We start from the raw sequence: 262,963 nt of genomic DNA, 5'->3' as shown, positions 1-262,963 counted from the left end.
TATTATAAATATATAAGTCCTAAGTGCTATCAATGTGTAGTATATTTTCTTTCATAGAGAATGCTGCACATATAAAGAAATATATTCTGTTTGCTCACTTAATGTAAATGCTCTAGACCTATGTTGGTATATACAACTTCTTTAGCAAGGGAGAACTACAATATTTAGTGGTTTGTTTTGTTTTCCCAAATATACTGGAAGAGAACAGAAAGAAAAATCGCAAGTATTCTTCTTTAAGGATTTTGTGCTAGCATGCTGTTAACATTTTGTCACAAGCAAGCCATTAGAAAAGAATCAAAGAGGATAAAAACAAGAGGAGGTGGGTTTTTTTGGTTTGCTTTTTTTTGGGGGGGAGCGGAGGGGGGAGGCAAATTTACATTGCTGTTATAGTTGAGTTTTTAACAGGATTATCTTGACTTTTACCAAGTGTGCCTGTTTTATTTTGCTTCAGGAAGTTGAAATTTTGAAAGTTGAGCTTGAAGCTTCTCAAAGACAGCTTGAAGGAAAAGATGAAGCCCTAAGAATTCTGCAGAGCAAGGTAGGATTCGTTCAGAAATTTTCTGCTTACTTTGTGGTAAAGGAAAAAAAAAATCTTTCTGCCACTCTTCATCAAACCGTGCAAAACTTAGTCTTCCTAGGGCTATATTTTAAAGATGTTGAGTCTTCAAGTCTGTACAGACTAGGCCCATACAATTTACTACTTTTTATGCTTGGAATCATCACAGTTACTTAAGAAGACTTTACTGTTGTAGCAAATTCTCAGTAGCTTATCCTTGAGGATTCCGGGATTGTAATATTTTATTCTCTGTCACAATGCATGATGTTGAAATCAACTGCATATTTACATAATCCGTTTATAGTTCTGCAGGTTCTACCCTCAGACATTTGTAATAAGTCAAACCTAGGTCAAGGTATATGTTGTAACCAATGTTGTCAATGTTGTAACCAAGTTTTTTGAGAGTTGATTTTGTGGAGAGTCCTTGCAGACATGATCTAAGTCATGCGGTATTTTTCAGTAAGAGACCAGGGGATTGAAACACAAGTTTGTTATGCAGTGTAGCTATTTAGTATCTTAAAATTAGAACCCATGGGGACTTATAAGGTAATTGCTAATGTTTGAAATTCAACACACTCCTGGTTAACCAAGAGCATGGACTTGTATTGATGTACAGCTGAATATTGGGCTTTATTTAATTACTGTATTTGACAGTTGTGCTTTTTTTTTTTTTTCAGGCAATATTTAATAAAGTCACAAGTCATACAAAAGCAATGCTTCAAAAAACTGAGGAAGAAAAGAGAACTTTAGAAAACGTAAGGGTGCAGGTTTCCTTTAAACTGGCATGAAATCATAGAAGTTCACCACTATTAATAAGGGGTGGTCAGTGTATTTAAATCTATCCCAATCTTCCATTAGCTCCCTTTTTTTTTCCCAACTTTTCTATTTTTAAGGGGAAAGGGAAAATGCTAATGTTCTTTGGATCTAAATGTTTTCCAGCTACACTGTGTACAAGTAATAACTGCAAGATACTGCAATTCTTTTTGTGTTTTCAGTTGTTCTGTGTTGTGAGATTCACAGTTGTTGATACTGAGTTGCATTATTTCTGAGTTAACCTTGAACTTCCAAACGAGTCTGAGAAATGAATACACTATTTTAATCAGGAAGATGAGGACGAAGAAGGCATTGAGCTACTTCAGTAAATGGAGTTCTATTTCTCTTTTTATGTGGCCTTTCCACAGAACAGTAATGGAAGAGGAAAACATGACAGCATGGTTTTGCTTTTGTCATAAGCCTTAGTGCATTCAGCATGGTCTGGAACAAATAGGTTAGTGATGCAGAAACTCATTGTTGTCTGTTGCCAAATTTATTTTAAAAGACATAGATTGTAGTTACTGTTGGTCACCTTAGTCTCTGTCAGTGCCAAATACAGCACCAGCTGTTCCATTTCTTCCTTCAGCTCTAATGATTATAATGAACTTCTGCTGGTTTGTTTTGTCTCTACAGGAAATAAATATTTTGCAATGGGAAATTGAATTTGATCAGGATAGATTTAAAAACATCGAAGATAAATGGACAGAAAAATATGACTGGTATTTAACTTATGACATGTTTCTTTTTTCTTTCTATTTTTTAAAACTGCATTTTATGCTATATGTCATCTTCATCTTTTTCCAAGTTTGCTTCATCAGGTCTTCTGGTGTTGGTGATAGTGTTTTGTTGTTTTGTTTTGTTGTTCTTGTGTGTTTTGTTTTTTCTTTCAAAATTTCCATCACACTTTGGGAAGGTGAATTTAATTTTCACGCTAGTCAGATTTGTATTTTTCAGTTAAAAGTACTAAAATTAATAAGTCTCAATTCTTTAGCTGGCTGGCTTTGCTACATTCTATTTTAACTTTCATCCTTTTAGTTTATTATGTTAGCCAGCAGGAACCAGACTGTCTCTATTTATTTTAAGTGTAAATGAGGCATGGAAAATAATGGTATGTGCCTGCACGTGGAAATATCGTTTGCTGGTTAATCATTGCTTTACGTTCTTGCGTTGTAGGTATGAGACTAGGTACAGGTAAAATTGAATGCTTTTGAGAGAGGCAGATCAACTGGTTCTTTGTTTAAGTAAGAATTATTCTGGATGGGCTGAAGGTATAGATAGGCAAGCAGAAGAAGCCAGAGGCACAAAACTAATAATGCAGTAACAGACATTGAAAAAGTAACCAGCAGTATCACTTATTTAAATGTACATATAGTATGTCTGACCTCTATACATCAGAGTTGCAATTATTTTAGTGGAGTTTTTTATTTAAAACTTTCATACATAGAATCAAAGAATAAGCAAAAAAAAAATAGAAACTATTCATTTGTAAGAAGAATTTTGCTAAGATTTTGTATCTTGTTCACCTCTTAACATAGTTGCAATGTCAAGGAATCCTTTTTGAAAAACCACTTGGCCTTGTGGACTCAGGAAAGTAGCATGAGATGTAAGGTAGCTGTGAGTAACAAAACTACCCTAAAGGGTTGGAAGCTAGAGACTGAGCTTCAGAAAGCTGCAAGCTATGAGCTAAAGACATGTATTGTCGTCTCTGCAAAAAGTTTTCAGATATCTGTGACACTAGGATGAGAAGAATGTGTATATCCCTTTCTATATTCAAAGGAAATACTTCAAGTTATTATTTAGCTTCAAACAAAAACATGAAGTTACAGGATGCTGCATTTACTGGCAGCTGAAGAAATACACCGAAAAATGTATACTGCTATAACATTTAGGACTTCAGATTTCCTGGAAGCATTCATTTCCTGTTGAATAGAAAAATGGCAAAATGCATTAGAAATGTCTGTTGTATGTTCTCAGTTTGCAATGCTTAAAAGTGCAGCTGTTCTTTACAATAGTATTAAGACTACAGGAAGTTTACTTTCTAAAATTGAGACCCGAGCTATATTATCGTATGTCCAATAACAATTTCCTGTTTTCAGGGAAGCAAGAGATTGCTAGCAAGTGCTTCAGAGTTTTACAGTACAAATTTTACTGAGTTTCTAAAGGTAATTATGATTTAAATGAGTTTCTAGTGGTACTTAAACACATCTCTTGTTAAGCTCTAAAGTTTGGGGCATGATGTACTTTCATGTGAATGATTTGTTTGTTGCTTATTTAAAAAAAAAAAAAAAACAAAAAAAAAACTTGAGCACTCACGGACAGCTAAATTGGTTGCAGGTGTGGTTTTATTATAAAGGTCTGCCTGTTTGAACAGCGTGTGTTATTTGGATTGTAGACAAACCTCCACATGAAAGAAGAGATTCTTGCTTTTGCTCCTGCAGAGCAAACTACAGCCTGAGTAAGTGGGAGTGACCCTACAGAAGCCAGTGTGGCATAGCCTGACTTCTTAGCCTTGGTTCAGCACCAGTCATACCAAGTCTATACAGAGTCCTGCAGGTGTGCTGTGGTCACCAGCCACTGTGCAATCTGTATTTTGCATTGTTAAGAATATTTAGTTATTTTCATCTGCTTGACCAGCCAGAGGGGAGTTAATTAGTTTTTAATGAGAATCTCCCATCAAAAAATGCTGTGTATGTAAAATGTCATTCTTGCCTATTTTTTTCAGAAAGCTGGCTAAAAGTAGTTTCAGGTTGTCTACTGGCCCTAACTAGCAGATTCAGATCTAGCTACATACCGCTTACTATTGGTAGATATTATTACAGAAAAATAGTACATTTTTTTTTTCCTTAAAAAAATTACAAATGAGGAAACTGATGATGTATGTGTAATATCTTGTCAAACTGAACACTCAACTATTTTCAGTTTCCATTTTTTTCTCTATTCTTTTTAGTAGTTCTAATTTTAATTTGTAGAAATAGTAGATGTGTTTTAACCAGCTAATTTTTTTTTCATTTCCCTGTTTTTTAATATTTAGTTCAAAGATTATACAGCCTTTTTCTAAATTCTGCAGGATATATTGTGAAAATGCAGCTCTTAAGGAAGCATTGAAACTGAGAACTGAGGAAGTTAAAACTCCTAAGTCTGAAAATGCAAGTAAGCCATCGGCCACTGTTCCTCTTACTATACTGTTGCTCTGGAATAATTCAGGAGTTAGCTATGAATAAAGCTTTCCATCAGGACGAGTTTCTTTTTACTGACAACTGGTATTAGTGGATATGCAGGAAATCTCTTTAAGATTTGCAACAAGCACTGTTTGTTATTCTTGTCACATTGTCACTTTAACTGGAAAAAAAAATGTTAAATGATAGGAAAATTCAGGGTAGATGTAGCATAGACACCGTCTCCCACAGCATTCTCCTCAAGAAACTGGCTGCTCTTGGCTTGGACTGGCGCACGCTTCGTTGGGTTAGAAACTGGCTGGATAGCCGGGCCCAGAGAGTTGTGGTAAATGGAGTCAAATCCAGTTGGAGGCCAGTCACTAGTGGCGTCCCCCAGGGCTCGGTGCTGGGGCTGGTCCTCTTTAACATCTTCATCAATGATCTGGACGAGGGCATTGAGTGCACCCTCAGTAAGTTTGCAGATGACACCAAGTTAGGTGCGTGTGTCGATCTGCTCGAGGGTAGGAAGGCTCTGCAGGAGGATCTGGATAGGCTGCACCGATGGGCTGGGGTCAACTGCATGAAGTTTAACAAGGCCAAGTGCCGGGTCCTGCACCTGGGGCGTAATAATCCCAGGCAGAGCTACAGGCTGGGAGATGAGTGGTTGGAGTGCTGCCAGGCGGAGAAGGACCTGGGAGTGATAGTGGACAATCGGCTGAATATGAGCCAGCAGTGTGCTCAGGTGGCCAAGAAGGCCAACGGCATCCTGGCTTGTATCAGAAATAGTGTGACCAGCAGGGCTAGGGAGGTGATTGTCCCCCTGTACTCGGCTCTAGTGAGGCCGTACCTCGAGTACTGTGTTCAGTTTTGGGCCCCTCGCTACAAGAAGGACATCGAGGTGCTTGAGCGGGTCCAAAGAAGGGCGACGAAGCTGGTGAGGGGCCTGGAGAACAAGTCCTACGAGGAGCGGCTGAGGGAGCTGGGCTTGTTCAGCCTGGAGAAGAGGAGGCTCAGGGGCGACCTTATCGCTCTCTACAGATACCTTAAAGGAGGCTGTAGAGAGGTGGGGGTTGGCCTGTTCTCCCACATGCCTGGTGACAGGACGAGGGGGAATGGGCTAAAGTTGCGCCAGGGGAGTTTTAGGTCAGATGTTAGGAAGAGCTTCTTTACTGAAAGGGTTGTGAGGCATTGGAACAGGCTGCCCAGGGAGGTGGTGGAGTCACCATCCCTGGAAGTCTTCAAAAGACGTTTAGATGTAGAGCTTAGGGATATGGTTTAGTGGGGACTGTTAGTGTTAGGTTAGAGGTTGGACTCGATGATCTTGAGGTCTCTTCCAACCTAGAAATTCTGTGATTCTGTGATTCTGTGATAGAAAGTAAATCAGGTCTGAAAGAAACAGACCCATCGTATCACACTGGCTTGATGACATACTGGGTGTGGAGGGAAACAAACCTCTTGTGTTCCTGTTCATGTTTTTTAAGGAGGCAGCAACAGGCCAGGAAAGCCACAGAATGCTTCTGCTGCAATTAAAGTCATCATTGGAGATACACGCTTCTAATGTCTCTAGATTCCCATAGCAAAAACTTTGAGGTATTCAGCTTGTCAGCGTTATAATCGAGTTTTCCAAACTGTATCCTATGACCATGCTGGGTTGGGTCACACATCTCAAGCTCCTTTCCCTTGTTTTTGGTTCCCCCAAAAAAACTTTAAAATAGCTGAAACAGATCATTATTTTCCCAACACTGTGTTTTGTTTTGTTTTTAAAAAAATCTGCTGCCTTAGTTCTAAGTGGAAAAAAGACACAAGCACATAATGGAAAAGTAATATTTGAGACAGTATCTCTGTAAATTGGTCATCAGCTCTAGGAAAAGACAGAAGAAAAAACAAGTGGGATCTGACTTTGTAAATCTACGTAGTCTCATCGTATTCCCCAGATGCTTATATTATAAAACTGCTTCATTTGGCTGTAGTTAAACTATGAAAGTAAGAAATCAGAACAGCAGACTTTTCAATTATTTTCCTTGTTTATATCATAGTCCTTAATCAGCAGTGCTTGGAAATTCTTGCAGTGCTGGATGTGAACAAACAGAAGGTTGTTCAGGAAAACATGTCCCCGAATAGAAGCGACATCACAGATATTACCGGTCTTGAAGAAATTATGAAGTGTGTTTTTCGAAATGGCTGGTTCAAAGATTTGTTCTATTGTAGCATAAGGTGTAGCATAAGCAGGTTGACAATTTATGCCTTTAGGTTACCTCCTTCCAGTAATGTAAAAGGGCTGTCAGCAAGTTCCTAGTCAGTGGAGGATGATGTATTTGTGATGTATCTAAGAACACAGGGTTATGACCTTTTGTCCCAGATTGTCATCTGGAAATCTGCATTCTAAACTTTCTTCCTTCACAATATAAAAAGCAGACTCTAGGATACAATGCATTTATTAATCTTTCCAGAAGTGCTCAGTCTGGCAAGATCACAGTGTAAGACTTTATTTCTTTGATACCCGCTTCAAAGTGAAAACTCTAGGGGAGCAGTGTTTACAGGGATGTATTGACACAGATATACTAGAACGCAGCCATGGCTCTTCTTACATTATGAGCACGCTACTTGTTTCACCTCAATTTTCTTGAGCATTGCTGTGTAGATAAGTACTGAACAGAAGATTTTTAAAGCCCATCTCCTCTGCTGCCTTTAGCAGTGAGTTCAGATTTGAACAGCTAAGGGGCATATTTAGATTCACAAAAAGTACATTAGTGTTAGATATGAGATTAGTGCTGAAAAATATACCTGACATGTGTCATTGTGAGTTAAAAGAAATCATGTTTCAATCTTTGTAGCCTGGTTTCCCTTACTCTTACATTGCCTCTGTAGCTTCAGAATGTTTTTTGCTAAGTCATTTGGCATCTCTTGGATTGGGCTGTGTATGCAGATTGGGCTGCAGTATGCAGCACTTAGCTGGTGATTTGTTTTGGATTTTAAGCTGGCAGTTCTTGGAGCTTGCACCTGCAATACTTCTGGGGGGCAGCGTTGTTCCTGTGCTAAAACGGCAGCTGTCACTCAAAAACAACTTCTTCATCTCAAGCAAGAGGTAATGCTGCTTGACTTAGATATAAACAAGTAGAGAGGTCAGAAAAACAAATTTGCTCAAAAAAATACCCTTACACAAACTGATGTGTTCTAAAACAAGAATGCATCCCAGAAATAATGTTTGTTTGTGATGCCCTGATTGTTGCTGATATAAAACTGTAATCATGATTTTTTAAATTTACTAGTAAAAAAATAAATATTGTTCAGTTTTCTTCCACTTGTATTTTTAATATAAAAATATATACACTCAAAATGTATTACATTCTGTAAATGTGTACACAATGTGAGTGTGGACTTGCACTGAAAAGGATAATTTCCTTTTCCTGTCAATGCATTCCACCCTATCACACCACTCCCTTGTGTTGACATCAGCATTCAAACAAGTGCTTATCCAGCTAGGTCATGGTGTATTCACATCACAATTAAATCAAGAAAATTATTTTCAAGCCCTTAAAGTCTTTAATTTAGTAAATCTATAGTTTTAGAAAGAAGAATTTTTCTTCTAATTTGTATTTGAACCTGCAAGTGTGGTAACCTTCCTCACCATCCTAGTGCAGAAGTTCCAACTGACATACAGATCTTGAAAATAAGTGGAACAGAATAGAATAGTTGCAGCTGGAAGGAACCTCCAAAGATTGAGTCCAACCACCAGACTACATTGGGGCTGACTCCAAATTAAAACTTATCAGTAAGAGCATTATCCCGATTCCTTCTTAGAGACAGGCTTGAGGCATCAACCACCTCTTTAAGACTTTCATATACTTTCATGCCTCTTTTGTGCCATGGTTATTATACATATATATATATATATATTTTTTTTTTTTCATGCTCTGCATACGGGTACAGAACAAGCTGGTCTGCATGTGCAGAGATAAGTAGGCACCACCAGCAGCATAGCTAATGTAGTGTGTAGGTGGTGTCAGGTACATGTGTAAAAAAGGGTACAGACTTAAATACACATTTCAAAACATATCTCTTTATGTTACAAGAAACCATTTATTCAGGTTTTATACTACTTCCACAATTAGATATATTTAAAATTTGCCTGGTCCTTCATCAGTTCCCTTTTATGTGCACAGGTCTGCCTTGGGAACCACTATGGTAACTTGGTAATATAGAAGTGTTGAACTGCATTAGTGGCTTTAGTCTGTCTCCTAATTTGTCTCTTAAATCCCTTATTGCTTGCAAATTGCTTAATATACTTCACATTTTCTTTTAATTAAAAACAGATCGAACTTCTGAAGAAGTGTAAAGATGAAGCTTATATAGTGGCAGATGCCTTCAGAATTGCATTCGAACAGCAGTTAATGCAGCAAAAGGACCTAGCTCTGAGGCTTGCAGAAGTAATGAAGATTAAAAAGGAAACAAAATTTATAAACTGGAAACGTCTGAAGGAGGATGGTAGCTGGGCATGTTACATAGCAGTAACAGTCAAATAGAAAAGAATTTAGTTGACAAAGGGGTACAGGCAGACTTTTATTGAATCAAATATGTGGTTGTAGTTTAATTGCTGACTGAGACTTCTGAAGAGCCCAGAAAAAAGGAACAGTGTGAAAACCATAAATACACTAAGCAGTGTGGCACATAGTTCACGAACTTCTACCAGAAGTTTCTCATGTAATGCAGGATGTCTGGGTGTAAGTGGACTATTATAGTAATCATAATATAAAAACTACTGTAGGATGTTGGTGTTACTAGTCTAGCTTTTAATGTAGCCTTTTTTTTATTAAATGCTCATGAACTAAATTATCTGAGTTAAATCATGCTAGAATAAATAAACTTATCCAGGATGCCAATAATATTCTAGATATTAAAGATCTCATAAAAACAGCACAAAAGAAAGGTAGCATCTGGAAAGTTTAGCCTGGCTGTTCACAATGTTATCAACATTATTATTTTTTTTAATTATATGTAAGACTTAGGGAAAGAGAAGTGCAAAAAGATATATACTGAGCTTTTCCTGAAATACTGAATACAATAATTATTTTTTTAATTTTCAGTTTTTCATTATGTATTTCCAGGCATTAATATTTCTTCTTCTTCTCCTACTACTTAGCACGATCATCCACAAATTACAAATCCCTTTGTAAAAAAGGAAGAATTGTCATTATCCTTTTCTTTTTAAGGAAAAGCATAGAGAGAAGTATTTAAATACTTATGTCATGGTCAAAACCATAGAATTGAGGAGCAGAACGCATTTCAAGGTGTATTTATGTTAGCTATTGACCTGTAATGTGCCAGATTCCTTGGGCACCCCCAGGAAGCAAGACAGGATACATCTTCAGTGTGTTTCCCTTTTACCAAAGTCACTGTTACCAAGCTCTATATTGTGATACCAGCATTTTGTAATTTTAATATATTTTAATCTTTTTATAAATCTTAAAATTTAACAAATTGTGCTGCAGAAATCTATTTTTTTAGGCTACCAACTGTTTAAAAACATACTACCATGAATTGCCTAAATGGAGCCAAAGTTTAATTTTCATATGGAAAAAAAAAAAAATCAATTTGCCCAAAGTCAAAGATGAAAAGTCCATTTAGCCTTTAGTAGATGGCAAGGGTGGTGCTGCATGCAAATAACTTGCCATATTATGTACTGTACAAGCTGTAGCTTGCAGTGCCCTTTTAGAAGTTGCTTGGAGTTTAGCTTTATGCATGCCCATTTAGACCCAAAAGCAGCTTTTCTTTTAAGCATTTCCATAATTTATATACTTCTGTTTTAGGGTCTGTCACGTTACAAGGGAACAAGAATAATCTGAGACAGAAATTACCAAGCCTGCTCTCATCAGATGTGGACAGCAGGAAAGTTGAAGAACTCGACAACCCTCATGAAAGAAATCCTGAAGAGATTAATAGATTTGGTTAGTTTTTTTTGTTTTATTTAATAGTCAGCATGATTCCCTAGAACAAATGTAATTGTTGATTTACGCAGATTGCCTTGTTCTTACAAGTTCTTTCTTGTCTTTCCATTTAAAATAAATATGCAGTTAAATGACAAAGAGGGGGCCTTGGCTCATCAGAGAAAGGTTAGTTACATGCTAGCCCGCGTAATATGCTAGCCTGTTAGTTACATGCTAGCCCATGTATCTTCTGGGCAGAATCACAGAATTTTCTAGGTTGGAAGAGACCTCAAGATCATCAAGTCCAACCTCTGACCTAACACTAACAGTCCCCACTAAACCATATCCCTAAGCTCTACATCTAAACGTCTTTTAAAGACCTCCAGGGATGGTGACTCCACCACTTCCCTGGGCAGCCCATTCCAGTGTCTAACAACCCTTTCGGTAAAGAAGTTCTTCCTAAGATCCAACCTAAAACTCCCCTGGCGCAACTTAAGCCCATTCCCCCTCGTCCTGTCACCAGGCACGTGGGAGAACAGACCAACCACCACCTCGCTACAGCCTCCCTTGAGGTACCTGTAGAGAGTGATAAGGTCACCCCTGAGCCTCCTTTTCTCCAGGCTGAACAAGCCCAGCTCCCTCAGCCGCTCCTCGTAAGACTTGTTCTCCAGGCCCCTCACCAGCTTCGTAGCCCTTCTCTGGACTCGCTCAAGCACCTCCATGTCCTTCTTGTAGCGAGGGGCCCAAAAGTGAACGCAGTACTCGAGGTGCAGCCTCACCAGAGCCGAGTACAGGGGGACGATCACCTCCCTGGCCCTGCTGGCCACACTGTTTCTGATACAAGCCAGGATGCTGTTGGCCTTCTTGGCCACCTGAGCACACTGCTGGCTCATATTCAGCCGACTATCAACCATCACTCCCAGGTCCTTCTCTGCCTGGCAGCTCTCCAACCACTCATCTCCCAGCCTGTAGCTCTGCTTGGGGTTATTGCGCCCCAGGTGCAGGACCCGGCACTTGGCCTTGTTGAACTTCATGCAGTTGACCTTGGCCCATTGGTCCAGCCTCTCCAGATCCTCCTGCAGAGCCTTCCTACCCTCGAGCAGATCGACACACGTACCTAACTTGGTGTCATCTGCAAACTTACTGAGGGTGCACTCAATGCCCTCGTCCAGATCATCAATGAAGATATTGAAGAGGACCGGCCCCAGCACCGAGCCCTGGGGAACGCCACTAGTGACTGGCCTCCAACTGGATTTGACTCCATTTACCACGACTCTCTGGGCCCGGCTATCCAGCCAGTTTCTAACCCAACGAAGCGTGCACCAGTCCAAGCCAAGAGCAGCCAGTTTCTTGAGGAGAATGCTGTGGGAAACGGTGTCAAAAGCCTTGCTGAAGTCAAGGTAGACCACATCCACAGCCTTTCCCTCGTCCACCCAGCACGTCACTTTGTCATAGAAGGAGATCAGGTTCGTCAAGCAGGACCTGCCCTTCATAAACCCATGCTGACTAGGCCTGATTGCCTGCTTGCCCTGCAAGTGCTGCGTGATGACTCTCGAGATAATCTGCTCCATGAGCTTCCCTGGCACTGAGGTCAAACTGACAGGCCTGTAGTTCCCCGGGTCAGTCCTCCGGCCCTTCTTGTAGATGGGCGTCACATTTGCTAGCCGCCAGTCAACTGGGACCTCCCCCGATAGCCAGGACTGTTGACAAATGATGGTAAGCGGCTTAGCCACCACCTCTGCCAGTTCTTTCAGTACCCTTGGGTGGATCCCATCCGGCCCCATCGACTTGTGCACATCCCAGAAGATACAGAAGGCCACCAAGGCAAAGCTGTGCAGCCCCTGGGGCCATCGGGGCTCTGACGCCTGGGCTGCCGCAACACTGGCACTCAAAATGGGCTTTCATCAGCTTCTGAGGCAAACGGATTTGCAAACTGGCTTGAAGCTTAAATCACACTCCTGGCCCTCAGAGACTGCACCCTACAAAGAAACGACTCATGTGAAATGGCGAGCAAAGCCGTTGTTATTTCAATATAGACGTCAGGCGAATAAATTCTTTTTTTTTTTTTTTTTTAACATGGATATTGTGGACTATGTAAAAAAAATAAATAAATAAATCAAAAATAACACGGATGTTGTCGGCACGCCCCCAGCGCCGTGGCGGCGTGCGGTGATGTGGCAGCGCGGCGCGGGTGACCGTGCGGGGGCGCAGGCGCCATGTCGGCGCTGCCCCGCGCCTGCGCCGAGCCACAAGATGGCGGCCGCCGCCGCTCCACTGCCGCCGCCAGGGGCGGGCGACGCACATGCGCCGAGCGGCCGCCGGGCGCGGAAACTAGGGGTGCCGCCGTCCCGGAGCTGCAGCCCGTCAGGTGAGCGCTGGGGGGAACTCCGCCGACGTCCCCCCGCTGCTGCACCGCGGGGCGGGCGCGTTCCCGAAGCCCGTTGGTGCTCCCTTGGCCCCCACTTCAACGGCTCCTCCGGCGGGGGGCTGCGGGAGGCCGCCCGGAGCAGCCGCGGCTCCGTGCCGGGCAGTGCGGAGGGTCCGGGGGTGGGGCCCCGGGTCCGTACCGGGGGGGTCTGCGGCGGCCGGGCAGAGTCTACTGGTCCTGGGAGGAGAGCTCGCCCGTCGCCTCTCGCCGCAGCTGGTCGTTCCTGGTGCTGGTGGGTTCCTCTTGTGGGCGGTGGGTGCCTCTTCCCTTTCCCGGGGCTAACGCGGGTTCAGGAAAAAGCGTCCTGAGCTGGTTTTCGGTACCGAAGCGTGTTCCAGGGCTGAGGAAGGAGCTGTGTACTTCTGAGCTGATAAGACTGTCGTGAGATGGAGAAACTTTGAGCAGTAAGCAGTAAGCACTGACGTCTCAGTAACGTCAGTGAAAACACACTTTGGAACTCGAACGTGCGGCATTTTGGGAAATAAAACAAAAACACTTGATTTATTTTGCTATGGTTTGCTGCTTGCACGCTGTAGCAGCAAGCTGTGCGGTCCTCTTGCAGCACTTCTACAGTGTTGCATGTTAGATTGCCTAGGTGGATGAATTGCTCTCAGTGATTTAGAGGTATCAGTTATACCTTTGCTTGCTTCTGCTCAGTTGACTTAGCTATAGGATGCTGAATATAATGGGCATGCTTATGCTATTCCAGTTAAGGTATTAATTGTTTTAAGGCAGGCTTCTGGATAAACTGGAAAACGTTACTCTGTATTCAAATGCAAACTACAGTGGTAGAGAACTGGTTAAGAATGTGCTTTGGAGAAATGCCTAGTAGTTGACTGATAGTAATAGATGCTATTAGTATCTACTGCTTAGGTTCTCTACTATGAATATCTGATCATTAATAATGCAAATCAGAAAAGATGAGTATGTTGAGAGACCACTGATTTCTTTTGTCTGGAGTATGATACTTCAGACTTGATGAAACAATCATGTTCTCATGACTCAATTTCTAAAGCTGATAAAACCAATAGTGATGGCATTGTCTGCAGCATGTGAGAGATGTTTGTTCAGTTAGGCAAGTGTATTCTTCAGCTGCATGCCTGTCAGCTGGGTACTGCTGATGTGCTAGAGCACTGCTGAAAATCAGTAATTGTCCAGTGTGGTGGTTTTCCTCAGCTGGGCAGATGAGCTCCACCACAACGGCTCTCTCACTCCCTTTCCTCAAAGGGAAACGGGGAGAAAATAGAATGAAGAGGGCTCAAGGGTTGAGAGAAGGACAGGGAGATCACTCAACAATGATTGTTGCTGACAAAACAGCATAGGAAGATTAGAGAAAACTATTACTTATTACAAACAAGCTAGACAAGTGGGAAACAAAGAAAACAACCCAAAAACACCTTTCCCCCATCCACCCTGTTCCACCTCTTCCCCACAAGTGGCACAGGGGAATGGGGGCTGTGGTCAGTCCATGACGCTTTGTCTCCAACTGCCACTCCTTCACAGTCACTCTCTGCCCCTGCTCCACGTGGGGTCCCTCCCACAGGATGCCGTCCTTCCCGAACTGAGCCTGCAGGGGCTGCCCACAGGCAGCAGCTCTTCAAGAACTGCTCCCACATGGCTCCGTACCACGGGGTCCATCCATCCCCCAGGAGCAAACAGCTCCAGCCCGGGTCCCTCACGGGTGGCAGCTCCTCTCAGACCCCCTGCTCTTGCGTGGGCTCCTCTCCACGGGCTGCAGCTCTGGCCTGGGGCCTGCTCCTGCAGGGGTTCTCCATGGGCCGCAGCCTCCTCCGGGCAACATCCACCTGCTCCACCGGGGACTCCTCCACAGGCTGCAGCGTGAAGATCTGCTCCATGTGGGACGCATGGGCTGCAGGGGACAGCCTGCTCCACCAGGGGCCTCTCCACAGGCCGCAGGGGAACTGCTGCTGCATGCCTGAAGCACCTCCTGCCCTCCTGCTAAACTCACCTGGGGGATGGTAGGGCTGCTTCTCATCCCTTTCTCTTTCAGCTGCTGCTGAGCAACTAGATTTTTTTTTTTCTCTTCCCTTTCTTAAATCTGTTCTCAAAGAGGCTCAAACAGCGTCACTTACTAGCTCAGCTCTGGCCAGCAGCAGGTCGCTTTGGAGCTGGATGAAAGTGCCCCTTATCTAACGTGGGGCAGCTGCTGGACTCTTCTTACAGAGGCCGTATCTGCAGCCTTCCTGCTACCAAAACGCTGCCACATATACCTAATACATCGAGTGACATGTTTTCTCTGTGTGGCATGCATGATCCTGTTTTCTGGTCAGAAGAGAAATAACGTTGAGGGGGCTGGGTGAAAGCAAAATTTAGGGGAGCTGAATATGATGTTATGTTGAAGTTGTCTGATTGCTATTGGTGATAATACTGTTGGTGGCTTTTTATTGCAGTTTTTTTCTGAAGAAATTTAGTTGAACTAACAGAATATCCCTCTTCAGGCAAGGCAGTTTAGTGTTTTGCGGTGTGCCATGTCAACTTTCTCTTAGGTGTCTGAAAACTTCTGTAACTTTTAAATTCATTCCCTCATTCAGCCAGTGAATTTGCAGTGTCAGCAGCTCCTGCACTTTTTTTGGTTGGATAATATGTTGCATTGCTCAGCAAGAATCATTTTATTTTTTTATCTGATTCCACTTAAGCTTTTCTCAAAGCTTTTTGCTCAGCTACATTGATTGCTGACTAGCTCCACCGGTAGTTGTACCCTTAGGGTTTTGGTGTGGTTTAGTTTTCTTGTTTGTTTTATTTTGTTTTTCTCTCTAAAGCCTCAAGTGTCTAGTTTCAGGTCACTCAAGTATAATGAGTAAGCACAGTGATGGAGTTGAAATTTATTTTGTAGTGAGCAAAAAGACTTTCCTGATGACTGCAATAGCGGTCTTAATAAGAGGCTAATTTTTAGGAATGAAGACCTCTGTGTGTGAGTGAGCGCACATGTGTTTCTTTGTCTCCAAACCTGATCCACTTCAGAAGGCATGGATTCAGCAGGGATGATGGGTTGTGAGTAGATTAAATTCTGCTAATGCCTACATATATCAAACACTACAGAGACTGTTTTTAAGGATTTTTAAATACCAAAAGAGTGCTTGTCATCAGACAAAAATGGTTAGTAAATAACAATGAATTTATACACTTTACTGTGCAAATTATAACAGAAAACTACTAACTTTACGCATTTAGAGACATTGTCTTTGCTAAACTGCAATATAGATCGCTAAGACAGAGAATAACTAAAAAATGGCAAACATGTATTATGTTCTCACTTAAGTAGGAGTGTACTTAGAATTCCCTAACATTAAGTGCTTATTGAACCCTGGAATACGTGTCTATTATATTAGAAGTGATTTATAAGGGTATAAAAGAACATACTTTTTTTTTAATATCTTGATGCACTTGTTGCATGGTCATCTAGATGACATTATTTGCTTCTCTTGGGTAACAAACACTTTTTATTTAGTAAAATTATTGCCTCTATTTCTTAAGATACTCTCTTTGTGCAACATAAAATGCAGTGTTAGGAGTTTGCCAGGGCCAAACCTCCTCTGACTGGGCAAATAACATAAGCAAACCTGCATTTTTTTCATTTGTTCCCTTTAAACCTGCTGGTAGAGAAGGGTGTCTGACCAGGTGCTGATATGTGCTCAGTACTGACTGTTCAGTTGCTCCAGGGATTACCACAGAATAACACTCTAATACTGTTCTTGTTGGATGTTTGGCATACTGGCTTCCTGAGTTCACCATGCTGAATACTGCCTGTTGTAGCAATTTTATTGTTAATTGTCCACTAAATAAACTTGGATAAGATAATAAAGAAAGCGTATCCTGTAATTATGGCATAAGAAAAAGCTTTGAAAGTTGAAAAACAAACAGAGAGCTTGTTTAGAAACAAACAAACATTTACCTGGAGAAGTAGCAAGTGTCTTGGTGTGCCTTTTTGTAAAATGTTAAGGAAGATTGTTTTTCTGTCTTGAAGCTAAAGGATAATCAACAAAACGAAGGCTGTTGACTGGAATAAAATGAACTTTTGCCAAGCCACGTACTCGGAAGCCCTGGTGATCTGTTTTTCGGTGAGATTGTCCACCTGTTAAGTGAGACATACTTAAGGACAAATGGCGTAATGAATGTTGATGATCTGTAGTGGTTCAGAATGTGTAGAATTTGAAAGTCATCTTTTGTGTATTTCTGGCTGAAGAAGTAAGTGAGCACTCCATAGTTTCTCTTGTCATCTGGCCTTGTCCTTCAGTTGTAAGGTAGACGGTAAAACTCATAAGGAGATAGATTTAATTGGCTCAATTTAATACAACCATCTTTGAAAGAAAGTCTCTAAAACTGGTCTGTAAACTAAGTGAACTGATTTAACTGATTGAACTGATTATATTCTCCAATCTAAACTTGTCTTTCTGAAATAAAGCTTTCTCAGATCTTGCTGTTTAAGATGACTTCTACCATATTAGTAACTAGCTGTTTAATGCTGTATTGCAGTCATTTTATGATTTGATTTTTTTTTTTCCTGTTTTGAGGAGCACTGGTATATATCTTCCAGTCTCTAGTACATAAATACTTAAGATGAAAGCATAAAATCTTTGGCAGACAGTGATTTAAACACTGTATAAAACTGCAATATTTCTAATTTGGAAAAAATATACAAAATAGAGCCAGTAAGAGGCTCGAGTTGTGTGTCTCCCTATGCCATTAAGGATGTAAGACCTCAGATACAGATATGAATGTTATGTTTTAATTGTTTATTTAAAACAATCAGTCTGCCACTTAGAGACAATCTTGTGAGAGTATTCAGATCTCTAGAAAACATTCAGAAGACAGCACTTAATAGAAGGTATGTGCTTTTAAGTCCATAAGAGGTGGCAGCAGCAAGGAGGGAGGGAATTGACTCTCATCCTGGAGGTCTCTGTTAGACACACAGATCAAGCTTCCCTTTGTTTTTCTTCATGGCAGTGATTCCTTCCTGCTTATGCACTGCCCCTTTTGGTATGGTGGCATGTTTTTTTTTTTTTTTTTTTATGTGTCTATGCAAGGACCTCATCTGGATGAAAAATAACGAAGGAAAAAAAATATAAAAATGTTTAAATCAGCCAGGTCAGATCTTGCTCTGCAGAACATGTAACTGAACAAATCATAACTGGAGTGATTTAAGGAATGGTTGGTATAGAGCCAGTTTACAAAACAGTTCTTCCCTGTTTTTGCGTTGATCTGGGGGAGATGAGGGAGGGAAGATGGGGGGAAGGTGTTGGAGGCGTGTTCTAGAAGAGCAGAAGATCTGTACAACACTTCAAGAAAGGGTAGTTAAAGTAATAGGAGTAATATACTAGTTATTCAAAGTTATTTCAGATGTTCTAAGTGCTTTATTGCCTTAGAATCATTGTATTTCAAAACTGTAGGGTTAACTAAATGTGACAACTTTATTGGCATGGAGTAATATATCATGGTAGATTTTCTGAGTTGTTTTTTTTTTATGGAAATGATATCATCTGTATCTTAAACTCTGTTGTGGTTTGTATTGCAAAAAAATTCAGTTCTACAGTTTTTTGCCCTTGATTCTTTCTGTTTTAAGAGGGGTCAGTGAGCCAGAAACATACAGTGCAAGCACATCCTTCTAATTAATTATTTGGCATTATAATCAAATACTGTGTGTATACTTAATTCAAGATTCTTCAAGACAAAAGTAGTTGAAATAATGACTTGTTTCTCCCATATATATATATAATTATAAAAATATATATATTTTTTTCTTTAAATATCAAAGATTTTTTTTGGAAGAGCTGTTGTCACTGAGGATGAAAATAAAACTCACCTCAGAGGAGGTCTTTAAGTCATCTTTATTGGTGATAGATGTCCATTTCATTGACAATTAGTTCTTTGTTTTGCTTTACTGATTGGTGATTTTAAAATATCTAATGTTCTGATTACTGTAAATTGGGAGCTCAATTTACAGGGCTGTAAGTTAGTGTTTTACGTAGATTATTAAGAGTCAAGCAGTAGGATTTTAAAAACCTTGCCAGGACCTTTTGTCAGGTTAGCGTGTCTTGTGTTGGAGACGTGTTCTGGTGTGGAAAGAAGCAAAAAATCTTCTCTGTTTTCCCTTTAAGTAAGTGACATTGTCTGTTCAGCAGCCTGATCTTGTTTCTTGTGGGATTAGGTGATTGTGGTTGCCAGAGCAAAGACCTGGGGAGTGGTGAGTGTGACCACCCCTTTCGGTTGCAGCTGCTGGTCTGTTGGTTGTAACATCAGCTGTACCTGAATGGTAAGGACATGTAATACCTCCCTACAGAGTGTTAAATCAGCTATATGTATCTCTTGCTTCTCCCATTTTCTCATAATCCTTCAATATTTGTTGTTTCTGTGTTTTCTTCTAATTTTTTGACCAGCAATTTTGTTGGTGTCCGTTATCATGTCTTTACAGGTGGTATGTATCTATGCTTGAATTTCTTTTAATTAATCACCAAATTCTGTTGTAAGGCTCTTAATTGGAATAAGTTCTGCTTCAAGTATCAATCTTCCACTTCTCAGGAGGTTGTGAAATGGGACAATTGTTACTTTTATTTGAATACAGTTTTCACTGGTAAGAGAAACAGCATTAAACATGTACTTGCTGCTATTTGTAGTGCTCGTGTCAGACTTGACTTTATCATGCAGTGTGCTGAAGACTGTGGGAGTGACGGCTGAGAATAGAGATACAGCAGTATATTCAGATTTTTTTATACGGCACAAAGTACTGCATTAAGTTCTGATAAGTAGTTTGTTTCAACTTTCCTGTGCTATACAGATCTGTCTTTAAACTATAGCTTAGTTTGAAAAAGTATTCTTGTAACATGCATATTGATAGAGTAGTAGGTGAACGTTACAGATCTGAACCATTCAACGAGAAGGGAAACTTGTTCTTTTGTGGAGTTAGTAGGGCATAGGGATCTAGACTGGTAGCTGCAGGTGGCATAAGTGATAAGAGGACTAAAGTGTTTCTTTGGTCTCTAAGCATTGAGGAGAGATGGTCTGTTGAGTAGTGTAGGGTGTGAAGTCATCAAATGCACAGAGGCAGAAGTGTGCTGATCAGAGCAGCAGGGATAACAAGGTAGCCCTCCACAGGCCTAGTTTCCAGAGGAAATGAGACTAAAGTGATCCAAGTCCCTTTGGTTTACTTGAGGGAAATGTAAATGATACTTTGATTATATGTTCTAGATAATTACGCATTATGGATATTCAGACATGAAACAGATGTGGAATTGGGAAGCTCCTCAGAATGATCAAAAAAGCATAATGTTTAGTGGCTTGAGATCTTCATTAAAGAAATGAAACAGGATGTTTTGTAACATAGAATGTAATAGCAAATAGCTTTCTGGTGAGTTGGCAAGTATCTAAAATGATTTTTTTTTAATTTTTTTTAGTGATTCTGTTCAGGTCTCAGAGAAAGTTAATGGGTTTTGGGTATGGTGGAGATGAAATGAATTACCATGCTGGATTGTTTTATGTTTTCCTCCTGGCCTTGGAGGAAAATTTCGGAGGGGGGTCTACAAGCAATGCATTGATCATTGTGGGGAGGAGTCCTGACCTCAACCTGCCTAAATGCACTGCGGCTCTGTGTTGAGTATCTTACCATGCGTCAGCTGCTTATCAGCTTTCTAGTCCCTGTTACATGTTAGTTTTTAGCTTGTTTAGTTTTAACTGAACATTTGACCATAGCTGAGAGTTAATTGTAGTTGATTGGCTGGATAATTTGGGAACTAAGAGAATAAATCTCTTCTTAAAGGTTGTGTTCACATGCTCAGTTTCAAGCTTGAATTCCTACAGGAATTCATTTTTTTTCTTACTGGCATTTCCACCAGCAGATGGAAACTTCTTTTTGCATCCTACTCCAGTTTAGAGTATGAATTATCTGGGATTATGAAGGCATCATTTACTTAAGCAATTCATTTGTATTGCAAGAGTAACAGTGGCCTATCTTGTTTTTGTTTTTCCTGTGAACCATGTGGTGTATAATGTAAAGGGAGGTCAAGACAGAATATCTGATTTCTTGCTGGTTTTAAAACTCCTTACTGTTATGATGCCACAGTATGAGTTCAGAGGCATTTGGTTTTAAGAAGTCAGTCTCAGTTTCCTGATTTGAGGTGAAATTTTTAGTGTATAGTGTACTGAGTATACTGTAGAATAGATAGAGGCTGACAGATTGCAGCCATCTTTGTACCAGCATTTTGTTTATACAGAGAAAAAATTATTAAAAAAGAAAAAATATACCTCCTGGAAGTAGTTTGCAAATAATGAGAGCAGTTTGACTTTGTAAATAGCAGAATGTGAATGAAATCCTGTATTTTTCTTTCTAGGTTTAAGAGGCCTAAAGCTTCACTAGAACTGTAAATAGAATGGACAGTTATTTTAAAGCTGTAGTCTGCGACTTGGACAAGCTCCTTGATGAATTTGAACAGAATACAGGTTAGTACTTCCACTGCCTTCCTCCTCAGTGTAGCAATACTAGCCAAATGACTATTACAATGTAACTTGAAAGTAACATATGAGTAAAAGCTTGTATTAATGAACAGTTGAGGTTTTGGGGTCGTGCACTATTAAAACCCATGAGTCTTACAAACTTTGCTTTTGATCTCTTTTTGCTTAAAATAGATGAATGTGACTTCTACAGAACACCTCAGCCTCAAAATCCACATGAGTTGAAACACCATTCATTTTCTTCAGATTTGGATCGCTTACAACATGCATATCCAACACCCAAACTGCAAGAGGATGCTTGTATGGCATCAGAAGAAATCTCTCTTCATTTTGTCCATAGTGGACCAAATGAAGGGATTCTGAATTATTCATCACAAAATGAGAAGAGTGTTGCTGGGCCTGATCTTTTGTCCACTGTAGACAGCAGTTCCTCAAAAGAAATTCAGGCTTCCACCCCAGGAAGGTGTAGTATACCTGTGTGTGATCTTGTTAATGACACAGGTAACTTGATTCATTCAGCAGGTTCCAATGAAGATAATCAAAAGTTGCAGCCATGTGACTCTCAGCCCAGTGAAGACTGTTTGATAGGCTTTGGCATGTCTTGCATACCTGTTCCTGTTTGTGTATCTTCAACAAGTTGCAACAATGGTGTATCAAGTACAGAACAGTGTGATGGGGACTCAATGCTACAAGATTCAGAACACCTTAAAGTAGAGGAGAGTAGCCCATTACCTTTAGAATCAGATGTTTTTGCTAAAGCAATGATCTCAGAGCCACATGGTGAGCCACACAGAACAGAATCTTTAAAGTGCAGTGAAGCATTTGATCAGCCAGAACAAACTGCTTGCCTTAATACTGCATGTGTCTCTGTAACATCACAGAGTTCAAATGTATACAGTCCCAAAGATGAGACAGTATATGGAAAATTGCCTGGTGAGCCAGAAAATGAAAGTGCATGCTCTGCAGTGAGCAAAGAGATGTATAGAGGAAATGCCCTAGAAGATGAAGACTCAAAAGATCAGAGTACAGTTGAATCCATGCCTACAGATCTGCCAAAGAGGCCTCAGTTGCACAAAAGCCATGCAACATTACCTGGAAGTTGTGTTTTACCAGGCTCCACATATCAAACAAGGGCTAAAGTAGCCTTAGAAGAGGAAGTTACAGAGAATGTAAATAGTGAAGAACTTGCTGGCAGTGAAATACTAAGCAGTGTTTCACCTTCGTGTGTATCAGTCAAGGATGTCCAGACATCGCTGTCTGTGTCTGAACGTGGTTCATCAGTTGTAACAGAAGAAGTTAATCCTCTACCTCAGAATGAAATGGTGGATGTTATTAGTGACAGTTTAACTATTCATGCTGGGAATTCTAAAACTAATGTCTCTACTTGTGAATCCTGGAAAGAGGCTGACTTGCATGAACAGGAAGAATATTTACCTAAAATCAACCAAAGTGTTGTGGAAAAGAGTGCAGGTGTAGAGATATGTGATGCTGAGAATGCAATTGATGACAGTGATTCTGAGCAAATCAAAGCTATTGCTTCTGAGATATGTGATGCTGAGAATGCAATTGATGACAGTGATTCTGAGCAAATCAAAGCTATTGCTTCTGCTTTTCAATATGAAGCTGAACCGTACGGTGTTGGTATAGACTCTTACTACAATGAAAGTATTGGCCAAGTTATGGCTGACTTCTCTGTTGAGGAGGGCATTATCAAAAGTGATACTCTAATAAGTGATGCTGAGCTTGATGAATTCTTGTATGGACAAAGTCATCAGTCTAATTTGTCTTTAGACAATGACAGTAACTTGATGGAAGCTGATGCAGAACAAATGCATGTAACAAATGTGAACCTAGATTTTACAGAGATCACTGAAGAACATACCCAGACAAAACCAGAAGATATAACTAGCATTAATAGTAATCTTGAAGTATCTCTTACTGCCAATAAATTGGAATCTCCAACAGAAGGGATTCATACCCAGACTGAGAATGGTAGTGAGGCACTAGTTTTGAAGTTTCACAACGAAGGTGCAAGACCAAAGCAGTTGTTTGGCCTTCCACAAGGAGCTGCTGGTCAGAGACAACTGAATCAAACAGAAGTACCTGCGAGAGAAAACCAGGAAGTGAATTCTGTTACCCCAGAAGTTCCCCTCTCAATCACCAGCATTAATTTTGATAAAAATTCTGAACCTGCTGTGGAAAGTAGGACTGAAACTGGAGGAAGTCAAACATCTGAAAGTGCAGAACCAGTTAAAACACTTGCAGCTCTTTCACAGAAACAACCACTGTGGGTCCCTGATTCAGAGGCACCCAACTGCATGAACTGTCAAGTGAAGTTCACATTTACAAAAAGACGACACCATTGCCGTGCATGTGGAAAAGTAAGTTATTGGTTAGGAGGTCCTTTGATATTGTAAGCAAATTTACTTTGATTTAGGGATAACCAGAATACAAAAAGTGAAGAATGTGGACAGAATTCTTCTGAGCTCTCAGTGTATTTCTTTGTTTTAATTTTTATTTAGAGATACAGATAGTTAGAAAAGACTGATATTAAGTCTTTTTAAGTGTATTAAGTGTAAGACTTTTTATTAAAGGGGTTGTAAGGAAAAGTTGTTATTTTGTCTTCCATTACTGGCTCGACTACTGTTCTTAAGGAAGATGGGACAATGTGCACTGCATAGTGATTACTGCAATGAATCAGGTGTTTTGCTCAGTTTTTAAGTATTTAAGCTTAAAAAATGGAGGTGATGATGATGGTCATCACAATGCAGGTAAGTGGTTATGCTAGCTGAAAAACAATATCCATGGCTCAGGAAGGATCGTGTCCTTTGAGGAGCTGTGACAGCAGTAGCCATGCAAAGGATTTGTAGTCTTTCCTCTGCTTAAACATATATATGAATTTCCAAGAGCTGTCAGGGAGGGCAGGGGAGCAGGGGGAAATGTGCTACTTCTGCTGAGAGAATGGTACTCTGCAGGGAGTAAATAACATCAGAGCTTGCTTTTAATCAAAAATTTCCTTTTGAGCTACTGTGGCTTATGTACTTGTGCATAAATGCAAGTATTAATAGTACTAATGAACTGTTTCTTTCAGTGTCCCCCTGCTGGCTTTATGGGTGAGGAAGTATTGTAAAGGGTAGTGTTAATACTTACTAACTTATTGCTTCCCCAGTTTTAAAAGACACCCAGAGGGGTTTGTTAATTTTTTAATTTTATTTTTTCCCCAGAATGCCACTGGTGGTGCTGTGTATTCAAACCATAGTCCCCATTTACTTCAGTTGCAGTAAATGTGCGGTAAAGGGTAGGTGTGCAGTTTGATGCCAAGAAAATGAAGATTTCATTGTGACAGGCTAAGAGTCATTGAACTTAAGCAGTTGGCAGTATACCCTACTGAAGTTATGCAACATCTTAAAATACAGTTCTCCAGAGTAGGCTTCATTTTAGTCATTTGGCTGTTTACATTTGCCCTGAGAATTCTTGCTCGTCCTCTGGAGAAGGACGTACATCTAGTACATGCTGTTGTTCACAGCACCTTTCATAACGTGCTGTTATTCACAGCTAACAGCTGCTAGTGTTGCTGATCCTGTGTGTTAACGGAGGATGTTTTGGCATAAGAACAGCGTAATTAAAGGGACCTTCACAATGTATGTGCATTGGGAGAATGGGTGAAGGCTCATAACTGTTACAGATAACGATGTGCTATGCAGCTGTGTCATAGCTTTTCTGAGTGTGTAATAGCTTAATGTTTTGCCACTTGTCTTTAAAGACAAAATTTACCTTCCTCATGGACCATTGCGGGTTGTTGTGTTTTCTTCCACTTGGACTTAAGAAAAAACTTGGACTTCAGACGTTGTCCTCTCTGAACTCTCCTAGAAGAGAATTGTATAGTTTTCATAAGGTCCTACAGCTTTATTAATGAAAAAGGCAGAACTTGGTAATTCTGGCTTGTGCGCTGGAGGGGAGCGTGAGGCAGTTATTCCTGCCGTCTTTCGGTGGCATACGTGAGGCCAAACAACTTCTCACCTCCATTTATTTAGTTATTTGTTTATTGCTGTGGTACATTTTTTCTTCCTAGTGCAACCAGAACCAATTTCTTTGCTCAGCAGCTTCATTTTCATCACTTTTGCCCTGCTGAACTACCCGTCCCTTAGTTTTCCACCTCTTATCTCCTGTGCAGGAGGATTAAGCTGACTCCTCTGATGGTGCCAGTGGCACCAAGTGGAAGAGGAGAATGGCACTTGCAAAGGTTGTGCTGCTCAACATTTAAAAGCCTTAAGGTTAATTGCAACTCATTAGCAATTAATCTTTTCCAATTACATTCTTAACTTCTTTACTTAGCATGTGTTTTCAGTTGAGATAAATTACCTGCAACATTAATGCAGAAGCAACTGGAATGAATTCTTTTTTGGGGTTATCCTGCAGTGATCGAGTGTAACTGTTTTGCAGTGGCTTTTCCTGCTTGAAGAGTTATAACAACCATTTTTTTTTTCCTCTGTCACTGCTGTTTGTATTTCTCCCCCCCCGCCCCCCTTAATTCACAGTTTTCCTGGAGATAATTAGGAATAGCAGGAGACCTAGTGTTGCCTCCACTTAACTGTGATAAGGCATAGAAGGCTTCTGTCAGACCAAGGTTTGAAAAACTATTTTTGTAAAGGCTAATATTAAATCTAGAGTCTGTGTATAGCTAAAAATAGTAGGACTTCTTGAAAACTTGCAAACTCCTCTAGAAAGAACATTGGGTAAAAGTAAGAAAAGCACCAGATACTTGTGCGAACTCGCATAAAAACTAGAAATGTAATTCTTTGAATGGATTGTACACTCTCATGGTATGGTCCAGACTAAAAATGTTACCACCCCTCCCAGCCTCAAATCTATGCTTAAAATAGACAGAATATATATATATATAACTATATATATATAACTATAGTTATATATATATTATATATAATTATATTATATATAAATAAATATATATTATATATTTATATTATGTATATTATATATAGTTATATAACTATATATATAACTATGTATATATAGTGTATATATATATAGTATATATACTATATATATAACTATGTATAACTATATATATATAACTTTGTATAACTATATATATAACTATGTTTATTATATATATTATAGTATATATCCAACTATATACTATATATATAACTATGTATATAGTTATATATATATATATATATATATATAGTTACTGTTGAAGTGTGAGAGTGTAAGCTTTTGTAAGCTGTTCTTTCAAAGCATGATTTTTAAGTGCTTTGCTGAAGGGAGCTAGTAACAAGAAGGCAACTAACATAATTCTTTCCAGCAGAGCTTTCTGGCAGAGTAGTGGAGACTCCTTACCCAACGTAATTCTGGAGCCAGCATTATTAGTAAGTTGTTTGGGCAGTGCTGAGCCCTGGTTTTGGGTAGTTGTCTGAGAGGCAGAAGAGGTAGCTTGGATTCTCCTAGTTTTGTTGTAGTGCAGGTATCAGAGCTGCAAGAATGGTCTGGGAATGGATCTTTGCTAATATGGTTTCAGCCATTACCTGAGTCCTTTTTTTCTGAAGATTTTGAGATAGCATCATAGATATCTTCCATGAGAGATAGTTTGCATGATGTAGGCTTGAATATTAGGCTGCAGAGGGTCTGGAATCAAACAAATGTGTTTCTTGGAAGACCTTTCTAATCACTATGCAATTATATGCCAGATGGTTCCGCATATAGTCTTAAAAATAAATTTTTTAGTGAATCTGTGGGCACCTGGCTATATGTAATTTGATCTGTCCACAGGAACAAGTTTTATGTGCTGTTTTTTTTTTTTTTCATACCTCGATCAGAAAGTATACTGGGATCATACTTTCTATGTCTGAATTTCTCTGGTCCTCTATTCCAGCTGTATCCCTGAAATAAACTACTAATACAGTTTATTCTCTCCTTATTTCCCATTTGAGACTAAACTGTTCCGTAATACTAAAGAAGACAAGTGTTCTGTAGTTTATTGGGGATATAATAAAATATTTCAGAAAACATCATGCAATCTTAGCTTTTAAGAAGAGAGATACCTGATAGTTGTTACCCAAGACCAAAGTTGCCTGGAATATTATTGTTCCTTAATTTTTTATTTATTAGGTCATTATTTCATTTATGATTAAGGATTACTGCACTTTCACCAGCTTTCCTTGGAGAAAGCAGTTCATGGAAATGTGCAAAGCAGCATTTCAGATTCTTTGCAGAGTTCCAGCAGATGCTGGACCTAAAATGGTGATTCTTTGAGCTATGGGATGGGAATGGAGCTTTGATCCAACTCCTTAGTGTGAGTTGGCCATCTTCCCTGTTAGAAGGTTCTGCAGAACATCAGGATCCCCTGAGGAAGTGACAGGTATACGTTTTGGTTAAAGTAGAATGACGATGTGCAATATCCGAAGTGTTACCATGGTTAATGCTGCAGAGCAGCACTATGGCACAGCGTTGATGAGCGTTTCAGAAGAGCAACGGAATGTAGCCTTTTTCACAGTTTACACTGTGGATAAACTATGCAGTTTTTGGAAGCAGCGTAGGAACTCCTGTTCAAAAGCAGACTTTGCAGCCTGAACCGAACTGTGGAGCTTTGAGCTTCCTAATGAAAACCATTTTATTCTAGTACTTTCCCTTCTCTCAGCACAGAAACATGACATGCATGGGCTAAAATGCTTTATGCATGCTTTGTGTTATTCCATCTCTTTAAGTAAGGCAAGTAATAATAGGAATGGAACTCAGGAAATACTGGGGATTTGCTCATAATGCATAATTTAGTCCCTTTCTTGTTCAGGTTTTTTGTGGTGCTTGTTGCAAACGAAAGTGCAAACTACAGTACATGGATAAGGAAGCAAGAGTCTGTACTGGCTGTTACGAAGATATTAATAAAGGTAAAGAGGGTTTTTTTTTGGTTGTTGTTGTTTTTAGTAATTGCAGTAATCATTAAAGGAGATTATTTACAACTAGTATCTCTTTAACTTTGTGGTTTTTGAGAAGCTTACCTGCTTCAGTTGGGGTCATCTGTGGCAGGTGTCCAGGAAAAGAGATTTCTGCCTCACCTTCCCCCGATCACCACAGGAGCTTTATACCTGTTGAAAGGCCATACCCCTGATAGTTCTCACATAAAATGGGCAAATAACATATAGCTTTTTGTCCTTATCTTCTTAGAAATCCCCTTAATAGTACTACTGTAATTGCATCATAGGTTAACTTTTTCTTGACGGAAAGCTAAGCGTGGATGCTTTATGAAAATAGCCGGATGAAACTGAGATCCTTATTAATAATATTTAAATAACAAGTTGAAAACATACCAGACTTTTTTTAATGTACCATCTGAATTGAATTTGGCTTCATAAATGTGATATAATTGCATTGAGGTACAGGGATTGTATGGTTCATTGTAGTTACTGCAGCAATAACAAGCTGTTTGAGAAGGTCTGGACATCATTAGGCTAGACATCAGGAAAAGGCTCTTCACTGAGAGGGTCACTGCACACTGGAACAGACTCCTCAGGGAAGTAGTCACTGCTCCAAGCCTGTCAGTGTTTTAGAAGCGTTTGGACTGTGCACTTATTCACGTGGTCTAAAATTTTGAGTAGACCTGTGTGGTGCCAGGAGTTGGACTTGATGATCCTTGTGGGTCCCTTCCAACTTGGGATACTCTGTGATTCTATGATGAGGTCTCTTTCTATGTTGGGAGTGAATTAGGCAAATGGAGAGGTTGAAAATCAAACAATTTAGATTTTTTTCTGAACAATAGCTTGAGCACTCACTTTTCACAACTAACTAAATTGTCCACTGCTTTGGAAAAAAAAGAAAACAATATTGTACTGCAAAGTAAACTTACTCAATTGTAAAATTTTAAAAACTAACCACTTTTTGTTTGGTTGTTTGTTTTTTGTTTGTTTTAGCACAGGCATTTGAAAGGATGATGAGTCCAACTGGTCCTCTTCCTAAATCCAGTGTTTCCTCTGAGTATTCTGCTGCACCTTTGCAGGAAGCCCAGATACCTGGTAGTGCTAGCACTCCCTCATCCTCTGCATTGTCACCTATTTCAGTGCTTAAACAACCTGGCATTGAAGGTATGCCACATATAGTATAATTTAACAAACACTTTTTCAAGTTCTGCTTGGAAAGAGTTGTTTGCTGTATCATGGATACATACTTAGTATACTGATGTTCTTTCTGAGACTCAAACAAATTCTGTGAACTGGGATTTAGAGGAAGCTTATAGCTCCTAATTCAGACTCCATGTATGAGCTTGACCAAGTGTGTCTTACATCTCTGTTTATGAAATATGGATGCTTGTTCTCTTCACTGTCTTATGTGCTTATACAGTAACTTCTTTTTCAGTGCAGATATTACTGTAATCGTTTAAATATAGCTCAGGATATTTCTGGCTTGTGTTGCAACTGCCAGTTTTACAGTAAATGAAGTATTCCCTCCCCCCCCTTTTTTTAAGGGAAAAGTTAGGGAGCAATGATTAGTGACCAAATAGTGTCTTTGTCCCACTATTATTTGACTTTCATCAATGAAAATAAATTCTTAACAACGTAATACCTTAATTTTTTAGAGTATTTCATCTTCTAGTTGTGATATGCATTTCACTCTTACCTAACTACAGAGGGATGATGGGATGACCGAGGAAGTAGTCTTCCTTATATAGGAATTGATACATGTAGCTATAGCATGACATCTTCCTCTGCTAGTATGAGATGTCTTTTAGATGTGCTGACCTGATGGGAGAGAGTGACTGGAGCCAAGCTGTCTACTTGTGCTTGGTTTCAGTGAACAGATTGTCTATATAACTGGGGGGAGAAGGAGCTGAATTTGTATCCCTTTCAGTTGTTAGGACAGTGAAAATAATATGAAGTCAGTGTTGTTTTCTCAACCTATCCTAGGGCTGTGTCCCAAAGAACAGAGGAGAGTTTGGTTTGCAGATGGTATTTTGCCAACTGGAGAAGTGGCAGATACAACAAAACTTTCATCTGGAGCAAAGAGGTCATCACAGGACCTAAGTCCAGTAAACCCTGACTTGCCAGAGATGCACATGGTATGAATTAAGAAGTGTGTGTAGGTGCATGAATTCTATCTTGAAATTACTTCGCTTGCTACTGATTGGAGCATGTGTGAATGTTAAAAATGGTATTGCTGAATAAACTCCAAATAAAGCTTTTCCTGTACAGCCTTTGATTAACTACTCTTCTGAAGGTGTCCTCAGCCATAGCTCTAAAATCTGTCATTATTAATGTGCTTATAGTTTTTTCTAGTGGTTATCTGTAGTTTGCTTGTTAAACTAAACTAAATTGCTGTACAAAAAGCTGATTAATGTCCTAGAGTACTATACTATAGGGTGCAGCAAAATCAGTATACTGCTGTTGCAAAATTAGATTTTACACAACTCTAATGTAGCAATAATTAAGGATTTATTATATTTTTATGGCACATAACAAGGTTAGATGATTTTTAACAGTACTTGATCAGTATTGAAGTTTTAGACAATTGACACGATCAATGATTCTACAATGGAACAGGGGCTTAAAGATTCAAGGTTGGCAGGGTTCACCCAAGACTTACTGCAGGGTCCTAGGAAGTTGCTAAATCCAGTTGCACACTTCCAAGACTCCCTCTTAAAGTGACTTTCACATCCTACTCCCCTGTCAGCATTTGTCTGCAGGTGAGCTTGTTCCTTGAGGAGTCAGCCCTGAGAGGCACTTCTGGGATTCTGAGACGTGTCCGAGCTTGGGGGGCATCAAGGGTGCCACCTGCTGGGTGGGGTCCCCAGAATGCTCCAAGAGTTCTTGTTTGGGATCGCTATTTATAGGATTGTGAGGCCATTGTTTTAGACGTTTTTCCAGGATTCAAGTCTTATTTATTTATTTAATAGTTCAGGTCAGTAGTGGCACAGGTTGTGCAGTCCCCCTTCCCTTAGCACATAATTGTGTCATTGTCAATTAGTCATGCCACAGGGACCCCCAGAGCCAGTCACAAAGGAGGCCTGATCACCCCGTGCCCATATTTGATAAATAGCTGGGGAGTGAGACAGCATAACGCTTCACTGAAGTCTGTAAACAGAGGAATGGTGCTCTTAGGGCTTTTCCTTGAAGTAGAGATAGCAAAAGAATGAGGCACCATATTTATTAGATAAAGTGATTAATCAGTCAAGCTCAAATTCCTTATTACGTTGTTTCCTGGACTCTGATGTGGTTCCTCAATTTCCCATGGGAGACAGAGCATCCAGCTCTGCCTGGCGCTTCACTATTAACGAGCTGTCCAGTTCAAGGAGCAATCATATTGAGGCTTGCTGTGGCTCGTGAGCCTGAGCAAAACTCTCACTGAGTGCAGGTGTAGAGTACACCTACCACAAGTACTTCTAATGCAGACAAGTACTGAACTGAGAGGAGGGTGGGTTCTTAAGAGATCATGTTTGGGGTGTTCTAGTCACACTTGACAGGAAAAGTCAGAAGGAGTGACACAAGCTTGCTGTGGAAAAGTTTAGAGGGATTCCTGAGCTGGAACCTTTTTAAAACAAAATTCATCTCTGAAGCACAGTCTCAAGTTATAACGGTGTTCAAGAGCTTTAAAAACAAATTAGGAAAGCTAATATGCAGACCAGATCATCATTATTAAATGAGCAAATGGAGAATCTCAGTGGTTGAAGGGATGTATAATATGTAAATCAGCCTTATTTCATGAGGCAGGGATAGCAGTAAATGTGATTTCATTTGAACAAGGATTCCAGTAAGTTGCAAGTGAATCCGGTTTCCACAGTGACTCTGAGCCCGAGGAGCTGTTAAGAGTGCTAAGATTTTTGATGGGGATAATCATGCCTCACACTTCTTTTAGAGGAAATGTGCAGTGGTAGAGATAATGCTGACATTGTTCGTGAACATGTATGTCTAGAAAAGCTCATCAAGAGCTCTTGAAAGAAAGTAGGCATCAGTTAGAAATAAAAAGGCCCCTTCTAAGTCATAAAGATAAACCAAACAGCTGCTGTAAGCTATAAGGGATGAAGAAGTGAGTCTGACAGTTCTGTGTCCTGGACTCAGTGCTATTTGTTGTACTTCCAGATGATAAAAAGTGTAAGACTGTTCAGACAGTGAAGGCAAATATATTCCAGGTATTAGTGAATTGGATGTTCAATTGTGTCATATGCCATGAAACGCAGGCTTAGGAGTTGGGACTTATTAATGTTACATTTATTGCTGTCTCACTGGGTGGAAAAGGAAGGTTTATGGTCAGCGATCAATCTGAAGAAAATGCTTAAGAAGTTGTTAAAAAAAGGAAGTAAGTGGGTGGGAACAGAGAAACAGAAGTAGAAAATCATTATGACAATAAATGCATCCATATTGCTCTCAGAACTTGAATATACCTAGCAGCTCCTGCTCTACCCAACTTTGTGATCAAAAGATACGTCCTGTGTTTGATTTTTGTGGAAAGAGTAGGGTATTTTCACTTCAAAAAGATGAAAAACATCTAAAATTAAACATGGCATGGACAAAGGAAACAATTAGTTGGTGGTTCCTGTGTGCCTTTAAAAGATGAAATGAAACCTCCATAATGCAGCTCTAAAACTCAGGATGTAATCCTGAACATGCTGTCACAAGTTGCTATGAAGGCTGAAAGTATAAAGTGATACACAACACCAGCAACTGAATTTGTGGGGAAGAAGTCTATTAGAGACCATTTTAATCATAGTTCTTATATTTGTGTGTGTGTGTGTGTGTGTGTGTGTTTGTGGAGTTGGTGGGTTTGAGGGTTGATGCCTCCCCCTCACCCCTTCCGGCACACACATTCCCTCAGCAGGGAATTTGATGAAAGCTGAGGACATACCAGGAGAACTATTATTACAGGACAAGCATAGAGTTGTTAGTTTTTTTCTTGTTAAAATGTGGTCTTTCCTGTTGAAATAGGACACTAGTCTACATGGATTTGTTGTGTGATAACTTAGCATACTTGAAAGGTGATAGATGACCTCCTGGTTTGTTTTTTGATGACAGTTCATATAACGTGACTGTGCTCTTAGTTTGCCATATCCACTTCACTGAGGGAGTAGCATAGGTTTGACACCAAACAAGAAGTGAGTCAGACTGTAAAACGCTAGACTCATGTTTCTTTTCTGACTTGTTCTACTAACAGCTGCTTGCAATACTGAGCTGATCAAAATGAGGACAGATTACAATGTTCAGTAGGTATGAGTGAGGAAACATTAATACAGTACAGATTGCTTAAGGGATACTTACTGTTGATGTGTTAGATCTAATTATGCTAATGCAGATAATTTAAAACAGTGGTAGGACTTTTTTGTTACCAAACAAGTTAGTAATGTATCTTCACCTAATATAGGGACTAATGTGACTTCTAACAATGGGGCAAAAATGCAAGAAATTTGGTGGCATTTCCTATAATTTTTGATAAATTTCTTTCTCATTGTGCTTTTTGCTTCTAGATTGCTAGTATAGAACTTAGAGTTTGTTGTGAGACTAGACTCTTTTTTTTTTCTCATAGGCTGCAAACCCAGAGGAAGATGACATACTAACTGATGTAAATTCAAAACCAAAAGAAGAAATGAATGTTATTACAAGAATGGAGAGACTATGTCTTTCTGTTCCTTCAGAACAGGATGCGCAGCAGGCTGTTAGCAGCCAGAGTGAGATGATGCATATTTATAGAACTGTAACTCCAGGAACTAAAGAAAGTTCTGCTACAGAAGATGAAAAAACTAGCTCCAGTTCAGCTGATGGGCCTAAAAGGGATATGCCTGTTAGTCCTTCAAGTTACAGAGCACTTTGTGGTGTTGAGAACTGTGTCTGTAGAGAAATCAGCCTTGTTCCTGATGGTGACAAACTCCCACCACTTTTACTTGCAGTGGGTGAAAAAGGAAAAGGTAAAATTCAAATGAGTTGTATTGTATCACCAAATGCAAGATTTCTAAATATTACCTTTTATGTATATAACTTACATTTTAATACTACTTTAACTCTCATCTGTGCACATTGGATTGTTTGTTAATTGAACATGAGTTATTAAAATGTCAGAATGTTATAAAAATAGCACTTCATGACTTAAATGCATTATAGTAGTGACAGTTCTCATTGTTTGTAACTGACAGTACCGGTATACGGACTGAGGAGACAGCATACACAATTTATCAGTAATTAACAAATGAGTGGCAGCCCTAGTTCACACCTTTGTTAGAAGTTACTGTGTTATTTTTATATGGCCTTTGAATCTTAGGATAAGCTGTTGAATAGAATAGGTGGTTGATCCACAGCTGTTCTAAGTTTGAGAATAATTACCACCCATTTAACATGGGAAGATAGGACTGTTTCATATGCTATGATCTGTAGTTCTTATTTTAAATTTTCAGCTGACATTGAACTAAATCAGATGTTTATTTAGATCCTCTAGTGGAAGAACATCCATCTCACCAACAGGTCACCTTGCTTCTTGCGGAAGGAGGTCCCAATCCATTAACATTTATCCTAAATGCAAACTTGCTGGTGAATGTCAAGTTAATATCTTGTAAGTAGCGCACATTTCATTTTCCATTAAATCTGTATTTCCTCTTCTGATTGTATAAAGCAGTATCTTTATTACTGTGGTATCTATCTTTGATTAAAGATTCTTCAGAAAAATGCTGGTACTTCTCAACAAATGGACTACATGGTTTGGGTCAGGCAGAAATCATCATTCTGTTGCAGTGTTTGCCAGATGAGGAGACTTTTCCTAATGAGATACTCAAATTATTTATTAACATCTATAAGGATGCAGTGAAAGGTATGTAACTATGATAATCTAACTTTATACTATAATATTCTCTTGCTTGTCTTTAAAGTTGGAGGTTTACATAATTTTTATTGTAGTTCTTGTAGGTGCCTGATTTGGTTGAAAAAACCTTGCAGTGTTAGCCTTGGGTTCTCTAAATAAAAAAATGTGAGGGAAAGAATTTAAGTTCCTCAGTTGTAAACATTTGGTTTGCTTGTTTGTTGTTCTTCATATGGTCTTAGAGAAATCTAAGTATTAGTCCTTGAGCCTATGGCTTAGGATATCTGAACTTCATTTCATCAATCAATATGTACTAGAACACTGTACACTTCAGTTTTTGTATTTGTTTGGAAAAAAATATAGTTTTCATCTAGTTAATATATAAGTCTATAGAGCATGTAGTCTATGGGTTTAGATGTTTCAAATTTTCAGCAAGATTTGAGATTCATCTTCTGGTTTACAAGTCTGTGGTATAGCAATGACATTAGAGTGTGAACTAGTTTTCTTGGCAGTGGTGTGTTACTTCTTAAGATGTATAAAGGCTCTGTCCCTCTTTCAACAGGAATATTAATAAGAAACATGGAAAACATTACGTTTACTGAAAACTTTCTTAATAACAAAGATCATGGAGGATTCCTGTTTGTTTCACCAACTTTTCAGAAACTTGATGATTTAATTCTACCAGATAACCCTTTTCTTTGTGGCATTCTAATCCATAAACTGGAAATACCCTGGGCAAAAGTTTTTCCAATCCGTTTGGCGTTGAGATTGGGAGCAGAATATGGGGGTAAGTTTTAACACTTCAAATAGTGGTATAGGTGTAAAATTCCCCTCGAAAAAACATAACTTTGACACTGCTCCAGGTCACTGGAAGAAAATATTTTCACAAATTGTCATTGCCTTGAAGAACAGATAAAGCCAGCTTGCACAGGACCTGAAGGCAGGTACTGTCCTAAATGCCTTCTAGAGTTGTTCGTGTGTACTTTTTGAATAACACAGACACTAATGTAGAGGTATAGGTGCTGCTTTATTTCCTGTCACACTATTCCTTATTTGGAGACAAGGAGTTTAGATAAGTTGCAGCATGGAGCTGTTACTAGAGTGAAATGGATTTCAAAAATATATCATGTAAACCTTTCCCAACTTGGATGGTTTTAATAAATAAGCCTACCACTTTAGAGATTTTAAGCCTATAAATGTGCATCACTCAATTGTTCATGGATTTGAGTCCATAGTAGAGTTCTACTTTCTGCCTGGGTGTTGACAAGGGTGGTAGCTTCTTTGCCATTATTCCTTCTCAACAAATTTATTGTCATTTTTGTATCAACCATGCACCATCTTTGATCTCACAATCCTGACTTGGCAGTGCAATTTACTTTGTTTTCAGATTACTTTATGTTTTCTGTGGTTTCCTGCATCTCCTTGCTTTCCCTTGGTTTCCATCTGCATGTTTTTTATTCCAGTCATAGGACTGCAAAGCACTTAAAACCTTGTTACCTTGTATGAACCTCTTGATTCACTTTGTTTGTTGCCTACCAATACTAAGTGGTACTTCATCTTAGAAGCAGATGTAACCTGCATGGTGTTCATATTCAAGCAAGTACTGAGCCTTGCATCTCCTCCTCTGACAGATGACCCAAAGACTGCACACAGGATGTTTCCTTCCAGCCCACCTATTGCAAGAAGTATAGCTGATAAAGCATGTGAACAGCATCAGGTCTCTCAGAAGATTTCTGCTGGGGGAGACATGCAGACATCGCAGTAGGATTTAATTGTGGGCAAAGAAACCATGCAGTGGGCTGAAGTGAGAGTGAGGGAGAATCAAAATGGCTCTAGTTCACTTGGCATTTCAGATAATGAAATTAAGAAACATAGTCTATAGCTGAAAATAAATGCTTATATTAGTGAGTTTTACGGTTGCTGGTGAGTAAACATGACCTTTTTTATTTCTTCCACTCCAGCATATCCAACTCCTCTAGTAAGTTTCAGACACCGAAAGCCACTCTTTGGAGAAATAGGACACACAGTAATGAATCTACTTGTTGTGAGTAATGGTTCTCTTCCCTTCCTGTTGTAATCTTGTTCATATAAATATACTCAGAACTCAGATTCTGTAAAGCTGAATTACTTTTGGCAGAGTTAAAGAGCTAACACTTTTGTTTTTCAGAGCTAACTTGGAAATTCCTTACCAAAGACGATTTAGATGTCAATTAAAAAGCTGAATCTTTGTGGTGGGTTGATATTGCCTGGCTGACAGGTGCCCACCAAGATTCTTTCTCTCTCCCTCCTCTTCAAGATACAGGGGGAAATATGATGAAAACTCTTTGTGGATTGAACTACGGACAGGGAAATTGCTCACATATTACCTTCCCATTCAAAACAGGCTTGGGGAAGATTAAATTTGTTGCCAACAGAGAACAAACTGAGAACTGAAATAAACTAAACCCACCTTTCTTCACCCACCCTATCATCCCCCTTTCTTCCCAGGCTCAACTTCATTCCCAGTTCTTTTACTTTCTCCACATCTATATGGCACAGGGGGGATGGGAAATGGAGTTGCAGTCAGTCCATAACACTTCACCTCTGCAGCTCTTTTCTCCTCACTCTCCTCTGCTCCATTGCGGAGTCCCTCCCATGGGATACAGTCCTTTGCCAACTGCTCCAACATGGGTGTTTCCCACAGGATTCAGTCCTTCAGGAACAGACTGTTCCAGGGTGAACTATTCTCCATGGGTCGCAGTTCATGCCAGCAGCCTGCTCCAGTGTCATTCTCTGTGGGCTGCAGCTTCCTTCAGGACATATCCATCTTCTGTGACGTGGTGTTCTTTATGGGCTGCAGTGTGGAGATCTGCTGTGATTAAAGTCATCAGTTAAATAGCTTTAACTGATTGGTCCTCACCACAGAGGAACTTCTGCTCTGGAACCTGGAACACCTCCTCCCCCTCCTTCACTGACCTTGCTGTCTGCAGGGCTGGTTCTCTGTTTGTCACTCCTCTCTCCCAACTGCAGTTTTTTCCTCTTTCTTCAGTCTGTTCTCCCAGAGGCCCAACCAGCATCGCTCATGGCCATGCTCTGCCCAGCAGCAGGTCCCTTTTGGCGCCGGCTGGAGCTGGCTCTGCTCTGACATGGGTCAGTGGCTGGGCTTTTCTCGCAGAGGCCACCCCTACAGCCCTACTGCTACCAAAACCTAATCACTTAAAACTGGTGTAGTCTTTCACATCATACTGTTGTTAGCACAGTCTCTGGTAGTAAGAAATAGTTTTAACTGATTGAGAAAAATGTTGTAATTTACATTAAAGCTGGTAGTAATCACTGTTCAGTTACAATTTTCTCTTACAAGGACTGCTCTGGCACAAGAACTCTAGTGTTAAATCTGACATCTCATTAAATTTGAAAAAGCAAACTTGACAGGCAGATGCTGTATTCTAATTGTAACATTAATTACATTGACATACAAAATTAACTTTGTTATGGTTAACCAGTCTGACCGTCTTACACGAAAGCCTTGCTTCAAGTCAAGAATTTTTCCTTTGTTACCTAAATAGTTTGATGTAAACTTCTAGTAAGCCTGTATTTCTGAACTGGTAACTTTCTCTTCTAACACTTACGTAGAACTTGTCCTTTACCTTTCATCCTTTATCCTGTAGCAAAAGTACTGAAAAGGTTACAGAGAGAATTGCAAACACTTTGGTGATCATTAAATCCTCTCTAGTCTAGAAACCGTTACAGCTTAGATGAAGTGGTGGTCTTTGGCTCTCTACTGTTTTTTGCTATCATTGATTTCCATGTCGCTACACAGAGAATCATTCTCAGTAATTAAGCCATATGAAAATAGTGATTTTTTTATTTTTTTTTTTTCTTGATGGAGGAATCTTAAGTTTCAATTCCATGAGGCTGCTCCCTGCCTGATTGGCAATGGACCAGTACCAGCATGGGGGTGGAGGAAGAACTTCCGGACAGACAGGAGAAGAGTACAAGGGAGATTCACTTAATTGACTTAAAACACAGGCTTTGTGTTATTCAAGTGCTAAGGCCACAGATTGTTACGGTCTGGAAGAGTAGCCGGGGAAGGCAGAGATGCACATATGGAGTAGCATAAACTCATCAGTGTTTATTCTCTGTCACTGACACAGGGGATATTGAACTGGATTTGTCTTAGTATCTGATATGGTATACCCATTCCTTTATTTAGCCTGCTGTGGAATTACACCTTTGGACTTAAAGGAGTCTTAATGTTGCACTGGTGATGGGGAGGGCTTCTGTATAATCTGTTCTCAGTTGGATTACAGTTGCTTTGATTCTCCTTTATAGCTGTGTTCGGTGGCATTTGTTCAGTGGCATCAGCTCAAAATGCTGAGAATATGTGCTTCTTGGCAGGGTTACTTCTTCTGATACAGCAGGAGTTTGAGTCATAGTGAGATGACTGCAAAACATTCTCATTAGATTTTTAAGTACAGGTGGTGCAAACTCAACAGTTAAAGATCATAAAATCTAGCACCACACAAGTGATTGAGGTGATGGTAAATGATGAAGGCAAAGGGAGTCTGTGATGCATATCCTTTCTACTGCTAAACAATGTCAGTTCAACTGAAACTTGCAGTGCAGTGAGATGTATTTATAAATACTCTTCTTGCTACAGGTGAGCTGATTGAGGAAGTTACTGATTTCCTGGCTCAGCTGCTGACAAGAGCCTTCTCTAATCTTAATTCAGCTGAGCGAGTAAAAACGAAACCATTTTTACATCTAACATCACTCTTCCATAATAAAACAGAATAGCGAAATTTTGCAGAAGTGGCTCTCAGAGGAATGTATAATAAACACAATCACAGAATGTCTGAGGTTGGAAGGGACCTCTGAAGGTCATCTAATCCACCCCCCTACCCCCCAAACAGTGCAATACTCAGAGAAGTACTGTAAGTACTCAAGAAATTATAGAATCACAGAATATCCCAAGTTGGAAGTGACCCATGAGCATTAAGTCCAACTCTGGACTCTGTGACAGCATTGTCCAAACCCTTCCTGAAAATGAACATTCTTGGGGCTGGTTGTAAAATACTTTGTCTTGATGAGATTTACTGTCAAATGTAAGGAAATTAAACTGTCTGCTAACATAAAACCTTTGTCTGTTATAGGATCTTAGAAACTATCAATATACTTTGCATACTATAGACAACCTATTTGTTCATGTGGAAATGGGTAGAAGCTGTATTAAAATACCCTTAAGGAAATACAATGAGGTGAGTAAAAGTAATCCAAACCAATTTAATCTTAATTTTTGTATAATACCAGTTACATCTTGAATGTGAGGTCTTTTATTTTTTTATTATTATTATTAAAAAAAAAGGTAGGAGGGAAGAAGTGGTTCTTAAGAGGCAGTAATGCTTTTATTCTTAAATTTCCAGGCAGTTCTGCAAGTGATTTCTCCACTTGATTGCAGCTCTCTAGTTTGCAGTGCAGTAGACTCTTTGAACTTCAAAATGGTATAAGCATGTGATATCTGGGGAGAGGGCATGAAATTGTCTGAGTGCACATTACTGTCATGGATGTGTTAGAAGATGGATGATGAGTGAAAAATTGAGGCTTAGGGTAGCCTGCTAAATGTGAAAGTTCAACAGTTCCTGTAAAATCTTTTAGCATGTGTTTCCAAGGAGAATCTCCTACATATTTTCTGAAGGTGCTGTTTTGCGTAAAACGTCAAAATACAGTACAATTTTTAAAAATCTTTTGTCAGTGTAGTTTTTATTACAGTTTAAGTGACCTTAGCAACAATAAAAAGGAGTAGTAAACTGCATGATGCTTAATGCATCGCCTCAACCTATAAAATCCCTACAACTCTGATATTCTGTGTTATCAGTAGTCAGACATCACTCTCAACTGAAGTGTTATTTTTAATCATGTTTAGTTTTCCTCGAACTAGTCATGGCAAATTAAGTTGTTCATCCTTTCTGGAATTAAGTGAGTAATCCTTGGGATTTGTTTCGAGAGCCGGATTTTTCTAATGTGTTGTATTTAAAACCAGTACTGCAAAAAGAGATTTGTTACTTTAATGACAAACTTTATGTTGACAGGTGATGAAGGTAGTAAATTCTTCTAATGACCATGTAATTAGTATTGGAGCCAGTTTCAATACTGAAGCAGATTCTCACTTAGTGTGTGTGCAAAATAAGCATGGCCTCTACCATACACAAGCAAACAGTGCTACTGAACATCCTAGGAAAGGTAAGCTGTCTAGTGTGGCTTGTGAGGAACAATCACAGAGCAGAAATCACAGAATCACAGAATGTGTTGGAACGGACCTTTAAGGATCATGTGGTTCCAACTCCCTTGTCATGGGCAGGGACACCTCCCACCAGACCAGGTTGCCCAAAGACCCATCCTGCCTGGCCTTGAGACTCCCCACAGTTTCTCTGGGCAGCCTGTGCCAGTCCCTCACCACCCTCTGAGTGAAGAATTTCATTGTGCAAATAAAATGTAAGTTCACTGACTCATGTTGCAAGTATGTATTCCCAGTTGCTTGTTTAGACAAAAAGTTTAGGCATTCAAGTAGCAGAATAAGTGCAAATATTGCTGTTTGTTTTCAGCTGTTAGTCACCTTTTAGAAATAATATATTAAGTGATGATTCATACTTTTCTGCTTGTATTTAGATTTTTTTATTATAGCTTTGTCCTGGTTTCAGTTAGGACAGAGTTATTTCTCCTCCTAGTAGCTGCTATGTTTTGGATTAGGATGAGAAGAGTGCTGATAACATGCTGATGTTTTAATTGCTGCAGAGCAATGCTTACACTAAGCCAAGGACTTTTCAGCTTCTCGCTCTGTCCTGCCAGCAGGCAGGCTGGGGGTGCAGCAAGAGCTGGGAGGGGACAGACCCAGGACAGCTGATCCAAACTGGCCAAAGGGGTATTCCATACCATCTGACGTCATACTAAACAATACATAGGGGTGGCTAGCCCGGGTGGGGGGGGTGGCTGCTCGGGGTTGGGCTGGACATCGGTCAGCGGGTGGTGAGCAATTGCATTGTGCATCACTTGTTTGTACATATTATTATTATTATTTTCTATCTTAATAAACTGTCTTTATCTCAACTCACAGGCTTCACTTTCCTGTTTCTCTCCCCCATCCCAGAGAGGGAGGGGGGAGGGTGAGCGTACAGCTGTGTGGTGTTTAGCTGCCAGCCCGGTTAAACCACACCAAGCTTGCATTTTTAGGCATAATAATTTTTTTTACATCTTTCAAAATCTAAATTTAATATTAGTGTGAATTATGCAATATGTCTGCAGACTAAACAGCCTGTCTGAGTAACTGAGTGTATGGAAGTACAGTGTGAGTGAATAAATACAGTGCCTAGCAAACTGATGAAACCACATGTAGTGAAGAGTATAGGTTTTGAGGTTTTGCAAACAAAACAGTTGCATTGCATTAGCAGCATATCAAGCCTGATTATTCGTGCATCTCAAGAGTCATTAGTTGCAGGGGAATTCCAGATTGGCTTTACTCCTGCCATCTCTGGCGTGAATTAGAAATACCATTCTGTGCTTCATTAACCATATCTACTTAGCATGCTTTTGTTTGAAGTGCTGTGTTTGGATTGACTGATGCCAAACTAACAAATTAATGCAAAAGTCTGCAGTATGGAAATTCATGTCATCTTTTCTTTGAGTTGTTTTTAGTGCCACTGAAAATGATCTAAGCTTCAGGAATATTTTCAGTTAATAAGTTAAATTTAAAACTTATGTGATTATATATATATGTTTAAAAAAAAAAAAAAAAAAAAAACAGCACAACACTGTTCCATTAACTGTCTCCTCTTTGTATATTGAGCTTTGTCAGCTTGCCTGTTACACACCTGCCGGTATCTTACAAGAATCCTGTATGCACTCATAGTGTAGCTTAACAAAGGTGGGCTTTTTTGCCAAGGTCCAGTGTTTTGTACCAGCCTGTGACTTAGCAATTGCTAGTAATATCTTGTTTACCCTCTTAAAAAAAAAAAAAAGTAAATTAAATGTTGCTAATGACAAACTTCAGAGATATGTAGTGATAATTACTTTCTTTCCACTTTTTCTAGTTACAGGTGCAAGTTTTGTTGTGTTTAACGGAGCCTTAAAGACATCTTCAGGATTTCTAGCTAAATCCAGTATAGTTGAAGGTAAGAATTTTGTTCTACGTGTTTTTTGTTGTTGTTGTTGTTTTTTCAGATCTATGTGCTTTTTTTGTTTGTTTGTTTTCAGAGGATCCTAAAAGGGGTAAGTGGGGGGAAGAGGAGAGGAGAAAAAAAAAAAAAAAGGTAGTTTTGTGCAGGATCTTTATTCCACAGAAAGCAAAACTTTTTCAGGACTTCTAACTTGTAGAAAACCTCTTACAAACAAGTCATACTCTATAAAAATACATGCTAGTTCATCTGTTGGTTTTATTACATGTTAAGTTTTATCTCTCTTCATGTTAGCCAATACTTGAGTTTCCTTTACGGCTGGCTGTATCTAGAACTATTTTCATTGATGTACTGATGAAATGCATATATTGACACACAGCCATGAGATACTTATAAGATTAGTCTATTGGTCTTAGCTCTGACTAGAAAAGCTTTAATTACTTCTTGTGTCATGTAGCATTTAATGCTGTTGTTGGCTATAGTGTTTAAATTAGGACTTGATGCCTGTTCATTAGGGAGCTGAGGGAGAGGGCTGGTCTCATTAGAAGTTAAGCTAAGACTATTTTAAAGCTGTGCTACTCTTTCAGTAGACAAGTGATAGTCTTAACTGATTTTCTTCTAGATGGACTAATGGTACAAATAACACCAGAAACGATGGGAAGCCTACGCCAGGCATTAAGAAACAAGAAGGACTTTAAAATAACTTGTGGCAAAGTGGATGCAGAAGGCCTAAATGAATATGTAGATATTTGCTGGGTAGAAAATGAAGAAAAAAAAAACAAAGGGTAAATGTATTACCAAAACAAAGCATCTTGCAGAATTCTCTTGTTCCCTACTTGAAAATATCCACCTTTTATTTCTTGAAATCTAAGGTATTTTTATTCAAAGAAGTGATGTAGTAAAAGCTGTAAGGCAATAGGACAATAAACTACCTGCTAGCCTCTAGATGTCACTAGCAGAATAGTTTAGCTCTTGTTCACCAAAATTAATACCGTTTTTGATGTTCGGGAATTTGCAAGGAAGTGTGTGTACCTTTGAAACTCGTTTATCGAACCAGGTATCGATTTAAGGGTGCAATTAATCTCTTTATGCTTGGGGGAGGTGAGGTGGCTTGCAAGTGCACAATACTGCTCTTTGCCACTCACTGCTTAGAATGCCAGCATTCGGTAAACGAAGTTAAGATGCAAGACATCCTTATTTAATGTGTTTTGAATGGTTGTTTATACATCTTCAGACTTTAATTGCACACTGCTAACTCAAAAACTTGCTTTGTGTTAACTGAGTTGTTTCTCAGGCCCTGAGCTTGACTTAGTATGCCTTTTTCTGTGGTTTCTTTGACCAATTAAAACAAACAGGTGCCTGACCTAAGATGGTTGATAGTTTCTTTAACCCATATGATCAGGCTTTTATTAAGTGTTGTTTGTTCCCTATTTAGGATACTTTTTTTGTAACTTATATATTGACATGATGTGAATCCTGTATTACATTTTGTTATAGAGGTATTTAAAAAACCTTTAAGGATAACTCAAATTTTGTAGATTGGGAAAAGTTGTATGAAATAAAATGTTTTTTTTTTTTTTTGTAATTATTAACAATGCTATTATCTTCCATAGAATTCTAAGTCCAGTAGACGGAAAATCAATGGAAGGAACTCAGAGTGAAAAAGTACCACACAGCAGAGACTTTGAAAGAGAAGGAAAAGTTTTGAAGTGTACTGAAGTTAGTAAACTAAATTGTACTTGAGCCTTTTTACTACTACTAAAAATATTTTAGTGGTAAAGAAAGGGGTATTAAGTGTTACTATTAAAGAATCTAACTTATCTGGTACATAGCCATACTGATTTGCAAACTGTTCTGTGGTTCCTTGATAAGCATACATATACTTCACGTTATTTTCCTCTGAAGAAGAGTAAATTGTAAAAGTCTGTTATCATTGCTAACTGTGAATGTATAATCCAGATATTCCCATGGTCACTTAAGTATTGTGACTGAACATTAAATGTTAGAATACTTTACCAGCAAACAAGCATTGGTATTTATAGCTCATTTTGTTCTGCATTATATTGAATTACTCATTTTCTTACTTTGTCATATAATGAGGCTGTTGTCTGTTCTTAACCTTTCTGTGATTTCAGGTGTACTATTTTCTAAAGGACTATGAACTATCCAGTCCTGTTCCTCTTCAGTTTGCTAAAGAGATTGCGATTGCCTGCAGTACTGCTCTTTGCCCACACCTTAAAACCTTGAAAAATAATGGGATGAATAAGATCGGCCTAAGAGTTTCTGTTGACTCAGATATGGTAATCTTTCAACTTTTATTGCAGACACTCCATTTCAACTGAAATCTTTCCTGTGAAGACCTTGGATCTCTTTCTGAATGTTTCTATTTTTTTGTCCTACCCCAGATCCAGATTGAGGATGAAATTTCACTTAGAAGCTGACTTAATAACTAGTGGTTCATGAAAGGAATAGTCTCATTTTCTTTTCTGCCCCATTCCATAGTAGCTGCTTGCTATAAGTTACTAGTTATTTTCTGGTTCTGACTCTCTCTGGCATTCATTTGCCTCCAGGGTGAGTCAGTTTAGAGAATTACAGAGTTAATTTTCTGGTGCTTTTCTTTTAAGTATGTAGTTTTCTGCTGCATTAGCTCCCAACTCTGTTTCAGTAGAAGACATTTTTGCTCTGATGTTTCTACTGCAGAGGAGGTTTGCCTAGTTCTGTCCAGTATGGATGTCTCTCTGCAGAACTGCAGAACTCCAGTATTGAAATAAACTTATTTGTGTCTCAAGGTCTTATTCTATTTTACACTTCCTTATCTTTTTCAGGGGAAGCTGTAAATGCATTCCTTAAATTCTAATTTTCAGTAATCTATTTTGAAATTTATCTAATAGTAACTGTGGTCCTGGAATAAAATCAGCTAAGTCTTGGACAGAAGTCTGAAGCAGTCTGGGATGCCAAGGATGTGTGGCTGGGTAAACCTAGGTGGAATGTTGCATGCTTCTCAGTGGCAAACCATTGATTCATGATTATGAAATTCATGATTAACCTGAAAACCTACCCAGTTCCCAGTGTTTGAATGTTACTTTGTCACTTCATGCTAGGTGAACTACTGTTTTACCAAGACATTTGTGTCTTCCTGTTAATTAAAAAAATGTTAAAATAGATGTCTTCTCGTTCTAGGTTGAGTACTTGGCAGGATCTGGAGGTCGACTTCTTCCACAGTACTATCTGAATGAATTGGACAGCACTCTGATTCCTGTGATCCATGGTGGGATGTCAGATCCTACAAGTTTACCGTTAAAAATGGAATTAGTATTTTTCCTTATAGAACATCTATTCTGATGAGGCCAGTCACTGGCAAGATACTGATTTGCTAGCCCTGAATACCAAAGTTGCAATGTGTCAAACACTAAAAATGATAAAAGTTTTTAAGACTGGTTTTGTTTAATGGATTTGCATTAATGGATTTTTAAACTGCTAAAAAAAAAAAAAAAAAAGCACCAACCCTCTTAACTCTTGCTGCTTTCTTTATGACATAAGAATTGTAGTTTGTAATGTTTCCTAAAGTTCTGAAATTTTATACTTAATACAGTTGATGAAGAGGGCAGTCTTTGTTACCTCTTTACACAATTGTAGAGTTTACTTTGTGTAGTGTAATTTTAAGCCATACTATCTTGCCTCTTAACGTCAGATAAGTATTAGAGAAATTGCTGTGGTTAGGTCTAATCTCAATCTGAAGCATGTGCTTTCCATGTGCATATGAGATAAATACTGAAATATACTTACCTGGCACAAAACTGTTTTCTTGCCGTTTGAGATTCAAATATGAGATCTGTAGCTGACTGCAAGCGTCATGTGTCAGTGCAAATATAAGTGCACACTTTTTGACACTTGTCTATGATCAGCACAAGGAAGAATTTTACAGGTATGTTTATGAAGACTTTAGTTGAAGTCCTGAATTACTAGGATATTATGCTAGTGCTTCAGGAACATAAGCTTCTGAATTTCTTTTTATAGAAAACTGATTTCATTCTTGTATTTATAAGGATTTATCGAACTTAAATGGATGCTATTTTTATAAACACTGCTACTTTTTTTCTTTTACTCTGTGTTCAGAAGTCCTGATGCAATTTGACCTTTCAAGGATTAATAAAAAGCCAGATTACCTTTACAGTAATCTACATGTAGCAATAAGAAAGACAAGGGTTCTGCAATACCTATTCTGCTTCCATCTACTGCTTTTGTCACCTCTTGGTAGCCACCTTTATTTTCAGGGACAATAAATGTATTAAGTGTGAATTTCCATTAACAGATTGCTTTAGTATACCTGTGGTTCTTGTACAGTATGTATTTTTGATATTGGGTCATTAAAATCTATTTATGTACTTGTGCTGCATGTGATTTGTACCAAGGTTCAGTGAACCAAGGTTTGATAACTGTCACAAGTGTTTACCAAGAACAGAACCAACAAAATCTGTCCAAGGTCTATATAGTTTTGAGTAAAAATGTTGGTACAGTTTTATGAGACTATTAGAACTTTGATGCTTTCTTGATGCTCATAGGGGATATTTCATGTTTTTGTATCAAAAACAATTTGTACCTTAACCTAATCAGCTCTGCTGTTATCCATGCTTTAAAACACAAGTTTTTGGAAGGTTTCAGGCTTCATCAAGATCTTGCTGTGGAGGGTACTGGGGCTACCTTTGAGCTAAGTCTTCAGAGAAGCTAATTCTGGAGAGGAGCTGAAGACCACAGGAGAAGCAGTTGCATCCAAACAAGCCACAACTGGACAGTAGAGGAAACAACTGTGAGAAAAGTTAACTGAAGCTTACCTTCTATTTAAATAAATACAAACGTGTTATGCGTGAATGCCTCGGCTTTCTTTTCCTCTGCCTTTTCGGCCGCACCTGAAGCTCTCTTCCAGAGGTCCCGGGCTGTGGGGGGCTGCAGTTTCCCTCCCGAGGCAGAGCCCTCTGCTGCCGGCGGGCTCCGGGACTCCAAGCTCTAGGCTCCGGGGCCGCTCGAGGAGCCCCGGCCGCCCGCCCCATGGCACTCCCCCGCCCGGCAGCCGGGCCAGCTTCCGCGTCTGCCGGGGCGGGTCCGGGCGAAGAGATGGCGGCCGGTAAGCGTTGCGCGGCCCTGCTGTGTCCCCAGCCAGGTCCCCTTCGTGGGGACCGCCGCGCTGAGGGTTCGTCCCGCTTTGTGCCGCAGGAGCGTGGGGCGAGGCGGCGGTGGAACATTTCCTGCGGTGCGGGCGGCTTGCCTGCAGGGACGGGGCGGGAATCCGCTGGTGGCATGCGGCTAACAGCCGGCGGCGAGCCCGGGAGGCCGCCACAAGTAAGTACGAGCCGGGGGCACGATCCCGTCACCGACCCTATCGCCGCTCCTCGCCCTCTGGCCGGCCCCTGAGGAAGGGGGGTCTGCAGAGGTGGCGGCTGGCGTGGGACCAGCTGGGGGAGGCGGCGCTGAGCCCGCTGCTTTCACCGACACGAGCTGAGCTTGTCTGGAGCACCCTTCGGCTTGCAGAGGGACGCAAAATGTCTCTTTGGTCTCTGTGAGGACAGTGGGGAACGCAGGAGCTATTTCCCCTGACGCGGCAGCACTGCCTGTATGGGCAGGCTGGGGGACGAGAGGCTGGAGAGCAGCCCCACAGAAAGGGATCTGGTGGTTCAGGTTGATGGCAGGTTGAAAATGAGTCAGCAGCGTGTCTGGGCAGCCACCAGGGCTGGCTGGTCGTGTTCTGGAGAGCATCAGGCACAGCCCTGCTGGCTGATAAGTGAAAGGATTGTCCAGCTTCGCTCTGGGTTGGGGCAGCCTCACCTCCAGTACTGAGGGCAGGCTTGGGAGCCACAGTGTAAGATGTAAGACTATTAGTGTCCAGAACAGGACAACAAAGATGGTAAAGGGTCTGAAGAGGAAGACATACGAGGAGTTGCTGAGGTCCCTTGGTTTGTTCAGCCCAGAGCAGAGCAGGCTGAGGGGAGGACTCATGGTGGCCCGCAGCTCCTTGAGGGGAGCAGAGGGGCAGGTGAGGGGAGCAGAGGGGCATGTGCTGAGCTCTGCTCTCTGGGGACAGCGACAGGACCCGAGGGAACGGCATGGAGCTGGGACAGGGGGGGATCACTGGGTGTGAGGGAAATGTTTTGCACCCAGAGGGTGGCTGGGCACTGAGACGGGCTCCCCAGGGACATGGGCACAGCACTGAGCCTGCTGGAGTGCAAGAAGTGTGTAGACAATGCTCTCAGACATAGGGTCAGATTTTTTCTCTTACAGCACTCATCTTTTGATAACAGGTGAGGCTCACATGATAGAAGCAGATGTCCTTCTCCGTGGTGGCAAGGGAGGAAGTGGTGACCCTATCATGGCTCATCCACCTGAAACAGACAGTGACATCACGTTGCAGGAATGGCTAAATGTGATTGTCAACACAGATAAAGGCATCAAGTTGGATTTTAAGAGGTATTTCGAGACAAAAATATTTGTATATACTACATAAACATATATAAATGTGTATATGTATATATATATATATATATATATCATTCTTACTAATTAACAATTAACAGTTTTACAGGTAGTGCTATCTTTTGGTGATCATAAACCAAACCTTACCTGATTGTGTAATTTAGAGTTAGTCCTTCCTTACTGAATAGTAGCTGTGGTGAATCATAGTCAGTATTACTGAATGCGTTTCAAGAATAAAATTGTTAAAGGGTTTTGAACCACGAATGATGATTTCATATTTAGTCAACTCATTACTGAGTTGCCACTGAGCAAAATTTTCCCATTGGGAAAATTGACTTGGTAGTGCCTATGTGGAAAACTCCCACCAGTTTTCTGCTTGAACAAATAAATTAGGAAAGATGACCTCTCGGCTGGAAGTCAGAGTGGCTGCCGGGCTGCAGATGGGGTTGAGCATGCTGGGTCTCTCTCTGCCCAGCAGCATGTATGTCACTCCCACTGTCCTCCAGATTTCTCAGTGGTATTCCCTACTCTAGAAGGGGAATGAAAGTGTCAAGGCTGTTTAAGGAGCTTCCGAACAGCTTGTTGAAAAGCTAGCTCTGTTCCAGGCCTGCTGAAGGTCATATTGATTAAAAAAAAAAAAAAAAAAAAAAAAAAGTAAAAATCATCCCATATCACCATATACATCTTTCTTTCCAGAACTCATTTTATTTTTTTAAGGAGAAGACGTCTGTTCCCTCATCAGCTCCAATATTAACAATCTGTTGGGGATTTCTCAATTCACGAATTAAATGTATTCTTTTGAATGTCTGATCTCTCAGCATGCATGATGCAATTTTTGAGTGTGATTTGTAACACAGTAAAGCTTTATTACTGTCAGTATGGTAAGTTGCATGTATATTGAAGTAAATTTAGTTTCTTTGGTCTAACTTCTCAATTTCACCTTCAGAAGTTCATTTTCAATTTTAACCATCCTGTTTCCTTAGCTTTATTGGAAAATGCACCTGAAAAGCCCATGGAATTGCTTGGAAAAATTTGAAATTGTGTTCAAAGTGAGCTATGATTTTCAGACATAATCTCTGCAATTCCTGTCTTCAGCTTTGTCTGATTATCTGTGTACATCAGTTTTTACAGCAGCTGCACATTTAAAGGAGCCTTGGTATGTTATAGACACACAAAAATTACTAGGTAGCTATAAAATTTTGTACCTGTTGTGACATGTAATGTAATCACAGTTTTCATGTAAAAGTTCATGAGAATACAGAAACTGGGGGGAAGACTTTTATTGTTACAGAGTCTCTAAAAGTCAGCTTAAACAAGAAAGGAAAATAGTAAGAGAAGTACAGAGTTTTTCTTTTTTTTTCAAATCAGTTTTAATTATTCCTTAAATTAATTTAAAAATTGTTGCCTTTTACTTTTTCTACAAGAAACTTCTGTCCAGGTGCAATGATTTTTTTAAAAGCTTTAAAAATTATATTGCATTATAAAAGTTGGATTGTATAAAAGCATTTTAAAAATACAAGCACACAGAGTGGATACATTCAACTGAGTGACACAGAATTTGATGTTCATTTGGATAATGTTTCTTTGGGTACCACTGCTGAAGTTTTGAAGGTTATTCTAGTGGTTCTTAAAAATAGCTATTTTATGTATTTCTACTGTGTGAGCTTGATTAATCACATAATCAAATTTCCTGTTCAAATTAATGTATTCTGCAACAGGACTTCAGAGTCATATTTCAAAAATGTCAGAATCATTTAAAGAGGAGTCAACAATACATTTTAATTTGTTCAGATTTATTCAGTGCTGTGGAATAACAAACAGTGCTGTTGGTTCTTTTTTGTGTGTTTGTGTTGTTTTCAAGAGATGCTGCTTTGTTTGTTTGTTTCTCTTTACATTATTATGTAATTTCCAGCAAAAATGAAGGCAGTCTGCTGGTTTGGAGAATCACCTGCATATTAGTTCAGGGAACACACGAAGTGTTCTGGCTTCATAAGATGTGAAAAATACTTAAACCAATAATGTTAATTCAAGCCATTACTAGCTTTTCTCTGGGAAAAATAAAAAATAAAAAATGAGCCAATGGAGTCAGTACTTAATAACTGGAAGTGCTGGGTGGAATTCCTGACAATATGCAGTTTTCTCAACAACACAAAAGTTAAAATGTACAAAATGAATTTTCACAGTAGGTAACACAGGCAGCTCAGGGTACACAGCTGGCTGCCATTCTTATGTCTGGCTGAAAATTTTGACATGATTCATCTGACTTCATCCTGAGCTGGGTTTGGGAATAGCTTATTCCAGAACCAGCCTTACAAAATGGTGAGAAGGACTCACAGGAGAAAACATATGTCCTTGCTATTAATAAGGAAAGCACAACTCTGACCATAACAATTTCAAATTCCTGAATGTTACACGGAATGTTCATTAATTTGCTGAGTGAGAAAAATTACCTATTTTCTTGGCATTCAGTCCCTTTCCCCATTATTTTACATTTATTGTTTTTCTTTTTTCTTTTTTTTTTTTTTTTCCACAAAACTTCTGAAACTTTTGTTAGGATTGGGAAAGGTTATAGTCTGCGTTCTAGCTTTGCTCTCTTTTGATATAAGAGCATGGCAAGAATATGTGTCTTAAGACACTTTGTAAATGCTTATAGGAGGTTTCTACATTGGCTGCTCAAATGACAGCACTGCATACTTAATAGTTATCTATAGGACAAGCATCTGAAGTGCAGACTTCATGCTGCAGCTGGTATGCCATACTTCTAAGCTATGGGAATAGCTACTACCAGGGTTAAAATGTTCAGATGAGCACCCTTTCACCCTGTTAGTTGCCAAAAATACTCAGTTTTTGTCTTTTTATTGTCCTAATACAGGTGCATCATCTTGCACAGATATGAAGGTAATTTTTGGTCTGTCAACTGGATTTGAAATAATGATCTGTGGACAAAAAAAGTACCATTTTAAGCTAAGTTGGGAGAGACTACTTTTAGCCTTCAGGTAGTATATAAGCCTCAGGGACATACTTGAATAGAAGAAATACATTTAAGTATATGACAGCACTTCTGGCTTTCGGGTATTGTCAGCCTAGCTGTATAATCAAATCAAAAATGTTAGTCAGAGCCTGCTGTGACTTCCTTTACTAAAACCCTTACCAAGCATCCAATAAAGTCCAAGTCTTACAAAGCCTTGTGTTAGAAGTGCTATGAAGTGTGAGCCATGAAGTAGTTCATTTTTGGTCAGTCACCTTGTGTCCAAAAGGCTCCTCACCGTCTGCTCAGATGCTACCTGGGTTACGTGGGGAGTTTCATCAACTTCTCTACCTGTACATGCACTGTGCCTTTCCTGTCCTCAGTAAGGCGTCTCACCTCATCTGCATGTTGCTGGCACAGCCTAGATGCCGTACAGCCTTCCCTGGAGCTTCTAGAGCATGTGAAGCTGCGTTTGAGGCGACCCGTTTTGCTCAACGCAGACATCCTGCCAGGACCAAATGGGGGTAATGCCACAGTGGATGGGAAAGGATTCCTTGACGCAGTCACTTCGGTTTTCCCCAATGTAACCTTGTCGCTGGGGTGGACAACTGGATGGCACCCTGATGAACAAAATAAAGGTAAAGATAGAAAATCTAATTCTTATGCTGTATAGCCTACTCCCTTCAAATTAATTTCATAGCTGAGTCAAACTATATTGAATGCCATCTTGTCAGTTTGAAAACAGTAGTGAATATAAAAAGAATTATTTTATTTTTAGATGTATATTTGATAGTGTATTACATAGCAATTAGTTCTGTCTTTGAGTTGCAACGGAACTTTATGAAAATCCAGTGTTTCTGTTGTCAATTAGTTCTGTCTTTGAGTTGCAACGGAACTTTATGAAAATCCAGTGTTTCTGTTGTTAAAATAAACAGTGCTTTGTTCTTCTCAGTCTCATGTATTGCAGAATTTTGGGGGGACAAACTGCTTGAGCTCTGTTTCAGGTAGTTTACTCCCTGAGTCCTGGCAGGATTGGAATGGCAATCAGAATTCTGGCACAGTTCCTAAAGAAAAATTGATTAGCTGGAAGTTTTAAAACCTATGAGTTTGCTCTTTCAATATATAACTGAAATCAAATTGCTGGTCAACATTGTTTTCAACATTTCAATTGAAGAATTGAATTTGTGCAATAGATTTTCCAAGTTACTGATGTTAGTAATTTTCTGAAATCTCAGTTTTGTGAATCTAATTGCAGTTTGTTATTGTTAATCCCTAACTAAAGTTTAAATCTGGAACGTGTAAACATTAGGGTGTTTTCTATAGGCTTCCTTTCATAATTATCAGAGCTGCTTTGTTGGGATTTTTTACTCCAGGGCTCGTGCATTTGTATGCAATGACACAGTTCTGACTAGTATCATATGGGACTACAATGACAAAATTATACACTGCTCCAAATTGCTTATTATTTATTAGCAAGGTTTAGTATTTTATTATGATGATTATGTTGTATGTTAGAGAGTTTTTTTTTTTAACTTGTATTTTCTCCAACATATTGTCAGTACAGTAAGAAGTTATTGGAAATGTGCATAGTAAATATTGTACTGAATAATCTTTTTTAATAAATGTAACTTTATATTCATTCAAAACTTCAGTTTATGATGATGCTAATTATGGATGTACTGTAAGACAAAAGAGAAACAACGTATTTGAATGATTACAACTGCAATTTACTGTTTGCCCAACAAAACCTTTATTTAAAATTTTGTGCTTTTGTAGGCTTTTCAGTAACTACATTGCATTAGAGTAATTGAGCAACAAATGATTAACTGATGTTACTGCAGTTAAGATTTTCATAGCCTTTAGAAGTAAGAGAAAAGTTAAACAGCATTTTATTACCAGTGCTTGTAAAAATCTCAGCAGCAAGCACTGCAAGTGTTTTAAATAGTTTTTTAGCATTTAGTGTTTTTTGTTGTTTTTTTTTTTTTTTTTTTCGTAATGATTGTGGTTTTTTTTAGGGCCACAGTCGCATTAAAACCAGCACATACTGAAGTCAGTGGCAACACATTTTTAGAAAGAGAGCAAAGATACAGTTTTTTGGACATTAAAAATGTCACATTCTGTAGCTTTGTGCAAAATAACACTGCAGTTAATGCAAATCAGTTTGTTTTTCCCTGTTAGTATTGGGACATTATCATTTTTTATTTATAATCACTTGTTTTCTTTTCTGAATTATCTGATTTTCACAAAACCAATATTTGCTCTTGTTTTGTCTTGCCAGCTAATCATTATATAAATCATCATGTCTTTATTTTAATAGTGATTATGTATGTGAAGAACTATTTCTAATCAAATGGCCTTTGTTGTAGGCTATGACTGGATGATGGTGAAAGAAATGGCTCACATATGCAGTACACTTTCCCAGCCTGTTACCTTCCCTGTAAGAGCAGCATTAGTACGACAGTCAATGTCTGAGCTTTGTTGGTTAATACAACAGTCAGACAGGTAAGTTTGTGGGACTTACTTCAATTTTAGCAGTCCTTATTATAAAGCTACGTATTTGTTATATTAAGTACAGCACATTTATATGTACATGCTTATCCCAATTAAATTGAAAATATTTTTTTTCTTTTAGCTTATTCCTTTAGTTCCTTAACTCCATCAGTTCTTAAATTGTTTTATCATACAGGACTAATCAGTATTCACTTCTGTAAAATAACTAAATTTCAAAAGTCTCTTTTAAGATTGCTTTTTACAATTAATGAATCTTTTATAGGATTCATTGGATTTATAGGTAATCCAATTCCATTACATACATTTCATAAGACTAACGTAGTTAAATAGACCAAGCAGTTTGATGTTGCAATTTAGAATTAATGAGGTTTAATGCTGACATTTTATATAGTCCTTGTATTAGGTTACTTGTATACTATACAATAATGTGCCGTAAAAACATCAAAGGTGATTTTTGAGTTGGAATTTGTTTGTTAACCTCAGTAGGAAGCTGGGCACCACCCAGGTTCACTCTACCCCAGCAGGACTGGAAGAGAATCACAAGGGCAAAAGTGAGACAACTCATCAGCTGAGATAAAGACAGTTTTCTACGTAAGAGGAGGGACAAAACAAAGTAAAACAAAACCAAGAAAAACAAGCAATGCAAAAAGCAATTGCTCACCACCAGCCCACTGATGCCCAGCCAGTGCCTTATTAACAGCAATTCTTGCAAACTTCCCTCCGCTCCCACATGTTTTTACTGCTGAGCTTCATGCTGTGTAATGAACACTGTTGTGATCGCAATTCCAAAGCTTATCCATACTGATCTGCTGCGAAGAAAATCAATTCCATCCCAGCCAAAATCAATGCTACAGAAGTTAGTAAGTTTGCTAGAAACTTGTTTTGATTATGCACTTGAAATATATTAAGTGGTTTCCAAACACCAAGTTCTATTTCCTTTGTTATTGTAAATCCATAACAATTTCATCACTAACGTGCATTTGCCTATAATAGAAGAAAATCTGCTTCATACATACTGCCACTTACTCATTTTTTTTGCCTATTCTGCTTACCTACACTTCAGTAAAGTTGTTCCTTAAGCACTAACCAAGAGAATTTAATACATATAGTTCCCTGAAAAATGTCTTAAGTAATTAGTGAAAATAAGGTAGAAAAATTAAGTGCTTTTCTTCATGTTAACAGTGGAGAATTGAGAGATAAGTGTTGATTATTTTAAACTGGGAAATTCATCTCTAAATACTATTATGTTAAGAATATCTTACTGGATTTGTGTCATTATCAAATATTTCTTCAATGTATAAAAGCATAATTCCCACTGAAATAGTAGGATTTTCTCTTTATGTCATCATTAAAATCCCAATTTTTAGTAACATTAGAAGACAGAAATTGCTGAGCTGGCTTTGCTGACATACAGCTACACTCAGATTTACCTCTGTTTTAAATTAATACAGTTTCAATAAACAAGGGGGAAAAAAGTTTGTTATGTGGATATTATGGATAGTAATGCTTTTTTTTTTGGAAAAAAAAAGTTATAATAAAGTCTGTGCAATTAATGAGAAAAACATACATGATATGGTATGGAAGATACATCCAGTTAATCAGTTGTCATCACTATGCATCACAAAGGTGAGAAAATGTGAGACTGATAATTATTAATGTGAGACTGAAAATTATTAAGATTCCCTCCTATTTGCTGTTATAATGCTGTTTAACTATTGCTCTGTAATTCTGTAACTATTTATTACTTTATCAAACTTAATGCTCAGTCTGAAATTTCTTTGCTGGATATCTGCCCTGGATTGTTTATTTTATTCCTTGAAGAACAGTTTATACAAGAACCAGGCTAGGTGTAAATTGTGTTGGGTAATGGACAATTGTCCATCTTAAAAAAATTGCAGTCCTCCTTGGGAAGTTCCAACAAATTTAGTTGTAGTTGCAAGAACTTAAAATTTTACTGGAACCAAACTGTGTGACTTTCTTCAGCTCTGAGGAAAAAAAATGTGGCAAATGAATAGGCCTTTGCAAATTGTCATTTACCTGCAGCAAATAGAGGTTTATTTAAAGGCTTGCAATCATGTTCTTATGCTAGCCTGTCTGTGCAAAGCATTCTGTAGGCTCCCTATGTAAACTAGTGTGAGCATGTGTCGGAGCATGCCTGTTTTTGGATTAGCATTTTCAAGAACTGATTTTCCTGGTACTTGTAAATCAATGGAGTAATAAGATGAGTATAGGGACTATCAGTGCAGTTCCTTGTAGTATGAATGCAGGGTGGAGGAAGGTGATTTTCCTGGATGTGAAGGGGTAAAGAGGACAGGGATGTTTAATTCGGGTAGTTCACAAATTTTTGTTGCTTAACTTTGAAATCTAAAGGAGATAAATTTTTGGTATGTAATTTCATTCCTAAAAGTAACATACGCTATATTGACTATTTTTAGAAGCATGTTAGTGCAATGTCTTTCTGTCTCATATTCTTTAAATTAAGAAAATACTCTCTATTTTTTCTCTCTTTTTTTTATAGGTACAGCCTCACCATTTGGACAGGGAAACAAGATGTGTATTCTGTAGAAGATCTGCTTTGCATCCGAAAAAACTTTGATAAAAGTAGGGTTTACTATGATATCTTAGAACCACAAAATTCTGAATTCAAAAAAGCCATAGGAATAGAATGCTAAATATGAAGCCCATGAGCTGAGACCTTATAATACTTAGCCTCTTTAAACATGAAAACTTCTTGTTCAGCAAATGCACCCATGGTTATTGAAGAAGTTTTCCTATAACTTTCTTAAAAGGTTTCCCAAATAGGTAATGCCTCTTTGATAGGTCAGAATTGTTACTCGTTCATCATATGCATCTCCCCTCTCTTTCTAGCACTTGTTCCCTGCAAACATATAAAAAGGAGAGTGGCTTCTGTGGGTAGTTGTGGACCATGATAATTTAATACCAACTGCTTTTGTGTAAGCCAGTTATGGAACACTTGATGTCTATCAAAGAATACAGTTCACACTGTATACAGGTGGACAAGAATTGAGGTTGTAGTAAGTACAGAGATATACAGTTCCTGAAAGGTTTTATTTTATAGCTCATCCTGATATGCTCCATTTTTACTGCTATCATAATAGGTAAGGGTGTCAAATCTGTGATGCTACATGTTCCAGGGAGATAAAATAGTTATTTTTCCTGAATTAAAACTAATCAAGTTCATTGAACTGTGGCAGTCATACATTTCATGGCTTTCCTCCATGCTTTCCGAGCCATCAGCAGCATGGACTGTATCTCTGGTCTGTGAAAACCTGGAGTTATAGCTGTAGCTGAAGGAGGCACTGGGGCAGACAGAACCAGTGAAATGAACTATAATTCTGACCTGTGCTTAAAGCACATGGATAGATCGCAGTGAAGTACGTATCAGCTACAGTATTAAAAAGACCTACAGTTTATAAGATAGAGAAGTGCTGATTGTTCTTTCAAGAGTCTTAAACTAAATTTTAAGTGTAGGAGAAGCTATGTAAAATGTTCTGTTGTAGTCTTGAAAGCCAGAGGCTTTAAGAGTAAAATAGCTGTACCGTAATTGGTGCTTACCACAAAAATTGTACACTTCTGTGATTGTACAGTTATTTTCTACATTCCCCTGAATTGGACGTATTTTTGACTCACAGAATGCAATTTCAAAAATTTTCAGAAGTTAAACTTTTCCATTCAAAAAACCTAAACTCTTTGCAACCCTGTTTGTCATCTGCAGGAAAAGGCCTAATTTTAGCATTTTTTTGCCTCTCTTCCATCTGCATTTTTTTAAATGAATGGCAGTAACCACCAAAAGGTCAACTTTGGCAGTGTGATTCCTTTTAATGAATTGGGAGAAAAGATGTATTGTTTAGTTAATTATGCCAACATGAGCAGGTTTCAACAGATTTATCCTCTCTGTTCTTTATAGCATCTGTTTCTATTAGCTTCGTGGGCACACTTTGCTACTGCAGTGGAAGAAGAGGCATTAACTGTTTCCTTACTTGCCATAACAATGTAAATAAATAAAGACCCTTTTCTAATGCAGATCATTTTGACTAACCCAGGTTTCAGAAACTATTACCTGAACAGGCATGAAAGCAGATCTGATCATGTACTACCCTTCTTTGGATAATGACCTTTTCACCTTACTCCTTTTCAGAGAGAACAGGACGTGTGACTGACCAAAGCTCCCATTAACCAAAGTTCTGGATGTTGCTTTGAGTCTACAGTACCTACAGCAAGCTAGCAGGAAATAGTATAGTTCAGGTTTTTTAATACCTGAAGTATAAGGAGTTGTTAAAACTGATTAAACTATTAAGTAAAAAACATTATCAACAATTGCCAGAAGTATTTTTAAGCGTACGGGCATTGTAGAAGAAATATCACTGACGTATTGTGGATATGAATACACAGAGATAGTCAGATGCAATTAAATGAGGACACACTCTGGTTAACAGAAAAATCAATTAAGGTAACAAGACGTGAAAGTAGATTAAAGTGCTGGAGTTAATTCTGTGAAGCATTCATGCAGTGACAGAACGGTTTGACAATATTCTGAAGTTGATTATTCTGTATGGATTATCGTATATATCTGAATTTCTCTCTGTTTTCTTTTTTTATCCATGTATCACTGTTAGTTTCCTGCAAATGGAAGGGTCCTGGTCTGACTTGCACAAAAATAAATTAATTTGAATTTGTTTCTCTGTTCCAATGCTACTCTTCCTGCAAATGCTCTCCTTGTAATATCAGATGTGTTAACTGTGGGGCTAGCAATAAGACAGTAAAGATGAGATGAAAGCCAGTTATTTATTCTGTTGGAAACAGGTATGTATGAAGGTTCTGTGTCGTTCTAGCTGTTGATGTCTCCTTTTTTCTTCTGCAAATGATCTATTCCTTGTCCTTAAAACTTTCTTTAGGAGTTTTGCCTTCTGCTTGTGGATTTTTTTTTTTTTCTCCAGCAGTGTTACTTAATGTCTGTTATCTTTCAGCCAAGTTTTTAGACATACTTGTCCTTGTTACATGACAAACCCGGTTGACTTTAATGGATTAGGTATTGTTCTGGATATCCAGGTGAGTTAATTGATTAATAAAACGTTTCTAATTTACTGCAAATGTAGCTCAAGCCGTATATTTTTCTGTGAATTTGGTGGAACATACTAAATAGATAATATAATGTCACAGCAGAGAGGTGACATCGTTAATCCTCCATAACTACTCAATGAAATTCAGAAGCAATGTGTATAATGACTAAAGCAAAACAGAAGCTAGTTTTCTGAGGTTTGTATTTTTCGAATGTACTGTGGAATCAAAGAAAAATCTTTAAAATAGTTGAATTATACAGTTTTGGCCTACTCTAACTGAAAAAAAAAACAACAACACAACTCTCTTTTTCTTCAAGATAGATTAAAACCTTTTACTTTTTATTTATCAGTCAGCTGTCTGTGATTAAGCCATTTGCTAATGTTATCTCAAATTTATTTTGCATTTAACTTTCCGATAAACCCTATTTAATGTTATTGACTGTGATTTGTATTGTGCAGCTTGGAGACAGAAGAATTTGATTCCAGCACCTGGTACATGTTATCTTTTTTCTATCAATAGGGATTGTGCAATAGCTGCAGGAAGTTATGTGAACCTTCTGAGTCCCCTTTTGCAAATCAGGTTAACATAAACCTCCACTTCTGCAACCCACCATCAGGAGTTTCTGTTACAGATTAAGAAGACAAAGACAGTGAATTACAGAGAAAGCTTTTGTACCTCATTGAATAATTTGGTGACAAAATAGTCCCTTCTTTTCCTTCCTTTCTTTTTCTCTTTAAGCAAAACTCTAGAAATAACAGTGTTGTGAGGTTAAAAATGCTTGATCTGTTTTTCATTTTTTTGTTGTTGTTTTTGTTTTGTTTTGTTTTACTTTGATTTTGAAAGGGTTTTGAAGAGGCTACTAGAGTATTATGAAATGCATCCTACACTACATACAAATTCAGGGGAGCTTTTCCTTAAATTTCCATATTCCTCTAAAATTTCTTTCAATTTATTTTAAAATGTATTTTGATTTTCAGATAATATTTATTTTAATAAGGGTAAAACTACTAATGAAATAATATTAGGAAGTGTTGGGGCACTTGTTTTAAAGAAACATTTTTCATAAACTTTTGTTAATTAAAAGTTGTTTTCTACCATGAAACAATATTACATATCTTGACGTTATAATTGAAAAGTAATATTGATAGATTTTTTGTTGCTGCGTTTTGATGGTTGTAGGCTATTCTTTACTCTGTCTTTTGTTGCATAACATAGACCTGTATGTTTATGCAATGTGATTGCCTAATGCGTAGGTTTATCATCTATCTATTAGTTTGCTGTATTTACTGACAGTTTTACCAAGAGTTTTATGTACAAATCTTGTATGGCCCTATGTGCAAAAGTGAGGGCTCCTAAATAAAATTCAAGCCAGAGTGTTGTATGAGTCTCTACTTCTTTGCCTCTCTTCTAGGCCTTTGATAGTTGAGCTCCAACAACTGTCTTCGCAGTGAAGTAAGATGGGAATACTTTCTTCTGGATGCTGTAACTCCTGACTTGGCTTTTTTTTTCCTGCAGATCATTGTAATTATTGCATTATTACCCTTTCAGTGCAGATGAAGAAAATACTCACTACATACTGCAGTTACTCCTAATTGCAGTAGGGCAGCAAGGTCCACATTCCCTTCTGCCAGTTGTTCTGCAGGAGCAGTAACTTCTGGCAGATTGGTGCAATAGGATGCTGGGTATAATGACATCTTACACTGCTGTAGCAAAGCTTATTCATTGAAATCCACAATAAAAAATAACATTTTTATTGCGCTTCCAGTAAAATTGAAAGTATGCTACTCTTATCATCTTCTGAATTTTGGACATCTGAATTTTCAAGGCAAATAAACTTGTTTTTAAATATCCTTATATTTTGGTTTTGTTCCCGTGAATTTTTCAGTGATCCTTGTATCATTAGAGCTGTTGCCTTTGACACCCAGTTGCCATTCCTGTCATTGTTGTAACATAAAAATTGCATCTGCAAATTTGTAATATCAGTGGGGATCTGTCCAAGCAGAATTAAAATATATATTTTTAAAAGGTGTTCCAGTTATTGTGTTTTTAAAATGTACGTTCAGGTCAAGTTTTTATTTTAAAATGGATTAACTTCTTCAGAGAGAAGACTGTAACCCATGCCATTTTTGTCAGCTTGTAGAAGTGTTCAAATTGCTAACTGATGCCTTCAGGGGAAAAAAAAAATACAGGAATTAAGTACAGTCCATCAACATGCAGCTGCATCTGGAGTTCAGAAATTTGGGAATAACCTGGACTGTATGCAATTTTTTTAAAAAATCACTCTTCAGTCTGAGATTGTAGTGTGTGTTTTTAAACAGCACTTAAACCTGGCTGAACATAGTCACTTTTTTCCTACTTGGGCCCAAACCCCTGAATTAATCTTAGATCTACAGAGTGGTGCTAGACAGAGCCTTGCACTACAGAAGGTACTATCTTCGTGGTTATATTTAAAACAGTAATTCTGACTTCATGCAGATTCTCAGAGTCCTCTGATACTTTCTTAAGTGTTGAAATGTTATCACCATCCCAGCTTAAGTGAATTAAATACTGTCTAAATTTTTCCTTCTGTTTCTGCTTATTACAGCACTCACTGATCGTGTTTAGTACTCCAGAGGAACAAGGGAGCAATACAAGTGGACTAAGCCCTGACTTGGGGATGAACGTCCAGGCATTCCTTTCAGGATACTTTTTTTTTTTTTTTTTTTTTAATCATATAATGGCACTTTTCACCTACTACATAGTAAATATTAGCATAGAGAGCTAATACAGGTGCAAAATTAGTTTTAAGTAATTTTTTGTAATTCCTATAGTTCAGTTCTTACAAACTTTCTTCTTTGTTGCATTTTAACAGATCTGTGCAAGGAATGTGTTTAAATGAAGACTTTGCACAAAGTTACTCAAATGTTTGTATCAGTAGAGTGATTGAGTCCCTAGTCAACGTCCTCAGGTTTTGTTGTCTATTTTGTGTAACCATAAACAAGCAAGCTTATGTTTTGGTTGTGTAAAATGCTAGAACTAAGGATATTCGTAGGAGATGTGGTCTCTTTCAGCTACAGACATTGTCCAGGCAGACAGCTTTCTCAGATGACATGTATACTTTGAAGAACAGGAATGTTGGGTGTTACAGAATTTAAAATGAGGTTAATTTCTCTGAGGGAATGTAAGACCTGCCATCTTTTTTAAAAGGATTCATAGCTGGGGAATTTTATCCAAGCAATTAGTCATAAAAAATGGCATTTTATCCCTTTTACTCTAGAAAAAGAGTTGTCATAAGAGGCCTCCATATCAAAACTGATAGTTTTGAAGGTATTGTGGTGCTAGTAAAACTTTAAAGTTGAAGGAGAAAATACTATGCTGACAAACAGTGGGAAATATTTTACAAGTATTCTTCCTTCAAACTCTTGAGTTTTAAATTGAAAGTGAAAAAAGCTTGTGCCTCTTATGAGAACAGTTTGAATGTTTTTAGTAGGATCGTTACTTGTGACTAACATTAACCTTTCTATAACAAGCCTTTTTCTTGTTACATGAATAAAATAGTAAGCTAATGAAGTAATGGTTCATTAATAAAAGAATTCATTTTATTATAAATATCTGATTTTAGAAAAAAGTAGTTGGAAAGTTGATCAGTTGTATTACATGACATGCAGTAAGATGAAAGTCTTACTAAGGACTGATGAGGAAAAAAGACTGAACTTTAATGGCTTTTAGTTTACTATTTTTCTTGTGTAGCTGCATCAAACACTCTTGGAAGAGTTTCATTCTTTTTCACAATTGTAAAAAGACAAAAAGCAAGTGGGAACAATTCCTCCAAATGACTTTCTCCTTACTGCGAAAATAAACAAAAAGAATCAGGGAAGGATATTTGCAAAGCTGTATTTCTAACAAGTCCAGAGAAGCTGGTGAGGGATCTGGAGAACAAGTCTTATGAGGAGCGGCTGAGGGAGCTGGGGTTGCTCAGCCTGGAGAAGAGGAAGCTCAGGGGTGACCTTATTGCGCTCTACAGGTACCTAAAAGGAGGCTATAGTGAGGTGAGGGTTGGTCTATTCTCCCATGTGCCTGATGACAGAACAAGAGGGAATGGGCTAAAGTTGCGCCAGGGGAGGTTTAGGTTGGATATTAGGAAGAACTTCTTTACTGAAAGGGTTGGAATACGCTGCCCAGGGAAGTGTTTGAGTCACCATCCCTGGAGGTCTTTAAAAGATACTTAGGTGTAGAGCTTAGTGATACAGTTTAGTGAAGGACTTGTTATTGTTAGGTCACAGATTGGACTTGGTGATATTGGAGGTCTCTTCCAACCTAGATGATTCTGTGATTCTGAGTGACTCTGTGAACACATAACCTTAAATACAACTTTGAACACTTTTTTGTTTTGTTTTGTTTTTGTAGTATTTTCATGTAGTGACTTACTGTTCTTGTATTTAATGAATGAAACTATAAAATACAGAAGTTGGATGAATTTTTTTTTTAAATGATCAGTGTTTCTATGAGGCCACCAGTATTTATCTAGAAGATACATTCTATGGTTTCACAGTATTTGCCAGACAAAATGAAAACCAAAGATAAAAAAGATTATTTTCACCTTTCTAATTTCTTAGATGGTCTGCAAAAATATATCACAGAGGTTCAAAAACAATAATCTTATACCTAGTGTATATTCCTGAAAGCTGTAATTTACATTGACAGGAATGCTTACTCACAGAGTATTGCTTCAATTTTTAAAAATAGTTTAGTATAGGAATGTTTAAGGATTTATACCATTAATCTTTTTAGAAGTTAGAGTGGATGAGCTTCACTGATTTTTCATTGTCAGGTGTGTGAAATAAGCCATTCCCCATGGCGTGGGAAGCAATGGTTCTTGAAGGAAAATGGGAAAGGAAGAAGTTTCAGCTTGTGATGTTTTCTTTATTGAGATAGATAAAGAACACCTGAAAGGTCTTTTGTTGTGTTTAAACTTTGAAGCTTTTGGGGGAATTTAACATTAGAAATCAGGTCTTGTTTCCCATTCTTTGCTTAAGAGACTTTAAGGACAACTGGAAAACAACTAGAATTAAGACTTCAAAAACGGCAGAAGTGTATCCTTACTGAAACTAAACATTTAAAAAAGCTACTGATAGAGGCTCTCTCACACATTATTTTGTACGAATTCAGCTATGCTTGATTAAATCTAATCAACTGTTCCAGTTTTCCAGTATAGAGACAGTCTGCGAAACACTTGAAAGTGGGTACCTTTGGCAGTGACTCAGCCTCTCCTAAATGGCAAATAAATGGATGCCTATTTCCGTGTTCTTTGAATGGAGGAAAAAAATAACTTTTACTGATGCATCAGAACAACAGCAAGTCAACACAACTGGAATGCTTTTCCATCTAAGATCACTTGTAACACTGATGCAACAGTAAACACTGATGTTAACTTTCCACATTACTTCTGCATTAAAGTTAGGCACAAAGTACTGACAACACAACAAAAAGACTTCACTTCTCAAGACATGTAGCATTTCCTTCTGTCATCTGAGTAACTTGTAAAAAATTATTCTTTCTATTCAGGAAGCAGTAACCCCACACACATAACACTGACACAGCAGAAATCTGGTTTCTAACAAACTTTGCATGTAATCTTTGTATCTACCATATACATGCTGAGATTGATCCAATAGCATCTGCTGAAGTACAGTGCTGTTTTACAGACTGAACCTGAATGGAACCAAAGGCTCCTTCAGCTTCACCACCTCCTCCAGCAGCTAGTAGCTGTTACTACGTGAAGTGTAAGAGATATGTAACTTCTCAGGTCTGAATGCTTAGCTCTGCAAACTCACCTGGGTTTTAGGGTTTGTGTGGTTTCGTTTTTGTTGTTGTTCATTTGTTTTTGTTTTGTTTTTTGGCTGGCTGGTTTGGTTTGGTTTGTTTTTTTTTTGGGGGGGGGGTTGTTGGGTGGTTGGTTGGTTGGTTCGTTGGTGGTGGTGTTTTGTTTGTTTGAAACCCAGAGAACACTTGTTGCTTATGTGCAGAGACTAGGGTTGGCCATACAGTCCATAAATGAGCAAGTCTTCCAATATCTTCCAATAGATGAATAGTCCTTCTCTAACTAACCAATGAATAAATAAATTTTAAAATACCCCAGTTGCCATCAAATTTGAAGTTGTTACTCCTGATAGGTAAGAAACTAAACAAGTGTGACAATCATAACTGATGAAGTAAAATGTAGCATTTTGCAATTACTCTGGGGCTCCTCTGCTGTCACCACTGCTATGCATCCCAGGTTAGAAGAGCTGTAAGGAAAGGACAGCAAAGGACATGCTGACTTTCAAGACCTGTATATTGTGTAGAATAATTAATTTTGACAATAGAGATACAGATTTGCATGTTTGCTTATTCCCTAGAATCTAGATGTCTGAAGGATTTGGTGTTGCAAAATTGATTTTAGGATTTAAATTTGTAGTTTCAGACCAGCACTTTACATGGAGTGATGTAAGAGTAGAGCTATAATCCATGCTTCCTTCTTCAAAATATGTACATTATGAACTTTAGGACATTTTTATATTTTCACATCCACAAGTTCTTACAGAGACAATATATTTGCCATCTTACTTGAAATTGTCTTGTACTAAGAACAAAACTAAACGACATTACACTTAGTTTTTAGGCGACATCACAGACAGAGTGAATTTTGACTGAAGTGGCAAGAAGGTAGATAATACCCACTGACTATTTTCAGAAAATAATATGTCATTTCATTACACAGAAATTCACATTAAACAGACACCAATACTATATATATATATATATTTGTAAATTTTGGCAAAACAGTACATTAAATATTTCTCAATCTTTAGAAGACAAGTTATGCTACATGTGATACCAGAAATCAAGCATCTACAGAATATGCACAAAGACAAGTGAGATATTTGGACCCACAAAACTCTAGATGGGAAGGAAAAACAACTTTTAGATGCAGATACTTAAAAACAGAGATACATGCAATACCTTGGAGACAAAAGTATGTTTCTGGTTTGTAACAAATTCAGGCTTTTGCTTCAAATTAGGTAAAATGAGGACTTTGAAAGCCCAGGCAAGTATCCAAGCTGCTGGACGGATTTCTTAAGGAATGTCTGAGCAGCAAGACAGAGCTTGTCCCAGGCATGTGTGCGTATAAGCACAGACCAAGAAAAAAAATCTGTCTCCAACCATCTGTATCCTGTCTTGAAAAGACACCTGGGCCTGTGACTGGGGAGAAGGAGATGCTGTGCGTTCTGGAGATCAGTTTGTTGAGAGTCTGGAACTGCAGAAAGTAACAGAACCCAGTTCTGATGCAGACTCTTCCTTCTCCCCCACCCCCCACCCCCAGTGTTGTTTCTAGACAGAATATAGTTAGTTGATTAAAATGAGCAAATTCCAGCACTCAAGTAGCTTGATACACCCAAATTGATTGACATACCTATCTGAGGCTGCAAGCAGGGTTTGGTCGTTTTACACCAGACGAGAGAGAACTCCTTCATGGCTCCATGCTGGATCACAGCCGCATGTCATGCACTGAAGTCCAGCTCTCAGGGTCAGTGTTGCTGACTCCTGATGGGCAGCAAGACACCTCCAACAGGCTCCCAGTCTTTGTCTGGAATTTCCTGGGTGAAGCTACATATGCAACAGCACTCTGAGTTTTTGCCTAGTCTTTGTATTGCCTGTTAACATACAGTGAAGCCACTGGAGCCAGAAGATGTTGCTGGCAGTCCAAGCTTGTAGCACAGGCATGACACTGTTAGTGTCCGGGGTCTATGGATACCACACAGCTTGGCCAGAGCCACACCCTGATGTCCAGCATCACAGCCAAATGCTTTAAGTTCCCAAAATCCACTTGTACAACATTTTTGGTAGGGAAAGAGTCTATGTATTTGGGGAAACCTTGCAGGGATAGTATTTCCAACCCAAAAATGAGAACTGCAGCACCTAACATCCTTTGTAGATTCAGCCTGTTGTGGGTAAGGTTTCAATGCTGAAGTTGAAAATATTCTGAAAAACAATATAATAAATAGTCCTCCATTTACAGAAAACAGGATCACTTAGACAGGTAGTTAAGCCTACCTTTGTATGTAGTATCTAAGATATTTAACTCACTCCAAGGCAGAAAGTCTTTTGTTGCAGACCTGCTAACTTTTCAGAAGTGTAACAGTTAAATAGTTAAGCAATTACGTACATATTGTAAGCATTTTATAAACCTTCATTTCTCCTGTTAAAAATTCAGTAATTGCCTTATCCTCTCAGTTTGCAATGACTGCCTCCTTAGTAGCGTTTTTTTACTTTTGATCTCCCTGGAGGAAGCAGCTACTGCTGGTAGTAAGTGTTTTTGTCCATAAGAAATCACCCCAGAAACCTTATTTAGGAAGCTAATATCTGGAACTGGGGGGGTGAGGTTTCATATTCAGCGGTGGAAGAAAACTTGGTCTTGTCTGAGCAAAGTGATCCAATAATAAAGCCCCTGAACCCCGTCGTTCTAGAACAGTTTGAATTCTTCTGCTCAGAGGAAGAGGAGGCATGCTCTCAAATAGTTCTCTAGAACTTGATAACAAAGAGTGAGATGCAGAGATGATCTTTTTCTTTCCTATTACTGACTTAGCGTCTTCTGCAGCAGCAGGATGTAGACTAGTAGTTAACTGAGAATCAGAGCTGTAATGATTTGCTCCTAAATTTCTTTTCAGGAAAATACTGCTCAGGTCTGAAATTAAGCTGATCTGTCCTAAACTGGAATCCTCACCTACAGGAATCCCACTGGAGAAAAGCTTCTCATCACCATAAAGAGTCTGAGAGTTTAACTCATCATATGATGATTTCTTCAATTCAGTTTGATCAATAGCTTTCAGAAAATGAGCAGCGTCTTTTATGTCAATACTTTGGTGTCTGGTAACGAACCTCTTTGATAAGGCAAGGCCATTGATTTTCAAAGAGAGCTCTTCTGGAGTTACATCCTGAATCTCTCCATGTAAAGAAGCAATTTTACTCTGGTGAAACAGCAGAGAGCTCTTTATCCAAGGTTTGGAATGCAGCTGCTGCACTTGTGCCAGCTTGGAAATTGCGTTTGTTGAACTGGAATTTCTCAGTGAAACTGAATGAGATGGGTTGTCTGTGCTTTTGGGATGGTCCAGATCCTTAAAGCTGAAGAGTGTACTCTTAGTTTCATTTGAGCTTGAAAGTGCAGGTGAAGATGTTTTCAGTTCTATTTCGGATGGGGATGTGCAGGCAGCTGGGGAACAATGCTCACTGAGGTCCACAGGAGGCACGTTTAAGTATTGTTTTGTTGTTTGCCTTCCTGATGGAGACTTGTCTGTTGTGATTATGATTACTTCTTTTCTTCTTGCTTTGCATGCATTGAGAAGAACTTCCACGGTTTCTTTGTCTTCAGAGTTTATTGCATACCCCAGTGCAGAGTTGTTAGAGTGATCTTGTAGGCTTGGGTCAGCTCTGCTTTTCAGTAGCAGAGAGACCACCTCAGGCCCTGCTTTTTCTAAACAAGCATGCATCAAAGCTGTCTTTCCAGATTTGTCCTGTATGTTTGGATCTGCCTTGTTTTCCAGTAGATATTTAACCATCTTTGCCTTGCTGACACTTTGGGCATCCACATGTTTTGTCTTACAAGCAGTCATTAGAGGGGTTTCACCTCTGTCATTGCTTTCGTTGATGTAGGCCCCACCTTCCAGTAACAGCCTGGTGAGGTGCAGTCGGCTCTGGTAGACAGCTCTGGTCAGGGAATTCCCATCTGTTGGCAGCTCCACAGACTCATTCATGGCACTTGTCTCTCAAAAAAAAGGGGGGGGGGGGGTCAGCTTTTTAATTTGCTCCTGTAATTACACCACTACCCCGGAAAAAAAAAAAAAAAGAATAAAAAAAAAAAAAAAAAAAAAAAATGTAGTCTTTTCTCCTAAACTTCAAGAAATGCGCTAAAATTTTTAAAAAATATTTGGCTACACTTAAAATATTTGTGGATGCTTAATAAACAGGTGTCACTTTTTATTTTTCAGACTGCTCTTGCTTCTGTCACTGCCTGACAAACAGGCTGCAAAAAAAAAGTCTAATTATCCACACTGTGATGGCTTTATACTTACTATACCCAAGTGGCTCTGCTGCACTTGTACCGCTCCTGATCTGCATCCATGGAAGCAAGAACTGAATGAGCCCTGCAGCACATTTTTCACTGATGTTACTGTGTCACATTCACTTTTTCTTAGACAGTGCTAAACTTCTAGAAATTAGTGAGAAAAAACAAATTCCAAGGTACAATTAAATAAGAAAAGCACAAGCACTGTTTGTTTATCTAAGAGGTAACCATTAAATAGTTGGAAGATAAATATTAATGTCTTTTATAAAAGTGGTAATATTTGGGGAAGCATGCTACCTTCCTTATGCTGCTTGGAAAACATACTGGTTTGAGTGAAATGGCATAAAAGTGATGCAGGGGCTATTGCATTTGTCACAAGGATCAGGCTGAGAGGTGTTCACTGCCTGGGCACAAAGTATCAGCTCTAAAAGAAAAATATTTCATAGCATCAAAGAAAATTTGAAGGTTTTACTTGAAAAAATTATGAGTTCAATGTGATGTAAATAATGAAATATGTAAATATGAATATACACCCACATACATGAAAACAAACAACAACAATTGCTTTTATTTATGTGATTGTTTATCTATGTGGAGGGAAAATCTTCAGAGCCAAAATAAAAATCAGTATTTAACAATTAGCAGAGCACTATAACTCCAAGACAAGAATAGACATGGACATGAAAACTACATGTTTATTTACAAGGTATTACTAGAGAAATAAAAGTGTTTAATTGGCTTAACTGCAAAGGAAATGAATATATGCACTGCTATTTACCATTGAAAGCACTAGTAATATTTTGCTGAATAACTGAATAGAAGCAACTTCATTCTGGTTTTCTTCAATATTGGAGTTTTACTTTGATTTCTAAAATCAAAGAAAAGTATCAACAGTTTGTTCTAAAAAGACAATAAATAAAAAAAGTTAATTGAAGTACATACACATGAGACTTTCATCTCTGATACCCCCTGGCATGCAGTTTGTTTCACTCCACAGCAACATGCTCCACAGGCAGAGGTGTGCTTGTTCAGCTGTGGTTTGTCAGCCACAAGGCAAACAGTTAGCTCAGAGGCTTCACACTTACCGTGTGTTATTAGAATACTCAACTATTATTGATATAGTCATTATTTGTTGATGTGGTGTAATAAAGGTCATATGCAGCAAGTATTTTATAATATACCACACAATATTTGGAATTTCAGGGAAAAAAAAAAATACACAAATGCATGTGATGAAGCAGTTTGATGGCATTCATTAATTTCTGGGCTTATGGTCAACACAAAGACTGATCATTATCTACATATGACCAAAATCCTATCCTGAGAAATTAAGGGGGACCAAAGAGGGCCAGAACTTGTCTGTCTATTCTCAGGGGAGAAGACATCCCAGTGCTGATCACTGGTGAGAATGGGGACACCACTGTGGTACGAACATTTTTTCTTTCTTTTTTTTTTTTTTTACATTTTTCTTGATAAAACACTTTTTAAAGTAATTGCACTCAACTTACTTTAAGGATTCATTCTATTGTACTGAAAGTACATGATTCAGTATTGTCTATCTCAGCTTTTGTTGATGTGCAATTCACTATTCTACAATGTACATTTTTGACATGTAAAACATTCAAGATTATTATTAAGTCTTCTATAAAGTATCCAATAAATTGATGCATTTAGGTGTCCAGAAACAAATTAAACAGAAATCACTTTTAGATAGCACACATTCTGGAATTATTATGTGCTCTCCCTTATTTTTTACGTATCTGTAAGTCATTGGCAATTTTACATTTCTTTCATGTTTATCTAAGACTCTTCTGATACCTACCTGCTTATGTCACCTAAGTGATGGTATGTAGCACTTACAGAAGTCTTTTCATCTGTAGAAATTCTTCTAAGGTGAATGGTCAATGCTAAGCTGTTTTTCTGATATCTGGCCAAATATTACCACCTGCTTAAATGTGTTGTCTCCATAGGCTTTACCTGGACAATTAATGTAAGAGGCATTAGAGTAAGAATAGCCTAAACCAACAGAATTTCAATGTTTGGAGTAGATTTTGCACTTGAAGACCCCATTTTGCCATAGCCTTCCTGTGGGGTCATTTAAAGCTCAATTTCTAAGCACCTTTTTAACATCTTATAAACTGAGATCTGCGGAAGCTAGAAAAAGCATCCACACCTCATTTTCCCCATCCACACTTATACAGAATTGCTGTTAGAAAAAATGCAAAACAGACTGTGATGTGCTTGCATCCTGTTATGATGGGATGATGCAAGTACCTAAACACAGACAGGATGCAGAATATAGCATTGGAAGGAAAAAATCATTTGTAAGAGACTATTTCCACCAACAACAACCCACTGCTGCTATTAAGTACTACACATACGTAGACGTACGCATGCCCAGATGAAAACTGATTAAGATTCATCTTTAAGCATCTCTTGACTTCATGGTGAGGAAGATATGACTACAAGTCAGGCAGCATGTGTTCCCAGGATGTTGTATGAACCTGGTCTGGGAAAAGCCCGAAACAATGAAAAGGAAGTGTTACAGATTTGTAAGTGGAACGATATAAAGCAGAATACATTATTGAATGCTAGGTGAAATAACCATGACTTCACCCAGAGAATCCATTCATTGCAGGATAATGTGCTCACAGCTGTGTCATCCCAAAACTGCCATTGTGGGAACAAAGTGTAGCTAGGCTTCTCTAAGACCTAGAGTGACACTGGCTCAATGGAAATGCATATGCCCCACCTGGAAGGGTACACCTCATTCCAAAAAACAAACAACAACAACAAAAACACCCACAACACTTACAACTAGTTAAGTAGTTGAAGTGAAAGAATACTGTTCAAGCAAAATCCATAAAATATTTACTCACTTGACAATCTATCACAGATAGATGCTAAACAAATTGGGCCTATACATTCCTCAGTGTTAATTGTCTGTGATGCCAGGAAAAACTGCTTATGTTACTGAGATCTCAGGAGTGATACAGCTGCTTGTCAGCTGTGGAGATAACCTTGTGCCAAGCTGGCTGTTCAATGAATGATGAACTGTGCAACCGAGTTTATGACAGCAAATCACAGGCTGGTCTGTCAGATTATTCACAAATTCCTGGTGTTCTTGTGCAAATCATATTCCAGGAACACTCCTTCTGTCTGGAAAGAGATTCTTTTTTTTTTCAAAGAGCAAAGTTGTCCTGGAGACTGTTCTCAGATGAAGTAGCACAAAGAACCTTTCAGAATGAAAACTGATTTTCAAAAGCAATGGAGTGGCGAGGCAGTATTGTGTGTTTGTCTTGGGTCCTATACCAAGGTCTGGCTGGCAGATATAAAGTAATGATAACCCAGAGCCCTATTCTGATAAAGGTACTGCTGCCATCAGAGTGGGAAAAGCCACTAAAACTAAGTTTTAGCACTTTTTTCCTGTACACCTTGCTTACTGGATTTGTAAGTAGCACTTAATTACTAGGAGAAACTCTGGCAGTGTATTGTTACAGGTAACAGTTAACAGTTAACAAAGTTAAGGGGGCAAAAGGCTCAATGTTGAAACAAATATACAAATATACAAACAAACATTTTCTCTTAGCAAAGGAGTGCTATAAAACAAAGGCTATTGCAAGGTATTCCTTCTTTTTTCAAGGTTTTCTCAGTGCGTTTCAGCACTCTTAGAATCACATGTGAGCTTTCTCAGTAGTCTTCAGGGAATCGAAAATCATTCCAGTAAAATGAAGGCATCAGTTCTCTTCTTTGGAAAAGATGGGCTTAGATAGTGAAAGAGCATAAACCTGTATTTGTGATTCTCATACCCATCCTAACTTTGGAAATTCTCTTGGTCAGTATAACAAAAACTGTGATTTCCTGCACTGTGTTGTAAACACCCTGGGAATTTATCACTGGTGGAAATTACTTTTGACTGAAAAATCACCACTATGACACAGCCACCCCCCTCCCTGAGCGCCACCGGTTTTGCAAGGACCAAGTCTGCCCGGTTTCAGGACCCCAGCCTGCACCGGGTCCTGAAAAAGTCCCAGTCTGTGCACTTCTGCTTGCCAGGTAGCCAAAGGGCGACCAGGATCTCCTCACCCCGCTCTTCTCGCTTTCAGTCTTCAGTGTGCACAAACAGATTTTGGAGGGGTCCAGCCAGCACCTTTTCCCTGCCACCGTGCCTGTTGTCTTCCCAAGCGCTATGTCTCGCTCTGAGGTGCTTTTTCTGCGGTCACCGTCAGAGAGCGGCCGCAGCCCGGCGGAGGGCACGGGGGGAGGAGGGGGGCGGGGCGGGGGGGGAGATGGACAACACGACAACAGACCAAAGTTTCCTCTGGGGGTCCGCAAGACGCTGCAAGGCCTGCTTCGAAACCTACCGGCTCTAAGGCTTCTCCCGAGGGAGACCTGGAAAGAAAAACCGGGGGCGACGAGCAACTTCTCCGCAGAGCCGTCAGGGAGAGCGTACTTGTAAGGGGAAGCTACGGTAGCAAGCTAGCCGAAAGCTCCTGTCAAGAGCCGGCCGCGAGGGACCGCGGCGCTGGAGAAGAACCCCCGGCCCCGCTCCTTCGTTACCTGCCACCGCCGCCGCTCCTCGGGCGGGCCCCCAGCACTATCCCAGCCGGGGCCGGGTCGCACGAAGGCGCAGAGCCGAGAGATTTAAAAAAAAAAAAAAAAAAAAAAAAAAAAAAGTGCGGGTCTCGCCCGCCTTATAAACCGGCCTGCTGCCGACAGAAAGCCCCGCGGTCACGGCGCAGGGCGGAGCGAGCTCCCTGCCGCGGAGCTGCCGGCCCGGCCTCCTCATGGCGGTGGCTTCTCTCCCTTCCCTTCTGCCACACACCTTCTGCCAAACGGCCTGCCCTACGGCACAGGGCACCTCGCCATGCCCGGGACCCCCCCGGCCCCACCGCAGCGCAGGCAGGTGAAGAACATGGCCGTCACCCCTCGTGGTCGAGACAGCAGCGGGACGAGTTTAGCTGTAGTTACCCATCTCTTTGCGAGCAAGGAGAAGAAACAACCCTCCATAGCCCCTTCTTCGCCGTCTTGCTGCTTATTACTGCCCAGCGACATGAATTGATTTAATTGTTTAATTTGACAGGTGACCTGTTGCTGTTTGCCCATGGCTAGCTTCCAAAGCAAGCTCAAGAGACAACCTTCAGCCAGCCCACCACCCACCTGCGGCTATGCCCAGACACTGATGGAAACAGCCACAGCTTTTGATGCCAAAAGGGATCTGCATTTTGAAATTTTGTAAGTCTGTCCCTAGAGTACCATTAAGCGAAAATAATCACCTAGAGATGAAAAAGAAACAGAGAAATTTGTCTGAGATCTTTTTCATTGCAGCCTGAAGAGATTCTTCCTTTCAGCATACTCATCTTAAACTCTGCAATAATCACCAGCTACTTCAATTGGCAAAACTGCCAAAGGAAAAGGGGGGTTGGGTTCTATTTGTTTGTAGGCGGTCTAAGAGTTTTGTGATTTCATAAATTGCCTTAGTTCTCTCACACAGCTTCTTCAATATTAAGCAAGCCTAAATCCAACCAGAGAGTTATATTTTTCATGACTTTTTTTTTTTTTTTTTTTTTTTTTCTTCTACGTAAATTTGTAGACACAGTTGGAGATGAAGGCCACCATGTCAATATGGGTTTACCTTATATAATGTATTTTTTGTCTGCTGCTTGCTCTTTGCCAGAAGCAATCTAGTCAAAGCATGCCGGGAAAGACTTCCTTTTTTGAAACAGTATTGCCTAACAATCCATGAACCTTGAAGCAAGTAAGTCCCAGTGGCTGGGATTGTCTCAGATGGCAGGCAAACTAAAAAGTTTGTCTGCAACACCACTTCCATACACCATAACTTTATAGAGATTTGTCTCCTGAAAAGTATACGTTATATTTTCCAGAGTGGCTAGGACAGCTGGAGCACCAGAGAAGCTTCAGTAAGAAACATTTATTCCAGCAAACTCAATGTGTGATTTCTTTAATAGAAACTCAGAAATAAATAAATAAATAAAAAGTTACAGAATAAAAAGTCCTGTCAAATAGAGTTCGTCAATCTCTTCTCACAGCTACATTTTTTTTTTTTTTTCCTGAGGTTATCTGAGGATATAAAATTCCATATTATGTCCAGAGGAGGGCAACAAAGAGTGTGAATGAACTTGATAGAGTGTATCACTAAGGAGGAGTGGCTGAGTTCCCTTGGTTTGTTCAGTTTTGATGAGTCAGAGGGGTGACCTCACAGCAGCCTACAGCTTCCTCACCAGGAAGGGAAGGCACTTATCTCCTATCTCATTATCTCAGTGATCGTTAACAGGGTATGAGGGAATGGCTTAAAGCCCCATCAGGATTGGATATTAGGAGTATGTACACGTGGGGGGGCTTTCAAGCCACTACAAAAAGCCTATGGAATTTCAAACTATGCTGCAAGAACATTCTTAAGTTTGATGCTAATTTAGGACAACTTCACAGAATCACAAAATGGATGGGATTGGAAGGAACTCAAGGCAATCTGGTCCTGCAGGGCCACCTAGAGCAGATTGCACAGAACCAAGCCCAGGTGCTTTTTCCAGAGATTTTGAGACTCCACATCTCCAGGCAATCTGTGCCAATGCTCAGCCCCCTGCACAGTAAATTACTATTTCATGACGTTCAGACAGAATATACTGTCTTTCAATTTGTGAACATTGCCTCTTTTCCTGTCCCTTGGCACCACTGAGAAGAGGCAGGCTCTGTCTTCTCTGGGGTATTTGTATACATCGATACAAACCAACCCCTGAAACTTCTCTTCTCTAGGCTGAAAAGCCTCAGTTCTCTCAACCTTTCCTCCTAGGACAGATGCTTCAGGCCCTTTATCATCTTCATGGCCCTTTGTTGGCATCTCTGCTGGACACAGCATTCCAGGTGCAAAGGAGAAAGGAAGGAACACCTCCCTTGACCTGCTGCAATGCTTTGCCTAATGCAACCCAGACACCTTTTTTCTTCTTTCCTTCAAGGGCACAGTGCTGCCTTGTGGTCAGCTTGGTGTCCACCAGGACCTCCATTTCCTTTTCTGCCAAGCTGCTTCCCAGATGGGTGGCAAAAAAATATATATTTTTTGATCCCCCTTAAGCAGTGGAGAACATTACACTTACAGAATCATGGAATCATCTAGGCTGAAAAAAACCTTAAAGACCATCAAGTTTGACCATCTGTCTGACCTACCGAGTCCCATCATTGAACTAGGTCCCTTAGTACCACATCCACATGTCTCTTAAATACCTTTAGGGATGGGGACTCCACCATTTTCATGGGCAGCCTGTTCCAATGTTTGACCACCCTCTGCATGAAGAAATTCTTCCTAATATCCATTATAAACCTCCCCTGGCACAAATTGAAACTGTTTAATAGAATCATAGAACAGTTTGGCTTGGAAAGGACCTTAAAGACCATCTAGTTCCAACCCCCTGACATAGACAAGGCTGCCACCCACTAGATCTGGTTGTCTGGGGCCTCGTCCGACTGGGTCTTGAACACTTCCAGGGATGAGGCATCCACAACTTCTCTTGGCAACCTGTTCCATTGCCTCACTGCGTTCTGAGTGAATAATTTCTTCCTAATCTTGAATCTAAATCTTCCCTCTTTTAGTTTAAAAACATTCTCTCTTTTCCTGTCATTGTGCTGAGAGCCCCAGACCTGGACGCAGTACTCCAGGTGGGACCTCATGAAGGCAGAGCAGAGAGAAACAATCACCTCCCTCAACCTTCTGGCCTCTCTTCTGTTGGCCTTCTGGGCTGCAAGCATACACTGCTGGCTCATGTCAAAGTTTTTGCCCACCAGAACCCCCGGCTCCTTCTTCACAGGGCTGCTCTCAAGGAGTTCTCCCTGTCCATACTCCTGTCTGGAATTGCCCCTACCCAGGTGCAGCACCTTGCATTTGGACACATTGAACCTCCTTCGGTTCACATGGGCCCACTTCTCAAGCATGTCCAGGAGAGCAGCTAGTCCTGCTGGCCACCTATTTGTGATGCAGACCATGATGCCATTGTTCTTCTTGTCCAATGAGGCACACTGCTTGACAAGAGCACCCTCAGGTCATTTTCTGCTAGGCAGTTTTCCAGCTACTCTTCCCCAAGCCTATATGGGGTTGTTATGACACACGTGCAGCAGTCAATATTTACCTCTGTTGAGTGACGTGATTTGGCTTGGCCCATCAGTCCAGCCTACCCAGAGCCCTGTACAGCACCTTTCCACCCTCACGCAGATGAGCAGTCCTGCCTAATTTGGTATCATCTGCAAACTTACTGAGGGTGTTGCTTACAGCAGAGCTTAATCCATCTGCTCCACTGGGGGCTCCTCCACGGGCTGCAACATGCAGATCTGCACCATGTGGGACCCATGGGCTGCAGGGGGACAGCCTGCTCCACCAGGGGCCTCTCCACAGGCTGCAGGGGAACTGCTGCTGCATGCCTGGAGCACCTCCTGCCCTCCTGCTGCACTCACCTTGGGGGCTGCAGTGCTGGTGCTCACATTTCTCACTCTCTGAGCTGCTGTTAATGCAGCAGGCTTTTCTCCCCCTTGCTTAAAGCTGCTCTCACAGAGATGCAAACAACAGCACTTATCAGCTTGGCTCTGGTGGGTCCCTTTGGAGTGTCTGAAACTGGCCCTTATCTAACATGGGGCAGCTTCTGGATTCTTCTCACAAAGGCCACACCATGCAGCCCTCTGCTACCAAAACCTTGCCATGAAAACCCACTACATCTTGGCAAGCTGTTCCAGTGCCTCACTATCCTTACAGTGAAGAATTTCCTCCTAATATCTAGTCTAAATCTATCCTTTTATAGTTTAAGACCATTCCCCTTGTCCTATCATTATCTACCCTAGCAAAGAGTTGTTCTCTTTTTTTAAGTATAAGCACTCTTTAAGTATTGAAAAGCTGCAATGAGCTCTCCCTGAAGTCTTCTCTTCTTCAGGCGGAACACCCTGAGCTCTCAGTCTTTCTTCTTAGGAGAGGTGCTCCAGACCTCTGATCATCTCTGTAGCCCTCCCCTGGACATACTCTAACAGGTCCATGTCCTTCTTGTGCTGGGAACCCCAGACCTGTGTGAAATGTGTTGATTTGATTCGTGTCAGTATTGTGAGTTGTGTTCATTTGATCCATGTCAGTATAGAACAATGATGGCATTACATGATGAAATGTAACTTTTAAGCTAAAAAAGAACACCAGTGTGCTCTTTTGAACCATGTGAAGGAGGGATCAGGGGCCCAGCAATGCATGTAAATAGATAAGGGGGAACAAGAACTGCTGATCCATGCCATGCTGAGCCACCCAAACCCTCTGGCACCCGGCCAAGAGACCACCAAATAAGCAGAAGAGGGGAGTTGAAGGGCGACTGAAGGACAAAGCCTGAGAGGAAGACTATGAGCCTTCAACATGAGCGACCCCCAAAGGGACCCCCAGAGACTGATGTGCATGCATTCGAGGCCAAGATCAGATTTTGGGAACTAATTATAATAACCCTGTCTTTTCTAGAAATAGTGGTGAATATGTATTAGGTTAGACGTATAAAAAGTCAGCCGCCTGATGTGACAGTGTGTGTCTTGGTGGAGCAGAGACTCCTGGCATACCCAGCACTGTTTGCTTGCCTCTATTCGCTTAATAAATTACATACTTTAATTAGAATCCTATTTGGGACTCAAATGTTTATCACACCTAGATGCAGCACTCCAGGTGGGACCTCATGAGGGCAGAGTAGAGGGGGACAATCTCCTCTCTTGACCTGCTCACCACCCCTCTGCAGCCCAGGACACAGTTGGCCTTCTGGGCTGCAAGCACGTACTGCTGGCTCATGTCAAGCCTTTCGTTCACCAGAACCCCCGGGTCCTTCTTCACAGGGCTGCTCTCAATGAGTTCTTTTCCCAGTCTGTGCTCATGTCTGGGATTGCCCCAACCAAGTGCAGCACCTTGCACTTGGATTTGAATCTCACTAGGTTTATGTGGGCCCATGTCTCCAGCCTCTCCATGTCCCTTTGGATGGTATCTCTTCCTTCTGTTGTATCAACTGCACCACTCATCTTGGTGTCAACTGCAAACTTGCTGAAGGTCCACTCAGTCCCATCACCTGTGTCATTGATGAAGATATTGAAAAGCACCAGTTCCAAGACAAACCCCCGAGGGACACCACTTGTCACCAGCCTCCACCTGGACATAGAACCATTGACCACTACTCTCTGGGTGCAGCCTTCAAGCCAATTCCTTATCCACTGGATGGTCTACCTTTCAAATCTGTATCTTCACAATTTGGAGATCAGTGTGTTGTGTGGGACTGTGTCAAAGGCCTTACAGAAGACCAGGTAGATGACATCAGTTAGTCTTCCCTTGTCAACTGATGCACTCACTCCATCACAGAAGGCCAACAGACTGGGCACAATTTAACCTTGGTGAAGCCATGCTGGCTGTCTTGGATCGCCTTCTTGTCCTGGATGCGCCTTAACATTGCTTCCAGGAGGATCTGTTGAGTGATCTTGCCAGGCTTATAGGTGAGGTTCACTGGTCTGTAGTTCCCTGGGTCCTCCTTTCTATACTTATAAATGGGAGTGATGTTTCCCTTTTTCCAGTTACCAGGGACTTCACCTGAGTGCCATGAGTTTTCAAATACGATGGAGAAAGGCTTGGCGACTACATCAGCTGGTTTCCTCAGGACCCCGGGGTGCATGTCATCAGGGCCCATAGACTTGTAGTTGTTAAGTTGCATCAGGAGGTACTGAACTTGCTCTTCACTTACAGTGGGAGGAACTCTGCTCCCCTAGCCTCTACCTAGAGGTCCAGGGACTTGAGAAATGTGGGAAGCTTGACCACTAGTGGAGACTGAGACAAAGTTGTTAAGTACTGCTACCTTCTCCATGTCTGTTGTTACCAGTTCTCCATCTTCATTTGTCAGAGGTGTTGCACTCTCCCTAGTCTTTTTTTTTTTTTTTTTTTTTTTTTTTTTTTTGTGGCCAAAGTACCTGTAGAAGTACCTGTAGAACCCCTTCTTGTAATTCTTTGCATCCCTCACCAAGTTTAGTTCTGTCAGTGCCTTGTCATTCCTGATCCCATCCTTACACATCTGGACAGCATTTCTGTACTCTTCCCAGGACACATGGCCCGGTTTCCGCCATCTGTGAATTTCATTCTTTTGCCTAAGTTTGACCAGCAGATCCTTATTCAGCTGTGCTGGTTTCCTACATTCACTGCTTGATTTATTACATATAGGAATAGAGAGCTCTTGTGCTCCAAGAAAAATATCCTTAAAGAATTGCCAGCTCTGATCAGATCCTCTGTCCCTAAGGACCATGTCCCATGGGATCTCATCCACTAATTCTCTGAACAGCTGGAAGTTGGCTCTTCTGAAGTTCAGGGTTCTGACTTTGCTCTTTGCCAGGCCCATATCCCTTGAGATCACAAACTCAACCAGGGAATGGTCGCTGCAACCCAAGCTTCCTCCAGTTTTAGCTTCTTTAATGAGCTCTTCCACATTGGTGAGCACCAGGTCCAGCAACACTTCTCTGGTTGGTTTGTCTAATACCTGGACCAGGAAGTTGTCCTCAGTGGACTCCAGGAGTCTCCTGGATTACTTACTGCCTGCCATGTGGCTTTCCCAGCAGTCATCTGGGTGGTTGAAATCCCCCAGGAGGATGAGATCCTGCAAGCACAATGCTTCTTGTAGTTAGAGGCCTCATCCACAGGCTCCTCTTAATCAAGCAGCTTGTAGTAGACTCCAACCACAAGATGTCCTTTGTTGATTCAGTCCTTAATTTTTACCCAGAGGCTCTCAACCTGCTCTTGGCTGTTTCTTAGAGGTAACTCTTCATAACCTATCTATTTCTTAACATAGAGGGCAAATACCCCAATCTTCCTTCCCTGCCTGTCTCCCCTGTAAAGCTTGTAGCCCTCTGTCCCAATGTTCCAGCTGTGTGATTTGTCCCAACTTATTTCCATGATAGCAATTACATCATAGTTTTCTAATTGCACTGTGGCTTCCAGCTCCCCCACTTGCTTCCCATGCTGCGTGCATTGGTATAGAGGCACTTCAGCTGGGCTATGGGCTGCATCCAATCTCCTTCTCCTGATCATTGGTGAAAAAGTTAAACAAATTTGGCCACAAGACTGAGCCCCAGGTAATGCCCCTGGTGACCAGCCACCAACTGAACTGAGCTCGTCACTTTGTGACACTGACCACCACCTTCTGGGCTCAGCTGTTTAGCCAGTTTTTGATCCACTTTGCTGTCTGCCTATCTAGCCTATACTTCATCAGCTTCTCCATGACGATCTTATGGGAGACATTGACAAAGACCTTACTGAAATCCAGGTAGACAGTACCCACTGCTCTCCCCTCATCTGCCAGGCCAGTCACTTCATTGTAGAAGGCTGTCAGGTTGGTCAAATGTGACTTCACCTCGTTGAATCCATGCTGACTACTCCTGATCACCTTACTGTTCTGGTTTATCTGCTGGGTGCCCTTGATGATGCTTATGGACTATTCTTAAGAGTACCTGTGGATGACAGGATTTCCTGCAGATATCCTTGATATTCCAAGGATATTTTCTCGGAGTGATAACTCCAAGTGATGACAACTGTTGCTCACTGCAACAGTTTTATGCAACATTGTGGAGAAGTTTTGACTGCCTTTTGTCACTGTGACTTTCTGCAGTGAGGCCATGAGGACAACTGTCTCCCCTGCAAACAGTGTTAATTGTGGGGTCTGTAGTGCCTTATTCTGCAAGATTCTGCACTCATCTATTTAAAAAGGCAGTTGCTGCCTCTAAGTCTTTGTCATCTTGGCATATAAAAGACAACAGGTGAATGCAGTAAACAAATAGGGGAGTTGAGGGCAAAGTAACAGTGAAACAATCAGGCATGTTCTGTGTAATAAGCAGCAATCACAGGGCACCAGCAGCCTTGATGCTCTGAAGGGCTTTTTAAGGCATCACAGGAGATAAGTTTCCAGGAGGAAGGTGAAAGAAATTTCTACTGTTCTACTTTTCAAAGTACATGACAGGATTGGTTAGGCAGAGGCATGACTAAGAGCTGGATGAATTGTATGAATAAGCTACTAAAACAATAAACAACCCAAGGGCATCTTCTTCAGTTACTCTTTAATCTCGTCTTTCAAAAACTAAGTTGGGAGACTGTCCACAGATTTTTTTATTTTTATTTTTATTTATTTTTCCTTGTGTTGCTATTCTAATTATCTTTGTTTTCTTTTATTCTCTGTACCTCATGCACAGTGTTAATACCCTTTCCATACCAAACAGTCTGAGATAGGCATATATTTCAAACACCCACTCTTCAGGAAGGTTACTGCTCTTCTCAGACCTGTTATTGTGTGAATTATATAAGGTACGGAGGCGGTGTGTGCTTGTGTATGGTTCATCAATTCTGCTGCTTGGGCATCTTCACTTGTGTGGTTTCTGCAGCTCTCATGTACACTTTCTTATTGTGCCTTCTGTCCTTGCTCGCATTGTATTGTTGTGCTTATGATAGCCAACATAAATTTTCAGCAAAAAGAGTTTATCACACCCATTCTTAGAAGAGCACTTTTAGAAAGATAATTAGTTTTCTTTTTCATATACATGTCACAACTTCCCCACTTTTTGCTACTTTTAATTAGGTATAAAAACAAGTATTGATATCAAGAAGTTAATTTTTATGTTAACAGTGAAGATGAGTGGAAAGCCAGAGTAGGGAATACAGCAATGTAGTCCAATGTTTATTCTAAAATGCAGAAGATGTTTGCATACACAAATGACATATTAGCCTGTTACACTTTTTCATATCCCTCTCAGGATTTCTATCTATCCAGCCCTCTTTTAATATTTCACTGACATTTGGGCTAGCTAGATATCTACCAGGGGAAAGTTTCATGGTCTCAGCATACTAATATTCATTTTAATTAACCAAAATGTTCCACTGCATTGATTCTTGATAAACTTTTGTTCAAATACAGGCAGGTAGACATTACAACTAAAGAAACACAATTTATCTTATGATAGCCTGCTCAACAAGCTGCTGGAAAGCCAGAACTGGAATGCAGACCTCGAGCCCAGGATCTTTGTTTTGGGAAGGTGGCTTCAGAGCTTCATTCCAGGCTGTGCAGCCGGGAGTCTGGACACAACACTGAGACCTGGATGGGTTCCTGAACACCACCTCTACAGCAGGGGGCTTCCCAGGGTCACTTGGGACCCTAGGGATGGGGGAAGATTGCTGCTTCATTGTGTTTGGGGGTGGAGGGGAGAATGTAAATATCTTCATCTGAAACAATTTTTTTGGTGGATTTTTATTTCTATGGGAAACTGTAAACACTTTGGTTGTCGTGTCTATTTGGAGAGCTCAATAAAACCATCTTGCACTGACCAACCTCAGCCTACACCAGAAAAATGAATTCAAATGAAGAAGGGCCTATACATGTTTACTGTATGTAATTATTTCTATATTGATGCATTACTGTGTAAATCATTGAACATGGTACCATATAAGTCATTCTACTATTTTGTAATAAATTGGCTTTTTTTTTTTTTTTTTTTTTTTCTCTAAACTCTGAATAAATGAAAAAATACTAAAAAAAGAATATATAACTAGGTTTGTCTGTGGTGAATAAAAATACAAAACCAAACAAACACCAGTAACAACACTGAAATTAATATAATAGTAATTTGGTACCTAAGTTGGTACATTTTAAAACATGTAAAAAGACAGCTGTTTACCATGCTAGAACTGTTTGCTGAGAGGAATGCAATAACACATTGTAAATAATAGTGTTTCTTAAAAATTCTTTCATTAATTTTAGCAGGTACAGCTGCTTGCTTGTTTAAAATAATGAAAAGGAATTATGTATGTGATCTAGAGATGTCACTGCAGAGGCTTACAAGAAAAGAAAGGAGACAGAGGCAGGAGACAGAGTACAGAGGAATGCTGTTCTGTTTCAACAGCAATAAGCAAAATCAAATAAATTAGGGCTCCATTAGGAGTCCCATACAAAGCCACAACCCATACTACAAAATCTAGAGTAAAATGTTATTACTTCTTTGGTGTCTTTACTTAGCTAATTTTGACTTTGAGGTATAATTTATGTTGTATTTTCTTTGCTAGATCAGTCGCTTGGAGTGATCACACCAGGCAAGAAATCCAAGACAGGTTCTTTTTGACCTGGTCTGGTGTGACCCCTTTGGCTTCAGTGAGTCAGCACCAGAAGTGATACTTCTGATTTCTTTCAGGCATGTTTTCATTATGTAGTTATGACATGGAAGCTTTGTTCTCAAACAATATGCTCTCTGAAGTGTTTGGTGTATTTTGGCTAATTAATTCCATTTAAAAAATGACTATGCATGGGAATTTGGTGTGTGGTACTTGCAGGAATAATTATCACTGATGAGGTAGCAGAAGTTCTTAAAACAATTTTAGAGACCACATTGCACTGAAATGTCTAGTTCCACAGGTGCATCTATTTGCAAAACAAGTGCTGGATTCCTAAGTGCTGTAAATCAGCAGGTCTGTAGAACAACCCTCTTTTGGCAGTGTTATTTCTTTCTGTGTGAATAAGATGCTCGTAACCCAGTATGCGAATGTCCACAGAGCTGATACTTCAAGTGTGTTCAGAAAAATTGAAAATAGATTGTGAAAGAAGTATTTTTAAATGTTTTGACATGATAATGTTAGGCATATTGGTAAAGTAAAATGGTAGCAAAACATGCTCTCTACCTTATAATAGGGACTTATTTCTATATTGTGATTTATGATCACAGTACTTGTTTTCTACCTAGAAGGAAAAATCAAATAATGGCTCAAGACACCAACTGCTAGTTTCTATGTTTACAGGCCTGTTTGAAATTCATATACTAGTGATTTTCAATTCCATCTGAATCTTTCACACTATGATAAGGAAAACTGTACACTCACAGTCTGATTTACAAAATTATTTTATTTTATTTTATTTTTTTTTATGTTCCCTGACAGAGCTTTTTATTTTTTTGCAGACCAAGCAGTAATTTGTCCATAACATAAAGAATATAATTTTCCTTCATATGAGGATAAATAAGATATTCAATGAAAGGCACAAGTACTTACATTAAAGGAGAAAGTTATCTGTACCCTTTGTGAACTGCAGGAGTTTCTATAGGTACTTGGAATTTCATACTAGAAATAATATATAATGGATTATGCAGTAGAGAACAGTATAACTCCTGTATGACAAAAGGAAGAGGATCTACAGGATTCCATATGAAAGAAAACCATAACTTGATGGACACTGTGACTCAATACTTTAAAGAAATTGATTTTAAGTGACAGAAGTAGCAGTATGACGAGGAGAAAAAGAACTTGGTGAGGAAAGAAGAACTCAACTACAGAATGGCTTTTTAATTGGCTACATACCAAAGACAAATAAGGAAAATTTATGTTAAAATTAAGAAAATTAATTATTTCAGAACTAAGCATGTTAAAATTTTTCCACCTTTTCCACCTAGGACCCTTGATTCAAATTTTAACCTTTCTGAACAAAACCAAAGAAGATCAAATAGAGTGATTAAAACTCACTTCTTCCACTTTTGAAAATGAAGCTCTCTTTCAAGCTAATTTCACAAGAAATAGTCTTCAGGAGACTTTTTTTCTATGTTTTGTAACCTACTGTTACAGAAAAAACTTCTGGAATAAAGTACTCTTTAGTACAAACTACAAGTGCACAAGCTTCAGTGGAATTAGTGGTGAGGTTAATTTTGTTTTCAGATATTTATACGTACTTGATACTTACTTCAGATATTTATACTTATGTTAATATTTGTCTCTTTTATACTTTTAATTATTGCATGGATACATGCAGTATTTTTAAATACTGCACAGATGGAAATGACAGAAAGAAACCTGTTGAGATGTTCATGGCTGAGAGCAGGCATCCTCAATGAGTGTGTTCCAGGTGTGTGCCTCCACAGCATGTGTTCATAGGAAGCTCATGTCAAATTATTCATGCTGCTCAGAGGAACATGACACTTTCCATCAACCTTAAGTTGTCCTCAGTTAATCATGGATCCCATGGTGGTGCAGTTGTATAGCTGAAGAATACGGGTATGGTCCTGGATATAAATAATCCTCCTGTGGTTCTACAGCTTATGTAGCAGTTCACTGCTGTGAGCATGTTGAATGGCCCAGCCTGGAGTCAGAGAGAGCATGACCGAATTTCTGGTGCATTTAGGGCACTGGTGGACATCTCATCTAGGTCTAGCTGAAGAGTGATGATATTACAGCTCATTTGGTCATCACTAGGAGCTGCTGGCCCAGTTGTATCAGTAGAAAGGATCACCTGAGTTTTTCCTGAAAAAAAGTCTCAAGAATGTAACCGGAAAAAGACTCTAAGCTCGAAAGCTTGTCTGTTCTCTTTCCAACCATGTCAGTTAATCTAATAAAAGACATCTTACAAATTTTGCTTACATAGAATCACAGAATCATAAAGGTTGGAAAAGACTTCCAAGATCATCTGGTCCAACCATCCCCCTACCACTAATGTCACCCACTAAACCATCTCCCTAAGCACCAGGTTCAACCTTTCATTTAACACACTCAGGGACAGTTACTCCACTCCAATGCCTAACTCATTTTTCTGAGAAGAAATGTCTCCTAATTTCCAACCTGAAGCTCCCCTGGCACAACTTGAGGCCATTCCCTCTAGTCATATCACTAGTTACCTGTGAGAAGAGGCCAACATCCAGCTCCCCATAGCTTCTTTTTAGGTAGTTGTAGAGAGCAATAAGGTCTCCTCTGAGCCTCCTCTTCCCCAAACAACCCCAGTTCCCTCAGCCGCTCCTCACAGGCCCTTTACCAGCTTTGTAGCCCTGCTCTGGACACGCTCCAGGGCCTCAATGTCCTTCTTGTAGTGAGGGGCCCAAAACTGAACAGTACTTGAGGTGCAGCCTCACCAGAGCAGAGTACAGGGGGATGATCACCTCCCTGCTCCTGCTGGCCACACTATTCCTGACACAAGCTGGGATGCTGTTGGCTTTGCTTTGATGATATGCAAAAGGAGATGGAATGATCAGCAGACAGAAGAGAAAATAACCCCGGATTCATCCCAGAGCACGCAAAAAGCAAGTCTTTATAATTGAAGTCCAAGAAAAGCTAGTAGGTTCCTCATATGGAGCTGCAGAAATGTATGCTTTCCACCAAGAGAAGCAGAAGACCAGCCTGGGCACAGTGCTAAGTCTTAGGCTACTGGATACTCTGGGATGGGACTTGTGCTTTCAGATGTAGCTTAGGCATCTTCAGGATAAGATCTGTGTCTGAGGATTTCAGTGTAGCTGACAAATGCAGTTACTGAAACATCCAAATTCCGAAAATTCTTCACTTCTGAAATTCTTTGTCACATCATCTTACAAGTGCTGTACGCTGGGGCAGTTTGAAAATGTAATAATTTTACCTAGAGGGCAAACGAACACAAGAAACTGTGTAATCATTCTAGAAAAAAAAATATTTCCCCCCCCCTGTCGGAAAGGGAAACGGACCCGAGGAACGATGCAACCTCGATGCGAGTATAATCATCCTCCTTTATTGCATGTTCTCACAGAGTATATATAGGCAACTAACTACAGCACGCGCCGATAACAACTTATAATTGGTCTAGCTTCTCCGTGCACTTGTCTCTAGCTTGTTTCCTCATTATCTCTAATATAAGGACATGGGAAACAGCGCAAAGCCACCTGCGAATTCCTTTCCCACACCCCCCCCCACCTCTCTTTCCCCATTTTCACTCTTTTGTTCCATGACCGACCTCTTCAGAAGACTTTTGTGAGTGTACCTTGACTTATTAGGCTATATCCCCACAGTCCTGCTGGGCAAGCAGATGCAGTTAAAGCACAACTGTGTAATAAGGCGAGTATGTTCTGGTTTCATACTGAACCGAGTTTTGTTAGGACTCCTCTTAGTCACCTCATTTTCTGCACTGATGGACAGCCAACCCTTTCCATAGCCTTTTCCCGCTCTCCAAATCAGCTGATGCCTGCTTATATCTTCATTTTCCATTAGCACGGCTTTTAAACCCTTCAGAATTACTTTGGTTTTAGGCTTAAGCCTTTGACAAATTTGCTGTAGTCTGATGAAGACAACATGGTTGTCTGGTTCTAATTAGGAGCACATGTCAAATGCTCTTGTTGCTTTCCTTAGATAACATGCATAAGCTAATAATTGTCATTTTTCCTTTTCCTGATTTCTGCTTGTGTTTTCTATATATACTAATAATTTTCTGCTGTCTAAATTAGGAAACCCGTATTACTTAGTACGTACTTTTTTTTCTCCATAGATTGTTCTCCATGACAGAGATTTGTTGTTGGAATGTTCCCAATTCCATCCTTGAATACACCATGACTGTAACAGTACTAGTGAGCTATTTAAAACATTAGCTGTCCACTACGAAATGGAAATTGCCATCCACTTTCAGATAAGAGAGATAATGAATAAAAGACAAACAACAGAAACACTAATGGTTTGTTTTTCACCTGTTGTGCAGACTCTCTGGTTTTAGCTATCTTGTTAAAACTACTATTATCCTTAAAAGTTAATTTTTTAATCTGTTTAGAACACTTTGTTCCTGGATGTTCCTTTGTTCCATGAATGAGGTGGATTAAATTATATCTGTACTATACCTTTCTTGGTGTTTGGTAATTTCATTGTCACTCATGACACTATTCATTGCACTTAGCTGCGTGGAAATGGAGAAAAACATGTTTCCCGTGTAGTAGACATAATGAGAATCTGTGGCTTTTCACAGCATCATACATCACTGAGATAGGGGAGTAAACAAAACATGGGAAAGCTGTATTTGGAACAAAAGATCTTTTTTTTTTTTTTTTTTTTTTTTTTTTTTTTTTTTTTTCCCCAGCAGTAATATAGAATAGTTATATATGTGGAGGTGACAGCAGTAATATAGAATAGTTATATATGTGGAGGTGACAGCAGTAATATAGAATAGTTATATATGTGGAGGTGACAGGTACAATGCCCAGTTTAGGTGAGCAGCAAACAATCATTCTGTGTCATGGTTTTTCAACCTGCCTATAAACCACTGAAGCACTGCTTTTGAACAAGGCCCCATACAAACGTCAGCTATTTTTTCTTGTTTGTTTTTGCATTAACAATCTAAGGTATCTATAAAAGGGCACAGATAAAAAAATCTGCAGAGTAATCGTCCTCTGGAAATGATAAACCTGCCAGCAAACTGTCCTATGTTCTTCCTACATATGTGGAGGCTCATACCCTTCTGTCTATCCATCTTCTTCAAACAGTAAGCATTTAACCCTGTGGTGGTTGGTATGTCTGTCTTTAGGATGAATGCATTTCTTTTGGACCCAATTTCACTGAAGAGACACACATATTCATAATTCTTAATTGAAATTTGTAAGGCGTATCAAAAACATCTAATGCAAAAGGTGCCATCTAAATGCAGTGTCATGACAAACCAAACCAAACCAAACCAAACCAAAATTTGCATGTTGTTGGCAGGGTGGCATACTAACAGATCTGTTGTTAACATGTTATGAACACATTAAGTAGAAATTGCAGTATTGTTTCAAAAATTATTGTTTCCTCAAATCATACACCAACCTCTTTCTTGTAGAATTTGACAAGTGAGGGTAGCTAAATTGGGAGGTACCATAGAGAGAATGTAGCTACTTATGTTTCTTGTAGAATTGCTTGTATCCAAGCAAGAGTTCAACGAAACCAGAGTGGTTCTACAAAACATTTGACAGTATCTCATCCAATATATGCTTAGGCAGAAACGTTCTAATTTATGTTCATGAGAATATCACTGTGCAATCTAACATTGCCTAAAGTGTTTGCTTCCACTTTAAATAAATGTCAGTTGCTGTAAATACAGTACTTTGCAGATACGTTGTTCAGAGCTTTCAACATTGACCTGTTTTTTGATATTAACCAGCACATAATAAATGCTTTGGGGAGGTTATTTTCTCTTGTCAGGGTCGCTGTGACTTACAACCCAAAAAAAACACCCAATCTCCTTGGTAACAGTGTTTTTCCTTCCCTTTTGCTGCATGTTAGCAAATTAAAAAACAGTATTACTCCTCTATAATGCAATCATATAATGTTGATGTTTAAATCTTTACTGACTGAGGTAAAGTCAGCACACACAGAACAAGATCAACATAGATAAGTACTTACACTGTTAACATCATAAAAGAATCAGAGTAAACTAAGACAATTCAGTACAGATACTGCAAAAATTATTATTTGCATCAGTTTATTGCTATAGAACTACCATGAAGAATTCAAGGGGTATCCACAGCTGATATTCTAAGTGTTTTTTGCTTTTACATGAAACTTGGTTTTAGCTTTTCAAAAGCATGCAAAATCAACTTTTAATTTTCTCTTAGAAAACTGGCCATTGTTATGCTGTGCTGTGCAGTCAAGCTGTGTAAAACTTGTCAATGTCCACTACAATCCTCACTGATGTTAGAACCGTGTCTTAGTGCAACACTAAGGGCAATGTTACCTGTATATCCCATAAGAATGCTTCATAACACAATGCTGTTAAAATGCTTTGGGGAAGCAGTCATCAGAGTTTTTAGGGTTACTCTTTTTTTTTTTTTTTTTTAATTTTCCTGCTCACAGACTGATCTGCAATAAAAGGGAGATAGGGATCTGAGATTATAGGCTCTCACTGTCAGGGTTGGAGCTGCAGCTGCTGCTGACTACCCTCATATTTCCACATATATTTGTAACGTAGGGTGTGTTTTCTGGAATCTTTCACTGTTGAAGTATTGTACTATCAAGTAGGACTTTCTCACAGTGATGCAATGTGTATTTCCACTCAATAAGATTTTACAATTTAAAATGCCTGCCCTTATGCAGAAGTACAGAAAGACTCATTTATTGTGCCAAGACAGCTTTTTCATACACTTCAAATTTGTACTGGATGCCATTCTCTTCCTGGACTTCAGTAGGGACACCTGGGTATCTAGAGAAAGGGGAAGAGAAAAAGCAAAGGACAAAAAGTAGATAATAATATAAGTCACCAGTAATTTATCCAATTAATCAGAATAGAAAGTTGTCTGGTAAAAGAGATGAAAATTCATCCTTACGATAAGAATACTAACTACAAATTATTTTTGGGAAACATATCACGTGAATCATGCTACTATTAGCAACTTGTACTTATGCTACTCATATACAACTCATGCTACTATTAGCAACTTGTACTTGTAAACTTAGAGAGTAGACATGCAAAACAAAGAAGACAAATAAAAAACAACCAAAATTTTGACTGGAGCTTCCCACATTACTTAAAATGTCAGTAAAGGCAGAAGTGACAGACACTTATGTATTTTTTTGTTTGCTTTTGTCTAGATGGTCTAGAGGAAATGCTATGGTAAAGGCTTTTTACAGGTCTATGAGAGCTTCTTAAAGCCAGTGGTTGTTACCTGCTACAAAGTGTTCCCCTCTATTCCAAAGTTACTAAAACAATTTTTATTAATAGATACTCTTAAAATCTCTTCAGTTCCCTGTGACAGAATAAGGGTTTTGTATGAGTAATGTTGACATTGAAGGAGAAAGAAATTTTAAACTGTATTTGCTGGGTCATTCTCTGTTAGGCTTCCATTTCAGTAGGGGAATTATCTGCTACTTTATAATTAATGTTTTAAGACCAAATTCTGATTTCCGTTCATTGACCAAACTAATGTATACCTAGAAAACAACCAAGAGAAAGAGGGAAGAACTTTGGGTCAGAGATTACACTAGACTAGAGTATTACACACCACAGAGCACTTCAGAATATGTTAAAGTTGAGATAAGTGACTAATACTCCCACCTCACTTTGCCTCTCCTGCATCCTTCTGTGCTGCCCCACCTATTCTCTGCCAATTCAGTGTGAATCCACTTCTGTGCCCTGGGCTGTGAGCAGAGAGAGCCTGACTTGTCATACTTTCTGTCTGCTGCTGGTCTGTCATTAGCTGGAAACCAAAGTGGGAGCAGAAAGACAAAGAAGAGTTCCTGTCCTTGTGTTGCTTTTTGAGGCATCTATTTGTACTTTTGGTACCTCCCCACTGCCTGTCGGATGTGATCTTGTTTGAGAGAACATAAAAGCATGACTAGAATGTGACAAGGATAACATAAAATAAACTATAGTGCATGGCAGAAACTTAACTGTTCAACACTTGTTCTTACAAAGTTTGTTAGTAAAAATCAAATTTTCTTAAGAGAAATAAATAACCCTAGAAATCTATAAAGGTCCGACCTACCGGGTTCGTCTTAAGTGATTCACCGAAGAAATTCAGAGGCTAAATTACCACTAACAGCATATTGAGAGATACAAAGCTTAGTAAATATTTGAGTAATTCTACAGTGAGAGACAATAAGTAAGCTGCTTTTCAAGCATCTTCAAACTGAGAAATGCAATCCCTTACTGTAAGGGTTATGGGAGGCTGAAGAAACCAAAAAATTCAAAAATTCTGTCTGTTCTGAGTGTGGTATAAATTCCAAGATCTATGTAAAAATACAACTTTGAGGAAAAATACAGTGAAAAGCACCTCTAACTTGAAACAGCACATGGCCTTAGTAGGATCCTTACACACTCAGAATAAATAATTATTAAGTCTCCCTTCTGATACCTACTCTGTGAGAAGTTTGTAGTCATTGTAGTCAATTTCTGGAAAAAATGTGTCACTTTCAAATTCATGCAAAATTCTTGTCACAAACAATCGATGATTAATTGGCTTCTCCATTGCTGCCTTTAAAAGCAAAGAAAAAAATGTTTAAAATTGAATTGCTCCCTGTAAAACAGCTCAACTATTCATGAAGTATTATTCTTGTTTAATGATATTTTTAATAACCTTATGTTAAAACACTATTTGAAATCTATAAGAAAATATCAAATATACATTCTTATTTGAAATGCTATTTTCTTTAGCATTTCTTTGAATTCTTACTGTCTGCTCTAGACATCACCACTGCAGCATGCAAAACAAACAAAAAGATGAATCTTAGCATAGTTTCTAATTATTTTTTGTACACTAAAATTATGTTATCTAAAACTGAAACTAATCTACTATATATATACAAGGTTTAACCAAAGCACTGGAAACTGAGCTCCAGATCTCACTGCATTCTGTCCAAGAGCACTTTCTGAATGGGTAACATCATCTTGTTCTAGTTCCACTTGTTAAGTGCCAGCAAGACCTGGTCTCTGAGCTCTGGGCTCTGAGAAAATTAAGAAAAATAATTAAATAAATAAATTAAGAAAATTATGAGAAGTCCAGTGAGAAGAAAGAAGCAGTATGTATGGCCTTGTCTCAACAAGTAACGTGTGTATTACATATCCTTGAAAGACAGTAAACTTCAGTTGGTGAGAAGAGGCCTGCACATGATGCTGAGTTTTTACAACGCTTTATTAATATCACTAAGGATTCACAGGGTACTATAGTCAGCAATAGTCTGAAATTCCAGTCATCAAGTTATATATCAATATAACATCCAGGTTTGGATTATGGCAAAGTGCTACTATGCTTTGAAAGTCTCGTAACAGCACCAAAGAGGATTTCCAGGTTCCCTGAATGAAAAAGGTTATAAAGACACCTGTAAAGTGAGCTCTTCCCTAACAAATACACATAAAACTCATGAGTTAAAAAGCTATCCTGGTGTCTGGGTACAACAAATTTGTTGAAATACTTAAAGCTGTTTCTCTGTTTCCCTTAATGGCAATTAGTAATGCTTTGTTAAAACTGATTCACCATGCAGCATGCTATTAGGTACAACTTTGACAAGTACAGGAACCAAGTAATTGCAAATTTTATCCAATAAAATTAATCGGTAGTGTTGCTGAGAAGCTCATTTCTAGAAAAGCAGCTCTATTATTACAGAATACCTTAAAATGAAAGGGTAAGTCACAGCCTACCAATATCCATCAGCATTGAACTGATGTACAACTAGTTTGTATACAAATATATATTTATTTTTTATCTAAGGGCAGGCTGCAGAAGGAGAAGCATCATGCGGAATGATGGAAGAATAATTTGCTTCACAAAATTAGAAAAAAACAACACTGTGTAAACCAAGATACTTTTCTTTTGCAGTAGGGGGATAAATCCATTTCCTACTCAGCTTAATGGGATTTTTTCCACTGCTTCAGGAAGAACTCTCTACTAGCAAGACAGGTCGCATGGAGTGACTGGCCAGAGCTGCTGAACAGGCAGCTGAACTTAGCCCAAAGGGGACCAGAGAGTGGCCTCTGTTGTAGACAAAGGGTAACACAGGTTGAGTGGATCAACCAGCTGTGTAACTGTTTGCCCCTGATTCAACAGAAAAAAATGCAAATGCCTTTGTGAGTTAGCCAGACCAGCTCTGGGGTCTGTATGTATACACAGCTCAGCTCAATGTAGAGCAAAAGAACCAAGCAACAAACAAAAAGAAGCTGCAGAAGAACAGCCTTGAGATGGTTACAACCTACGTGTTGCTCCCCAGCATCATGACAGTGAGCAAGTTACAGAGGTGAATACAGTGAAACACATTTGTAATGTGATTCAACTGTGTATTCCAATTGCTAAACTTCTGCCAAGTGCAATTTTGACATGTTGCAATTTAAGTATGCTGCTGTACCACTTCATGGGCTGACATCCCAGCCTGGCCTGAGTCTGACCTTATGGCCCTGTCCAGTCTCCCCAGGGCCACATCTCATGTACTCTTATCTTCATGTTCTTTGGCCTTGCCCTGTGGACCTGCCTCATCCCTATGAGCCCTTGCTGGTGAGGCTCATGCTTTGCCAGCAAGCTGTGGGGATTTTATACAGCTGGGCAGCTGAGCCTCACCACAAGCACTCTCTCACTGCCCCTCCTCAAAGGGAAAGGGGGAGAAAATAGAATGAAAAGGGTTCAGGCGTTGAGATCAGGACAGGGACATCACTCAACAATTATCACAGGCAAAACAGACTCAGCATAAGGAGATTAGAGAAATTAATTACCTATTACTAATAAGCTAGAGCAGTGAGAACTAAAAAAAAACAAACTAAAATCACTTTCCCCCTTTCCACCCTCCCCTACCTCCTCCCATGAGCAGCACAGGGGAATGGGGGCTGTGGTCAGTCCATGACACTGTCCCCACTACTCCTTCACAGTCACTCTCTGCCCCTGTTCCACATGGAGTCCCTCCCATGGGATGCCATCCTTCCCAAACTGAACCTGTGGGGGCTGCCCACAGGCAGCAGCTCTTCAGGAACTGCTTCCACATGGCTCCATACCATGGGGTCCATCCCCCGGGAGCAAACTGCTCCAGCATGGGTCCCCCATGGGTGGCAGCTCCCCCCAGACTCCCTGCTCCTGTGTGGGCTCCTCTGCATGGGCTGCAGCCTCCTCCAGGCCACATCCACCTGCTCCACCGGGGGCTTCTCCACGGGCTGCAACATGGAGATCTGCACCATGTGGGACCCATGGGCTGCAGGGGGACAGCCTGCTCCACCAGGGGCCTTTCCACATGCCGCAGGGGAACTGCTGCTGCGTGCCTGGAGCACCTCCTGCTCTCCTGCTGCACTCACCCTGGAAGCTGCAGGGCTGATGCTCACTCATTTCTCACTTCTCTCTTCCAGCTGCTGTAGCACACCTGTTTTTTTCCCTTTCTTCAATCTCCTCTCCCAGTTCACACAGCGTTGCTCATGGCTCAGCTCAGGCCAGCAGCAGGTCCCTGTTGGAGCCATCTGGAGCTGGTGTGGGGCAGCTGCTGGGCTCTGTTCACAGAGGCCATCCTTGCAGCCCCACTGCTACCAAAACTTTGCCATGTAAATCCAACATATCAGGCCAAGATGAAGAGATTTATAAAACAAAAGGATCACACTTCTCTTGGTTTGCTGCATTTGAAAAGTCTGCACCCTCACTGCATGGTCATTATGTTCCCTCACTCCATTGCCACACTGGATCTCAAAGACATTCTTGGTATGACTTTCATTTATTTTGCTTTCCCACCACAATCCACTAAATTATCCCAGGACTGTATTTGTACCTGTACTAGTTTGTCTTGGGAGTTCTCTTGTGAGAGTTTTGGCTCTCCTCACAGGCTTACCTGTTAATGTAGCAGCTACAGAACCATTTAAGATATTACAGTTCAATGAAATAAGAAAAGCAAAGTTAATTTTGTTTCATTTTAGAGCACAGACTATTAAGACCACAGCTGCTGATCTGTTCCTTCAGAAACACCAGAGCCATTCCCCAGAGATGACTTTCCAAAAGAAAGGGAGGACAGAAGAGCTGGTGTCAGAACTGGTCCTCTTGTCCTAGGCACGTCACCCCCATACATGAGCCAGTGTCCTTTATTACTCACAAAAGCCTTTATATCCCTGTGAAAAGATTTTAGCATACCCTTGTCATTTTGCTCTTTCCTAGGCAACCGTCAATATACCTGACTCAGAATCACAGAATCACAGAATAGTCTAGGTTGGAAGAGACCTCCAAGATCACCGAGTCCAACCTCTGACCTAACACTAACAAGTCCTCCACTAAACCATATCCCTAAGCTCTACATCTAAACATCTTTTAAAGACCTCCAGGGATGGTGACTCAACCACTTCCCTGGGCAGCCTATTCCAGTGACTAACAACCCGTTCAGTAAAGAAGTTCTTCCTATTATCCAACCTAAACCTCCCCTGGCACAACTTTAACCCATTCCCCCTCATCCTGTCACCAGGCATGTGGGAGAATAGACCAACCCCCACCTCGCTACAGTCTTCCTTCAGGTACCTGTAGAGTGCAATAAGGTCACCCCTGAGCCTCCTCTTCTCCAGGCTAAACAGTCCCAGCTCCCTCAGCCACTCCTCGTAAGACTTGTTCTCCAGGCGCTTCAACAGCTTCGTAGCCCTTCTCTGGACTCGCTCGAGCACCTCCATGTCCTTCTTGTAGCAAGGGGCCCAAAAGTGAACGCATTACTCCAGGTGCGGCCTCACCAGAGCCAAGTACAGGGGGACAATCACTTCCCTGGACCTGCTGGCCACGCTGTTTCTAATGCAAGCCAGGATGCTGCTGGCCTTCTTGGCCGCCTGAGCACACTGCTGGCTCATATTCAGCCGACTGTCAACCACTACTCCCAGGTCCTTCTCTGCCTGGCAGCTTTCTAACCACTCATCTCCCAGCCTGTAGCTCTGTTTGGGGTTGTTGTGCCCCAGGTGCAGGACCCAGCACTTGGCCTTGTTGAACTTCATACCGTTGGCCTAGGCCCATCGGTCTAGCCTATCCAGATCCTCCTGCAGAGCCTTCCTACCCTCAAGCAGATCGACACACGCACCTAACTTGGTGTCGTCTGCAAACTTGCTGAGGGCGCATTCGATCCCCTCGTCCAGATCATCGATGAAGATGTTAAAGAGGACTGGTCCCAGTACTGAGCCCTGGGGGACTCCACTAGTGACCGGCCTCCAACTGGATTTGACTCCATTCACCCCAACTCTCTGGGCACGGCCATCCAGCAAGCTCTTAACCCAACAAAGCGTACACCAGTCCAAGCCATGAGCAGCCAGTTTCCTGAGGAGAATGCTGTGGGGGACGGTGTCAAATGCCTTACTGAAGTCAAGGTAGACCACGTCCACAGCCTTTCCCTCATCCACTAAGCGTGTCACCTTGTCATAGAAGGAGATCAGGTTTGTCAAGCAGGACCTGCCCTTCGTAAACCCATGCTGACTAGGCCTGATCGCCTGCTTGCCCTGCAACTGCCGCATGATGACACCCAAGATAATCTGCTCCATGAGCTTCCCTGGCACTGATGTTAAACTAACAGGCCTATAGTTCCCCGGGTCTACCCTCCGGCCCTTCTTGTAGATGGGCGTCACGTTTGCTATCCGCCAGTCAAGTGGGACCTCCCCCGATAGCCAGGACTGCCGATAAATGATGGAAAGCGGCTTGGACAGCTCCTCCGCCAGTTCCCTCAGTACCCTCGGGTGAATCCCATCCGGCCCCATCGACTTGCGTGCATCCAAATGCTGTAGCAGGTCGCCAACCATTTCCTCGTGGATTGTGGGGGCCACATTCTGCTCCTCATCCCCTTCCACCAGCTCAGGGTACTGGGCGTCCAGAGAACAACTGGTTTTGCTGTTAAAGACTGAGGCAAAGAAGGCGTTAAGCACCTCAGCTTTTCCCTCATCTCTGGTAACTAAGTTTCCCCCCACATCCAGTAGAGGGTGGAGATTCTCCTTAGTCCTCCTTTTTGTGTTGATGTATTTATAAAAACATTTTTTGTTGTCCTTAACAGCAGTGGCCAGATTGAGCTCCAGATGAGCTTTGGCCTTTCTGATTTTGTCCCTGCACAGCCTCACAGCATCCTTGTAGTCCCCCTGAGTGGCCCGCCCTCTTTTCCAAAGATTATAAACCCTCTTTTTTTTCCTAAGCTCGAGCCACAGCTCTCTGCTCAGCCAGGCCGGTCTTCTTCCACGCCGGCTCGTCTTTGGGCACGTGGGGACAGACCGCTCCTGAGCCATTAAGATTTCTTTCTTGAAGAGCGCCCAGCCCTCCTGGGCTCCTGTCTTTCAGTACCGCCTCCCAAGGGACTCTGCCAACCAGTGTCTTGAACAGCTCAAAGTCAGCCCTCCGGAAGTCCAAGACAGCAGTTTTACTGATCCCCTTCCTGACTTCGCCGAGTATCGAGAACTCTACCATTTTGTGGTCACTCTGCCCAAGACAGCCCCCGACCAGCACATCTCCCACCAGTCCTTCTCTGTTAGTGAACAGAAGGTCTAGCGGGGCACCTCCCCTGGTAGGCTCGCCAACCAGCTGCATCAGGAAGTTATCTTCCACACTCTCCAGAAACCTCCTGGACTGCTTTCTCTGGGCTGTGTTGTGGTTCCAGGAGATGTCTGGGAAGTTAAAGTCCCCCACAAGAACAAGCGCTGACGATTTCGCAACTTCCACCAGCTGCCTGTAGAACTCCTCATCCGTTCCCTCATCCTGGTTTGGCGGTCTATAACAGACCCCCATCAGGATGCTTCCCTTGTTGGCCTTTCCGCTGATCCTAACCCATAGCGACTCCACCTTGTCATTCCCAGCCTCAAGTTCAACGACATCAAAACACTCTCTAATATAGAGAGCCACTCCACCACCCCTTCCATGCTGCCTGTCCCTTCTGAAGAGCCTATAGCCAGACATTGCAGCACTCCAGTCATGAGAGTGGTCCCACCACGTTTCCGTGATGGCAACCAAGTCATAGCCTGCCTGCTGCACAATGGCTTCCAGATCCTCCTGCTTGTTGCCCATGCTGTGTGCATTAGTGTAGATGCACTTCAGCTAAGCCTTAGCCTTCTCCCCCAGCCTTGCCACTGTTCCCCCTGGCACACCTCCAACAGGCTTTGTTTCATCCCCGCCCCCCTTCTCACCTAGTTTAAAGCCCTCTCAATGAGCCCTGCCAGCTCCTGGGCCAGGATCCGTTTTCCCCTTGGGGACAGTTGGGACCCATGTGCAGCCATCAGGCCTGGTGCCGAGTAGAGCGCCCCGTGGTCAAAGAACCCAAAACTTCTGTGTTGGCACCAGCCTCTGAGCCACGTGTTTATCAGGTGGGCTTTTTGTGTCCTCTCTGAACCATTCCCTGCCACTGTAGGAATGGATGAAAACACCACCTGTATTCCCGCGCCGTCCACTAACTGTCCCAGCCCCCTAAAGTCCCGTTTGATAGCCTTCAGGCTTCTCTCATCAATGTTATTACTGCCAGCCTGGACTATCAGTAGCGGGTAGTAATCAGAGGGGCGAACCAGGTTGGGAAGCCTTCTGGCGACATCCCTGACCCCAGCCCCAGGGAGGCAGCAGACTTCCCTACAGGTGGGGTCAGGCCGACAGATAGGGCCCTCCATTCCTCTGAGAAGGGAGTCGCCCACCACGATCACCCTTCTCTCCTTCTTGGTGGGAGAAGTCTTGAGGCGTGGAGTAGACTTCCTCGCCCTGGGCTTCCTGGTTAACTTTTCTGCCACACCCTCCTCCACTGCTCTCTCGAGCTCCAGGGCCTCAAACCTGTTGTGTAAGGGCACCTGGGAAGGTAGGGCAGGCAGTGGGGGGAGTTTCCTGCAACGCCGAGCAGGGACCTGTCTCCACTCCTCCTCAACTCCTAGGTCCCCTCTCTCTGCCTGACAGCGACCGGGCAGGGGGTCCACCCCCACTTGGGGAGCCTCCCCCCGGTGCCTCTCCTTCAGGCCTTGCAGGGAGTTGCTCCACCAGTCTATCTCCCGCTCGCACTCCCTGATGGCCCTCAACCTCTCCACCTCCTCGTGCCCTGCCACCAGGTAGACCAGGTCGTCCACCGGCTCGCACCTCACGCACACAGTATCTCCACCTCCCTCGGATGGCAGCAGCAGGCTCTGGCACTCCCTGCACCCAGAGACCTGCACTGCCGCATTTCTGGGCAGGCACTCCGTCTGGGCGGCTACAGACTTTCTAGCGCGAGCTCTCTGCCTGGCGAGGACCATAGCAGCCTGGCTAGTGGTCAAAAGCCGTCAGTTGAGGTGTTCTTAGGGACTCTGAATCATACATCAAGAAGTAGATGACCTAGGAACTATTCTCCCCATAATTTCCAGCTTTATTGGACAGGCAGCCATACAAGATTAGTCTCTGTCTGCACTTAAAGAACTACTACGTTGAATTAGTTGTTGTTGTAGAACACAGGTTAAAACAACCCTAAAGATCTACAACAAATAGCTGCACATCACAGGCAGTTTTCAAAAGTACTATATAGAAAATTAATCTTTTATAGATTTTATCACCAAACTGCTGTACACTGAACGGCATAGTGACCAATTGCTGTAGAAGGGACAAATTAAATACAGTCATTCAAAGATTTGCTGGTTTTAGAAGGACACATGCACATAGCTTCTGCCTTCCCATCTTCTACTGATTACATGAAGTAGATAAAATAGGGAAATAACTATGTGAAGCACTTATTTTTCAAGTGTCTTCCTGCTTCTAGACAACATTGTCAATCCAAGCAAAATGCCAGAACAACACAAGAGAGAAAATTTCAAAAGAAGCATTCTGTCCACTTGCATTCTGTTTTTCGACTCTTAATATGCATATTGCAAGCTGCATTTTTGAAACCACAAGAACATTAATATATACATCATGTATGTAAAAAAATAGCTCACACTAAAGAGCTCTCAAAGTTCTAGGTCTCATCTAGGTAAAACTTAAACCTTTTCTATTAGAAGGGTAGCTTTGATAACCATGATAGGATTATTCACCATGAAGCACCTTCAAAAACGCTTCCTTCTCATGTTCCTAGGGCTTGACCAAGTGAGGTAGGTAATACCGCTTCCTTCCTGAGCTGCTGAGGCTAAATTTGGTGAGGGAGGGAACATTGTGTTAGCTCCCATCACCACTTCTCTGCCAGGGACAAGAACGGTACAATAAAAATATTGTATGATCTTATTGAAAAGCCTGTCCATTTTGCCCCAGCAGAAACAGATAAGCTTTATGCACTAGACTTTCCTTTGTAAAGTGGAAAGAAGTGTCTATGTTTAGAGGAGGGTCTTTTAAGTTTTTCCCGCTATGATTGCAGCAAGCATCCTTGAAAAAAAAAAATAAACTGCTTTCATAGCTGCATGGTTTGTGACTGCAACTCTGTCTCATATATTAACCTATTTTTTATTTTTATTTTTTTTCCCAGAGGAATATCAAATTCGGTGTTAGTTCACAACAACAACCAACCAAAGAATGATAGGAACACTACACCTTTCTTTCCAGTGTTAAAAACTTCAGTTTGAAGAGTGTACTAACATGGTAACACACATGTTAGTCTCTACTTCAGGATGTACGCAGTTTAAAACCACTTTGCCTTATGTGCAGGGAAGAGATTTCTTTTATGGTCTGTAGGAAATTCAGACATACTAAAATGTAATCCTTAAAACACATATCTTAGTATATACGTATTAGTTAGCAAAGTTTGGGCAGGCTTAAAAAAAATCACAGTAAAACTAGTGACTCAAATCATTAAGAAGTGATCTTTATGGTACAACAAAGATTTGAAGCTTAGCAAACGTGGCATCCACAACCCACTCAGGGCACACAGAACCTAATGAAGCATATACGCTTAGTCAAGAAACTCTATTTAAGACGGTAATTAATCATCTGCAAGAGACTTGCTGCACTAAATATGAATAGCAACTTCATAATTCAGTAATTCTGAAGAACAAAAGAGGGTAGATTACCAAACCCAATATGTCAAATACTAATACATAGGAAGACACCTGAGCATGAATATTAGATAAAATTTTCCCTCAGAGATTACTGGAAATTTAATTTTCCAGCTCAAGCCTCTCTGTTAAATAATTTTCCCAAACACGATTTATCAGCAGCATCTCTTTTCTGTTATGCCCAGCCTAGGGCTCAACAGCAAAAATAACAAAACCTATGAAAAAAAATTGTTCTGTTATGAAATGACAAGTTCTCCAAATTTAATACATGAATACAATTCTTTACTTCAGCGATATGACCTTGAATGTCATTGTTTGCTTCCGAGGCACTGAGAAAGCAACAAGCTGAGTAGGAACATAAAAATTAGAAGAGACAATTTTAAATGTTTGAGATGCTGTAGAAAAAAAGTGTTTTATCAAGGTGAAAACATGTTTGACATATAGCCTGTTTTAGTGTCACTAAAGAGGCCTTGGTAATGAGGACGTGAGTCATACATTTATTTATTTATTTAAAGTTTTGTTGGTAGCTTTTACCACTGGTGGGTTCATTCTTTGGAGGTTGTGTTTGGCTATTTTTACAAAATAGGTTTTACATTAAACACTCCAAAAACATTGTATCATAAGACCATTCCATCCACACAAGTAGATGTGTTTTCTGGTTTTGTTTTTCTGTTTTTGTTTTCTGTTTTTAAAAAACACGCTGTTTAATATTTGAGGATATACTGGACTTATAGTTCCTATTCCTAGTAAAATTTCAATGTTGTTCTAAATCAATTCAAAATACCCAGTTTAATCCAATTAAAAAAGACTGATCTAATTTATATTGAGCAAACATCCTTAGGATCTCCAAGCAGCGCTATTTTTCAGAGTCAAAGCCAAGACCCGAAGCTCTCAATTAAGAGACAGTAAAGAGACAGTAGTTCCACACAGAGTGCATCCACATTGGTGTCTCAGCTCAGAACAGGAATGTGGTTTTGAAATCGATCTTCCAATTGTACGCACTTGCTGTGCTTTTGTTGCACCAGGAAGCAATCTTGGTGTGTATGAACTACATTTCTTGGGGCTGAAACCAAGTCAAAAAGTCTGCTTCAGGAACTTATCTGATATGCTCCAACTGCTAATAGGAACTCAAGGGACAATGAGTGAATCACCACCACAAGTTGTCTGGTACACAAGCACTCATTGAGCCAGCAGAAGGCTCTCAAAACATCAAGTGCTCACGCAGAAACATGGAGTGCCTCACATGCCATAAAATGACTTTGTAATTGCTATGACCTGCTAGCCCTCACTGGGCTGCTGTGCTGCTCCTTCTTGTCTATGCAATCAATAGCAGCATCAACACCTTCTCGAACTCAGAAGACCCAGCATGGCATCGCACAAGGTAATTAAACGTGTAAACCTGTGCCCTGAGAAATCCAAAAGCTTCCTTGGAGGCAGTATTACACTTTATGGCCATATCAGGAGGTTACAAATCTTATGAGGTGATCAATGTTAAGACGCACTTAAGAAGATGAAGGCTGTCCTTAGCCAAGACCTGGCACAACAGCTAGCCAAATCAAAAGCTTACCCCTGAGGACACTTTGAAGCAGGAGGAGGTTTTTGAACCAGTCTTGTCAGTGGACTGTGGAAGCTGTTTTCAATCCTTTCTGTTTTCAATTCCTAATACCAACACTACTCATCTGTCCCTGCTGCCACCAACATGCAGAGGACAACAAGTTCCAGTAGAGACAGTTTCCCACAGCAAGCAGCTGAACAGAGTATGAATATAACCTGCATAAGTACATGGGATGGCCACAATGTTCAGAGCTCACCTTATGTTCTTCACTGGACTTGAGGCAGAAACAAGCTTATGTTAGTACCCCTTTGACCCTGGAGAAACCCATGCCCTTGAGAACACAGAGGCAGTGTGCAAGAGGGCCACAAGCCACAGACAGCTGCGCTGTACCCATATGAATGTTCAGAAACAGGCAGGCTGTTTTCTCTCTCTCCTCTGCAGTCCTGAGGAAGCAGCTGCAGAAACAGCAGTGGCACCTTGCCTCCATCCCACTCCTTGCCCCTCTTTTGTTGAGGTCAGCAGGCCAAACTGGAGAGTGTCTAGCACTTTTGTGTGCCTGTGCTGGGCAAAGCAGCACAGCAGGCATCCACTGTTCAGAGAGACAGGCTGGACACTTGTGTCCTTCCACACTCAGGCAGCTGGGAACTTGGTCCAGCCCAGCACAGCTCTGTAGGTGCAGATATGCCAGGCTTGTGCATTTTCATGATCTGGGCAGGGCAACATGTGACACAGTGTGGATGCAGGATTTCAGAAAAGGAAGGCAAAAAAATATCTTGGATGACCCTGTGCAGAAAGGACTCCTTTTCTGTCTGAGGTTCTTGGGACGCCTCCTGAACCGTGCACATCTGCCTCAGTTCTGGGGCCACGTATGGTAACCCTTCTGGACTGCTGCCCTGGGTCTGGAACTTGGATGGGATGTGGGCACTGCCCAGGGCACCCACAGAAGGTGTAGGAAACCAAAGAGGGCAAAGGCATGGAAGGTCTTGCACGTATTCCCTACTCGTAAAAAAATTAGAAATATGGTCTGTTCAATATGGATGTCCCCAGACTGATTTGTGGGAGTGTGGCCATGGAGGTCGCCAAGCCCCATGGTTGGTGATAACATCAGGCTTTTAACGATGAGGCCATCAGGAATGTAAAGAGTTTAGAGGGAACAAAGAGGAGTGATTCAGGAGACACCTTGCCATCTTGGGTTGCTTGGTTCTCTGGCCTTTGGGGCTGGATGCTTGCGGATGCCGGGCAAAGTTGTTGAAAAATGAACAGTTAGTGGAAAAGTACTGCTACGGGGAAATGGTGTAAGAAGGGAGCCTGTCCTCAGTATGAGGAAGCAATAGATATATAATGAAGTTATGACATCAATAAAGTAGTAGCAGTTACTGATCCTAAAAGAACCCTAGTGTCTGTGTGGTCATAACGCCACACTGATTAACTAACTTATCAGAAGTTGCTAAGCTTAGGAGCCTGTGTTGAAAGATTCCAGCGAACAGGAAGCCACACTCTTGAATAACAATATGGACCCTGGTAATGGCAAAGAAGCAATATCAGCTCTTGACAAATGCCGTCAGTTGTGCACCCTCACATTCAACACATCCCTCCCTTATTCTCTAGGATCCCTATACCAGAGGGATGCCAGCAGCCTGAGAAAAGAAGTCCTGTGCCAAGGACCACTGATAAACCATGGCAGAGCAGTTGCTGTGGTGAAAACTCCAAGAATGGCACTGTTGCCATACTTGTACTCAGCCCTTGAGACATCCACAACAGTCTGTGTGTGACAAGCTGTCCAAGGAGCTCTGCTGGAGGAAGTGCAACAGGGGTACGCTGAGTTCACCATTGTCTCTTGTGGTGATCCTGACAGGAAGGCCACTGTACGTTGAGGAGTTTGTGATCCATGTAAGTGGATTAGAGGCTATGGTTTCCATCATGTTGTGTGGTTTCTGTCAAACCCTTTCAATTAAGATCACAAAGATTGTTTGGATGCAGAAATCAGTATAAAACTTAAGATTTCTCCCTGATGAATTACAAATTCTTTTGAAATATCTTGAGTGGACACTTGAAAGAGGGAAAACATCTGAAATTTTAAACCACATTCCTTATAGTGATCAGCACAGCAATATGTTGTAAAAGTAGTCTTGATCAAAACTGCCTATTTATAATAAAACTAATGGTTAGTAATGGTATCAAAAATGGCATTGTTTTCTATCATCCAGACACTAGAAAAATAGTTAAATTAAAAGCCGACAACACAGAATTTCCTCTTTGAACAAGCAAAAATTATCATTTTTTTTACAGCACTATATGAATAAGTGGCTAATGTACAGAAGGAGTAAATACTGCTCACATTATGCTTCAGGCAGAATTACATACAGAAGCCAAATTCAGTCTCTTGCTCATGATGGGTAATTATGCCCAATATGAAGAGAATCTATCTCCAGAAATAAACTTGCCACTTACTAGCAGGAAGCAAACATTTTAATGGTTGAGAGTGAAGGACAATTTATTGCTATATAATACTTGATTATAGACTGCATGCATTTGGAAATCAAATGTATGGTGGGCTTCACCACATATGAAATTGACTATAAGACACAGATAAATGAAAAAAAATAGGTAGAGTAACAACAATCTTTTACAGTCTTATTTGCATGTGCATGATATTTTTTGTACAACTGTAACTACTAATTCTTTTTTTATATTTTTATTTTTTTACTAAAATGTATATTACCTAAGATGCAGAGAAGAGATTCAGAAAAGGCACAAACTGCAAGAAAGGCAAGAAATACTGAAGTATGTATTTTCTCACCCTATATACAGAAAAATATTAACAGCCTAATTTGCTACCAGGACCACAATGGCACTTTCATCACACACCTGAAGCCCAAGTGCCAAACAAGAATGGAGTACATTTCCTGCATATCTGACATGACCAGAGGACAGGAAATGATTTTCCTTTACTGTAAACAGAAAAAAGGTTGCTTTACAATTCCTACTTAAGACTTTTTTTTTTTTTTTTTTTTTTAATCAGAACAAAGAATGCTTCTCCTGATTATGTGAAAGGAATTAGTGTTGGACATTATCTCTTCTGTGGTACTGTTTGATAAATGCAATTTATATGAGAAACTAATGAAAGAAATCACATGAAAATTAAATGGCAGACTGTGGACTGTGTAGGGGCTCAAAGGATGGCTTCATGGATATGGATGGAGGCGTGGAAAGCAGGCTAAATTTTATATGTGTGTAAGACAAAAATGAGAGGAAAAGTTCTGGGGAATGGAGAAAGATAGCTGAGGAAATACAGGGCAACAAGAAGATAGGTTTTACTTTAGACTTTGTTGCACACCTAATATCTTAATTAAGGAGAGGAGGAACTTTGCTTTTGTAGGAAAGCAGGGCTGTTTATACAGGGCTTTGAGAAAAGAATACAGTGGCACACATTGTCTTTTTGGAACATAAAGAGACACCAAGAGAAACCTGGGGAGTGGGAACAGTAGGGACAGATGGTTGCTGGATGGGAAAAGAGTCAGTTCCACATTTCACCTTAATTAATCTCCTCTTTTTTCCAGCATTATTACCTGCCTTTAAATACTATTTTCTTATTTGTATACCTGTACACAATGTAATACTTTAGCTAAAAGCACTGTACTGGCTTTCTTTGTTCTTACATCCGCTGCAGAGTCAGTCTACTGTGTCAGTAAAATAAACAAAACAATATGGGTCTTGGTGTAACAACCTAGCAATTTAAATAGTTAAGAAAAGCTCTCAGAAGCACAATGACTGTATGACATTGCAAGAGCAACATTTGCTACTTGGACAGGTATTTTAAACTTTTGAGTTGAAGTTTTACTCTCTAAGACTTCCTCTGCTGGAGTCACTGGAGTTTGCTAGGTCACCTGTGTCACCACAAGGCTTACTCCTGTACTTTGTAAAGTGGAAATAACTTTGAATTTCCTTCTCTCATCACAGAAAATTAATAATTTAAGAGTACTATAAATGCACCTTATAAACCGAAGTGCCTCCGATGATCCACACCATGTCTACTTTACTTTTTAATTCTGGTGAATCCAGAAGAGCTAAGGCATCATCCAGACTTCTGGAAAGATAATGTGCTCCTTTTGGGGTTTCCCTAGGAAAACCAAAATTCATTAAAGTACCATTTGTCACAATAATCAAAACAATCAAGGTGTACAGTGTATTTCGCTGAATCTACAAGTGATTAAATGTTTCGCATTAGTTCATTATTTTGAAATGTCTATTACTGCTAAACTGATACTAAACTGATTAATGCAGGATTGCTTAACAAATCACAATTTAATCCTAACTGACTTAAGAGGCTAGAATTAATATTCTAGTTAGGAATTAAAATTCCATTCAGCAAAACAAGTCAAAAAGTCCCTATCCCCCCATAACCTCCCCTTTCAGCCCCAAAGCCATTAACAACTTCCAAAGCAATAAACCTTTACAAGTGGACATTTTTATTCAATAATACTTTGATTGTGGGCGATGTATTCAGAAAGACAGCTCTGAAAAAGGGCAGGTTCGTATACCTTAAATGTTTATAAAAATAAACTTCAAAGAAATTATTGAATTTACCAATCTAACTAGGTACTAGAGAAATACAGTTAAACATGAGTCCAAAGGAATACTGGAAAGTGTGAGATGGTTTGTGAGCTAGGACTGCTATTTATTATGCAAAGTAGTAATAATTGTTTTGTGAAGTGATTAAAAAATAAATGAAAATATTAAAAAATAAAGGTAATGATATCACTCAGAATCAATAGCAGAGATGCTTCCTAACCAGATATAGAAGATGTTACACTGAGAATTACTTTATGAGGTACTGCCATATACGACATTTGGCACAGCTTTGTTATTTATTTTACAGGCTTATTATTCATCATACATACTTGAGCTCCCTGCTGAGCACTATATTAACTCTGTCTTTTAAAGGACGATGCTTCTCAGGAATGGAGAACCAGGTTGTTTTACCCATTATCAGTGCATTCTGTTTACCTGAGTAAGAGAGAAAGCATTTATTTAAATGGTATTTTTGCTCTGTACTAAATTTTTCAAGTTGCTTAGTGACATCTGCTGGACTTTCCCTCCCCCTTCCAAAATCAATTTCAGCAGTTAACAAAAGTACATGCTTATGCCCCAATTCTGAAATGAGTCACAGGCACAAAAGAACAGGTTTGTGGCCTCAAAGCATTGGCAGGCAGTTGACACCAATGTAATCTTATTCACACTGTAAACTTGCAAAATAGAAAAAAAAAACAAAAACAAAAACAAAAAAGGCATGTCACTGTCCATTACATAAACATGGGCTCTGCTAGGTATGAAGCCAAATTCACCTGCATGTGTGGGACCAACTCACCATGTCAGATTTCTTGAAGTATGAATAAACATTTTTGGTCTATTTTTAAATGCAAAAATGGCATTCAGTACTTGACTTGGTGTTTGCATGTTACAGCATTGCAGTTATTTCATCAGAAATAGTTACCAGGTTTGAGAGTTATTAAGAAGAAAAGTAGCCAGGTAAAAAGACAACTTTTGGGAGAAGAAACAGCCAAATTCAATTTAAAGCAGGTGTCCAACAGATGTTCAGTCATATCTTAGGATTCACCCTTCAGTATTATTTCTGACCAAATGCAAAGATGCATAACCCAATTATCTCTCACACACATTCTCTTGAGCACAGTGCTATCAGCACTTCCCTTCATTAGCGAGTGGTGTTGTCAGAGAAATAAACATGGAGGTTGAGACTCACAGAAGGAAGTTTATTACTGTGCTACACAGCAGGAGGGATTCTGGTGAAGAAAGCTTTTGCACACCGCTACATTCTCTGCTTCTTGGCACACCAGAGAACTGATGTTCCAACTGTCCACGTGCATTACCTAAACACCCTTCTCCAGCAGATAAGCTGCACGTAAGATAAGAACTAGTATCCAAAAAGACATGCAGCACCATGTTTAGGTTCTTTAGCAGTGACCACTTGCAGGAAACACAAAAGTTCAAAAAAACATTTTTTTTTCCTCATAGAGATTCATAGAGGGACACCCAAAGAGTCAGAACAAACATTTATCTAGACCAGTATCTAATTTACAGCAGTGGTCAGTGCAGGTACACAAGCAGACTAAAACCAAGATCAAGTGACACTTCTCCATGGTATACTTGCCCTTTTGAAAAATCAGTGACTGGTCACTTTTTTGAGCTAAAGGTGGTAAACTTGCTTTAAAGATTTATGGCAGCATTATCCATTACAATGTCTGGTTACAAAGAAATTTAACTGCCTGACATTTAAGATCATAGCTTATCAAAAGATTTGTAAGCAGGATGGAGTATTTAAAAAAATATATATCTTTTTTTTTTTTGGTAATGGGTTATTTGTGCCAGGTAAGGTGGAAACTGTAGATAAATAAAGACTTATGTTCTGTCCTCTTGGTATACAAGGGTGCAACGGGCTCTATCATATTTCAAAAACAAAAGTAAAATCCTTAAGGCTGTTGGAAATGAGATTACACATTCTTTGTGGAATATGGAATAGACCTTCAAATCAGGAAGCAGGAATATGTCACTTAAACATGGGCACGTTAGGCTTCCCAGAAGTCTTAGTGAACATGTAAACTTTGCTATACAATATTTTTAATAGCAGTGTGGGAAAAAGAAAAAACAGGAGAGCGACGCTTTTGACTAACAGAAGCAGTAAAAAAACAAAGGGTAAGCCTGTTGTTTGTCATGGCCATTATCCCACCAGCTGCAGAGAGCTCACGTGGCTTGGAGAGGACCCATCCTTCCTCTCTCAGTGCTTCCTTCCGACTCCTACCACGTACCTTGCACTGGTAGTCCCAGCAGATGCCCAACCAGTAAGTACCCGGGTTAGTCTACTGAGTTACAGAATTGAAATGGCTCAAACAAAATTTGCGCCAACACTAAAGACCATGTGAGAGGGCAGCAGGGATAACGCAGCATGGCTTCACTCTCATCACAGCAAATAAGTACCCAGTCAGAACAAGCTGGCTGTTTCCAGCACCTGCATCTCTGTACCTGCTAGCTGGTGCTGATTTCCACAACCTTTTTGACCCTTCAGTAACTGGTTTTGTTTCACCAAATCATCTGTGATATTGAAACATGGGATTAGAAATTAGAGAGTGACTGATTAAGAATAAATATATAGACAACACTCATTGCTTAACGTGCTACATTTGTGATGTACTGGTCCTTTGCTGTGCTTAGGCCTGCAGATGAGCCCCTGGGGCACCCAGAAACAAATCAAACCAACTTTATGGTTCGGACTGTGATCAAGGGCTCAGAGATAAGGAGGATTGTTTTTATAAGGACAAGATAAAGAATGTCAAACATGCAAGGACTCGAGATAACAGGACCCTCAGCACCCACCACCAGAAGGCACAGTGCAAGCGCAGATGGGAGGAGTTTATTGAAATAACTTCTTGGAGCTAATCTTAATACTAAGCATACTAAGCAGGGACAGGTTATGCATATGTATAGGCGTTCTCGGAAACTTCATGCATATGTAACTCTTTACTGTATATAAGCAAAGCAAGTTGCTGCAGTAGGGGTGCACGACTTTGGTGGGACTACCCCCCCGTGCCATCCAGCACTGAATAAACTTTACAATCTTACTGAGTGTGGACTCAGTTTTCTGCAAGTCAGTATTACCTTGCTTCACTGAGCCTGAATATTATTGCTACATATTACCAGTACAGTTACATATTACTCTGTGCAGATTTACTGTATATTGCTGCAGTATTGGTGCTGCATATTAACAGTTTTTTTCGGGTTTTCTGGCATGCTGGGATGGCTTCAGCACCCAGAGAAACAAGCAAAATTAATGTCACAAGGGTCAGAGTGGTGTAATGAATGGTCAAACTAGCCAGGTAAGCTATCATAGCCAAAAAAAAAAAAAAAAAGCCTGCTAATAATTCAGCACATAAAAACTTTGCCATTTTATACTTGTTCAGGATTAGAGCTGTAAGCAGACTCTTATCTTCTACCCTGCTGGGGTAGCAGGACTTTGAAATTGTATTTATTGGACTTTGATTCATCTTCAGTTTCTTTGCCTAGCTGAAAAAACCTGTAGATGGCGTTTTTATAAAGGGGTAAAGTACTTTTCAGTAAAAAAATAATCTTCTTTTGTCTTATTTGTAAAATTGGTCCTTTTGAACCATACGACATCTGAACAAGAAAGTGCACTACGTAATTCCATGCCTACTTTTATTGTGAAACAAGGATGATGGTGAGGCTTGGGAGGGTGTGGAAGGGCAGAAGCATAACTTTGAGGTGACTGAAGTGAAATTACCTGTTTTCTGTGACCAACTGCACCTCGAAACACATTACCTTTCACGTGGGACGTGGTGGTCATTCTCTGGAAGTATTTGTACTCGTTCCTGACAAGAAAACAAGCAGAGGATTAGGAGAGTTTAGGATTAAATTGCATTTCTGTGACTGGTAAGCGGCTGCACGGGAGCGCCGGGGGGAGAAGGGAGGCCATGAGGGAACCGAAGGGTAGGGAGCGAGTCCGGCTCGGCGCCATGCCTGGAGCCGGACCTTTGGCCTCGGTCCTGCCTGCAGGGGTCCACTCCCGGCCGGGACACCCCCAGCGCCCCCTGAGCTCCTCGGGGCGCCTCGCACAGCCCTGACCCGCGCAAAACCCAGCACCACGACGTGCATTTTTCCCGCCTCCCCCTCCCGACTACAACTCCCAGCGCACACCGCGCGGCGCCGCAGCCTAGGCCCGCCGGCAGCGCGCCGCGGGGCACGCTGGGACTCGTAGTCCCCCGCTCCCCCCGCTCACCGCAGCGCCGGTCTTGCCGTACCTCAGCGGCGGCCAGGGCAGCGTGCCGTCCTTCCCGATGCCCATGTTCTGGCACACGGCCACGATGGAGTTGAGCGAGCGCACCATGTCCTCCGCCGCCGCCACCTCGAGACTCGTGGCGCAGCGGCGGGGCGGGCCCGGGGCTGGCGCTCTGAGGGCGCCGCATCCGGCGGGGGCGGGGCGGCCAGGGCTGGGGACTCGTGCCGTAGTCTCCGAGTGTCGTGGCTATGCCTCGGGGGCGGCGGCGGGATCGCGGCGGCGGCTGCGGCGGCGGCTGCGGCGGCAGTGTCGGGCATCAGCCGGTGCTCAGCCGCTTCTTTGGGCCGGCGGCAAGCGGCGCGGAGCGGGTGCGGGGCGGCGGTGGTCGGGGAGCTGGGGATTTGGGGTTGGGGCGGCGCCGCGTTGTCTCCTGGCCGTGAGTGGGGTTTGGGTGCTTTCCCCCTCCCCTCACGGCCCTGCGTGGGGATTTCAGCCCCTCTTTTGGGACGAGGTTGCTGTGGGAGGTGTGGATGCGGCGCGGGGAGGTCGCAGGTTGAGCTGTGGGGACGGGGTTTGCCCGGTAACTCGCTTAAAGCACCAAGACTGGCCACCCAAAATGTGGCACCTGTTGCGTTGTGGTCCTTAAAGCAAAGCGACAGCACATCGAAATGTCGCTGCCGTTGCAAGTTGCTTCTGTGTATTTGGCCTTACTTCCTGCCTTCTGCCTGTCACAGCATGCTGACTGGGTAACAGATGTAAATCGGTGAATTTTCCTGTCATAAAGTGTTAAAAGTATTTGTCTGTCAAAGGACGCCCATGGAGGTGCAGTCAAAAATACTGTATTTTATGCAAACCTGGGGTTATGATGGGTGTTCACACCTAGGAGTTAAATTTGAACAAGGGCTTGCAGCATGGTGTGAAGATGTTCTTCCACCATTATGTTGGAGACCTTGGGAAGAGAAGCCTCTGAGAGGTGAAGAGGTGAAGAGCCAGCATCTGCCAGGGAAACTGGGGTTTACAGATGAGATTTGATTCACACACAGGGTGGTAGTATGGGGAGTGACAGGAAGGCTTAACTGTTGGTTCTCTGCTACAGAAGTAGCTCAAAGCTGCCTTTTGAAGTCGTTGCAGCTGCAAAGTGTTCCTTTTTTAGCACAACTGCCAGCCTGTTAACAGAGTGCACTGTTTTTCTTACTCTTGCGGCCTTGCATGTTAGAACTGTTTTATAAGCAAAAATGTAGATTATTAAAATAGTTAAGGATTTTGTATATCATAAGTTAATTTGTATTTTGCATTATCTTCTCAGGTTTATTGTTCTGTTTCATAGAGGATTGGAAAAGGAAAAAAAGTAATGAAATTTCTCTATTTAATTTCTGTCTCAGGCTTCTGAAGTTAGTGCAAAAAGGAGAACGTCGTCTGAAAACAATGAACCACGTGAAAAGAAGACCAAGGCACGACAGAGTACCATGGATGACATCTTTAACCCACTGAAGACTCAGGGTATAAGTGAGTTGACTGTAAACTGTTTATATTCAATAAACAGTTTTTCACTGTCAAACATGAAAAGAATTTTCTGCAGATATTATAGGAAGCATCTGTTGATTGTAAAATTTGAAGAACCATTGTGAGCATACTACACATACTGTTAAAGCACTTGTTTATGGTTCACCAGCTGGGTGTTTGAGCTGTGCTCTAGAATTATTCTGCAAATCCATTTCAACTGACTCAGCTTTGACAAGTTGTTCAGTTGGTGAAGTCCTAACAGAAATCCTACAACTTCCTTATGTGTGTTGGTTTAGAACTCTGTCTTTTAGACTTGTGCTGCAGGTTGAGAGGCACCTGACAGCTGCGTGGAGCCTGGCCTGTGACTGAGGAACCTAAAGTCCACCTCAGAGCAGATAGTTCCAATGTAGTGCTCTGAACTGTGAAATGACAGCTTCTTGATTACATTGAAAATGCCTGTGTTGCATCTGGTTTTGAACCAAGATTTTAACAAATGCTAGCAGAAAAATAAATCACTCAATGTAAAGTTTATTACACTTACACTTCTTGTGAAAGAGTTATACTCTGCATATTTTTTAAGAAGGCATTATATTCAGTTTTGTGTGTGTGATGGTTTGAATTATCATTAAGGGGCACCATCATCTAATAACATTGTCTTCATAAAAGCTATGCTGAAAAATAACATCTGCCAGTATTCTTGGCTGATTTTGTGGCTCTGCAGTCACCAGTTCAGAAAATAATTCTGCTTCTTTTTCCATATATGAAGAAGCATACAAGTGAGGAATATTGAGATAATTTAACCAAGTTAATTTTATGCACAATTCTGTCAGGTTGGCAGAATGAAAGCCATGGAAGAGGACAGGGAAGAGAGATACTAAGAAAAAAGTTGGAGTTGCCTACTTATTGATGTCATTCTAATAGACGTTTTAGAAAATAATTTGCTAATCTATTTTTGTTATGTATTTTTACTGAAGAAGAACCTCAGAAGTGTGAAAAGCCCCGGATATGTTTGCAAACTCTAGACAGACTGAGAGAATTCTGCAGTGATTCAGACCAGCAATGTAACAGAGTCCAGGAGGATAGTTTTCGGGAGAAACAATCTATGTATTTGGAAAAGTGTCCCAGTATTACTGGGAGAAGTCCAGAATTGAAAAACACTCTTCAGTGTGGGGACACTAGCCCAAAGGTTGCTCAGAAGGTATGTAGAGCTTTGGTCCAGTGCTGTGCAGATGACTATTTTTCTGATTCAAAAAAGCAAGCTTTGGCACAAGATTCCTTTTACATTTTAAATATTTTGTGTTCTGTCAGTAAATAGTTTAGCACCACACAATAGACCAATGTTTGTGTGTGGATGTTTTCCTGGAACTCTTGGCACTGCGAGCGGAATGGCTCTCGTAGTTCTTCAGAGGTATCATTAGATAATGCATTGTATCAGCAGTGACTAGAGAGCATAAACACTGGCAGCATGTCTCTAATTACATGTTAACCTATAATATTATAGTAACAAGTGTTCAGTGTGGTCCTTTGCTTGGCTTTCTTTCAGTTCCATCAGTTCTGACAGGGACCGTAAAATTCTTACGGGATGTCTTTGCAAAAATATAATTCAGAGTTTTTGCTGAGTTCTGGCTTAATTCAGTTGCTAGTATCTCTAACTACTAAATATGTGAGTGTTTCTTTTAATGTGCAGAAGATAGAGGTAGTTCCCATGAAAACTTACTGTAATGATACCTAAAATACAAGTCAGTAAGAGTGAAAGAGTATCTTGCTTGTCCTTTAATTGTGGGTGAGTTGAGTGAACATGTTCAGGGGAACCTTTGTGCATTTGATATGTTGGCTGCTTGTTTTTTGGGATCACCTTGCTCAGCTTGAAGTACTCAGGTCCTAAAAGGCTCTTATGCGTACTGCATTTTTGTTCCATTGGAAGTAAACTGTTCCTTAACAAAGCTTTACGTCTGATGGCAGTGCAGAAGGTTATACAGCTGATTTGATCTTTCCTGTTTTGAGGTTGTAATCTTAAAACTGTGGTGTCTGGGTTGTGTGAATACCAGACCAAAAGAAGAAGAGTGAGATGAATAGCTTGCGTCAATAAATTTATGCTGTGATGAGGGATTATGCAGCTGTGGTCAGATGGTGAATACAGGTTAGAGCTTCCTTCTCTTTTTCAAACCAGTGTCTGTCTGGCAGTTGTCAATTTCTGATCCATTGTCCATCTGGTTACACTGACACCAGGCGTTGCTTCTGTTAGTTTAATGTAAAGAATATACCTTAGCATCTCTCACAGTTGTGTGAGAACCAATTCTGGATGCAGGAACTATAAAAACATGTTTTACACATATCTTGTGTGAAAAAATCATGTAAAATACTTTTTTTTTTTTTTTTTTAAATCTTTGTGACATTAGTAGCATTAGAGGCAATATGTGCCTGGCATAGATAAACAGTTAAAAATGTGTGCTACAGTAGCTGCAGTAGAAGTGTGTGTTTGGCCAGGAAAGGCACCTGTAACTCCTTCCACCAAGCCAAGGACATCAGGTGCATGGATGTTTCTGCAGAATCAGGTTTCTTTTTGTCTTTGAACAGATGTGTTTATTAATCTTCCACATATCAGCTGGTGCAGTATTGCTGCCTTCCTATGCCATTGGCTTTCAATGCAGTAACACCTGTGTGCTTCTTATAGTGGTATTGCCACTGCATATTCCTATCCTTGGATACTTGTAGTCAAACAGCATGTGATTCCTGTTGATCGGTAGTTGTACACGAAATGATGATTGCAGTTTAACTCTCCCTTCATAGATGACAAGGCAGCTTTAACCACTTCCAGACAGACTCTGCAAGCAAGGTGTTTGCAAAGGACAAGTAAAGAGCAAGCATTTATTACTTCATATACACACTAGATAGCAACAGCTCATGACCTCCCTGGCAAAGTATTGCTGTTGTTTTTCTTTATATGACTTGTGCTGAGGCTGTGCTGGCTAGGCAGTCAGATGGGGAAGGTCTGTCTTCACTTCCTTGAATTGTCTCATCTTGTGTGTTTCTGTCCTCCTTTTTTGAGTTACCACATTTTCATGCTAGCATTTTTCATCCAAATTCCTTCAGCTGCTAACTTAATACCATTTCAACAACTCAACTTCCATGTGTTTTTATTTTTCATACTTTCTTTTATGGCTTTATTTCACATGCTTTCTCACAACAGTTTTCTCTATGAGACCAGGTCATACTGCTGTGCTGGCACAGACTTTGGATCAAAGACAGCTGAAGATAGAGCTTGCAACGAAAGGCTGAGGATTACAATAGAGACTTCTAATGCCATCTGAGTTCTAGGCATGGTACCTGTCTATTAACACTGAGCTGTGTTGTCTGCTTGTCAGATGGGTGATCCCCTGACTGTGTGCAGTTCCAGGAATTTTGCAACTCACAGCTAACATCAGAACTAATTGTTCTTTCTTTTCCATTGTTTTGTGACTGTGTATTTTTTGTTCCCATGACCCAGTGTATGTGATTTTCATGATCTTTCTTCTGAGTTACTGTTGCTCCTAAACACCTGTTTGACTCTGTTGCTTGAAGTCTACATGGGGCGGTTTTTAGAAAATGGAAGTTGCCAGGTTTATATTATAAACTCACAGCGTAGTCTCATTAGTCGTGTTTTGTGCCCTCACGTGCTTTAAAATCTTGTGTGGAGAGGTTGTCTTTGTATTTTATTTATTTTTTCACCAATTTTATTAATACATGCTGTTGTGATGTAATTTAGAAGGAATTTGATGGAAGTGAAGCTCACCTTATTGGTGTTCGCTGCACTTAATTAAAGGCTGAATCTATCGCCATGCTTGCTGTACAGAACTAAACAAAGTTGTAAAGCTGAAGTTGTTTTGCTGACACAGGCTACATAATGTTATTCTAAGTGATGAACAGTAGAGCAAGTGGGCTCAAAGCCTTAACTGTTGTACTGGGTCTGGCTGAGATGTTAACTTTCCCTGCAGCAGCCCATACAGTGCTCTGCTCTGCACTTGTAGCTAGAACAGCAGTGATATCACACTAGTGTTGTGTCTGCTGCTGAGAAGTGCTGGCACAGCATCAGGACTCTCTAACCCTCCTAGGGGTTGGGCAAAAAAGTGAGAAAGAAACATCACCAGGGCAGCTGACCTAAACTAACCAAAGGGATATTCCATACCATATGATGTCACACTCAGCAATAAAAGGTGGAAAAAGGAAGAAGAGGGGAGGGGTGGGCTCTCATTGGGAAAACGTCTGTCCTCCTCCCGAACACCGGCTACGTGCGTTGAGGCCCTGCTTCAAGGACGTGGTCAAGCATCACACATTTGGGAAGTAGAGAGTAATTTCTTTCCTCTGCACTTCCACATAGCCTTTACTTGTTTTGTTTTGTTATTCCCTTTCTCCCTCCCTCTTCCCCTTTCCCTTTTTTCCCTTTAGTTGAATTGTTTAATTAATATTTCCTTAATATTTTTTTTTTCTCCTTAATTAAATTATCCTTATCTCAACCTGTGAGTTGTTCTTTCCTTTACTTCTTCCCCTCCTCATCTGGGGAGGGCGGAGTGAGAGCGGTTGTGGTGTTCAGCTGCCTAGCACGGTAAAAACCACCACAACTGTTAAGGGGGTTAGAAGTTGTAGTACAGATTTTCTGTTTAAGAATAAATAATTTTGGGATGTTTGCTGTACTTGCATGGTGCTGACTGGAGAAGAAATATAGTTTCAGTGCTTGAGACAGCAAACAGACTTGTACTGGATTGGTTTATTTCTTGATTTACTGTGGATTTTTGGAACATCATTAATCTGTCTGCACTGCAATTACTCATCAGTAAATTGGAATGGTAATTCTTTTCTTAAAATGTTGGTAGTGTAGACTGCCAGGTTTTTGCAGCCTGGATGTCTCTTGATGTGTGCTCATAATACATGAGGGGTTTTTTTCCACCTGTGACGTCTAAAAACTGTTGTAAGACAAGTTGACTAATTGATGGAAAATCTTTTTCTTTCATGACCTTTTAATACCAAATAAACTGTAGTATGTATAACTTCTTTAATACTCTTGTTGCAGTTCCTGGGACTATTTACTGCAAGAGCTGTTTTTAGCTGTATTGTGAATCTGAGTCAGGGTCTGAGAGGTGATGAATTTATTTGACGATTCTTAACTGTTCTTTTCCATCTTTTATTTACAGGAGGAGTCACGCTGTGATCTTAGTCAGTTTTCTGCATCCCTTAAAAGCTATGAAAATATTTCAGATACAAATCTTAATAAGAGAACCAAAAGCATTTACACTCCGTTGGAACTTCAATTCATAGAAATGAAGAAACAGTATGAAGATGCTGTGTTGTGTGTGGAATGTGGATACAAATACCGCTTTTTTGGAGAAGATGCAGAGGTAATTGTTAGGATTTTGGAAAGATACTTGTATTTTGTCAACAGGTCTTAGTAGGTCTAGGGTGACTTCCAGAAGGAGGCTTCCTGGGAACATGAATTGTCTGAGTGTTTTTAATACTTGAAAATAAGATGAAAAATCTCTGCATACTTAAATGTAAGACTAGCCATTACGCATACACTTTTACCAAAACAGTGTTTATTATTTTGTAATCATAAGGTAGCGTTTGCTGTCCTGCATACTGAGAAATTAAGAAACACTGAGGTGCTACTATAATTACATGGCAGACTTAAAGCTGAAGCAGTTCCAGAGGTGAATTCATTATCATGACACAGATCAAGATCTACAAGGAATATATGAGCTTTGAAGACAGTGAAGCAAATGATGCAGAGTAGACGAATTGATAATGCCTGGGTGCAGAGAACATCTTGGATGCAAGAAGAGTAGGTCCATGGAAAATAACATGATGTTACGTGTGTTGAGTTATGAAGCCTAGTCAGATGCTGCATCCACACGTGCCAGAAACTGGAAAGTACTTCACAGCAAACACCATTTGGAAGTGATGGTTCATAAATGGTTTATGAACGTTTTGTTTGTGGTCTGTCCCAAAAAGGTTGCTACCAGTTTACCCTTTGATCTGTGCTGTTTCACTTAAGACCATTGAGAAGCTTCTCTTTGCTTGGTTACTGGGAATTAATTAATTCTTACCAACTTCATACTATTTAATTTGTCTACTCATTTGGTTCACTTATAGTCCAGAGATGTACCCAGATACAGTACCCAGATGCCCAATTCAGTGTTTAACTGCAGTTTCTGTTTAAGACCACCTTCTCTATTCTGAGCAACCACCTTCTTACTGAGGGCAGAAAAGCAAACACAAATCATACATTAAAATACCATATTTCAACAACTCTTGCTATTCATTTTCTTAGAAATATTTAGCTTCTACTTCTGTTTGATAATGATGTTTCAGTATTTTAGTTGATTAGCTAACTTAGCATCATTAACATTGTTCTGTCTGCATTTTTAGTATTGTAAAAAATATTTGAACTTTTGTTGAGCTGTGTTGCAGAAACCATGCATGCTCTATTTGGGTCATTTATCTCACTGTGGTAAAGGTGCAATGTAATAATCTGATGTGAAGTTTGTGATACTGAAGCCCGTTTGTGACAAGATATTAAGACAGGAAGGTGAAGGACCCACCATGGTGATCTTTTTCCTGTCACATTTTCATTTTGACAGTGGACTTCTAATTGTAAACATGAATTGGTATTGTCATAGAAACAAGCTCCTGTGCTGCATTTTGATGTGTTTGTGTTTATGGAAGTTCTGTTGTGACTGCAGCTAGTGTGGATGACCTGAACTACTTACTGTCTGACTCTTTTTCTTGTACGTTGCAGATTGCAGCTAAAGAGCTAAACATTTATTGTCATCAGGATCATAACTTTATGACTGCCAGTATACCAACTCATAGATTGTTTGTCCATGTGCGACGACTTGTAGCAAAAGGATATAAGGTAATCTCTAGCTTTTCATTAAATGCTGTTCAGTATAGGATAGCATTGAAATAACCTGCAGTTACTGTACCAGAGTCTTATTTGAACTGAGAAGTGGGAAATGTATTACTATGTGTTTCTGCACATAAAATGGCTAACTTTTCCATTGTTGCAATTTCTCTATTCTAGTGAATGCCATTAATTCAAATTGATTAAAGCTTCCTTTGCCGTTTTAAAGAAAAGTAGCTTCATTTTTTCTAGAACAGTTCTGGAGCAGTTCTTTTAGTTACTTTTTTTTTGTCCAGCCTTGCACTTAGTAAAGGTAAATATGTGTACTCCATTTGTTTTTCTTCCTCACATCCTACTTTTCCTCATCCCAGACCACACTATTTTTTTTCTCTTTCTGTCTGTTGTTGTTCTCTTCCCTATAACTTTGTGGTACTGTTGATACCTCTTTCTTTCTGCTTATCAGAAGATGCCTTGCTGAATTCAAAATGATTGCAGCAATCATTCTCTGGCAAGTGATGAACTCTAGCTAATTTGTTTCTGAATATGTCAGGAAGCACAGATGAAGAAGTTGAGAGGACGGTTAGAAAAGGATAGCGAGAGCAAAAGAGAAGGCTGTGGCTTCCTAGTCTTGTTAGCAGGATTGATGCTCGCCTCTGCCCTTCCCATTCAGTTTTAATGATGCACTTGCAGTTTGCACATCTTAAAAAAATCACCAAATTTATTTTTTTAAAAAACAAACATTTATAATCAAGGAGCTAATATTGTTTCTTTTCTATGTGCCTTTAGGTTGGAGTAATAAAACAAATGGAAACTGCAGCACTGAAGGCTGCTGGAGAAAACAAAAGCTCTCTCTTCAGCCGGAAATTGACTGCTCTCTATACAAAGTCTACACTTATTGGAGAAGATATCCTTTTCAAACAAATTTGTTTCCAGACTCTAATCTTAGGTGTATGAGATGCTATAAAACCAGTGTTATCACCTGGACTGAACATGAGTGTTTAGTGGCTGACAGGGAATAAAACTCCTTTAATTTTATGTTGTTGTGAAACATCATCCAGACTTTACGAAGAATTTACTCAGGGATTTAGTTTTGTTGTAAAACAGCTGAGCTTGTGTTTTCTGTAGTTGTTTTTATTCAGAGAGTGGACTTTCCATGTCTGCAGTGTTTGACCAGATAGAGAACTGTAGCATTAGTAGTTCAGAAGGCTGTCAAGGAAGAAGAATTGACTGGTATCAACAATTTGCTTTAAGTGAAAAGAAGGTACTAAAATCACTGGACTGTAAAAAAATAAATCTAGGTAGTTAACTCCTGGCTGTCATAACAAAGATGAAGCAAAACGGAGATGAAAGCATCTTTTGATCACTGAAGTTGTTTCTTAATTTCTTTCCTTTTATTTATTTTTTTTTCCTGACTTTTGCCTTGTCTCCATCATGTTTTTTCTGTAATATCTCAGATTTGTATTTACCAGATACTGAGAGCTGAAAAGATCGCTAGATTAATGCCTGTCGGGTTGCACTTAGGGCACAGATCAGGAAAGCAGATTACATAGTCCCAGGATTTTGACGAAAGGTTTCTAGTGTACATACAAACTCTCTTGCAATGACTGGCAAACTGATGAAAGCGGGCTCAGCAGTATGACCCAACATGGTGGACGGATATGCAACAATTTTTTTAATGAAGTTAATCTGATTCTCCTGCTAAGATGTGGACTTCTAAGACAGGCTATAGCTTGCTTTTCAGTTGTTGCATGTTAGAGCATTTCCTTCTCTCTGTTAGGTGCATGTGGTTTGCATATGTGATGTGAAGATGACAGGTGGAGCAGCCCATGTGCAGCATCAGTTGGTAGTTTAATATTTGACATAACTGCTCTTCCTTGAACAGGGAGACCCACAGACTTAGTTGAAGATGGCCTTTTTCCTGAGCTGATGAAATCTTCATTGTGTAATTGCATGTAATATGAACACAACCACTGACGTCAGTCCTGCTGACGGTCATCTGAAACTCACTAAAGTGATAGTAGGAGTTAAACTAATGAAAGAAAAATATATCTTCAGTCTAGCAGGCCAAATACAAAATTTAGTTGAGAAGGCCTTAAATCTAGAAGCACTTCTGAATAATCCACACAAATCTGTGTGCAATGTTGTTGTTTTGTTTCTTTTTTTTAACACTTGATACATGTGAACCCTTTGCTGAAGCTAGATGATTCTGTAGATGTTGAAGAGGTAACAACTGATGTCCCTGATAACTACCTCCTCTGTATCTGTGAAAATGGAGAAAACGTAAAAGACAGAAGGAAAGGTGACATTCTTATAGGCATTATGGTAAGTTTCACAGAGAAATTAGTATTTTAGGTTTTTGATATATTTTTTTAGGGGTTAGTGGTTGTCTTCCTAGATTGTTCTGTGTTTTAGTTTTTCTAGTTTGTTTGTTTTATAACAGGGTCCAGTATAGGTAAGATGCCATCTGTGTTTGAATTGTGATGGTTTAATACCTCAAAACTACAGAATCCGTTTGGACTTGATAGCTGGATATTCCCAATATCCATACTTTGGGAATAGCAATATAAGTGATAGTTTTTTGCTACCATATCACTTGAGAACATAGCTGTGTTTCAGCCAAATACAAGAAAGCTGTTAGTTTACTAACTTTAGAGTATAAACATTTTTAGGGACTATACTTTAAAGCATGCAAGCAGTTTTTTTCTCTACAAAATAACTTTCTATAGAGGAAGAGACTGTTGCTGTTTTTACTGTTTACACTTCACTTTGTATTTTCTTTTATGGTAAAGGTTGAAACCAGAACTGTTTAACTGGCAAGATATAGTGATAACTGAAGCCCATTATGCTGATAGTTCATTAATTTGAAATTATTTTGATTGTGGCTGCATTTGAATGTCACACTGCAGCTGGGAGAGAGGAGAAAAAGCATGGGCTAAGATGACAATTAGTTTCCATGCTGAATTGCACGTACCTTCCATAGACTTCCAATTATTTAGATTTGCATAGTTCTCGATAGTAGTAAGAGTTAAGCAGTAGTGGGCTTACAGTAACAAGAGCACGTTTAGATTTCCAAAGTATTGTTATGATTTACCAACACAAAGTTGTGGTAGTCTTTTGAACTTGCTACTATATAGATTTGAAGAACATAATTGAATTTTTGATCTTCCACTTTCATTAAGTGTGAAGGTGCTATGCAACTTCTGTACTATATACATTTTTTTTTTTTTCTGGCTTAACAGTTTGAGTTACTGAAATGCTCCCTGAAACTTTAAATACCAAATGTGTATATATTATTTTATTTGACAGGCAATCCAACCAACTACAGGAGAAGTCGTTTTTGACAGTTTTCGGGATTGCACATCGCGCTTAGAATTAGAGAGTTGGCTTTTGCGCCTGCAGCCAGTTGAACTAATACTTCCATCCAGCTTGTCAGATCCATCTGAAAAGCTCATCAACAGTGTAACCTCTATGAGGTATGTTCTATGGGGATTTTTTTTTTGCTTTTGTTTTTAATTGAATCTAAGCTATTGATGGGGTTATATCCAGTGGCAAGCATTGATGTATAGTTCCCTAAAAGTTCTTTTCAAAATGTTTGTAGTTTGCTGCTGGGTTGAAAATACTCTGGATCCTACTGAGTTCTGAGCACTCATTCTTTACTTGTATTTAGGCTGAAATTCAGGGCTTCTGTCTCAGGCCTGTGAAAGATTAGTGGGTCTAAACGTTTTTTGTTTTCATTTAGATTATCTTGATCCCACACTCCCTGTCAAGTGTTTTGTTGGTTTTTGGCTTTATTTCAGAGCTGATGCACCCATCTCTGGAATTTGAAAGTGGTGCTCTGTGTCTGCTGTTGTTTGTCATAGCATTAATATCTTTAAATGGCATGAAATTTCTATTAATGTAAATACATATTAAAAAAAACTTTGCAACTGGTATTTCATTTTGCTTGTGCTATTACACTATCTTGAATTTGAATACAGGTTTGGAAGTATTGTAACTGATCATCCATTTATATTTTGTGTTCTCTTTGTGTCAAGCGTAAAATTGTTAAATGTTTTCAATGTTTGCTTTACTGTGGTATAAAGCCAGAATAGGACATAATTTGTAGGATGACAGATGAAGGAAATAAAACATTCAAAATCTTGCAGATACAATTTTTGTGGGAAAACAGCTTTGCATTTTTCTTAAACCATACAGCTCTTGATTGTAGAGAACCAGAGTAGAGTTTGGTGTTTCTATTTTGAATGAAATAATCAGAAGAAATATGTTTCCTTTTACCTGTTAACAAAATAGGAGCTAAAGAAAGTCAAAGAAAAACGAATGTATTGCATAGGTATAGTTTTGTGTTAGGGGGAAGATACAAACGTCAGCACTTCCCATATTGTAAGGACAGACAAATGCATCACCATCACCTGGATGGTAACCACTAGACAGATTGTCAGCTTTCTACCGTGACTCCCTCACTTAAACTCTGCCTGTGTCACCATCTTGTAGCTTTCTCCAATACTCCAGACAGCTGATCAGCTTAATCAATCTGTTGCTGTACTCGGCTCTGAAGCTATCAAGGGCATGAGTGTAACAGAGGCCAGAGTGCGAAGAGGGACTGAAAGCTTGCAAATCGGTGTTAGGGATCTAATGTGGCCTGCGAAAGTGGTGTATTCAGCATTGTTCAGTGGCATAGCAATGCTTACCTTTTGTAGTGAAGTATGTTCTTGTCTTCTCTTCCATCAGCTTCTGTGTGGACTGCAAAGCCATAAGGAGTTGAAAATGTCAATGCCTGACTGTAGGTGGACTGGGCAAGCAACGTCTGTGTGTTTTCTTGCAGTGCAGTGGTTTGTTAAGACTTGGGCAGATAAAGATGTACATTTTTGCCCTGGTAATCCTGTTACTTTGATAACATTCCTTTTGCAAATCAGTTATAGAGGACTATGTCCCAAGTATTTCTAAATACACCAAGACGAAGATTAAAAACTTTTTTTCATTTCTGTTAGTGTCGTATACTGAGAATTTAGTGGAATCTGAAAGAAAGCAAAGTTAAGTAAAAAACAGACAAAGCAAGCACGTTTCTCAGAAACAAGTATTTTAGTTGTATGCTAAGGAAGTTCTGATGTAGGTTTCAGATAGTGGTTGTGGTTTTTATTTTTTTTTGTTCATGCACAGCTGAAAGTGTTAGATGGTAACTGTTCATTTCTATTAAGAACAAAAGATACATCCCAGTAATTGATTTTGTGAGCAGATGTTAGTTTGTAGGGTTTTTTCCCCCTTTGGGTAACTATCCACAAAAATTTACTAGGTGGCTCTCTGGTCTAAATGTCTTTCACTGCATTGGAATGGTAAAAAATAAAACACATTCCTTCAGTATGCTTTGGTAGTGTCATATCTAAACCAGTTGTTTATTGATTTTCTCATGTTAAAGATTTAACCGCTAGAGGGCCCTGAAGTATTTAATATTAATTTAAGTGGTTCCCATATTCTCCTTTCTTCTGCTTTGAACTAGGCTCCGTTTTTTTTATAATTGCTATTATACAGTTATTAGTTTTGTTCTTGCACATACCAAATGGTCTAAAGTATTCAGTTATAGTTGTACATTAACTTGTAATTTCATTCTTTGCATTTTTTTTCCTGACAACAACTTGTCAGAAGCATCTGTTAGGTGGGAGAGGTTTCATCAACAATTTTTAGAAGACCTTTCTGACTAAACCCATTGGAACTGGAATCTTGTATTTCATGAAGGCATATCATATCTTAATGTGTTTATAATGTAGTGGAAAACTAGTGAATTTAAAAAAACAGGGTACAGATAGAAGAGAAAATTAGTCCCAGGAGACAGACAGATTGGAGTGGTCAGGAGCAGGTAGGAGCAGAGGTGGGTCTTTCTGATTGAATGCAAGTACCTTGTAAAGAGTTTTACCAGGAGTTGTCTGGGTAGCTTGGGGGACAGTTTGCTTTTGGATGTTGCATATTAGATCAATGTGATGTAGGCTAGGTCCCCTGTACAGAGTGTGCCCAAAGATAGTTGAAAAACCAAGAAAAAAAAAAACTGTCAAGATAAATGACTGGGCCTTTATGGCAGCTGACGTGGTCAGTTTTAATGCCTAGTTTTATTGACAGAGTTGGAAGTATCTTCTTGCTTTCAGTGTCTTTTTTTTTTTCCCACTCTCTTTTTAAAAATATATAAATACCAAATGCAAAGAGTAGGTAGCAGTGTACTTGTCTCTCTGTCTTTAGTTTACAAAATTAAAACATACGTAACATGCATATTTCTTTCTTCTGTAATGCTGTGCTTCCCTCTTACTATTCTTCTCTTTTTGTTGCCACCATAGCTATGTCCAGACTCAGCTAAATCCTACACAGTATTTAATGGTGCTTCTATTTTGGTATTGTGTAGGTTTTCACAGCCAAATTTGCATCAAAAGAACACGTTACAGAAAGAAAAGAACAGCTGAGGAGCACAGTACTGTTGTTCTAAATTTGTTTCTACTAGAAACAAGAGCCAAATAAGTCACCAAAAGTGTTTTAGTGTCTTAAGATAGTTGGCAATCACTGAGAGGGTACTTAAGCCTAAGGAATGCTTCATTATCTTAGAAATTATTTCTATGCATTAATGTAAAATAGGCGTAAAAATTTTGAGTCAGAAATGAAAGTGTAAATAAAAATACACATTTGAAAGTGGCCTCTTTCTTCACTTTTGAAATTTTACAGAGTGCAGCAATAGTAATTGTTTGCTAATACTGCAAATCAGTGGAGAAAATATTTTCACATATTTATATGTGGCTGAAAACATGGTAGAATGGAAACAGGCTGAAAACAATGGGAAGAATGAAACAAATTTTATAGTAGGTTAATAAATGACTGAAGCAGCAGAAAAGCTGTTTTAGGAAGAACAATCTCAGAGCAGCTGTTTGAGCTGTAGCCCAGAAAGCAGTTTGCAGAGTAAATGGAAGATACAGTCCCAGTTCTGAAGTGCTCAGTGTCTAAGTTAGGCATAAACATTAATGTAATGAACACTAAGTAAATTTAAATGCTAATAAGATTACTTAGATGTTTGTATGATTTGTTCATACAGTGGAGCTTTAATTCAGCTAGTACAAAGCCACTTTAACTGCATTCATGGGAGAAAGGGTGCAGAAATCTCAGCATTAAAATCAATAGATTTGAATTACCTCTGGTTTGAAAGAAGCTAGATTATTTTTGTAAAGATTTTGCTTAGCCATTTGGATTAAACTTTGGTGTTTGTTTACCAAATCAATAACCTTTAAAAAATAGTTTAACTTGTGTTGTAGATTTTTTTTACAAGTTACATGTTTTTCTGTGTCAACATTTCCCCTTGGTAATTTAAAACTCATGGAAACAAATGTTTTTAAATGTGTGGCGTGGTTTATGTTCATTTTCTTCCAGTTTGTTGCTGTTTCAGGTGGTAAATGAAATGGTCCTCTTGCCAATGTTATGGGAAATATTGTCCATAAAAAATAATCACTAGAAAATACTATTCAAGGACACTGAACTTGCGGTCAGCTTTGGTGGTGAGCTTTCCTTCAAAAGCAATCCTTAAGTTAAAAGTAGGTTATGGAAAGCGGTTCAGAACACACTGTTCTGGCGGGTACTGTTCTGTTCCCGAACCATTAGTCACATCTGTTTGCAAGAGTTGGCCTGGCTCAAGGAAAATCTTCTAACGCTTTTAGTTTCCTTCTTTCTAGAAAACAAAAAAAAGATTCTTCCCTGCAAATATATGTGTATGTTTTTACAGGAGAATGCCATGTTTTGTACTCCATGCTCTTCCTTGTCAAGGGTCAATACTTCCTTAACACTGGCTGCATTAGAAGTTGGTCTGTACTGGTGAAATTATTTCCCTTTCAGTCACTCCTGGTCTTCTCATGTACCCACCTTTTGTTTCTTTAAAAAATGCTCTTCTTCTGTCTAGCAGATCTTAAGATGCTCCAGAGCTTCTCTTTGCATGTTTGCCACTTGGCCTTTTTATGCAAACACTGGTAATATTCTATTGTGTCATTCTCTGAGAAGTATTTATCTCACTTTCAGCTCCAAAGCATCATTCCACCCAAGTCTGCACCGTTTCACTTTTTAAAAATTATTTATTATTATTTTTATTTAAACCTGCTCTGTCAGATATCTGGCCAACAGCCTAAAATAGGGATGCTACGGTAACTAACTTCTTGTCCATGCCCCCAGATTTTTCATGTTACTCTGCTTACAGACCATGATGTCTTCTTCCTATTAGGCTGGGCCTTTAGTATGGGAGGCAGTTTTGACATAGGCTTTAATCATATGCTGCTTAATTTATTCTGGAGCTAAATCTCCTATTTGTTGCCCTGTAATACATCTAAGACTTTTTATCTTCTGGTTATGACATTCAGGTTTCTGTTTTTACTTCAACACTGCAGCATTTCCTTTGGCTTGGAGTTTGCTGCCTGGAATTGCCTCCTCAAATCCATTCAGAAGGAAATTATCCTCCCCATTCACTGATATGATCAAATTACCCAGGGACTGAATCCCTCAAATATCTGGTCTTCCATCATTACATGCAATACACATTTTATTTCTTTGTATTTAAGGACCTCTGTAAGTACAGTTTCAAGCTCTTTCTGCTTACACTGTCAGTGAAGTGCTGAATGCCCCCTCTGGTTTAGCAGTGTCTTCTGCCTTTAACTCAGTGTCAGGTGGGGTCACAGCATCACAGAATGGCTGAGGATGAAAGCCACCTTTGGAGCTCATCTGCTCCAGCAGGGCCACCCAGAGCAGGGTGCCCCAGACCATGCCCAGGTGGCTTCTGGAGATCTCCAAGGAGGAGACCCCGCAGCCTGTAGGCAGCCTGTGCCAGTGCTCAGCCACATGCAAAGTAAAGGGTCATCCACAAGGTGGCGTCTCAGGTACCTGCTCCACAGGGGTTTCATTCTCTAGATTAAGCCCTGTCATGATCTCTTCTTTCCAGGACGGTGCTTTAGCTGTGGCTTGGTAGGGGGTCGTTGGCTGCTAGCTTGCAGTTCCTTCATCCTGCCTGCCAATTGTAGTATGTCAGAAATCAAGAAAAAGTGATGTATTTTGGCATTCTGTTTCAGGTGCCGTAGTAGAATAGAGCAGTGCTCGAGATTCCTGTAAACGAGAAGTAGAACTGTCCTTGAAGGTGTGAGCTACAGCTGATTTATTACATGTATTGGTCTGTAGTGCTATTCATGGCTAATAGTTCTCATAGATAGAGTTAGGAATTTGTCATCAGGGAATGGGTAAAAATTCAGCTGGAATGAGCTCAGTGAAATCTTGGAAACAAATATACGATGCATTTAATTTTGTGGATCTTTATATGTGGCTGATAATGGCTCAGATCAGAGGATGCTTTCATAAAGTTAGTATTGAGGATGTTTTTTATAACAGCAAGCAGTTATGTGTGTGCATTTCTGTAGCTGAGTTCAGAAGGTTTGTAGGTGAGGAAGGAGGGGAAGGCTAGTAGAGGGAAAAAACAAGACATCAAATGGTTACAACAAGAGTAAACAGTATTGCAGATGAAATTACTGAACAAAGGAGTGAAAAGTATCTAAAGGGTGGGTCATCCTAGCGGTTACATGGTTTGTATACTTTGTAATATTCCCATGGTTTTTTAAGTGAAAGTCAAGCTGTGACAAACATCTTGAGAATGCTTAGTATAAATGGAAGCTACAGACAGTGGAATTTGCAGCAGGAAAAAAGCAAGTCAAGTAAGAAAACAGCATGTGTGCTATTTTCTGTAAATAAATAAAAAAAAAATGAATGTTTGATTGACCAGATGTTTATGGATTAAAGAGGCTTTTTGCACTGCTAATAACCCAATTCATGGCTTGGGCAACTCAGCTGTATAGAGAGCTGTTTGAAGAATATCAGTAATGTCATAGCTTACATGGTTTGAAAAGACATGGAAAAAACAAACAAACAAAAAAACAAACAGCATTATCAAATCATTGTTGGAAGACGTTTTTCAATTTAATCTTGTTGGAGTCATGAAACAGATGCTGTTCTCAGCATTGGAGATCATTATTGTATTCTGTGACATTGCCAGGTAAGGGAAATGTGTGGTGTAAATCTCTTGACAGTTTTCTTATGTGTGAAGATGACATCTTCATAACTGCCTACCTTAACTGTCCTTCACAGTTTGGGACACAACACAGGCACGCAGTATCCTTCAGATGAAATTACTATTCTGGTATGAGTCCAGAGGTGTGTCACTGGGAAAACATAAGAAGGAAGTTTCAAAGCACTGTGTCAGAATGCAGTGCAAGTGCTCTCAGAGAGCTTTTCCCAACTTGGGTGACAAATTAGATAAAAAATGGTAACCCCATCAATGGTGTAACAGCAGGCCATTGCAGGCCTTGCCCAGCCCATGTGTTCTTGTAAATTCCTCCTGTCAAAAAGGAAACTGTGCACACTTCCTTGGTAGTTCATACCTGGTTTGAAGGTTCATTATTTTTCCTGTAACTGCAATCTGCATGAAAAAAGGATTGTGTTCAGGAGCTGTTTTTGTGGTGTTCTTGCACTGATTAGTCATATTCATGATTTAGTGTTTTGTTTTTATTTCCTGGCAGTTGAACTGGCAGTTGTTAAATTAAAAATGATTAGATTGATCTGGATGGTTGTGCAACTTCTTACAGTCAAAAAATGTAACTTTTAATTAGAAAAATGTACCATACTGAAAGAAGCAGGGAAATCAAAATACTCTTTTCATATTTTGGCACATACTTGATTCATTCATAGGAGAGAACAAAAACTGCAGGAGAAGGTGACATGTAAGTAGTTCTACTTTTTGTTGTCCTCTCTGGTTGTTACGATATTACTTGCTTATTTATTTCTATATATATTTGTATACAGCTGACTTCTCACAGCAGTTTTAGAAGTTTCTCAACCCCACAGCAGGATGCTGAAGGTCATGATTACAAATCCAGATTGGAGCCTGGAGCTCTGCACCTTGGTCCTCCTGCAAGTGGCAACTCCATGTGGAGTGCTGCTGGTCCTGTTACTAGGGGGAGAGTGGATGACAGCAACCAATTTATAATAACTAATTTTCCCCAGATATCTGTAAGAAAAATAACTGTGATGTATTAATTGGCTTGGTGGACAAATAAATTTCCGTGTTCAATAATCCTAAATTGAAGGGGCGATTTACATTTGAAATTTTTTGAACCTGAGTTGGAGGTCATTGCTCTGATTAAAGTCACTCAAATGGTGTTGTTATTGCAATGTAATTCACATTAGTAATTTAATTTCCAGTTTTCAGATAGTGCAAGTATCATTTGAAGAAGTGACCATTTACTGATGGAAGTCTGCTTTGCTGATAAGATAGTAGAGACGTTAAACACATCACGGATTTTCTCTGTGGAGCTGGTGATTTTATCTGATGGGCTTGTGTAAACTGGAGTGTTGTACAATTGTTTTCAGTATAGAGACTGTGTGCTGCACTGAGGTGGGAGGATGGGAGACACACACCTGTGCACACAGGTGGAAGTTGTCTCACCTGTGTTAAAGTACAGGTAGAAACGATACAACTGTTGAGTGTCTCAGCAACTCTTACCTGTACAGATACTGGGGAGCGCTCAGGTCTTTAGGGTAAGCCAGCCATTTGTTTATATGTTTTGAGGTGACTAGAACAAAATTTAAGGGGTTGTTCTTTTTAAAAGTACCCGAACTCCAATCAAAGCTGCTAATTCTGTTTGGAATGAAAGTGAATTTTGGACGAGAGTAAAATCCTTTGTTAAGGATACAGTTACGCTAGTACTTTGGTGCTACTCTAATCCATACTCTAGGCTACTCTGCACGTTGGCTGTTCCGTGGTGACTTTCAGTGTATGTGTCCTGTGCTTGAAACACAAAGGTAACACAACCGTTTTCATTGAGCGGTAAGCTAGCTGGACTTCTGCAGGGGTGAATGTGTATGTACAGTTTGGTTGACTGTGGAGGAGCTAACATATGGTGAAGCAGTATATATGTAAATGATGCCAGCTCATTCTTATAACCAGAATATGAATTACATGTTTTCATTTGTTCCAGATGTCAGTGGAAATGTTCCAGTAACCTGCAGCTATAGCTCAGACATTGAAATGGAGAAGGGTTCTTAAGCTCTTAAAGCTGTCTTCCAAATTTTTATTTTAACAGACTCTGTATGTTTGTTGGTGTATTTGATAAAGTCCTAGCATTTTCTTAATAGCACCCTCCCTTTAATTCTCCTAAGACGTTGACTTGGCACGTAGATTCTCAGCTGTGAAACACTGGCATCATTGACACCTAGGATGTGTTAATTCCTCAAGTTTTACTTCTTCTTCCCTGCCATCATTGTTAGTGCTAAGGGTTAGAAATTAATCAATTTTAATCAAAATGATACAGTGATACAAGTGAGGGTAGTGTGGGAGGGAAAAAGACTGAAACTCTGTGCATGTTTGGCATACAGATAGCAGTGACAGTAGAGAGAAAAGATTAATTCCCTTTTTATGCATCCATCATCCTCCCCACCTTAAGTTACAGAAGAGAGAAAAGCTATGAAATGTGTTTATTTTTCATAACAGAATAGAACGTATTCATATTCATAATTTGAAGAAAATGAAGTTGAAATGGGTTCTCAAGTACCATCAGTCTCCTGAACTGAAAGAGGGAACAAGCCTTTGTCTTCCAGGTTATTTTTAATAGTCCAATTTTGTTCTTGACTGTTTTACAAAAAATTTTCTCTCTTAACAGATGTTCATTTGATGTATAATATAGGTAAGGTGTTTTCAGTAAATTAGGGTTACAAACAGCATACTTTAAAAATGGATGCTTTGCTTGGGAATTTGGAATAGTAAAAATGACCATAAGAAATCAGTACTTACGTTTACTCCTACATTTATGTGGATATTTTTTGAATTCTTAATAAAGAATTTGAAATTGTTTTAATAATTAACTTTTCCGGTAAAAATCCTACTATTACGATATTTTTTTTTAATGCAGAAAGGTTTTATGTATATATATGTGTTTTGCATTTACATGGAAGGATCTTCCTGCACAGAAGCAGATGCATGTACTTAAAAACAGTTTTTAACAAATATGCCTGAATGCATTGTATTCCTCTTCTTTTGTTGTGCCTGTCTCTCTTGATTCTTGTCAGGTGGAAGACAACTGTCTGCCCCTTCATCTCTTCATACCATCCCTTTACACCTATGCTACATGCCCTTTTGTTTGCTGTTTCTAGGTTGCCTTTTCCCCATCTCCATACAGATTTCATACACTCCTTGCAATGGGCTTTTTGGCACTGTCATTTTGCTCTACATACCCCTGTGCAAAGTTGTTGCTGGCAGGGACCTTAATGTGGAGATGGAAGCAGCAGCTCCCCACATAGGGAGGACGTAAGTGGGACCCTTCTACCTTTCTTCATTCTTCTCAGGGCAGTGTTGCATTTGCTATAAAAGATTTCCTGTTATGTTTGAGAGAAAGGGAAGTAGGAAGAGGAAAAGGCTGAAAAATAAGACCTTCTTTTCTGAGGAACACATAAACAGTTGTGCAGCTGTCAAAAATCCTTACTTACAGTATTAATTGATGTGTTAACTGTTCTAATTCTATGAAAAGATTCCACATGGATTTGTGTCTCTAAGTAGAGAAGTTAAGCTTCACCATAAAACGTTTGTAATACAGCATGCTTGTTCTTCCTCACATTCTTGACAAAAAAAAACAAGCAAACAAACAGAAACCAAAAAACACCCAACTTCATTTGTCTCTGAAACTTAATAAAAGCATTTGTATTTCCAGTTAGTGGATGTAAAAGTATATGCATGTAATGTACCAGTTTTGCTATCTATATATGGATGAGCTGTACACAGGTTTGTAAACTCCTTGCCTAAAAAAAAAAAAAAAAAAAAAGTCTCAATTTCATTACAGATTCATGGATCTAAAAAGAAAAATAGCCCAGCCAATATTCTTTGGCTTACAAAGAACTTTAAAAAAAATCTATAGCCGAGGAAAACTGTAAACTGATGACTGGACTTCATTTTTGTTTTCCTTGAATCTGAAGGAACATCCATTTTCCTAGGCAAGATTTTAATGTACATTTAATTATTTAAGTTCAGTGTTTCCATCAAAGCTCACAAAAAGCCCAGTTGTGTGTGCAGCAGCATTTTGAGGACAATGGAAAATACTTGAATTTAAATTGGATTGGAGAAAGTTGTCAGTCAACCCAGAAAATTCTACTCCTCTTTTGAGTATTTTATGACCAGATTGACTTAATGACTGTCTGTTCAGGCCAGCTTTGGATTTTGAAGAATGAGAATTGAACATAGCATGGGGAGCTCTGCTGTCCTTTCTCTAGCCCACACAAGCCAGGGATGTTGCTCCTTTCTCCTAGATTTCTCACACAGGTTTGCAGAATGAAGGATTCTGATAGGGTCGTCATTGACTGTAATGGTTGCTGACTTGATTATGTAAAGGTGTGGAGATGTGGAAAACATTGTTGAAACTAAGCGGTAAAGGACTGGAAGTAGAGTATATAGTTGTAAATGTTTAGTTATCTGATCCAGTTCTAAAAATAAATTGTTGCCCAGGACTCAGGCACAGAATAAGACCACAAACTCACTTTGGCATAAGAATTTGAATACTAATGCCTTTGAGTTGCCTGGGTAAAGAAATGCTTTTTTAACGGTCATAATCAAATGCAGTTATGATGAACTTGCATTAAGTTATTATTTGGAGTACATACTTTGGAATCATGTACCATTTGTTACTCAAAATCAAAATGTAATTTCTTGAGCCTTCGCAAAATGGAAACTATCAATTTTATTATTATTTTTTTTTAATTTGTAACACTAAGATGTATATACAGCTGTTGGTTAAGATCCCTGGGTTTATGCCATCTTGTGTAATGTAGGATTTTGATGAGACAGATTAAATACCTCATTTACTTGGTCCAGTCATTCTGTGTCTGAGTGTGTACAGAATACAAGGTTCTATATCTACATTCATCTGAGGCTAAAATTTCATACAGTCCATCAGAGGGATACTGGGTTTGAAGTGATGACTTTTGTGGTAATAGGGAAGACAGGCAGGAAAGAGCTCTGTAAATTAGTCTGAGTGTAGGGCCCTTTGAAATACGATGGATCATTTCGAAGTCAGAAGTGCTGCAAAAAGCCCAAATAAGGACTGTGATGAGACAAACACCTCAGCTCTGACATGAAAAGGTAATTAACTCTTTTTCTTGACCACATCCATCCATTCAATACCTGACTATATCCTCCGCAAATCTGGTGGGAGCACTTGTGTAGTGGACTACTGGGAAGTGCATGAGAGTGACTACTCATTATGTTGCTAGTATCATTGCATATTGCAATTTGCAAAATAATTCTAAGCTGCTCATATTGTAGATTCAAGGGTGACATGTGCCAGAGTTGTTTCCAGTGGTGTTGTGCTCCACAGTGAGGGGAAGGACAAAAGAGAAAGGAAAAAGTGTAAAAATGGCTACACAGTCAAGGTACATACATCCTTTTTATGAGTCTTCACCATGCAGATAAAGTGGTACTTACTACAGAGGAGTTATATTTGACTCCTGCCTCTGAAAGGGCTTAAAGGAAAAGAGGAGCTTCAGTCAAACTAATAAATAATTATTGTGTAGCTTTTTGATGTTACAAAAGTGAATTGAAATTTACATGGCAGTTTATTCAACATGTGATTCATAATTAGCATATTAGCAAATGTATTTAAAAAGGAGTATGTTATGTGTAAAACTTTTGATACAATCCCATGCAACATCCTTGTCTCTATATTGGAGAGACATGGATTTTTTGGATGGACTGTTTGGTAGATGAGAAATTGGCTGGATGGCCACATTAAAATAGTGGTCAACAGCTCATTGTCCAGGGGGAGACCAGTGATGAGTGGTGTCCCTCTGGGGTGTGTCTTGGCACTAGTAATATTGTCACTGGTGGGAGGGACAGTGGGATTGAGTGCACTCTCAGCACGTTTGATGATGACGTGGAGATGAGTGGTGCAGTCGATGCGCTGGAGGGAAGAGATGCCATCTAGAGGGACCTGGGTGGACCTGAGGGGTGGGCCTGTGCAAACCTCATGCAGTTCAACAAGGCCAAGGGCAAGGTCCTGCATCTGGGCCAGGGCAATCCCAAGCATGAATACAGGCAGGGTGATAAGTTGATTGAGAGCAGCTCTGAGGAAAAAGGCTTAGGAGTGCTGCTGGCTGAAAAACTGAACGTGAGCTGGCTGGCAGAAAGCCACCCATGTCCTGGGCTGCACAGCAGCATGGGCAGCAGGGTGAGGGAGGGGATTCTCCCCCTCTGCTCTGCTCTCGTGAGACCCCACCTGGAGCCTTACGCTCAGCTCTGGGGCCCCCAGCACAAGAAGGACATGGAAGTATTAGAACACGTCCATAGGAGGACCATCAAGATGACCGAGGGGCTGGAGCACCTCTCCTGTAGAGACAGGCTGAGGGAGCTGGGGTTGTTCAGCCTGGAGAAGAGAAGTCTCTGGAAGACCTTACAGCGAGCGGCCTTCCACTAAGAAAAGGGGGCTGCAGGAAAGCTGGGGAGGGACACTTTGTCAGGGAGTGTAGGGATAGGACAAGGGAGAATGGTTTTAAACTAGAAGAGGGGAGATTTAGATTAGATATCGGAATAAATTCTTTACTGTGAAGGTGGTGAGGCATTGGCATGGGCTGCCCAGCAAAACTGTGGATGCCCCATCCCTGGCAGTGCTCAAGGCCAGGCTGGATGGGGCTTTGGGCAACCTGGTGACATGGGAGGTGTCCCTCCCCATAGCAGGGGGGTTGGAACCAGGTGATCTTTCAGGTCACTTCCAGCCTAAGCCATTCTGTGGTTCTATATTTGATTTTTAACATTGTTTGGAAGACAACCTCAGAATGGATTTCATTGATCCAATTTCAGTATGTTGACTTATGAAAGAAAGAAGTGTGCTGCTGAGAGAGGACTTAGCATGAAACTGAAGTCTGTTTTCCATTTTCAGCAGTCTGTATTCAGGTAGTATTTCAGATGCAAATCACATGAAAAATTGGATGTGTATTAAGAGGGATGTATTTTCAGGTGTGTCTATATCACAATTTACTGTGAGTAGAATGTAGAGATCTACCTTTTATCTTATGCTTGTTGATGGGAATTCCTGTGTTTTTGTTAGGAACATTTCGTATAGACAGATTTCAAAGTACAATGCCAGCAACTTTGTGTGTTTTAAAATACAGGATTTGAATAAAAAGTAGCCAATGTGTCTCGATTTTTCTCAGTTGTATGCTAAAATCCTTTCTCTGATAAAAATACCAGAATTACACTTAGTAGTTTTATCCCTCTATTCCTCTGGCATTGTAAACATTTCATCTGTGGGTAGTAATGCAAATTTTATTCTTCAGTTTCCCTAAGTCAAGTCTTGATGTATAAAATCTATTAAATCAGAGTAAATCACAGTTGCTAGTAGAAGATACTATTTTTTTTTTTTTTAATTCTCTAATTTAAAAACAAACGAAAACCTCCATCACTTCCATTTTCAGTTGAGTTCTGCAGAGATATTATGTAGTCGTATGTGGTATTGAGAATTATATTTTGGGCTGAACACTTGCCAGAGAAAGCATTCACTTAAAGTTAAGCTTCTGAAATGTAAACATGAGGTAAATTCAGTCTCAGTTTCAAATCCTGATCTCATTTTTCATTTTTTCTTTAAAAGTGTACCATTAAAACTACTCTGTCTTCCTCTGTTTCCTTCAAATGTATTTTCCATTTGTAAAATAATTTAACTAGCTTTTTGCTTTTGGCTCATTGATCACAAATCCTAGCAAATTAGTAATTTGAAAGGTAGATGGTATAGAGCATCTGTATGTAACAGACTAAAGTAAACCATGGGGAAAGATAATTTCTCTGCTTCCTCACATCTGATAACTTTTCGCAGTAAGTCAAGGTAAGTAGCCATTCATGGTTAAAATGTGCCATTCTTAATTACAGGAATATGGCAGTGAAAGGAAAATTTGAATATAGAGACTATAATTATTGACATTCTTAGTATTTACTGTATTAGAAATGTCAGTGTGTTTAAGCATCATTGTACATCTCACAGGAAAGCCTAAAATAATTTTTTGAAAAATTAACAAGTTCATCTCATCACATTTAATTGATTCTAAAATCTCTATCAGCTTATCAAAGGAAACATTAATTATAAGTATAATTGACTAGCCAGCTGTTCCGTGTTTTCTGTCCAGAAGCCTGTATTAAAAACATTACAAAACATGTAAAGCTCTTTTTCTGAGGCAGATGAGAAGTTCCTCGTACCAAATTCTCACGCAGTGAGGTTTAAAGTGTAGTTTCTTAGCTGAATGCACGCTGGGTGACCAGAACCTACAGGTTTGATTTCATATGGGGGCAGGCTAAGTCCTCAGTTGGCACAGAAAAAAACACTTCTAAAACATGGCATACACAGCTAGCACGTCGGAATGCTTTGTTCCCAGAGGGGGGCATTGCATGACTAAAGCTGAACGTGTGGTTGCATTCTCCTTTCTACATACACAAAATTTTCTGACAGTGGGGTGGTTCAGAGGCTCGGGTGTTGTATTGGGAGCAGTAAATAGGCATGTAGTGAAAACAAGCTCTATCTTACCAATTTGTCTTACCTTAACACCTAAAAATGTGCAAGTTATTACTGCATGGGAAGAGTATGTTATGTCCATTAGGTTTACAGTGTTCATTCCCAGGGCTGTGAATTATTTCCCCCAAGTACAAGAAGGGCCTCATGGAACCTTTCTTTATTTCGGTTTTCCTTTTGTGAGGTGGTTGCTAAATGTGCTTTAGCAACCCCCAGCTCTATCTTCCTTTAGAAAGGGAATGATAAGGCTTGATACACATGATAAGGCTTGATACACATGATAAGGCTTAAAAGGCATAGACCACCTACAAAAACAAACTCTATACTAATGTACAGTTTGATTACTGAAGCTTATTCAAAGCACAGTGGGTTTGATTTGGGGATGGAAATGCTTAGTAGTTTGTTTATGGTCTATGATTACATCTGTAGTTACAAATGTTGACAGTTGCACAATCTTGTTGCAGCTTAATATTTTTATTTTTGTGCTGTTAGAGGAGACTTGTTACATATCCCAAACATTGATCCTCCAAATAGAGGGAAATAGAGGGAAAAAGAAGGAAAAATCTAGTAGACTGAATAGTTATATAATCTATCATATCCTTTCAGTTGGAGTCAGTTCAAATTTTGCTGTCAGTGGCATGAGAAGAAATGCAATTTGAATAGCAAGTTATGCATGCCAGAAATCAAAATATAACTTAAGAGATTTTGTGCCATGCTCTCAGCAGAAAAATATGGCTGGATAATGAGCTTAAATAGTATTCCCTGTCCTATTCCATATGAAATTTCTCCATAAAAAATGGGAAAGTGAATCTCCTCCTCTCCTAGTTACTGGATGGATGACATTTTCCAAGCCAAGGTATTTTATTAAGAGAATTCCTGCATGGAAAATCCCTCTCTTCTCCCAAGAGTATCCATTGCTCAGAGCGCTGTTTGAGTTTTTGGGATGTGTGAAAAGGACTTTGTACAAGTAGGTTGTGAGGTCACGATGTAGTCACAACCCGATTCTAGAGCCATAATTATTCCAGCCTCTGGTCCATTCCTGATATCATTAGTAGATTGTTGTAAACAATAAATTAAATGTTCTATGCTCATCTCTTTTGTACAGTCCAGAGGAAAGAGCTCGGTACAGCAGTGCTGTAAGGCAATAAAAGCTATACAGCCAGCCTGCATGTTCTTCTTATTTGTGGAGTTAAGCTGCTGATGTTTCCTTTAATAACTTTCACAGTTTTGTATAATTGTTTATTTCCTGGAATCCTGGGATGACTTGGATGGGATTTCTGGAGGTCATTTTGCTTAATCCCTTGCTCAAATCAGGGTTATCTTCAGTTGCACATAGTTTTGTCCAGTTTGGAAAATCCTCAGGGATGGAAGATCCCCAGGCTGTCTATACCACCTCCTCTGATGTTTAACTGTTTTTTGTGTGGAAGAAATTTTTCATAAAGTCCAAGCAGAGTTTTGAACAAGTTGCAACTTGTGACTATCCGTTTTTGTCCCTTCATTGTGCCTCTCCGACAAGGCTTCTTTATATGCCTTTTAGGTAGAAGATGCCTCCTAAACCTACTCTGTCCTGGAAAACAAAAAGTAAAAATAACAATAAAACCAACCAAACAAAAAAACACAACACAACAGTTTCCTTAGCCTCCCATCATTTGCTGAATTAATTAGCCCACTAATTGTGTTAGAGATACTCCTCTGGATTCCCTCCACTTTGTTGATCTGTGTCTTGTGATGTGTGACAGGAGGCCCAAACTGGACTCAGTACTCCAGGTATGGTCTTATGAATATGAGGTGGAGAGGAATAATACTTTCACTCAATCTTATCATACTAGGGCTAACCTGGCCCAGTGTGAGGTAGCCACAAGAATCATTTGCCTCCGTTGTACTGAAATTACTTTATCCTGGTATGTTTGCCTGCTTTCTCTTTGCACAAAATTCATACCAATGTCCCTTAGTGTCTTATCTGCGTAGAAAAAAGCATGTTAAAGTGACAAGAATAACTGAGGTATAATTTAAAGTAAATAGGCAAATGAACATCAGCAAATGGGTGACATCTGCCACTTGGAGAACAAGTTAAGTCTCTCCTGACAGGATGTGGCTGAGGAGTGCATGGGAAAAATGGTAGGCAATTGTTTGTGCTCTGAACCACAATCTGCATCTCTAGTAAACTGAAAGAAGAAAACTTCCAGTTTCCTCTAGTTTCTCTCTGGTGTATCAGGGCTTCTCCAGCTGTGACTGCCAAGTGATGGATCAGCATGCAGAATTAGTTATGTGTAGCTGGTTTTGACTACTGATCGGTTTCCAGGTAGGGGTCAGTATTACTTTCTGTAATGCAGACGAGGCATAGATAGATTCTTCTTGGAGGCCTTTCAGCTCTTCAATTCCCACATGACATCTGTGTGGAAAGTACAGCCATCTGCTCCCTGGCCTGCTCCTTGCTTTGGGCTGTCCCCGGGGGACCTCCACATTTTCTCTCCCTCTGTAACACACCAGTATCACCCAGCAAAACAGCCAGACTGTCATTTTGTAAGAGTTCCCTTTTGCTTTGCCCTTATCAAATACGTGTTTGTTCATTATCAAAGGTTCTGAGCTTCGCATATACTAACTGGAGACCAAGCAGTGGGCATACCGTGTCTTTGCAGGGCATGGGAAGGTGTGTGTGAGGCTGAACAGCAGCCACGCCCCTCCTTGGAGCTGTTAACCTTGATGGCTTCAGTACACGGTGTAGTGGGTTTACGTGGCAAGGTTTTGGTAGCAGGGGGCCATAGGGGTGGCTTCTGTGAGAAGGATCTAGAAGCTGCCCCGTGTTTGCTAAGGGCCCCACTGCTGACCAGAGCTGAGCCAATAAGTGATGTTGTTTTGCACCTCTGTGAGAGCATATTTAAGACAGGGAAAAAAAATGCTGCGGCACACAGGAGCTGGGAGAGTGAGAAACAGCCTTGCAGGCGCCAAGGTCAGTGAAGAAGGAGGGGGAGAGGTGCTCCAGGCGCTGGAGCAGAAGTCCCCTGCGGCCTGTGGTGAGGACCATAGTGAAGCAGGATGTCCCCCTGCAGCCCATGGAGTACCACGGTGGAGCAGGGTTCCACTCTGCAGCCTGTGGAGGAGACCATGGTGGAGCAAGTGGACCTGCACTGACGGAGACTGTGGCCTGTGGAAGACCCCTGCAGGAGCAGATTCCCAGCCGGACCTGCAGCCCGTGGAGAGGAGACCACGCAGGAGCAGGTGACCTGGCAGGAGCTGCTGCCCGTGGGGGACCCAGGTTGGAGCAGTTTGCTCCTGAGGGATGGACCCTGTGGTACGGACCCATACCTGGAGCAGTTCTTGAAGAGCTGCTGCTTGTGGGAAGCCCACGCTAGATCAGTTCAGCAAGGACTGCATCCCGTGGGAGGGACCCCACAGCACAGGGGATGAGAGTGACCGAGAAGGAGCAGCAGAGAAGAATTGCTATAGACTGATCATAACCCCCATTCCACGCTGTGCCACTCAGGGGGAGGAGGTGGAAGAGGGTGGATGGGGAGGGGAAGGTGCTTTTGGTTTCTTTCCTTTGTTTCTCGCTTCTCTAGCTTGTTAGTAATAGGCAATAAATCTTACCATCTCCCTATGCTGAGTCTGTTTTGCCCGTCACGATAATTACTGCGCGATCTCCTCATCCTTATATCAACCCTTGAGCCCCTTTCATTGTATTTTCTCCCTGTTCCTCTTTGAGGAGGGGGAGTGAGAGAGCGGTTGTGGTGGAGCTCGGCCACCCAACCAAGTAAAACCACCACACACTGACAGATGGAAAATCTGGGTATGGCCTTCTTGCTAGCAGGAGCAATTTATTTTCTTAGCATAGTCTGTATTGCATGTTCCGTGATGCTAGTATATTTCCACAGCAGTTCTCAGGCTGATTAAAGAAGAGGATTTATGTTTTTGACAGTTCTTGGCAGGTAGAGCTGTGGTAGAAGTGTGGGAGATTAGTTCACAATGATTTATATAACAGATTCATGGACAGACTCTGTCACCATCTCCATCGTTTCTTATGTAATTGTTGGAAATAGTGTTTCATAAGCAGATGACTTCCATTCAGTTTCACATCTATGCTGTCTAATCTGTCATAGTCAAATATGCTTTTATCTATAACCTGGGCAAATGTACAGATAGATCATAGTTCAGTGGCACTCCTCAGAATTGTTGCAAATTCTCTGTAGTTGTTATGTTCCACAATATTCAGCACTGATTTGGGTGAAGAAACGTCTTTAATCCTGTGAAGAAGTCTTAGCTTGGATTTGAGATTCATTCCAGAAATACATTGTCTTGTAGTTGTCTGCTTTTAATTCTTTTTTATTTTAACAGTGCTAGCTTTCCTTTCTTGGACAAACTGCTAAATCTTTTGCATATGTGTGTATAGGTTCCAGATAATTTTGAGGGTTTTGAAGGTCAGTGATATATAATAAATATATTAAACGAGGAATGCCTTAGAGATTTTGATGGTTCAGACACAGCATAAGGGAAGAGAGATTAGTATAATGTGTGGGAAACTTGGTTGAACATTGAACTGACTTTGCTCAAATTGTATTTGGGCCATTATATATTGCTGTTAGGGTAAATAATGTCTTTGAGTAAGTCATACTCTACAAAGTTTTCCTCCATCATCTTGATCAACCTCATTACAATGAGGTTGTAGTGGTGAGTTTAATGTCAATAGGCAGCAATTTGACAGAAGAACAGCAGTTATGACTTCACCGCAAGATCTAGTAGGTGGAAAATATTTCCAAAAAGATAGGAAGAGAAACAAAGAAATGTGATTTGTGCTCAAATTTTTTTGCTGTTCAGAAGGGGATAAGTTTCATGTTCCCATCAATCAACACAAATATGATCTGATAACACGTGACAGCGTGATGCAAATAGCAGTGTTCGCTTTTCAAAGATGTATAACACTGTGAAAGAGGTGTGAGGTTGTGAGGGGGTATTGCAAATGTTGACCTTTGGGACGAGGTGATGGTCCAAAATTCACCATACACATTTGTATTAGAGCTTCAAAACTCATTTTATTTTAAGATCATTCTGTCACCTTTTCATTTGGTCTGCCTGTTCAGAATGTTTTGGCATCTTTTAGCTGTAGTTGTTCTCTTCCTGTTTGATTTATTGCTAATGTTATGAAGCACTTGATGTTTTCTTAATTATATAGGGAAAGGTTGTCATCCTAACAGAATATGTGATGCAGAACTCAGGTTTTCTCCTTGTCACTGTGTTTTCTGGTGATGCAGACATTCTCTGACAGGTCCCCTTTGGTTTAAAAAAGAAAAAGAAAGGCTTACAATTTGGGGGGAGTTCTGACAGTCAGTTATTACTGCATTACAGGATAATTTAAAATAGTATTAATTGGTTGCTGTAGATTTTCTGGGTCAAGTATGAAATTACATTAACTACTTTTTTCATGAGCTGATTCAACAGTGTTTTGAGGTAGGGCATCATATCTGTAAAATCAAATATTTCAGAATTAATTATACTTGGCTTCTATATCTATATATCTTATATATCTATATATCTTTTATATCTATAAATATATCAGAAACAGAATGATGATATAAATTCCTGGATTACATTTCTGGTTTCTTTTCCAAACTTGTTCATGGATGGGACTCTTCATTTTGACCCTGAGTTTGCTTCTCTAAGTTAAATCTCTTTTCCCTAACCACCACTTGTGCCATGCTTCTCAGAGAACAGCAGATCTCTATGTGTTTCTAGTACGCGTCACATACTTGAAAACTTTGGCACTCATCTTCTTGTAGTGGTTTCAGTGAAGGGCAGCTGTAACTGTTCTACTCTTTGTATTGCAGCATTTGCAGGTATGTCTGCCATCGTCCTGCGCTGCTCTTTGTGGGAGCCTGTGGTATAGCTCCTGCAGCTGTGGCCAGTCCATCCTTTTAAAATTCATTTTGGGCTTGCTCTTACACCCCGTTCCTCATTTCTGTCAGCTTACCACAGTGTCAGATGGTCGTACAGCCCCGTGAAGTGACCTGATGTTGGCGATGGCCCCGTTCAGGAGGAGGGTGGATGACATGACCTGTGGAGGTGCTGCAGTTGGAGTGGTGGGATGCGCGGCTCCACTCTGCTCGCTGTGGGTGTTGCTGGCACTCAACGGTGTTAAAAGTAAGGAGAACTTGTAGGCATGAGGGGCAGGCAGCAGGTGAGAGACCCTGAGGGATGAGCGTTCCTGCTGACCAACTGCAAACAGTGAAACAACGCTACTGGCCCCAGGGAGGATTGGAAGAGGGCTACGGTATGAGCCTGAGACAACAGTCGGTGCTCCCAAAGCTTGCTGGTTGCAAGCTTGTGCCACATTGTCCCTCAGAAATAGTGATTGGAGGGAGCTGTTTTGGCCCTGTCAGTCACCATATTTTCCCTTCCCTGTTGCTGTGCTCTTTAGCCAGGCTAAGCCAGCAAAAAGCTGTTTTTCAGTTTTGTTTTGTTTCTTTGATTCTTCCCTCTCCCTCTCCATGTGTTTCAAGGCATCTGGAATTTGTTGAACTGTTCCGTGAAAGAAAGGCACCACAACACAATCATCTTTCTGAAAAAGAAATGTGTGCAAGTTCTGCTGGAAACTTCCAACCTTAAATTTGTATAACTGATGTCAGAAAATTCAGAGCAGAAATAGTTGCAGACTACGTAAATAGAGCAACAAAATGTGCCCTGCTGTGAGGGACTTGCTGCTCTGCCAAAAAGAGAGAGGCAAGCTGCAGGGGTCATCCCAAGCTACCACAAGCAATTGATTGGATGTGTCTTCACCTTCTCCTTGCTCACACTATGGTTCAGATAGAGGCATTTTCCATAGTGGGGTGTGATTGGAAGAATATTATTTTGTTAGCGTTCTCATAGGTATTAGGCAGGATGTTACTGTATTTTGGTTTTTGTTTTGTCATTGTGTTGATGTTGCTTTGTTGTTTTAAGTCTATTTGAAGTTCTGCAAGTAGAGAGATTTTTTTGCTGGTTGGCATGATAGTGAATGGAGTATTTGTGGTGCCAGTGGTGATTCTGGGGACAAACCTGCACAGCTGGTTTACAAAACTGTGTCATCATCAGAGGTGCAGGTGGTGGTAACTGCAACAAGCATGTGGCAGAGAAATCTGGTGTGTTCTCAGTCTCCTGATAAGACCACACCAGGGTGCACTACATCCTCCCAGTGTCATGTTCTACATGACATCTCCAAAATGCAGAGGAAAATATTGCTGATAGCACAGAGAAGATGCTTTGCTGGCTCCGAACAGCAGTTCTATAAGCTGATACATAATGGCACAACGGACTGAAGATCACTTCAGATAGTGCTAGTCATTGGATATGAACTGCTGTTGTCGTTTTGCAAGTAAACAATATATGCTGTGGATGTTTAATGAACAGAACTCCTATGTTAGAAATTAGAGCTTCTTCATGCTCATTCCCCGTTCTACTTGTGCATGTGTTGTTTATTTGCAGCTACACATGCTAGAGAGAACTCACATTTGTTTGATTATTTTTCCAGCATGCCAGATTGTTTTGAGCTGAAGTCTAGTTTTCTAACATTCTATGCAGTCACTTCAGCTTCACAGCAGTGGCAGGTTAACTGGGGTTGTCCTTGTTTCATTGTCCAAGTGATAACTGGAGTACTTGAATTCTATTGTGTGCAGCATCGAGCTCCACAGAACTTTGCAGAACACATTCCCTTAATTTGACAGTGAATCCCTGGTACCCCTCAGAGTATTGTTCTCCAGCCAGTTTTGTGCTCACTCTGTAATAAGTGCTTTAATATGAATCAGGTTTATGAAAAATCGAAATCAGTTATGAAAATGTCATGTGTAATGCTATAAATTAACCTCACTGAAATCAAGCATGTAGGAAATTGTATGCTTCTTCTCTTTCTACACAACCTGTTCCTCTGCTGTTGAAGGAAATTAAACTGATTTGATGGGATCTTCTTCTCCTTTATAAATCCACCCTGGTTCTTACTGATCTTCCTTCTTCCCCAGCAGTTCCTGATCTTTTCTGCTGGCTTCCACAAAACAAGTGTAGTGCATCTCATCCCATTCTTCAGATAAGCAGATAGAAGGAGCCTGGAAGAGATTTGTCTTGTGTCTATTTTGTAGATGTAGTAACTGCTGGAGCACAACTGTTTTTGTCTTATAGTACCTAGTTTTGTTCTTACAGAAGGCATAGACTATCACACAGTACCTATGCAAAGTGGTCTTTGCTTTTCTGATACATCTTCATACTCAACATCTTTGACAGTGCCTGTCTGCAAGTTCGTAAAGCTAAAAGAAACTTTTCTGGAACTTTTTGGATCCAGGTGCTTTGTTTGGAGATGTGCTGGGGTTTCTGCTCATCTGTAGTTTTACAAAGGTGACTAGAAGGAAATCAAGACACACACGTTAACAAGTGTTGATAATTTGTTGGATTGTAAAATAATCAAGGATTTTTCCCCAAGTTTTTTCCATTTGTATGGAAACGGCAGATAAACACCACACAGCCATTCACTCACCCTCCCCCCTCCCTCTCTGGGAGGGGGGGAGAGAAATGAGAAAAACTGAAGCCTGTGAGCTGAGATAGAGACAATTTATTAGGACAGAAAATAAAATAATAATAATAATAATAATATGTACAAAACAAGTGATGCACAATGCAATTGCTCACCACCCGCTGACCGATGCCCAGCCTATCCCCGAGCAGCTGGCCCCCCCACCCTGGCTAGCCACTCGTATATATATATTCATATATATTCAGCATGCATCAGATGGTATGGAATACCCCTTTGGCCAATTTGGGTCAGCTGTCCTGGGTCTGTCCCCTCCCAGCTCTTGCTGCACCCCTAGCCTGCCTACTGTCAGGACAGAGTGAGAAGCTGAAAAGTCCTTGGCTTAGTGTAAGCACTGCTCTGCAACAAGTAAAACATCAGTGTGTTATCAACATTAGTCTCATCCTAAATCGAAAACATAGCACCCTACCAGCTACTGGGAGGAAAATTAACTCTCTCCTAACTAAAACCAGGACAATGTATATATATGTATATATATATGTATATATATATATATGTTATATATATATACACTTTAATACATACATACATACATAAGTATATATATATATATACATATATAAGTGTGTCAGTGTTGCTTCCAGGCTTTTTAGCAATTCCTAGTATCATAATGGTTTTGGGACAGGATGTTTGAAAAACTGAAGGTTTGTGGGGTGACGTGTATGTACGTATAGTGGGATGTAATGTATGTATAACATGCACATGATAATTATTGTTTGGTTATTACAGGCATCAGTGGTTTATATAATTCTGAGACTGGCAGATGCTCAGAGTCTGTGCTGCCAATCTCCTTGCAACAGCATTGTCTTCATCTCTGGTGTCTGAAGGTTGTTGAGAGCAAATGTGGGAAAGTGCTTTACTGTGGCAGGAGAAGAAAGCTGTGCTTCTAAAACCTTATGCAGTCAGTGCCAGAAAAACAACTGCTTGGAAATGTCATTGAGACTGCCAGAGAAGCTACTGGAGCTTCATGCCAAGTTTCACCAAAAAAGGAAGGTTGATTGTTCTCCAGCTCTCACAGATAAGTTCAAAGTTACAGCCCCTGAGCTAGAAACAAATTGTATGACAAAGGCAACACAGTTATGAAAAATAAAAGAAATATCATTTCTGCTAAGCATGTTAATAAGAAAAAGTCATTTTGAGTACTTGGATATTTGAGAGGTTTAATGAATTCAGGTTACCTTGCTCTGCTGTGCAGCGTAGGCATTTTTCCCTACAGTGACACGCTGGCGATCCCAGCAGAGTGGATTGTGAGAACTGCAGAGAAAACAGCAGTTTTTGAAGTGTATAGGAACATTTAAATAACAGTTATTTGTGCTTAATAAATCGGTGCTTAGCATCAGTAACAAAAACATCTTACTAAATTTTAGGAGCAGAGATCCGCGTTCTGAAATTCTGTATCATTTATGAACATGTGCTATGACATGCAGATATACAAAAAAGTGCTGGGTGCCCGCATCCCAGCAGTTAAATATTCCTGAAGTGGAACTGACAGGGCAGGGTAGTAGATGGAAGGTAAAACTCTGGAGTTAGTAACTTCTCTTTAAGAAGACTTCCTGCGTTTTAAGAAAATTTAGTTTTGATGTCTTTGTTTTTGAAGAAGTCTTTACATACTTTTTGCATATTTAGTTTTGAATTGTACAGCAGTAATGAAGTGACTCCTGTTTTATTCAGCATGCTGCTGAGAGCTCTGGTCTTTATATGCAAGCTCATCCTTACAGTATTTTAAAATTATTTTTAAAATATCTCGATCCAGATCCTGTAAATTAGTTTTATGTTGTTCATCATTCTTTCAGCTTCTGCCATTTTTTCAGTCTTCCTCTTAAGATCATTTTTTTACCCAGATTTAGTGATTTCTTAGTGATCTCTTTAGTGACTAGCCCCACCAGTGACACGAGAACATGAGCCTTGTTTCTTTTAAGAAGTGCTAGAAAGGCTATCAATAAAATACTGTATTAGTTTTATAGCACTTCATTGTCAATGTTCTGACAAGAACGATGTTTACAAAAGTTGATGGCAAATTGACTTATGATTTAAATAGGCATTGGTAGAATTGGTAGTATAAAGCATCAACATAAGCATCAATGTATCATTCTGGCTATAAGCAGAAAAATGGCCTGTGAGTGAGCATGTGGCTAAGTGAAGGACAGACATGAAAACCTGCAGCAAATTTTGTTTTGATACAATGTTGATAAAAATTCAGAGTTTTCCATATATAGAATAGGATACTATAATCTTCAATTTTTTGGACATTATCAAGAATATCATATGCATACTTTCAGATAGGCAAAGAATCAGATATTTTTTTGGCAATACCTGCATCTGGAATAGAAACACTAAAATATGTGTAAGACTTTACATCACTGAATGGTCTAGTTCTAAACTGAATAATTTCTTATCAATGGAGTTAATGAACAAAAGTATTACAATAAAAAGTCAGTCAAATTATATTGATTGTTGCTATCCTTTGCTAAAGTTTATGTTAAGAAGTTGGTTAAATTTGGTTATTAAATGAAAGAAAGTCACAAATGCATTAAAGAAAATTACAATTTTTAGCTCTTACTTCAAAAACAAGCAAGTGTGGTGTGAATGATCCAATGAATTACATTCCGAAACCTCTTGCTTTGCCTTATCTCTGAAGTAAAAGTTGTTAAAGTTCTTGTTTTTCAAAAGGCAGTGTTAGGAGAACATACTAACTAGAAATGAAAAATAAAATAGTTTTAAAAAATAATTTCTTTAAGTCCCTGCTCAGCCATGGTCAAAAGAAAAGACCTGCTCACTCATAGGGCTGATTCAAAGGTTTGTACTCTGCTAAGCTCTAGATAGAATTCAACACATTTTAAAAAGTTTAATGCTTAACAGGTGTTCTTGCAAAATACTACAGTGAGTTTATTTGCTCATTTATGAGCAAAATGGATGGATATGTTAGAGCAGATTGCTCATGAAGATTGGAGCTGGTGAAAGATGCAAGGAAGAAAACAGCAGATTGCTACCAGAGGCTGAGAAACATGGAACAATTATCTTTTACATAAATCCATTTGCTTTAAAAATGTTTGCATGTTCTGAATACGGTTGGAGCAGAGGAGAATCCTAGAGGGTCTGAAGACTGAAAATTTAATTGGGTCAGTCAGCTAAAACTAAGGCACTTGAAATAAGCAAGGGATCATCTACGATGTGCTGAGTAAAATCTAAGACTATTAGTTTGACATGTATTACAGGAAAATAACTTTCATTTTTAAGAACTGAGCCTCAGAGATATATTTATCTTTTCAGAAGAGAATATGTAATACCAAATTTTTTTTTTTTTTTTTTTTTTTTTTTTGTGAAGTTGAAAAGCGCTACGAGAGGGGTATTGATTTATTTCCTTGCTATAACACCTACACATCCCTCTCATTGTCATAATTCCAGTGTGCTAGGAGTACTTCGATAATTCATGTCCCATAGTAATATGAGACTTGTGCTTGGATACTTTGAGTAGGTTTTATTTACATCTTTTGCTGGCAGCTTTATACCAGTTGTTTCTTCAGCACTCAGTCTGGGGATATATAATTATACTTAAAGGTTGCAGGGTTTCTTTTGTAGTTTTTTTTTTTTTTTTAATTTTTCCAATGGTAGGAAGATAATGGGTAGAGAAATGATGAGATTACCTACTCAGGTGGATTGAGAACATTTTGAGCTTTATTTTTGATTTAACCATACCAAGTACTAGATGCTGTATTAACAGCTGTACAAATTCAGCTGATATTCAGCATGCATCTAGTTTTAATTTCAGTGAGCAGTTTGTAAAAACAAGTAGTGTAGAAAAGTTTTGTCTTGTAAATGTTGCACACACAGTTTTCTTGGACTCAGGTGCTGGCATCTCAGATCTCTTGAGACAGGTACTGAGCAACATGGATCTCATGTATGGTGCAATGAATAGAATAAAGTTATTCCATTGTCTTAATAAGTACTCTGTGGAAGCAGGGGTCACAAGAAATAGGCTAGATGAATTTCTTACAGGTTGCAAGACTGGATGGAATCCTCTGCAGATGTAGTTCTTGATTACTTGTCTGCACGGAAGGATTCATTGAGTAGAGCTCATTTGGCTTGGTGGAACAGTAGGTTTCCCATATTTGCAGATCCTGTTAAGCTGGGAGGAACTGCAGTCATGTTGGGAGGACTGGATTGTTATTTTTAACTCCTAGACAGCCAGGATGAGTAGCATGACAGAAATGTGGTAATTTCTGTAGTGTAAGATGTTGAATGTTTGCAGCAATGATGACTGCAGTATGGGGTAGTGAACAGAATGCAAAAGAGCAGTTTTGCAGAAAAGTGAGTTTAGCAGATTTCAAGCTGGACAGCAGTCATAAATGTCATGCTAAAAGAAATGAAATTGTACCAAAGATGAAGTGCTTTTTGTTGATCCTTTTTTCTCAGGTTTGCACTGAGGAATATGCCAAGTCAGAATTCTCTGTACATCTTTGGAAAACCTCAAAGATACTGATGAAAAGTAGTGGAGCAAAAGAACAACCATGGGATATGCTAGAGGCCTAGCATATGTTCTCTGCAAAAAGACTGTACGAAATCGAGTCCTTTAGCACAAAGAAGTGAAGAGTCTTAGATAGTTAGTGAATAAAACGCAGGAATACTTCTGCTGCGTATAAAGAAAAGTGCAGTAGGTTAGTATTGCAGCAAATTGAACAGCAGTGAAGAAACCTTTAAAGATAAAGCATAATTAAATGTAAAAGTTTACATATGAGAGTGGCTTAATTGTTTATCATCATAGGACTTCAAGAACAGATAAAGTAAATACTTGTTGTAACTGATGAAAATATATTTACCTTGCAGGTATACCAGGTAACCTCTTTAAGTCTCTTCTGGGCAAGTTTGCTGTTGCAGTTTTGTTGTTGTTTTTCTTTTGCAGTGGAAAAAGGAAGTTTTAAAACAAAAATAAAGCTCAAAATGTTCTCAATCCACCTGAGTAGGTAATCTCATCATTTCTCTACCCATTCTCTTCCTAACATCAGAAAAATGAAAGAAAGTCCAGCTTTGTAGCCTACCTTTGTTCTTTTTGAAAGGAGCATAAGTGTTGAAAGTCAATTTTTTTTTGATTGCAGGTTACGAGATGACAGAATTAGGATAGAAAGAATGGGAAACCACCATTTTGAATATGCTCATGCTTTCCAACTTATTACAGATTTTTATGCAAAAGAAGTGCCTGATATTACAGGTATGTAATTCAGAATGTCTTTCAAGCATGCGTCCCATTAGCTTTTACATAGAGAATGAATACGTAGAGAATGGGTGCGTAATAGACTTCATGGGCTTGTCTACATCCAGTTTATTTAAATGTTCATTGACTTAATCCTCCTCTGTTATCGATGAATCTTCATTGCTCCAGACCTTCTCACTGGTCTCAAAGGCCTGGAATTCTGCAAGGAAAATCTTACTAGCAAAGACCAAGGCCAAGAAGGCATTGAGTTCCTCAGCCTCTTCCATGTCTTTTGTCACCAGATCCACTTACCCATTCAGTAGCAGGCCTGTATTTTCCTTGTCTTACATCTGCTGCTGATGTACTTGTAGAAGCTCTTGATGCACTTCATGTATCTTTCCAGTTTCAATTTCAGGTAGGCTCTGGCTTTCCTAAACCCTACAAGCTTAAACAGTGTCTCTGTATTCCTCATAGGTCACCTGTCCCTGCTTCCACCTTTCCTCTTCTTCCTTTTTATGTTTTGCTTAGTCTGGAGCATCTTGTTCATCCATGCAGGCCTCCTGCTACTCTTTGCTTCGTTTTCTGCACATTGGGACCAGTTTTGAGCTTGGAGGAAGTGATGCTTGAAAACAAATGTCATTTACATACAAGTGAATGCAGAGCTAGCATCTCTTTTTTCATGTCTTTAAGAAGTATGTTTAGACAGATACAAATTCACACATATATTGCAACTGAGGGAAATGATATATCTGAAATGTTTCTTTAAGTTCTTGTATGTGTTGACACTTTAAGAATAGAACAACAGCTTTAAAAAATGTCTCTGACAAAACTTCATTTAAAAAATAAATCCTTTTATATTGAGATATCATGGAGTGACTTACACAATTGTTGCATACAATTGTTGCATCTGGAACAGGCACTGCAGTAGAGCACTGTCTAGAGATACTATATAATACAAATAGCAGTCTTACCAGGATGGAACAATATTTGCAAACTTATTAAGGCAGATAAATCACCAGTACATGTGCAAGGCCTTTTTATTCCTTTTAATTTGTGCAAATGTTGCCTACAATATTTCAAGATTTCAGAATGCAGTACTTAGTTTTTATATTTAGAAATTTCTTACGGCAACAGCTACTCATTTCTGTGACGAAAAACCTGTAGAGTCGAATGTTTTGAATTTTGTTTTGGAACCACTTAGTTTTGATTTGTAGGTAACATAGAACACTATATACATAATAAAATTTATTAGATTAAATATTGAAAAATAGATTATACTTTTTTAAAAATGCATGAGTGGAAAACAGTAATTTAACATGGAAATTTTTCTTTTTTTAGGTTCTCAAAAATTATCTGTAATACTAAGCTTGGATAAACCTGTTTTTTGTGCTCTGGCAGCAGTAATTGCATACCTCAAAGAATTTAATTTAGAAAAGATGCTTTACAATCCAAGGTAAGTTATCTTATATAAATTTCCAATTCAAAGCACCAATACATGTACCAGGGATATTTTGCAACTTTTAAGAGACAACTTCCTTTCAATGAAAGCCCACCTGGAGTAATAAACATCATCTTTATAAAATTTAAGCTCCTTATCAGAACTGAAGAAATCAAGTGATTTTGTTTTTCCAAGTGGTGTTTCATGAAACTCTTTATGAAGTATGTTCTTATAGACATTACTATCATTAATGTAAATGTGCAGCTACTGCAGCCAAGTGTTATTGAAGATGAACAAGGTGAAAAAATTGTAGATACTAGGAGGGAAACTGTACAGTTTGTCAATAAATACCAGCTATCATAACTCAAGATCAGTTTTAATCTATGAACCAAGGCTTTTTTTTGGCAGCTTTAAAAAAACTTTTAATGCCATAATTTAGTTTTGTAAGATGTTGTTTTATTTTGCCATGGAGGTGTGTAAATCATGTTCTCTTCTTGTAACTTTGGAAGCAGATATAAATGCTAACATCGCAATGTTTAAATAGTACTCAGCAGATCTGTTTAAGTTGGTGAATCCAGCTAAAAAGCAAAAAGAAAACAGACATTCAGCACATCCTGTCTCTCTGAAAAATCCCTTGAGTTGGCTCAGTGGTATCTAGGAGTAGGGAACCAGTCTTGCAAAAACTTGTTCATAGATCTTTACTATTCCTGCAGGGTTACTAGAAAAACACACAGCCATGAAAATAAACTTATCTTTCTTTAGGTAGTTACAGCTTGCAGATTTTTTAGATATGTTCAAGTGACTACTCAAAATTATAATAATATTATGCAGGTGGAATCAAAAGAAAACAGATGTTGCCACTCAAGCATTTTTTTGTACTTTTTTTGCAGAAGTATGAAAGACTGATATCCAATCAGGCTTAGGTTTGAAAATATCATGAAGGCTTAATAAAAACAGCTTTCTCTGTCATGGATCCTGTTCAAAATATTCTCTTGGCTGTCACAGTATGTCTCCGTCCTGTAAATAGCTAGTATTTAACTAAGTAAGCCTGGCTGCAAACTAGAAACTTAGAAATACTTCTTGTTGTCTGTAGCTCATTCACATGTTGCATGAAATTCTTAGAATTTCAAGCCTCATTTTGAAGGGCTCTCTATATTATCTTTTTTATTTTAAAATGCAGCTGCATTAAAAAAAGACTGCAGGTTTCAGTGTTAAACATTTTTCAAATATATTCTATAGTATTTGGAAATTAAATATAACTGAGTATTCTGGATTTTGGAATGGATTTTCTTCCTTAAGTTGTACTTCACCTCTTCCCCTCTACAAGTACCATTTTAATAAAATGTAAACAAAAACTTTGCTGGGCTTAGGTCTAATGAGAAGGCAATTCCTCTGTGTCTTCGAAGCTTTCCCCCCTGCCTCACCCCCTAAGAAGTACTGTAGCCTGTGGTATTGTTCCCACTCATCTGATGAGTGTTTTGATATCTTGGTGATATGCTATGAAGAAATAAAATACATTCTTCAAGATAACAATGTTCCTGTCCTCAGGAGCTTGGATTCTACTGTACTTATTTCTAGTGCTTTTACTGCTTGGACTACCCAATACTGACTTCTACTTGACGTTTTTAGTGTGTCACATATATTGAAATGAGCCACATATCTTCACATATAGTGAAGTAATCCAAATATTGAGCGAGGCTCAACTTAAATACTTTTTCTAATGTCAATTAAATGTATAAATGCTGAAAAGGGAGAGGCTTTAAAACAAAGGGTGTTGAGTTCATGGATTTTCTGTGATTCTGCAGGAAACAGAAGAGAAATAATTTCACTGTACTGTCAAGCAACTTAAAATTCCAAGGTGAATTCAGGTCAGTGAGCGTATACTGGTCAGTGAGCATGAAGTCAGAGCTGTGAGGTAGTTTTCAGTTTCTTGATGTGACACAGATCTGGATGAAAAAGACCTATTTGATAGGAAGAATGAAAAAAAAAATTCTTGAGACATTTGTACCTTCTTCTGATAAACACCCAAAACCCTTCTCCCAGTTGAACAGAATTCCAGCTTAAATTAATAGTACGATCTATGAAATATCACATAAATGATGAGGGATCTTCATTACTGGGGGGAAATTAATTTTAGTTTAATATTCAGGAGAATATATGAAATATAGTTTTAAGTTCATAAACAAAACAGTATTTTTATTTTTTAAAGAAAAGTGTTTCTGCCACTGTAGGACCTTAGGATTTGCCTAGGCTACACTGGAGCTGCTACATCGAGTAAAAGTAGATTGAACAATGAATAATAATGAGATAAGCTTTTTTTATTGGTATGTTCTAGTAACTCTGTTTACTGAGGCACTTTTATTGGAGAGGTTTTCAAGGACAGCCGAGTAAGCAGATTTGCTTGAAAAATCATCAGTTGCTTAGCATTTGCTGGGAAATGTGTCTCAGTACATTTTTGTTTTATGTTCATGCTTTCCAGCATATTGGAAACAGAAGAGAGAGACTGTAATTCTTCTGACCAGTGATAGATAAGCTTAAGAGTTTGGGGCAGTTGTGGAGAAAACAGCTATATTCTGAAGGGGGACAGTAGCTTTGGTACTGAAGAACTATCAGCAGTGAAGGTAGAAGACAGAGACAGAAATGAAAAAGAGAGAAGCCAGAGATGGAAGCTAAAGTGACTGAGGGAGGTGAAGAGAGAGAGGAAGACTTCAGCAAGAGGGTAGATGATTATACTTTATAATAGGAGTGGAAAGGAGTTGTGAAATGAAATTGAGAGAAGTCAAATTGTAAATGCACTCAGGTTAAAATGGTGGTCTTCCTTGAATTTACAGGGGAATTGTCATTGAAATTGAAGAAATGGTGTGTATATGTGTTCCATATCTCTTGTGTGTTAATTCCAGAAATAATCATGTGTATGAGACAACGTATAGGTTTATTTCCGACACTCACAATGTGTAAGACTCTGAGAAAAGAGTACTGAAATGACTTTGGAGTGTTTTAGGGTTAGCTCATGAACATGAGAGACTGGAAAAGGAAAGGCCTGTTTTTCAGACACTAAGAAAGAGATACTCAGCAAAGGATATGCCTTATCTCTGGAGACCATAGAAGGGTGGCAGCTCTCTTGAAATTTGGAGCTTGTATGAATGCTGAGGCTGCATGCAATGAAAGTGGTCTGAGAGCAAACAGTCATCTGCGTAGAACAAGGCTGTGGGCCCACCCCTTTGGGTTAGTTAGGTGGAGAAAGAGGAGAAGACTAACTGAAGCTAAAAATGATGGAGGTTATTTTTGTCTGTCCTACGGCTTCCAGGTTCTCGTTTCTGTACTTGTATGATGTTTGGTATTTCTAAGTTTTGTTTTTTGTTCGTTTGTTCATTTTATTTTGTTAACTGTTTTAGTTGGGAATTTCTGGACTCCTGTTACATCAGGGAACCAGATCAGAAATTTAGTCCTATGGCAATATTCACTAACAAGTTTAAAAGTTTGGTTAATTAAATAGAGAACATAATCTGGGTTTGAAGTCCTTCGTGACTTAGACTGTGGTAAATGTCTTTCATACCTAAAGCAAATGGTTTTGAGAAATGAAGAGACTGGTTTTTACTCCTTGAAGCTGAACAGGAATTCCTACAATTCTTGTTTAAATGCATAGGTTTATTCACTCATAGAAGTTTTGAAGACATTGATTCTAGAGGTCTGTAAAAGGTAATCGAGCATAGAAAATCTGCTGTTTAGTAGGCTTTCAAAACAATGTATTGGAGCTTTGCTGTGAAGTTATTGGAAATTTGCAAAATTAAAGTAGTTGAAAACTAGTGCTTTAAAATGACACACAGTCACCTAGGCTATGTTGCTTAGTGTGAAATTATATATAATGTCTCCTGTGGAGAGAATAATGAGTAAAGCTTAAAAACTGACCTGTTCTGTAAGATTCTCAGGATGCAGAATGACCAAGATGAAATTTCACAGGTAACACACAAAAATCAGAAGTCTGCAGATGTAGTTTATTGTTCTAAAGCAATCATAGTAACCCTTTAATACTCATTGTTAAGTGTGGTTCTACTCTGAAAAGGTGTTTTATGAACAACTTCTTTCTAACAAGCATTCCCTAACAGTCATACAAATCCTACAAGAAGCTTGGATTTCTGTGTGTTTCCTTTTTTCATTTTTTTTCATCCCAGGCAGCATAATCCTACCTTGGCATGCTCTTCAACAGTGGGATGGATAACCAGCGTTTTCCATCACTAGTGCTTTGTGCTGTTTAAGTATTTCAGGCAGCTGCAAGTCTGTTCTCTTTGAAACTCAGGTCACACTGTCACCTGCAGAAGGAACTAATGTGTAGTGCTCCATCTGAAGTGATTTTTAAGGGTCGTGTTTGCTGATGCAGAAGACAGCTGATAGCAGCACATTAGAACTCACAAGTATTGTGTGACATCCTCACTGTAAAACCAGCACTGGCTTAATATTGGTTTACAACCTCTTTCTCATGTAAATTAATCCCTACATTCCCTACACTGAGTCTGCTTTTGTTCACATTTTTATCAAGTTCTGATCCCAAGCCAAAGGAAGATGAGGGGGTGGAAGCAAAACATGTCTTTGCTGTGACATCTGGAATTGTTGGTTGGGCATATTCTGCAGTTGATCTTGGCTATTATTCATATACTTTTAGCTCTCAATTACCAGGGTTAATAGCAGGGTTGGAGTAATTCAGATAAAACTCACAGCTGGATAATATAAAACACTGGTAATTTATGCTGTGAGAACATCTTCTGCATATCTGCTTCTGGAGGGCTAGTAAGTAGAGTCTGCCATGGAGCAGAATTAGTTGTATTCAAATGCCACCAGAGAACAAGCTTGCTGTGGACAGGATATTCTCTGCATTAAGTGCTTGGAGGCATGGAGCTTCATCCAGCTGAAGTGTGCAAACACAAGAACCAGTAAATCCATAATCTGAAACTCACCTATGGGTAATCGAGAGTTGATAGGAACAAACAAAAGCATCCTTTATGCTTTCAGGAAGAAAAAAAAGGTGCAGTTCTTACACATTAAATCCAGCTGGCTTAAAGAGATCACAGACTTGAGTAGTGGCAAATCAAAATGCAACAAAGTTTGTGGCTTTATTTATTTTTATTTTTTATTTTTTTTAAATGGGATGGAAACAGAAGTGCTGAGGTACTAACATGCCAACTCCTGTTCTTACCCCGCCATCAGAGTGGTTCCAAAGAGTGTTTATCAATATGGTGATAGGCGCTTTATAAATATAAATTTAAATATAAATATATATAAAAACACGGGAAAACACAGATTAGAAAAGCCCTAGATGTAGAATAGGTGCTTTTGGAATGGTGGGTAGGATTCAGTGTTGATTATGGGGACTGGAAGCCAAGTAGGAATCATTCCCATTTAATGTTTTACAGCACGACCAGTTGTGACATAATATCATGAAAGGAAATTTTGTTTGTTGCTTTTAATGTTGTGTAGTTTGGAAGACTGTGATTTATTTGTCTCCAATGTTTTGTTGTGCTGGTCAAGTTTGTTGGTTGCTGTGATAGCACACTAGCACAGAATAATGCTGACTGTGGGTGTTTTGAGTCAGCTGTACTTTCCAGCTGTCCCTGAACATCTTGAGAGCTCTCAGATAAATCAACTTTTTTTTTTTTTTTTTTAATAATTCTGCAGAAAGTACTTTTAATTAGACCCATTATTTAAGAACATACTCATTAGCAGGCCCAAACACCTGCAAACAACTTGAATATATACCATTACCCTCTGAATATTTCACGCTGCTGGTAATTTTAGTGCCTTTTTTTTTTAAATACAGTGATAATGCAGCTGTGTATGCCTAACAGTAAAGTTCAAGCAATTAGTGCTCCCCCACAGAATTAGAATGGAAAATTAAAATCAAAAAATTGTATGAAAATTCAAGAAAGCACTTTAAGTCCTACCCAGCAAGTCATTCTTTTCAGCCTGAGACAATAAAGAGCATCCTAGATTTTGTGCAAAGTGCAGTCAGCAGTATGATTAACGTAGATAATCATGACTTGATTTGTCAAAAGCACTTAGTGAGGATCTTGCACTTCACTTCACTGTCCCAACTACTACATTTGCATATCTTAGACTAAGATACTTTTCACACCTAATATTACATATCTAATACATGTTGGTTCTATTCAGTGTTTTGCTTAACTATACATAAACATTTGGCTTGGTCTCTTTTTGTTGTGTTAGGAAGTGTCAAAAAGTTAAATCATTTTGGTCACAGTTATGTCATATTAGAAAGAAAATGAAATAGTTTAAGTATGCCATATTTTTATTTTCTTAAATAATGGCACTAGCAGGTAGTTTTAAATTGGTAGTAGTAGAAAGAAAAATTAAGAATATATCTTTTGTTACGCTGTTTTGATGATGAATGGTGTTAAAATTTGTTTAGCTCTTGAAGCATTAATTCTTATTATTATCCCTGCTCCTAATCCTACGTTGATCAGAACAGTATGCTAACAAAACCATGTACTTCCTTCATCATAGACTGAAGAAAGGGCATTTCCCTAACCACTTAGTGCATTGGGATTTGATGACAGGAAAGCTGGATTTTATTCTAAGCTTTGTTGGAATCATTGTAGGAAGTGGGGCAGTGAGTCTTCAAATCTTGTTTATCTGAGCAGTAAAACAAAAGACGTGTTCAGTTCTCTTAATTATTTGCATAGATTTTAATTTCTTACTTTTTTTGTTTCATATAGCTGATGAATTTTCTAGTGTGAGGAATTTGACTAACCATTAAATCTACCCATATTTGAAATATAACCTCTGAAATTCTTTTCCTCAGCAATTTCAAACGGTTGTCAAGTGAAACTGAATACATGACAATTAATGGGACAACAATGAAAAATCTGGAAATTTTACAGAATCAGGTAAGGAAAAATGGAGTGTTTTTTTCAATGTGGAGATTTTCAGAGCTGTTTGACTGCTGTTCCCAATAAAGTTAGTTAACTTGGTTTGAAAATATCAGCCAGATGTTAAAATTATTTTAAGTGGGATCAGACTGAAGGAGGATTATATTTTCAGAGGCATAAATGAAAGGGGTAATCTCTACTGAATTTAAGTATGAGCTAGGAACTTTATTGTTCTTTGACTAACAAAGACGTTTCCTGAAGAGCTTTTAGAATTCTTGAAAAAGTGCTATCAAGTGATATAGATGCAATTGTGCTCTTTTTTTTTTTTTTTTTCGTGCTAGTGGTTTATGCACAGACTTAATTTAACATGTTGACTTTATTTGTATTATTTTCTGAAAACATTTTCTGACTAAAGGAAAAACATACTCAAGCAACTCATCATGACTACTGGAGATGCTTTATGTAAGATGTTATTCATGAAAAAGATCAGCAAACTAACGTAGTTGCAATATCTTAAAGTCTGAACAGAATGCTTACATAGTGTAGTAAAGATTCTTAAAGTACGTAACTGATTGCTCAGTTAAAAATAGTTATGCTGTTTTTATTATTTTAGACTGATATGAAAACAAAAGGAAGCCTACTCTGGGTCTTGGATCATACTAAAACTTCCTTTGGCCGTCGGAGACTGAAGAAATGGGTAACTCAGCCCCTCATGAAATCCAGGTTAGACATCTCTTTATCTTAGACTACTAAGATTTTATCTTAGACTAAATCCATATTTTAAAATGATGATGAGTATTCCCAGTGTTTACTTTTCCCTAAGATCTGAGATCCATAGTAGAGTTTACACAGAAAATGATAAAATAGAAGGTGTGGATGTTTTACGTAAAGGTTTGAGAGAGTTAAGCCACTCTGGGCACGGAACATCTAAGTAGTTCAGCTTAGTAGGTTTGGAGCAAGTAAGACATTGCTGTGCATAAAATCAGATTGGGTACCATTTTAATTCAGCATCCTTTTTCAGACCATGGGTGAGGATTACCTGCTGGTGGAAGATATTTTACTCGTAAATTTGCTAATTAGTGTTTCTTTTGTTTCTTGCCTCACGCAAGTATTTACATCATTAATGCATTTTTTTTTGTTCCGAAGTAGTGGTGGATGTTTCTGTTATCGCTGTAAACAATGTGTTGAATATGAAGTGTTTATTTTTATTAGTTCTGAAATGCAATGATTGTTTGCTCACTCATGGATTTTAAGATATGCTTTATATTGTAATGCTTTGGAAATGCCTTATTTTGTAATACCTGTCATGCTTGGTTTTACTTAGTCTTGAAATGGACTCTGCCTTGTCTCATTTCTCTTTGCAGGCTTTATAGGACTGTTGAACTAGTTATTCCATACTCAAGATCAACATTACTGAGCCTTTACATGCAATATTTGTTCACCTACATTTTAAGTTTTTGGATCTCTTCTTTTACACATGAATTCCCTGGGAGTTATCAGTGTAAAATTAAGTCAGTTGCGTTGTTTATCCCAGCTATGCTTTACAGAAAATAAGTTTAGCTTGGTTAACAAAAATAAATTTTCCCCCTGTTTTACTTTTATTTTTGATTTACTAATATAGTAAGCAGGACAGGTTTTAAGGTATACCAACACTTCAGCGTCTTGCTGCTGTTGATAGTTAACAAATGTTGCTGTTGAAGTAATTTTTTGGGGGGCAATTTTTCAATATGCTAAACCACTATATACTTCTGAAGTATGGTTGCCAAATTTTCTTACTAGACTTTTTGTAAGAATCTTTTGTCAGTAGTTTAAAAAAAAAAAAAAAAAAAGTAACTATTTTTCCCCTCCTATTTTGTTGATGTAGAGTATTAGAGACCTGTCTCCTGTGTAGGAGCAATGGAGCAATACCGGTTAGATGGTATCACACTGCGATTTCTAGCAAGGATTTAATATATTGATTACAGTATGCTTTTTTTTTTTTTTTCCTTTTCATAATAGCTTGTGTAGAATTTACCTCCTTGAAAATGGCTTTCAATGTACCCCTCCTAAATTGTATTAGACTTTAGGGAAGTTGCTTATCTGTCTGGTGTTCACCTTAAAAGCATTTGAATACAATTTCTGGGCCAATTTACAGAAATAAATTAAAATAAATTACTTTAATTCTTTTCCAGCCTTATAGGTACCCTACAGCCGTTTGGGAATTGTTCGTAAAGTTGTCAGAGGGGGGAGCCAGAGTACAGGCTCTGGGCTCATGCAGTGACGGCTCTGAAGATGCGGACCTGTAAAGGAGTAGCTCTAACCATTTTGCTCCCAAATGATCTTGTATTTGATGCAGCAGGTGAAACAGCATTGAACGGTAGTGTAGATGGTCTTTATCTAGACATAAGGGATAGAAAAATGCTTGCTAGGGGACATCAGGCCTTCTTTTTTAACTAGTAAATTTAAATTCTCCCTTGTCTTGATGCAGAACCAACTTTAGAAGTTCTCAGTTTGGGTCACTCTGCTCTTTGCTACTTTGGAAAATCGAGACTTTTCATTTTTCAGTCTATTTTTCTCAGTATGGGAGGAAGTTATATGGCTGCAGTTAACAATACTTTTTGGTTGATGTGGAAAAAGCTATTTTGTTCCTATGTGTTTTTTTCCCCCATCCTGACTAGAAGTTGTAATTTCACGTACTTTCTGCATCAGACATTCGGTGGTATTGTTTCCAGTAATGCGCACAAATGCACTTAGAGAACATTCTGTAATTGTAATTCACCTGTGCCTCCTGGAGTGTCATTTTCAGCAGAAGCAAGATTTCTATACTATATATTTTCCAGTCAGTGGGTAGGTGCATTTCCCTTGGCATATCAAAAAGTGAAAGGGTGTAATTACAGCTTTATGCTTTGTAGTTGAAAACCACTTGGGATGATGACTAAATTTCCAGTGGAGAAACACTGTATCAAGTAGGTAGAATGTGTACAGAAAGATTATTTGGGCAAACTTAAAGGTATCCGTTATCTCATCGGTGATGTAATGCATTTAGAGGCTTCCAAGTAAAGGCATGTGCAATTTTGATGAAAAAAAGAAAAAAGGCATAACCAAAGAAGGTATAATGTCCTCACTGCTCACCTGGTTATGCTGACAGAGAAAAGAATGTATGAATCATTGATGACTGATTTTTTTTTTTTTTTTTTTTGAATTGGAAAAGTCACTGTTTTTTGTAGGAGCTCTGTTTGCGTAAATTATAGAAGCATTATCTTGCCTTGCCTACGTTGCCTTTGAAACGTAACTCCCATTGAGTGTCTTTCTCACCTAACCTTGAAGGGAGTGAAAAGGAAATTGAAAGTTAAGTTGTTTGCAGCATTTTTGATTGAAAAAAAGCATGCTGTTTCCTGGTAAGGCTGTGGGGTTTTTAGTAAGAGAAAGATGAGATAAAGCCAAAGGGCTAAGGCACCCATTTCAGCATACAGTGTGGTATAAGAACATGATCTTTCTGTCTTTGTATGTGTGCGACGTTTAAGAGTAATTTCTTTCCTAATGCAAAATTAAAGTTAAGCTAAGAACCACTGAAGTTGATGTGAAGCAGTCATTGCATTTTCAATAGCTACAGGAATGTGTGGGTCTGGTTTGCAGTTTTTGTTTCTTTTTTGGTTGTATGTAGTGGATATGTTGTCCTGTGGCTGCAGCATAAACAGCATTACCAGGCAGTTGTGGACAGCCTGAAAGCCTCATTTCTCTAGTAAGTCTTTCTCAGCCTGCTACATCCCACTCTGATTCTTGCATTTTCCTTTCCTGTTTCCCAAGCTGAGTGTTACAGCTAACTCCAAGCTGTAGCTGTGCTGCTTGCACAGTTGGAAGTCCAAAGAGAACAGGTAACGGTTGAGCTAATATTGAATCCTTTTTCTCACTGGGTAGTAATTGGGCTCTGTGCCTTGCCCAGCTATTGATTCTTCCACAATCTGTAGGAAATTTGCTTCCATGAGATCAAACACACGCCTTCGTCCACCTTGTCAAGGTTAGTTGGAATTGAAGAAAGAGTTCAAAACTGAAAAAGGCAGATAGGTAGCACAATTACATGAAGTTTTATGATATCCATATTAAATCAACTATAAAGCTGATAAAGCTGTGGTGAGGTACTTAGAGTAGAACTTGAGATAAATGATGGATGTATCATGCAGAGCAATTTATAGCCATTGTAGGAGAATTTTTGTGCAGAGAACTCTGTGGCCTGTATGTATAGAAAGCATTGCATAAGAGTCTTTTTTTCTAGTCTATTCCTGGAGAGGTAGACTATCTTAAATATCAGTGGGTGTACATCATGAAGTGGTATTTCTAGTACGGTAGCCAGGGAGAAGGTAGAGACTTTGGTATCTAAGTGGAAGATAATCTGGGAAATGCTAGTGAAAGTGCTTAGTTGTGAAAGTGCTTAGTTTATGAGTTCAAAAAGTATATAGTTCAAAATTTGAAAATCTTAGTTGGAAGGGCAGCTGACTGAAAGCCATAAAACATTTGTTGTGTGTGTGGCATGAACACGTTAGTTTGTACAATGCTCTGGCTCTCTCTCTTTGGGATGATATCTATTTTTCTCTGAGGTGGGTGTTCCTGGTTTGAAGTAGCTTAGACGGGCAGCATGAGCCTCGAATACCTAAATTCTACCTTAATGTTCTGTTTATGGCATGAAATGTAGAAGTTAGTAAGGTTAATGGTGTGATTGTGGAGAGCAGAGTTTATGAAGCTTACAGCTCAGAAGTCATGCAACTTTCAGCGTGGAAAGTGTTCTATGGGATTTGGGGCCAACAAGCTTTGTCCTTGTCAGCCTGTGCTGAAACCCCCTGGCTACACACACGACTTCAGATGCACGTTTTGGGATTACGTGTGTTACTTCTTGTGTACTGCAAACCACCAAATACACTCAGTGTACCAGAGCAAAAAATTACAAACTTCTGCAAGAAATGTAGTCACAGGAGGAGGGCAGTGACTGATGGCTTCACGAAGCTTTGGGGCTTTGCCGTGACAGAGGTCTCAAGGGACAGCAGCGGGCCTACACAGCACAGAGCACGGTGCCCATTTCTGTGGGACTGGAAGGGGGTCAGGGACACAGACACCTCTCCCAATGCTTCCAGGCCAACAATGCAAGTCTGGAAGTGCAGAATGAGGGAGTTCAGAAGTGATCCTGACCGTGTACCTGGCAACGGAGCCTCTTTCTGCCTGTCCCAGGGGGTGTCAACTCATCCAACACTTACTGCCTCCCTCGTTGGGGCGAGTGCGCCTTTTGGGCCCGCCTCATCCCAACCTGTCCGTGTATTTCACTGGTTTCACATGTGTGTCTACAAGATGCATTGCTTGTCAGAACTGATTATAACACTTCAGAGTCCTTTAACTGTCTGTGTAGTTTTTCTTGCCTGTGTTAATACGTAATTGATTTTATACTCATTCAATGCTTTTCTAGTTAAAGCTGATGTTTAAACCTCAAGGAGAGAGGATAAGTGTGTATATTTAGAGATCTACCAAAAACATTTTAAGCTTTGCTTTTCAAGGCTTCATGAACCATATTTTTAATTACCCCTCACAAACAGGATTTTTGTTTTTCCTGTGATTTCAATAGCCTTTGTAATACCCTGTTTCCTCCAGTTCTGGATGACATGATGATGCATTTGAGGCTGAATCAAAGCCTTAAAGGATAGCACAAGTCATTTCTATTAGTCTAAATATACTTTGCCTGCAAGAGTGTAGAATGACTGTAGCTTTCGGAAATTAGGAACTGCAGATGGTTCCTTATGTCTCTCTACAGAGGAGGAAGGGTAGATGCCTTTTATTTGGAGGAAATGTGCAATAGAACTGGGAAAAAGGGGTTCCCTTTATAGGGATGTTGGCGATGACATGTCTTTCCTAATATAAAAACAGGCCATTCTGATTCCTCTTGCTTTGCATGTATCAAGTCCTATTGTATTTATACATCTGTACATAAAGTACAGTCTGAATGGAAAGTCTTTCAAGTTTGACTGTGTCCTTGTTCCCACATCTAAGACATCTGGGTTGTAAAACAAACTACCTAAAGGTGTTTAAAGAAACCCATCTTAATTCAGATTTAGACTGGTCACCATTTGTTACCATCATCATGCAGACCTGGATGAGAATCTTCTTTTGTAGTGGAGATTTAGGAAGTCTCTCCATCCTACAGCACAATTTTGTGGGCTAAATTTTCCTGCTAAGCATAAAGACTTCATAGCACCAGTGCCAATATAAAATGCACAAATGCAGGTTACAACATATGCCTGAAACCTCAAAATTGTTGTAAAGAAAAAGATTGCAGCATCATCACATCTATTCATTCATTTTTGCTAGCTGTGTTTTGGTACCATTGAATGCTGCCTCTAACTGTTTATAAGCGTAGTAATCAGGCATTCATTCATGTAGGCTAAAGTAGCAAATGGTTTTATTGTTTGGCGCAAATAGCTGAAATATATTGTGTGTGAACATAAACAAAAGTGTTTGATAACCATTTGCATATTTTTTACATTCTTTTAACAGCTGTGAAGACAAAGTTTATAGTACTTGGGTATTGCTGTTAAGTATTTGAGATCTATTTAGGAATATTGTCTTCTGGTGGCTGCATGTTTATTTAGGGGAATGTTGGACCTCTGTGCAGGGGAAGGAGACATTATGAGTTTGAGAGTAAATTACTGTTTCTCCTGTATATTGGAAAAACAAGAGAATAGATCCAGAAGGATGTTAATTTTTAGGTTTCACGTAAATTTTACCGTAGTAATTATCATTATGCTTATTTGTATTTTTAATCGCTGCTAATGTATAAAATGTCACAGTAGGTTATAACAATTCGAGATTTAGACTATAAAGTCACATGGATTTCAAAGAAAACCACTGAAGCAAAAAGCCAGATAGACTGCTTTTTCTTTTTTGTTTTGTTCTGTTAGAAAGACAAACACAGAATACTGATGGCTAAGTGGTAATTTTGCCATGGCTTTGTTTCGATACTTGTAATTGCTTGTTGTGTGAGACTCATAAAGTCTTTATTTGCAGACTGTGTTCTATAGGAAGGTCAAGAAAAAGGCAAAGTGAGACAAAATATAAACAGCAGAAGTCTGTATAGCCTTTGTGTTGTCCTGGGCTTGAGAGTAGCCAGCATCAGGGCCAGGAGTAGAGAAGAACTGGGCAGCTGGGTAATGTTAAGTTCCCAGAGCTTCCTGGTAGTGTGCAGTGTGGGACCTTCCTCTGGCAGCCATGGTATCCATGTGTATCTTGGATTTTCCCAAATGCATTCCCAGGAATCTATTTTCTGTGTTCAAAGCCCCGTAGTTAGGGAGATGGCTGCTAGGGCTATGATCTAGGCACAGTTCATTGAAAGCAACATTTGATGTAGCACGCCCTGCATTTTTATTTTTCAGGTGTTGAATTCTTGTCACCAGTAGTCTTACATATTGTTGTGGTCTTTAAACAAATTTAATAAAATTAATTTCAATTTTATGCATTCACTGTAGTTGAGCTATTGAAACCAGGGATAGAAGAATGGGGGCTTGCTTAATCGCATTAATGATTTCTAAATAAAACAATCATAATTATTAAAGCCAGGAGTGGAAGAATGGGGTCTTGCTTATTCACATTAAAATAAATATTGCTGAGTGTCTTTGCTTACTACTGTGCAAATTAACCGAAACAAGGAGTCTCGGGGCCTCTCACAGAGGATGTTTCCTGAAAAAATGGGGAACCTGTGTTAAAAACCAGTTGAGACTGACCTTGTGGTTTGGACAAGAGCCAAGGAGCAGCTGAGTCTACAAAGGCAGGGGGTCTGCTAGTGGTGATGAAGAAGAGTTATCAACCTTTATCCCCATGACCCCCCAATGACCACCACCAGAAGGCACTACGCAAGCACACATGGGAGGACTTTATGGAAATGACTTCTTGGAGCTAATTTTAATACAAAGTGGGGATAGGTTATGCATATGTATAGGCGTACTGGGAAACCATGCATATGTAACTCTTTACTGCATATAACCAAAGCAAGTTGCTGTGTTAGGGTGCGCACGCCTTTGGGAGCTATCCCGCATGCGCCCGGCACCGAAATAAACCACATACATACTTTATAACTCATTTGCTTTGAATTTTACAGTTCTTCCACAAATCACTATAACCTTGCTATGATGAATGAACCCATGTTAACAGCATTTTTAAGTTAAAAGTTTTCTGATAAATTCTTGTTTGTATTTATTTACCTTGCATAAAAAAATAAAATCTTAGGTGACTGAAAGTTTTTAGGGCTCTTATGTAGTGGTTACATAATGAGTTTCAGTGTGCTTTAAATGTAATGATCAATTATCACATCTGATAATGTTAGGTTTGCTTCACTCTAAGGGAGATATCTAAGCAGATCTGTCAGGGTTGCTGGTTTCAATTGTTAAGATGTTTAGGTGTTAGTTCTGTGTAGTGCATTTGTATCTGCAGCCTTCTCTTATGGCAAGGTAATTTTTAGTGCAGGATTCAAATATTTTCCTATTTGCAAATACTCTTTCTTGTTCATGTAAATGGCAGCAACATTGTTTAATTTAAGTAGTTCCTCTAAATACTAGAATCAAAAATTCTGTAGTTAGATTTTGTATGCATACATTGCAAAATGATTTTAGTTTAGTATTGTATGAATGATGGTATTTTTACATGGAGAGCATGGCAGAAGTCAGTATTGTTTTTTGTCAGCTGACATATGTTGCATAGGAGTTGTAGCCAATTTATAAAATATGAGACACTTTCTTAGCATAAGTTATTGAGTTTCTTTCAATGTTGGATTGCGATTTTCTAGTGGTAGATTTTTTTTTTTCCAAATCACAAACAGTAGAAATCCTAAACTGTACATCAGACGTACTGAATAATTGTGAGTGGAGTATCAAATTCTTTTGAGGTAGTTTAATAACTTACCAGCACAGTATACTGGTGTTCTGCAAAGTGTTTATTAGTTTAAATTATAAATACTTTTAATGTTTTAAAGCATAAAAATAGCCAGACGATGAATTTCAAAGTATAATTTCTCTTCCTTGTCCTTCCATATACATGCAGTTTTACATAATTTTTCACAGTACCTTCTCGCTTTCAAAATAGGAATCCCTGTATGTTTTATTTACAAGTGGAAAAAATGGGTCATTTGATACTGGATGCCATTCTCCTGACCCTTTCTGATTTGTAGGATTAAGGCAGAAAAGCTATATGGATGCTTAGTTTTAGATTACTGGAGCTACAGTAACATAGCCATATGTGAGGATGATTAAAGGGCAGATTAAGTTTTGAAGGGAGGAATTTTTTGAATATCTGCATCTATTTTACATATTACTGCATGTTTTCCAGTGGACAAATAGATGTAACCATGCTGTTTGAATTAAGAGGTAGTGTTCTGGAATATAATTCTGATGCTTACGTAGTCTTTTTGTAATAAAAACACATATGATTTTCTTCTTCAGGGTGCATGTGTTTATAATTTAGCAGTCCAGCACTCCCTTGCACAGAGAATTACAAGGTCTCAAGTACAGTGAGGTTTAATCATTCTCCATGAAGGTGTAATCATGGTTGATGATTCTGACCTTTTAGAGTTTCAGTGTAAGCTTTAGCTACCTTCAAAGCTACGCATGCAGAGTGCTTTATTACCTTGACACTGATACTAATGCATCATAATTTCCTTTGCATTATCCAGCTGTCGTTTCAGAGAGCTTCGCTAATTAATGCACAAAGCTTAAATGTGCTGCCTTGAATATGTTGTGTGGAGGCCAGCAGCTTGCTATTAGGTTATTTAGTTGTATAATTTTTAGTAATGCTGCCGGCCTGCAGTAGTTATGTGACTGTGGCTCTCAGGGATGAGATTTAAAACTCAGGTATGTAGTATGCTGAAAACAGCCCCTTTTACAAGCAGTTTCCCCTAGTTTCTAGTGGTTGCACTTATGATAGTTGTGTGCTGCTGCTGCTATCTGCAGGTTGCCCAGTTGCCATTGCAAATCCTGGGGTCACGTGGGAGGGCTGCTCTGGGAGCGAATGTATGTCGTTTGTCATGGATGGGAGAATGGTGTTACTGTTTTTAATATAAACCAGTATGTCACTGGAAAATCCTGGCACTTAAATGCTACTAGGTTTGTGTGTATCTAAGTGCACATCCAGTCATGACATTTTCCCTTTTTCATGTGCAATAAAATTCCAAGGCCTCCTAGATGTAGCTGCTTCAGGGTCAGAGGTCTTTGGCTGCTAGTCTGTTGTGATGTCTGCAGTCTGCAGAGCTGCCTGATTTTGTTGGATTCCTCACAGTTGGTATTTACTAGCAGCTGTAGTGGCAAAAGCTGTGCATCACAAGCAAGACAGGCAGTCTTCCCCAGGTTTTCACATTTTGATTACATGCTTACTTTTAATCTCCCTATGCTGGGTGACATCTAAGCATCTGTGAGAAGAGATGTAGCTGGGCTGTATCTGCCCTACATGCACTTGGCTAGTACATGAGGCGGCAGTATCAAATGAGTGCTTTCTTCTTAACCTACAAGGATGGATGGACACAGGTGGCAGCAGCAGCGTGGTCAATGTGGTGATCTATGAACTTTCTTGCTTTAGGAGGAAAGTGTTGAAATAATGTGTAGTTGTCATTCTGGATGAAAATACATTTTTTTTAAAAAAAATAAACACATAAGTGTCTTGATAATTTATCCAGCTTCTTGGAACGTCCTATTTTAGATTCAGAGCTTCTTGTTGGAAACTTCCCACTTGCCTACCAGTGCCTTCCAGCTTGCTGGTGCACACACAGTGTGCCCAGGAGTGCATCGGTGAGGGACTCTGGGTAAACATACTATTTGGAACAAAAGTTTGTGTATTTTTGTCATGAAAGCTCAGCAAATTTTTGCACAGCTTTCACCTAGTTAACTTTGTTCTGTATTGCACACCGTTACCACAGAGATGAAGCCTGAATGTGTAGAAAGCTACATTCAGAGGAATTGTGCTATTCATCCGTGACACATCTCTTTCACTGCTGTCATACAGCAAGATAGCTACCTCTTGCTTTAGCGAAATTTCCTTTTGGCTGCATGCACTGATGGTACTTTTGTTGACTAGTTCCCAAAGACAGACTCCTAATCTGCATGTTTTGATCACATCCATGTACCACTGATCTCAGTCTTTTCCTAGAAAAAGCATTGAGGCAATTTGGTTCAAAAAAAAAAAAGGTAAAAGATGAGTTTATCTTAGCTCGGCAGTGTACAGCCAGCTCATGGATTTATTGGAAAGAGCTGTTAACTGTACCCTTAACAGCAGGGTAAATTGAGGTGAACCCTGACAGTATGTTGTCCATTTTAAAGCTCTTTGCTGACAGTGGCAGTAAGAATATGGTTGTAAGAAAGTCACAAATAGCTATTTAATTATTGTTCAAATAAGATGTTTACCCATTGTTTGACTTCAGCCTTGACATATGGAGATTAATGCTACAATATTTGGAAAAAAAAAAAAAAAAAAGGGCGGAAATCCCAGTGTGATTCATGTAGTTATCAATTGTTGCTCTGGATCAAAAGCAGAGCGGCAAAATAGTTAAATCATATATATATGTATTTAGTGTACCCTGTTGAAATAAATTAAACTACATATACTTTAAAAGCAAAGACCTACTTCCATTCCCCAGCTCTCACACAGGTACTTGACAGCAAATTTAGGGTAGGATACTCGTTACTGAGTGTTGCTCATTTTATTTACCTTTAAATGAATATGTAGGCATGGGCATGGCGTATATTGGGCTTATTTGAGCACAGAGAGGGGTGAATGATGTAACACGTTCAGGAGGTTGTTTGCATGTTGAATGAAACCCCACGATTCTCTGCATTTCTACGTTCTTCTACTTATCTTCATGAGAACGTGACCTTAGTCAAAATTCAAAAAAAGAAAAACAGCAAGAAGCCATATACCTTTCCCTCAGAGAAACAAGTTTTATTCATTGATCTTATAATTGTTGTCTTACAGTGAAATAAATGCCCGGCTTGATGCTGTGTCTGAAATTCTCCTGTCAGAATCCAGCGTGTTTGGCCAGATTCAGAATCTTCTTTGTAAGCTGCCAGATATAGAGAGAGGCCTCTGCAGTGTTTTCCACAAGAAGGTATATCCACAATTATCCTAATTTATTGTTTTTTAAATGGTGTGTTTCTATCTTAATATACTTCCATAGTTTTTGCATGTGTATTTAAAAATATTTCTTGTTAGCAAGACTGAAGCTGACATAGTAAAGGAATAAAAGTTTATAATGATGATTTTTGCCTAACGGTAGACTCTTCTGTTATTTTGTACATTGTTTGAAGAAGAAATGTCTTAATAGGGTTAGATTTATTGCTAATGCTATCAGGAAAAACATCTGTGGTTTTAATGCATTAGTCGCTGGATTTATCAAGATGAGATGATGCAGTAGGTCCTTGTGCCATTGATTTTTTGCATCTAAAACAATGCATTACAGTCTGTATGCTTATCTAAAATCATACTTGCAAGTGAAACCACTTGATTGTAGTTAGCTGTTTTCAGATGAATGCTAATTTGTTTATAAATTCTGTAATTTGGATCTCACTTGCACATTTTAATAAGAATTACTTGTAATGAGACATAAGCAGTTCTTAGCTGAAGCAGATTAATGTGCTAATAACACCTGTGCAGTACTTCATGTTCTTTTATTTTACTGTTATATTGAGAGGTTTTGACAGTTAGCTTTAGATAAAGGAATAGGTGGGTAGGAGAGCAAAGTTGTAATTTCTGTGGATGGTACAGCACAAAGGCTTCGCCTCTCTGAAAATCTGAAATTCAGATCTTTTCAAGGCATGTTACTGTGTTAGGCACATGGAGACACTTGCATATTTCAATGAATGGATAGAGGTCTAGCCATAATGCAGCATATGGAAAGACGGAGAGTGCACCAACTTTGTCATCACCGAAAATGTGCAGCGACCACTTGATGCATTTTTTTTTCAAATAACTCTCCATGAGTTACTTAGTTCACTTTTTAATGGTTCAACTCATTTCAGGTTAATTGATGTGTAGAAATGTTTGTAGGAATAGTATTTCACAACATTCTGGCATTCCTCCACTGTTATCTTGTTCTTTTTTGTGTGTGTGTATGCTGGTCTGTATCTGTTTCTCCAGTTGTCATCCCTTACTGTTGTAGGGCTTCTCAGCTTTAAAGTCAGTGTTCAGGTGGAACTATTCAGAGTTCCTTGATTTTCATGTGACATAAACTGCCGGCTGTCTTATCAACAGCCACAGTGGGGCATTTCATGAATCCGATGTTGGAAGGAATTTGCAGGAGCAGAGAAGTGATCCAGCAGAATTCTTAGGAAGGGTAAACGGGGGAAGGAGGAATGGGTATTCTTGTTCCAAACATGTAATTTGCCATTTGCCTTTGAGTTAGCTTTCCTTGGTAAAAATCTTAATTTGTTACCCACTGCAAAGCATGATGGAGAGTGCCCGAAGCACTGAGTAATCCCTGAAGATCTGTAGGACTTTGAAATGACAGTGTCCCTGAAAGACAGGGTCTGTTTTGAATAAAGAATCAAAAACAGGCTCTTGGAAACAGATTCTGAAGTCCAGACAGACAGTGAATATGAGCCTGAAACAAGGTCTCTGCAAAGTACATATATATTCAGGAACACTAAGTAACTGGTTTTCTTGATTTTTTTGTTCAGAATATTGAGTGAATGCTGCAATTTTAGTTCCCACTAGGAGTGTTTCCAATTCTGTTAACTCCAGATGTCCAGCTCCCACATGCTCAACATGAAGTTCCCCCTCTGCATTTTCATTCCTATTAAGGGATACAAAACTCTCAGCAGAGCACACTGATGTCTTAACTAAAGGAATTCCAGCTCTGCTGGAAAAACTACAGGAAAAAAAAAAAAAAAGAAATCTGACAAGTCTTTCATCTTTCAGGCTCTTTAGACTTCGGTGATGTTAGTTTTTAAGAAGGTATGTTTCACAAAGGGACGCTTCTGAAGTGTAAAGGCGTGGCTGACTTGTCTCAGTTGTTCTAAACATCTTTCATTTATATCAGCCACTGCAGAGCTTCTGTTGTGCGCTGTACTTTGCACCAGTAACCTTGGGAGGAGACAGAAAAAACAGTAAGGCAAAACATTGCTGTGTTACAGAACCAACTTTGCAAGGCAAAACATCCTTATAGGAGCTCTTCTGGTAAATAAATATTGTGTCATCATTGTATATTTTCCTTGTCTGACTGTTAATTTTTTGAATAGGTCCATTGATGATTCTTATCTGGCAGCATAATTCAGATTTGCAATCACTAATCTGACCTTCCACAAACTCCCATTATCCCAAACCACCAGAAAACATTTCTGGTCTAACTCCAGGTATGAGCAGCCCAGAACTAAAACAACGTTCCTGTACAAAAGGGCAAGAAAAGGGGAAATTAGGTATCGACTTGGAGGTGGTATTACCAGCTCCAAATTTGCCCCAGCCTATGAAGGAATTACAGGGATGATAATTATGGGCAAGAGCAATGTTACAGTTGCTGTGGAGAGTGGAAGTAATACAATAACTAGTTGTTTTTCTCAGTTCCTGCAGCTCCAGCACCTGACATCTTCCCAGACAGAAATACTATTAACCACAAAATGGCCTTACCCGTCTCTGGCAAGAAAAGGACAGCTGGAGATGAACTCTATGAAGACCTCTTGGTAGCATTCAGTAATTGACTTCAAAAGGCAAATGAGAAACAGGGAACTGTCAAGAGTTTTGTCTGAGTTGTGCACAGAGCCGTGCCCTTTCAGATCTGTTGGAAACAATTTTACTAAAGCAAATAAGGCTAAATTGCACTTAGTGTTGTTGCTGAAAGGGTGTGAGGACCTAGCGTACTGCTGTGCATCTTCCATGCGTTCTCTTTGGTGGTCTCCACATCATTTTCAGTACAATTTGAGAAACTGCTGGTCAAAACTATTGTTTGACATCACTGTCAGCTCTGAGGTTATTTTAGTAGTGCCAGAGAAGCTGGAGCTATCGTGGAGGGCATTTCAAAATTAGACTTCAAAAACAGCATTGAACAGGCATGTGAGAATCTTTAGGGAATACAAGGCTATTAATCCTGCTTTATGTAAACCATTTTACTACGTTTTAAAAGCTTCTTATTTATAACACAGTTGCATATCTCTTTTGTAAGGTTACTTAGCTTTTAAATTGAAATTCTCCCACTTTAATGGAGGTCAGCTTTTCAGAGTTATTTTTATTCGTCTGTTCCACATTATCTGTTTGCTTTGTTTGCATTGGAACCATTAAATTTTAAATGCAAAGTCCTGCAGTGTTACTGAAATCAAGCTGGGGAAACAATAATACTCTGAATAAGCGCAAAAGGGCTATGTTCACCTTCTTTCTTGGAACGTTGTGTTCAGCAAAATTTTTTTGCAGTAAAGCATGCTGAATTTCCCGTGTGTCAAAGATACTGCAGACTGTAGCTCGTAGTAGAATAAAACACATTTTAACCCATTAGACAACAATTAAGTTGCATAGTTTAGCGGAGTTCCTGCAAGTAACTTTGGCATGTTTATTAAACACTCTTTGAGAAATCTTGTGATAGCTGTCAGGGTTGTTTATGGTGCTTTTCGTACAGGACCCTTGTTTTATATATATGTGTATGTATATATATATATATGTATATATATATATATATAAATGTATATAGGTGGTTGGGTTCTTGTTGTTTTATTTTTTATTGGTTTTGTTTGCTAGTTTTGTTTTGTTTTCTTCCTGATTCCTCTGTAGGTGAGAGTACCTTGAAATCCAGCTTTCTCTTCTTGTTGAAGCCTCACCTTCCCCAGTCTCACAACTCTTACTGGAACACCTCAGACAGGTGTTCTTGTATATTTTTTAAATCTTTTCCTTTTTCTACCCTCTTAGTGTGCTAGTTAAGTTGCTAAGTCCAAGTTTGATTACTTACTTTTTTTTTTTTTTTTAATTAAGGAACAATATTGAAAAAACAAACCCACCCAGTTTATCTATTTTGTACTGCCCATATTTGCCCATTCTTTTTTTGTTCTGGACATCGTTCTCCTATGAATCACCTAATGGTGTTTGTCAGGAATCTACTATAAATTTAGTGTGAGAGGGCAGCAGCCTTTGCACCCTTGAGGAGTACACTTTGTAGTCAAGGGGAGTCTTACAGAATTTTAACCGTTATATACATCAAGGTTGATGATGATGATGCAGTCAGTTGTCCTGTGTTTTACTTGGACTTTGAGTCCAAGCCTGGATTTATGGTTTGTTTAGTCTCTGAGACCTTTCCTTAGTGCTTTCACTTCAAATGCCATGGACAGATTTACTGTTTTATTACTTTGTTTTATTTTGTTGTCATAGTTTTTATAAGATAGATTCAGCAAGTTCCAGATTATCAGAAAAATGTTGATAAATTGCAACAATCATGGGGGAAAAAGTAAGTTTTCATGAAGCTGAATAATGGTTTGTTTATGAAGGAAGATTAAAAGATTATAGTCTGGTTAAATTGATGATTAAAGGAGAACAGAAGGTTTAGAGATATTTGAAGGGTGTTAACAGCAAAGAGAGAGTGGAGTTGTGTAATAACTGGTTGTGGAGTGTACTACGAAAGAGTAAAAGTAGAGATATTTGGATTAATTTAATGGAAGAGAAATTTAGGCTATCAGATAAAAACTTTTAAATGATGAGATTTTGTGGATTAGTTTATGAAAGGAGTTTCTTGAAATGTTGATGTCCCAAGAATAGACAAAAAGAAAATTCTTGCAGAAAAAATGAGCAGTTGCAGGGAAATCACTTAGCAGGTCTCTTCTACCTCAGACTTTCACGGCTATGAAACAAACAGGAACTTAAGTTTTCCAAAAAGATTCAGAATATATCGTCTCTGGCCTTATGAAATGTCACGGTTAAATTGCATATTGCATTTGTCAAGTATCTACCAACCTTGCCTGTTTGATGTGATGAGTTAGCTCTTTAGCTGAACATCCATACTTTAGTTCAGTCGGAGAGTATCTAACAGATACTGACTGGTGTTACGATAACTTCAGTCGCATTGCTTACTCATGTCATGGAGTACATCTTAGGTGTCCGGAAATGATTTTTTGTTGATTTTTATTTAATAATCTCTATGATAGTGCAAACATCTCTGAACACTGCAATTAACCGTAGAAAGTATTTTCTTTCTACCTTTATTTTGGTCAGAGACTTGAATTTTCAGTGTCCACTGCAGATTGCCAAGACTGCAGATGTAAGGCTTTATTTTGTGTTCATACCACATGGGGGTCACTCTTCCATCTCTGGTTGCAGGTGTCGTATGTATTTAATGAGAAGAGAGTTAAGGTTGTTTTATAATTACATTTTATGATTTTTCAGAAAGTTGTGTTTAGACATTCTTCGTGTTTTAAAGGGCTAATAAACATTATAGAACAAGCTTGTTTTGGGAGTTTGCATCTGTGGGGAGGGAGAGAGACTGTTCCTTTCCAGACCAGCATTTTTGTTAATGCTTGTTTCCACATGTGGGTTACAGAACTAGTTCTGGACAAATAACTACAATGTAATAGATGAGAGAATTACTTTAGTTCTTGTATAAGGATGTGGGAAGGAATAAGAAACAAAAATTTACCTCTAGGGAGGAATTTAAATAGAAAAAAATGACAAAATAAAAAAGTAGATGCTTTATGAAATAGTTAATTGAAGCCTACTTGTCCTTTGATCAGTGGTGTACTAATCACCAAAACATACTGACCAGGAATGAAACTCTAGATTGTTGCCCGGTGAGAAGAGAAAAAACGTCTGTAAAGAAGGAAGCAACATTTGTGGTATACCAAGAATATTATAATAAAAACACTTTTGCATTCAGCATATCCTGTGCCCTCTCTTGCCTCCTTAAGGCAGGCGAGGAAGGTAAACTGTTTTCTTTCAGTGTTGTCAACTGGCCAGTGGGAAAAGTTCATGTAAGTTTCTACACATCAGTAAAAGGAAAGAAAATATAAGCACAGTTGTTTACGGACATTTTTTTTTTTTTCCAAATCTGAAATGGAAATGCCCTGGAGTCCCCATGAAGTAACCAGGATGTGAAGGGGTTTTGTGTCTCAGAGGTCTGTGTTTCCATCTGATAGGCAAATATGGTGTAGCACAAATGCAAACTTAATTTGGTAAAAAAAACATTTCAGAGAGAATCAGCATTATTTAATCTATTGGTGGGGCATTTAGGTGACTGAGTGTTGTGTTGAATGGGAGAACTGAGAAGGGGGAATGTGGCAGGAGGTGAATTGTTTTGTCAGAGTTGTTAAATGCAAACAAAATCCTGTCCCTGACAGCTGATTCCGGAAGCTGAGCCAAAAGTAACAAACAGTGCTGACACAGAGGAGCATTAAAAATCTAACAGCAAGATATTTAAGCTCTTTCAGAAGTAATATTAATAGTTATAAAAGAGAGAGAGAAGAGTTCAAGTTGTTTTTATTTGACAAGTCATTGATTTTGGTGAGAAGTTGCTTTAAAGAATCTGATGCTTGTTTTTCCTGCTCTGTGGGTATCATGGAATGAGCTCTGAAAGCACTGTGCATTATTGGCTGCACTCTGAGTGATTTCATTTTGATGATACCCTGGACAACTGCCTGAAGGAAATGATAGAAAAATCTCTTTCATACCTCTGTAGTGAGGAGAGGAGGAAAGAAGACTGTGTTAGGGTTTTCTGCTTATTCTCAGTTCCTTACCCAGAAATGTGCAAGTGGGGCACCATCCTGCAGAGTCACTAGGATCTCTGTGATAGGTCCATCTCAACACATACACCTGGCAACAACCAGACAGACGCTGAATCTGGCAATAGCTACAAGCACTTTAAACAGTGGCTTTTGGTGTCCTCTTTCTTTTATTATCTGTGCTGCTGTGCCAAAATTATCTCTTCCTGTGCCTAACCTTGCCTTTCCAAACCCTCTCTTGCCAAAACTACAGCTTAGGGATTCCGATGTAGAGGCACATGCCTGTGGTATTCATAAAATGACTCAGCATGCTTATTTACTGTCCACACATTATCAGTATATTTTTCTGCTCTTTGTATACCGCGTACGTGTTATACATCTCCATCCAGCAATCACAAGAATGGAGATCAGCTCTTGACCGATTCCTGAAGACAATGGTTAAAACAATTAGCATATTTATTAACTTTGTGAATGTGGTAAGATTATGCAGTTGCATTACTGCGCATATGCCTTAACAATTTGGTGTGATTTTATGTGATTTTATGTGATTTTTTATTTTGTGTGATTTTTTTAAAAGCCAGAAAACAGTAGCATTTAATGAAAGTATAATACGTAGTTAATGATATAGATGTTGCTTCCCTTCGCAGTGTTCAACCCAAGAGTTCTTCTTGATAGTCAGCACCTTGTCTCGTCTGGACTCAGAAATTCAAGCTCTTATTCCAGTCATACATTCTCATGTGAAAACGCCTCTACTACAAAATGCACTGTTGGAAATCCCAGAACTTCTCTCCCCAGTAAAACATTATTTAAAGATTCTTAATGAAGAAGCAGCCAAGTAAGTACAGAAAGCAAGTAAATCTTCTGTGCCTCTTAGGATTTCTGAATGTATTCACTTCTGTGAAGTATGAATCTTGTTTTAATACACCTCAGTTTTGTATTTTAACTTTTACATTTATGCATGCACTGTTGCTTATAGTTAAAGCAGCGATTCTAAACTAGGCAAGCAAGTATTTTGCCCTGTGAGTGTCTGCCTCCGGCTGCATAATTTTTGGAAAACTTTTCAGCTGTTTTGGGGAACGAATTTAGAGCAATATATGTTTTGCTCATGTTAATTAGTTTAACAACTTTTTTTTTTTTTTTTTTTTTTTTTTTTTTAATATAGAAGCTATCCTTTCGAAGAGAGACATGACATTTAACAGAGTGGCTGTTCTGCTGCCGGGAACATGCCTTTTACTAGCTTTGAGCCCTCCTCTGTTTTTTAAATCTCTTTACATACTCACCAACAATAGAGAATATGGAGTTCAATAACTCTGAAGACTTCACATAGCCTGTGGGATTTGTATCCCCTCATAGCATTTATGGGGTCACTGCCCTGTTCATGCACTCTCTCTGGAGAATGACTAAATGAGCTCCTACCTCAGGCTCCAGGTGTTCAGGCTTTTCCCTGTAATTGCCTTTCTGAAGTCTTGGGAAGGAGAGCTGAAAGTATGGAGGCTGTCTGCCCTTTTGTCTTAACTGTGTCCTTCCTTGGTCCAAGAAAAAACAACGATAAACAAAGAAATCGAGTTGAATATACAGTAAAAGGGAGAGTATTAGTAAATAATTTGTTGTGTACTGCTTCTTCTGATGAACTGCTGTCTGGATTGTTACCCTAGACCCAGGTTTTAACCACAGGAGGAAGAAGGCAAGAGGCTTAAGGCTTATGTGGAATATGGAAGCCCGAACATGGCTTCAGTAAGTCAGGGATGTGTAAAAACCTGTCAGGAACAGGTTTTAGAAAGAATATCTTGGGGCCAGTAAAACTCAGTGCTTTTCAGAACAAAACAGTATAAAATCATCCAAAAAGCATTCTCTCATGGTGCTAGGCATAAAAGCAATCTGTTTGGCTTGCACAGCCAACCTTCCTGAGCACTTGACTTTGCAGGTTTCTCATCTCCTTTCAGTGTAGTTATTGTTTACACAACATATTTGTTCAAAGGATGTTCTGAACCCATCATGAATACCGCCCAGCTTTATGTCCAGATTGTCCTAAACTTCCCTATTATAAGAAATTTTCATTCAACTTTGGTTGAGCATTTTCTTGTGTGAATTACTATAAGATTTAATTGATATACCTAGTGATTCTTTGATGAAATATGCAGTATATAGCTTTAATGTTTAGTTACATTGAGGCAACATAGTCTTGATCTTCTTTTTCCCCAACAGACTAAAAATAAACATCCATTTTATTTATAAAATCTTTTTTATCTTTCTCCAGCTGACATTTGAAAAAATCAGAATTGAAGCCCAGCACTTCTGTTATTTGCTTCTGAAATAGAGATAGATGCAAAGAGTATAAATTTAGAAGTAGAGAAGGGCTGAAATATTTGCCATGTCCATTGGACAGGTGGGATTATAAGATTTCTACTGATGCATGGTATCCAATTATAGTTGTGACACATTATGACAAAATAGACTTTATCTAATTATATCAGATTTACTGTACGTAGGTTTAAATTTTTTTTTTTTTTTTTTTTTCTGTCAGTGTGTTGACGATGGCTAGAATAGTATGAAAGAGTAAGATACACTAGTGTAAAAGGAAGATATTACTAGTCTGTGGAATGCATATATTTTATTTTCATTTATTCAAGATAAAGACTAAAATAACGTGCCCTTTGGCCTAAATGTATCTCAGACTAGCGTGACAATATTATTTGTGCTAAAAAGCCCTTCTTTCATATTAATTATGGAGACTGTTGATAAAATAATAAGTGCACAGACTTACGCATCATATGTTAATTCTGTAGTGCTTTTCAAAATTATGTTTCTGTTCTAAGGGCTTTTTGATGGAGACTTTGTAATATATGTATTTTATATATATATATACATACATATAAAATAAAGTTGACAGTTTAAGTATATATATGTTTAAACTGTCAACTTAAAATTTTTGGTAGGCATTACAGTGACAGTCTTCACCAGCTGCTGGCCACTAATGATCTTTTTTCCTCATATTCCCATGGAAACAGGTCTAATTAGCACATTTTTTTTTTCTAAAAATTAGTATTGTATTTCAAAGTGGCATCCTTACTGTCACTTTTATAATAACTATGTTCTTGTAATGCAAAATCAAAACACAAGTTTTATGTTACCTGTCTGGTCACTGGGGCTGATTGTGGATTCATTCTCAGGGAAAAGGGCAACAGAGCAGGCAGAACACAAGACTTTTTTTATCACTTCCAGATTTTATTATTTTGTTTGCTAATTATTTACTCTCCAGATATTAGATTTCAGGGAACTTATGCAATTAACTGTTACAGTTTTAGATTTGCACTGAAGTATAAATATATATTCCAGTTAACTTAGCACTGATTTAACTACTTTTTGTTGTTTGCCTGACACTTTTTAAAAAAATTTTATTTTTGATGACAACCTTATTTTAATAGCTTGTTCAACTTCCCAATGTTAAACACTTGAATGGCATTTTCTGTTTCAGGTTTCAATCTTGAGCTAAGATAGTGCAGCCAAAACAATTCTGTCATTTTTGACAATGAGAGTATAAGAGCGCATTGTTTTGCATGTATTTAACATACTCTGGTTAATCTTTTCATGAGAATAGAAGGAGGCTCCTCTGAGAAGCTCCTGATGACATTCTGCTTTGAGGAAGGCCTTGCGGGAGGAACTTTTCTTTGCAAGCTTCATGGTTATCTGTCCATATTTGGCCAAAATCTAAATCCATGAAAAATCTCCATTCACATGTTGTACATAAATGATCCAGAGCTTCCCATTCAATATTGAAGACAAAACCTTGTAGACAAGGTTTTGTCTGCAATCAAGGTGCTGCAGGGTGGGGCAGCAATTGCATTCCAGAATTACAGTTGGAGACAGAAAGGAACAATCTTCATTGTGCTTTCTTTTCTTGCCATTCTGGACCGAGAAAGAACAATCAGAAAGCTGCAGACTTCACATTGAGAGGACACACAAAAAAAATAATAAATAAATAAATAAATAAAAAGACTCGGTAGAGTTTGGTATAGAAGAACGAGTGTAACACACGAGTAAAAAAGGAGTTTTGAATACATCATTTTTTCAGAGGGGGTTCTTGGTGTAGCCAATGGTGTGCAAAGTGCCTTTCTGTTTATGTAGTGTGTATGACAGCTTTTCATAAATGTTTTGTACCATGACCAAGTAGCAGAAAAGTTGTATTTACAAGGAAACAAATCTAGTGTTAAATGAGAATAAAGAATAAAAATACAGATGTAGCTAGTAAATAGGGAATATATATTTGGGTTTACTGTTATTTTATCTTATATTTCTTATGGATAGGACTGGGGATAAAACCCAACTGTTCAAGGACCTTACAGACTTCCCTCTCATCAGCAAGAAAAAGGAAGAGATCCTAGAGGTGCTGTCTAAAATCCAATTACATCTTCTGGAAATTCGTAAACAAATTAGGAATCCTTCTGCAGAGTATGTTACAGTTTCTGGTCAAGAGGTAATACGGTATCTATTATGTATGACTGTATTCTTGTGTTTGTGTAGAAAGTAGTTTGAAACTGGGGCTTTACTAGAACTCTTCATTTAGTATGACACTTGATGAGGTCATTTGATTATATTCTCTTGTACAGCTTTGAAGAACAGTTTTCTGACAGTCACTTTTTAAACTCAATTTACTTTAGTGATTTAAAGAATAAAAATACATTAGTGCAGTTGGATTTGCTTCACTAATGATTTTCTTTTCTGTGTATTTAAAAACACTTGCATACTTCTGAGGTTAATTATGTGATAAGTGCTGAAATATTCTCAGAGAACCGGGAAATACAGTGTTAGGTTAATTTGGAGAATGGTAGAATGATTTTGTAAGTACTGATTAAGAATCTAATTTGAAATATATGAGTGAAGAGGAACAGTATTAAAGAATGACAAATGTTACTTTACTGATTTTAATTCTTAGAAACAGTGCTTGTGATCTGAACTGTTGTGTGTGTACTAGATGCTCTGAAAGTGTGGACAGGCCATGCTTCAGTGAGATGAGAAGTTGAATCCAAAAAAAAAAAAAGAGAGAACAGGTTTCCACAGATTTGTGGTGGAATTGAAAGGAGCAGTGAGGTAGCTCTGTTCAGCATTATCATTGTAGTGGGTTTATGTGGCAAGGTTTTGGTAGCAGGGGGCCATAGAGGTGGCTTCTGTGAGAAGGATCTAGAAGCTGCCCCATGTTTGGGAAGGGCCCCACTGCTGACCAGAGCTGATAGTGATGTTGTTTGCGCCTCTGTGAGAGCATATTTAAGACAGGAAAAAAAGCGCTGCGGCACACAGCAGCTGGGAGAGTGAGAGGAGTGAGGAACAGCCTCGCAGGCGCCAAGGTCAGTGAAGAAGGAGGGGGAGAGGTGCTCCAGGCGCCAGAGCAGAAGTCCCCTGTGGCCTGTGGTGAGGACCATGGTGAAGCAGGATGTCCCCCTGCAGCCCATGGAGTACCACGGTGGAGCAGGGTTCCACGCTGCAGCCCGTGGAGGAGACCACGGTGGAGCAGGTGGACCTGTACTGACAGAGACTGCGGCCTGTGGAAGAGCCCTGCCGGAGCAGATTTCGGGCCGGACCTGCAGCCTGTGGAGAGGAGCCCACGCAGGAGCAGGTGACCTGGCAGGAGCTGCTGCCCGTGGGGGACCCAGGTTGGAGCAGTGTGCTCCCGAGGGATGGATCCCGTGGTACGGACCCATACCTGGAGCAGTTCTTGAAGAGCTGCTGCCTGTGGGAAGCCCATGCTGGATCAGTTCAGCAAGGACTGCATCCCGTGGGAGGGACTCCACAGCACAAGGGACGAGAGTGACCGAGAAGGAGCGGCAGAGAAGAATTTCTATAGACTGACCATAGCCCCCATTCCCCCGTTCCCCTGCGCCGCTCGGGGGGAGGAGGTGGAAGAGGGTGGATGGGAGGGGAAGGTGCTTTTGGTTTCTTTCCTTTGTTTCTCACTTCTCTAGCTTGTTAGTAATAGGCAATAAATCTTACCATCTCCCTATGCTGAGTCTGTTTTGCCCATCACAATAATTACTGCGCGATCTCCTCATCCTTATATCAACCCTTGAGCCCCTTTCATTGTATTTTCTCCCTGTTCCTCTTTGAGGAGGGGGAGTGAGAGAGCGGTTGTGGTGGAGCTTGGTCACCCACCCAAGTAAAACTATCATAATCATTTGGGAATTGAAATGAGCAAGTCAAAGGAAAAATCAATGGAAAACTGGGAAAATAATACTGAGAAACAGTGAGGAAATAGTTTTGACAGTTGAGGGTAAAATAAATTAATTAGTGAGGAAAGAGCAGCATTTGATAAAGACATCAGGTGAAAATACGATTTGATGGTGACACTGAGAAGAAAAAACACATGGCTAGTGAGTTGGGTAGGCTGTCTGCATGGATGCTGAAGTCCAAGAGAAAACGGGAAGAGTATTTTGTGAGGAAGGGAAGAGCCAGGGTTTGATACATTTCTCTCATATAGGGTGATTTGAGGGGTGGATGAACCTCCACAGACAGCCGTGTGGAGGAAGGGAGAAGAATTCATTAAAGGTTGGGGAGAGCCTGAGGGCGTAGTCAGACATGAACTGGACAGGAGAATTTCAGAAACCACAAGTCAGCATGCACATTTTAAGAGAGGGGGCCTTTGTGGGAGCGGACAGCTCATAAACAATTGTAGACCAACAGATGTATCTTGGTTTATGCTTGGGATGAGCAGAAGAGATTGTGAGTAGCTGTTACCTAATTTCATCTGGTACAGTTGTTTCAGTGACATCAAAAGAGGCAGTAAAAAAAAGGTTGTAGAAGATGGTCTGTGAGATAAGGAAAGACACTAAAAGAATGGAAGTAATGGAAAGGTAATTGAGTGGAAGGACCAAAGCACAGGTATAATGAGTCTCTTTGAGATGAGGTCTTTCTTCCTCACATCTGTCAGTTATCTGTCAGTAAATTCTTAGATTCTTGTAGCATGATGATAGATGCAGTAGGATGCAAACACTTCTTAGCAACTATTGCGGGCAGAAGTAGGGTTATGGTTTGGTAGTTCTGGAAGAGAGTGAAGCTGCAAGGAACTTCTGTGCATCTCCCCACTCTGAACATCTGTTTAGGGAACAGGTCTTCATGGGGAAAAACAGACTATTTTCTCTTTAATGTGTGCCCCCAAACCTGATTGTGAAAATATGATTAGGTTTTCAGAGTCAGCCCACAGTTTTTTGACTTAGATGTGCTGTGAAGTTCGTGTTAGAGTTGTGGTGAAGCTCCAGATGACACATATCTTTTCCAAAATGTGAGGTCACACATGTATCTATTTTATCTTTTGTTTCCAGACCTCTAGTGTGATTTGTTATAGATACTAAACAGGACAGAAAGCTTTCCAGACAATGATAGCATTGGTGTTAGTTTCAGGCAGGATTTAGAAGGAAATTGCTACATTTGGCAAATGTTTGCTTCCTGCACGGCATAAGCATAAGTTTATTTTAATACTGCAATTATTTATCTAATAGAGCTAAGAATTAGACAATGAAAAGCTAATGCTTTTGTTGCTTTGAAGGACGTCACAATCTCTTTGCTTGTTTCTCACTGGCCACACAAACAAACCAGGCAATTGAACTGTTTATGTTAATTTAGGCTGTTTTGAGTTCAGGCATCCAGCATAGACACAAATGTGGTATTATTTTCTGTCTTCCTCTTGTAAACATAGCATATTAAGTTGTTTTGAGATGAACTTTATAAAAAATGTAATACCAGCACATCAGAAGCAATGCTAGCAGTAGCAATAGTTGGCTTGTTTTCAAATCTTTGCAGATCTCTACTTCTACCTATTTTCAGTCCTAATATCTCAAGTGCATTATGCAATTTAAGGCTTTCCACCATACCAAATATTCTAAGGGTATCTTAGCTAAATTAATAACTAGTGTATTTTGTCCTTTGTGGAATCTTGTGCTCATTTTAGGATTATTATTGTTTGTACTTGAAGGTGATTGCTGGCTGTTTTGGTGGGGTAAAGAAGGTTTTATCTAAATCACACTTACTGCAGTGGAAAAGCTTTGTGAGATGAGAGTCTGATGGTTTGCTGTAAACGTGATCAGATTCTGGGTTAATTCAATCTCTGCTAGAAATTCATTTTGCAGGTGAATTCTTTTATTTGAGAAAGCCTCAATTCTTTGACATCTAGGACCTCAGGGAAGGTATAAAGTTAAGAAATGTGAATCATACAAAATACTGTAATAAACACATCATGTAATTTTCAGTGCTGTCAGCCTCTTACCATTACTGCTGTTTTCCCCTATTCATTCTCTTTCTGACCTCAAGCATATGTAAATTTGAAATAACGTACTGTAGATACAGTGCTAACATTTGAGAATTTGAGTTCGTTTATGATACAGGTAAATGTGTCTCAGTATGAGTTGTTGGTCCTTATTCAGGAAGGCACATCTCTCTGATAAGGTGTAGCCTCAGTACAGGTGGTATATAATGTAGGATCTGTGTAAATAATTGTGTGCTGATTTGGTGCGTGGCTAGGTAAGGATCGGGTAAGCAAAACTCACATAACAGATTCTGCTTTTGGCCTGATGGGCAAGCAGAGCATGTTAGTGGTTGGAGGAGTGGAAGAGCAGAGAAGGGACAGCAGCATGGCAGGGCACAGGTACACCTCAGGAAGGGAGTCACTGGTAGAAAATGTTCGTGTCATGACCTTCACTTCTGGGGAAAAAGAACATTAGTTCCTCCTGGTCTGCTCAGCCTCTTCAGGCTGAATATGGCTATCCTGTGATGTACGCAAATTTCTTGTTATATGAAGAATATTATTCTGTAGTCTTCATAACTACCTGTGATATGTAACATTAAATTTCTGCTTATTTTAGTTTTTGATAGAAGTCAAGAATTCCCATATGTCATCTGTGCCATCAAGCTGGGTTATGGTTAGTAGGTATGTTAAATGTCTTTCAGGTTTGTTCTGTTCTAAAACATGAGAAATAAAATACAGTATCTTGGTGTTACAGTTAATTCCACACACATTCTTGTTGCTCCATGTGGTTTTCATTTTTAAACTGAAAGCCAACAAAACCAAATTATTAACTTTTGCCATAATAGGTTTGATTTAAAAGCACACAAAACCAAACTGAAGAACTGGAGTTCTTAAAATGTTTTTGTTTGTTTGTTTCTTTGTTTTCTTTTTAACATTGCACTAGATCCTTAGTGCAGTACTTTACTTTTTTGATTTGTTAAGAATATTTACTGATGTCAGAACTACAGTCTTTATTCAGTTGTGGCTGTAGCTTTTAGGTACAAGCCTTTCAGAGTGATAGTGCTTATTATTTTATTCAGATAGGTAAAGGTGTCTGTGCAAAGATCTGTTTGTGCATCTCAGTAAACTCACTGTATTTAAAATGTCATTTTACTTAAACACACAAGTATTGCTTGGCTTGTACTTAGTGTTACGTGAAATGATCATGATTTTTGATAGGTTAAAGAGAGGTGGACTGAACTATGTAATAGACTTTTTTTTTTTTTTTCCTCCTCAGTCATTTGTTTTATTATCAAAGCAGGTCAAACATCTTCGTGTTATAATGTATGTACACAGACATCTGTCACCAGAAATAGGCATAATAAAGGTGAACTCTAAAGTATCTTTATTGACTTATGCAAGAAGTACATATTAGAAGTAAACAGATTAGCCAGAAATAAGAAAATGAAGAGCAATAAAAATAAAAACAAATATCAAAAAAGGCAATTGAACGACAACAAAAATAAAAATAAGTCTAGGAATGTCAGAGTCCTTTAATAAAAATACAAAAGTAAATAGCAAGTGCCCCAGATGGAAACTAGTATGCGTGCATGACAGCCTGTATTTACTACATTTATTTCAGACTGATCATGGTTTTCCTTTTTAAGGTGATTTTTTTCTTGTGTTTTTTTGTATATGCAAACGGTCACAGAAAATTTATCTTACTCTGCAGCATACTGCTGAACAGAATTTTGTGAAATACATATACTTCTGTAATACATGTTATAGTGTGAAAAACATTTTAAAAGCTTTTTGAATGGGTAGTGGTGCAGCAACCGGTCACTTTATTCACAGTATAGATCACTGGGATCAATAGAGCTTAGTACCACCATCAAATAACATTTTTTTATTTTTAAACATACATTTTCAAGGCTCACAGAAAATAAGAAAGCTTGTCCAATTTTGCATGTAGATGGTATAACTGCTTAGTAACCTTGATTTCCTGTTTGGCTTTTCTCTATCTTCCAGCACAAAAGCTGTCAGCCGTTTCCACTCTCCTTTCATTATAGAAAATTGCAGACATCTCAATCAACTTCGGGAGCAGCTAATCCTTGTCTGTGGTGCTGAATGGCTAAATTTTCTAGAGTAAGTTTACAAAATAGGACTCATCATTTTATTTTATTTTATTTTTGCTACAGGAACAGAAAAAGATGCTTATCTCTTAAAAAAAAAAGGGGGGGGAAGAGTTGATAGTTGTATTGCCCATAACAAATATGAAGATATGATCAAAATATTGTTCTTGAAGTTAGAGTATTTTAAGGCAAGACCTTTACAGACAGACCTGAGACCAGATGTGATATCTTCAGATTTTGAAATTCTGATGGAAATGTATATCTAATAATGTTAAGTGGCTCTTAAAATTTGAAAACTAGCATGACAGCACTAAGAACCTGAAAGTGCAACTTGCTCTGAATGAGCAAAACTGAATATAGTATTTTTATTATGTATTTATGATGTACAATGCAAATAAGAATTTATTAATAAGCTAAGAAAATTCTCCTTTGACATTAATTTATATACAGTATGGTTTCACTGTTAAGCGTACCATTATTAAGAGAAAAAAAAAAAGTACAATTGCAGTGTTACAGTTTTTGAGTGAGAAATGTTCAGGGTATTCAGACAGTCGCCTGGATGAATGTAATTCTACACAATTGTATGCTATGTATGATAACCCTGGAACTAACTGTGAGTCTGTTAGAAGGTGACTAGAGTATTGTCCCTCACAACTTGTCTCAGATCAGAGTTTCAAACAAACTTACTTGACTATTTAGTCAAAGGACCTTCAAAATGGGAATTTAAAAATGATTTCTCAAATTTCTAAATACATTTGATTTTTCAAGTGTCAGGTTATTGAATATTTTTTCACTTGTATGAGTTAACAGACCACTGAAATTGTCCCTCATGTCATGCAGTGATTACTGGTTGACTTTCAGTTGTGCTTTTTTTTTTTTTTTTTTTTTTTTTTCCTGATACTGAAACTTAGCAAGTTCCCTTTGAAGCTGTCTCAACATGACAGAGACTTTTTACCTTCTCTGATCTACAATCACAGGATTTCTGCAAGTAAACATTACTATGCCAAAATTGACTTCTAATTATGTATATATCACGTCAGTGGTCTTGCCTGTAGTAGTTTTCTTCAAAAAGACTATTTTTCTTTAGCACTAGTTCAACTGTTTATACAGTTTATATATGAACCAATATACTGGACAGACAAGTCCATCATGTATCTTTTAAAGAGGAACAATCAAACTGATGCAAGCATTTAAATGCTAAAATGTTTCTGCAGTGTTTATCTCAAAGTTGTGTTCCTTACCTCTCTGACATCCTGTCTGGGGGTTGGCTGCTCCAGCAGCAGGACCTTGTGGCAGGTCATGGTGGTTTTCCCTAAGGGTCCCATCTCTGTGTTGCAGGATGCCTTTGGGCAGGGTGTGCATTTGGCTTTAATTTTGTCAGCTCCCCAGTGCTCTGGAGTTGGTGTAGAGATTCCCTGCTGTCAAATTAGGCACCTTGGCAGCCACAGCAAGCAGAGTGGGAATTAAGCTGATCCTGCAAGAACATGAGTAGACATTGAATCATCTAGCTCCATGAACAGGATGCGCTGTGGGAGAATCTGTGGTTCAGAGTGGAGCAGTTGGAAGCAGGTAGTTGGGGCCAGAGAAAGGACAGGAATCTGTGTAGGACCTCTCTGACAGTAGCTAACTTAGCTGCAATGCAAAAAGGTGCCCCAGGTACCCTATGTTAATACTTCTACTCGCCCAGTGATGGTTTCTGATTAACTATCAGCAGAGTCCTACTGCTAGCACTGGCCTGGGAGCAGTTCTTGTTCTATTTGTGATCTCTGTGCAGAGCCACAGGTTGACCACCCCAGTGAACGACATTGCCAGTATTTTGAAAGACTACTATTTTAACAGTTATTTAACATTCCAGAAATTATCTACAATGATTAGTTGCTAAATGCTGTATTAGATTTCCTGTTTTAGTAAGCAGTAAAATGTGTTTTCTTGCTGCCAGCCCTTCAAAATTCTTGTGAGGTCTGGAAGTCAGGCTTCATCCTTTGTGGCTTTTGCATTACCATGGGTTCTGTAAAGTCTGTAAGTGACATACATGTGGCAGAGCCACAGTTTCCCCTTCCCTTCATTAGTGCCCAGGGCATGCTGAATGTGATGCCAATAATATAACTGGGGCCAAGGTTTTGCCTCCTGGTAGGAACCCAGCAATTCTATTTATTTGGTAGGAACGAGAAAGCACATTCCAATTTACTCACCTCGAGCTGTTTTGGCTTTGCGTTCCTGTAAAGCAGTTCTGTTAAATAACATTTGTCACTGAATTAGCAATCTAAGTTTGAGTTGACCTGTGTTAACCTCTCTGCACTTAGATCTGCTGCTTTTCACATTTACTTTGTTGTTTTCAATGCTGATAGCAGCATACAGTATCCTGCCCTCTCCCCACCTTTTAAAATTCTGCTCCTACACTGGATTTATATTCCAAGTTGTATCCTTGAGACCAGGAGAGGAGAAAAGGAATTCATAAGTGCTAAGAGAATGAAGTCTACTGAAAATTGTGTTCTCCTGGTAACTTCATTAATGTACTGGGTGAAGCAGTGCCATAACCAGAAAATGAATTCTTGAATTTTCTGCTGCATATACCATCTTTTGTTGAAATTATAGACAACTCCCGTATTCAGGCACTCTTATTATATATATTTTTGACTCTAGCGTATGATTGAAGTGAATTGGCACTTGGGATTCAGTTACCACTGTGATAAACCGTGGCATTTTTATAGACCTCATTTACGCAGGGATCAACTGCAGACCCCTTGTATGCTATTTAGCAAATTTCATTTTGTCTGCTTTTTTGTGTTTAAAAATAATTCACTGTTACAACAGGATCATGAAGTCCGTCTTGATGTCCTCATATGGTAACAATATACTGCTGGGAGATTTGAATTCAGAGTAATTTTAGGTTCATAGGAGCCCTTTGAGAAACCTGCATGGGGTATATTTTGACAATACATTTGTATCTGTATAAAATTATTTTTTTCTCCTGTTATTTTTCTCTGTTTTGGAATAGCCATTTCAGTGAACATTTTTACCCTATGTCTAAAGCGATTGGTCACCTAGCAACTGTCGACTGTCTGTTCTCATTGGCACAGGTGGCTAAACAAGGAGACTATTGCAGGTAATCAATTCTTATTTTTTATTTAGAATTTTATAAGGAATTAGAGTATTACAAATAAATTTCAGTTGAGTTTGTGTACAGTATGTATAATTATAATTGTTTACAGTAGTTTTAACTTAATCTCATTTTGCAAAGCAATGCTTTTAGTCTTATTTCAAGACCATAAACGTTGCAATTCACATTTGTCAGCTTCCACCTGTTTGTCTGTTGTTTTCATGAGTCTAGTTGATGGTATCTCACAAACATATAAATACGTGTTGAACTTTGCATGGAAACAATGTCCATGCTCCTCATTATTTTCCCAGAGAGGTCTTTCTAATACCAAAGTTTATGTGGTGTATGAGGTATATTTCAAAGATGTATTTCAGATAAAGACAGGTAAATGCTAATGCCACCTGCTACAGAAGTGGTAATGTCTCTACAACGATGGTGTGTTCAGATCTGATGAGCTGTGTATGTCCCTCCACCTAAGACCTATGCAGTGCAGCCTGGGACTCTAGTGGTGCCAAGGTTATCCCTCTTGCCCTCTGGGTTGGGGAGGCACAGAGCCTCAAGTCCTGCTTCCCCGAGGTTGGTCTAAAGCTTATGGATGCTTACTTACAAACATCCATCTGAATTAGTGAAGTTTGAGACCTGTGAAAGTACAAAAAATTGTGTATTAAACGTGTAAGGAGGAAGGGAAATCAACTTAAATACACTTCTGATTTTATACAGAAGATAATGAAGAATATAAAGATAATAATGATCACTGTGGACTCTTGGGATCCTGTGTGCCTCTGTCAGAATCTCCTTGAAAGTAACTGCTCACTTATTTCTGTATACTCAGATGAGAAAACAAACTGAAATGTTATTAATTCACTGCACAGAGTTTAAATAATTCACTGAATATTAAGGAGTGTCTTAGAGCTTATAAACCGTAAGGGAGGAGACTTAGCTAAACCTCAGCCAAAAGGAAGATGTCAATAATTAATTCTGGAGGTATACAGAAAAAGAAGATAGGACTTTAATATTAACTAGTTCAGGTATTTCAGAGGAGTTTTTTTTTTTTTTTAGGCATTTAAATGAGTTGTGAAGTTAGCAGCACAGGTGCTCCACACAGTTGTTGGAAAGAGCTAAGCATGGGAACAGCTTCCGCAGGTCATCCTGAGACACTCATGTTGGGAGACTCATCCTTTACAGGAATGATGAAAAAAGTCAGGGTTCTCAGGCAGCAAAGTTACATATGTAAGGATGATAATTCAGGTAGCCCAGACATCATTATCATCTGATACTTGTGTTGTCCACTCTGCAGTTTGTAAATTTGTTAACTTTCTGTAACGCTATTGGAAAGATGCTACATGACTCAATAACGTGCTAGGCATTCCAGAGATTTTTTTTTCCTTTTTTTTTTTTTTTTAAATTATTATTATTATGATTTCCTCTACTGCATGACAGACACGTGCTTGTCACATTGTGAGGACACAGGGCAGGAAAGACCTTTTGAATGACTGACCGTGTCTGAGGCTTTGCTTCTGTGATCCCCATTGTCTGAAATTAGAACAGGCAGCTGGCAAGGCACATGGCATCCTGAAACTACATCCTGTCTCACAGTTAAGTGGAAGGAGACACGAGCAGTAAAAGAAACATGGTGATTTCCAAAGATGAGGGTAAAACTTTAAAACAGCAAAAGGATCATTTAGCTGACATCTCTCCTTGCCTCCAAAATGGAGAGGAGGAGGAGGAATGTACTTGTAGGTATGCGCTCTTCCCTTCTCAGACCATCCTATTACAGCTCCAAACTAGTTACATATCTGACAAGAGTGGAGAATTAAATTTCCTTTTTTTGTATCCTAAGACTCAGTCCTACTGAATTCATCAGTGTAACTGCTGGAACTGTCCCTATGCTGAAAAAAAACAACCAAACAAAAAACAAAACCAAACCCCTCACAGCATTTTCAGCTTGCACCTCTTTCCCCAGTGATTTCCATTCCTAATTTGCCATTGTTTTATCTCCATTTTCCTTTCTAACTGCATAGTTATTATTCAGCCCAAGGAAAATCACACTTTGTCCTGGTTTCAGTTAGGACAGAGTTATTTCTCCTCCTAGTAGCTGATAGGGTGCTATGTTTTGGATTAGGATGAGAAGAATGCTGATAACATGCTGATGCTTTAATTGTTGCAGAGCAATGCTTACACTAAGCCAAGGACTTTTCAGCTTCTCGCTCTGTCCTGCCAGTGGGCAGGCTGGGGGTGAAGCAAGAGCTGGGAGGGGACAGGCCCAGGACAGCTGATCCAAACTGGCCAAAGGGGTATTCCATACCATCTGACGTCATGCTAAACAATACACAGGGGTGGCTAGCCGGGGTGGGGGGCCAGCTGCTTGTGGATGGGCTGGGCATTGGTCAGCGGGTGGTGAGCAATTGCATTGTGCATCACTTGTTTTGTACACACTATTATTATTATTATTATTATTATTATTTCCTATCTTAATAAACTGTCTTTATCTCAGCTCACAGGCTTCACTTTCCCATTTCTGTCCCCCATCCCAGAGAGGGAGAGGGTAGGATGAGTGAACGGCTGTGTAGTGTTTAGCTGCCGGCTGGGTTAAACCAGAACACATTTCCCCTGAATTTTGCATTCCTTCTGAAGTCCAGCCAAGTGTTATTTCATTTCCAGCCAAAAGGTTCTGTGGCTTTATGCCATTATTCTCTTTTCTTAGCAACTGCCACTTCGGTAAGTTATTGCTCTTAGCACAAAGCACTTGTACTGTAGGAAAATGTTGCAGAGACATGAAACCACATCTATTTATGTTGCACTTTTACTTATGATGAAAAAAAGGAGAACAGGAAAAAAAAAATCACAGCTATAATTTAGTTACTGTCTTGTTTAGTGATTTTTGTTCTGTGAAGAACAGACAGCTTTTTGAGGTGGAGCTTCTTAGAATGGAGGTATGTAACAGAATTATACATGTTTTATTAGTTATATCCTTGTATATGGACTAATTTGTAGGTAAGGTAGAGCCATTTGAAACAACGCTTTTCATCACATGGTTTGGAGAAGAGAAAAAATACAAGTAACATCAATCTGGTTTGCATATTTGTTTCTGAAAAGATACTGTCATTTCAGTGTTTCTTAATATGCTTTAGTATGCTTTCCATCGACAGTGATTGTGATGACTCTTACATGTGTTTGGAAGTTGCTGTCAAATATGAGTGCAGCTCATATGTTTATAGAACTACAGCTCTGTCATCCTGTAGGCTTTGATTTGTATGGTTTAATGTGTTGTCAGTCACAATATACATAGCCGGAGAGTTTTCTTTGCTATCCATGTGCCAGCCAGGGCTTGATGCTGTTGCAGGCTGGACCAGTTTATGAGCAAGATCATTTGTGAGAATATCAGATGTATCTGCAAATGGTTGAAGTTTGTTGGAGCTTCAGTAGTGAGGGAAAGAAAGTGGATTGTCCTCGAGTTAAGGATTTTGTTATTGTGTGTTCACGTTGTAGTTCTTACTAGTTCTTTGTAATATATATGAACAACTGAAAGCGTTTCCTACATAGTAAAAAAGAAACACAAAAATACTCTAAAGTATCCTAATTTAATCAACTAATATTTCTTTAAACTAAATGAATCCAATCTTTAGAAATATTTGATAGCAAGAATTCATTTTTGTGTCATTTGCATATTTTTACAAAAATCTGCATTGTAGACGATCCCCGCAACATCTTGTAATTACAGTAGTTCTAAGTAATTGGTTACAATGAACATTGAAATTAATGTGTCTTCCTCTTTGCAGACCAGTTGTGCAAGATAATCAGCAAGAAATAATCATAAAAAATGGCAGGCACCCTGTGATTGATGTACTACTGGGAGAACAGGATCAGTATGTTCCAAACACCACTAACCTTTCAGTAAGTATTAAGGTACCCTTTGGGATTCAAAATCATTCAGGGGAATGAATCTGGAATTTGCTCTTTGGCCAGGAAGGTAAAATAAATAATTTAATTATAGAATGGCTGCTTGCTTGCATTTTAGAGAGACATTGCTAGACATGACCACATCAGTTTTGTCTGTTTTCTGGTATCCTGCAGCCAGATTCTCTCTTAGCAACCCTGTTCAGGCTTAATCACATAAGGAAAGAAAAGAGGAAAGGGGAAAAGGAAAGGAAAAGGAAGTGGAAAAGGGAAAAGGAAATATCAAAATCATGAAAATTTGATTATTTTTAAGTAGTTATCTTTGAAAGATAAGTGAATAATTACATTTTTTTAAACAATGTCATCAGAGAGAGTCTGTATTTTGTAGTAATTTTATCTCAAATTTATGGAGATTTTTAATGTTTGTTTTTCCATGGGCATATAATATACAAATTATCAATCACTTGAATTTTGTGAAATTATCAATCACTTGAGTTTTGTGTCACATTTGCAGGCTCAGTCTTACAAATTATTTCTAAGATAGCTCAGATGTTTTATGGTATTTCTCTACTATGCATTTTCCTTTCTTTCTGGAAGTCCTAAATTCACACAGCAGTTCACAATCTGATGAAGCATATTTGGAGTTCTGACTCTTCACTGTGCATTATCATGTATACACAGTGTAGACTGCACATTAGTAGCAAGAAGCCATTCATACTAACATAGATGAAGATCCCTGATGTGTAGCTTTGCAGACTCTGTGATACCCATAAGTCTCCCTGACTTGTTTTCTGCAACAGAGAATTAAGTAATAGGATGCTGAGAAGTAGGAAGACCATTAACTTTCTTGGTGTTGTTGTCAGCAGGTCAAAAAGGGCTACAACATAATGTTTTCTATGCAGTACCTGAATTGTATAACCTAGATTACCTAAGATTGGTATAAATATGCAATTACCTTATATAGAAAACATTGCCTTATTTTATATCATAAATTGGTTTCTGATGAGCATATTTTAGTTTTTGTTTGTTTGGTTGGTTGGTTGGTTTTGTTTGTTTGTTTGTTTGTTTTTCCCTGAAAGACTAAAACTTGCCTGTTAAACTGTATGTCCTTTTGACTTTTTTTGTTGAATATTTATCTGTCTATATCTTTTTTTAAATACTACCATTTCTGTTCCTAATGAATATAAAAATATGCTTGCAACTTACCTCTGAATACTTAACTGCCTTTTGATACAGTAAACATAGAAAAGGTAGCAGATATCAGCGTGGAGTATTGCCATGGTAAGCACTGTTCAAGTTCGTATGTACTTCTCTAGAAATATTTTTAAATGCTGTTCTGTGCTGAACAAGGATATAGGTATTGTGGAATACTTCATAGAACATTTTCAAAAATTTATTTGAACTCTGAAAAAGCGACAGGTGGCTCTTACAAAAAAATATCAGCATTTCATTCAGTAATCATGAAGCACTTTATCCCTTTAGTCACCTTCTTATGTTGGCTTTTCAGGTACTGAATATTACAAAAGCAAGTGGTCATGGTAGAATCACATTCTCTCCTACAGTTCGTTTGAGTTCTCTCCTTTTTGAGAGAGGTGGGTGGGAATCCAGTTTATTAAAATGTCTCTAGTTTTAACTGATATGTTTGAATCAGCAGGAAAATTCATCTCCTGTCATGTTTTTAGCTGGAATGTTATCAGATACCTAACTTTAGGAAAGCTTTCTTGCAGTGTTCTGAAATAATCATTTTATACTTTCATTCTCCCTCTCCTCCCCAAATACTCATGGATTTTTTTAATACCTTTAACTTTATCTTATATTGCAATGAGATGTTAGCTTATGGTTGCATGCATTTGTAAGGGTGAGTGGATCCTCTGGACTGATGCTCCAGTGTATGTTCTTTTTGAAAGCTGGCTTTGCAAACCAACCACCAGTCTCCAAACATGCTTGGAGGGACCCTGGAGGAATACCACACGCATGCAAGAAACTTGTGGATTTAGCAGATTAACTCATTCTGCTTTTAAGTATCTGTAAATTCTTGTGTTGAGTGAAATGGTGGTGGCCCTGACGAAGTTTTAGTAGCAGTATTGAAACTATACCTCAGAGAATAGAATGTTATGAATTTTGTTCCCATATAGTCATGTGCATTGTATTACATCCATCCTTCATTCCTGATAATGTCATTTTCTGTGTTTTAACTTTATTGCAAGTTCCTTATGAATGTGTTTTGTTTTTGTTGTTGTTGTTTTTAGTAAAAAACTAAACAGCTTTTACATATAATAAATACTGGTTGCATGTACCTTCTGTATGATCTGAATTATGAAATAAGTGTCAGTCCTGTATGAATTTTATTTGCCCTCCCTGTTGACAAGAATGAAAACCCAAAAGAGAAGCAAATCTGTAAAAATTGTGAGGAGATTCTATGGAGATATTTGTATTTTTCTTGTCATGGTGCCTGATGACCTCCAAATTTCCTAAGTAGTGTGGCTAATATTCATTATGCAGAGCTTATTCTTTCCTCTCTGCCAGTCCCATGGGGTAATGGAATATGCTGACTTTTGGTTAATTCATACATTGTTGGATTTCGTTGTATGTTGTAGTACAAAAGTAAAGTCTGTTAATCTGAAGTGCTTGCATAACTTAATTTCCTAGTCTTGATTCAGGCCCTGAGAAGGCTTTATATTTTCATTGGTGAGTTTTAATTTTGTGTAAGAAGTTGGCTTGCACCAGAGGAAGAATATTTTGTTTTGGAGCCATAGACAGGTTTAGGTACTATAGGAGGTATTATAGCTGAGATGAACTCTTTTTTCTCATACATCTTCCATAGGATTTCAGTGATTAGATAAACTGATCTGTTGGAGATTGGATGCAATCTGCTCGAAATATCTGTGTTAACAGCCAAGTACTGCTAAACGCAGAGATGTCTTGATTTCTTGTAGCCAGTCTGTTTAGATGTGGGTGTGTTGAAGGGTTTAAAGTCTGGGTCGGATCTTTGTCCCATTTGGCAATGAGAACTCTTAAGTGGAGAGGAATCCAGATCACAACCAAATTGGGATGACAGTTGCTATTCTGAAAGCTGATGAGATTCTCCCGTTCTCCAAAGAAACTGCACAGAAAGTTCTTGGAGTACTTTCTTGGTTTCGTGATGCAGAAAGGGAAAATTCTTCCTCACTCTGTCCATATTTCTCCAGAGTAATGAGTGTTGTTATGCTTCTCTCTCACCAGCCTGGAGAGATCTGAGAAAGATTTATCCGAGACTTCATTATATCTTGAGAAGTGAATATGATGAACTCTAAGAATGAAGGAAGCTGTTCAAATAGAAGCAGAGGACATCCTGTATCTTTCTGAGCATATGTATACACACCAGACTTTCTATATGCATCATATGCAGACAATATGTTTAACCAGTGTTCTGTGTTTCCAGGGAGATGGTGAAAGGGTCATGATAATAACTGGACCCAACATGGGAGGAAAGAGCTCATATATAAAGCAAGTTGCATTAATCACAGTCATGGCACAGATTGGTTCCTACGTTCCTGCAGAAGAGTCAACAATTGGTGTTGTGGATGGTATTTTTACCAGGTAATCTTTCAAAATTTTCTGTATGTTTACAAAAACTTTACTACAGTGTGGGTGTGTGTATATTGAAGTATAATTTCATTTTTCATGTAGAACATTAGAATTTATGCTTAGTTTTCTCCTTCATTTTAATACATACACTGGTTGTTAGGTTTTGTTTCATGATTTTCTGGTCAGCTGTTTGACTACAATAACTGTTTTGGAATCTTTGAGTCTTTAAAGGATAGGAATGTTAATGTGTCTGGCTCAGTTAAGATCTAGATGTTTAAAGGCATCTGCTTAAATGGACATCTCAGTCAAATATTCTGCTGGGTAATACCTATTTGATGTTGCCCCTGAAATGAATGCTGTTAACTCTGAAAATCATGTCACAGTTCCTGCTGTGCAGCACAGTTGTACATACTTCCAATATTTGGGACTGAGAATCTGGGTCCACATATACCCTATTCTTATTCTCTTTTCTGTACTGTCGGTCTTGTACATATGTTACTTGATGTCTTTTAAAGAATGCATAATGGCAGTTCATTTTACTTGGCATGTCTTAGTCTCATTTTTAAAATAACGTTGAATAAATTTTAAAGATTACCAGCACAGTCCGAACTTTTTTTAATAGTCAGTTATTACTGAGGATTATCCAGCCTTTTTTTTCCTTTCTCTTTTCTCTCTTTTTTTAATCAGCAAAAGTTCTGCGTTACTGATGCCATTTGAGCTGGATGATTATTTATGGTTCTGAGTTTCACAAAGATTATGTATCTGTGGTAGAATTATCCTCCATTAAATGTGATGGAAGATTGCATTTCAGAGTTAACTTTTAACACAGAATTTGAAATATTGCTCATATGGGATTGCTCCATCATACGAAGATACTGTCTTCTTATGTGTACTGTGTCATGACAAAAATGAACAAAATAATGCTTTGATGCAATTCAGTGCTAAGCCATTGAACAAATTAGAAAACAATTTGTATTATTGTTCCAAAATTAATTGGATCTGAAAATTCAAAATACTTACCTTTTTTTTCCCTGCCCTATGTTGAAAGTAATTGACTAAATGACCATTTCTGAGAGGATGTGGAGATGCACAAGATGTAATTTATTTTGCAGCAAAAACATTCCAATGTTACTAACAATCTGAAGATTATTTTTGTCTCGCTCTGTGTTTCTTCAGTGAACAACAGAGTGCTGCTTTTGTGTTCACACTGACTTAATTTCCAGCCATAAGAGTATAAATGTGTTTCTATTACACTCAGTATCCCTTTTCCTCTGATTTTGTTTGACTGTAATTACAACTGGATTATTTAGGATATTTCTGCTGAAATATCAGCAGAAAGACTGAGGAATGTGACACGGTCACTAAGGAGTGCAATTTTGTTATGTGCCCAAGTCAAGTGAACAAGTTGTTTTGTGTCCTCTGTAGTGTGAAATCCTTGAGTTTAATATATCTGAGTTTCACCTGTTCCCAGTGCATTTCTCTGGGAACTTTTTTCTGCATTGTGTGTATTTTTGCATCTGTTCTCTAAACAGTTTTACCTTCTGTCATGCTGCTTTGTGCTTTTTGATTTCAAGCCAAAGGGATTAGGGTATGTCACCTACTGGCTGTGAGGTTTCATACCATTTAATTTGGAGCCCAATCAGATTCTAATCCAGGGGATTAATTTTCCCCTGTCTAAATTAGCTCTGGAAACTCAGATAGCTATGCCTTTCTTCAACTAATGTGAAATGTGTCAAAATTGAAATGATGAGCACTCAAAAACTATACTAAAGAATTATTTAAATTCTTGTCATTGCACTGGTAATTTATTAAACTAATTGTCTCAAAATTAATCAACAACACATTGAAATTTTATCATTTACAAAGTAATAATCATGCATTAGTTAAAAGGTTAACATAAGAGTAACAGGAAGCAAAAAAGCTGGTTTATGTAATACATTCCTTCAGAAATCCAAGATGGTCACTTCCGATCTGTAAAAGATGCAGTGGAACTGCTCATCTGTGCATTGATTTAAACATTTCACTTCTGTAAAATGTAAATTAAGGGAATGAATTGTACTGTTGGGACAGGTATTAGCGATTTGCTATGTATGTATGGGATATTACATCTTGATACAGCTGCAGCTTTCCTTCCAGTACAAATGTTTAGGAGGGTGCTTGCATGTTGATTTTGCTTCTGCCTGTGGAGTTTAGGGGTCTTCCTAACTCTATATATCCAAGTAGCGATTGTTCACGCTCGCTGGGTAGGGGAGTTTTCAGGGCTGTTTTCTGTCCCACTATGTTTGATCTTCAGTAACTGCAAAGTGGTCTTCAGTGCCCAGTCTGGTCTTTGCCTAACTTGTGCTTCATTTTAACCATACTCAAATTGTGAACTTCACCCTCTCCAGTGAGAAAGGGAATAACCAATCAGATTCTGTAACTCAGAGACTACCAAGGAAGCAGGCATGTTTTGTTTTGTTTTGTTTTTTCTTCAGGGTTCTGGAGAAGGTCTTCAATTACGTAATTTCATCAGGACAGGTTAATGTGGTGTTATATTCAGGATATTTCTTAGACCTAGGAAGTTAATTTTGTTATACATTGTAATGCCTAGTTGGAGGAGAGAAATAATAAATTCAGATATTACATGATAGGTCCTACATTCTTTCTTTAATGCTTCGACTGGCTGACAACACATTTCTAAAGCCACAGCTTTTGCCAGGAACTCTATTCTGGTAGGGAATGAGCTTGAAGAAATTTCTGTTCATGCTCTTTCTCCAACTCGCTCACAGTTCAGGGTTTTCATTTTGTTTTCTTTATCTGTTTTTTTTTTTTTTTTTTTTTTTTTTTTTTTTTTTTTTTAATAGGATGCAGCTATGCAGACATCCTTTCTGTACTGCCACCCCAGGCCATAAGTGTCTTGCTGGAAAATGGGATTTTTTGTTGATAACTTTGTTATATTTTAACTTTTTAAAAACATTGCACAGGAACATGTCAGCTTCCAAGTTATTTTAATCACTGCCACGATGTGTTGTATTTCTAGATGCTGTTATTACCATAGCACCCCTCCTGCGAGGGGTGCTTTATGGGCTGACTGTATGAGGAGTTCTGTGCATCAGAAACACCAACAGTTCTGGTGCTTCCTAATTTTTTTTGAATATTGATGCTTTATTTTGCAGTCACTTTCTTGATTGTAGACTGCATCTTTGAAGGTTTAAGACTGCATCTTATATAGGTTTAAGAGATTCATCTAGGATTTGTATCTTGTGTTTTAAGTAGGGTTTCCATGGAAATTGAAAGGTTGCTACTATCGTTATTCCTTTGGATATATTTATTATTTAGGTATTACAGCTTCTCTAAATTGACTTTAAATAGTGCATTATATTAAGTGTTTTAAAGCTGAAACAGGGTTGTAGCTTAAAGGAAATGTCTTGCTTAGAGGTACAGTGGAAATAGCAATGATTTATCTTCATTACGAGGTGTACAAATACAATACAGTGCTAAGGCTAGGCAAACATTTCTCAGTAGACTTGATAATTTCATCCTAAAGAGGGGGAAAAGGAAAGATCCTTTCACTGCATAATGTCCCTAAACCCAGGTGATGTGCTATTACAAGTCTGCAAACTGAAAAGTTTGGGAAGCATGAGTAATTTCTTCCAATCTCCCATTTGTTTTATCCACTTAAACAGGTTTTTGAGTGCTTCTGTGCTTCTATCGCCAGATTCCATCATTTCTTACATTTTAAAAACAACCTTGTCATTTCCACTGCAATGCTTTGGTCCCCATCCTGGAAAGCAGGTGTTGAGGGGGACATGAAATACAGAGTAAAAGATTTGCTTCATTTTTAAGTGGCTCCAGCTTCAAAGAATCAGAATAAAGAAATGCCAAACAATTCTCTGAATTTTTCTATGTTTATTTAAAGCTATTTGGAATAATTTTTGTATTTGAGTACAAAAGTGTTTCTATAAATCTCTCACTTGAACTTCCACATATCCATATTCACTTTTTCATGAGTCAATGTATGTGTAAACTGTTTTTGTACAAATAAATTACCATTCTTCAGACCTTTTGCTGTGCCAGCTTTAAGGGAAGCTATGTAATGAGGAAGGAGAACACAGTCTTTTGAGGATGGTTTGTTCACGGGTATTTTCTTCATTTTTTTCAGTAATGGATGATGTTTTCAAGCAAGCTTTGCACATAGAATTTCATTTGATTAGTTTCATTACAGCTAGGAATTTTAGAGTTTTAGAAAGGTCAATGCCCTCTATATTGACTTTTACTGGGATTTGAATGTTTAATTCTTCAATATGTTTGAAAGTTCTTAATGTAGTAAATGGGTTCAATTTTTCTTTTAAATTAACCTTCAAATTGTGTTAGTTCTTCTACTCATTTAGTTATTCAGACATTGATAGTGATATAATGTTTCTCTGTGTGTTTTGTAAAATGACAAAGCAAGTGTGGACACACATCATGGAGGAACTAATGAAAGAAATTCTATTGACCTAATAGTGCATTCAGAAGGAACAGTGTTTAGCTGCTGAAGAAAGCTGACCTGTAAGGAGGTCACACTTGATCTATTATTGAAATAATTTCCTACAGCTAGAAATGTTCAATCCACTTCCTGTAGGTCAACAGTAGCTCTTTGTAAGGGTCAGTTTTCAAAACTGAGATGCAAAGAAAGCTGTAACGATTTGAAGGTAAAATGTGTTCAAATAAGCAAGCAAATTAATAGTTCAGATTACTGAAGGTCTCGTATTCAGAATCCTAACAATCAAATTCTTGAAATCACAAGCTTTCAGTAGAAAGAATACCTTTAAGAAGACAACTCCTACCAACGCTAGGAGACAATGAGAGGCAAAAGAAGGAATTCCTTTCTGGAGTACTTACCTGCCTACCTTTCTCTTGTTAAAATGAAAGCTATTTCATTTATTCAAGTGGTCAGACACCAGTATGCACAGTCACACTATAGCACCATGCATGTTCCCATCAGGTTTTTGTACCATCAGCCAAGCTGAGCACACTATTAAAAGGACAGTTTCAGTTGCCTGAACTTGTATGCTGCGGAGTGCTTATCTGCGTTTGAAAGCTGCCTCTTGCAGGTTATGTACTACATGCTTAAAGGTTAATGGAATACAAAGAAGCATCAGTGAGATGCATGTAGATTGCCCACTCACGCACCTCCTCCCTTTCAAAAGAGTTCTCTTTCTGTTTACTGAGTCTCAGTTTGTCTTTTAATCTTCATAATGGCAAAGGAATGGTGTTTGAATTGTCAGAGAGGGTATATTAAGAAAACTGAGGGGTGGGAGAGGTTGGCAATACAAGTTAATAACTAGTAGTTGAAGGTTGTCTAGATAAGCAGCAGTTTAATTCTTTTGTTTTATGTAGGATGTGCAGGTAGCCTGCACTTCAAGACAATTGTCTTGGTATTGGCTCTGCACAGCACATGGTCTGTACTTAGATATGCATGACTTTGACCTACATTTTGTCCCTTTAACAGGTGATTTAGATGTATTTTTAACATAGAAGGCATTCCTAATTGCTAGGTCTATAGTTAGGAGGAACTCAGTTCAAATTCCACTGTTCTTCATAAAACATTGTGAAAACAGATGGCCTTTGCTCACCTCTGGGAGGGATGGATTTGTTCTTCTAGGTCATACTTGTGTGTCTATATAAGGGGTCCTTCAGATACTGTTGCAGTATTCAAGTTACTTGGCTATTTTGTTATTTTCTTGCATGTCTTTCTTCCTTGTGTAATAATTTTAAAAAAGTGTAATAGCTGTTCATGCAACTAAAAGTAGAGTACAGAAATCTTCAGGCAGCTGATCCTCATGTGTCTTTATAGCATGACAAAGTTGTAGAGCCATATAAATTAGGCTGACCTAATGCATTGACCTGATGCTTCTGATTGTTTCAGCAGAAGCTGTGTCATGCTGAGGTGCTTGCACACATCTCTGGCATGCATGTGGTCTTCCTGTGTTCCCAGATGTAGAAGCTGAGGGAGAACATCTGTTTCAGGCAAAACTTCTTGGAGTTGTCTGTGAAGGTAGTCTTCAGACCCCAAGCTTAGAGGTCTAACTTAATACCCATCAAATGTAAGAAACTTCTCAGCTTTTGTGAGAAGGTGAGGGAGGAGGCAGAGGAAAGGAAAAGATGTTTTCTGCATTGGTTGAGAACTGGCAGCTTCATTCAACACTGAAATAATGAGATCCATCTCCCTCACCACTGGCTTCAGTTGACTAACTTAATGCAATTCCAACAGCTGAGATCCAGTTCCAAGCATATATACCTTGCCAAAGAAGGGTGATTCTGAGTTTAGCAAAGGGAAGGAATTGCAGTCTCTCCAAATAACAACAGGGTAACTGAGAGACTCACCAACCTAAGATCACCTCCTGCATCTGAGGGCCTACCCATGTCAGTGTCAGTTATGTCCTCACAAGCTTTGAATGTGCTGATACACACAGTTCATGGGACTGTACTTACTCCTCATCTGCCTAGTCTTTCTAGAGTCCAGAAAAACAACTCTGAATGGGCTGAATCTACGCTTGAAAAGACATCCCATGTTACTCACTCTTGCACAGGAGTGTCATTGAGCAAGGTAAGTTGTGCCAGTGTCTCCCAGAGCAGCATATCATTCAAGCCTGGCTTTTCTATCCCACTTGAGCCTGATTTCTTGAAACATCATGAGTGTCACTCTGTTGTAGAGGTACCCCAGTACTGCTGAATCACAGAATCACAGAATCATCCAGGTTGGAAGAGACCTCCAAGATCACCAAGTCCAACCTCTGACCTAACATTAACAAGTCCTCCACTAAGCTCCACATCTAAATGTCTTTTAAAGACATTCAGGGATGGTGACTCAACCACTTCCCTGGGCTGCCTATTCCAGTACCTAAAAACCCTTTCAGTAAAGAAGTTCTTCCTAATATCCAACCTAAACCTCCCCTGGCACAACTTTAGCCCATTTCCCCTTGTCCTGTCACCAGGCACGTGGGAGAATAGACCAACCCCCACCTTGATACAGACTCCTTTAAGGTACCTGTGGAGCGTGATAAGGTCACCCCTGAGCATTCTCTTCTCCAGGCTGAACAATCCCAGCTCCCTCAGCGGCTCCTCCTAAGACTGGTTCTCCAGACCCCTCACCAGCTTCATTGGTGAGCACTTCCATGTCCTTCTTGTAGTGAGGGGCCCAACAGTAAACACAGTACTTGAGGTATTGCCTCACCAGAGCCGAGTACAGGGGGACAATCATTTCCCTAGCCCTGCTGGCCACGGTGTTTCTTATGCAAGCTAGGATGCTGTTGGCCTTCTTGGTCACCTGAGCACACTGCTGGCTCATATTCAGCCGACTACCAACCAATACTCCCAGGTCCTTCTCTGCCAGGCAGCTTTCTAACCACTGATCTCCCAGTCTTTTGATCTGCTTGGGGTTGTTGTGCCCCAGGTGCAGGACCTGGCCCTTGGCCTTGTTGAACTTCATACAGTTGGCCTCAGCCTATCCAGATCCTACTGCACAGCCTTCCTACCCTTTGAGCAGATCGACACACACACCTAACTTGGTGTGTTGTCTGCAAACTTACTGAGGGTGCACTCGATCTCGTCATTCAGATCATCAATAAAGATAGTAAAGGGAACTGGCCCTAGTACTGAGCCCCGGGGGACTCCACTACTGACCAGTCTCCAACTGGATTTGACTCCATTCATCACAACTCTCTGGGCCCAGCTATCCAGGCAGTTTTTAACCCAATTAAGTGTATGCCAGTCCAAGCCAAGAGCAGCCACTTTGTCGAGGAGAATGCTGTGGGAAACAGTGTCAAAAGCCTTACTGAAGTCAAGGTAGACCACATCCACAGCCTTTCCCTCATCCACCAAGCGCATCACTTTGTCACAGAAGGAGATCAGGTTCGTCAAGCAGGACCTGTCTTTCATAAACCCATGCTGACTGGGCCTGATTGCCTGGTTGCCCTGCAAGTGCCGCGTGATGACACTTCATGAGCTTCCCTGGCACTGAGGTCAAACTAAGAGGCCTATAGTTTCCCAATTCAACCCTCTGGCCCTTCTTGTAGATGGGCGTCATGTTTGCTAGCCGCCAGTCGACTGAGACCTCCCCCGATAGCCAGGACTGCTGCTAAATGATGGAAAGCATCTTGGCCACCCCTTCCGCCAGTTCTCTCAGTACCCTCGGGTGGATCCCATCTGGCCCCATCAACTTGCATACATCTAAGTGCTGTAGTAGGTCACCAACCATTTCCTCGTGGATTGTGAGGGCTACAATCTGCTCCCCATCCCCTTCCACCAGCTCAGGGTATTGGGTATCCAGATAACAACTGGTCTTGCTGCTAAAGACTGAGGCAAAGAAGGCATTAAGCACCTCAGCCTTTTCCTCATCTCTCGTCACTAAGTTTCCTCCCACATCCAGTAAAGGATGTAGATTCTCCTTAGTCCTCCTTTTCATGTTAATGCATTTATAAAAATATTTTCTGACCATACAACTCTTATTTCTCTTCTAAGAAATGGAGTAGGCAACAGGGAAAGCTCCTTCTGTCCTCTGTTCTCTGCATATTGTGAGCAGCTATGTTTTCAGGCTTAGCCTGTTGACTGATCCAAGGAGTCAGGAGGTCCTTGGGATGGTATCTTCCCTGAAGGTGGTATCTTCCCTGACATCCCCTCTCTCTTAGGCCAATTTATATTATTTTCTATCTTTTAGGTGGAGCTTGAGTGACTCTAGTCAAGCATATCTTAGTTATGGTTGGTGAAAAGTTTACCCATCTCCGTTTAAAGTAATAGGCTCAGAGAAATTCAGAGCATGTGCTCAGTGAGGAGTGGTCACACCTTGGAGGCAGGTAGCTTTTGGGATGGAGGTGTGTTTTGGTATTATAATGATACTGTAATGAGCAAAAGTACACTAGAGTACAGCATTCGTTAAAACCTGTTAGGTCATTGGCTCAGGGTAGCAAAAAGTGTGGCTTATCGGTCTCAGCGTGCACAAGAACAATCGAGTCTAGGACTATAAGGATGTAGCGAGGCTGTGCAGGGACAAAATTAGGAAGGCCAAAGCTCATCTGGAGCTCAATCTGGCTACTGCCGTTAAAGATAACAAAAAACACTTTTATAAATACATCAACACAAAAAGGAGGACAAAGGAGAATCTCCATCCTTTACTGGATGCAGGGGGAAACTTAGTTACAAGAGATGAGGAAAAGGCGGAGGTGCTCAATGCCTTCTTTGCCTCAGTCTTTAGCGGCAATACCGGTTGTTCTCTGGATTCCCAGTACCCTGAGCTGGTGGAAGGGGATGGGGAGCAGGATGCGGCCCTCACCATCCACGAAGAACTGGTTGGTGACCTGCTACGGCACTTGGATGTGCACAAGTCGATGGGGCCAGATGGGATCCACCCAAGGGTACTGAGAGAACTGGCAGAGGAGCTGGCCAAGCCACTATCCATCATTTATCAACAGTCCTGGCTATCGGGGGAGGTCCCAGCTGACTGGCGGCTAGCGAATGTGACGCCCATCTACAAGAAGGGCCGGAGGGCTGACCCGGGGAACTACAGGCCTGTCAGTTTGACCTCAGTACCAGGGAAGCTCATGGAGCAGATTCTCTTGGGAGTCATCATGCGGCACTTGAAGGGCAAGCAGGCGATCAGGCCCAGTCAGCATGGGTTTATGGAAGGCAGGTCCTGCTTGACGAACCTGATCTCCTTCTATGACAAAGTGTCGCGCTGGGTGGACGAGGGAAAGGCTGTGGATGTGGTCTACCTTGACTTCAGCAAGGCTTTTGACACCGTCTCCCACAGCATTCTCCTCAAGAAACTGGCTGCTCTTGGCTTGGACTGGCGCATGCTTCGTTGGGTTAGAAACTGGCTGGATAGCTGGGCCCAGAGAGTTGTGGTGAATGGAGTCAAATCCAGTTGGAGGCCAGTCACTAGTGGCGTCCCCCAGGGCTCGGTGCTGGGGCCGGTCCTCTTTAACATCTTCATCAATGATCTGGACGAGGACATTGAGTGCACCCTCAGTAAGTTTGCAGATGACACCAAGTTAGGTGCGTGTGTCGATTTGCTCGAGGGTAGGAAGGCTCTGCAGGAGGATCTGGATAGGCTGCACCGATGGGCTGGGGTCAACTGCATGAAGTTTAACAAGGCCAAGTGCCAGGTCCTGCACCTGGGGCGTAATAATCCCAAGCAGAGCTACAGGCTGGGAGATGAGTGGTTGGAGAGCTGCCAGGCAGAGAAGGACCTGGGAGTGATAGTGGACAATCGGCTGAATATGAGCCAGCAGTGTGCTCAGGTGGCCAAGAAGGCCAACGGCATCCTGGCTTGTATCAGAAATAGTGTGACCAGCAGGGCTAGGGAGGTGATCGTCCCCCTGTACTCGGCTCTGGTGAGGCTGCACTTCGAGTACTGTGTTCAGTTTTGGGCCCCTCGCTACAAGAAGGACATTGAGGTGCTTGAGCGGGTCCAAAGAAGGGCGACGAAGCTGGTGAGGGGCCTGGAGAACAAGTCCTACGAGGAGCGGCTGAAGGAGCTGGGCTTATTCAGCCTGGAGAAGAGGAGGCTCAGGGGCGACCTTATCGCTCTCTACAGATACCTTAAAGGAGGCTGTAGAGAGGTGGGGGTTGGCCTGTTCTCCCACGTGCCTGGTGACAGGACGAGGGGGAATGGGCTAAAGTTGCACCAGGGGAGTTTTAGGTCAGATGTTAGGAAGAGCTTCTTCACTGAAAGGGTTGTGAGGCATTGGAACAGGCTGCCCAGGGAGGTGGTGGAGTCACCATCCCTGGAAGTCTTCAAAAGACGTTTAGATGTAGAGCTTAGGGATATGGTTTAGTGGGGACTGTTAGTGTTAGGTTAGAGGTTGGACTCGATGATCTTGAGGTCTCTTCCAACCTAGAAATTCTGTGATTCTGTGATTCTGAGTCCCCATCTGGTCACAGAGCCTAGCCATGGTGTCTCCACTCCACTCTATGCTCCATGCTGTTCCTTAGAGCCAGCACACCAGGTTCCCCCAGCACGAGAGCATCTAAGGTTGGAAGCCTAGGGAACACTCAGGTAATGCAGCTGGACCCTACCCTGAAAGCCTCTTCAAAGCTGTACATTTAGCTTGCTGCTACTGCTCATGTAGTATCTTCAGTTGATCCAGAAATCTGCAAAGCTTGCAGGCTATTCTGTGTAAATTTGTGAACATTGTACAGTCTTCTGGATGTGAGCTTGATGTTAGATCTGAAAAAGCAGTATTTGAATCCCTGCTCAAGGGATGTGACTGGTATTCCTCATTTCCATCATCCAGGGAGTATACGGACCCATGTCAATCAGGTACAATAAGATCCACACTGCCGATACATGAGGAGGAGGGGACATTTATATACACTGAAATGACATTTTTTGCCTGAGGCACTAGAGCCATCATGGATACTTTCACCCATGTTATTTTTCTGCTGTAAGAATTGGCACCTAGGAGAGAATTTATTGTCCAGGAAATAGGGAAAGTTTGTGACTCTATGAATGTGGGATGGACATGGCCTTTGGTCTGTTTTCATAACCTGTCTTTGTAATCCTTGCAAGGACTGCAGGTATCTGTTTCTGTAGGGTCTGTGCCAGAGGTCTCTCTCATTGTTTCTGTTGCTCTTTTTGCTGGAAGGATTTCATGAGAGGACAAGGGGGAATGGGCTGAAGTTGCACCAGGGGAGGTTTAGGTTGAATATTAGGAAGAACTACCAAAAGTGTTGTTAGGCATTGGAATGGGCTGCCCAGGGAAGTAGTTGAGTCACAGTCCCTGGAAGTCTTCAAAAGACATTTAGATGTAGAGCTTAGTGACATGGTTTAGTAGAGGACTTGGTAGTGTTAGGTCAGAGTTTGGACTCGGTGATCTTGGAGATCTCTTCCAACCTGGATGATTCTGTGATTCTGTATTGTCAATGGCATGATGATCAGCTGAAGAGTACAAACTTGAGATGCAGAGCACTTAAGAGTGCACAGGCAATTTGATTTTTCTGTTAAGTCTACGTACTGTATACAGCAGAGCACGGCTATCTGTCTGTAATTGCTCTCCCTTGTAAAAGAAGCAAGTTTATTCGACCTACAAGTGTATTATTACAAAAGCATAACTGTGACTAGGTGTAGCAAATTCTTACAGTTTGATATAGTTAAGTGATCTTTAGGAATAACTAAAGTTTTCTTAAGGTCCCCAATACTTGCCTTTTTTTGGCATGGTCTTAAGAGATGATAAAGTGGAAAGAAATACTCTTAAAGCTAAGAGGAGGGTTTAAAAACGGAGCATTTCTTTGAAGTAAACTTAAGAAAAAAAAATAAAAAATATCCAGCCCTTTTAAATCCATGTTTCTTTAAAGAGTCTGCATTAAGCATACAGTAATTATTTTTTTTTATTTTATTTTATTTTTTTTCTGTATGTTTTATTCAAAATATCTGTCTGGTCACTAAATGATAGATTTGATTCTCAAAAGAGGACAGAGGTCTTCCAATAAACATTTGGATGGTACCTCCTTAAGAACTATTTAAACAGCTATTTAATTCTGAGAACTTGACAAACTCATTGTCAAGTATGTGGAGCTGAAAGAAACTAGTAGAAAAACATCGGTGTTGTCTCTCTAAACAAGCATAGTATTTTTAAGCAGATAAAGTGCACATATTTATAGCATCATTACAAATTTTAGAATAATTAAAAATCATGATGTAAAGCAAATACTTTATTAGCACTTGCAAAGATTTGGGCAATCAATTTTGGATGTTTGTATATATTTTTAATTTCCTTCATTGGAATGTCACCGTCATTAAAATTTGAAAGGTATTTAAAATTGCATGATTTACTTTAACAGACTAACATGTTGCAAGGCTTCTTCAAAGTACATTTTATAAGAAATCTTCAGAAAATTGTAAAGCACATTATGGAGTGTTATGTGAAGCAAGAAAAAGAAAATGTTTCACTCAGAACAAAAATTGCGTGGGAGATGCTTTCCAGGTGCTTTTCACAATGCACTGAGATCTGAGGTTAACCACTAAAGAATAAAAGTGAAATAGGGCTTGTGTCCAATATCTGTGGAAATGGGTGTTCCATTGGTCTAACTGCTGATGGCAAAAACTTCCCAGCTTTTTTTTTTTTAACCTGGGCAAGTAATATTGCACTTATTTCATTCTGGTTTTACTAGCAGATCAGTGGAAGGCAACACAGGAGCAGGACGGAGGGGAAAAAATTACAGATGCTTGTTTAAAATAATAAATAAATAACAAGCTCCATTTTTTTCAGAGCTTCACAGCAGAAACTGGGTTATTTGCCCAGCAATAGGAAAGCAATGGTTGAAAAACAGAAGTTTGTTCTGACCAGAATTCAGGTTGTTATATTCTTTCCCACATAAGCATTGTTCATGTCACGGATGAGCTTTATCTCCAAACAGACTGCCCAGGAAATCATCTGCTTGAAAATGGTTTAGAAACATTCTTGATTAGGAGTCTTCCTGTGCAGTGATTTCACTAAACATGAAAAACTGGGTCCTCCATCCAAATCTACGTTGTGTGCTCAACCTTGATTGTTAAGGGGGAAGCATGCTGATAGCTTTTTAAAATGGTTGCTGATGTGCAGGAAAGATCTGGGGAGCCTTCATGTTTTAAATGAGCCAGTCCCATCTTGATTTTAGTCCTTTGTTCTATGAGTGGAATAAAATGTTACTGCTTTTCACTTCTAAGGAGCTAGATTGATTGGATTTTGGTAATAGCTTTTAAACTGAAATAAAGTATACTTGGAATTATACATGAGTTCATGTATATGTGATTTTTTGTTTTTAATCTTTAGCAAAAATATCTCTTGGAAGTTTCAGCATTATTCCCGTATCACAGTTTCTGTGCCTTTCTCTGAATTCTTGTGCCAGTCACAGCTTCAGAAATGAGACGGATCACTGGGTTGGAATGGCATAGATTATGGGCATTCACATACTTAATAAGTAGTTATCCTTTGTGGCAATCTCTCTAAGATTTTACCGGAATAACCTATAACCTCTCATGTTTATGAACTTTATTGTCTTAACTCAGAAGACCAATTACCAAACTCCAAAATTCCTTGTTTCCATTTATTGCTTTATTAAGCTTTATTGATTTCTTTGAGGCGTACTAGGTGGGATTATGAAGATTAGTCTTCCTGTCAGTTCTAGAAATATCAGTTAGATCACAAATCTGGCTTGAAGATTCACCTAGTCAGCTTCTTCATATCTCCATCATAAAACCTAAGCTACAAAATACCATTCTTGAGGTGACAGCTGTGGTTGCCAGGGCTGTGTGCTGGCATCCTGTGTAATGCAGGAATTGCCTTAAGAAAATGCTAAGCAGAAGCTGTGGAGGAGCTACTTATTTAGCAGAGTTACTTTTCTATAAGCTGCATGGTTTTGGCCAAAAGCTTTGTTGATGCCTTTTTTTTTTTTTTTTTTTTTTTTCACCTGAAAATATTTTTTTTTTAATTTTAGGGTATCACATTTTCTTTTAAAGACAACTATGTTCTCTCAATTTCCCCATGCAGTTAGACTCTGAAAGATAAGGGTCAGAAAATGTCAGAACAAAAGGTTTCTTTTCATGGCATTGTATTATATGTGGCAATGCTTATTATTTTTGCTGTACACATTAATTTGTGTTTTATGCAGAGAAGTAAGGAACGGTTCATAATAAGCAATCCCAACTGACTGGCAAGTTCATACTAGAATTCTGTGTACAGATAGGCTAAATAAGAATTGTTTTAGTATTTGTATTACTCTGGAAAGCAACAGTGACAGTCAGACCAACAGAGCTTGTTAGCTGTCAAGACTCAAAAGTAATTTTCAGAAATATTACTTCTTTATGGCACGGTAGTTTGTTTCATTTTGTTCTTGCTTAATTGTATTTGTCAGAATAACAATAATGACTTAAGCCCTTCATTTATGCTTTACAGTCATATAATTACACTTCTGGGGTAAATTATTCTCAGCTTTCAGGAAAAAAAAAAAAGGAGGTTGTATTAAATTCTTTGCACCTATTTTCTATCACGTGGAGATATTCTTTTTTGAAAAAGAAGAGTGAGTAAAAGTTGCAGTTAGTGTTTAAATGAAAATGCTTTTGTTCTTTTTTTTTTCAGAAAAGTTATGTCTTGGATATCTGGGGTGCATTTGAACTGTAGCTACTTCTGACAGTGTTCTGTAACTACAGAAAATTATTAAATTATGCTGCATGTATTTATAGCTAATTTAGCTTCATATCTATTCATTTCATAGTAACATCCAACTGCAGTGTTAGGTCTGTGTCTCATACACATGTAATAATGTATATATTTAACAAAGCAGTCCTCAGTTTACATACATGGCAGTTGGTAAAATCTGTAAATACAAAGAACTGTTTTGTTTGCAGGGGTTTAAATCAAGTTTGAAAATTCATTTAAGACAATAATAGACAATTACTTATATGTACAAGGAGATATATAAAATAGTTTATGCTGCCTATTATATTATCCCTGAAAAGGAATTGGAAGGCTTGTAATGGTACACAGGGGAAAACAAAAACAAAAACAAAAAATAAAAATTAAAAAAAAAATTGCATGTGAAGCTGACCGGCTGTTTTACAGGAAGGCGAAGCTGAAACTCCTTCCCTGAAATGGCAGTACTTACCTTTCTAAAACTGACCCATGCTAGGATTTAACCTAGTCACAATCTGAATTGGATTTTCAGGAGTGTCCACAGGTTTAAAGGGGAAAAGTTCACTTATGCCAAATGCTTCAGCTATTGTCTCTAGTCTGTTGCTATAGTTCCTGCTTTTTAATCCCCCCTTGGCCTCAATCCTTCAGCTACATATGCACATTAACTTAATTACCTTGAGTTCCCTCAGTTGAATCCGAGAGTTGTAAGTGTAAACCTGTGCATATTTTAGGGTTGGGTTTTTGGCTTTATCAGTTTTTCAGCTTCTTTGGGCTGACACTGATGGCTTGCAAATAAACACACTAATTTAAATATCTAGTCTTACAACATCGTTCAGCAAAATGATTGTACTTTTAATCTGTTCTTTCTCATGACCATCAATAAAATGTATACATTTTTAACATAAAACCTGACTGACCTGTGGAGAGCAATCTGTTCATATATTAGATATAAAATCATTTTCATGTTCCAACACAGAATTTACATTGCTGTCCACAGTGTCTGGAGGGATACAGCTTAGTTTGATGTAAGTTTGTATACTGGTTGCATACTTCTCAGGATTCTTCATGGATGTTTATGAATATAAAAATTATAGATACTGCTGGAAATCCTAAGCAGAAAACATTGCTGGATATTATGCATATATGCATAAAAGGCTGTGTTCCTAAAAATGTTCTTCTAATTGCTTGTTCTAATTCTGCTTTTGTGTCTGTGTTGTTGCACTTTGTTCTGTCAAATATCTTGATGAAAGTTGTAAAACCTCCAGCCAAAGAGACTCTTAGTTTTAGAGGATTCTGGAAATCGCTGAGAGTTGTCCACTTCAGCATAAATATAGTATCACTAAATCTATCCCTTTTTTAGATATTGACTGAACTTAATATTAGTGGGAGGAGGAGGGGGAAATTTTGCAGTTCAGCTCACTGACAGAAGACACATAGCCGTACTTAACTTTGTTTCTTCCATGTGCTTAGAAAAGGGAAGTGCATTGCTGATCGTTTGCCTAAGTTACTCAAAAACCCACAACCTTAGAGTAACCTGCTCCACGTTTTCTGTCATGGGAGTTAGGTAAAATGAAATGTTAGCAAGTAAATCCACTCCCCAGCCTAGGTGTGGGGGTTTTCCTCTGCTCATCTGCCCAGCTGTAGGACCATGGTGTGTGTTTGTCATGCTGCTGGACACCCACCTCCTCTGAGACAGCTGCTTCCGGAAGCAATTCATGTGGAGTGGAGAAAGTGCAACACAGACTCAAGAAAGTTCTATTTCAAAAATTTTAGAAAATTTTAGAGTGAACCACCAACTGGATTATTTTAACAGTCAGTGATGTATTTGCCTTAGGTGACTTTTTTTTTTTTTTTTTTTTTTTTTTTTTTTTTTTTTAGGAGCGCTAGTGCTTTCGAGGGTGAATTTCAGAAAAGAACTTAATCAAGTATTCTTCACTTAGGTAATCTAGCATAAGCCTTTCCGAAGAATAGATGTATTTCTGTTGCCTTAAAAAGTATCAGAAATGAGAGAAAATTGGTAACTGCTGGTCATTCAGTGACTGTACTGATTAGACTGGTGTTGGCTCTTCTGAACTCAGTCCTACCTGGTTCTGTCAGCTGGGGTGAAACTTTCAAAATATTGAATGTTCACTTCAATCTGTGATTGGTTTTGTTTCCTGTGGCTTTCAGGAAAAAACAACAACAACAACAACAACAAAGCAATGCCATTCACATCTAGATCACATGTAGAAAGCCATGTTAGCTTCATTTCTTTCAGTATACTGGAAAGCCAGCATTTGCAGCATGTCTCTGTTGGCTAGTTATAAAAAGCAATAGGGATTTAAGTGATTATTTGTTTTGGCTACTTCAGTTACCTAGTGATATGGAAAAAAATGTTAAAAACAAGATTATGAAACTGAGTATTAAAATGACTTTGGATTTGCCTTTTGTTTGTTTTTTAGCATAATGCAAAGTATGTATTGCTAATGGTCTTAGGTTTTACTAGTTTCATTAATTTATCAGTGACTTAGAATACATTATGCCTATAATAAATTACAAAATTAGAATGTATTTTACACTAAATGTACAATGCATTGTCAAGCTTTTCAGCTACTGTTCTTTCAAATTAGGTAATGTACCGTGGATATTTCTTTATTTATAATTTGCAGATAAGCAGCTATAGGAACAGTTGAGCATGTGCATGCATGTTGACTGTAAATAGGTTTGTATTATAAACATTCTCTAATTGTTGTCACTGTTGTCCATGTAACTTTGCACACATTTACTTCTTGGAAGTTGCCCATAAATACAAAAATAATAACTGTCCTGAAAACAATGCATTCTGTCATACTTTGGATAAGAGTTTTTATTATTATTATTATTATTTTAATTTTAATTTTTTAATTTCAGTTTTGATTGCAATTTTTTTTTTTTTTCCTTACTGTCAGTTTTTGGTTTGAATTCGCAATAGCTTGATGGAAGTACTTTTCAATATTTTTATAAACGATCTGGATGTAGGAATAGAAGGTATTTTGAGCAAGTTTGCTGATGACACCAAACTTGGAGGAGTAGTGGACTCGAATGAGGGTGGAAAGGCCTTGCAGAGGGATCTGGATAGGCTGGAGAGCTGGGCGATCACCAACCGTATGAAGTTCAATAAGAGCAAGTGCCGGGTCCTGCACCTGGGACGGGGAAACCCTGGCTGCACGTACAGACTGGGCGATGAGACGCTGGAGAGCAGCCTAGAAGAGAGGGATCTGGGGGTCGTGGTAGACAGCGAGTTGAATATGAGCCAGCAGTGTGCCCTGGCAGCCAGGAGGGCCAACCGTGTCCTGGGGTGCATCAAGCACGGCATCGCTAGTAGGTCAAGGGAGGTGATTGTCCCGCTCTACTCTGCGCTGGTGCGGCCTCACCTCGAGTACTGTGTGCAGTTCTGGGCACCACAGTATAAAAAGGACATGAAACTGTTGGAGAGTGTCCAGAGGAGGGCTACAAAGATGGTGAAAGGCCTGGAGGGGAAGACGTACGAAGAACGGCTGAGGTCACTGGGCCTGTTCAGCCTGGAGAAGAGGAGGCTGAGAGGAGACCTCATCACAGTCTACAACTTCCTCGTAAGGGGGTGTCGAGAGACAGGAGACCTTTTCTCCATTAACACCAGTGACGGGACCCGCGGGAACGGGGTTAAGCTGAGGCAGGGGAAATTTAGGCTTGACATCAGGAGGGGGTTCTTCACAGAGAGGGTTGTTGCACACTGGAACAGGCTCCCCAGGGAAGTTGTCACTGCACCGAGACTGTCTGAATCTAAGAAGAGATTGGACTGTGCACTTAGTCACATGGTCTGAACTTTTGGGTAGACCTGTGCGGTGTCAAGAGTTGGACTTGATGATCCTTAAGGGTCCCTTCCAACTCAGGATATTCTATGATTCTATGATTCTAAGTAAAGTAAATGATTCACCAGTACCGTATGGGGGAGTGTGAAGCATTAGTTTCTTGCCAGTGAACTGTTGTAAATTTCCCAATGCTATGTTCCAAAGAATTACTTGATAAATTTTCATTGTAAATGGACTGTAGCCAGAAGTTAACCTATGTGACTTGGGTTACTTCTTTTAGAATAACTACTGTGAAATTCGCACTAGCAGTTTGTTTCTGAAATATGCAGGATTTCAAATTGGTTTTGTGGGCCAAACATAATGATTGTTCTATTTAAAGGTGTTGGGTACTTGGAAATATGATAGGAGAGGATCTGTATGCAATAGCCAGCCTGCTGGTCCCAGTTCAGGATTTCTGTTCTCATTTTCTCAGCAAACGCTTTTGCAAACTACAAATAATTTTTAACCTGAGTTAAAACCTGAATAAGTGTTGTTTGCAATGAGGAGGGCAGGACTGTGTTTTAGTGTGTTTATAGTATCTGCTTGAGGATTATGAGGGGTGGGAATGACTCCTCAGGTTAATATGTTAAAATCAAATCTTGTCTAATACTCTTAATTTGTTAAGACTGCAGTTGACTAAATTTGCAGCTGGGTGCCTAATAGAAAGTTAAAAACCTAGCTCAATGGAAGACTTAACCTAAGCGATGAAATGAAATTGTGATTGTGTTCTGCCATTCACATTTGATATTCCTCAATGCCAAATTTTCTGATCTCATAAACATCTTCTTCACTTAATACCCGCACTTATCCAACCTGTTTTCTGCAGAGAAATGATTTTAATTTAAATAACACCTGTTCAAATACAGTGAGCTTTGAAATGACATTTTGAAGGTGTTGTGTGAGAGGAGGAGTGAGTGGAATTGTAAGGTTACATTCTGCATGTATTTCATTTGTATTTTTCTCAGCATTCTCTCTGAACCACAGAAGGAATTCTTTGTTGTTTCTGGGAGCCATGTTCTACAACTGCTGTTTGAGATAAGCTCAGAGAAAGGAGTAATTCTATTTTAGTGTTAGTTGTTATTGATGAATAAATAATTAGACTATGAGTACTGTCTGAGAAGAAGTTGGCTTCAAATTCTGATCCCTGGGAAATCAAACCATGCCTGGAAATCTGGATGTGTTTTCTTGATAACAGCAGTCTTTGCAAAGGCATTCTGTAGAGGCTCTACACTAATTAGATTTATTCTTCTACAACAGCCAATGGGTTTCATTTCTCTGGTATTTTGGTTGGATGGACTTTTAGTCAAGTAGATCTTTTCAAAATCTTTGATTTCATTTATTTTTTTTTTCAACATTGTTTTATAAACTACAAATGAATCAATGGCATTGGGATGCCATTCATGTATGAAAATAAGGCTTTAGGAAATGCTTCTTTGTTTTGGAATTCACTTGGTTGCTTTTTTACCACTGGTAGGCCTCAGACCACTGCTTAGTCGTTTTCTCAAGTAGTGTGAAGGATTCACATTAACATAAAAGAAAAGAATACCTGAGGTCCACATGGTGTTCTTTGTTTTACAACCAAGCCAGCAGCATGTAGGATAACTTCTTCTGATAAATAACATGGAAAAAGACTCAAGTAGAAACTTCTGGACTTCAGATGAATTTTTCTGCTTGAGAAGTTCATTTTTTCACTGCTGTCCATCACAATGGGGGAACTTCTGGTTTAACATACAAGTTGTGACTTTTAGCCCAGGGCTGCTGGCACAGGGCAGCAGCACTCCTCAGGACTGGGGGATGACGATGACACTCCCTGCTCTCTTCCAAAATAATGTCATTTTAGACTACTGTAAGACATCCCCGGTCTGCAAGTCTGTCCCCTACTCCAGGACACTGTTTTTTTGGGAGCAGTAATAACAGGGTGCTGAGTGAAAGAGCTCCAATAAGAGCTCAGTGGCCTTAATTTCACTTCCTTCCTCTTTACAAATTTTTATGGATGATTGTCAGAGGACTTTGGCCTGCCCAGCTGATCAAGCGCTTGAAAGTACCAGATTTTGAGGTAGCTTTGAGGGACATACAGTGCCCCAGTTCATGCCTGTTGAGAGCAAGTTTAAATGGATACTGACTTCATAAAAATTCCTGTGATACAAGGAAAACATTAATGCTATTTTTATTCTAGGATGTTCTGAGTGGCATCATACCCTGTATTGTTAGAAAATTCTCAGCTTCTATAGAGCCTTGCAGGACAAAATACCATAGGACACCTTCCCAGAATGGTGAGCATTTGCTCTGGAAAAGGTCGATGTTGTGTGCATGCTCTGACGTAGGAAAGCAGGTTAAAAAAGCAATGCTGTTGAATAATACTACTGCAGGAAAAATAAATAATTAAATAAATACATAATCTATAATTTTCTCAAAGGGGTCAAATACAGGTTATGCATGTAGTGCTAACTGATTTGCAGAAAGCTATGTAGTGCTGCCTATCATCTAATTTATCCTTCAAAAATCAATTTCTGAAAACACTGCATTTGCTGTTGTTTTATACAGAGATTATAAACAAGAATCCTTACCACTTGAAATCTAGCACTAAAAAGGGATAACGCCTCCTAGTATTTTTTCTTTACATAATAAATGTGTTGAATATTATAAGATGAAGAGCTTTTAATTTTATGAAATTTGATTGGCTGTCAAACAGACATTATAACAAGTGGTTTCCAGCCAAATTGCATTTGCTGAGGAGTGATGGATCTCTTGCCAGCACTGAAGAGGCACTCTTCACATTGGATGTCTGCATGCTCCTCGTGGGCAGAATGCAGTAATTTTCCTGAAAGTAGACTTTAGAAATTCCATTGCAGAAATTGAAGTTTTCATATTAACTGTGTCACTGCTTCCAATAGCTGGTGTTTTAACAGACAGAAGTAGTGAAGTTGACTGGTGTTGCTCTTGCTCTAATGGTTTTCTTCTGCCTGTCCTATTCTGCTGTAACCCTTTTTCCTGATTTTCTTTATTCATATTTTTTAACTAAGAAAGAGAGGGGAGAAAAGAGAATTTGGGAAGCAAATAACATGACTGCATCATTCTACTAGGGATTACTCATTAGTCTTGGTTTATTTCTCTGTATTGTTTTCTACTAGAGTTAAAAATAGAGAATTAAAATTAATGAAATGGTTAATTTGCTTACAAATAAAATTTAGACAAATATCTGATCCCAGTGTAGGCACCTTGTTAGAGAAAAATAAATAAATAAATAAGTGACTTAAGTGCTTAACTTTAAGACATACAAGATCATCTGCAATATTTCTTCTATGATTTCTAATCCAATAATCTCATCAGAATAACATTCGCAAGTGTTATCTATAGAGTAGCTGATAACAATGGTAAATCATCTGAATTCCATTGAACATTATAGAAAAATGCGTATTATTTTGATATCTGAAAACATTTAGTAGACAAAATACATTAATATGTAAAATAAAAGCAACTGAATCTTTTAGAAGTTTAGTGGGATTTATTATCACTGATTTAAACTCAAAGAATTGCTAAAGTAATAGCTGTTTTGACCCAAATACTTCATTGTATCATGGCTTTTTTCATATATTTAAGGAGTAAAGCCTTGCTGCATTTTAACTATTTGTTTTACAAATACACTATTGAATTAGTTATTCTCACTTCTTTCTAGGATAATATTGCTTATCACATTGCTTCTCCTAGTATAAGGGGCAGAGATAGAAAGAACAATTTTATTTATTTTCAAGGATGACATTTAAGAATCTGTGTCATTTCAAAATATACTTTTTTGGAGCTGTAGATAAGGCTGAGTTGAATTTAAATGTTTTGAGATGCTGAAAAGAAAGGCTTCTTTTGCAGCTGTTAACAAGAGAAAGATAATACTCATTTCTGTTTGTATCTTGAACATTTAGTGAGGAAATTCTAAAAACTATTTTCACAAATGCAAATTAGATTCAAAATGACTAAATGATGTGGAGGACTCTATGGACATAACGCAATACAAAAAAAAAAAAATAGAACTGAGAACTCTCATCATAGGTGCAGAACAGTCTGCCTGGCTATATAGGTGCTGTCTCTGTAATGAAAAAACAAGTAAAAATGATCAAATAAAAATACCAATAATCCTAGGGTTGGAAAGTAAGGTTAAAGTTGTCCATTATAAAGCCAGAGATTTTGAGACATAAAAAATATTTATCTTTCTGGTGAATTTACTTGTAGCTAATAGTGTTAAAAACAGATCTAATCTATTGTTCTCTGTAGATCTATGCAATCTTGCAATAAATGGGGATTGTTTAATTTTGCAATAGTATGTGCTTGCTGAACCAAGCTAGGAAATGTGCCAGCCAGGTTACAGGGCACTATGAGAAATTCAGCAATGTCTAAATAGCTCTTAACATTGTAGTACATGTTTAAGGTATTTAAAGGGATTGCAGTAGCAAGTGGTTTAATAAAATCTTAATTTCACAATATCTCAATATCCTGAATTACATACTTAATTCAGTGAAATTAATGTAAAGTTTAACAGTTTATGTGCAGAATCACCTTTCTTCCGGAGTATGTGGGAGTGTACCCAATGTGTATGTATGCAAATACATATTCAATGAAATATTGCATTTAACCTTTCGGTGTGCTCATTGCATCATAATGCCTGTCCCCAACCAAAATGAGTTCATTTATAATGGCAAATTTGCATATTGTTAAGTTATGTATACCCCCACACAAAATTTTAAAGGCAGGAACTGGAAAATATATAGGAAACATAACCATACTGTGTTCAACCTGCCTGTTTGGGTATTGGTAGTCAATTACTCTTGGCAGTTATAAGATCCTCATAAAATAATGAGAATCTTGCTAGTGCTTACGTAGGCAACAAACACAATTACATTAGAGAAAGATACAGCAAAAGACTGAGAGAAAAAAGCTACATTGGGATTCTCTTTCAAGGTTTTGATTGGTTTTAAATACTGTTGTGGCCAGCTATTACATTTGAAAATGTAATATGCTAACCCCATTACTCTGTTTTTCTTAAATCAGTGTGGCTTGTATGTAACTATATTATTGGATGATGAGAGTGAACAAATCCATTTTTACAGCCCTACTCAGTGGCTTGCTAATGATAACCTATCTCCAAAGTGACATTGTAATATGATTAATGTAATTGCAAAGCATATATGGAGGAAGGAAATGTTACTTCTTCCAGGTAGAAAGCCTAGTTATTGAGTACGTGTGGAAAACTGCACAAGACAAGAAAAATGGGGTGAATTACTAACGTTTTTTGGGGGATGAAAGTTATGATTTCACAAATTGAATAGAAGGGCTGAAGGTTGCATGAATCTGAAACAGTGCTAAAATACCTGTAAGAATCACAAAGGAATGTGTGTGTGTGCATGGTGAGTGGAGGAGAATCCTCATCTGCACAGAGACTGGTTGAAGTTGAAGGACAGTTATGGAAAAGGATGAGGAGAAAAATCTCTTAAAGTTATTATTAGCATACTAGTAAGACTGTGTACCTTTATAATTAGAAGAAATTATTGTTATTTTTTTATTGCCTGCTGTATCTATTTGTATGGGCAAATACCTGGTCACATGAGTTTCCACTGTATCTCTAGTGCTAGAATTTGATACCTTCAGGAGTTACTAGCGTTTTAATATTTACACATTAGATGGTCAAACTGAAAAAAATGTAATAAATAAAAATTATATTCTTTTTCACCACTACCTTTCCTGGAGTCCTTCTAGTGTGCTGACTGATCTGAAATCTCAGGATCCTTTTTAAAGGGGCGAGCAAGCTGCCTTGTACAGTTTCTCAAGATGGAAGATATGCATGCTAATTGCATGCACCCCTAGTCTGCCTCCTCTTTCATCCCTGATTCTTGTAGTTGGCATTGGATGCTGCATTTACTATCTGTGGGTTTACCTTGGGACTAGATTACAGATGGGACAGAAAAGTTCCCTGCTGTCCTTACAGCCTAACCTCCCACTGATGCCTTCAGGGTTAGTGTGCCCTGTTGTCTTGGGAAATGCATACAAGCCTTTACTTAATGGTACATGAATTGCTCCCTCTAGACCTTTCAGTCCTTTAGAGTACCCTCACATCTACACCACGGGCTGTTGCCAGCTTTTTATTTGTTAGTTTTTTCCTACAGAGTAGCAGAGTAGTAGTTTCCTACAGAGTAGTAGTTTCCTTGTTCTGGAAGGTGGGCATTTTGCCTGGATTTTCTTCTCTGTTTGGAGCAGCAGTAAGAGATTTAAACTGGTTTCATTATCATGATCTTTTTTTCTGTGTATCTGATTCTTATTTGAACTTAATAAATTGATCTGCTTTGTATCCTAATGCAGAATGGGTGCAGCAGATAACATTTACAAAGGCCAAAGTACCTTTATGGAAGAGCTGACAGATACTGCTGAGATAATAAGAAAAGCAACTTCAAGATCGCTAGTAATTTTGGATGAACTGGGAAGAGGAACTAGTACACATGATGGAATTGCTATTGCTTATGCTACACTGGAACATTTTATTACAGATGTAAGTGATCAGTCTGACATGTGTGAATACTTTTTTACTTTTTTATTATAGGTTTACTTTGACATGGTATATGTTCCATTTTTGCAGAAATGTGGCATGTCTAAACTCAGAACAAAGGTTTATGTATAAAGGATACCAGTGCTCTGTTAGTGTGTTTGGGGGAAAAAAAATTAAAACCTTACGCATCTGTCTCATTGTAGGTGGAGTCGCTGACACTGTTTGTCACTCACTATCCCTCAGTTTGCGAGCTAGAAAAGATGTATCCGGAAAAAGTTGGTAATTACCATATGGCTTTTTTGGTGAATGAAGAAGAAAGTGCTGAACAAAAAGGTACAGTATAAAGCCATCTGAGATTATGGCATTTTGGGTAGAGGCAGAAGTTGTAATAACTGTTACATACATCTAAATGCACTTAAAGGTATCAGGCTATAAACTGAATTTTGATGGTTTGTAAACTGAACAACCATTTCTCTTTCAAAAATAATACAAGGATGACTGAGCCAGCTCTGATCAAAGATTCACCCAGCTTCTCACAGTAGCTAAGTAAGAAACGGACTAGGCAGGAGGGATTAGGGATCAAACATATGGCAACTCTTTCTCAAAAAGATGCCACTGTCTGCAAATATTTGCTCTGTAGGGGGCTTCAAGAATTAGATGTGGTTTCTATTTGTTTGTTTTTTAATCTTTGATCAATTTCTTTTCAGTGACGTTGTCCATTCCCCCATTTTATTCACATATACTTTTAAAATTTTCATTCTGCTGTGTCAAGGAGCTCCAAAATTCAACACTGCATTAAAATGCATTTACTGGTGTGAGGAACCACCTCCTTTTGTTTGTTTTGAGGCTGTTTTGAAACAACATGTAGCTTCATTTACTGGTCCCCATTCTTGATTTGAGTCAGAATGATGATATGTTTCTGTGCCATGCCTAATTTTGCAGATTTCTTACCATAATCCCTTTCACTTCTGTTCTTACCAGGCAGAAGAGTTAGTATTTTTTCATTTCACTGTTGCTCTGAATTAGTTAGAATTTTCAGTGAAGTTTGTCACCTTAGTGCTTAGCCCTTTTGTTTGTTTGCTAATGGATAAGTTGAGCAGCTCTGTCTAACTGCAGTGATGATCACCCTTCATGGTGCAAACTGATTCTTACTATCTGTTTCCTGTTTGCTCACCAGTTATTTACAAATGCAAAGGCCTTCCTTGAAGATTATGACTGCTTGGTTTTCAGAAGAGTATTCGATACAGTACCCTTCTCAAAAGCACTTTGATAATCCACATAGGATTTATCCGCTGTCTCTCTTTACTTACACGCCTTCCAAACTTAAAATGGTTGGTGATGTAGAATTTCCCTCTTACAAACTGTTTTAGCTTTTTTCCTGATATATCAGCTTTATTGAGGCACTTGACAATTATGTTCTTATTTTGGTTTTCCCACTTTGCAAAGTAATTGCATGCTCCCTAGGTCACTATTAGAATTATTATTTTTCTTAATTGGCATGATATTTGCCATTAATCTTCCCTATAATTCATTCGTAGTATCGTACTATGTGCTTACACTGTAAACCAATCAGACGGGGTGTTTGTCACTAAATACAGTGTATAAATAAAACATTTTTCAGAAAGTTAGTTTTAAAACTAGAGTGCCTTCCCAAAACCTATACTCTCATAGAAACTCTTCAATGTCAGATGGAGGTTTGCCTGATACAGACAAGAGGGATACTTTGGCTTTTGTACTCTATTTAATTTTAGAAGCAGGGATCCCTGAAATAAACATTAATATTGAGCATGGGTTGTTTAATATAAAGTTGTCTTCAGGTGAGCACTCTATAGGAAAGCCAATGTTCCCCATTAACTGAATCATCTTTAGGAGCATCAGTATGTCCTTTCACATCTAAGCTGATTAATTGAACTGTTCATCTCTGATACTCTCAAGCAGCTGAGATGAGAATGTACTTACTGTTCCTTATGTGTTGTGCCCTTGAAACCCGATCTATACTTTATGTTTTAGTTTGCTGCTTCAGCCTTCTTGCTTTCAATGTTAGTTGAACCTTCAGGCCGCATACAGTCATCACCGTTTTGCTCACGGAAGTACAATAGGTTTACTGTCACAGCCTGGGAGCAACAGCACGTCCACATTTCTTTCTTCAGTGGAATCTTTAGCTCCCATGTCTCTTGTCCCAGTGTTTGAATTGTTTTATTTAAGATGAGTTTTGTGCCATATTTTTTTGCAATCTTTGGCTTGGATCACTCAGATGAAATCAGCTTCAGTCATCAGTTTCCATCATTTATATGGAAATCTGCATTGCTTACAAAAACCTGTGTTTCCAAGATGGAAGAATGAATGGCAGTGAATAACACCATAGTTTTTGTGCTGTTAAGACAAGGCCTGGATTGTGCAGAGTTGTAATAAGGATGTCTAAAGAGGAAGAGGAAAGAGTCATCAAATTTCTTATAATTGCTTTTACAATTCTGTCTTATTGTCATGACATAGAAAGAACTCACTATCCTAACCTTTTGGGTTTCTCTAAGCATTTTTCTGTAGCTCCTAACCTACTGGCAGGCAGCAAATATTTTGTTGTTGTGCTGTATTATAGACCTCTTGACCACAGGATTACTGACACGTCCTTTATTCTGTCTGGTAGACATGAAATGCAATATTCTAGTTACAGCATAACTAATCAATTTGACATATAAAGACTCTTACTTTTTACACATATACACACATGCATGTGGACACATCCACTTCTGCCTAATAAGACATCAAGTAAAACTACAGTGAAACATTTTTTTCAGACTAAGTATTTGCAAGGAAAACGTGAACTCAAGGAAACATTTTTATCTCATATTTCTTCAATGGAATTAATCTCACAGGAGGCATGAATGATAATGAAACCACAGTCTTTGGTCTTTCAGGCTTTGGATTACTACATTTTATCAATATAATAAAGGGATTTTTTATTTTTGTTTTATTTTTTAGGATCCGAAGAGGAAGAGAATCCTGAATTTATCACTTTTCTTTATCAAATAACTAAAGGAGTCACTGCAAGGAGTTATGGGCTAAATGTTGCCAAACTGGCAGATATTCCTGAAGAAATCTTGAAGAAGGCAGCTCACAAATCAAAGGAGTTGGAAGGATTAGTGAATACGAAAAGGTCAGAACAATTGTGACGTTTTTTTCTAATGAAACTTCCAGATGGGAATGGAAGAGCATTTTGCACTGAATGTGCATTAAAAAGAGCAGTAAGAGCTACTTCAGATATATTTTTACCCTTCAGAGAAGAGAAAGTGAGATGAAACTTTGAAAAAATATTAAGAAATTGTGCTATCTATTTCAATCAAAGCTTTAGATTTTGTGGTTAGCTATTATGTCAGAGGTTAATTACTATCCTCTTAGTCATGATTGGAAAAAACTAAATGCACATTGAACTAACATTAGGAATACACTTTATACTATCAAGTACTTTCAAATACGTATTTTCACTTTTTTCAGGAGTAAATTCTCAAAGTTATATTTGAAATATAACTATCTTCTAATACCTATTTCCCTTCTAACAATGACAGTGAAAATATAAATATATTTGATTTAGAAAGTTTATTCATTTCAGAACCTGACATTCTATTTGCATGCTATAATGTAGAAGGAAATGCTGCTATTTTTGCTTCTGGTTTAATTTAACAATATTTGTTATATAAACACACAAAATTTTACTGAAATTGTGAGGATTTTATTATTTTCCTGATAACTAGTTTTCATTTAGGGGTGTATGTATCTTACATGCTAGACTAGTTATGAAAATTTATGTATATCAAATAGCATCACCTTTATAAATCCAGTAATGTTATGTATATAGTTCAGGTGTAACAATGTGCTATTATTCATATGCATTCCACCAAATTTTCAGTTGTTACTATTTTTCAGTGCCAGTCATATCAGCAAAATTCAAGAAATCCTTTAGGAATAAAATAAATCAACATCTTTTTTGCCTGGTGGTAATAACTAGTCCTGGTAGGAGAATCTTATTAAAAAAATGTTAAGGATTAATTATTTGCAGATGCAATCAGTTCTTTTGATGCTTATCAGAATGTAGTACCTAACAGTGTTTTTTAACCTCTTTTAAGAAAGCAAAATAAAATATCCATATTGAACATACATGACAGTTTGAGGGGAAAAATAATATGGTAGAATATGCTCATTTGAAATAATAGTCCATAATTTACAAAAGTAAAATGACAAATTGCTAACAATATCTTAACTAGATCTAGAAAAAAATGTTGTCCAGAAAGGTAGGAACATGAGCTGAAAGGCCAGAGATATTGTGTAATATAATTAAGATGGGAAATAATATACCAGTTTTATCTCCATTCTGTCAAAATCAGTTTGCCACTTCTGCCTTCCCTTCAGATGAAAGGAAGTGCCATCCCCACAGCAGTTGCTGACTTGTTGGGTTTGACCCATTACACATCATTCCCTCATCGTAAATTCTTGCGTGAACTTTGTAGGGAACCTCATGCACCTCTATGAGACCTGGAGCTCAAGACAGTGAGAAATAATAGATTATCAAATGCGTCTGATGACTTAACAGTACATAAATCACTGTATTGCATAATTCTTAATTTTTACAGTTCTTCTGTGTAGGTAACTATATTATCTTTTGCCTGTTCCGCTTTACTTTCTTTTATTGCCATAATGTGATCTATATATCAAAGTTCTTCTATACCTCCTCCCCAAGAGACATTAACAAAGTTAAAAATGGGTATGAGCTTTGCTGTGGCCTATCAGTGGTAGGACATAAAAATTGCCATGTGAATCAAACTCAGACCTGTTCATAGTATTCTACTTGTGCTGTCACAATACCCACAGGCCAACTGCTTTGTCTTATTTTTTTAAATCCCTTTCATATTATTTAAGAAAATCCACTGTGTAATTCTATCCAGTCTTGACATCTTTGTCATCAGGAATGTGTGTTAACCCATTTTAAACATCTTGTTTACTTGTCACAACTCTTACAAGTCCTTCTTAAATTGAAAAATATTAGAAAAAATAGAAAGGATGAGTGTACTCAGTGATTTGAAAATGCATTCTCTCTTCTTGATTTATTAAGTGCAGACTTCTAGGAACTGAACATCTGTATCTCTGCAAACTACAACACTGTTTATTTTCTTTAACAGTTTACTTAGTATTTTATTTCATCTTGTTGATGCTTCTGGTACTGTAAGTTAACTGTAAAATTACATTGTTGACTGCGCTACAGATGGAATATATACAATAAATGTTCATTGATTGCTTATAGATCAGTTAATGTCTTGAGCTATGCAAAGTGCTTTCTTTGACTGTGTAGAAAATTTTGTAGATGACTAGGTTTTATGTGCTTGTATGTGCTTAACTTAAAAGTGTGTCCATATTTTGACTGATTTCTTTTCCCCCCAGAAAAATGCTGAAGTCTTTTGCTGACTTATGGAAAATAAATGATTCTCAGGAACTACAGAAATGGAAAAGTATGTGTGAACCTGAAGATGAAATAATGGACAGTTTTTAATCCTTGAGTTGTGCTTAACAATGGAAAGTATTGCAGATCTGAAATACTAGTTCAGATAGAAGCAATAGATTCTATCAGGGGATAGTTCTAGGTGCATTAAGTTAACTTTTTCAGAGATACGAGATGCCACATTGTGTTATGGTGTCCCACATCCACTTCCTGCTTGTAATTTTCTCTCTCCATATTCCTTGAAATGTTTTCCACCCTCTTTCTTAACTGCAAAATGTCTGCTGGTATTGAAGTAAGTTTATAAAATGTTTAGAAAACATGAAAAATTATGTTGGTAAATTATTAGAATACATCTTTTATAAATAAAATAATGTATTTTAACTTTACTGTACTTCAATTTCTATAGAAATAATTATCTGTGTTGCGAAAATGTAACTGAATCGTGACTATGCTGTGTTGTGCAGTTGGTAAGAATGGATGCCATAAGGAAAATTCTTTTTGTTCTAGTAGTAATGCATTTAAAATTCACTGTTTATGTAAAACACCCCCTACAACTGATATAAAGAATGAATTAAAGAGAGAACGTCTTATAGAGCTGGATAGGAGAGGCTCACTTCTACAGATGAGATTAACAAAGGTGCAACTGGTAGTTTTCAAAGCAGCAGTGCAAAATATGCATTGACTGCATTTCCACTTCCTGCTTCTTCATTCTCACGTATGTCTGCCTCCTTTTCCCCTGATCTTGGCCTGCTGTGACATAATCCAGAGGAAAATTTACCCTAAATAATGGTGAATTATGACAATAAGCTGAAATGGGTGATTCAAACTATGCAACTGTAATCCCCAGCGCTCTGTCAAGCACGAAGTAAAGTGGGGAAAAAACAGAAATATTTTTTTTAATTTACAATTTTCAAGTTCCAAGCAAATTTAATATAGGAATGTGATTTCCAAATTCCTTTTTCTGTATAAATATAGCAAAGTGAAATATCTTGCTATGAAAATGAAAAGTGACGTTCACGTAGTTAAACCTTAGCAAATAGCTTGTTATATTTTAAAAAAATTATTTTATTAAATGGAAGGAAGTTCAGTAAAATGAAATATTTTGGTTTTGCTATAAGGAAAATAATAAAATGAGGCTTGTCATCTTTGGGACAGGTGAACCTTCTGATTATTTCAGTAAATGTAATGAAGGTATTTTGTTGTAAAAATGATGGGAGATGAATATGGAGTTACTGCAGGTGACTGAATTAGCCTTTCCAATGTAAAGAACTGCACAGAATGAGATGTAATTTTTTTAACCTGTCATAAACAATTGCTAACATTCTCCAAAGACCTTTTTCCAAGTTCTCCTTCCAATTACAGAGGGTCATTCAAACAGTTTGTCTGCTGCTCAATAGCCGCAATCAATACAACCATCTCCTTCCAGATCTGCAATATATTTGTCTAAATAGGAAGAGCTGAAGAAGAAAACTAGTCTTTCAAGGTGTGCTTATACACGTGTATTTAAAAATGCCACACACTGTGAAGCACAATGAATATAATTCTTCATTACCAGTGCACACAGAGACAGTGCACTGGATCTAAAGACCTCTGACCATAGCCTTCAAAGAGAATAATGAACCATTATTGAATTCCCGTATGTGCTATATGTGCTTTTAGTAAGAGTCTCTCTGTCCTCAAGGGAGCGTTCAGACTGTGCTGTGACACGAAAAAACACCTGCTTGCATTCTGAGAAAAATAGAGACACAATTAAGAATGGGTGAACAGACGAGGTATTGTTGACCCGCTCATACTACCCAAAACAAAGCAGTTGGAGCAGGCTTTTTTCCTAATGTCTGTGACCATTTCGGAAATAAATTTTGATTGTAGCGCTGCTCATTTCAACAAAAGAGGTTATCTTGTCCCAATAAGTTTTGTTCTGGACAGGCAAAGTAATTGTTGAAGCTTGCTGTTTTTCATTCAGTGCTGATAATTAGTATTCCTAGCAGATAGGTAAATGTTTGAATGACCATTTGAGAATGTACTATAAGGAGACGCATCCTGTTATTCAACGTGTTTACAGGTGGCTTTAGGATGGATCTCTAGTGCGCCACACAGAAAAGTGCAGGTTTGTCTAGACCTTGTTCTGCTGATGTGAAGCAGCCAAGCTCATTAGTGTGAGCACTAGGCTGTGCGGGGGCAATCATGCTGGGGTGCAACAAGTACAGAGTTCACTTGGGTATATTTGCAAAGCCTGAGGCTAGACATAGTTTAGGCAAGCAGCCAGACAGGGATGCCTGGGCCTTTGGTAGCCTACAGTATAGGGATAAAAAGAAACAAAGACCTGCTAGAAAAACAGAAAAGCAATAATTTCGTAAGAGATCTTTCCATCCCTTCTGCTGTGGTAAGCAGAGCTTCTGTGGCTGTTACAGCAGGAGTCTTTCTGAGAGACTGAAAGAAGATAACTGGTTTTGCATTTTCTTTTTCTTTTTTCATCTTTTTTCCTTTTTTTTTTTTTTTTTAAATTAAATAGCAGTACACTAAACTTCGTTTTAAAGATAATTTGAAGTACAGTTTTGGTAGTGGCATAATCCTGGAGATGTGCTTTGTTTTTAAAATCACAGCATCAAATATTGGCTGAGTGCTGAGTCAGCAGGGTGGATGCTGCGCACTGCTGTCCATGTGCTGTAAAGCTAAAGAAGAGTGACCTGAATTTAGATGGCCCCTGGTTACAGTGGGAATAAATGCCAGTATTGAGTTTGCCTTCAAGAAAGTAATGTGTCTAAATCTTTGTCTAAATGCTAATATTTTTTAAAACCTGCATTTACCTTATTTTAATAGAAAATTGGCTCCTACCGTCTTCCCCCGGATGTTACTGACACTCTTTATTGTTGATGTGAAAAAGCATACCTTTGTGCTATACATAAAGGTATATAAGAGTTCTATACATAAAGGTCCCCTTGAAAGACTTTTTCACTTCACTGATTTTATCAATTTTTAAATAATTGTTTTTCACTTTTTTGAGCTTCTTCATTGTTTTCTCTTTCCTCCTTTTAAAAGTATTAATAATGCCTTTGTGCACCTTGTCTCAAATATAATGCCTTCAGAAATCACAGTGCCAAAGGATAGCAACAAAAACTGGTAGACCATTGTGATGGAACAGAAGGTGAGAGGGTTGGACACACTGTCACTGCCTTTTTATATTTGCTTACATAAGAATGTTAGAATATGCAGAGTGAAATGCATTACCAGTAGCAATTATCTTTCATGCTGGCATACATCTTTCACTGAAGTAATTTGCAAGAGGTTTTTTGTTTTCTTTTTTCTTTTCTTTTGTTATTGTAAAGTTTTCCACAAGTATTTATATAAATTACATGAATTTACCTATGTACGTAAGTACCTGTATACATGACTTTGAAGATCACTGAAATTACAGTGGAGTCCAGCGCTGTTGGCTGTTCCTGTCTTGTAGCTCCTGTGGGGGAAGCCTTGGATTTGCCCAGCATGGTAGAGTCCTGCACTGAAAACACTGTTGCCAAAATTATGGTAGTTTGCCTATCTTAATGATGCTGATAATGCTAAAGGTGCATTGCACGTGGAAATCCTCCCCTTGCTTGAAACGATAGATGAATTTTTTTTTCTTTCAGCTAGATAAGCACAAACTTGACTTCTTTAACTACATTATAGATTTGTCTTCTTGCCTAGCTATAGAGACTAGAAGAAAGCAATGGATGTTCTCTTCATCTCTTACACTTTAAAAAAATGTTTAAAAATCAATCTCTGAGATGGTCATTTTGTTTTGCAATATGCAAGTCCTTCCAGGCCCATGCTGTTAATTGTGAAATTGTGTACTTGCCTGAGATTAAATTGGCTTAAATCCGAAGTGAGCTGCAGAGAAAGAGATGGCAATGCCTAAGATACACTTCAAGGGAAATAAAGGATGAACAAGATAAAGCCAGATATAGAAGTCTAAAAATAATTAGCTATTCTAAGAATTATGGCATTAGGAAACAGAATGGTTTCCTCCTACATGGTGTCAGGATATGTTAAGGAGCAAGCAAGCACCAGCGTGATTGATACTTTGGATACAGTCTTGCTAGCCAGCAGGTATGGCATGCAAGACTGGGAGAGTTTGCCTAAGGCAGAATTCTGCTATGAGCCCTCAAGCTGCTGCCCTGGATGTCCAGCACATGGTCTGCATGCAGTATCTCTCCTTTGGAAGAGGATCAAGGGGTGATTGTATAAAGTGGTCAGAGGGAGGAGGTGCCTGGCTGTGGGATTCAAGTCATTGGTACTACAGCTGGTAAAAGATGAACCAAGTCTAAGCCAGGAGGCAATTTATTATTAATTCTTTATTTAATTAATTATCAATAATAAATATTAACTATAATTATATATAAAAACATTAACTATAATTATATATTATTATTAATATTTTTCTGAAAAGCATCCTTTCATCAGTTAGTACATAGTGGCCAGATGGATGGATGTAGATTATCAATTAGCATGCTCGCTGCACAGTGAGGGAGGGCAAGAGGTAAGCTTGATGGCCCTAATTGTCTCCTTGTTGTGGGGTCACCTACATGTCCTGTGTTACTCATCACTTAGGAAAGAGAAGGAGTTCATGCCCCATCCTCTGCCCCACACAGTGTCAGCAGAGCACTAATTTTAGCTCTGAATACATGCAAAATAATCTCCATTGAGACATGTTTTTAAATAGCTGTGTTATTTTGAAGGAATCAGAAATGGCATTTTGTTCTTCTTCCAATTGTTTGTTTGAAAGTAAAGGTATTTTTTTCAGGTATTATAAGGTGACTTTTATTCGAAATGTTGGTATCTGCAATAATCATTTTAAAATAGTTCTGTTTTCTTCTTGGCATTTTAAACTTTTTATTATTTTTTTTATTATTTTTCATTTTTTAATTTTAAGTTGTCAGTTTTTATGACCTACAATGTACTGTAAGAAAAAGGGTGATTCCTAAGTACAGCGGAATTGGAGAACACAATATACAGCAAATTTTAAATGCATAATCTGCAATAATGAAGTAGAAATCTGCTGAAGTAGAAATCAGCTGCTTTTTACTCATAATAATCCAAATATCTAGGGTGACTTAAAATTCACAGTGTCCTGAATACTGGGAAGATTACTAGATATAATTATCTCTCCCTTACATAACACAAAATAAAAGTTTCAGGCAAGTACTGAGCTATTCCTTCTGCCTACATATTGAAATATTTCTCTTTGCATATTCCTCTCCGCATAAGCCATTAGAAATCGAATATCATCTTAGAGCATTCAGAATATCCAACGTGTTGTATGAGCACATATTTATAGTTCTTCTCACTCAGACTTGGGGGGAGTGTAAGGGGGAGGGGAGGAATATTGCAGCGCTGTGATGCTGATCAGTAGAGGCAAGTATCACAGCACCTGCCATGCAGGGCCTACTCTCGCCAGAAGGCTAGTCAGGGCACTGGGATGGGTGTGGCCTCCACGTCTCCATTGAGGCCCATCTCCCTGAACCTCCTGCAAGACCTTGTCCTCTGGTCAGCATGCATCACGAAGGCGGGAGGGGAGAGAAAGCCAGGGGGGATGGCTTTCCCTCCCCTTCCACCTCATGGTGTATGCCGGCAAGGGTTCAGTGAGGCTGAGGCACCCTTTTAGCAGCCTCCATGGGCTGCGTTGTTTGGTCAGCAGAGATGTCTGGCTGAAGTAGGAGGGCGGAGGGGAAAGGCCTGTTCTGGGGTCAGGCTGCACTGATCCGCCACAGGGGATATGAGGAGGGAGGCTTGTGTTGTGCTGGGAAGGCTGAAGGCAGACTTCGAAGTCTGCACAGATGTGCTAGCTCAGGCAGCTCATCAGCCCCTTGCGTGCCTGAAACGCTTCACTCCTAACCACTGGAAAAACAAGTGCTGAACCAAGAGTGGTCGAAGAGGGGAGAGGGGGGATCCTCAAGAAGGCCTTGACACAGCATTTTTGTCCTGGGGTAGGTCAGCTTGTCCAAAACGTCATCCAAAAATCATCTCACCACCAGGGAGTGGGAAGACCTACACTCCATATTTTTCTTTCAACACTGATCTCTTAAGTAAATAAGTTTTAATCATGCTAAGTACACAAAACCAAGGCATACTGAGCTGTTTTTTCTGTGCAGCGCAAGACTTTCCCCAGCTTTTTTAGTGGGCTGTCCCGCAGCAAGCAGCATGGTGCTCAGTGGGATCACACTCCCTCCCAGCTGGCTGGCACCTGTGATGTTTTTGTTCTCATCTGTTATGTTTTATACACACTTCGTATTAATCCTGTTTCATCATGGCTCACCATGCAAGCATTTCTGTGTAAAGTGAAATATTGTAATCTAAGCAGTCACTATCTTTATGCTATAAGTAGCTATATTACATGATCTAATTTGCTATGCAACTTCCTATTCCAAATAGCTTCCACATAGGAAAAAAAAATTAACTTCTAATAATTTAATTAAATCTGCAGACTAAAGCTTTTGAAGCTTTTGATATATATATATTTTTTTTCTTTTTTTCTTGAGAAGCAATTAAGTCTTATAAGGAAGGTCAAGCCTGTGGCCAGAGATACATTCATCCTGACATAATGTGCCCAACATGCCAGCAGGCCAAGAAGCTTGATCTGTCCTTCTCAGCGTCCCCAGCAGTACAGAAGAAATGCCCACCCATTTCCCACATGAGGTGTGTGGCATGCCCATGGTATGCATACAGCTGGAGCAATGGCACAGGGATTGTGTCCTCTGTTCCCACAGAGCTTTGTACAGGAATGTCTTAATTCCCCTTTGGAATTCCCCTCTCTACAGCACTTTGCACTGTGATGTCCTCTCCACCATTGCTGCCTCATTTCCTCGGGACATAGTACACCTTTTTAATGGTTCCAACAGGCACCACTGCCTGTACTCAACTCCATCCTTTGTTTCTCAGCTGGTGTTCACCACCACCTTCTCATTTATCATTGCCAATAAGTCCTTGATCCAAAATTTAAAAATCCCTCTACATAGCAGCACCTTGCAGCTCATTCCTTCTACCACCAGTAAAACAACTGCAGGTATTTCAGGGAAGGCTAGAGGATTCTAGCCTTCTAGATGCTCTGGATTTTATCTTCCCAACACCGTAACGTGAAAGTGCTCCAAGACACTTCTGCAGTCTGCAGAATTCAGCCAATGTTTTCTGCAGTCTCTTTTCTCTCCCTCAGTTTCTGCAGAGACCTGTCCACATGCCTCACAGTCTGACGCAGGACTGATGACAGTCATGCAGGCAACAAGGTGTTGTGCTGCAGGGATCAGCCCTCTGCAGATCAGGAAATGCTGGACCTTTTTTTTTTTTTTATTTTTTTTTTTTTTTTTTTTTTTTTGCCAGCATGGGTTTGCTGCTGTTGTGAGTTTCATTGCAAATTCTAGAAGCTTAATCTTCAGGGACCCCTAAAATCCCAGAGATTTCAATGAGAGTTGATTCAGGTTCTAAGTTAGAAATCGTTTGATTTCCCGTTTCACAGAATCTCAGCTAGTGTTGGCTTTTTTTTATTATTATTTGTTTGTTTGCCTTTTTGTTTTTTAACTTATATATTTAGTACTGTCTTCCTTCTTTATGTCTGAAATGTGCGTAAGACAATGGTAGGGAGAGGGGAGGCATTGTGACCTTTTCCTTCACATTTATGCAATTATCTTTTAATATTTGCTTGTTGCCTGGTATTGGAATAATGGAAATAATATTTCTACATACATCATTACTAGCAACAAACTCCTCTTCAGTGCAAGATCACTGCAAGTATCGTACAGTCTTGGCCTCATTTAGTGTCTCAGTTCAAGATCCATCAAGTTCTGTGGCATATTAATAGCAGTTGGCCCCATACTGTACCTCGGTTTCCCTTAGCCTGCTTTGTGGATCTCCACAAACGCTATTAAGCATCCAAAAATTTTCCCTTTCATTTCCTTTCTAATTATCTTTTATGTCTCATAGACAGCTGCAATGTCAATCACTTATGAAATCAGTTTTGTGTTTGTTTTTGTTTTGTTTTTTATCTTTACTCTAAAACCTCAGTATCCTCCTGTAACAGACCTGGCAGTGAAGCTGTCTGTTAACATACTTATGTAGCTGCCAGCATTACAGGGGAAATTGGCTAGACAATAGGAAGCTCAGTGTTGCTGTGAAAAAGGAGAAAGAAATTCCCATGTTGACTGAACACACCAATACTGTGCGTTAGTGAATAAAATGCTGCTCCTACACTGTTTTCTGTTCTGCATTACACAGAGGTGGGCACCTCATGAGGCTTGGACACAACTGCAGTGTTGGAGAAGAGGAGGAGATGTCTGTGGTAGACAATTTTGTGAAGTTTTGTGGTAATACAATTTTGTGAAATTGCTAATCCCCCCCCTAGTGAATTTACAGTGGTTTAACCTGTAATACATTGCATGTAGAAGATAGCTTTTCCCAAGTTGTTATGGCTATGTATCCTAATAAAAGATTCATGTATTACATTCAGACTGGATTTGCAAGTCAGAAAATGATTGTTTGTTAAAGGACCCAGGGCAGTGTAACATTTTATTTGCTGGCAACATCAGGCAGAAGTTTCAGGATATTTTATAATGCTCCAAACAAGGAGAAGAGGGGAATTACTTGCAAGAACAAATACTGGTCCTGCACCAGCATCAGAGTGGTCTTGTCACAGATTATGAGCTGAACAGTGTGTGCACTGCTGAATACCTGCCTTAGAGGTTTACAAGGCATTGCAGAGGAAGCTATTGACAAAATTAAGCTGGATGGAAAAGCACTTTTTTTTTTTTTTTTTTTTTTTTTTTTTTTTTCTGCCAGATTCCATTTTTCTTTCAGAAACTGAGGGTTGTACATTCTGTACATGCCTCTTGACTTCCACAAGACAAGCATCATAACTGACTTTCACTTCCTTCCAAGTTATATGTAAGCAGAAACTGATACTTAGATGAGAGTTCATAATGCCTTGATGTTTAGAGTTTGGTCACCAGAAGTGATTCTCCTGAAACAATGGGATCTGAGGATGGAATTAGACCCTTTGCATTTAAGGAGGGTACATTTTCAACAAGTGCCACCAAGAATACATCAAAACAGAATATGTGTACTGTAATCTTTGTTAGTTACCTCCTCTACAGGCTAGGTCAATCAGGCTAGGTCCTCTACAGCTTAGGTCAATGTTTGGGCACACATTCATGCACCATAAGACAAGCCATAGTAAGTTTGTAGTGGTCTCCCACCACTACAGAATTATGTGAACCTACTTTTACCCCAGATGCCTATGGAAAAGATCCATCATCTTATCTCCTGTGTCTCACCTACATCTTCCTCTTTCAGGCCTCAAGTATTTTTTTTTTTTTTTTAACTCATTGTCTGACACACTCCTCAGCAGCCCAAGAGGAAGCTTTGTGGTTCTGTGTGTGTACGGAGACCCCATTGAGTCCAAAAGGCCTTCTGGGGAAGAGTATGCCAGAGTTGAGGCCTTCTCCTCTTGCAAGGCCGCAGTCATCAGCCCCAACAGCACATGCAGGAGGTGCTTCTCTTGCACAGCTGAAAGGCTGGCATATGCACATGCCTCTACCAGGCAGCTATGGGAAGGGTGCAGGGTCAGGAGCCTGGAGGCAGGCAAGCTCTGCTCTTTCAACTGCTGATGGAACATGTTAGAAATCCTTCCTAGAGGCACCACTGTGCTGTCAGATGACAAACGCTTGTATGACACTTCAGAGTGTTTTTCACATCTATATATTTACATGTACATACATACACACACATTCTGAAACCCATGTACTTGCCTTTTAAAAGCAATTATTTTGAAAACATATTGTTCCAATTCAGTTATATTCTCTCTAAATGCAACCATATAAAAATTCACATTGGTTTTCCTAGCACTGCAAAAACTATAGCATGTGTGAGTCCAGTCCAACATTTTTTCATGAAAAATGTCATGCCATAGCATTGCAGATGTGAAGGGCATGAATCAGCTACCTGAGCACAGACAGCTAATGCCATTTGAAATGCCCTGGGATAGCTGAGACCTCCTCAGAGGCCGGAAGATTACAGAGCCTATAAGAATGACTTAAGCTCCGTTGGTGTGGGTGTTGCCCTGGGGTGTCTCAGAGAGGTTGGCAGTGCCGGGGTTGGGTCTTTGTGCGAGTGAAACAAGCCCAGAGATACAACATCCAGTTCCTTGCCTGACACCAGAGGGCCTGAGCTTTTCCCCAGTTGTGTTTGCAGCTTTTTTCATTGAGCAGCTTGTCACTGCTTGTGTATGTACCTTGCTGCTGTGTTGCCCTGTCACGTCTCCTTTTATTCATCTCTGATCAACCCTAGCCCACCTCAGACTATGGTACCAGAATATTGGTGCTTTGCCTATCACAATTCTTCATGTGCAAAGGAGTGCTCACAAAAATGTTAAGACTAACTCTAACAACTCTATTACCACGGTTCGTGCACGTTTCAAAAAGCAGATATCGATGAGAAAAAGCATTGAACCCAATTATACTGCATCAATTGAGTTATTTATGCAGTAAAATCTTCTTGGTCCTTGCAAGTTCTGTGTTAACGTTGTGACATGTCACAACATGTGGTGGCACAACAGGGTGGCAAGGATTTAGTCATCCACATTTCTCAAGTACATTCCAGGAAGAATGCTCGGAAGAGGCTGGGCTGAAGTGTCCTCTGGCTCTAAGCAGACCTCCATGTGTGCGAATTTTCTATGGCATTAAATTTGTCCCTGCCTTTAAGTAGCTTCAGTATGTGGCACGTAGGTGTCTAACATTTTTGTGAATTGCTGCCTGTGTTAAGCTGTGTCATGGACAATATCCACTCACTGGCTTTAGAGTGAGATCTCTACTGCTTCTTGAATTAGACTAACAATAATTTCCACTGAGATGTTGTTTGTCTATTCTGATTGTTACCAAGGCTGCTTCCCCCCCACCCCCCCTACCCCCCCCAATTCACCGGGGATTTGGTATGTAATATAAACCAAATTAATTTTCAAGGATTTTTTTTTTTTTTTTTTTTTTTAATTCTGAATGATAAGCAGTCTGTTTCTATGTACAAAGTGAAAGCTTTCAAGAGGGCACTTCAATATGACCTTCAGGGAAAATATAAAACTAATGTATCTGACTCGCAGCTGAGGATTGTTTATGTATTGCAGCAGTTAACTGTTGGCAGAAGCCTTCACCTCACACATAAATAGTTAGTAACAATCCGTCAGTCATCTACTTTAAGAGCAGATACTGTTTGGATAGCATTGGCAGCAATTTTATGTTTGTGCAAACTCGTCAGGGTAACTCTCTCCTAGGTGCACAGAGTAAATATTTTAAACATTCATGGAAGCAACATTATTATCTACTCTTTAGAGCCCAGAGCTAGCATTTGCCAACAGAAAGCTAGATTCTCCACTCAGGATTGCTTTTCACTGCTCATTCATCTTGCTTTCATCTCCACCACCTACAGAAACAGCCAGAGCACAGGCCTACTCCAGCACTGCAATGTCATGAATGCTTAGTGAATGTTCTTGTGAAAACCAAGACTATATTTAAATGCTAAAGCATGGCTGTAGGTAGGCCAAAGAATCACAAAGTGGTTGAGGCTGGAGGGGTCCTCAAGCTCATCTGGTCCATCCCTCTGCACGGAGACACCCAGAGCAGGTTCCCTACCTCCACGTCCAGGTGGATTTTGGAGATCTCCAAGGAAAAGACTCAGCAACCTCTCTGGGCAGCCTGTGCCAGTGCTCCGTCACCCTTACAGCACAGAATTGCTTTCCAGTGTTCAGGAGGAATCTCCTGTGTGCCAGTTTGTGCCCACTGCAACTTGTCCTGTCTGTGGGCACCATTGAGGGGATCTTGGCTCCATTCAGGTATTCTCAGCCTCAGGCTCTCTCAGCCTTTCCTCCCAGGAGCGGTTCTCCAGTCCCTTCGCCATCTGTGTAGCCTTCTGCTGGTCTCTCCAGCATGTCCATGTCTCTCTTGTACAGGGGGAGCCAGGACTGGGCACTCCAGGTGCAACCTCACCAGTGCTGAACGGCAGGGGGGACACCCCTTGTCCTGCTGACAGCCTCGTTTTTGCAGCAAGGGCCTGTTGTTGATTCATGTTCAATTTGGTGTCCACTAGGACTCCCAGGTCCTTCCCAGCTGGTGCCTGGCATTTTTTCACCCCAGTGCAGGAAATTACACTTCTTACTGAACTGCATAAGGTTTTTATAGGCTCATTTTTCCAACCTTTTGAGGTCTGGGCCCCTTGCACGAAGGCCAAGAAATGGGAGAAAAAAACCCTCCAAACACACTTCTCTGGTGTCTGCTGTTTCCCACATTTAAGTTATTCATTCCAGCAGAACATTTTTCCTCTACCAGAAAATGCAACAGTGCAGTGCGTGGTCTAGCAGTCAAGAGGACCAACACTATTCTACAAAAGTGTAAACCAGGTGCAAAATGTAGCAAGGTACGATACGCTTCCCATGACAGGTTAGAATACACTTCACATCATATTCCTGCCCTTAAGTTCTGTCTCTTCTGTCTCTTTTTGACTTCCTCCAGGCAAGTACTGAGGGACATAAAAGAGGGAGATGTTTGGGGGGATGTGGCTAGCCATAACTGACACAAGTATGTCCCAAATTCTTACTTGAGGCTGCTTCTGCTGGTGGGTCAGGATTCTCCCCATGCTGCAGTGCTTTTTTTATGAGACTCAATATTATGCAGCAAGTTGTTTTTCTGTTGGGTAGTTTTTGTGCCAGTAGAAATACATGAACATGGAAGAAAATTCAGGAGGAAAGCCCGATTACCCTGCTGTCACACAGGGCTTGGTTTGGTCCCACTGAGAAGATGAGGTGGGACTGGTAGATGTCACTGCTCCTGCTGAAGCATCTTCTCGGATATCACCATCTGTATTGCCCAGCTAAGCACGTTTCCTTTCTTGCTAAGCCACGCTCTAGTTTCCTGAGTTGCAATGAAAGCCAAGATTTAATCCTTCACATCCAAGAGCGCCTAAAAGGCGTAACAACCTCTTTGTTCCTGTCACATCTGGGGAGCTGGTGTTCAAGGCCAGGGAAGGACCCAAGACAAATTCCTTGCTGCTTTGGGAGGTGGATCAGAGCAGCCCTGAACCAGGCAGTGGTGGTGAAGCCAAGAATTCAAATACTGCTCAAAAGGTCCTACTGATACTCATGTCTTCTGTTCAGCAGCTCTGCACTCCTGGAGAGAAGTTAATGATAAACTTATCTCATTGCTTTACATGAGGAAAAAAAGTCCCATAGATAAGATGAAGTGGTACTTTGTTAGATTTCTAGTTTTTATAATTAGAGGTATGGTCTCTTTTGTTCTCAATACTTTTGGGAGCCTTGTTATTATTTAAGTTGTTATATATATGAATAAAAGAAAGCCTGTCTCTACAGTCATGCCTTAAAAGAGTATGTCATTTTTGCATCCTGGGAATGAAGTCACTTCTCTGGATTTGTGGAGCCGTCAGGACATAGAGCAGCAGTTTTTCCAGGCAGTAGCTAATAATAACACCTAGCTTTTTCCCAGCTCTTGATCATGAATTGTGGCCAGTGCTGTGTAAATCAAGAAATAGATGGCTCCTATCACTAAGGGGAAATAACTGAGGGCTGAGCAAGCTGGAGCCCACACTTTGAAACACTGTTCTTGGACAAGCTGTTTCAGGAAGTCCTATGTGACAAAGCTTCCAAGGAAAGAACGGCATTCACAAGAGGACACTCAGATTTCATCTGCTTGAGTTTGTCAAGGCTGAGGACAACCACTAAGGAGCAAGGTCAGAAGGATTTGTCCAGGATGACACAGTCAGAACAGTCCCACCCTTCTGATTGTTAATACCAAACCCATGCTTAGTAACAAAACAATGTCTAATAACAAAACTTGGAACATTTCTTTCCACCGTGCCTCTCTCTCTATGGCCATACATTTAGAGGAACAACTCCTGTCTTCACTGATATGTAGAGAAGATTTTACTTTCCTGTGCAGTGGTTGCATTTTTTTTCTGTTTACCTGTCTGTGGGCCAGAACTCAGCAGTGTGTTCCTGGGTGTGGGTGAAAGGCCGAGGTAAACCCTGGTCCCTGGAAGCCAGCCTGCTTGGGCTGCTGCCAGGTGCATCTTCCGCAACAATGGGGGTGCGAGGAGGTACTAGTGGGTCTGAGAGATTCCCCCTTTCTGGATGGATTTTTTTACATGTGAGGGGATGCTTTCACAGGAGAGAACATGATTCAGTGTTTTCCTGCTTGCAATATTTGGTTCATACTCGATTTTGATAATTTTCCTTGGAATAATCCTAACATTTGAGATTACTGGATCTGTGAATTAATTTGAGACAATGCTGATGATTTTTTTTTTTTTATAAAAGCTGATGTCTGCCTTTTGAACTGTATTGTACATTATGATGTAAAAACAGTTCTCTGCAAAAAAGTGAAATTTCTATATTATATGGATGATGAATTATTGCATTAAGAAATAAATGCCAAATAGGCCTCTAAAACACTGTTTTTAATGCAAAATCGTAATAGTCATTCAAAAATGCAAATAAAGTCAGCGATAAGGAAAAGACACAATGAATAAAGGAGTTATATATGAGAAGCTATGCATGAGCAAAGATATGTGAGATTATGTTTGGTTGAAATAGTCCTCACTGTTCATGGAGGAAAATTTCTGTAGTGACTAAATGATGAAAATAAACATTCACAACACAGAGTAACTTCTAATGCCAAAATATATGCTGATATTTCTGTTTTTTATTTTTTTCTGGATTTTTCCTTCAGCACAGCTTTAATTCTCAGATTGTCTGACACGAAAACTGCATTTCCCCAATGGACAAATCAGTTTGTTTAACTTGCTCAGAAAATCCACAGATGTATTATTTCAACAAAAGACACAGTGAAGATATTCATTATAAAGGTCACAAATGAGAAAAAATTACTGTCTGTGTTTCTCCTGGTTTCAAAGCAGTTAGCAAAGTGTAAGCAGGACACCTAAAGACTTCATGATGTTAGTGGATCATAGGGGGAGTGTTCACAGAGAGCAGAGGGATGTTAACTTTTTTCCAGCATATGGAAGATGCAGCATCATCTAACTCAGATGAAGTTAAGAACCAAAATCAAATGATACAATGCCATCTCAGGGGTTTCAAGATGAGTTTTTAATGCATTCTGCAAATAGAATCATGTTGATTTCTTTCAGAAACAATGTTAAAAACCATCTACTCCTGCTAATAAAACCACAGGATATATCACTACAGTTATGGGCTGCAAATTAAATTTATTTTTCACAAAATAAATTATGTCAAGTTGCCAGACTGAACAATAGTTATTGTTGGGAAATAGGCTCAGATAAGTTGTACAAACACTTCCTCCCTTAGATTTTCACAAATTGAAGTTGCAGCCGTGGCCCGGGGACAGTTTGTACCCTGGGCTCTGAAGGTAACGGGAGGTTCTGTTCTGGCCCATTTCCCTGGGGTCTCAGAGGGCGTGAAACTGCCCTCAGCAAGCCAAGCCCAGAAGCCTCCCCACTCACTTCTGTCCTCAATCATGCCTCAGGGAACTGGTCATTGTTTTTAGGGATGCTCCCACCATAATTACAGCTTGCGTTACACAAAGTCATCTCTACGCTGTCTGGTAGCAACAGAGCTCCTATGGGAGGGACTATGCCCACCAAAGCGCTGACAGGGCACGTATGAGACCCACTTCAAAAGCACAAAGAACTTGCATCTTTTTTTATGGAGTCCTCAGCAGAGGAAGTTATGGTAACTGTGTTAACTGCAGGACACTGACTCTCATGGTGTGCCTACAAGCACAAAGTGTCAGCCATCACTGTTGGGCACCCTGGTGGCATCACACTCTGGTTTCCTGGTGGGGAAGGACCCTGGCTGGTGGTAGCTCCATTCTGTGCAGTCCTTCCCTCTGCATTTATCTCTAGGAAAGCAAATACTTAGCACTATGTTCTCCTGGTGCATTATGGGGAGCAGGCATTCACCCATCTGCCCTGCCTGCCCACCCCCTGCACTGCCAGCAACATGCTGGGGAAAGACTGCACAAGCCTTTCTGCTGTCACCTTCTGGGTCTTCAGGTCCCTTTCCTCTGTTCTTTTTCTCTCCTTGAGTTATAAAGTAGCTGAAAACATAAAATAAAATAAAATAAAATAAAATAAAATAAAATAAAATAAAATAAAATAAAATAAAATAAAATAAAATAAAATTAATTAAATTAAATTAAAATGCAGTTTGTTCTTCTGCGGACATTTAGCAAAGCTTCTGTGGAATTGCCTATTACAGGACATTGTCCTTTAGTTCCATGAAGACATGCTATTTTAATCAGTAAAAAAGTAATACAGTCCCTTAATCAAGTTAGTATTTACCGCTTGTATATATAGATTGCACATGCTGTTCAAAGTCATCTTCAAAGTTATTGACAAAAGAAAGTCAAACTCACAAAACTGTTCTTACATTAGGTATAACTTAGCTGTTTGCTTCTCTCAGGCCTAAAAGAGAAGTGAGCACTGAAATGATGTAATAAAAACTTGAAAACTTTCTTCTGAAAAAAAAAAAAAGTTATTAAGCCAAAAAGTTATTAAGCCTAATATATGTCTTGTGAGCTCAAGTCAACGAAATTTCTGAAAAAAAAAAAGTTCACATTTGAAGCTTGAGGCAGTGCAGCTAATCATACTTAAATACCATTAAGATAAGGATAAGAAGGAACAGGTACAATAATGTCACATTTGAAATTGCAGGACAAGTTTCTCAGTCCTGTACATTTTTCAGCCAAAGAGTGCTGAGTCTTCCAGTGGTTTTAAAATTTAGATTTGCCAGTCAGGTTCTGCTGGCAATCTATGCAGACGAAGATTTTCATTTAATTAAATGCAGTTGTGTGTCCTCTAGCAATCTACTGCTCCCATGTCAGAAAAGGTGTAGTTTCAACTTAGATTGGCTTAAAATGCGCTAAGACATGTTGCTGTCATCCTTCCACCCCAGCACTGGTCAACCTCTTTCTGTGTATCAGTGCTAGCAATTAAGTGGCCACAGGACAAGGACTGCTGCTAGTTTTACTGCTGGTGTATTTGTCAGGCAGATGAGCAAACTAGCCCAACTCACCATACAGGCATGGGATTGCTATTGTCTGTACAAAACAAGTAGTAAAAATGTGCACTTGAAGTGGGGGAGTGGAACTGAGCTAAAATGAGGGTGAAACTGTTCTTTTTGAAGACAGCAAAGTATTAAATGAAATATGTGAAACAAAGTATTGCATCTTAAGTGATCTTCAAACCCCCGGGGCTTCAGGCCACAAACATTTTGAAAGAAGAATACCTGTGTCCCCGAGGGACCTGGTCCTGCTGTCTGTGTTGTTCCCTCCCTTGCAATGGCCAAACATTTGTGTGGCCACAGGGGCATGAATTGCATGTCCCTGAAACCGAACCATTTGGAAGTTTTCTTTCTAGCATTACAGTAACAGTTTATCCTCAAATCTGGTTTAGGTGTCAGTTTGCAGGGAAAAATAATAATAATAATAAAAAAAAGATCCGGAGCTAGTCATCAACCACAAACCGAATATGAGTCAACAGTGCCATACTGTTGTGAAACAGGCAGGCGTTGGATGAAGCTCTGTAAGCACGAGTGCATCAAGCACGGCAGGTGCTCTTCTTGGAGCTTGTGACGACTCGGCATGGTTGCCTTCTTGGCACCACATCCACATGGACATGGACCTGCTGGAGTCAGGCCAAGAGAGAGTGGCAAGAGCAGCAAGGTGTCTGGAAATGGGGCCAAGCAGGGACTGTGAAGAGGTTTAGCCTGGCGAAGGACAACCAAGGAAGCTGGAAGATGAAAGGCATTGGCAGAAGAAGGACTCACCAGATCTCCATGTCCCTCGAGGGTACAGAGAAACCGGTGCTCAACAACATGGGAAAGAAGATTCACTTCGCGTGTTAGGGGAACACTGCTAAAGGTAAGGTAAGATACTGACTTTGAATAGACTGTGTGCAGGCTCTGGGAAAAAAAAGTCCTGCAGACCTCAGAAACTGGGGAGGCAGGGTGGTGCTGGCTTCCCTGAGTCTGTAGGGAAGGGATGGGGTACACCTGTTAAGTCCTTCCAGGCTTTGTGAGCTTATGGTATCCCAGTTAGTGTGTGTCTGTGGGGTTTTATACACGTGAATGAATTACATAGCCCTACATCATGTACTAGCTTATCTATTTGCAGTTACTGTAACAAGTCATATAATTTCAGTAGTTTGGGAAGACTGGTTTCCTGGAAGACCCTTTCTCAATGTGACAGAGTAACTTTTTCTGTCACAGTAGGAAACGAGTCTGCAATTCCTTAAGGACAAAAACAAAAACAAACAACAACAACAAAAAGATCAGAGGATGTTCATTTTGTAGGACATGAATTTGATGATGCATCTCTTCTGTGTCTCTTATCACATTACCTCAATAATAAACCTGTCTTCTGAAATAACAGTTACCTGGGTCTTTTCAGCACTAGCTTCAACCTCCTTTCAAGACTTTGAAGCAAAGAGGATGAGGGGAGAGCCAAATGGTCTGTTACTATTAATGATTTTCCTAAAAGATAGCAAAGCGAGTAGGACAAGGAGAGTACTGGAAACTGAAAGCTTTGAGTCAGGGCTAGCAGTCACAGATGGCATCACATCATTGACATGCACTGTCTGGGACTGCACACACAGCACATTTTTGGCCAAGTAGCACACGCTGTGGTGGGGTTGGTGCAGCAAGTGCCAGTTTGGTGACCTTGACAACGATGTGGATAAGGACACAGCACCACTACCTCCCACCACAGGGATGACTACAGTCCAGCCTTCCTATGAAACCCTATAAATATACTGTATTGGAAAAGGATTTTGTTTTCCAGGCTTTTGTAGCCTTTATGATCCCTTCTACCAAAACAAACAAACAAACAAACAAACAACAACAACAACCCCAAAGCTTTCAAGATAGAGGGAAAATGACATTATCAAGCTTGTAGACATTCATGGGAATGTGCCTGGTGTCCTACACCAATTGATTCATTTGTGTGAGGGCGGGAAGCAGTTTTAACTCTTCTGTTCTTATGTGACATGTTTTGCTGCATTATGACACTACTTCTCCACTGACTTCATTTTTTAAAAAAATATATTTTGTTTTTAGTATATGAGCATCATTTCCACAGATTCTGCTTTTAGACAAAACTTTCGATATAATTGATTATAATGAAAAATGTGTTTGGGGGAAAAAACTCTTGTTTATAATGCAAATACATTCATATTTCTGCTCAGTTTTTCTAGCCAGGTGAGCACTGCAGGAAATTTGTGCATAGCAGTATTTTTGCTTGATCAATGAAGAAAATTAGCTCTGAAAGTGGTGTTTTAGAGGTAGCAGAATAAACAGGCACTTTGAGACTTTGTTATCTTTCCTGAATATTTTATTTATGAAGTATATTGCTATATCTGGGAAGAAAACAGCAGAGGGAATGACAGCAGTAAATACTGCTAGGAAGCCCAAATGAAATCAGCATGCCAGTAGTTCCTAATTTTGTTTTCTTCTTTCCTACCTAACTCCTGTACCTAACTCCTTCTCTTGTCTGTTTCTCAGTATGCTTGAACTTCTAATTTTAACAGCTATTCTAATGCATATATGTTAATAGATTTATATAATCTATACAGTATTTCCAAGTAAGGCTGACAGTACTGTTCACAGCTCAATTCAAGTTAGAGCAGTAATTCAGGAAAGCATACAACATAAAAATAGTGCAAAGAGAAATTAAACAGTACCTTTAATATACATTATATACATTTCATCTATATTTTGTATCCATTTTTATGTAATAATTCAATTTTAGTCATATCTGGTGAGTCTAATTTTAGGCAATTAATATCTATTAAGTGTTACGGAAGAAGTGAGTTTTGATGAAAAAAGAGTGACATAGAACAATAAAACCACAGTCTTTATATAAAACTATCTGCATACATATGTGTGACATATCCAAATGTGAGTCAACCATTTACCGCAGTTATAAAACATGTTTTCACAGCCATAGCTGAAGAGGCAATTGCAACATGACAAAATTAGTCCAGCTGTGGTGGTTGCCTGAAGCTCCTGCAAACATGTAGGTAGATTAATCATGTAGGATTCGTTTTTTTTACTATGTACAGAGCCAGGGCCAAAAATCAGCAGGAAAATGCTCAGCACATTTTGCTTTTTAAAATTTCGTCTTCTGATTGTTTAGTTAATGTTACTAGGACCACTAAACTGGCTGAAGTAATGGCAATAAGATGTTAAGTCCTAAGGCCTAAGCCTGTTAATACTGGTGAATATACCCAGGGGATATTTCTGCCTTTGTTTGAGCTTTACATCAGAGAAAGATGGCCGTAAATAGGAGGAAGTGTGGCTCAACAGATGTATGCAGCACACTGACCTCTTTTATCTTATTTCTCTTTGCTCTTCCTATAGCTGTATCTGTTACCAAACTATTAAAAAAAAAAAAAAAAAAAAAAAGACAAAAAAGGAAGACAGGTTGCATTCACTCATTTACATAGGCTGCTGATCAGATCCCAGATAATGATTCAGACACAAATGAGCAATCATTTATTCTAGTGGATGTTTTATAACTTAGAGCAGGATATGTCCAAATTACTGTCTTTTACTGAGTAAGAACCAGTGACCTGAAGGCATAAAGCTCTGTTATCACATTACTAATTCCATGAGTTATTCAGTTACCTCACTTAGGAGCATTTAAAAAGCTTTTCTGAGAAAAAATAGATCGGAAAACTTTCAGTATGTGGCTATGGGAGGGACTGAGGGGAATAACTTGGAGTTATTCTCCCCTTCTACACAGACACCAAGCTCTCTGCAAGCAATCTGACTTCTTTTTTCTTTTGAGTCTACCCAGCACAACCTGAGAACACTTAAGAAAACCCTTATTGAAATAATTTCAATAGAGCCTGAATCTGCCAGGAAAGCATCCTATAATCTAGACCTCTCATTTGTCTTTCTTGCAATTACACCACTTGTCAGCTTGCATTATGGATGAGTAACACAGAAACAGAAAGGCATACCCTCCGGAAGAAATATTTTCACTTTTATGGGATGAACAAGTTTAATCATACATAATAATTACATCAGCAACTGATAATAGTGATAGTTTCCTAGAATTCTAGGAAACATCTCCTTAAATCCAATGGTAGAAACATTTAAAATAGAAGTATATGCTTACAAAACACATAAAGCAAATTACAATACATGTTAAGAAAGTGTATATAATACACATGTATAATAGAAAACTTTATCTCTTAAATCTCAGAATCTGGGGTAAAACTTAAACTTTCTCAGAAGCCATAACAGTACAGATGGCTTGGAGAAGTAGAAGGGATATATTTTCCTTCCACAATCCAGCAGAATGAGACAAGCTGCAATCTGAAGCTCTTCCAGGGATTTTTCACTAACTTACCTCAAAGTGCTGTTCAAAGAAAGTTCATTGAATTTGTTCCCAATGAACTGAAACCAAGGGACAAGGAAATGTTATGGTACCTGTCAGGGAAGTGAGTTTCATCTGGGAGGAGAAATCTGAGGATTCTTGAGCAGTTTATGCTAGGACTGGTTGTGTTTTTTAATGGTGCCCACGAAGCACTCAGTTTGAGAGGCAGTTAACATTTGGAGGAAAGGACAAATACTTGACCTCAGGCACTTTGGAAGAACTTTCAAGTATGTCAGACCATGTGACTTTTGAAAACAAACAAAAAAACAAAACAAAACAAAACAACAACAACAAAAAATGAATTTTCCAGTCTGTTGAAATGGTTGAATAGTATATTTTGCGTAACCCATTTCTTCTGCAGATTCTTGGAGTGTAACATGTTTAGAAATTTTTGCACTGAGCATAATTGAGAATGGGTATTTTTTTTTTTTTTTTCTGAAATGTTAAAATCAGGAAAATGTTCTTTTAACAGTGTGGGTTTCATTACCTTACTACATCTATATTGCAGGCTCATGAATCTGAAGAACATGTTAATCCCAGACTTTTGGTGGTCTTCCTGAAGAATACTCTAAAGCATCATCTAATAAGCCTTTCCTAATACATGACTAAAACAATTATGGTATAGCTATATCTGATCTATATATCTATACATATGTCAGAAATTTAAGTGTAGTTCTCCAAAGTAATTACATACCACAGCAAAAAATAGAAACTGTATAAATCAACTGGAGAAATATTTTCATGTTGCCTCTTCCCTTGTTAAAAACAAACAAACAAACAAACAACAAAACAAAAACAAACAAAAACAACAACAGCAACAACAAACAACAACAACAACAACAAAGAAATGGTCTTACTTCATATACTCCAATATTATAACTCTAACTTGGTTATTAATACAAGAAAATGGAAGATCAAATTGGAAAAAGATACACCTTTTAGCCCTCTTCACTAACACAAGTGTTTGATCAGTTTTATTAGCGGAAAAAATCAAATAATTTTGTTAATACTCAGAACAATCATACGACTGACTCCACGAGGCAGATAAACATAACATTAACAGTAATACAAATGGGTGAACACGTTTTATTTATTTATATTTAATGATAGAATTATTTCTTTCATACATTCAAAAGGAAACTAATTATGAAATAAGTCATGATTTATTTTGGCATTAAAAAGGACCAAGTATAGTTTTGTATAGATTCAGGCCTTGATTCACTTTAGCATGAAATAGTAGTGGCTTTGTGATAGGTACAATAAATGTTATGTTTCTATTTTTACTTTAAAAATATATATGAGTTGATTTGAAGTGTGATTAATATACTTCTAATTTGGAAAGCAATCTACCATGCAAGATGAGTTATGCGTTCATGATATACTGTTGAATATAATTGTAGCTGGATATTGTTTCAGTTTTTTAAATTTTATGATGCTTTTCTCTGAGCTATTTTCATGTATTTATTTATTTATTTATTTTGCCAGGAAAGTGTACACCATAGCTCCCAAGCATCTACACAGGTTATCAGCTAAGAATCAGACTGCCACAAATCTGGACCAGGAAAACCGTGTGTTAACAGAAATTGCAAACTGATACCTGCCAGTCAGAAGTCTCCAAAGCAAACAGTGACTGATGTTAAGCTTAATTTCTTAGTTCCTTTTAAACAAGACTATTGCCTCATATCTCTTTGCTTGCAAGTGGATCATGTTTGGGGTGGTAACATTGGCTCAGATCACTGTTTTCAGGACTGCTCTGCCTACAACCTTTTAAGATTTTTTTTTTTTTTTCTTCTGTTATACACATTTTCTCCAGGCGTTTGTAAGAGTCCCAGCTGCATCTGAATGGATTCATTAAAATGGTTTTTAATGTATTGCATCTGTATCAAATATAAATGCAATGTTCTCATAAAAAGGTATTGTCTCAGAAATTTCACATGGTCTTGAGATGATGTGGGTGCCCTGCAATGTTTGATTTCTCTTTAGAGGACAACAGATTTCATTTCCCATAAAACTGGTTTTTATAGTATGTGGGCCTGCCTACCTACAAAGTAAGCTGCTGTACTTTTGAAAGCTGCTCAGCTGCATAATACATTAAATGTTTCTTTCAAGGTGACTATGGGGAATGTTACTTCTAGTTTATCAAACCCATTTCTATTGAATTATGCACTCCTGTGGCAGATTACTTGCATGCTTTATGCCAGATGGAAAGGATTCTTCATATCAGTATTGAGCCTTGTAAACATCACAAATTCTTCCCAGGGCTACTTACTTATTCCAGATGGCACTCACTGTGCTCGCTGTATCTTTCTTCCAGTCTGTGGGGCTTACTTTCCCCAAGCAATGAGAATGCTTTAGCATTTTACACATTTTTTTCCTATTTTTATGCCAATATATTGAAGAGAGCAAAAGCAAAAAGTGATTTCCATTTATGCTCACTTCACACTGAATAAGAAAAAAAGGAACACTTATCATAATATGTCTTTTTAATTCTAAAGTAATTTTCCCAGTTACCAAGGGTTTTTTGAAACTTGGAGCAATCATAGCCTGATTTCTGCTGAACCCTTTACTTGCAAGAGCTCAGTCATCAGACTCTCTCCTGACTCACATTTGGAGAACATGAAATCTCTGTTATGACATGCCAATGCCTTTGGAACATTTAAAGAACTCATTTAAGCTATCTCCCAAGAATGTCGAGACAGTTTCATGCATTGGCTATTCGTGAGCAATAGTCTTTGTATGGGTACCGCACTGATCACTGGGTTTTGGAATAAGAAAAAGGGGAATGATCTCCAATAATTTGAAAAATCGGGAGTCAGCTCTGACAATCGTACTCCCCATAAGTGAGTAGCGGCTTTACTATGAAAATTTCAGTGACGTGAAAAAGTTATGAAATACTATTTTCAGTATGTTTTGCATTGTAAATCTAGAACTTAGTTTATGTCTGTTGTAACTGCCCTACATAAGGCACTTCAGGAGCTTTTAATTAAGTAAGCATAGAAAACTCCCCATGTATGTTCCTTATCATCAAACCTTTGGTCAACAAGCTGAATGCTGGCTCTTTGGTTTTAATCCCAGTTTATGACTCTGTGCTGTCTTTGGAACAAAGGAACTGGCTAAAAGCAGGCTAAAAGACAAAAAACTGCATCTTTTCCTTCTGATGTGATTTCAGCAGTGTCTCAGACCACCAGCACTGCTGATACTGCTTTCTCTTCCAGCATTACCCTTGATCTCATCCTCACTTCATTTGCAGCATTGGACCAACCTGACCAACTCCCCTCTTCCACATTACCATCCACCACTGTCTACAGTCTGCCCCGCATGTGTTGGTCCCTTTTCTTCCCATTTCCCACCATCGTCCCCAGGGTCTCTTCTGTGAATCCCACCTCTCAGCAGCCCCCTGCTTCCAGCAGCCATGACTGTCATGCTCTCTCACTCCTAACTTTGTCTTCCCCACAGCCCTCTCTCCACCGACACTTCCAGAAGCTCCTTGCCCTGCTCCCCATGGTTAGGATCCTCATACTGTCTTCTGCAATGCCTTAGCCCTTCCTACCCCTCACCTGCTTCCTCACCTGCTTCCTCTGCACTTTATCTGCAATGCACTCATTAGGTTGTCATTCTGACAACCAGGCAGAATTTCTCTACTACCCACTTGCTTTTGCTTCCTGCCTAAGTACTGCTTTTTTTTAATTATTATTATTATTATTTATTTTTATTTTTATTTTATTTTATTTTTTATTATTATTTTTTTTTCCTGGTTTTGATTTTCTCCAACCTAACTGGAGAACAACACCCTTCGGTAGTCCTTCCTATTTTTCCGCACTGTCCCTGACCACAGGCAAGATCTCTCCAATGACCTATCCTGACACCAAATTGCTTAATTCAAAAGTTCCTCTAAAGTCTCTTTTCACTCTCATTCTCCATGAATCTCAGCAACAAATAAGCTAGTTGTGTACTGAGAGCACTGCCTATCATGATAGGCAGCACACAGACCTTTTCTTGAGTCTGTGCAGCATTTAGCACAAAGAAGCTCATGCGTTAAAATACCATGACAATGACCTCAAATAGATACAAATAAATGATCTGCAGATACCTACTGGCTGCCGAAATCTCCCTCTGAAAGGAGCATTCCCTTTGTTACCTTTCAGTACAGCAGTTCCCAGAGCTTTCAGTTCATGTGACTCAGAGCTGCGAAGAACCTGGGCAGCACTGGTCTGTGTCATAGCTGGATGTTTCTGCTATGCATGGAACTTCCACACTCTTTTGGCTTAAAATGGGTTCAAATGTTCTTCCCTGGAAGGATGTGAAAATGGCATCAGAGGCACTACCCATGCTTTGTGTAATTATAATGTGTACAGTGCTGACCCCAAACATTCACTTCCAGTTGCTAAAAGAATAAGTAATTGCAAGGAATGAATTAGAATAACTTCATATGCATGGTGATTTAAAATTGGTTAGCTAGAAAAATGCCCCTCTTCCCCCTACCCCCAAAATGACTTGATAAAATAAGAAAAGCAAATATTCTCAAATGACATCAATAGGTAGGTTCAACAAGCACTTAACTGTTCATAGTCTTCTAAAATGTGAATGGTCAAAGGTAAATAACTTTTCTGTATATGTGAAAATATAGTTATTTTCAAGGTATTTGGGACTTACTGTACCAGTGATGTATATCATAATATGTTTGAAAAGGCTCCAGCTTTATGGGATAATTAAATCTCAGGTGAATATTATAAATACCTTTTGAATCACGACTAGTCTGTGCTTTATTATACTAGCAAAACTGTCTTCTTAAGTAAAATTACAAAGATTTTGGTTCATTTCTACTTTTCACACAATATGTAATAGGAGATATTTATAAATTCTTAGCAAAATCTATTTTTCCCCTTGAGATATTGTAGCATTTTTTCAACAGCTTTACAAAATTGTTTTGCATTTGAGAGATTAATTTACCATGTAAAGGTAAATAATGATTTACTATCACAACCTAGTGACAAATGAAGAGAAAGCATTCTGAGTCTGTAACAATATACAGCAGAAACAAACAAACAAACAAACAAAACAGACAAAAATGATAGTGAAACAACACTTTCCCATTGCTTTAGGTATTAGCGGAATTTATCTCAACTTATTTCTCAGAATGGAGGCCTACATTTTACATACATTCTAAAATAGATTTTCCTGTCACTTGTCACTCAGAGAAGTGACAACTCACTGACTTGCCCCCACAAGCTCTCATGGTCACTTCTGGGCAGAAAATTTATATATATATATAAATATATATATATTTATGACAGCTTTGACCAGCACATAGTGAAAACTCTTTTGAATTGCACCCTGCATTTTCACCTTAATTTTACTGCCTTGCCATTTATTTGTATCAAGAAATACGGTATTTCATGAAATTTCACACACCAAATTAATTTGGACTCAGCACAGAACAGAGTGAAACTGAGTTAAAGATCCACAGTAAGAGCCAAGTAAGAACCCAGTTGTCAAGATGCATGAATATGAGTTATTTCCTACGTGTTTGTCATTTGAGTGGTCTTCAGTCCCTGTCCAAAACCTGGATTTTCCGTGAAAATCATGTGTTATGCTCAGATTGCACCAGCTACAACAGGGACCGGTCAGTTCCTGCAGAATTTCTATGTCTGTTTGCTTCAAAGTTGTATGTTCAGAAAACAAGCTCCAATGTGTCTGCGGTTTGTGCCAGTAACACTTAAAATCAAAACCATCGAGAGGGAGAGATCACACAGGCAACATTTTCCCGCTCGTTTTGTGCAGGATATGGCGTACCATTTGTTGCAACATGTTACAATTTTCACGTTTTTGTTCAGATCGCCAACAAGAGAAAACAATTTTATTCTCTATTTGCATGAGCCTAACAAAGCAGCAGACAAAAAACACGTTTTTAAATGAGAGAGTTTTAAATGCTTTGTTGTTGTTGTTGTTGTTGTTTTGTTTTGTTTTGTTTTGGTGTGTATGTGCGTGTGTGAAAGAACCAGAAAAGGATGCTTGAACAGTACAGCAAATTTAAGGGAAGGGTCCTTCAGTTCCCGGAAATTTCCATACCGTTTACGGTTTCCGCAAGGCACCTCCCGGCCGTGTCAGAGCCCGTCCTTTGCGGGCAGGGTCTGCTCGGTCCTGGCGGGGGGCACAGAGCCAAGTCCGGGTCTGGCCCCGCCGAGAAGACGGACGGGGGCTGCCCTGCGGGGCGCGCCGAGCCCCAGGGGCTGCGGGGAGGAAAAAAGGGGGACTCCCGGCGGGGTGGGGCTCCCCGGGGTGGTCGTGGTGGTGGTGGTCCTGGGGGTGGTCCCGCAGCTCTCGTATCCTCCTCCTCGCCCCTAAGAGCAACGCACCCCGCGAACCACAGGTGTCGGGAGCGTTTCCCGGCTCCTGTTCTGACCCCGAAACGAAGCGGACACACCCCACGGGCAGACCCCCGTGGAGGGGTTTTAGCTGGGAGCAGCGAGCACAGGGTCCGACGACCTCCCTGAGGACCCCGGTCGTCGTCGTCCTCCTCCCCCCCCCCACCTCCCTCCCCCCAGTGCCCGCTCCGGAACCGCGCCGCCCCCGCGGGGAGGGACCGTGCGCTGCGGCGGCGACTTTACTCTTTAAATCGCTCGGATTTAAAGCGGATTACGGCTCATCCCCCCTTGGGACCCCCCCACAGCCACCACCACCTCACCACACGTGACGGAGCGGCCCCGAAGGGGGCATCCCCCTCCCCTTTCGCTCCCCCCCCACCCTCCCGCCCCACCCTCCGCTGCCCGGCCCCGACGCCGGGGCGGAGCTAGGGGTGCGGGGCTCGGGGTGCCGGGGTGAGCCTGTGGGTGCCCGTCCGATGCCGGGCGGCTACGGATCACCATGCAGAAGAGCGTGCGGTACAACGAGGGGCACGCCCTGTACCTGGCGCTGCTGGCCCGCAAGGAGGGCACCAAGCGCGGCTACCTGAGCAAGAAGGCAGCCGAGGCCAGCCGCTGGCACGAGAAGTGGTTCGCCCTCTACCAGAACGTGCTCTTCTACTTCGAGAACGAGCAGAGCGCTCGGCCCGCCGGCATGTACATGCTGGAGGGATGCAGCTGCGAGCGGGCGCCCGTCCCCAAGGGAGCCGCCGCCGGCAGCGTCAGGGAGGCGGCGCTGGACAAGCAGGTAAGCGGAGGGGACACATCCCGGACCCTCCCGGGTCTGCCCCGGGGTCGGTGGGAACGGCGCTGCCCGGCGGTGCCGAGGGGCTTCGGGAGCGGTCGCGCGGACGGACTCCCCGAGGGCACAGCCGCAGATGGCTCCCGAGAAATGTGCGGTTGGCGGCGTCATGGGGAGGTTTTGGGAGCCCGGGCGGCCTGTCCCGGCTCCGGTCCCTGCGCTGGAGGAGCCGAGCAGCAGTCAGAGGGTGAGGGAAGGCTGCGGAGGGCTGCGGGGAGGGCGTCATCCAGGCGGCTCCTGATGGTGGTGGCCGGAAAGGGACGCGGACACGGGGCAGCTTCCAGCCCCTCTGCGGGCACTGTAAACGTGCCACGAGAGCTGCTAACCTTGCTCCGTGCCCGTGGGCTTCTCTCCCTTCAGAACCTGCCTGCTAAAATGGGACGATAAATGGTTAAGCGAACTCCGTCCCGTGGAGACGCGTGCAGTGGTGCCGTGCTCAACTCGCTGCTCCGAGGTGTGCTCCTGCGAGCGGCGGTGAGCGAGGCTCCCAGGATCCCCCAGATCAAATTAAACGCGATTATTTCTCTGTCTGCTTTACGTTGGCTTAGTACGCTTGTTTATTTGTGGTGGTGTTAAACTACGGCTTGACTAAGGGAACTATGTGAAAACAATGCCTTTTCTTATCTGTTCTCTGGGAATCTTAAATTGTGTTTTTCTAGTGATGGATGCTTGTGTTGTTTGTAATTACATTTAGCGTTGCAGAGGCAAAATAATTACGTGAGAGCAAGCTGAAATTTGCTTTGCTTTAAGCATCAACTATGTTTACATCTTTAAAAATGCTATTAGACAAATAGTCTGCTATTAAAGAGCCAGAACACTGTTGTTTTGTTGATTTTTCTTTTCTTTTCTTTTCTTTTCTTTTCTTTTCTTTTCTTTTCTT

At 39.4% G+C, this 262,963-nt stretch overlaps 7 protein-coding genes across 12 annotated transcripts in view; 5 read left to right on the top strand and 2 right to left on the bottom strand.

The window, feature by feature from the left end:
* Positions 1-10,686, top strand: part of CCDC125 (coiled-coil domain containing 125) — a 14,020-nt gene extending 3,334 nt beyond the window's left edge. The window contains 9 exon segments of the mRNA XM_035310040.1: positions 452-538; positions 1,234-1,311; positions 2,003-2,088; positions 4,437-4,519; positions 6,561-6,676; positions 7,502-7,609; positions 8,838-9,009; positions 10,332-10,469; positions 10,596-10,686. Of these exon segments, the coding sequence (XP_035165931.1) occupies positions 452-538; positions 1,234-1,311; positions 2,003-2,088; positions 4,437-4,519; positions 6,561-6,676; positions 7,502-7,609; positions 8,838-9,009; positions 10,332-10,469; positions 10,596-10,603 (876 nt within the window). The 3' untranslated portion in view covers positions 10,604-10,686.
* Positions 10,687-12,694: 2,008 nt separating this feature from the next.
* ZFYVE16 (zinc finger FYVE-type containing 16) lies at positions 12,695-48,132 on the top strand. Of its 3 annotated transcripts, XM_035310089.1 has the most exons (19): positions 12,695-12,816; positions 21,219-21,327; positions 21,514-22,838; positions 22,902-23,720; positions 28,151-28,247; positions 29,268-29,438; positions 30,258-30,409; positions 33,865-34,243; positions 34,759-34,881; positions 34,981-35,136; positions 35,687-35,911; positions 37,086-37,168; positions 40,257-40,361; positions 41,193-41,343; positions 43,188-43,268; positions 43,894-44,056; positions 44,885-44,990; positions 45,407-45,571; positions 46,452-48,132. In XM_035310089.1, exons 2-19 carry the CDS (start codon positions 21,258-21,260, stop codon positions 46,611-46,613), a joined length of 4,533 nt encoding a protein of 1,510 aa, XP_035165980.1. In that variant the 5' UTR covers positions 12,695-12,816; positions 21,219-21,257; the 3' UTR covers positions 46,614-48,132. The 3 variants fall into 3 exon arrangements, with proteins under 3 accessions (XP_035165980.1, XP_035165978.1, XP_035165979.1); XM_035310087.1 differs by having other exon boundaries at positions 21,514-23,720; XM_035310088.1 differs by lacking the exon at positions 12,695-12,816 and adding an exon at positions 16,877-16,944 and having other exon boundaries at positions 21,216-21,327; positions 21,514-23,720.
* Positions 48,133-48,368: 236 nt separating this feature from the next.
* On the top strand, positions 48,369-59,914 carry FAM151B (family with sequence similarity 151 member B). The gene is made up of 6 exons (XM_035310508.1): positions 48,369-48,393; positions 48,483-48,608; positions 49,565-49,730; positions 53,125-53,342; positions 55,071-55,206; positions 57,734-59,914. Exons 1-6 carry the CDS (start codon positions 48,384-48,386, stop codon positions 57,885-57,887), a joined length of 810 nt encoding a protein of 269 aa, XP_035166399.1. The 5' UTR covers positions 48,369-48,383; the 3' UTR covers positions 57,888-59,914.
* A 7,771-nt stretch (positions 59,915-67,685) lies between these two features.
* Positions 67,686-70,077, bottom strand: ANKRD34B (ankyrin repeat domain 34B). Its single transcript, XM_035310365.1, is given in 2 exon segments — positions 67,686-68,692; positions 68,694-70,077. Coding segments are annotated over 2 exon segments (1,548 nt in total). The 5' UTR covers positions 70,068-70,077; the 3' UTR covers positions 67,686-68,518.
* A 21,556-nt stretch (positions 70,078-91,633) lies between these two features.
* On the bottom strand, positions 91,634-132,393 carry DHFR (dihydrofolate reductase). Its single transcript, XM_035309627.1, has 8 exons — positions 132,389-132,393; positions 115,352-115,354; positions 113,890-113,993; positions 113,411-113,460; positions 109,963-110,068; positions 109,055-109,181; positions 93,987-94,102; positions 91,634-92,331 (listed from the first exon to the last, which is right to left on the bottom strand). The coding sequence occupies exons 3-8, from the start codon at positions 113,973-113,975 to the stop codon at positions 92,244-92,246; spliced, it is 573 nt and encodes a 190-aa protein (XP_035165518.1). The 5' UTR covers positions 113,976-113,993; positions 115,352-115,354; positions 132,389-132,393; the 3' UTR covers positions 91,634-92,243.
* On the top strand, positions 114,078-233,829 carry MSH3 (mutS homolog 3). 3 transcript variants are annotated; one of them, XM_035309624.1, is made up of 24 exons: positions 114,078-114,235; positions 115,250-115,373; positions 116,348-116,568; positions 120,539-120,742; positions 122,140-122,256; positions 123,031-123,148; positions 124,421-124,566; positions 125,551-125,717; positions 154,461-154,573; positions 155,894-156,008; positions 162,808-162,892; positions 163,488-163,597; positions 174,839-174,971; positions 182,190-182,377; positions 185,848-186,016; positions 190,389-190,453; positions 191,780-191,896; positions 194,882-194,989; positions 198,763-198,877; positions 202,302-202,459; positions 227,772-227,958; positions 228,159-228,288; positions 230,935-231,109; positions 233,386-233,829. In XM_035309624.1, the coding sequence occupies exons 1-24, from the start codon at positions 114,116-114,118 to the stop codon at positions 233,492-233,494; spliced, it is 3,294 nt and encodes a 1,097-aa protein (XP_035165515.1). In that variant the 5' UTR covers positions 114,078-114,115; the 3' UTR covers positions 233,495-233,829. The 3 variants fall into 3 exon arrangements, with proteins under 3 accessions (XP_035165515.1, XP_035165514.1, XP_035165517.1); XM_035309623.1 differs by having other exon boundaries at positions 116,345-116,568; XM_035309626.1 differs by lacking the exons at positions 114,078-114,235; positions 116,348-116,568.
* A 27,688-nt stretch (positions 233,830-261,517) lies between these two features.
* RASGRF2 (Ras protein specific guanine nucleotide releasing factor 2) overlaps positions 261,518-262,963 on the top strand; it is a 139,154-nt gene continuing 137,708 nt past the window's right edge. Inside the window, exon 1 of one of the 2 annotated variants that reach the window (XM_035309818.1) lies at positions 261,518-262,029. In XM_035309818.1, coding sequence (XP_035165709.1) covers positions 261,745-262,029 — 285 coding nt within the window. In that variant the 5' untranslated portion in view covers positions 261,518-261,744. The remainder of the gene's footprint in view (positions 262,030-262,963) is intronic. The other variant, XM_035309817.1, reaches the window with a different exon arrangement.

This window comes from Oxyura jamaicensis, chromosome Z, assembly GCF_011077185.1.
Source record: "Oxyura jamaicensis isolate SHBP4307 breed ruddy duck chromosome Z, BPBGC_Ojam_1.0, whole genome shotgun sequence".
Classification (NCBI taxonomy): domain Eukaryota; kingdom Metazoa; phylum Chordata; class Aves; order Anseriformes; family Anatidae; genus Oxyura; species Oxyura jamaicensis.
The sequence above is the reverse complement of the archived record's forward strand: the minus strand, read 5'-3'. Positions and strand labels throughout refer to the sequence as shown.

Bases quoted from the DNA above. Each gene is read 5' to 3' on its own strand.
- ZFYVE16 (XM_035310087.1), top strand. From the start codon at position 21,258: ATGGACAGTTATTTTAAAGCTGTAGTCTGCGACTTGGACAAGCTCCTT. The intron at 34,244-34,758 runs GTAAAATTCAAA...ATGTTTATTTAG, and splicing joins AGTGGGTGAAAAAGGAAAAG to ATCCTCTAGTGGAAGAACAT. The intron at 44,991-45,406 runs GTTAGTAAACTA...CTGTGATTTCAG, and splicing joins AAGTTTTGAAGTGTACTGAA to GTGTACTATTTTCTAAAGGA.
- FAM151B (XM_035310508.1), top strand. The intron at 48,609-49,564 runs GTAAGTACGAGC...TTTTGATAACAG, and splicing joins AGCCCGGGAGGCCGCCACAA to GTGAGGCTCACATGATAGAA. The intron at 49,731-53,124 runs GTATTTCGAGAC...TTGCTGGCACAG, and splicing joins ATCAAGTTGGATTTTAAGAG to CCTAGATGCCGTACAGCCTT.
- DHFR (XM_035309627.1), bottom strand. From the start codon at position 113,975: ATGGTGCGCTCGCTCAACTCCATCGTGGCCGTGTGCCAGAACATGGGC. The intron at 110,069-113,410 runs GTAATGTGTTTC...TCTCTTACTCAG, and splicing joins CACCACGTCCCACGTGAAAG to GTAAACAGAATGCACTGATA. The intron at 109,182-109,962 runs GTATGTATGATG...TGGTTTTCCTAG, and splicing joins GTGCTCAGCAGGGAGCTCAA to GGAAACCCCAAAAGGAGCAC.
- MSH3 (XM_035309623.1), top strand. From the start codon at position 114,116: ATGCCTCGGGGGCGGCGGCGGGATCGCGGCGGCGGCTGCGGCGGCGGC. The intron at 191,897-194,881 runs GTAAGTTTACAA...GTTTTGGAATAG, and splicing joins GAATGGCTAAATTTTCTAGA to CCATTTCAGTGAACATTTTT. The intron at 202,460-227,771 runs GTAATCTTTCAA...ATCCTAATGCAG, and splicing joins GTGGATGGTATTTTTACCAG to AATGGGTGCAGCAGATAACA.